Source organism: Mesoplodon bidens (assembly GCF_964165515.1).
Source record: "Mesoplodon bidens genome assembly, chromosome: 1".
In the NCBI taxonomy this organism is placed as follows: Eukaryota; Metazoa; Chordata; class Mammalia; order Artiodactyla; family Ziphiidae; genus Mesoplodon; species Mesoplodon bidens.
This window is the reverse complement of record NC_138176.1, coordinates 28,243,352-28,531,709: the sequence shown is the minus strand read 5'-3', so window position 1 is coordinate 28,531,709 and position 288,358 is coordinate 28,243,352. Positions and strand designations below refer to the sequence as shown.

Here is a 288,358-nt window from a genome sequence, read left to right as displayed (position 1 = left end):
AGGCAAGAGTCCAGAATCCGAAAAGTCAAATAGAGCAACGAGAACTTGACCCTGAGGCAAGAATGGTTGAGTGAGGGGGATGCTGGGGCACAATGGGTACAAGAGGTTATTTTGACCACGTAGAAATTTGGGGTACACTCTGAGGATTTCTAGGTAGGAAAAGGAGAGCCTGGGGGTGACCTTACAAGAAGAGGTGAAGGAGATGCTGGAGGTTCTCATACTTATTGTGGTGACGGTGGCAGTGGTTGTCAGTGAGGTTGAGGATTATAGTGGTTGTATGATTATGGTAATAGCAGGAATGTGGTGATGAGTGGTCATAATGTTATGATTTGTTAATGATCACTGCCATGGTGATAAAGGGAGTAAGTGATGGTAATTGTCATGGTGAAGGAAGTGGTGATATTGAAGCTCACAGTAACAGGAGCAATCATTTGGGGGGTGATGGTAGTTATCAGTGGTGATGGTGACAATAATTATGGTCACAAGTGAAGAAGGCTGTGACAACACTAAGGATGTCGAATTGTTTTCCAGATGAGAGAGTTGGTAGCAAGGATTACATTGGTAAATATGAACTCTTCACGTGGTATTGTTCTTTCCTCAATCCCTGTAAATGTATGAGGTAAGCCTGACCCTGTAGGCAAGCTCAGGAGGGACATGTCATGGCCCAGGGTCTCCCTGAGCCGGGAGAGAGAGCCCCCTTCTCCTAATGCCTCTGTAATCAGACCTGCACTGTCTTTCCTGTTCCACTGTGTTCTGACTACAAAGTAGAGGTTGGAGGGTAACCCACATTCCACCTTTCCCTTCCCTTTCTTATCTTCCTAGGGGTCTACTAAGGAAGCCTAAGATAGCCCTTCTCCAGGGTCCAATATAGAAACTAAGGCATAGAGGTTTTTCCCTGTGGGCCGGAGCCAAAGTGTGATGGGTGTGCCAGACATCTGGCTGGAAATTGGATAACTGCCAAAAGGCGCTCCTTGCAGCAGTAGGAGCAGTGGTTACTGTAGCTGCTGTATTTGACTCAGGGCTGGTCCTCAGTCCCTAACTGGTTCGGCCTCTGGCAGCTCCCTTGGACCTGTACTGGCCAATCCTGTCGCTACTACCGCATGCGGCTGTTGAGCACTTGACAGGCAGCTAGTCAGATTGAGATGGGAGTGTAAATACACATTGGATTTTGAAAGCTTAGTATGAGAAAAAGAATGGAAACTATCTCTTTAATAATTGTTTATATTGATCACATGTTGAAATAACATTTTGGAAATACTGGGTTAAATAAAAGAATATTAATTTCACCTGTTTCTTTTAATTTTTTACGTGTCTACTAGAAATTTTTAAATAACATATATGGTTCACATTGTGTTGGACAGTGCTGCCTTAGATCCTTTGCTTTTCCTTTGTTCAGGGAAGCAAAAGGAAAGAAACGAAGCAAATTACAAGATAAAAGTGGGTTAGGCACATAATGAGTTTGTCTCTCTCTCTCCCATAAAATCTAAGCAGAAGCACTCCCGAGCAGATATGGCAGCTCCATCCCAAGTGTCAAGGCCCCAGTCTCCTCCTTTATTATTGCTTCACCATCCTCAACACATAGCTTCCATCTTGAGCTCTAAGATGAATGCTCTAGTTCCCGTGTCCATTTCACACCCAGTGAAAAGGGGAGAAGAGGATGTGGAGGGTCAGCTCCTTCTTTTTAAGGGCAGAGCCCAGAAGGTATAACATTACTTCTGCTTGCATCTCATTGGCCAGAATCAAGTTAACTGGACACACCTAGCTGCAAGGGAGTCTGGGGAATGTAGTCCTAAACTGGGTGGCTAGGTTCCAGCTAAAACTTGAGGGTTTTATTATTTTTAAAGTGGAGAGTAGATATTGGAGGACCACCAGCAGTCTCTGCTACACCCAGAGTAGGGTCATACTCCCAGGTTCACACATTCTACAGGTCTGAGGAGTGGCTAGTACCACTGAACTAGAGCCTTGGGCAGCAGGAGAGTGGAGCAGATAACTTCCAAGAAAAACCTGCTCCTTTTAAGGAAATGCTTTTAATAAAGGCAGCCCAAGTCTCAGCATATTGCCAGACATTCCTTGGTCAGGAAGGTTTTAAGAGAAGGAAGAAAGAGGACAGTTTGACAAGAATGAGAAAGAGGGAGAGAGCGTACTCTGTGTGGCTGACAATGATTATTTGAATTCTGAGCTCTCTTGCCTGGGACAGTGACTGTGATTCCAATAATTTGCATATTTATACTCAAGGTCTTCACTGGTCATACGACATAGGAACAATGGTTGCAAACCATTTGTTAAGGTGGTTCTGTTTATTCAAAGCCTGCTCGTCTGCCTTCTTTCCTTCCACCTATGACCGTTTCCACCTCTATCAGGTGCAGGGCTGACAGGGAGATAGACACAGGAGATACACAAGACCTGTGTTTAAGGGAGTGGTCTGAATGGGGAGTCAGAACAACCAAGGACCACTGTCCAAACAACCAAGGAGTGAGCAAAGGCTAGGATGGGACATGGGCATGGCTTTGACTTTCTCTTTTATCCAAGTCTTCTCAGTAAAAAGATACTCAAGAAAAGTAAACTAGGTCTCCAGGAAGGTAGGATCTAGGTCTCTCTTGGCAACTGATGTAGTCCTGTTGCTTGGCATGTAGTAAGGTTTTGATAAGCATGGTGTTACATGGATGAACGCTGGGGTTGAGTTTAGTCTGGAGTCAGGTTCAGAGTTGAGCTGTGAGGAGAGCCTGGGAGGATATTTAGGTTTTGAGGTTGGGAACTCCACAGCTGCCCCCTACCCTGGACATATACCTATCTTTCTCAGTGGCCCTGCAATGCCATCCTTCCCAGGATCTTCCCTTTGTAACTATTGAACTGATGGCTGAAGCTCAGCATAGGCTGCTCACTGGGAACTGGACATGTTGGGCAGAGAGACGGGGCTGGTGTGGGAAGTTCCTAGGAGGCCTGCTCTGCTTCAGAACCCACCTCGCTGGCAGACCTACCTTTGTTCTTGGCCTTAGGGCTTCCATGACTGCTGCTTCCTTTGTGCAGCTGCCTTCTCACTCAGCAAGGGTCAGAGGAGACCACAGTCAGCTCTAGGAGAAGGCCTGGCTGGATGGAGGGGCCCATACTCTGGACTCCCCCTCCTCCCATACATCTTGGTGTCAAATACATTTTATTTCCTCACGTCTGGGGACTCAGGGGCTTCCCCTCCAGGATTACTTCCTCCTCTGGTTTGTTTTCCAGCTGGAGACTCTAGGAGCCCCACGGCAGGGGGTTGGCTTCTCTGCTGTGGCCCAGGAGGCTTCAAAGGGCCCAGAGTGGAATGCCAGCTGGGGAGACTGCTGGCCTGGGAGGAGGGGCCCAAGGTAAGGGGCTCTGGATGGGGCCCCCCACTCATTTTCAAATCCCCCTACCACTGAAGGGCTGTATCTATGGGCAGAAGGTAACTTCAAAGGTTGGGGATGGAGGACTCCTGCCACCCCCTCCCCTGGGGCTCAGAGAGGGGCAGGAAACACCCCTCCCCCCATGATGGATTAGGTGCCTAAGAGCCATGGCGAGCTCATGGCTGGGGAGACCTTCTCCCTTTTCATGGGGCTCAGATTTCACGATTTTGGGAGGGAGGAGGGGGTGAAATAATTAGTAATTTGTGATTAAGTCTTTTCATGGATATTTTGTTTCTTTGTTCTGTGATGTCGCCCGGAGCCATTTAAAAAATGACTTAATGACAAAAAAAAAATAATTGCTCTTTGTAACTAATGACTGTGTCAGAACTTAGAAATCACCAAAGCCTCAGAAAGTAGAAACCGAGACAGAGACTGGGCTGGGGGTTCCGTCCTCCAAGGAATCTGATCAGCTATCGTAAAGCGGCCAAGGATCTGTTTGTAGCCGGGCGTCCCCCTTCTCTCAAGCTGGCCAGCACCCTACACTCACCCTCAGCTCAAGGACTTCAGGCCTAGGATCCCCCAGGAGCCTCTGCTCCTGGGTCCAGAGGAACAAGCAGAATGCCTGACGTCAGCTTAGACTGTCCCAGCTAGCCTAGCCTTGGAGTCACTCCCTCCTCCATAAAATCCTCTAGGAGGGATCCCCACTGGGTGGGAGATGAAGAGGTAGTCATGCCCTCTCCCCTCCACCCCAGCAGCCCAGATGGAGCCCCACCATGGCCCTGGGATTCTGGACTCAGGTCTTGTCTTTGGGATGGATATATGCTAACCGACAGCTCTTCCTTGGACTGGGGCCCTGCAGAGCTCCGGCCACCTGAGCAGGGATGTGCCAGGGCCTAAGCCCCAAGGACTCAGCTCAGCTTCCTTCTGCCGCCCCCAGCCGCCTCCCGCGGGCTCTGGGGAGTGGGCTGGAGACGGGGAATTGCTCACGCAGCAGATTCCGCTCCTGTTCCCTTCCCGGCCCTCGCTCCAATCTCTCCCAGGGGAAATGCTGTGGGGGGAGAAACCCGTTAACTTGTGCCTTCTATTTGGTTTTCCTCTGGTTATTGTTTAAAATGCAGAGATTATGAGGTCAAACTCTCCCAGCCAATATTTTTCTAATGAAAAATGTAGTAAGGCACAACTGAGTAATCTAATCTATAAGTTAAGCGTTCCACACAGCAGCGATTTTCACCGACAGAACTTCAATAAATCTTGTTTTGAGAAAAATGATATGAGGCTGATGTTCTATTTTTGTCAATTTGAATGGACTCCCTTGCGCCCCACCCCCAGTCCCCAGAAACACTGCATTGCACCCAGCCAATCTCCTTCCCTCCCCCAGGGCTGGCTAGATGAAAAGGGGGACAAGAATGCTCGGGTGAGAGGCTTGAGTTCTGGTCCAGCCCGGCTCCAGGCGTCTGAGGCCAGAAGCATCTGCTTCAGCCCACCTGGCCTCTGTGGCTCTCCTCCTGGTCAGAGGGTTGGTGAAGGGGCTGGGGGTCTTGAAGGAAGAGGTAGCCCACAGTCTAGGAGACTGTGTCTTCCCTAGCCACAGGGTCAGGTTCACCCAGGTAAGCCTGTCTCCCCCAGCTGCCTCAAAGCTGAGCAAAGAGCAAACAGCAGGCCTCACACCTTTCCTCAACCCCCAACAAGCCATTGATAGATTGGGCAAGAAAGGCCTCACATCAGGCGGAATTCTTTAGATCCATCCTTGAAGCTGCTGCTCCGCCATAGTCTGACTTGAACAGAGTGGGTGAAGCAGAAAGAATGTGGTGAACCGCCCCCCCACCCCCCGCAGTGTGTGTGTGCGCACCTGTGTGCACCTGTGTACGTGCTCTGGGAGGCAGGCTCTCCTGATGGACGTGTGGGTCATAAGCCTGTCATCGATGATGGCTGCCAAGAAAAAAATCGAGAAAGGTATTTAGAGCCCAGGGAATATGTGGGAGGCCAGGAGAACGGGTATGGAGAGGCTTTTTCAAGAAACTGGAGAAGCGGTGAGGGCAGCCAGAAAGGATTACGGCACCTCATCAGAGAGAAATCAATTAGGAGAGGTTTCAAAATGAGGAGCTCCTCCCTCCTTCCTCCCAACAACAATCGACTGAGGGGAATGTACTGAGACAAACACATGCCGGGACAGAGAAATTGTTTCTGAGTGAAGACCCGGCAGCATTTAGGTTTGAAAGAGCCAGAGGCTGCCTCCGTCTGAAATCTGCAGGCATGGAAAGCCAAAACAGAGGAACTTGATCTCTCAGTGTCCCGGGGAGCTGAGTATCCAAGAAAGAGGCCGGGGTGGGGGTGGGGGGGCGTTCCACAGATCAGAGGGCCTAAGTTGTGATATTCCCAACAGTCTGACCTCAGGCCTCAGTTTTTTCATCTGTAAACGAGGAAAATACGACCAGTCCTACTTACCTGATAGCAGGGTAAGCAGATCAAACGAGATGTATGTGAACATGCACTGTTTAAAGTACTGTACAAAGTGAGCTATTGATAGAATTGTTACTGCACTGGGCCGGGGGAGAAGACCCGGGGACAACTCTCAAAGCTTCGTTATTTCCCTGAGCCAGGTTAGATTAAACATGAGGCTGGGTATCTGTCACTGGACCTGCCTCTAGAGTTTGGGCTTAGCGATTTCCTCATGGGGTGGGAAAGTTCTCGTTGGTTCATCGCTGCCCAGTGTGCCAAGGCTCTAATACATGGAGATGATCCTGGGAGAGACTTTGGGCTGGTGCGGATGCAATCAGGATGGGGACCTGGGAGGCTGGGAGGAGGGCCTGGGAGAGGAGTCGTCGATGAGGAGGAGGGGAAGGGCAGGGACCCAGTGTCTCTGCTGGATCAAGTTCAGGCACCAAGAGCGGGCCCCTTTCTCCCCGGGGCCTTACCCATCCTTGTGCCCCCTCGTGTCATTCTGAGGCTCCCAGACACTTTCCAGGTGGGGAGGTGTGGGGGGCGGGTAACTCCAAATGTCAAATGTTGGCTCCAGGTCCTCTTTTGTCTTCTGACCCCGCCCGTTGTTCTCAGGAAAAGGGAGCCCAAGCCCAGGGCCGCCTGAACCAAGAGGAGGTGGAGAGATGCTTTGGGATGGCTGAGGCTGCTCAGAGTGGCCAGGAGCTGCCTGCAGCCTCAGAAACCATGGACACCCATTTCTAAGGAACATGGGAGGTGAGGGGAGACAGAATACTGACTTCATGCATGACTAGGGTGGGGACAGCCCACCCTAGGAAAGCAAAATTTCCCCTCCAGTTTCTCTGTCCTAAGGTGGGTGGGTGGGTACAGCAGGGTCCAGAACTGAGGGGATCTGCCCCCAGAATGGGTCTGGGAGTCCCTGTGGCCAAGCCTATTCCTCCTCTTGCCCCCTGAGAGGTCCCAAGCCCCTGACTGGAAAAGTTACCACAGTTACAGCTCCACAGACCATGTATTAGGGACCTCTTGAAAACTGGGGGATGGAGGGGGGGATTGTGTTTGGGGGAGAGGGGAGCTTGTGGACTTTATGCTAACTTATACCCACTAAAACTCAGATTTTCAAGGAACTTTTAATCACACAAAGAACATTCTCTTGAGATGATGATAAGCAAAAAAAAAAAAAGGATACAAAGCATTAGGTATAGAATGATCTCATTTATGAAGCAAAAATAAATTTATAGATTAAACAAAAGACTAGAATAAAACCAGCAAAAGTATAGACAGTGATGGCTTCTAGGTGGTAAGAATATGTGTGATTTTATTTTCTTTATATTACTCTATAGTTCTCAAATTTCTACCATCAACATATACATTTATAACTTAGAAGTTATAAAAAAGATTAAGAAGATGACTCTGGAGTCAAGCTGGCACCCCAAAGGCATACCCGGAACTTTCACAGACCCCAGGCCCTCTGCCTACTCCCCAGGTCTGCTTTGGTGATCCTGAGCCCGCTTCCTTTAGGGCAGCCCATGGGGGAGGGGCTGAGGCCTGGCAGCTGTGAGTCAGCTGTGCCTGGAGACAATCCCGTGTCCAATGGGAGGCAGGGGGGCTCATTTCCGAGCTGGACAGGGGCCAGGTTTTAGGGACCAAGTCTGCCAAGCAGCTACCTGAGGCACCAGTATTCATAACTCCTTTTCAGCCTCTGCCCAAGGGTCTCCATCCCCTACCCCAGTGACTGGTTCTGGCTTTCAGATACAGGAGAGGGGGTGAAGGCGGCCTCATCCCTAGTTCTGAGGTTCAGTGAGAACCCGGATTTATGGAGATACATTCAGGCCTATATTCACCCCTTTCCCTTGCTTCAGCTCCCTCCTGCCCCTGGACTCCCAAGGCCATGGACTCTGTCAGGGGAAGAGAATGGCTGGTTAAAGCTGGGAGGGGGCCCCACAAAATCTGGTCAAGGGGTTTTGGACCAAGGAGTTTCAGTTAATCCAAGCCTGGGGGATTAGTAAAAATATGGCTAAGAAATTCTAGCCCACCTTCCTTCAAGTATTCAGTTGTGTTAAAGAAAAAAACCCCAACACATTAAAAAAGGCTTTTTAGACCATTTATTTATGAGCATGTGTCAAAGTTTTATTTCAGTCTTACTGCAAGTGAAGAGCCCTCTAAGAGGCCAATTCAAGGATTACCTCTTGGTAGACACATCTAGAGGAAGAAGAGTGGTTAGAATCATTGTTAAACTGGACATACAAAAATAATGTCTGGATAAAATGCATCCCACTCTCACAGCTGCAGAGGTAGATGGAAAACTGGTTTCTGAGAAGAAGATTGAATCCACTTAAAAGTTTATCAGCAAATTGCTTAAGTGTTTTTATTAAGAATGCTGCTTTCTTCCCCCAAAATGGATTATATTGAGCAAAAAGGCTCTCTTTCAGAAAGGTTTGGGATTCTTTTGTCTTACAGTTGGAAACATTGGCTTGGCTCCTTCTCCAAGGCTGGAGGCTTAAGCATGAAGCAACTGATGTGAAAACTCTGGGTTCCTATGTGCCCAAGCCTGTGCCAGGCACCAAGGCAAGAACAAGACAGTGGGCAGGATTGCAGGGAGGCTGAGTTCTCTCCATGCCAGGGAATATTTCCTGACAAAAGGATCTGTCCAGGTAAGTACCTCCAGAAGTCTGTGAAGTTCCCTCATGTTGGAGGTAAGCAAAATGGCGGAGGAAGCAGGCAGCCTCATGACAGAGATATTTTAGAGCTGTTTCCCCAAGTGTAGAAATTGGACCTCTGGCAGAATGCCAGATGATTTTTGATGGTACATTGACAAGACATTAAATCACACTGAATCCCATAGTGAGAAAGTTATTTTCTTGTCCATTTCTTTCTTTCTTTTCTTCTTTTTTCCAATGGACCTTGGGTTCACAGAACTGGATTAATCATATTCCTCTGTTCATGACACAGTCTCATCTTGGTCCTTGCATGGACCACTTTATATATATATTTAGTTAGTTTTTTAAATTAGTCGCTTTTAAATAATACTATAAGCGCCCCATGAATTTATCACCCAAAACAGAATCTCAGACCTTGACAATATTAACAACTAACCAGATGGTCCCTGTGTTCCCTTCCATGCTTCTGATCTGAGGCAATTAACATCCTAAATCCCATATTTATCATTCTCTTGCTTTCCTTTTAATATAGTTCATATAGTTTAATATATTTGCACCTAAATGTATTCCTAAAAAGTATATTTAAAATTTTAATTTTTAAATTTTATTTAAAAGTAGTATCAGGCTGTATATAATTTTCTTGGACTGTTTCACATGTTATATTGAGTCATCCATACTGTTTCATGTCACTTAAGTTCCTTTGGTTTTTTTTTTTTTTTTTTGCGGTATGTGGGCCTCTCACTGTTGTGGCCTCTCCCATTGTGGAGCACAGGCTCCGGACGCACAGGCTCAGCGGCCATGGCTCACGGGCCCAGCCGCTCCGCGATCTTCCCGAACTGGAGCACGAACCTGTGTCCCCTGCATTGGCAGGCGGACTCTCAACCGCTGCACCACCAGGGAAGCCCAAGTTCCTTTGTTTTGACTACAGTATAATATTCCACATGTGAGGGAATTCCCTGGCGGTCCAGGGGTTAAGAATCAGCACTTTCACTGCCGTGGGCCTGGGTTCGATCCCTGGTCGGGGAACTAAGATCCCACAAGCCACACAGCACGGTCAAGAAAATAAAAAAAAATAATAATAATATTCCACTGTGTGAGGATACCACAGACTGTTGTAAAAGATATCACTTTCCTTACATCCATATTCTTAGCAGCATTTTTCACGAGAGCCAAAGTTGGAAGCAACCCTTTGGCTCTTGTGAATAACGCTGCTAAGATCTGTCCATCGACAGATGAATAAACACAATGTGGTATATACATACAATGAAATATTATTCAGCTTTTAAAGGGAAGGAAATTCTGACACATACTATGACATGCATGAACTTTGAAGAAATGATGCCAAGTGAAATAAGCCAGGCACAAAACGACAAATACTGTATGATTATACTTACATGGGGCACCTAGAGTAGCCAACTTCATAGAGACAGAAAGTAGAATGGTGGTCAAATAGCTGGGGCAAGGAAGGGAATAGGGAGTTAGTGTTTAATGGGTACAGAATTTCGGTTTGAGAAGATAAAAATAATTTGGAAGACAATGGCAGCAATGATTGCACAATAATGTGAATGTAACACCACTGAACTGACTGAACTATATACTTAAAAATGGTTAAAATGGTAATGTTTTTAAATTTTATTTAATTTATTTTTTTATATATATATTTTTTGGCTGTGTTAGGTGTTCGTTGCTGCATGCGGGCTTTCTCTAGTTGAGGGGAGTGGGGCTACTCTTCGTTGCAGTGCGCGGGCTTCTCATTGCGGTGGCTTCTCTTTTTGCGGAGCACTAGGTGCGTGGGCTTCAGTAGTTGTGGCACATGGGCTCAGGAGTTGCAGCTCGTGGGCTCTAGAGCACAGGCTCAGTAGTTGTGGTGCACGGGCTTAGTTGCTCCGCAGCATGTGGGATCTTCCCGGGGAAGGGCTCGAACCCGTGTCCCCTGCATTGGCAGGCGGATTCTTAACCACTGCACCACCAGGGAAGTCCTAAAATGGTAACATTTTATGTTTTGTATATTTTGCCCCCCCCGCCCCCAACACACACACAAAGATATTGCTTTTCCATTGACGGACTTTTGGGTTATTTGATTTGTCCAGTTTTATCAAAGAGAAAGTCTCAGTTTGGTGCTTGTGTATCTTCAACACCTCTGTGACACATGTTTCTCTTCTTTCCCTTTTTAACAAAGAGAGAGGAGACCTTAGGCTCAAGAGTTCTGGCAGGCAGTGGTATCCAGCTAGAATGGAATTTCATTGGTTTCTTTATTTTACTTTTTTATAATGACTTTCTATTTTTGGCAACTGATGGTTGGTTTTCCAGTTACTGTAGTGCTGTAGGGGTTTTTTTTTAATAATAAACATACTCAAGTAAAAAATAGGAAGTTGATTTAAAGAAAAATATCAAGTAAGTAACATTATTGGTGGTATATGGATATAGCATGAATTATGAAGCTGGTACTTGAATGCTGAAACTTGGAAAATATGATTTTAGAGGTTGATCAGACTTTGGTTGAACCTGTGGTCTCTGTGGACCTTCCAAGGTTGACAGTCTCTGATATTCTGGATGTACGGAGAGTACAGGCCATGGGAGCTCAGTGAGTGCTGGAATGATAAGGGGAGGCTTTGTGTAAGAACTGGGATGTGATCTTGGCCTTAAAGGATGAGTAAGATTTAAGTGAAGATAAAGAAGAGAGTCCTTCCAAGCAGAGAGAATGGTGTGAATGAAGATATGAAGGTGAGACTAAACAAGGTATTTTTATGGGCTACTGAGTTTGTTTGGTGGAAGCAAAGAGTAGTGATAGAAAACAAATTTGGACTGAGTGGAGGAAGCTAGATTATCAAAGCCTGAAAAATCCAGAGAGGACTTTAGACTTAGTTTGTGAGGTAATAGGGAACCACAGAAAGTTCTTGAGAAGGTAAGTAACATGATGAAAGGACTCAAAGCAAGTACTACCTGATAAATATTTGAGGTATGAATGAATTAATCAGCAGTCTCAGGCTGGACAAAGAAGTTTCACCAAAAATCAAAGACCTCCCATGTACCAGATACTGCCCTGTGCATTCAATATGCACAAAAACATACTCTTTATTCTCCAGAGCTCTGGTGGGTGAGTCAGACATTGAAGAAATAATCACATAAATAAATGTAAAATTATAAAAGTAGTTAGTCCAACCAGGCAGGTGTTCCTGATGCTATGAGCACATGTAGTTTAGGAGGCAAGGCAAGGGAAGGCTGTTCTGAGGAAGTAACATCTGAGTTGATATTGGAAGGATGAGAAGGAGTTGAATAGGTGAAAAGAAAAGAGAAAAGCATTTCAGACAGAGCAAGCAACATGCCCGAAGCCCTGTGGCTTGCAGAGGAGGCCTGGAGAGTCCCAGGAGTAGAAAGATCCTTAGGAAGGTCGTTGTGGCTGGATCTCAGGGCGTGCAGAGAACGTAATAGGAGGATGGGAGGTCAACAGAGGCCAGGCTATGCCAGAGCCCACGAGGCTTTAGGAAGATTTGGCGCCTTTATCCTAGAAGAATGGGGAGCCATTGACAGAGCTGTGACATGATAGGAGATTTGGGGCCTTTATCCTAGAAGAGTGGGGAGCCATTGACAGAGCTGTGACATGATCGGATCAGTGTTTTTTTTAAAAAAAAAAAGAATAAAGAAAAGAAAGAAAATCAAGCATTTTGGTACATGTGAGGAGGACAGGCTGATTTTGAGTGGCTCTCTCTGAGGCAGACCCAGAACCCTCCAGGCCCTAGGTGATTGGGAGGCTTGTCTAAGGAGAGCTGCAGGAGGCTGAGGCAGGCCTAGGGTGGTGGTGAAGGAGCAGCAAGGGGGAGGCAGTGACCATAAGGATCAAACAGAGGATAAGTCCAGGGGGGGCCAAAGGACGCCTGCATGACTGGGGGCAGGGCGACATGGAGAGGACCCAGGAGCCGGTTCCTGCAGGTCAGTGAGGAGAGGAGAGAGGCCAGAGCTTGGCTGAAGTCACCCTCAGAGGCAGAAAGCTGCTGCAGTGACTAAGTTTGCCCAGGAGAGGGCTCCACCTTGGGAAAATGGCTGAGTCTCCATGACTCGGAGGATCTCTGAGGTTCCCTAAAGAAAAGCCGTCCAATGGCAGGGCCGTGGGGGACCCCTGCCACAGGTGAGGAAAGGGAGCCAGGGACGGTGGTTGAGAGCTGGCTAGCCGGATGGTGATAGTCGAGCAAAGACACCACGTTAGAGGCAAGAAGGGGACCAGGAAGAGCACAGAGTCACAGAGGCCAGGATTCATGAGTGGAGACAGAGAGGTGGCCCCAAGCAGTGTGGGTGATCAGCAAGCCTGGGGGCCTCTAGGGGCCCCGAGCTTTCTAGTCCTCAGAGGGCAGAGGCTGTTGTGTTTTGGGTTCTGCTTTCTCCTAGATGTGAATGGGGACAGGAAGTGGTGGTAGAGGGCAGGTGGAAGCAGGGAGAACATTGACCAGGACCATAAGAGTAGAGCTGACCTGAAGTGAGACTTCCTCATCTTACCCACCCCCTCACCCCTCTTTCCTTCCTAAGGTTCCCTGGGCTGCAGAAAAACAGGGAAACTGAGGAGAAATTTTCTCTCTAAAAGGAGCCAGACTTTAGGTGGGGGGAGGAAGAAAAGGAAACCTGAACAAGAACCACATGATTCTTGTCAAGATTTTTAAGAAGATGCAGAGTAAGGTAAGTGTGGGGAATTCAAAGCTTGGGTGCCTGTGCATGCATGTACACACGTACATATGCTCGCTCAGACACTTGCACACATACTCACCCATGCTCAAACACACATTCCCTCCCCCTACTTCCCCGCCACACACACAGGAGGGCCCCAGGCAGCTGAGGTGTGTGTCACGAGCACCCCCTAGCACAAGTGAAAGCCTCCATAGTGTGTGGTGTGTGTGTTGTTGAAAGTGAAAGATACAGTCAGATGGGTGATGGGGGGCAGGTAGGGATGGGGGATATCCCAAGATGTAATGTGTGTTTCTCAGGGGATGACTGTAATGATGTGTGCATTCACTCATTTCTTCATTCATTCAGTCATTCACTCAACAAGGTGATGAGGGAGCCACCATGTTCCCCAAGCAGTGTGCTTGCTTAATATTGAACTGCAGCTGCTAGTCCTGCTCATAGTCTAATGGGCTTCAGAGAAGACAGGCCTCAGGACACAGGCAGTAAATGCCATGATGAGGGTGTGCAACGTGTTATAGGAACCAGGAAGAGGAGAGCTGACCCAGAACATTTCCAGAGAATGTACCTTAGTGGGGTGAATATAGACGCTGGTCAGGGGAGTGTCACCAGGATGTGAGCTGCATGTCCACAGGTCGGAATGTGTTTTGGTGGGTATGTGGATTGGGAGGTGTAGGGTATAATATGTGCATGTATATATGGCAATGTGTGTGTGGGGGAAGGTGTGAGGTACGTATCATTATCAGAATTATCAGAGCAAACCAGCTCTTTATTACATATATAATTTCCCTACATCCCATTGGGTCCCTCTGTGCAGGGGAGGTGGAGTGGAACTAAACCAAACAGGGGATTTAGCAACTTCGAGGGGCTGCGGCAGAGCTTCAAGTGCTGCTGATGGATGGTGTTGGCAGGCAGGGGAGGGGAGTGGGTGTCCAGCAATGAAGAGAGAATGGAGGAGGGGGTGGAGGGGAGTTCTAGCAGAGAAGAAGAGGGTGTTGGGGGAAGGGGAGTCAGCCATCTAGGAGGGTGGGAGACTGAGGCAATGTTGACTGGACTGGGGACAGGGACCAGTGCCTGGTGCCTGCCTTTAGGGAGGAGGTCTGGGGACAAGTCCAGGGACTGGCAGTTCCCTGCAGTAACCTGGGGGAAGAGAATAGATGGGAGACGGACTGCCCAGCCCAGCCCAGTCCTGCTTGGGGAGGGGTGGTCCCGGCCTAAGGGCCTGGCTGCCCAGCATCCTCCCTTTTAGAGGAATTTCCTGCATCTTATATGTGGAATATGGCCTGGAGAGTTAGTGGAAAGAAGAAGTTATTCAACACTGGGTTAAAAATCTCAGCTTTGTGGTAGGACCTTGGGTAAGTTATTTCTCAGAGTGGTGTAATAATTGGGGTAATAATATTTACCTTGTAGGGTAGTGGCGATGATTAGTATAATATATAAAAACTCTGGCACCTAGTAAGCACTCAATGAATGATGGCTTTTTAAAAAAATATTGTTTTATTTGGCTGCGCTGGGTCTTAGTTGCCACACACAAGATCTTTAGTTGTGGCATGTGGGATCTAGTTCCCTGACCAAGGATCAAACCCAGGCCCCCTGAATTGCGAGCGTGGAGTCTTAGCCACTGGACTACCAGGGAAGTCCCAATGATGGTTTTTTATTAAAGATGTTGGATTTGTTTGTAGAACTGAGTCATCTACATGCCAATCAATGTAAACCTCTCTTACGCTTTAAGGTTCAAACACAACCGCCTTCTGTACTTAAGCCTCTGAGCTGAGCCAGGCATATGGGGACAGCCCCTTCTCCCTGCTCTGGGGCTGAGTGTTTCTGAGTAAGAGTGTCGATTTCTCTGGTTGCCCCTTCAAGCATGTTTCTATCACCAGTTTCTTTTTTCTTCCCTCTTTTACTTAATTTTTTCCCTGCTTAGCCAAATAATCCATGCTCATTGCAGAAAGTAAGTGTAAAGAAACAAGAGAAAGAAAACCTTTAATCCCACCATTGGAAGCAATTATACAAATCACTAACGTTAGTCCGGAGCTACTATATATCAGGCCTTATTCCAGTTGCTTTGGACGCTTTATTTCATTTCATCTTCACAATAACTCTGGGAAACAGGCACTATTATTATCCCCACAGACCTAGAAGGAGTCAAGGCACAGAAAGTAACTTGCTCAAGATCACACAGCTGGTAAGTGATATATGCAAACTCAGGCAAACTACACTTTTCTCCTATTCTTTTCAGTTTTCTGAGGACTTTCCTGCTGTCTTAGTTGAGCCAGACTCAACTAAGACTTCACTTTACAAATGTTTCTTACTCATCTTCTCTATCCCTGGCACAGTGCTGGGCTCTGCTGGAAGGCAGGAGACAGGCACAGAAGAGCACTTTTCCAGGCCCAGCTTCCAGCAGTCCTGCGGGGCAAAAACCAGAGCTCAGTGTTCTGGGCCCAGTGGTGAAGAAATGCAGAAGCAGCAGCAGCAGATGCCCCAATGGGGGCTTGGGGAGGAACCTGTCTCCCTGAGGACTCCACCCTCAGCTGAGTCATCTCCTCATGCCTGCTTCTCCTGACTCCCATCACTGCACCATGGCTCCTCCTGGGGCATGGCCCTGCCACCCAAAGGGACTGGAGCCCAGGATCCCACAGCCCTTGGGTCTGTAGCAGGCCCACAGGCTGCCTCACAGGGACACCGTGCCTCTTTCCCCTCCATTCAGCCAATCCACTTGCGGCCAGATGAATCTTATTTAAGCACACTCCATTAAGCCCCTGTACTGCTCAAACACTGTGGCGCCCATTTAGGTACAAACTTCTCAGCTGGCACTCAGGGAGGGTCTTGCTGATCTAATCCAAACTGCCTCTGCAGGCTTCTTCCTCCTCCCCACCCTTCACACAAGAGCATCCCAACTGGAAAATGCCTTTTTTGTCAACAGCTCTTTCCTTCTCTACCTACCAATGTTCCATCTTTTCTTCAAGTCCCATAATAAATGCCTCTTCTTACAAAACCTTTCCTGCTCGCCTCCCTAAGCATGATGACCACCGGGTCTACCTCTTCCTTTGAGTTCCATAGTCCTTTTTACTCCTCTCAAGACATCAATCTTAGGCTGCCTCATAGCATAATTATTTTTAATTGAAGTATAACTTATATACAGTCAAGTGTAGTAATCTTAAGTGAATTTTATATAAATTTTTACATACACACACCCAAGCAAATACACACACGCGTAACCTCTAAGATCAAGATATAGCACATTTCTAGCACTCCAAAGGGATCCTTTGTGCCCCATTCCCCAGTACCTCCTCTTCTAACTTCTATCATCCTAGAATAATTTTGCTTGTTATGAAACCTTATTTAACTGAATCGTACAGTATAAACTCTTTTGTGTCCAGCTTATTTTGTGCAACATTATATCTGTGAGGTTCATCTACATCCGTGCATATTTCAGTAGTCTATTCTTTTTCCTTGCTTTGTAGTATTCCACTGTATGACTATGTCAAATTTATTTACCTGTTCTCTTGTGGATGGACATTTGGGTTGTCCCCATTCAGGACTATTATAAAATCAGCTGCTGTGAACATTCTTGTACATGACTTTTGGTGGGCGTATTTATTTCTCATGGGCATATACGCAGGAGTAGGTTTGCAGAGTTGTAGGATATACATAGCTTCAGTAGATACTGCCCAACATTAATCCAAAGTGATTTTACCAACTTACACTCCCAACAATGTGTGTGAGTTCTAGTTGCTCCAGTATTGTCAACCTTTTTAATTATAGCCATTCAGGCAGGTGTTATAGTTCTTTATATTTCAAATAATAGTAATCATATTTACCATCTATTGATCAGATGTGACACTAGGAACAACTCTAGAAAGCTGGTATTATTATCTCCATTTTACAAGTGGGCTCCAAGCTGCTTATAAGTTGAACAAAATGACATGGATGATATATAGTAGAACAAGAATACAAATGCAAAACTACTTGACACCAAAGTCCCTGTTTGTCCAAATACATCACGTTGCTTCTCTCCTGCCACATAGTAGAGAGCAAGATTCTTGTCTTATTCCTCTTGAGATGTTCTATATTGCCTAAGTAAGAGCTTAATAAGGGATTGTTAAATTAAAGGAATTGATATCCGGAAGAGGCTGAGCCTGGAAGCAGACGTCACAAAGGAGGGAGCTCTTTCATCAGGGCAGACCCATCTAGGTGTTCTAAATTCCAATGACTGACTAGATTCTGTTAGAACCTGACAAGCTGCCCTTGGAGTCAGGAGACCTGGTTCCTTAATAAAAAAGAAAGAGAGATGGGACTTCCCTGGTGGTCCAGTGGCTAAGACTCTGCGCTCCCAATGCAGGGGACCCAGCTTCGATCCCTGGTCCGGGAACTAGATCCTACATGCATGCTGCAACTGAGAGCCCGCATGCCGCCACGAAGATCCCTGTGGCACGGCTGAGACCCAGCGCAGCCAAAATAAATGAATAAATAAATAAATATGTTAAAAAAGAAAGAGAGGGAGGAAGGAAGGAAGGAAGGAAGGCAGGAAAGAAGGAAGGAAGGAAGGGAAAACCACTACCTTTAATCAGCTTGGGCCACAGTTTCCTCATCTATAAAATGGAGATAATAATACTGCTCTGGCTAATGAGAGAACAAGAGGCAGTGCTTTGTCATTTGTAAATTGCAGTGTTAAAAACTGATAGAATTTTTAAACCATAGCCAACATTTATGGGGCTTTATAAAATATATGGATTCCAGGGACCCAACCATGGAGATACAGATTGGCTTGATCCAGGGTGGAGCCTGGGCATGTACATTTTTTAAGAGCCTTTCTGCATGACTCCAAGGCTTGACTAAGGATGAAAACTGCTAGGGTAAATATATGTATTATTATCATTATCCTTAAAGTATTATCCTCATTGTTGTTATCTTTTGGGGGTGGAAATGGGGAGATGCCTTTCAGAGGAGTCTTCTGTAAAGCACGGAGATCCTTTGTAAGTCCTTAGATGAAGAACACTGCCAATGTCTTTATACCCTGGCCATCTCCAGCCTGGAGTCTTAGAGACAGGTTTGTGAGTAGGTGTGTGTGTATATATAGTTGTGTGTGTGTTTTCAAGAATATGTGCCTGGAAAGGGCAGTGAGAAGAAAGCGAATCATGGGGTTTCTATATTGAGAGGAGGGCACTGGGGGCAGGAAGAACAAGCAGTTGAGTTCTGGGGGCTCAGGCCCATGGACTTTTATCCTTAAGAAACAAGCAAAAATGACCCCTGGCTTGGCTCCTGGAGGAGCATGGCTGTTCCTGTCACCCTGATTTGGCCACACATGGGGTCTGAGTTCACCACAGTGTCAGCCCTGCCTGCCCCTGACTGCTGAGCTAGGGTGGCCTGGAATCTGGCCTGGAATACAGCAGCCATCCCTTTTCCTGTTAGACGTCTGCATATCCTGGGCACCCAGGATATTGTCCATCCCTGAGATGTCAGAGAGGGTCAGAGCAGGGTGAAGATACCTCATCTATTCCCCTCCTGCCCAGGGCCCTTAGTCCCACTGAGCAGCTCCCTGTCCAAGGTCAGGAGTCCATGTTCTGGTTCTCTTCCACTATTTATACTCAGGAGAGGGACCCTGGGAACACTATGGGCTCAAGTTACTGCCCCTGCTTGTCCTGGGGTGGGAGGGAGTAGAGGTCCCGCTAAACCTCAGAAAAGGATGTGGGAGAGAAAAGAGGGAATAAAACAGAGGGCAGGATTAATGAAGTGGCTTCAAGAACTAATAGTGCATTTACCAACATCTCCTCCTCTGACTCCCATCCAGAGGGAACCTGGCCACAGCCCTGAGGCAGGCTGTCCAGCTCCCAGCCACCTCTTAGGGATCCCAAGGCTGGAAAGAGGCAGGTGGTCTCTCAGATGATGGAGACAACCCCTCTTCTCTTACACCCCAATCTCTGGAAATGAAACCCCATATCTCAGCCCCTCCTGTGCAGTGCAGGCCCTTCCCCAGAGCTACGCAGCTTCCAAGTAGCAAGTGGGAGGTACAGTATTAGGCGGTGTTTTGGGATCCTGCCCCCACCCCAGCTTCCAGCCACGGGGATACAGCCCTGGCCACCTTCAGTAGTTTCTTTTAGCCTGTCCCCATCCCATGCCCTCCTATCTCCCAGGCCTCCTCCCCAGAAGCTGATGTGGAGCTGGATTCCCAAATAAACAGTAACTAATTGGATTAGGAGCTGATAATATTGTTGAACTTTCTTAATGTCTGCTGGCTGTCTTTCCACCACACTGAGGCTTAATTGTATGGGGTGGGTGGTGGGTGGGGGACTTCCAGGAGTGAAATGTGACCCCTGTTAACCTCAGATAAAATGGGCTCAGTGTCTTCCCAACTGCCTGTCATCCCCCATGGAGTAGGAACACACACATGCTCCCACTCTCATCAAATAATTACACAGATGATACACACATGCATAGGCATGCATGCAGAGATGAAAAAACACCCAGAGCCACATAGGCATCTCACCCAAATCCACACATGATTTTGAACATGGATCATACATGTACACAAGTCATACTCAACTGCTACACATGCAACATCACATATATGATAGACAAGTATATGCACATACACAGATACACAGTCACAGAATGCAAGCACAGAGATACATCTAGGCAAATATAATTACATACCTGATGCAAATACATAATAGATTAATAGATGTACTCATGAATGCACACAGGTACACACGCATACACTGACGTGTACATATACACATGATGCTGAAATGAGCATGCACAATACATAACACGTGTCCACATACGTGCATACCGTGCACATACCTTGCCCTGGACAAGACAGCCCCTGCCCCGCTCCGCATAGGTAGTCTGGCGCACCCCACACCCCCATCTCTTTCACAATCTCTGCTGCTTCCACTTTCTACTTGTTCCTGGCTGTGTTTCTGGGGCCCTGAGTTTATGCGTCTCTTGGAGCCCGGCCCCGCCTATGTGAGTGTCTCCATCTCTCCGTACCTCTGGGGCCCTGCCTCTACGTGGATCTCTCTCATTCTGGGATGCTGAAGTTGAAAAGGGCCTGGCTAGCAGAGTGGCGGGGAGGGCATGAATAGAGGAGAGATTTAGAAGAGGAGGGTAGGAGCTGGGGACCAGAGAGGGTGGAGAAGAGGGTCGGAGGAGAGGACCCAGAAAGAGGGGAGCGGCGAGGGAAGGGGGGCGAGGGGCGGGGGAGGGGCGCGTGCCTGCGCACAGCAGATGTTGCCGCTCCTCGGTAGGAGCTGTTAATGTAAGTGGAGTTTGTGAGGTGGTAATTAGGAGGGCCCTCATTACCCTGGCGGAGACGGCTGAGAGCCGATAAAGCCGAGGGGGAGAGGGGCCGACATCAGGGTAATGGGGGAGCAGGGCCATTGAGGAGCTGGAGCCGAGCCGGGACCGCTCCGCGCGCAGCTGGAGCCCGGCGAGGCGGGGCGCGGCCCGGGCCTGCAGCCCCGGGAAGAGCAGGGGTGAGAGCAGCGAGGGGTGCGAGCGGCAGGCTCTGCGCTGGCCTTCGTGCCGCCGCGCGGGAGAGGGTGCCCCCGAGCGCGAGGTGCGAGGGCTGGAGCTGCCTTTCTGCAAGGGGAAGGTGGTGAGGAGGGTTCCAGGCCGGCGTGCCCGCCTCGAGTGCAGCCCTGGGTGGCGACATCCCCAGAGGCCTCTGCACCTATATTCAGAGACCCCTGGTGGCCAGACAGCGGTGGGGCTTGAGAGTGGGGATATGAAAGGACACCCTCCTCCTCCTCTAGTGCCTCCCTCCCCCTGCCCCAGAGCCTGGGGATCTAGGACAGTAATCCAGAGTGACCAAGACATGGACTCTAGAATAGAATAGCTAGGACAGTTAACGCCCAGATGGAAGGTTCCAGAATGTTAGGTCACAGGCTGGAGGAGACCAGCACTCAGGGGTGGAGTATAAACCCTAACTCTTGCCTCCTTGGGGTAGGGGGGAGGCTAGTCCCCCTTCTTCCCCTCACAGATCCTCTTTCCCTCCCTCCCACCCTCCCGCAACCCTAGGGGAGGGACCCAAGCAGTGAGAATGCTGAAAGCGGAGTCCTAGCATCTCTGAGCACCTTGCTCAGACAGGGAGGGAGACAGGGAGACCAGTGAAAGCCGAGCACCTGCACCTCTGCTCCCCAGCCAGGAACCCAGGAGACCCTCCCAGACCTCCAAATTGGGGTCCAGGGTGGTGAGCCCATTTTGCTATTTACCTTCCTCATCCTGGGTTTCCAGGATGAGCCCCCAGTGCTTTTCAGACTAAGGAGTGAGCAAGCCAGTCTTCTCAGCTGACTGAGAGCCATCTCTACAGAACAGGCCAAGTCCCCCTCTCCTCCTGCTCCCCTGGCCCTAGGCCAGACAACCCTGGGAAGACGTCCAGGAGGCAAGGAATCTGCCGCCATGGTAGGGAGAGGGGAATTGTGGGGATCTTTGCAACCTCACTTCCTCCGTTGGAGGGCCCATCATCCCCTTTTTAAATCCCTTCTTCACACAGCCCCTACCTGCAGCTGCTTTCAGAAGCTCTAGGTCACTGACTCCTGCCATTCTGGTTTGCCGACTTCCCAAGGACTACATAAAGTCCGCCCCCACCACGCGCCCCCATTATGGAAAGCGTGGAACAGAGGGGGGGCTTCATTTCCTTGAGGCTTTGAGGAAGGGAAAGGAAAGTCCTGCCACTACCAACCCCAGAAGTAACCACATCTCCCAGAGAACTAACGGGGATGTGGTATCTCTGAATAGACCAGGGCTGAGGGGAGATCCCCCGGATGCTCCTCCCTTCTTCAGCAGCGTGGCAGAGCAGGGGTTAACAGGGAGAGGTTGCAAGGCTGGAGCAGGCGGTGGCTCCCGCCTCCCGGCACCCCCCTCCCCGGCCCCGCCCCGCCCCGCCCCGCCTCAGAGTTGCTGACTCTTCCTTTTTGTTCGGGCTGACAGCGAGCACCTGGTGTGCTCGCGCAACAATATTGTTCCTGCCTCCCTCCCCCCAGGCCCCAGGCTCCCCTCTCTCCCCCTCCCCACCCGCAGGCAACCTTCCCTTCCATCTCCTCTTCCCCCAGCCCCCTCCTGCCTGTGGCCTCCTAGGAGCCCCCCTCCCCACCACAAGCACGGACCCTGCGGTGTCAATAAACACAACATATGCTGCCATTAATGTGAAAATCGTGCCCTCTACTCCATGCACCCCCTCAGCCTGCCCGCCCGCTGGGGGCAAGTGTTGGGGGTGGGGGAGAAAGGTCAGGTGGGAAACATTAACTACCCTCTTTTTTGATCTGCTCAGCACCGCCCCCCCCAGCCTTGGGAGAGGGAGAGGAATTGGAGGAGCACGGATGGGAAAGGGATAGGGGTGTTCTGAGACCCGGGTTCTCCCCAGATCCTCCCAGATAGAAATAGGTGAGCACCCTCCTCCAGCTCATGCACCTCTTGAGCTTCAGGGGTACACTAGTAAGGCCCTGTCGGCCCTCCCACAGACGGCCATGTTGCTGACAGGTTTCTCCTGGGGGCAGGGGTAGTCATGGGGGTCCCAATCTATTGCAAGTCCAGCGATCATCTCAGCTCCTGGCAACTTTCTATCTGCCTGGATTAAAAAACACAAACCAGAAGGGTTCTCCAAGGGGATTGGGCTTCAGAAAGCCCTTGTGAAAGGAGCCAGGTACCTCAGATGGCTAAGGGAGTGGCCTGGCCTCAGTCTCCTCAACTAAATCACCAGTTCCAAGGCAGCAGGGAATAATAAAGATAAAAATAATATAATAACAACAGCTAACATGTACTGAGGGCTTATTTATGTACTAGACATTGTGCTAAGCACTTTACAGGCTTTATCTAATTTGTTCCCCATAAGACCCCTATGGGGATGTTACAACTGATATCCCCATTTTACAGCTGAGGAAAACAGGCTTGCTAAGGATAGCTAGCAGGTACTGAGTGCTCACTGCACTCCAGGCCCTGGTTGGAGTTCTCTATGTATAATGTCAATGACCCTCTGAGGTTAGCAGCACTATTGGTGCCATTTTACAGACAATGAAACTCAGGCTCAGAGAGGTTCAGTAACTTGCCAAAGTTGCACAGCCAGTAAGCAGAACTTGGCCTGTAATTCAGGTCTGTCTGACAACAAAGCTTATGATCTTAACCCCTACACTTTTCTGCCTCCCTTCTCTATTTTTCTCCATCTCCAGTAGCCCCACAGCACATACACACACCCCCACCCAAGCCCACCCTCAAGATTAGACACATAGTAGGACAATGGGAAGAGGAAAGCCAGAGAGTGGACAGAGCATGAGACAGAGTTGAGACTCCTTCTCTGCCCAGGTCCTCGCTCGTTCCACTGTCACTCCCTGCTGCCGCTGAGCTGTACCCCGCCCAGCCTGTATGCTCGCTGTCCCCCCACCCCCATGCCCAGCCTCATTCTGGGGAGTCACTGTGGACAGGCAAAGTGCCCCTTTAGGCTCAGAGCACAAAGACATTGTGCTTGGCTCTGCATGTCCTCACTTCTGAGACTCCAGTTGTTTTATTGATATTAACTAACTCCCCCACTTCCCCACCCACCCCGGCCCAATCTGATGGGCAGAAATCTGCTGCCTGGGCACCACCCTGACCTCTCTTTTCCTCTTTCATTATCCACTCCGGGCACCAGGGAGCCAGCACCAAAATTAAAACAATAACTAAGCCCGAAGTGGACCCAGCAGCCCCCACTCGCACCCAAGGGAGGGAAAAAGGCCACAAAAACACCTGGAGAGGAGAATAATCAATGGAAGGGGAGGGGGTGACCCACTCCCACGCCAGCACCCCCCACGCGCCTTAACCCTTTATCCCCTGCACAGTACCAGGACTCCCAGACCCCATCCTATAAAGAAGCAGCAGCTTCTGGCAGCTGTTCAGCCATTTAGTGCTTTGGGGTTTGAATAAACAAATCTGGGACAGTGAGGTTCCCCAGAAGCCCACCGTTAAGGGCTAAGACCCCTAAAGGAAGCCAGTGTTACCATAAGCAGGAAGTTCCTCCTTGGGCAAATTCCTGGAGAATGGGTTGATCACTTAGTGGTGTGTGCTAAACACTATATAAAGTGCACTACCTTATTTGATCCTCACAACAACCTCACCCGTAGGCATTCTTGTTCCCATCTTTCAGATGAGGAAACTGAGACTAAACAAATGAAATGACTTGCCCAAGTTCGTCTTAGCTAATAAGTGGCAGAATCAGACTTCAAACTTACACTCAGGACTCTGTTTGCAGAGCCTACAACTTAACCATCTTGCTGAGCTTTCTGCCTGGACCTTTCCCCAGTGTTACTGGAGTCTGGGTAGACAAGTAGGCTCAGTTCAGGGATCTTCCGGCCCTCAATCTCCCAGGCTATAGAATGGGCCTGCTGTGACATCTCATCTCAATTCCGAACTGTCTGGAAGGAAGGGAGATCAGCAGAGATCAGGTCTGGCCCTGCTGAGGCCAGCAGAGGGGGCTGCTGTAGCTGAGGTCAAGTGTGGGAGAGGGAAGCTGGATGGGCCTATCCCAGGAAAGCATAGGTGTTCGGCAAGGCTTCTCAAGCACCCCGCCCCTGCAACGTCTATGGGCTAGCTGCTTCAGCAGGGGTGCCCTTCCAGGGGGAGGGGGCAGACTTAGCGCCACTTAACTGTCCTAACTGTGGTGGGCTCTGCACAGGAGACTTCTCTCCCCTCCTCGTCTTTCTGCCCTAGGCCTCCTCTAGAAAGAGTGTCTCAGCTACACCATCCACCCCACCCCAGGATCCCACGTCCCCCAGCAGGCCCCATCACTGCCCCCAACCCAACACGCTCCAGCTTCTCAGCGTCTTCCAACTGCCCCATTACCTTGTCCTTTTTCACCTTAATTCTGCAGACACAAGAATGGGACGTTTCCAAAGGCACTATACCAGAAAACTGAAGGAAAGATGAGAAAAGCCAACACTTATGTCCAGGCACTGTTCTAAGGGCTTTGCCTAAAATTTGCACAACAATCCTAAAAGGTAGGTACCCCTATTCTACAGACGGAGGAAAGAAGGGCCTGAGAACTCATAAACTGAAGCTGAGAAATGACACAGCTGGGGGCTTGAATCCAGGCAGTTTGCCCTTATGCAACACTACTTTTTTTCCAGAAAGAAAGAAAGAGAGAAAGAGAGAAAGAAAGAAAGTCTTGGGCTTCCCTGGTGGTGCTAGTGGTTAAGAATCCACCTGCCAATGCAGGGGACACGGGTTCGAGCCCTAATCTGGGAAGATCCCACATACCACGGAACAACTAAGTCCGTGCACTACAACTACTGAGCCTGTGCTCTAGAGCCTGCGCTCCACAACAAGAGAAGCCACCGCAATAAGAAGCCAGTGTACCGCAGCAAAGAGTAGCCCCTACTCGCCTCAACTAGAGAAAAGCCCAGGTGCAGCAACAAAGACCCAGTGCAGCCAAAAAAACAAAAAAAAAAACCATTCACTTTATAGCAGTACACCATATATACTCAATAAATATTAGTTAATCAATAAATATTATTATTTATTTATTTTTAACTTATTTGATTTATTTTTGGCTGTGTTGGGTCTTCGTTGCTGCGCACGGGCTTTCTCTAGTTGTGGGGAGCGGGGGCTACTCTTCGTTGCAGTACGCGGGCTTCTCATTGCAGTGGCTTCTCTTGTTGTGGAGCACAGGCTCTAGGCGCGGGCTCAATAGTTGTGGCCCATGGGCTTAGTGCTCCGCCGCATGTGGGATCTTCCCGGACCAGGAGTTGAACCTGTGTTCCCTGCATTGGCAGACGGATTCTTAACCACTGTGCCACCAGGGAAGTCCAATAAATATTATTTTTTTAAAAAAGAAAATCTTCAAATTCTTTATTCTGCATTAGACTGTAATCTCCCTAAGGGCATTCTTGCCCATCTTTGCATTCCTATGGGTAAAACAGAGTGAGACCTCCACAAAAGTGCACCAAAGGAATTCTAAGACAATTAAAGGCCACAGAGGACTGCCTGTCACACCCCACAGGGAGATGGCATAATGCTTCTCCTTGCCTCAACCTCGGCTCACTTGGGTGCTAGACCCAGCCACACTGACTCCCAGCCAGAGGTAAGCTCAGCCAGGTCTGATGAGGTCCTCAGGCCTTTCCATAACTCTTCCCATCATCTCATTGGTCTCCCTCGACCCTGTAGGTACCGACCTTGTCTTGGCTTCTAAGTCCTTACAGTCCCCCAAATTCCTGCCTCTACTTCTCTCTAAAGCCTAGTCATGAGGGCCCCTCATGGCCCTGCCCTTCAGAGGTCCCGGCTCCCCTAGCCCAATTCTGTCTCCTCTCTTATCCTGGAGCATATCTGTGGTTAGGGCTGGCCCTGCCCATCAGAAGCTCAGCTCCCTCACCCCACAGCCTGGTTTCAAGTTGTCCTGAGGAAAGATGCCCTGGTCCCAGGAGCCCATCTGCTGCGCACCTGCCCCCTGCCCACAGCTGACCAAAGACTTTCCTTTGCCACCCCTCAACACAGCCACCTCTTGCTCTGTTCCTGACAAGAGAGTTTCCTCCAAATCCCCACACTGCCTCCCATGACCCACTTAGAATCCTAACTCTCCAGACTTAAAATAGAAAACACTCAACACAAGCTTTTACACTTCCTGCTACCAGCTGAATAAAGATTGTGTCGTTAGCAAAAACAATAACCACCTATTATGGATAATAGTTGCCCACCAATTCAGAACTGGTGGCCATTCATTTGCTCAGATCTCCCCAACAGGCACTTCCTACCTATACTCAGACTGTGTAAGTGCCTGGGGGTCTCTCTGGGTGTGGGACTTGTGTGTGGCAGTGTGCTGTGAATGACTGTTGTGTACTGTGTGTTTTCTTCTCCTTGGGAAACACTCCGAAGTGGCTGCGGGCCCTGGGCTCATCTGTAATCTGGGGCATTGATCGGGGTTCATTGATAGCTGATTGTTTTCACACGTGACTCGGTCACATTCCTCTAATCTCCATCCTTCTGCTCAGTTTGCATGACAAGAAGCGGCCTCAGTGGGGGAGAGGTCGCTCACCTCTGACCAGGATATAATTGGAAAAAGAAGGTCATTGCTGCCTTTGCTTCTGGGACAGATCAGCTTCGTTCCATTTGTGTCATGAGCTCTTGCCAGCACACACTCTCAATGACATGTAGACAATGGCTGTGCCCCACAATGGAGCCCACAGAGATGTGCTCGACACAAACCACGAGACCGACACTTGCTCTCATCAGGACAGGCATGTACGACAACACACACACAATAGGTGCTCTCAACGCTGAGGATAATACCAATGACACACAGGACAACATGTGTGACATCTACACAGAGGATGCACAAAGAGATGCATAAAAACAATGCTTACCCGATAACATAGGTACCCAGTGACATATATACACGGTGAGACACATATAGACATTTCCATGAGGGCAAAGAGCCCAGGCTAAGCTACCATACCCAACACGAAAAAATGTTCAATAGTCATACCTTTCTTCAGGCAATGCCCATATGGGAATATATCAGAATTACCTGGGGAGCTTTGACAAAGTGCATGTTTCCAGGAACCCCTGCCAGCCCATACACACCCCTTACAATATGAGTGCATGTGGGTCGACACGTTTACATTGAAGAGCTCCCTCAAGTAATTCTGATATGCCCCCTGCTTGAGACCCATTGAACCAGGCTCCCCTCTACTGGGTGGCAGAATTTGCCAGCAGGGGTGTTGGGCTGTATTTTATTTTCTCTCTCAGTTTGGGAAGGGACAGACAGGAGCTGAGAAAAGGATCCGCCTATAGCCAGAAGATTAGGGGCCAGATAATGGCCAGGCACCGAAAGAGTTAAAACTGGGCATTGATCCCAGCAACCTTGGCTGCCCTCGTTAGCGCCCGCACAGCACACACAGAAGGACCCTTCGCGCGGGGACTGTCCCAGAGACTCGCCTGCGCTCCGTCGCCACGTTGCGAAGGCCGAAATCCCACACCGCCTCCGAAGCCGTGTCTGCCCAGCCTTGGGTATCTTTGGGGGGCACGGGTCAGCCCCAGGCCCGGTGATCCAGCCCCTGAGACACTTTCCCGCCCAAGGGTGCCATGCTGGGCACTACGAAAGCCAGAAGGTTCCCTCTATTCGGGGTGCGGGGAGGGGGCGGGCTGCCGTACCCCCAACCCTGCCACGCAGGGAGGCCTCCGGGAAAGGGCAGAGGGCACCGCGTGGGGACCGAGCGTCGGAGGCGGCGGGTCACTTAAGCCCCAGAGAGGTGGCGCGGAGATCCGTGGGAACAGCACAGGGTCGCGCCGCCCCCTGGCGGCTCAGTGGCAGAGTGGAGGCAGGAGGTGGGCGGCAGCGGGGTCTGGCCGCTCCCAGACAGGTTCCCCGTTCCCAGCGTTGAGCGGGGGAAGGATGTTGAAGAGACGCCCCCACGAAGATTGTCCTGTCCTGTCCTGTCCCCTCCCTTCCGCTCTCCCTCTGTCCCTTTCTCCGTTTTTTCTCTCTTCCTCCTCCCCCCATCTCGCCCACTCTTCCTGCCCTTCCCCCTCCCCTGTCCTCACTCCCTCTCCTACCCCTCTTCCTTTCTCTCGTCCTTCGCCCGCCCCCTCCCGCCCCCGCGGAGCAACGCCTCGGTGCGCCCGCTTGGCAGTTAGCCCGTTAGATCTCGTACTATTGATCCGCTTCTGAGCTGAAGCTGACAGCCCCCCTTCCCGGTCTCTCCTCGTCCCCATTCCCGGCGCCCCCCACGCCGCCCACCACCCCCCCCAGCTCCAGGCGGTCTAGGCCTGCGCCTTGCCCCCACCTAAAGCCCCACGCGGCCGCGCCGAAGTCTCGTCCTCACGAAGGGCAAGAACAAATGTAATTAAAGCGACCGGCGAGGGGGGTGCGCCCCTACCGGCACGGGCTCGAGCCGGAGTCCCAGCGGCCCGCCCTCTGCTCGCCGCCTCCCTCCAGCCCCCGCGCTCCCCGCCCCCCGGAGCGGGAGCATTTGGGTTGAGCTGCGCCTGTCCTATAAATCCACATATAATTCTCGCCTTTCCTGTTCAGCTAAGGAAAATAAACGTGTAAGGCTGTTTCTGGGAGCCCAGCTCAGGGACCGCTCTAAATTCTCCTCTTATTGAGTCCGGGCTGGAAATCATTCAGGTCGGCGGCGCGCTCCCCGCCCCCCCGCCAGCCCGCGCCCGCCGCGCACACGCACGCGCGCACACGGAAGGCAGGAGCCGGATATATAAATATCTCCAGCTCTCCCCATAGCCGGGCAGATTTATTCCGCTGCCAAGCCTGCAGAAAATTGACTTGTTCATGGAGGCAGCTATTGACACATCACCGGGGGGAGGGTTAGGGGAGAAAGCAGTGGAGCCGGCGCCCCTCCATTATACGTTAATGTAATCAGCAGTGTGCGAAATGACTGCGCGGAAAATAGCATCACTGACATTTATATTAGAGGATATTGATGGCAGGAGCTGTGACCGCATCACTCTGCCTCCCGTTTCCACGGATTGACACAGGAGCCTCTTGTTGGCTTCATCCACGCTCGCCTCCCCTCCCCCTCTCCCCCTCCCGCGTCCTCTCTCCTTCTCTCCACCCACTGTCTCTCCTCGCCTCACCCCCACCCTCCCAATTCACTCTTCCAGTCAATTATTTTCCAAATAATTCTTGAGCACCTACTGGGCGCCACGTGCAGGGTCTCTCCCGCCTGCCTCTCCCTAGGTTTCTCCCTCTCCTTCTCCTCCACCTTGTCCTTGCCCTCTTTCTCCCTTCTCCCCAGCTCTGCCTCCCACTCCCCCTCCCCCTTCCTTGGCTCCGTGGCTGGACCGCTGCTGTCGCAGCAGATAGATAATTGAAAAATGGGCCTCACCTTTGCAGCCAGCAGGAGTGGTTCAGGCAGTTACGGCCGGGGTTACCTACTCCATCTCAGGTCCAGGCTCCAAAAGATATTCTGAGGAAATTGGATTTTACATGGATGTTTTATTCGGGCAGAGGCTTTAGTGTATATAAATACAGGCTGGCGGCAAGGATGAGTGAGGCGAGACAATCCTGCCCGGGGCCTGGAGGCTCAGGGGAGGCAGGCAGGCCATGTGCTCAGCTCTGGGTCCCAGACCTGGACATCAGTGCATTTCCTCCTCAGCATCTGAGACTAAAAGAGGTTAATGCCTATGAACAGCTCCTCAAAAGCTGCCTTGGGAATTTTAAAAGTGTGTGATTGTTGGCAGGACAATATACTGAGAAAAGAAGGAAATATACTGAAGAAGTTTGAGGACTGATTCTTTCAGTAAATATTTATTGAACCCTTAAATTGTGGGGTATTGTGTTTGGGGCACAGGAGTAAGTTAGACATGCTGCTGCTTTCAGGGACAGTTTGGAGAATGAAAACCTGGGGTTTCAGATTAGGACAAGGAAGGGGAAAGGTGGGAAAGTGGGTAAAGAGATCACTTCTCTGATCATCTGATCATCTAAGAAGCCTGGATGAAGAAGCAGAAGGGAAGTGTGTCAAGTTGGAGGATGGGGGGTCCTACCAACTCTCCAGTCTCTCTCCTGGGGCTGGTTAGCAGAGCTTCTAGAAACATTTTAGACAACTGTGGTCACCAAATCTATAGGCAAGTTCACAACCAGGATGTTCGCAAGGAATCTGGTGAAAGTCTCTGGAGGGCTAACATGATAGATCGAGGACCAAGGTGAGGCCTTCCAGGTACAAGGTGTGAAGAGGGCCTGAGTGAGAAACCCTTTGGAAGAGGCCTAAATTGAAGGCACATGAGCAAGTGAGAGGCATCAGAAGACCAGGGAGGTGGGATGTGGGTGTAGGAAGGAGGGAGTAGATGCTTGGGGGCCTAGAATAAAGAATCCTCCGGTGTCTGAATGCCCTTCACAGGAAGGCCTCCATTTCAGTCATGGGCAGGGTCTTTTCTGTGGCTTCTCTGATCTCTGATTAGAGTCTATGTGACAGCTATAGCCTGAATCATTTTTGTTTCTTGGAAAGAGAGCTCATGAGCCACCCCATGATTGAAGGACTGGTATTAAGGTGAGTATAACCAAGCTGAGTGCTCACCGAAGGGGCCGGGCCTCCTTCTGGGCTCAGAGCAGAGACGACAGCTGCCTTATCCCAGGCACATCACTGGGAACTGGACCAGTCCTCCCCCAGATTCCAAAGCCCCCCTTCTCCTCTGCCACATTGTTCTACTGTTACATCATCAGCCTGCAGGGGCAGGACAGGTGCTGGATAGATCATGGCCATCCCTCCAGCTGCCCCACACACATCCCAGGCACTTCCAGATACCATCTGGGAGCTCCAATCCAGCTATAGGATGGGGGTACTCTGGGGTAACTGGACTTCCTGTCTGACCTCCATCAGCATCTTCCCTCTCTCCTATGGATTACATTCACTCTGACAGCCCAGTGGGGACAGACACCCTTCCCAGCTATCAGGGAGCCAGGCCACTCCCACTCACCTTAGTTACCTCCTCCTCACTTCTGCCCTCAGAGAACCACAGGAACTCATGTCTCCACCCCCCCAAATCTGTTCCTGGGTTTGTCTTCCTTTCCCTGTGACTCATTTGACATGAGATTCTGTGACCTGAGATTCTGGTCTCACTCTAATCTAGGAACCCTTGAACAGGTTGGTGATGAGAACATGAGTATATGTGTGTGTGTGTGCATGCACCTGTGCTCAGTTGGGTGTTGCATGCCCAGGACACAGAGGACATCATTCATGGAGCAGGACTTGGTCCCACCTTGCTTTCCAAATTAGGGAATTGACATCCAGAAGAAAAATGAAGGAGCAGCCAGGGAAATAACTTCCCATAGCAGGAAGGATGCCTCTCAGTCCTCCATGCCTTATCAAACTGGGATTCTGGAAAGTCATTCCTCCGGGATCATCTGCTCAGTAAGCCTTCAGAGAGGACCCAGTGAAATGGGGGGCAGGGGATGAAGGTACTGGAAACAGCCATGTAAGGTTCAACCATTCATCGTGATTCAGAGCCTGTCCATTCCTTCTCCCTATGTGATAAATCAGCTGGAGATAGGGCTCAAAGGAGAATGGACGTTTGAAAGATAGAAAGCCTGTTTCTGGGGGGGGGGCAAAGGAAGCCATTAGGAGTTAGAAGAAGGAGGTCTGGCTGGAGAAGCCAGGCTTTACAGATGAGCACTTCCAGCCTTACCAAGAAAGCCAGTGTTAGCTGTGTGACTATGGTGAGAGTCACCTAACGCCTCCGGAATTCAGATCTCTCATTGGTTAAGAAAAAGGGGGGATGTCTTTTCCAGTTCTAATTTCTGTGATTCTAAACTGTTGAGTGGGGACTTCCCTGGTGGTCCAATGGTAAGACCCTGCACTTCCAATGCAGGGGCCCCCCAGGTTCATTCCCTGGTCGGGGAAGTAGATCCCAGATGCATGCCGCAACTATGAGCCTGCATGCTGCAACTAAAAGATCCCGCGTGCCCAGTGAAGACCCGGCACAGCCAAAACTAACTAACTAACTAACTAACTAAATAAATAAATAAAATATTTTAACATTAAATAAATAAATAAACTGGTGAGTGAATATGTTTGGAGAGCCCAATTTGGGATGAAAGAAGGAATTTCACAGTTAAAGATTCAGAGTCTTCCAAATGGGATGAAGAAAGGTAATTGTGGGCCAGTGGGGTCTGAAATTGTTCTGAGAGCTCTCTGGAGGCTGGGAACCTGCTGGGGCCAGGACAAGCACAGAGCAGGAAGGCAGACCAGGCTGAGGCAGAGGGAGGGCAGGGATAGATCCAGAAGGCAGTGCCCCCTAAATTATCTCAAGCTCAGACTCTCTGCTTAGAATCTGGCTGGTACAACCCAGAGTTTTTTTTTTTTTTTTTTTTTGGCTGTGTTGGATTTTAGTGGCGGCAGGCGTTGTTGGGCGCAGGGGCTCCAGAGAACGCAGGCTCAGTAGCTGCTGCATGCGGGCTTAGTTGCCCCACAGCATGTGGGATCTTAGTTTCCTGACGGGGGATGGAACCCGCATCCCCGGCATTGCAAGGCAGAATCTTAACCCTTGGGGCACCAGGGGAGTCCCCAGCCCAGAGACCTTGGGGAGAAAACCCAAGTGCCCCGGAAGCTATCAATCAATCCAAATGACAGGAATCTGTGCACTCTTATGTTCTGTACTTTGGAAGGGAATGGGTTATTTTGTTTCTCTGGAGTTTCTTATAAAGTTTCCTAGTTGAGAAATGTTAGCATCACCTGAGCTATTAGGATGGAGAAGGGATCAGGGCGCCCCTAGTGGCAGAGCCTGGTGGTTGGCAACAGCAGCACCTCTTCAAGACGCTGCAGAGTGTGAAGCAACCGGAGAGAAGCAGTGGGGGGCACTGTGAGTAAAGGAGACACCACCACCCCCTCCCACCTTGACTGGGAAGAAACAAGACAGGTGACCGGGGAAGCTTTGCAGCAGAAAGCCGCCTTGGAGGATAATCCCCAGAGGGAAAAGACTGGAAGCCCAGAGCACAGGAAGCTAGAAGCCCGCGGGCAGGGGAGGAGAGAGGAGGAGAGCAGAGGGAAGATATCCCTTTTCACGGATGTACCTTGGCCCCTGCCCAGGCAAAGAGGGGCAGATTTTCTGTCTTGTCCAAGCCCCTGCATCTGCCACCTTGTTTACTTCATACCTATTTATAGTTGCAGGCTCCAAGCCTGGCATGGGACTCTGCGATTTATATGACTATAAACCTCCAAAGGGCACTGAAAGCTGACAGGGCATGGATAAAGACAGGGGCAGGCTTCCCAAGGTCAAAATGGTCACCCTCCCACCCCTGCTGAACTTACACCCCACTAAAGAGCAAGAGGTCATAACGCCAGGCTCAGGCAAAGACATGGGAGGAAAGCCATAGTCACCTCTTTGACTCTTCCTACCCTGAGCTGGTTCAGTTTAGGACTGAAAGCAAGTTAGAGAGGACCTGTTTGGTTTGATTTGGTTTTCTCTTTGGGAGGGGGTAGGGAAGCTCACTATGGGAGGGTGGATCTCATCAGGGGATGATTGAATTTGGAGAGAGTGGATGAATCTAGGCTTCTGAGGGAGGAGAGAAAGGAGCCCACCTGCCCATCCTCTCAACGGCAGAAAGGAAGAAAAATCACTGTACCTGGAGCACTCCTGGCCCCTGGCTGCCTTCTGGAGTTGTCTTTGGAGGCCTGGGCCAGCCCGCCTCTCACTTAGGACAGGGTATGCTGGTGTACCCAGAGCCTGGGCCTCCGATCACCATGGGATTCTGCTAGAGCAGCTCATTGCCCAAAGCCTTCCCTTTAGAGGCAACCCCTCCTTACCCTCTGGTTGACCCTCTACTTCTTGTCCCTTTCTATTGCCTTGTACCCTCCAGCCCCCCATTCTCACTCCACTGCTTCCCCCCAAAGTACCCCACACTGTGCCTGCCAGCCCTTCTCCCTCTGCTGACTATCCCAGTCTCCTGCTGTGCCCTCCCCCTCAAACCCTTTGCACTAGTCCCCACCCCATGATTTATCACATGAGCGTCCAGGGTAAGTGGACAGTCACAGATCACAGGCCAGATGGGTGTGAACATGAAGGAGAGGAGAAACTCAGAAACCTTCTCCTTGACTATTTTTCTCATCAACCTCTAGTCTGCTGGACTAAATCTGAGGGCTTTTAGAGGGGAAGTGCCTCTCTTAGAGCCCATATGACCCATTGGCCACTTCTGGCCCTCCTTTGCCCTTCCCCGCGCCCCCCATCTTGGGTCTCAGCCCCCTCAGGACTGGACTAAACCTGGTGGGAGGTAAGCAGAGCTGGGAGTCAGGGGATGCCCAGCTGGGATCAATCTACCAGTGGTGGGAGGGGCACTGAAGGACAATGAACCATCAGTTAACATAGATTCCCTCCTGCCTGGGCCTGGTCTTGGTTTTGGCCTCAGAGAAGGATTGGGCTCTGGGTTAAGTAATACTTCAGGGAAAAGAAGAGGTCTCAGGGGGATGGGCCAATCCTCAGGCCCACTCCTCCCTCACCCTTTCCCACTACAGCCCACAGGGAATGCAAATGAGTGAACCAAGTCAAAGCCCTTTCCTCCTCTGAGGAGGGGAGGCAGGGAATGGAAAAGATTCCAGATTCCAGAGTCCCTTTCTTCTCACCTATTAGTCCACTTTTTCTCTCATGCCTTCTGTGGGGTGAGGGCGGGGGATCTGGGGGATGGAGGTCAGGGGAGAGGACGGTGTCTGAGGCCCCCAGGAGAAACCAGGGACCTAGATGGGGGGGTTCAGTTGAGAGGAGCCGGGAGGAGGGGCTGGGAGGAGGACAGGGCTGGTCCTCTTGCCCTCCCCCAGAGGGAGGCAGCAGAGGACCATGGGAGTTACTCCATCCAGCGATCAGCAGTTCAGTTTCTTTTGTATCTCCTGTCCATCAAGGACCCTATTCCAAGGGACTCACTTGGATGGAGTTTGTACACCTCCAGCCCCTGCCCCTCTGCTGGCGAGTGATTTGGGAAAGTCATCCTGTTCTTGATTTGGCCCCCACAAGCCCCTTGATTCATTCGTGAGCAGGGACTCCTCTCCTTCATGTCTAGAGCTTAGAAAACCTACTTTTGTCTGTTCCTCCAACTCCTCAACCTCCCCAGTCCCTACCTCCCCTTGGAGGCCATGATCCAGCCCTGAGTCACCACCCTGAAGAGGCCCAGTCTATCTGAGGGAACTGCTCTGAGGGAACTGCTCTGAGCCTCCTGGGCCATGACCAGCGAGTCTGAGCCCGTCTTCCCTAGGGAGTTTTGAATGAGGGTCAGGCCCACACACTCCTGAAGTCTCTTTTCTCCTACCCACATGTAGGTACTCACCAGGCCCACTTACCTGGGTATGAGGACCAAGTCTGGGCCTGGAGATGCACAAGGGCAGCAGCTAGGTGGAAGAGATCTGAGGTGTGGCCTTGAGTAAGATGAAAGACCAAAGCCTCCTAGGCTAGAAACATTCCACTTCCTGCCAGCATGGCACCTCATAGCCTGGTTGGAAGTGGGGGTGGGGGTGCGGGTAGGCAGAGCATAGGCAGGTGGGGAGGGTGCACAGTAGGGGCAAGGGGAGGGTGCTGATCAAGGAAACCAACATCTCAGTTGCTGGAAGCTCAAAGTTAGGAAACTAGAAGGAACCCAGAGGCTTCAAAGTTACACCCTGGGGCAGAGAGAACATCTCCTGAGGGGCCACCTAGGCATGCAGTAGAAGGAGGTAGAGAGAGAATGGCCTTGGTTTGAGGATGATCTTATCCAAAAGGAAGGTAAGACTGACCAGGTTTTTCAAGAAGAAAGAGGGCCAAAGAGTTCCCTTTGAACCCTTACTGAGGTATGAGTGGCTGAGAGAGAACTGAAGACCTGGACTCTGGGAAGCAGAGCTGGGATCCCAACAGAAAGAAGCCCACATGTTTGTAAACTAGTACAGCTACAGAGAGGCAGGGTAGTGGAATGGCAGGATGGCACTTGTCTCTCTCACCCAGTTTCCTGTTGTTGGTTCTAAGAAACCTGGGGCTCAGAACATCCAAGATGTAAGGCAGCAGGCACCTTACAGATCATCTAACCTAGGCCCATTTTACAGAAAGGGAAAGAGAGGCTCAGAGCGGAAAGGGAGGCCCTAGCTCTGACTCTACCGCCATCTTCAGTCCTGCTTGGCCATCTTCCAGCTTAGTTCTCAGACCCCAAATAAACTTATCCTATGGAACCCCAGGCTGTTCTGCCTCTCCAAAGATTTGTTCCCAGATTAAGTGCCCCCTGCCCCACCCACCCTATTGCTGCTCTAGGTTTAGATCCCTCTGGGTCTGGCTGAGCAGGGAGCCCAGGTTGGGAAATCTCCCCTCTCTTTCCTATTCCAGACTGGGGTTTCTTCGGGGCTCCCTTTGCAACTTGACCTGTCACTGTCTTTCTATTAAAATCTCTTTCCCACTCTGCCTCTGCCTCTCCCTCTTTCTCTCTTCTCCAACCCTCCCCCACCCACCACCTATCCCTCCTCTAGATAGAGCCCCTGAACTGCTGAGATGAATCTCTGAAGCTCGTGCTTCTGGCCTGTGTTCCTGGTAATTGAGTTGTGCTCCCTGGTCATGACAGGGGAGGGGGGAAGTGGCTGCTGTGGTCCAGGTCTCCGCCCTGCCCGCCTGGCGGGCCAGTTTAGCCCACCCCACTGTAATCCAGCGGAGAGGGTGAGCAGGAGAGAGGTGGTGATGCTTCCTCTTCCCCAGTCCGCCTTCTCCAGCTCTCTGTCTCCCCCTCTCCCCCTCCCTGCTTCATCTCCGGCACAAATCACATGGTGACAGCCCCATCCAACCTTTGGGGAAGGGTTTGTAAATGTGTCTTCCTTAGCTCTGATCTCCAAATTGTTCCTTTTATTGCATTTGTCACGGTGAAGATTAAAGTCCCTGGGTGGCCTGTACCACAAATCACAGAGTGTGCTCAGGGAGCAACCTCAGGTTGGGAACAAATGGAGGGGTCTGAGCCCTGTTACCGTGTGTGTGTGTGTGTGTGTGTGCGCGCACACACGCGCACTCACACACGCACACACTCCTATCTGCTGTGGACTTGTACCCAGGAATAGGAAGATGTGCCCTTGATATTGTCATTCTGAGCTGTTGGCCCCCTTTATAGCACAGTTTGTTACCTCTTCCTCCAGGCTGTCTTCCGGGATCATTCTGCCCATTCCATGGTGGGCATTGCTGTCTCCACTGATCTCTCTTTTATCTTCCATTAGGCAAGAGGGGAAGCTGTGTTCACATCACAGATATTTCAGAATATCGCTCTGGATCTCTGGCTGCATCAATCTCTAGATCCTATCCTGGGAACACTCTGAATGGGTCAAGGGCAGCTCGGCCCAAAGCCCTCAAACAACCCGCATCCAGGCCTCCGAAAAATAGCCGACCTTACCCTGCCCTAGCACCCCTAGACTCTGACTTTTTTCTCATCCTGGGACATAACTTGGTGCAGAGGGGGCACAGCTGAGACGGAGGAGACACAGCTGAGGGGCCCAGAGGACAAAAGCTCCCTTGTACACATGCACTGAAAAACAGTCCGTTCCCTTCCCCCTTACGAGGTAGGCTTCCTGCCTGTCCCTCATGCACATTCATAACATTCAAATTTATGCCGTAATCTCTGCCACTCCATATGTATGAGCCTTTGATGGGTGTTTGGGTTTATGGGATGCACCCAGCCCTCCATTCCATCGCCCGCCCACCGCCTCCAACCACTGCAAAGACGCTTGTACATAATTGACATCGGCAGATTCTTTCATTATACAAGATTTAGCATCTGCTTGGGGATTGCTCGCTCCTCACTCACTATAGATGACTTTTCCCTGCCTTTCCTATTATCAATTCAAATTAGCCCCATTTCCACACCAACCATTGCAGCATTTACACTTGACAGTGAGGAAACAGGGAGACTGTAATGGGCTCCTCAATTATTTAGGCCCAGTTAGGCCAGGACCCAGAAAGCCTCAATAAGGTGGTGTGCGGAGGTGTGGTCATAATAGCGGGGAGGACAGGGTTGCCACTACTTGGTCTTTGTTTGGCCTTCTTACAGCCCTGCACCCTCACTTTCCACCCTGGGGAACCCTTCCTCTCCCATCTGGGTCTCTAAGGGGTGGGGTAGTCCCTTCCTGCCCCCACCTGCATCCTGTATTTGCTCCACATGTGTACCTAATGGGCTACCAGCATAAACCAAAGAAGAGGTCATTAGCAGCAGCCAAGCTGACCCCCTCCCCTTAGGATGTCTATAGTCAACTGAATTTCTGGGAAGATTTGAGGTGGTGGGCTAGGAGTTCAGAGATAGTGGCCGAAAAAAGAGACAGACATCAGGGAAAGACATTGAAATCATGCTATGGAGCCCTAAGAAGAGAGAGGAACACAGACCCAGAAATGGAGAGACGTGTGAGAGCCTAACGGAGCTGACAGAGATGCCGCTGGAGCTTGGGGAGAAGTCACAGGGAAGCAAAAGGCTTGGGCGAGGCCCTTTCTCAGACCACGCCGGCTGTGCAGAGCTGTAATTAGGTCAGTGCTGTCCCCCCACTGGCCTGGCTAGTCCAGGCCCGGTCTCCTGTAATAACTCTTGGGCCATTCAGGTGACTATTCAGGAGTCATGGGCCCCCCTGAGCCCACTAAATGGCCCAAGTACAAGGCAGAAGCTCCAAGTCAGCGTGGCGCTGGGCCTAGGTCCTGATTCCAGTCAACCCATCTCAAGGGGGGCCCTCCCTCACCCCTCTCCTTGGTCCCTCCCCTTTCCTCTCTAGCCCTCCAGCCCCTCCGCTCCCCCAGCCCAGATGGGTTTCCTAGTGCAGTCGTGGGGGGAGGTGGCAGGCAGGGTCTGAGAGGCTCTGGGATTAGAGGTGTCTTTTCCATGCTTGGCTTCTTCGGAATCAAAGAATTCCTCTGTCTGATTGGATTTACCCTAAGTCACAGGCGTGTGGGACCTTCTTTCCCTCAGCAACAGCTGGAAACAGCCCTAAATATGATTAATTAACGCTGTAAAAAGCTCCGGACACAATTAAGATTTATGTGTGTGTGTGTATGTTGAGTGGGGACAGGAGTTGGGGGAGACGGGTGGATTACCAACTACCTCTAGGGCCCTCCAAGGAGAATAGAGTGACATTTCCTCAGAGACATTCCTTTGACATCCATTTCAGGGGTCATTTTATCCAGCCTCCAGCTTTTGAGCAGATTAGCCCTGTTCTCTGTCTCAGGGGTACTGGGTGATTTCTGCTTTATTCCTTGATAAGGGGCGCGGTTTCTGGGGCAGGTGTCCCATCTCTCTTTCCTTTATCACAAGCAGAATCCTCTGCCAAACCTCAATTCCCCTTGCCGGGTCATTCTAGGGATCAGGGACATATGCACAAATCCCAACATAGCTACACAGACACAAGCCCAAAGGGATGTAAAATAGGAACCTCAGAGGAAGCTGAATAAATGAGCTGCCAGCCAAGCTTCCTGCCCTTGGAGGTATCTCGCTTTCATCCTCAAAGACTCATGCCTCCAAGACAGGATAGAGGTCATCTCTTTGGACTTCCCCCTGCATCTCTAAGATGACAAAACCTTATTCGATGGGTCCTCTCCTGCCTCCTGTATGATTTGGGTAATCATTCCCTAAGATGTGCACATCCCAGCTTTGATAAGATGCTGGTGATGATCAATGTTATTTATAATCCTGAAAGGGAAGGAGACAGGAGCCCAGACAATTCCCAACAGTGAATCATCTGAAAATCAGTTCTCAAGAATCTTTGAAAGAGCACTTGATTTTAATTTATTTTCTTTATTACAACTGATTGATCTTCTGTTTTGCTGAGATGACTGAGTGTAGGAAGAGGTTGCCTAGGTTCTAGCACTAATGGCCAAAGATGGAATGGTCCAGAGGAGCTAGGAAAATTCTCAGGCTTGGCGTCCCCTCTCAGGATCCTTCTAGAGTTAATGGCCTGAGTGCCTGAGGCCTCTACTTTATGGCTTAGTCCCCAGGGGAGGGACCCAGGCAGGCTTAGGGCTGCTGAATGGTCCTTGGGAGAGGGCCATCACATATCCTGATGGAGTTTATGACAGGCAGGGACCTAAACCACTGGGATTGTAGTTTGACTTCCTGATATCAATGCCAAGGAGTATGTGGACACTGCTTGTCAATCCCCTACCCCAGTACAGGCTTGTTGTGAGGGTCAAAAGCAAGAGGGGCATTCCAGGGGCCCCAGATGCATGTGTGTTGGCTCTGCCATATGGCTCAACTGTGTGGAATGCTCCCCCACCATTTCCATTTACACTCTTTGGGCTCTACCCTGGGTATCACCACCAGGGAGAGAGGGGAGTGGGTGTGACGACGTGAGCAGCAGACTTGGGTCCCAGTGGGCAAACAAGGAAGAGGAGGCAGGGGGTGGGAGGTTGGCAAGAGGTGGGCAGGAAGGCAAGCTGGGGATGAGCAGCTCCTCTGTGGGTGTCCTATGCTCTGCTCATTTGGGTCTGATACTGGTGTATACACAGATTGCTCCATGCATCTTTGTAGGTCAGTGTGTCTTTGCACGTGTTATATCTCTACTCTGTGTCAATACTTTGTGACCCTATGGCTAGGGATAGGTGTGCCACCAGAAAGATCAAGAAGCTAGGGAGTTACCCAGTAGACCCAAATCAGGCCCACCTGGGTCTTTGGTTTGCTGAGCACAGTATTTAAAACAAGCAAACAAACATGAAATTGAATGCCTTTAGGAGAAGCAGTGCTTTTGAGCCACAGACCCCACCACTCCCTATTGCCTTTCACTGGTGGCGTCACATTTTTATAATCTGCCTGGTACTGCAGTCTTGAGTCTGTGACCTCTTGAAAAGAAGGAGTTATACTACTATTTCCCCATGAATTGTCTCCTGAATAATTAGTTTCCTTCAGAGACAAAGGCTGGAGTCCAATCACCAGACTCCCTGGGAATGAGGGGTACTGGGAACCACTTTTTTTTTTTTTTTTTGCAGAGTCAGGAACACCTGTATTGAGGGAAGGAAACAAGTCCCATCTTTCTATGAGAGAGAGGTTCAAGATCATACAGATGCGACTGGAACCCAGGCTGCCTCAGTGGGACTCTTTGCACACTGCCTCTTCCCTTTACTAAGTCAGTTCTGAGCTGAGGATGAGACATGAGAGAGGTAGAGGGAGAACAAACTCAGAGACACTGAGGGATTCACTAATTTCAAGCTGGTGTGTCCTGGACATGGGCCCGTGCCAGAGGCTGGAGAGGGGTTTGGGCTGACACCCTGATGGGATGGCTGTTGGGCAGACTGGTTGCTCAAACAGCCCATTCTGTGGCCACACAAGAAGGCAGAGCCCCCTTCCTGTCCAGTTTCACATCACTACCCTGCTCCGTCGTCCGTCTTCCTGGGAGAAAGGGAAACTTGGGAGACCAAAGGAAGGTAGACTCTATTTTGTTCTCAAAGCTTAGAAGAGGTACCTGGGAATATGTGAGACTTGATCTGGGGCTTGGATTAGGACTTGTTCTTTGTTCCTGCTCCACCTTTGCAATCAGTCTTCTAGAACTCTCAGTGGATCCTGTAGGGTAAGGCCCCTGGGGGGACCATAGTAGGATCAGATCTCTCCCTGGGATCCTCCATTCAGCCAGCAGCTTCCAGAGTAGGAATCCTGATACAAGCCTTTAATTTGACTTCCAAGAAGCCTAGGATAGAGATGAGAAGGGACTAAAGGGTGCTTATGTAAGGGGGCTGGTATTTTGTAGTTATCATTTATTGAGTGTTTATTTTGTGCCAGATAGTGGACCGGATAGTATTTTACATACTGTATCTCATGAATTTTACCTACTATATCTCAATCATCCTCTGAGGAAGGTACTACTTACTATCTCCTAGTGCACAGATAAAGGAAATTGAAGGTCTAGGAAGTTAAAAGCCACACAGCTTTTTAAAATTTTTATTTATTTTTTATTTTTGGCTGTGTTGGGTTTTTGTTGCTGCACGTGGGCTTTCTCTAGCTCCGGCGAGCAGGCGCTACTCTTCGTTGCGGCGCGCGGGTTTCTCATTGCAGTGGCTTCTCTTGTTGTGGAGCACGGGCTCTAGGTGCGCGGGCTTCAGTAGTTGTGGCACGAGGGCTCAGTAGTTAAGGCTCGCAGGCTCTAGGGCGCAGGCTCAGTAGTTGTGGCACATGGGCTTAGTTGCTCCGCATCATGTGAGATCTTCCTGGACCAGGGCTCGAACCGCTGTCTCCTGCAATGGTGGCAGATTCTTAACCACTGCACCAGGGAAGTCCCCACACAGCTATTAAGTGGTGAATCTGATTAAATTTGAATTTCAAAGACACAATAGTTTATTTTAGCATAAGTATGTCCCAAATACCCAAAAAAGCATGGGTATACTTATGCTAAATGTGTTGTGTATCTGAATTCAGATTTAACTGAGCATCCTGCATTTTCTCTGGCAGCTCTAGGGTGGGGCCCTGCTTTCTGTCCCAGAAAGCCCTGAGGGAAATAGGCCTCAAGTAAAAGGTGGTCTGAGCTCAACAGACTGCTTAGGCTGCAGTAACATCCCTTTTCTCTCTTCCTGATTGTGGTTGATGCCTCCCAAAGCAATCAGGGCTTGGAGTCTGGGCTCACCTTCCCCATCCCCCCTGAGCCCCGCCTCTGCGCTGGAGGAGTCACAGGTCCCACCCCTTCGCCAATCAGTAGGGATGGGCTGCTCAATAGGCAGCGGCAGGCCACAGGTGGGGCGCAAGCACAGCAGGGAATCCCTGAAAGAAATTTAAAATTAAAGAAAAAATTTTCAAGAAATGTGAGATGGCAAGAAAGCGTCTAAGCAGTCATCATGGGAAAAATTAAAACTTCCTGACATTAGTTGTCCGGTTTAGCACTGAATTTTTTTTTTTTTTTTTTTTTTTTTTTTTTTTTGCGGTACGCAGGCCTCTCACCGTTGTGGCCTCTCCCGTTGCGGAGCACAGGCTCCGGACGCACAGGCCCAGCGGCCATGGCCCACGAGCCCAGCCGCTCCGCGCATGTGGGATCCTCCCGGACCAGGGCACGAACCCGCGTCCCCCTCATTGGCAGGCGGACCCTCAACCACTGCGCCACCAGGGAAGCCCAGCACTGAATTTTATACATTGGGGGTGGGGTGGGGTGGAGTCAGTTGGAGAATCCGTCAAGGTTTCCGGTGTCTGAAGGTCTAGCCCAGCCCGCCCTCCAGGGAGGGCCTAGCTCTGGGCCGGCCTGGAGGGTGGAAGATGGTGGGAACTACTCGTTGCCCCCATCCCTAGGCTCTCGCGCCCGCTCTCCCCCCACCTTCCGTCAGGCCTCGGTCTGGGCCCAGGCCTTGGTCCTGCCCGAGCTGCCACTCCCTCCTCTGCAGCTCCGCGCGGCTCCACCCCGGGCTCCATCGCCTGCTCCAGCGCTTGCTCAGGCGTCAGTTCGCTTTCGGGCTCCGGTTCCCACTCGCGGCACAGCTTGCTCAGCTTGCTCGGGGCGTCTCCCTACTGAAGAATTATGTTGCATGAAGCAGCCGCCACCATCTTGAACTGGCAGTGAACTTTGCTTTCTACATATAAATACAGATAGCAATCACACCCCAATCAGCGCCGAGGCTTCAGGGCATCATCTCAGCAACTCTAACTTTCCCATTACGATAATGTGATTTTCACTCAGTCTGTAATATCACCAGCCATGAATAAAGCAACTGGCTCTTTCTGTCTCTCTCCTCCCTCCCCTCTTTTACTGCATCTCTCCCACCTTCCTCGGTCTCTTTTCTTTTCCCCCCTCACTCCCTCCTCTTCTGTCTCTCTCTGCAACCCCTCCCGGGGTCAGCCTCCATCTCTATCTCTGCATCTCTGAGCATTTCAGCCTTCCTCTCCCAGTCTCTCTGTCTCCCTCCCTCCTCCTCTGGGACTCACCTTCCCTAAATACTAAAGACAGGCAGGGATTTGCAGTGCCCCGAGGGTTCGGTTAAGTTCTGTTCCCCAGCTCTGCCCTCATCTGCCTTTGCCTGAAGTTGAGAAACTCTGTGGGGTTGGAGGTGGTAGGGCAGCCTGCAAGGCTTTGGGGAGGGTGAAGAGATGGGGAGGGGAGGCCAGGAGTTGGCTGTTTGCCTCCCCTCTTTCTCTTTCCTTAGGTAACAGGATGGCTCTCTGCAAGGATTCCCATCAGGAACTTAAGAATCCAGCAAGGAGAGCTGAAAACTGCCTTCTTAGGAGAGGTCCTGGAGGTTTTCTGGATATTGGAGGCACCAAACCCAATCAGATTCCAAGTGCCAGACTATTGTGAGTAGGTCCAGCTGGTGACAGGGTGCTCTGGAGAGGCCTGGGGAAAAGGAGGAGCTGGCCCAACCTTCTAGGGCTGCTTCTGAGTACAGTGGGTTGTGAACTTGGCAGAGCTATCCAGGCTGGAGCTGCCTTTGCCAGGACATGGCTTAAAAGTCCACTGACAGCCTTTATCAAGGTGTCAGCCCCCATGTCAGAGCTCCTGGAAAGGCCTTCTCTTGCCTTCGTGGATATTCTCTAAGATGGTGGTGGTGCTGGTGGAGAGATTGTCTGTGCTGGTTGTTCATTTATCCATCCCCCTGGGTTTGTATTCCAGTTCTTTCACCTACTAGCTTTGAGGCTGTGGACAATGCTCTTAACTTCTCTAAGCTTCAGTGACCTCATCTATAAAATGGGAATAATAATAATACCTATCTAGTGAACAAAATAATGTATATAAAGTGCTTAACACCATGTTTGGCACATTGTTCAATAAATGTTAGCCATTATTATTACTATCAGCAAATATTGAATAATCACCTGCCATATATATTAAGCAGTACACCATGGAGATTATGAGCCTGGGTTTTTGGAGTCAGGTTGAGTTTGGGTCCTAGCTTAGCCACCTTTCCAAGGCTTAATGACCTTGGAAAAGTCACTTAGCCTCTCTGAGACTCAGTTTCCTCATCTGTAACAGCAATAATAATTGTCCTTACTTATAGTGTTGTTGTGAGGGTTACTCAGGCTAAGATAGTGCTGGCACAGTGCTGACATATGGCAAGGGCTCTAGAAATATTAGCAATTAAGGGTCAGGCATGGCAGATCCAGCCATGAATGAAGCAAACACTGCCCTGGGTGTCCTGGGGTTATTCCCTGGGCTCTGACTTTTTCTATTGTTCTGGACCACTGAAGACCTTGACCTTTCACTTCTGTCTAGGATGAGGGCTTGCTTTAATTTCTCTGGCTGTAAAACGTGGGCTTGCACCTTTTCAGCTGCCCACCTAGCTGAAAAGGGGTGGGACTAGGATTCCTGCTTAGCCCCTTCCCTGGGTAAGAGTGGTGAGAGAAGCTGGCTTTTGAATGCGCTGTCTTAGGCAAAGGTGACAGTGTCCAGAAGGCGACTCTTGAATGTGCTCCCTAAGACAGGGGTGACAAATTAGAATCAGACATCTGCATTCTGTCCATTGCTGTGTTTCTAAGTGCTTATGGGTTGGTCTGTTTGTTTGCTTGCTTGCTTTTAGTTTTTCTTGGTTTGTCTCTGAAGATTCCTTTGGAGGTATTCCCAACCTAATCTCAGATGAAAGAAGGGAAAGAAGACTCCACTCACCTCAGTTGGGCCATGAAGGCCAGACAATCAGAGCTTCCAGCTCTGGGGCCTGGAGAGGCAGACCCAGAGGAGGAACCTAGGGGCACAGTTTCTGGCCAGTGGTTTATTTGGGTCTCTTTGCTCATACCTAGCCTCTCTGCTTGGCTCCAGGAGAAAGGAAGCTACCCTTCAAAATCCAGAGCCATAAGCCAAAGCACTCTTAACTAAGTGCTTTAGCCAGGGGAACTTAGAGTCTGCTCTCCTCCCTCCTCACCCCTCTTCTCAAAGGCAAATAACACATGGTCCAATTCTTCCAGATGCCACAGTCCAGTGGGGGAGTCAGGCATGAAAACAAAGAAGTAAAATAGAGTGAGAGACAACATAATAGAGACAATTACAGGGTGCAGTGAAGACAAAAAAAACAGTGGTCAGTTCAACCTCAGGTGACATTCAGGTAACACTTCTTAGAGGAACTGGTGCTTCAGCTAGTTTGTAAATGTGGGCAAAATGGGAGGGGGAAGAGAAGGAAGGGCATGTAAGGTGGGGGAACAGCATATGCAAAAGCCTTGAGGCATCAAACAGCCTGGCACATTTGGAGAACTGCTGTACAGAAGGTGGGGTAGGGGGGTCACTTTGGGGGAGGCCAGGGGAAGGGGACAGATAGTAAAGGGCCCATGCGAAGCTATGCTTTTATCCGGAAGGGCATTAACAGTGGAATGATTTGCATTTCAGAAAGATAGCTCTCAGGATGATGAAGAGAAGGGGAGAAGGATGCAGCCAAAAATGCTGGAGGCTGGGAGGCCAGTGAGGAGGCCCTTAAACAATTGTGCAGGCAAGAGACAAAGAGGACCTGAGCTGTGACAGTGGTGGTGGGGGTCCTGAGGAATGAGACTGGGGAGAGCCTTACAAGGCAATTGACAGGATTTTGTACCTGGTTGGATGAGGGAGGTGATGAGGGAGAGGATTCCTGGATGACCGCCTTGGGTGAATGGTTGGAAGTGACAGAGATGGGGAACAGAAGGAGTGGAATGGGTTTGGGGAGAGTGCAGAATACTGAGTTCTGATTGGGACTTGTACTTGGGAGACCTAGAGTACATCTCAGTAAAGATACCCAGGAGGTTATGAGACTATTAAGAACAATTTTACCTCCATACATTTGGAAACTAAGATGTCTAGTAGGGAGTTGGAAATATGTGTGTGCGAGAGAAGTCTTGTCAGGGTATATGGATTTGAGGGTCACCAGCATATGGATGGTAATTACGGCCATGGGAAGGAGGTCAATTACTTGGGAAAGACACATGAGGAGAGGGACTTCCCTGGTGGTCCAATGGTTAAAAATCCACCTTCCAATGCAGGGGAAGTGGGTTCGATCCCTAGCTGGGGAACTAAGATCCCACATGCCGCAGGGCAACTAAGCCCGTGCACTGCAACTACTGAGCCCGTACGCTCTGCCGCAACTAGAGAGAAGCCTGTGCACCGCAACAGAGCCCTCACGCAGTAGCTAAGACCCAATGCAGCCTAATTAATTAGTTAATATTTCAAAAAAGCTGTGATGTTAAACAATTGCAGGTGATTATTAAAAAAAAGAAAGAAAAACACGTGAGGAGAGAAGAAGGCCAAGAACAGAGTCCTAGGGAGTATCAACACTTAGAGGAGTGGTTTTCAGCCTTGGCAGCACATTTCGATGAGCCAGGGAACTTGAAAAACACTAGTGTCTGAGCCCCATCCCAGACCAACTAGATCTGAATCTCTGGGAATGAGCTGTAAAAGTTCCTCAGGTGATTCTAAAATGAAGTTGAGGCTGAGAACCAATGACTCAGAGGGAGGGCAGAGGAACAGGGCTAGCAAAGAAGGCTGAGAAGGCATGTTCAGGAAGATAGGAAGAGTTTCAAGGAGGGCGAGTTCCAAAGCATCAAATGATGCAGAATAGCAACGGTTGAACCCTACCCAGCACTTATGCTATGTTGGGGACTTTACATGAACTCACTGAATCCTCCCAGAGACTCGATGAAGCACGTCCTATTATTATCATTGCCATTTTAAAGATAAGTAAACCGAGGCACAGGGATATTAAGTACTTGCCCAAAGTCACATAACTAGTAACCAGAAACCAGGATTCAAGCCCAGGCCGGTGACTACCTGAGTCTGCGCTCCTAACTGCTCTGCTAGACCACCTCTTTTGCAGAGGGCTGAGTGAGGTGAGCACTGCCCGTGACTTTAGCAGTTAGCTGCTCCGTACAGCCTTCAAAGGGGGCCAGCTGTTCTCTTCTCTCTTCCCTTCTTTCTGCCTCTTTCCCTTTTTCCTCTCGCCCTTTGTTACTAAGGCAGCTGCCTCTCACCTCTCTGGCCTTCCTCTGGCTGATGGGCCAGGTGGAGCTGGTTCTCTTCCCTCTTGGTGAGACCACATGTTCTGCCCCTTACTGGGTGGCCACAACTGTGAGCACATGGCTGGGAGCCTCTTCATTCATCAGGCTGAGCTGAGCATCCTTTTAAGTCTCCACAGTCTGGAAGCGGGTGGGGAGTTGGGGTGATGCAGAAGAAATAGAGGCTCTGATCATCCTGGGAAGTAAGTCTTCCCGGGAAGTTGACGCCAAGATAGACCCTGAGGAGGAAAGAGACTGGAATCCACGTTCACATGGAGGGGATGTGAGCCTCATCAGACACCTGGGACGCCCCTGTGCGCAGCTCCTGCCTGACTTCACCAGGCCCGGAAGCAGTGGTTCTAAACCAGTCTGCATGTTAGAATTTAAAAATATACCACAAAGATCACCTTCAGAACAAGTGGATCAGAATCTCCGGGGGTAGGGCTCAGGCACTGATGGGTTTTAAAAGCTCCCCAGGGGATTTTAAAGTAGCCAGAGTTGAGAAACACAACCTCAAGAAAAGAGGTCTGGATAAGTATGAAAAGACTCTGTTTCTTTATCATTTCCTAGCTGGTGGGCTTGGGCAGCCCATCGAACCTCTTTGAGCCTCAGTTTTCTTATACCTGTAAAATGGGGATAGTAACCTTGACCCTGCCTACTTTATACAAGTTGTTATGATGCTCAGGTAGACTGTTAAATGTGGTGTATTTTGTTAATTATATAGGGCACTATATAAAAGTGAGGTGGAATTAACCTATACAGATACTAAAATACAAATAAGCACACAAGGGACTTCCCTGGTGGCATAATGGTTAAGAATCCGCCTGCCAACACAGGGGACATGGGTTTGAGCCCTGGTCCGGGAAGATCCCACATGCCGCAGAGTAACTAAGCCCATGCACCACAACCACTGAAGCCCGCACGCCTAGAGCCCGTACTCCGCAATAAGAGAAGCCACCGCAATGAGAAGCCCGCACACCACAACGAAGACTAGCCCCCGCTCGCCGCCAACTAGAGAAAGCCCACACACAGCAATGAAGACCCAATGCAGCCAAAAATAAATAAATTCATAAAAAACAAAAACAATGGGTATCCCTGGTGGCGCCTGCCAGTGCAGGGGACACGGGTTCAAGCCCTGGTCCAGGAAGATACCACATGCCGCAGAGCAACTAGGTCCATGCGCCACAACTACTGAGCTTGTGCTCTAGAGCCCACAAGCCACAACTACTGAAGCCCACGCGCCTAGAGCCCGTGCTCCGCAACAAGAGAAGCCACGACAATGAGAAGCCCACGCACCACAACGAATAGACCCCACTCGCCGCAACTAGAGCAAGCCTGCACGCAGCAACGAAGACCCAACGCAGCCAAAAATAATAAATAACTAAAAATAAATAAATTCATTAAAAAAAACCCAAAACAAATAAGCACATGTGTTCACTTGGCACAGTAGGTGCACTTGAGTGAGTACACACACACATACACAAGACCAGACAGCTGCTGGCTGGGTTCTGAAAGCAGAGCCGTGGTTCTCTAGACTTGGCCTTTTATGTTTTTAGCCTTCAGAATATGCCGTTAAAATATGGAGAGATGATCTGTGTGTGCGTGTGTGCGTGTGTGTGTATGAGTGTATGTGTTTAAATGATTGCTAAAGTGTGGCATCATTTGAGTCTGCCTGTCAGCCTATCAGAAACGTCATCTATAACCTTCACTGTTTGCAGTTTAATCTCCCCTGCCTCCCTGAGGGCCCTGTTCTGACATTTTAAACCCCATAAATGACAGTAGTGCTCTTAGCGATTTTGAAAAAAGCCAAGCATTTGGAAAAAACACACATAGACACATACCCCTAAATTCCCCTTCCCTGAACACGTGCTCACTCATGCTCATAAGTGGAATCACACACCTGCTCACACCCTTGTACTGGCCAATTTATTTTTTATTTTTTATTTTTTTTCGGTACGCGGGCTTCTCACTGTTGTGGCCTCTCCCGTTGTGGAGCACAGGCTCCGGACGCGCAGGCTCAGCGGCCATGGCTCACGGGCCCAGCCGCTCCGCAGCATGTGGGATCTTCCCGGACCGGGGCACGAACCCGTGTCCCCTGCATCGGCAGGCGGACTCTCAACCACTGCGCCACCAGGGAAGCCCTGTACTGGCCAATTTAGAAGTCACAGATATTGGCCAACATAAGTGCACACGCGTGATGGCAGGACACAGATGTATGAAGGCCCAGCCGTGCATCTGGTGCCTGTGTATACGCTCCAGTAGACACACAGCAGACACACCTTTCTGCTCCCATCCTCAAGTCCCATCTATTCCTCTGCTCCTTGGCCTTGAAAGAGAATGGAAGAATCCAAGGTCCTTGGAAGGCTGGTGCTGGGAGCAATGGGGTGACATGGGAGGCTGAGGGGCCCCAAATCTCGGTTTAGTGTTAGGCAAGGTTGTACGTTAATAGGCTCAAAGTCTCCACTCTTGGAAAGCCCGTGCGTAGAGGGGATAAAAAGCAAATTGTACCCCGCCCTACCAGCAACCAGAGAGCTCACCACATTTGGGGAGCTAGAATGAAAAAAGAAAACCCAGAGATGCATATTAAAGGGTTGAGCATGTGAGTATAGAAGGACGTGGTATAAGATGTTGACGATGAGCTCCATAAGGCAGGGCCCTGTCAGCTCCTGGCTGTATCCCTAGGGTTTACAACACACCAGAGGCTCATCAGTACTTGTTGAATGAATGATTGAAAGAATGTGTAAGCTCTAGAGTGAGTAAGTAGTAAGGGGAATGTGTGTCCGTGTGTGTGTGTTGTGTGTGTGTGAGAGAGAGAGAGAGAGAGAGATGGAGATGGGGATGGGAGATTGGATAGTTAAGGACAGTTTCTTAGAAGAGATAACTTCTGATCTAAGACTGAAATAGAGGGGTCCACATCATATGTGATATCCATTTATTCCAGGGTAAGTGGCTGGATTTTCTTGCTCTGGACTATCTCTGACTTTGCAGCAAGATCTCCCTACTCAAAGACAAGACGGACTTTTCTCCTTATATGTGAGGCAAATGTACCAGCAGAGGATAGGGACTCTGGGCAGCCCTGCTTGATTCTGAGGGGCTCTGTGGATTCTTCGTGGCAGGGCTTGCTCTTATGGCTCTCCCTCCCACCACCTCAAGTCATCATGCACTTTAATGAACTTGTTTCCATGGCAACCAATTAGTGCCAGAAAATGAGGTCTGTGACATCAGGATGGGAGTGGGGTGAGAAACCTCCATCTTCCATATTCCTGGCTCCCTGCTCAGTGTCTGCAGCCTTGTGGGAGGACGCAGGGAAAGCTCCAGAAGAGATGCAGGACATTGCACTCCTGAGGAGCACAGATTCTGGGTCAGGCAGGGCCCAAGAATAGGGACTGCGTTGGAGATCTGATTCACCTGGCAGTGTCCCTACCTGCCATTCCACTCCCAAACGCTGACAAGGCTGTGGGCCCAGTAGTGAGAGAGTGTGGGAATACTTAGAAGGGTAACAATAATCTGGGACCATTGCCTCTTCCCTAAGAGAGAGGGATCCCAGGCTTTCTTTATTTTGGGGGCTGTAAACATGGCCCAGAAGGAAGGAAGTCTTAGCTCTAGGAGAGGAGACCCTCCCCTTAGACCTCACTTAAGACCTGTTGCCACCCCCTAGGGACGGATGCTTTGGTCTACAGGAGGAAAGTATGTGCTTTAAATAAAGAGTAGGAAACGCAGCTAGAAAGGCGTCTGGAGAATGTAGGAGAGAGAATCCAATGGGCACTTAGCTCACTGATTCTTGGTGCAGAGAATGAGATGTGGGTAAGAGAACTTCACCAATCTGAACCCCTAGATCCTTAGGACCACAGCTGGCTTTCTGAGGGAGTCTGGCCAATTTGGGAAGGTCATTCTAATCAGAAGATAAAAGGAAGTATGCAAAGGACCTTGTCCTTAGGACAAAAGAGAAGGCTGGGTGTTCATTTACTGGACTTCCTGGCCAAAGTATGTGAACCTCATCACACCAGCTGGGCAGGCTCTGCTGGGAAGATGATGGAGAGGACAATGATGATGATGAAGGCAAACAGCAGCAGATGTGTTTCTCATGGCACTTTACAAAACACTTTCATCCTTGTAGTAGCCCAGTCAGCAGGTAGGCAGGAATTGAATTGCCTGCAGGTTGGGTCTGGAAGCAGACTCTGGGGTGGAGATTACTGTGCAGGAGCTTCACTGGGGAGTGCCCTTGGGATCATCACAAGTGCAAGGGATGGAACTGGAAAGAAGCAGGACTGAACAGAAGGAGAAGTTGAGCTGTGCTGCAGTCTCAAAAAAGGCCTTAGTGGACCACAGGGAGGGCTCTGAGTCTGGAATGGCCCTTCAGGACTGTCCCAAGTCGGGGAGAGGGGGCTGGGCCTTCATATGCTGGGGATGACCAGGCATTGGATGCAGGCTGCCCAGGGGAAGGGCGTGACCTTAAGTGAGGCAGCTCCCTTTCGACAGAGACAACTCCAAGGAAAGCTGCCAAGCCAGGGCAGCACCTGGAGACCGTCCTTGAGTACTGAGGGGAGCAGGGCATTGCAGCACGGCCTCCACAACAGCAGTTACCTCTTTCCTTTTGAAGATGAGGAGACTGAGGTTCAGATAGATGCAATGACCTGCCTCGTCATACAGCTATCATACAGGTAGGGTTGGAGTTTAGTTTCAGCATCGAAGGCTTAAGCCTTGGCTTCATGGAGAAGGGATTTCAGCGTAAAATTCTTCAGTGTGACTGCATGAGTAATTCGTTAAGGGAACCGTCTCGCTGGGCTCCATGGAGGACAGGCCACTGGAGCTGAGGGTGCCCGGGGTGGGAGACTGCAGGGAAAGCTCCGTGCGCTGTACCTGGGCAGACAGAGTCAGGGTGCAGCGACCCTGTGCCAAGCCTCCTGAGAGCCTGCTCAGCTCTGCCAAGGTCCAGAGAGCCTCTCCCCCTCTGGAAAGGGGAGACTGTGGCTTTAATCCTTCCCAGCGCAGAGGCCACAGAGCTGGCTGGTCTGGGCCGTAAGAGAAACTTTCAGGGGTCCGGCCAATGGCCAACCTCCCTGGCCAACCTCAGGGGCCACCAGCTGCCTCAGGAAGGCCTGGCAGAAGACCTTTGTTTGCTGAGGGATTGACAGAGGTGAGGGAAGGAGTGGGCAAGGTGACAGAAGGTGAGAGATACCAAGGTGGAGGCCAAGAGAACAGAGAGGGGGCTGACGCTCTCAGAACCGACCACCCCACAGAAACAAGCTGAAGGAAGGCAGTCCCTCGGCTGGGCCATCTGTGCCCTGTTGTGGATTCCGGAAGTCTCCGAAGAGTGTTATGAATACGTGCGGTAGGGTGCGGTAGGGAGACAGGATCAGGTGAGTGTGGGAAATGGAAGTCCACCTGCACGTTGGAAGTGCTGGGTCCGCAGGCTGGGAGTGACGACGGTTCTTGCTGTTGCTTCTTACAAGTGTCCCTGGCTAGGAGGTGGGAAAGCGCCCTGAGCCACTAAGGGGGAAAGACCCAGAGATGCAAGAGGCAAAGGGACAGGACCCTGATGGCAGCTTGGGAGGCTCTGCCAGGGAGACTCACAAGGATCTACCAGCCTCTACCCAGTTACCCTTTTTGCCCTGAGGGCCATGGGCATGTGCCCCAAGGACCCGGTCCTTCTTGCTCTTTTCTGGGAGGCAAGAGTGAGTGGCTGGGGCTTCCCTGGTGGCTCAGTGGTTAAAGAATCTGCCTGCCAATGCAGGGCACATGGGTTCGAGCCCTGGTCTGGGAAGATCCCACGTGCCACGGAGCAACTAAGCCCGCGAGCCACAACTACTGAGCCTGAGTGCCACAACTACTGAAGCCCACACACCACAACTAATGAAGCCTATGCGCCTAGAGCCTGTGCTCCGCAACAAGAGAAGCCACCGCAATGAGAAGCCCACACACCGCAGCGAAGACCAAAAGCAGCCAAAAATAAAATAAATTAATTAAACAACAACAAAAAAGAGTGAGTGGCCACAGCTTCTGTCCAGGAGACCCTGATCAGAAAGAGATTGTTGATTTTTGTTTTTTCTAACTCTGTCACCTTGCCCTTCCCCCATACATTTCCCTTCATGACCTTGTGACTCCTCCATTAGGTCTCCTTTCTTCTTGCTTCAAGAAAAAGCCAAGCGCGAGGGCTGGGGGCCAGGGAGGGAGGCGAGGCAGCAGAGAGGCTGAGCCAATCGCGGGTCTGCAAGGTGCAAAGCAATCAGCGGAGCCGCTGGTGAGCGGGTCACTCAGTAGTGTGCACATCAGGGTGAAATCCTTTCAGCTCTTCGCCAAACCCCTAGTGAAAGACAATCAGGCTCGCTGTCACCGAGCTAATTCTGTCTATATAAAAGCAGTAATGAAATTCACGGCAGGATTACCCTCTCCATCCAATGGGCCAGCGTCACGGTGACATATCTCTCTTATTGCCCGAATGTAACACACCATCTAATTTACGTCGTGTAGCGAGCAGGAATGAAATGTTCATAAAGAATTGCTGCATCTCGTCACCTTAACTGCGGCCCGGGGCTCTGAGGCATCTGTCAGGGAGAGGAGCAGGAGGGAGGGCGGGCGGGGCTCAGGGAGCAGCAGCCGGGGGCAGGGGTTCTGGGGGTGGTTGTTTCTCAGTAGGGTGAAGTGGAGGCAGAGGGAGATGGGGGCTGGGGCAGGGTAGGGAGAAGAGTGGGAAAGGGGGCCATGGAGGGCTTTGGGAAGGCAAGGATAAATAAGGGTAGGATGGAGTGGTCTGTAGGGGGTGATTGGAAGTCTGTGTAAGTCTGGGGAGCCAGAGAGTCTGAGAGAGTGTGTGTGTTTGGGTGAGTTTGGGAGGATAAATGACTGCCTGGTTCATTGGGGAAATGACCCTCTAGGTGCCTCCCAGATACTGTGGGGCCCCTGGTTATCTCTCTCATTCTCTGGAAGTGGAAATCCATCCACCTCTGAAGGCTGTCAGAACCAAACTCTTGGGTTTGTGAGAAAGAAGACCTTTAATAGAGGTGAGCAAGGAGCAAACAGACACTAGGAGCAAGTTTACAAACCTAGGGGCCATCTATGGCTCCTCTGGCTCCTCCTCTGCCCTTCAAGACCTGACTGTCAGCTAGCCCTTTCACCTCCCCTCTAAAGTGTTTTACTCATCCATCCTTTATTTTTCTGTCTCCACCACCGCAGTCCAAGGCCACTGCCATCTGTTGCCTACCTAACTCCACACCCCACTGACTGTCTCCCCCTTGCCCTCTTGCCCCCTCAACTCAGCCAGGTAGTGATCATCTCACTACTATCATCCCTCGACTTGAAACTCCGTATGGTGTCCCCTTGCTCTTAAGACAAAGGCGAGAACCCATGTCTCCGACTTCTTTGCCCTACACTCTCGGTCTCACGTTGCGCTCCAGCCATATTGACCTTTTCCTGTTGCCTGAACGTGCCATGTTCTAACCAGCCACTGGGACTGTGCACAGGTTTCCTCTCCTTGGAAGACGCCTATCGGCAGGAGCAGCACCACCCCTGCGTGGCTTTAACACCCACTCTCACTTCTGATGTCAGCTGAAGTGTTGCGGCCTGGAGGAAGCGTCCTGTGACTACCCACACTTCATTACCTTGCTCTTTGATATGCTTTCCGATTGTCATTTACTTCCTTTACAACAAAGACCACATATTGTAAGGAGATGTTTCCTTTTGTGACTATCTGATTACAGCCTGTATTTTCCCACTGGACTCCGAGCTCCATGAGGGCAGGGACCCTTATGTCTCCAACACCTGGTACAGTATTCAGGGACATTGTAGCCGCTCGATAAATATTTGTGGAATGAAGGAATGTGGGGCCTGCACAACCACTACAGGGCTAGAAACCCTGCTCCTTCCTTCTTCCATTCATTCAGCAAACATCTACTGAGTGCCTTCTGTGTGCCAGGCACTGTCAGAGGCACTGTGGTCACAATGCTAAACAAGTGAAGACACAGTCCCTGCCCCTGAGGAGCTCACCGTCCAGGCAGGGGGACAGGCAAGCACCAAAAACAACCAGGGCCCTAAACATGTCCTGTGCTGCTTTACTCCGGAGACGAGCCTCATCCTGGGCCCACTGTCAGAGCCCCTACGAGGAGGGGCTGATCTTCTGGGGCTATACAGAATTCCCCTAGACACAGGTCAGACACCTTTGGGGGGAAAAACTAGCAAAAGAAAGCAACTATATTAAAGAGACATAATTGGATTTCTCTTACTAGTGCTAAAAACAACAAGAAGCATTTATTGAGACTCAGCTATGTGCCAAGCACCTCACAACGACTGTGACTCCTATGGATTATTTTCCCTGGTTTATAGATGAAGAAACTGAAGCCAACTGAGGTATACAGCTTACCCCCAAAGGTCACACACCTGGCACACAGTTAATGCTTAATAAATATTTATTGAGTGAATGAATGAATGAGAAGCTGATAAGTAGTAGAAAGGGCAGGCATTAAACATAGGCTTCTGGCTCCAAAACCCCTGGGCTTTCTATTATTCATTTCAGGTAACTATTTTTGGACTCTCAGGGGCTTCAGTATTAGAGAAATAACCTGAGGTTGGACTCTGGATCTATGCTTCCTTCCAACCCAGACCCTAGTCTGAACATCCATAGCCTTCCCGCAGATACACATGATACCTCAGATACCAGAGAAGATCAGACCTTAATCCCTTTGGGGAAACACCTATAACGTGAACCCTTTCCAATCCTGTCCTGTCTTGGTCCAACACCCCAGGCTTAGGTTAGCTTATCAAGAAACCTAGGAAGGGGGCGTTCCCTGGTGGCCTAGTGGTTAGGATTCGGGGCCCCAGGTTCAAGCCCTGGTTGGGGAACTGAGATCCCATAAGCTGCCCAGCACAGCCAAAAAAAAAGTCTAGGAAGGGATCTTTGTGGGAGATAGAACTTCATTCTCATGTGTATATAATCAACCACATCTTACACTATGTCTCTTGTGCTTAAGCTGTGTGGTCTTTTCTCATTGATTCAGACATATTACTCACCAGATGATCTATATCTATGTGGGACGTTGTGTGTGGACATGTGTTCATGTATGTATATATACACATGTATCAGTAAAGCCATCCTTTCATTAGCTCTCTCATATCCCAGTGGTATCTATTCTCTGTGTATGGAGACACCTGAGTCTGTACCCTGAAGTTCCCTCCCCCACAGACATCTGGGGATATGTGTCCCTGAAGCTGTCTTTCCCTCTTGCTTCTACCCTCCACTCCTAAAAACTATACATGACCTTCCAACTAATTCTGGCAGGACACAGAGTGGGATTATGTGCCATGTGTTTCCTCTTATTTTGAGGAAAGTTCTGCTCCCTGGCAGTGGGTAAATTTCTCTTTATCAAAGAGCTAATGCATGGATGTATCATCAAAGAGATAATATATGCCTGGCACACAGTAATCTCCCAATTCATGCTAGCTATTAACATTATTATAGCTCATTTGTCCTCCCTGACCAGAGGGCGTCCCTCCTTCTCCCCACAGCCCTCCTTGGGCTGGAAGTACAAGTAACCATATCCATTCCTGCCAGGGAGCTGTGTGAGGCTTGGTGCACTTACAAGGATCTCCTGGGGTGAGAGGCTCGGGGCCATTGTCATCTATATCTCTCAGTAGGTTAAAAATCTCACATACCCCTGGCAGGCAGGACTCCCTCATATTTTTTTAAAGTTTCCATAAAATAAGTCTCAGGAGTATCTTTAGACATTGCATCCAAAACCTTAAACTTCTAAGACACAGATTGCTTCCTAAACCCATCCTCTTGCAGCTGACATCTTTCCTCCTAGACTGGACCTGAGGCCAGACCCACTGGCCAATGCCCACCAGAGAAGAGCAGTTGCAGTCATGACACCTGATAATCCTAACTCCTTTCCTTTGGCCCAGGCGGCCTATCCTTCCAGCTAGTGATCTGTTTTGTGGCTCTGCCAGGAGCTGACATTCTAAACCAGACCCACTTCTTCAGGTGAAGCAAGATATCGTTCAAGTTGGATACAGAGCATTCAGTAGCAGAAGCAGGGGAGGGTGGGAATGAGAGAGAGAACAGCTATTGAAAAGAATCAGGATTCTCTGGACAATGTCAATCCTTAAATTGACATCAGGCATTCTTTTCAGGGTCTCTGGAAACCCAGGGGTCTGTACCTAGAGGTGTATTAAGATAAAGATTTGTTTGACTGTTTTTGGACAGGCAAGAGGGGGAAGGAAGATTCTATGGAACAGATAAACTAGAGGAGGCTGGTGATGGATTGAAAATTGGAATTCAACCCTGTCAATGTGTTTATTTGATTTCTACATTTTCCTCCCCCCTTTATTCCCACTCCTCCTCCCCTTCCCCAAGACTGACATAAATGAAACCCTGATGGCTATTTCAACTGCAACCTTTCATATCAAGGGAAGCCTGAGCTTCCCAGCTGCCAGCCAGCTCTGATCCTCTAAACCCAGAGAGACCAGCTGGTCAGAGTTCTCAGGGATGGCAGACCCCAAGTACAAATTTGGCTTCTGCTACCAACAAACTCTGACCATGGCAGATCACTTAACTTCTCTGGGTATTGGCCTTAATATTAACTTCCTCCTCCCACCTCCACACACACCACCCCAGGTGAGAGTAAGAAGCATCCTGAATTTCATGAAAAATGATTCTAGAAATTCACCTTTCCATTTCCCAGTATAATCACCAGATCAGAATGTAATCCCCATGAGGATTAGCTTGCTCTTGTGTGGGCCAGTCCTCTTCACTGTTGGCCTGGACAGCTGTTTAGTCATCAGCCAGCAGAGAGAGGTGCAGCTCAGCCCTGCTGCTGAGTGCACGACCCATTATAACAGCAAAGATAATTTTCCAGCTTCCTTGCTTGTCTGAGGGCTTTGTGTGTACCTCCAGATACCACATGGTTTAAAACTGTGTCAGCCCAGGGAATTCCCTGGTGGTCCAGTGCTTAGGACTCTGCACTTTCACTGCTGAGGGCCTGGGTTCAATCCCTGGTCAGGGAATCCCACAAGCCACGTGGCACAGCCAAAAAATAAAAATAAAACCGTGTCAGCCCAAAGGAACTGCATCCAACCTGCTTAGAGTTCAGTATGATGGCGAAGGGATGTCTAGCATGTAGATAAAACTCAAAGGCCCTCAAAATGGAGACTAACTGATGACTTGAAGAAAAAGGCATAAATTCCTATTAAGTATGGCTCAACTCCCTTGCTCTCTAGGTCCTCCCAAAGCCAGAAATTTGGTTTTGGTGGTCATTACCTGCTCAGTGTCATTAAATTCTCTGGTAATCTGCAGGGATATGTAATTATGCTATAGTTAGTGATTGTTCACTAAGTAAACCCTTGGTGTAGTTACCATGTAAGTCAACAGTATTTACAGGGTATTTTTTCTGCCTGTAACTCAAAGCCTTACCGAAACAAATTGGAATTGCCTTCTGGAGGCCGTTGTTATAAATTACAGACCCAACATCTGTCCACATCTGCAATGTCTAGACAGCCTGTCTCAGCTACGAGAGAGGGGAGAGATGAACGAGGAAAAGCAAGGGAGACATGAGGAGTGGCAGAGGGAAATCTCAGATTCGCACAATTTTTCTCTGCAGAGGTTTACCCAGGTGATTCCTGTGCTGGCTTCTGAAATGGATCTGAATCTTCAGAAGCCTAACATCAAGCTCTGGAGGGTTCAGGACCTGACCATCACCCCTGCGTGGGTTGGCAATGCAGCCACTTCCTTTGGGCCACATCTCTGACCCGACAGGCTCTCAGGTCACAGTGGGGCCTGGAAGTTACAAACACAGGGACTGATGACGTCCAGGTCAGGAGAGTTGCCTGCTTCTCCAAATTCCCTCTATCCCCTCACCTGCTCCTCCCTGCCTCTCACCCCCACCTGGCTTAGCTTTTGGGGGGTGAGGCATTCATTTGCCTGCCTTTCCTGTGGTCCCTCTCCTGCACCCCCGATAAGGACCCTGCCCGTCAGCTGAGTGATTGTATTTTTTTACAGTTCCTAGCACAAACCTTCTCATTTATATGTAAAGCAGCCATTAGTCATAGCTCCGTTCCCACACACTGCCTGATGTACAATCACATTTTGCAGCGGATGAATCTTTCCACACAGCTGCTCTGCTATGAATAATCCGTCTCCGGGCCCATAAATCAGAAAAAAATCATGCACCTCGTTCGCCTGATCCTTACACAAAGTGATATATTTTACATGAGGACGAGCTAAATATTCATGAGTCTTAAAGGCTTTTTTCATAGGCACTTGTTGGGGTTGTTTTCTACTATAGGGGCGATACCAAGGTTGTATTTAGGAGAACCAGGGATTTTAGAGAAGAGAGAAGAAGAGGGGAAGGAGAGAGAGAATCTCTGTGTTTGAGTGTGTGTGTGTGTGTGTGTGTGTGAGAGAGAGAGAGAGAGAGAGAGAGAGAGAGAGAGAGAGAGAGAGAGATTGAGATTCCAAGCTTATCTCTTAGTCTAGGAGTCATGTGGGACAAAGGATGCTCATGTGAGGTCTTAAAAACATGATATATACTTGTTCACCTGCCCTTCTATCCTGCTCAGAGCCATGAATATTGCCTCCCTGACCTTCAAGTTCATTTCATAACCTTTGCCCTCTGACCTGTGCAGCAGTGACTTTGGCCCTTCTCAGTGTAGGGAGGTGCCTGGGAGCCCCACCCTGATTTGATAAAAGCAGAATTCAGGGTGAGGGAGGAGAGACATGGGAAATGAGCAGATATAAAGAAAACCATTCTGATGCTAACAAAGCCTCTGGACCCACACACAACTTCAGGCCTCCAGAAGCTTCCTGGGGTTTTTGTTTATACTCCATTCTGGTTCCAGATAGCATTTAAGGTGGCTTTCTTCAGCCTCTGCTTTCTCTCCATCCCCTGGTCTATTTCCCTCCACTCACCCTCTTAGCCCCCCAGGCCCTGATCCCTGCAGTCTGCTCAGAGGGCCCACGTGCTCTGCCAGGATTACTCTCCCTGCACAGCCCTTCAAACTCCCCCTCTTTTCTGAAAGGCAAATTTTGACCCCTTCAAGAAGCCTCCTTCCACTATACAGAGGAGAAGGAGTTACTTGCCTTGCCATGCAAGACCCACTTGCTTTCCCTAGCTAAACCACTTATCACACCAACTCGTCTGCTGGCAGGTACTTTTTCATTTTATTCTGGCATTCGCTCAACATTTGTCTGTGTGTTCAGTGACGCTGTCTGTCTGACTCATTAATGCTGTGGTCTGCAATAGAGATGATGATGTGTCCTCACTTCCCTTGGAAGGGTAGAAAATTCTTCATCCTGGATTTCACTGACTAGATGAAGAACATATTGCTATTTCTGCGTAGATTTATTGGATTTAGCTTTAGATTTGGAAACATATATAAGCTTCTCAGACCCTTTCAGCCTTCAGTGGATGATGATGACTTGTGTTCCAGTAGCTGTCCTCAGATGAAGAACTGTCCCCAAACTGTAGTGGCACCTCTGTGGAGAAAATCACTTCTCTGTTTAATCACTTCCATGCCTCAGATGGGCAAACTGAGGCATAACCTCGGCAAACTACTTTCGCAAGACAAATCAAGAGGAGATGACAGGAAGTTGCAAGCTAGTTAACTTTTATGATTTTGACTCAGGGCATCAAGTTTTTTCTACCAACCCCCAGGGTGAAAGGCCAGGCATCAAAGCCTTTTCCCATTTCTCCAAGTTCCACGGGTTTACCCTCTTTGCTACCCTTTGCTCCTCTGGCTCTCAACACACTCTTGCTAATGTTCAGAAAGAATTAAGTAAAAAACCTGCCAGAGAGGAGGAAAAAGTCCAAACTATCACAGATGGCCGACTCGCAAATTTAATTTAAAATCATTCTTTATTATCCAAAATATTAAAATTAAAGCTATAATGCCCAAAGGAAAACACAGATTAAAACCCCCTATGTTTCACAGCCTCTTCCTCAGGCGGTCCCCAAAACACTGAGTAAGAAAGCTTTGAAAAGAAAGCAGGCATGCAGGAGCAAAGAGCCAGCTGTAGATCACTGAGCCAAACTCTCAATGAGTGACCCAATCAGCTTCCCTTAAAGCCAAACACCAACTGTTTCATATGCAATTAATGATTGCCCTGGCAAATGAAAGTGCATCAAGTCATCACAGGCATCATTGAATGAGAAGACACACAGCAGTCACAGGTAGCTCATCCCTGGCATCTACATAATGATATTACCAGGCTAATCTAGGCTCAGAGATTTAATTCTGCAAAACACCATGCACTAAATATTTATATTCATAAAAGGGCTGGCAGGGGGAAGCCCACGTGCTGCCTCTAGGCTCCCCATTTGTCTAGAATAGGCTGCTGGCTCATTTGCTGGGGTGTATGGTTGGGGTCAAGGGCATCAGTCATGTGTCAGTAGAATTCCAGTGTTTCTGGCCCCAATTTCACCCTTCGAAAATGTTCATTGCTGGATTGGGTATTTAGAGGTACCCAAGAGAAGGCAAAGCAGAAAAGGAGGCCCCCTCATATATCAGCTGAAAAAAGGGCAGTAGAATGGATGAGAACATCTGTTCTCCTTTCTCTGGTGCAAAAAAAAAAAAAAGTCCAGAAAAAGATCAGAGACTGTTAGACTCATTCCTTACAAATTTCAAATTTTCAATTGCAGATATAGTTCCAATTCTTGGTACTACCACACTTGAACTGTAAAACTGAAGAAGAGAGTCTTTCCAAATATTCATAAATAAACCAATGCTGATGGAAAGAACAAGTGTTTTCTTTGGCTTTTTGGATTTGTCTCCATTTCCTCTGCTGGAGCCTAATTCTGAACTATGGCCCTTATTCAGATGTTCTTTGCAGTGCGCTCCTGGGCCTGACACCTCCAGCATACAAGGCACAGGACCTAACGTGGCTTGGCCTCAGGGGTTGCCAGGATCATTTCTGGGTCCATCCTGGAGACTCTTCTTCTCCTCTCCCCACTCCCATCTCAAACCCAATTCTATTTTTTTAAATTGAAATACAGTTGATTTACAATGTTCTGTTAATTACTGCTGTACAGCAAATTGACTCAGTTATACATATATATCTTCTTTGTTATATTCTTTTCCATTGTGGTTTATCACAGGTTATTGAATATAGTTCCTGACATTGTTGTTTAGCCATTCTATATATACCATCTGCTAATCCCAAACTCCCAATCCATCCCTCTCCCACCCCTCTTCCCCTTGGCAACCACCAGTCTATTCTCAATGTCCGTGATTCTGTTTCTGTTTCATAGATAGGTTCATTTCTGTCATGTTTTAGATTCCACATATAAGCGATATCATATGGTATTTGTCTTTTTCTGACTTACTTCACTTAGTATGATAATCTCTAGTTGTATCCATGTTGCTGCAAATGGCACTATTTTATTCTTTTTTATGGCTGGGTAGTATTCCATGGTATATATGTACCACATCTTCTTTATCCATTAATCTGCTGATGGACATTTAGGTTGTTTCCATGTCTTGGCTCTTGTGAATAGTGCTGCTATGAACATAGGGATGCATGTATCTTTTTGAATTATAGTTTTGTCTGGATGTATGCCCAGAATTGGGATTGCTGGATCATATGGTAATTTTATTTTTAGTTTTCTGAGGAAACTCCATACTATTTTCCACAGTGGCTGCATCAACTTACATTCCCACCAAGAGTGTAGGAGGGTTCCTTTTTCTCCACACCCTCTTTAGCACTTGTTATTTGTAGACTTTTTAATGATGGCCATTCTGACCTGTGTGAGGTGGTACTTCATTGTAGTTTTGATTTGCATTTCTCTAATAATTAGCAACGTTGAGCATCTTTTCATGTGCCTATTGGCCCTCTATATTTCTTCTTTGGAGAAATGTCTCTTTAGGTCTTCTGCCCATTTTTCGATTGTGTTGTTTGCTTTTTTGTTGTTGAGTTCAAACCCAGTTCTTTTAATCCAGCCCCCTCTGCCCTTCTCTCTCCTTGGCAGAAAATGCAGATGATGGAGCCTGTCAGTTCCCTGTGCACACCATGACTTGGAGCCTTCAGCAACTTTTCCAGTGTTCTGCATATTATAATCGAGATGAGATCAGCTAATAAAAATTACTTTGGTTACAATCCAAAAAGATTAACCAGCCTTAAGGGTTTCACGGCTATGCATTACACTTTTCAATTTTCCTACAATTAAGCTAACGACAAATACTATTGACAAATAAACTGCCAGATCTGCTAGCTGAAGCCCTGCCATGGCAAGAGTGTGTTGTTCTGCTGCTGAGTGATTGTCTAGCCATTGCCTGCTCGTAAGGTCCAGCCTGTGAGTTCTAACATGCTGGGGCACTGGCACTCGGGCTGCCTGGGTGAAGGGGCTATGAGGAATGGTTGTTGGCTTTGCTTTTAAAAAATAATTTTAAGAAAGGTGATAATCCTGACTCTTGCCCTCCTGCCACCTCTGAAGAATATTCCTGGTCTCCACTGATTTATCGACCTCCTGCTAGAGAAAATCCAAGGTGAGGGGACCTATATTTTCGTGAGGCACAACTACAACTCATTAACTAATTTGGAGTCACAAATCCAGGGCCCAATATAAACTAGACCTAGCACTAATAAAATCTGGGGATGGGCCCAAGTGTCTCAGTGAAAAACCCCTCCCACACAGATGCTACTAGAGTTCTATGGAGGGCAGACTTCACCCTGCCTGGCTGCCCTGGCATTGGGAAAAATAGAAGGCTGCAAGATGTTTTGGATCCTGTCTACAAAGCTAAGGTCCAATTACCTCTCCAGATATTTCTATTACGCAGTGTTGGAGAAGAAGACAACAGGAGAAAGGGCTAGGAGAGGAGAACTGCAAAGGGAATAAAGATCACTGTTACCATTTAATGAGTGTTTACCATGTGCCAAGCACTGTGGTAAGTGCTTTCACTCAGTAATTTACTTAATCCTCATAATAGTCTTATGAAGTAGACCTGCATTTTACAGCTGAAGAAACCAAGGCTTGGAGAAGTTAAATAGCAGTTCCAAGAATTGAACGTAGGTTTTGGTTGCAGAGCCTGTGCTCTTTACCACAAAACCAATGAAAACTGCCAAATGATTATAAGTATAGATGCCACACAGTGCGGCCAAAAAATTAAAAATAAAATAAAATAAAATAAAATGTAAAATAAATAAATAAATAAATTCTGATCTAGGTTAGAAACAGGACATCTAGCCTCAGTCATGCTCACTTTGATACAATGTTTGATCTTCATCAAAATCAAGAAATATCTGACAAGAACCCAGGCTCCTGGGCCAAATGGGAGAGTAAGAGAGTGTTGTTTCTCCAATTATGAGAAACAGGACAGTCTTTAAATCACTGGAGAAGCTTGTTAAAAATGCAGGTTCATGGGCCCCATGCAGTCTTCTTGATCAGAATCTCTGAGTAGGAGGCTCATGAGTCTACTGTTTAACAAGCTCTCCAGATGACTATGCATCCCCAAAAGGAAAACTGAAACCATGCACCTCAGATTGGGACTTGAACCCACGTGCCAGGACTTGAAACTGGCCAAAACCCACAGTCTTCCAACTGAGATCACACACTGGTTTCAGGACTTAATGAAGCTCGGGTTCTTGATGTCTCATTGCAGAAAGAATTCAATGAGAAACAAAGTGATAGGTAAGAAGTGGATTTATTTAGAGAGAAACACGCTCCACTGAGTGTGGGCCATCTCAGAAGGTGAGAAAGGCACCAGGGTATGGGGTTGTCAGTTTTTATAGGAGTGGGTAATTTCATAGGCTAATGAGTGGGAGGAGTATTCCAGCTATTTCAGGAAGGGGTGGGGATTTCCAGGAATTGGGTCACTTCCCACTTTTTGATCCTTCTGGTCGGCCTTGGAACTGTCATGATGCCTGTGGGTGTGTTATTTAGCTTGCTGATGTGAGTGTATACTGAGGTTCAAGGTCTAGTGGAAGTCGACTTGTCCACCATGTTGGACCCATTTGGTTCTAATCAGTTTATGTCATGTACTCAGCTATGTCATTCTTTCAAAGGTTGTGCCCTGCCCCTTGCCCTCCTGTTTCAAAACCATTGACATGAACTATGAACACTGCCCTCAAATAGTTTCTAATCAAACCCAAGTCCCCTGCCCTGGCATCCAGGCCACTAATCTGACCCTAGGCAGCCCTCACCTCCTTCACTCTCCCCCTCCCTTCAGTCTTTCATACGTGCCAACTGCATTTCTTCCTCCTGTCTGTCTTTGTTCTGTTTCACGCTGGTCCCCTCACCTGTGCTCGCCCCTCAATCTGTGTTTGGGTTTTATACACCGTGGCCTGCTATGACCTCTTTCTCTCCTCTCTACCTTTTTAAAATGTAATTTTTATTTAAGTATAACATACATACAGAAAAGTACACAGGTTAATAAGGTTACAGCTCAATGAATTTTTTCAAAGTGTATATACCCATGTAGCCAGCATGAAGTCTCTCTCTTTTTTTTAAATACAAATTTGACTCTAAATAGCACTGAAGAGTAATTTAAGTCTTTAGTCTCTTAAAGGGGCAGCAAGAAAGGGAAATCCACTGTACATCACTCTTTAAAGACCTCTCCTTATAGAAGCTTCTCCCCACTGAAATCTCTCTCCCTTCTTCACTTCCTTTCTTTCCTTTCACACGTATTTATTAGGCACCTACCATATTATGTGCTGGGTTGATAATGATGAACAAGATATACCTGGGTCCTGCTTTCATGACACTTATAGTCTCGTGAGGGAAACAAATGAAACACAGAAAGCAAACAATAATTATAAATAGTGACAGTTGCTCTGAAGGGATTAACTGGCGCTCTGATGCCTGGAGGGTGAGGAGGTGAGGCAGCTTAGGGGAGAGTCTGAATAGCAAGGGCAAAGGTCCTGAGGTGGGTGGGACACACCTTGGCTCAAAGCAGGAATTCTTTCCTTTCTCCTCTGACTTTGGTGGCCTCTCTTCAGCCCTCTCCTCCCATCTTCACAACTTCTTCTTTTCCACCAGAAGCTTTCTACCTTGTCTGCCTCTTTTTATAGGAATGATTCACCATTTTCTCTCTTACAGCATAATAAAGGTTCATCAACACAAACCCTGACTGTTTAGTGAGTTAGGGAAGGGGCAAGAATGTGAACTTGCACTTTTTTTTTTTTTTTTTTGGTTGCATTGGGTCTTCGTTGCTGCACGCGGGCTTTCTCCAGTTGCAGCAAGTGGGGGCTACTCTTTGTTGCGGTGTGCAAGCTTCTCATTGTGGTGGCTTCTCTTGTTGTGGAACATGGGCTCTAGGCAAGCAGGCTTCAGTAGTTGCAGCACACAGCCTCAATAGTTGTGGCACATGGGCCCTAGAGCTCACGGGCTTAGTTGCTCCGCGGCATGGGGGGTCTTCCCAGACCAGGGATCCAAACCGTGTCCCTCCGTTGACAGGCGGATTCTTAACCACTGCGCCACCAGGTAAGTCCCCGAACTTGCACTTTAATTTCTTTGTTTCTTCCTTTGTTTCTTTCCCCGCTTCCTTCCTTCCTTCTGAAACTGTGCATCTCAGATTGGGACTTGAACCCACGTGCCAGGACTTGAACCCAGCCAAAACTCAGACTGGGACTCGAACCCATGCGGCTGGGACTCGAACCTGGCCAAAACCCCACAGTCTTCCAACTGAGATCACACACCTGGTTTCAGGACTTAATGAAGCTCAGGTTCTTGATGTCTCATTGCAGAAAGAATTCAGTGAGAGACAAAGTGATAGGTAAGAAGTGGATTTATTTTTATTTTTATTTTTTTTTATTTGTAGTTACTGATTTAATGAAAATCACAAATCTATCCCTGTTAATTAAGAAGTGGATTTATTTAGAGAGAAACACGCTCCACTGAGTATGGGTCATCTCAGACGGTGAGAAAGGCACCAGGGTATAGGGTGGGCAGTTTTTATAGGAGTGGGTAATATCATAGGCTAATGAGTGGGAGGAGTATTCCAGCTATTTTAGGAAGGGGTGGGGATTTCCAGGAATTGGGTCACTTCCCACTTTTTGATCCTTCTGGTAGGTCTTGGACCTGTCATGGTGCCTGTGGGTGTATCATTTAGCTTGCTGATGTGAGCGTGTACCGAGGCTCAAAGTCCAGTGGAAATCGACTTGTCCACCATGTTGGACCCATTTGGTTCTAATCAGTTTATGTCATGTCCTCGGGCTATGTCATTCTTTCAGAGGTTGTGCCCTGCCTCCTTCCCTCCTGTTTCACTTCCTCCCTCCCTCCCTCCTCTTTCTCTTTGTTTTTCTCTCTTTCTTTCTTTTTCTTTCTTTCTTTCTTCCTTTCTTCCTTCCTTCCTTCCTTCCTTTCTTTCTTTCTTTCTCTCTTCCTTCCTTCCTCCTTCCCTACCCCCCTTCTTTCTCTCTTTCTCCCTTTCTTCCTTTTTTTTTTCCCCAGAAATGTTTGAACAGGATTTATCTACCTACTCATTGGAATCAACACTCAGTCCATCCTCAGTGGAGTTGTCCCTGATCTAAGTCTACAGGAAGCCTCTGAGTTGCCTCCTTTTTCTGGTTTCTCACAGTTATCACTGAGACTCACAGAGGAGTTCTGTTCAGGAACTCAGAGGTTTAGAATCAAGAGGTCTCATCAGTGGATTTAGCAGCTACACTGCTTTGTTCCCGAGCTAACACTGTCACCACCTGGCATTAAAGGGAGGGGACAGCACAGTCTGTGCCGAAGGGGTTTGGCTGTGAGCCGTTCGGGTTCTCACCTACCAAAAATGACCTGCTAGTGTCACAAGCACAGGCAGACCTGAGCGTTCAAGTGTGGCCCTCTGTCATCTGGCTTTCTTCCCCCCTGACATCAGTGTGGGCCCTTCGTGCCCTCTGACCCTAGAGGGAGGCAGAACAAGTCCTTCTACTAGTCTCTTCTCTCCCTTTCCACCTCCACCGCACAGCCCGTCCTCAGATCCTGTTTCAATTCTGTCTGCCATGGTCTGGCCTCTTCTCTGAAGAACTGCCTCAGTCAGACTCCCTGACAGGTGACTGAAGTAGGGAGAATGTTGGGAGGTGAGCCCTCATAACAAAATAATTAGATTTTTCAAAAGCCCAGCTTTACAACCCTTTGCACTTTTCCAGTATTATGTGATATAACATCTCATTCTGTTAAATTCCATGTTCTAGAGAAGGTGAATTAAAACAAATTTAAAAGAACAAATAAACTACTCTTCCATACTGAGATTCAAGTTAAGGCCTCAAAGCCAAATCTTGGTATATGAATCTTTTTATGTCCTCTCTCTGTCCCAGTCCTTGACAAAATTCTGTCCAGTCCTTATCAGCATCATCACCACCATCTAACATTTACTGAGTCCCTACCATGAGCTAGGGCTGGGCAAAGTGCTTTATGTGCATCTTTTCATCCTGGTCCAGCTAAACCTGGACTGCTAAGCCTGGCCCAGGACAGTGGTTCTGCAGGTCAATCTCCAGGGCTGTGCTATGAATGAGGCAGACCCTCAGGCCAGCACTGGAGCCAGCAGGGAGAACCCAGGGACTGGGGATAAAGTTTAGATACGTTGCTCTCTGACAGTTGGGACATGGTTGGGACAATTCTCTGACAGAGACTAGAGAGTAGAATTTGGTCATGTGTCCATTTAATAACTAGGAGAATGATACTAGCTTAGGATAGGGGAAGTCTGAGCTCAAGGAAGCCTTTTTTTTTTTTTCTGGTCTTGAAATTTTTTGCGTGTTTATTTTTTATTTTTTTTTTATTTTTTGACTGCGCTACGCATCATGCACAATCTCAGTTCCCCGACCAGGGATCGAACTCTCGCCCCCTGCAGTGGAAGCTTGGAGTCTTAACCACTGGAGCGCCAGGGATGTCCCCTTATTGAAGTATAATTGATTTACAATGTTGTGTTAGTTTCAGGTGTAGAGCACAGTGATTCAGTTTTATATATATATATATACACACATATATGTATACACACACATATATATAAAACATATACATATGTATATATATATTCTTTTTCAGATGGTTCCCTGTGCTATGAGGTAGGTTCAGGAAAGCTTTGAGATCAGAAGTCAGTAAGGAGCCTTATGACCTTATATATTGCAAGCTACCCGCATATTCATAGCTGAAATGATATGAGATTTGTGTCAATATAATCCAAAGGATGAGGGAAAGAAGTTGGTGGTGGTACAAATGAAATATAACTGGCCATAACTCAATATTTTTGAAGCTGAGTTATTGTTGCAGGAGAAGGGGGAGCAAGAGAATGGTCATGTCCCAGGTCTCGGACTAGTTCCTGGGATGGGCCGCTAAGTGAGGGTCCTTGGCATTGTGCAGGGAAGAACTCAAGAGTGAGCCATAGTAAAGTGAAAGCGAGTTTATTCAGAGACCACATTCCATAGGCAGAATGTGGTCCATCTCAGAAGGTGAGAGCAGGGACTTCCCTGGTGTCCCAGTGGTTAAGACTCTGTGCTTCCATTGCAGGGGGTGTGGGTTCCCCCAAGGCACACAGAGCAGCCAAAAAAAAAAAAAAAAAGGGTGAGAGCACCCCTGGGATATGGGGTTGTTAGTTTTTATGGGCCGGGTAATTTCGTATGCTAACAAGTTGGAGGATTACTCCAACTATTTTGGAGAAGGGTTGGGGATTTCCAGGAATTGGGCCACCGCCCACTTTTGGGCCTTTTATGGTTAGCCTCGGAACTGCCATGGTGCCTGTAGGTGTGTCAGTTAGCATGCTGATATATTACAATGAGCATATAACGAGGCTCAAGATCTACTGGAAGTCTAATCTTCCAACATCATGGGCCCAGTTGGTTCTAATCAGTTTTTGTAGTATTCTGTTTTTCTTAATGGCTGTGTCATTCTTTTAATGGTTGTTCCCTGTCCCCTTCCCTCCTGTCTCCTAATGAGTAGAAGGAAGTTCACTATAGTCTTCTCTTTATCTTTCTATGTGTTTGAAAGTTTACATAATTGAACGTTACACACACACACACACACACACACACACAGAGTGCCCTTTCTTTGTGTGCATGTTTACTTCCAGGTGTTTTCTTTTCCTCCCTCCTTCCCTTCCTTTCTTCTCTTCTCTTCTCTTCTCTTTCTCTCTTTCTTCCTTTTCTTATTTTTAGTTGTTTTGTTATTGTTTCTCAAGTAAGGTGCCTTTATTTATTTTTTAAATGGCAGCCTGTTTTGGCTGTGGTAAGGACAAACCAAGTCAAATGGGCCACTGAGAAAACGGTTCCTAGGACCCTAGGGGCAGTAGTGGTAGAAGGGACAATCATCGGACAACCCCAAGAAGACAAATATTCTGGGATAGGGAACCCAGACCTCTGTGAAATAGGAGAGAAGGGGGAAGGGCACAAACTTTAAAAGAATGACATAGCCCAAGGACATGACATAAACTGATTAGAACCAAATAGGTCCAAGATGGTGACCAGTCGACTTCCACTAGACCTTGAACCTCAGTATATGCCATTGTAACACATCAGCAAGCTAAATGACACACCCACCAGCACCAAGACAGTTCTGAGGCCGACCATCAAAGATTAAAAAGTGGGTGGTGACCCAGTTCCTGGAAATCTCTGCCCCTTCCCCAAAATAGCTAGAATACTCCTCCCACTCATTAGCCTATGAAATTACCCGCCTCTATAAAAACTGATAACCCTGTACCCTGGTGCCCTTCTCACCTTCTGAGATGGCCCACACTCTGTCTGTGGAGTGTGTTTCTCTCTAAATAAATCTGCCTCTTACCAATCACTTTGTCCCTCACTGAAGTCTTTCTGCAATGAGACATCAAGAACCTGAGCTTCGTTAAGTCCGGAAACCAGGTGTGTGATCTCAGTTGGAAGACTGTGGGTTTTAGCTAGTTTCAAGTCCCGGCACGTAGGTTCAAGTCCCAATCTGAGGAACAGAGTTTCATTTGTATAGCTGTCCTGGCTCCCTCCTCTAAACTGCTGCCCCTCAGAAGTGTTCCCCTCAAAAATTGTCTCTTGAAAAAAAAATTGTCTCTTGGGACTTCCCTCATGGTGCAGTGGTTAAGAATCCACCTGCCAATGCAAGGGACATGGGTTCGAGCCCTGGTCCGGGAAGATCCCACATGCCGCGGAGCAACTAAGCCCGTGCGCCACAACTACTGAGCCCGCACTCTAGAGCCCGCGAGCCACAAATACTGAAGCCCGCACACCTAGAGCCTGTGCTCTGCACCAAGAGAAGCCACCGCAATGAGAAGCGCATGCACCGCGATGAAGAATAGCCCCCACTCATCACAGCTAGAGAAGGCCCGTGTAGCAACAAAGACCTAACACAGCCCCCCCAAAAAAAATTTATTAAAAATAAAAGTTGTCTCTTGCTATATGGAGGAGATTGCATTTGATTTAAGGGGTAATTCTTCAACATCAAAGTTCTGACTCTACCTCCCCCCCCAGCCACCCCCCAGTCTGCTCCCAGACCTCTCTTGGGCTGACAGCCTGGCTGTCTGGATTACTCTCTGTTTACTGACTAATGTGCCTCATATGGAAGCTTCTTCCAGCTGCAAGGCCCCCTAGACTTCCCCCTCCCTGAATGACCTGCCCTGCCCTGCAGGGCTGTCCACATTCCAGATCTCATCTACCCCCACACCCCCAAGCTGGTTCCATGCTGAAGTCTTCTATTTGCCTTTCCAGGGACACTCTCCATCCTTCCCACCCTAGCTGGACCTTGAGAAATAACCTACATAGACTGCATCTTGCCCTCTGGCTCTGTTTGTTTGGCCAACAGGAGATAATAAGATTGGGGGTGGGGGTGGGGGGATGAACTGGGAGATTGGGATTGACATGTATACACTAATATGTATAAAATAGATAACGAATAAGAACTGGCTGTATTAAATAAATAAATATAAATAAATAAATAAATAATATATATATATATATAAAATTAAATTAAAAAAAATATTAGAGGGCAGGAGGAGAGTGATGTTTGGCTATGAATCTTTCCAGATCCCTCCCTGTTGAGTTAATGGGGAAGGGCTGCATCCCCTTTTGAAGGCCATTGCTATTGTCAAGTGGCTCTCAACCCACAGCTACCTCAGGGTCTTGGTAACCGCTCTTTCCCCTCAACCCTTCAGGCTAGGAGTGGTATGGCTCCTCCTGTTGCCAGCCCAGGGGTATGAACTATCTTTTGTTGGTCTCCCTGCGACACCTTTGCAAACAGGCCTTTAATTAAACCCTATTCAAATTAATCTAGTTTGCATGTGCCAGGACCCCGAATGATACAGGCTATACTGTTGCCAAGAGAGCCCTGAAGTTAGTATATATTTTATGTTTTGTTTCCCTTACAAATAGAAGCTTCCCGAAGGCAGGTCCTCTCTCTTGAAATTCTTTTTTTTTTCTTTAATATTTTATTTTTGGCTGTGTTGGGTCTTTGTTGCTCTGCGTGGGCTTTCTCTAATTGCGGCGAGTGGGGGCTACTCTTCATTGCAGTGCACGGCTTCTCATTGCAGTGGCTTCTTTTGTGGAGCACGGGCTCTAGGGCGCTTGGGCTTCAGTAGTTGCAGCACGTGGGCTCAGTAGTTGCAGCTTGCGGGCTCAGCAGTTGTGGCACACGGGCCCTAGAGCATGCGGGCTCAGTAGTTGCGGCACGCGGGCTCTAGGGCACGCAGGCTTCAATAGTTGTGTTGCGCAGGCTTAGTTGCTCCACGGCACGTGGGATCTTACTGGACCAGGGAGCGAACCCATGTCCCCTGCGTTGGCAGGCAGCTCCTTAACCACTGCACCACCAGAGAAGTCCCGATACTATTGTTAATAAATGCATTTAGGCTCTGGGGTTAGACTACATACAAGAGAATCTGTATTAGTTATCTATTGCCACATGACAAATAACCCTCCAACTTAACAGCTTAAAATAACAACAAACATTTATTATCTCATATGGGTCAGGAATTCAGGAACAGTTTAGCTGAGTGTTCTACCCAGTGTCTCATGAGGTTGTGTTCAAGATGTTGGCTCGGTTTGTAGTCACCTGAAAGCTTAACTGTGGCTTTTGGATCTGCTCCAAGATGCTTCACTCATGTTATTGGCTATTTGGTTTTGACTATTGGCAGAAGGCTTCATTCAGTTCCTTGCTCTGCGGACCTCTCCACAGGGCTGCTTGGGGTTCCTCATAACTAATGCCTTGTTTCCTCCAGAGCAAGTACTCCAAGTTAGTAAGGCAGAAACCACAATATTTTTTATAACCTAGCCTTGGGAGTCACCCTCCATCATTTCTGCAGTATCTCATTGGTTAAACAAATCAGCCCTATTCAGTATAGGAGGGATGTGAATACAAGGAGGCAAGAATTATTGGGCTATCATCTTGGAGGTAGACACCACCACATCTTTGTTCTTCTTACTGCATTGTATCAGGGGCACACAATTTCAATTTTCCCCATTCCTGATGATGTTCACCTTGCTTTTTTTTTTTGGCCACTCTGCGTAGCATGCAGGATCTTAGTTCCCCAATCAGGGATCAAACCCGTGCCCCCTGCAGTGAAAGTGTGGAGTCCCAACCACTGGACTGCCAAGGAATTCCTGATGTTGTTCACCTTGATTGCTTGCTTAAAGTTATATCTGCCAGGCTTCCCCACTGTGAAGTTACTCTTTTCTTTTTCGAATCATTAAGTATTTTGGGAGACATATCTCCATTATTCTTTGAGTACTTCCTTGTGTTATGGCACAAAATGTTCTAGGCTCATCTTGTATTTTCCTTGTCCTAGCTCTGGAATCAGCTATTTCCCCAAGGAACACTGATTCCTTTTAGTGGAGAATGGTACTTAGAAGCTAAGATCTGGACGCTAAGTGTACTTATTGTCACTGGGTATTGCTGCTCCAAGACCCTCACAGTGGGCAGAGCTAGAGAATGTATGTATGTAACCAATCTCCCATTGCTGCTGCTAGCTTCTTCCTCCACATGGATGCCCTTACCACACCAGTTGGGCTCCAACACCCCATGCCAGGTCACCTCTCAACATGGACACCAACTTTGTTCTGCCCTATGTAATAGTTTTAAGACTAAATTATTCAGGAACGAGAAGGTCCAAACTGAGCCCATCTTGATTGTATATGCAAATTATATGAAATTTAGAGCTATTAATCGTTAACATTTATTGAGTACTTACTATGTGCCAGGTAATGGTCTAAGAATTTTCCATGAACCTTCACACCAGCCCAATGAGATACAAACTATTATGGTCCCCGTTTTGCTGATGAGGCATAAAGAGGTTAAGTAACTTACTCAAGGTCACACAGTTACCAGTGAGATATAGCAGAACTGTTTTATTGGACTTTTAGAACATATCCTTCAAAAGAAGGAGGTATCCTGTGTCCTCCACAGCGTTTTCCTGCTGTAGGCCTGGAACACAGATATTGCTAAATGTCCTCTGGGGACAAATTGCCCCCAGCTGAGAACCACTGGTCTAGAACAACATTAGTCGAACCTAAGGAAAGCTACTTCTTGATTGTTTGTGCTAATGAATGAAAGAAAGGGGATAAACATAATCCAGAGGGGCAGAAAATGCAAAACTCTCATTTCTTTGTGCAGCAGAGATTGCTGGTTGCCTATTCCAACACCCATTAGAAGTGCATTTCTTCAACCTTTCTCCTCCAGCTCTATACCCCGCCTGCATTTGCACCCATACTCTCTCCCTCCATTTCTGTCACTGGAAGCTAATCCTTCCATCTGGATTTCATTCTGTTTTTTCTCAGGACCTGACTCCATCATTATGCTCTCCTCTTTCTTTTATCTTCAACTTTTCTCTCTCTAATGGATGCTTTCTATCACCATTTAAATATGCTCAAGTCTCTCACTTCTTTTTATTCCCCAAGTTTTAATTTTGGAAATTTTCTTTAATTAATTTATTTATTTATTTTTAAATTTTTTATTTTTAATTATTTTTGGCTGCATGGCGCAGTTTGCAGGATCTTAGTTCCCTGACCAGGGATTGAACCGGGGCCCTCCACAGTGAAAGCGCAGAGTCCCAACCACTGGACTGCCAGGGAATTCCCCATATTTAGTATTTTATTTTACTTTATTTTATTTTATTATTATTGGCTGTGTTGGGTCTTCGTGGCTGCACGTGGGCTTTCTCTAGTTGCAGTGAGCTGGGGCTACTCTTTGTTGCAGTGCGTGGGCTTCTCATTGCGGTGGTTTCTCTTGTGGAGCATGAGCTCTAGGTGCGTGGGCTTCAGTAGTTGTGGCTCGTGGGCTCTAGAGCGCAGGCTCAGTAGTTGTGGAGCATGGGCTTAGTTGCTCCACGGCATGTGGGATCTTCCTGGACCAGGGCTCAAACCCGTGTCCCCTGCATTGGCAGGTGGATTCTTAAGCACTGTGCCACCAGGGAAGTCCCCAGAGAAGAATTTTAGAGTTTAAAAGATCTTAACCTCCCACTCAAACTGAACCCTCCTAGACAAGTCTGCCTCTATGTTTTCAGACAATATGGTCATCCTGCCTCTATGTTTCCTTTGTCAGGACAGCTCTGATTACTAGAAAGCTCTGAGTCTGAGTCCCATGTTATTACAGTGTGGTTCAGGGAAAATAGCACAGGCCTTGGAGTCAAGCAGATTTGGGTTTCAGTCCTGATGATGTAATTTGCTGTATGACTTGAGCAAGTTATCTCCTCTCAGTCTCACTTACTTCATCTGTAAATTAGGGATAATAGTACTTGTTTTTACAAAGTTACTCTATATTAGAGATTATGACTGTAAAATAACTAGTGTAGTCCCTGGCATAAAGAGCTAATAAAGTGACAGCTGTTATCATCATCATCATAATTATTATCCCACCCAGTGGTCCTAGTTTGCCCTATAGAGCTATATACATATGCATTTCAATACCTTCAAATACTTGAATTTAGTTGCCATGTTATTCCTAAGAGCTCTTTTTTCAGAGTAAGCATCCATCAATATTTTTTCTTTCAGTTATTTTGTCCTTGGCTACGCTTCTGCATATGATGTTTATAGAACATGGTACCCATAACTGAATAAAGTACTCCAGGTGTGAGGACTTCCCTGGTGGCGCAGTGGTTAAGAATCTGCCTGCCAATGCAGGGGACACAGGTTTGAGTCCTGGTCCAGGAAGACCCCACATGCCTCAGAGCAACTAAGCCTGTGCGCCACAAATACTGAGCCTGTGCTCTAGAGCCCGCGAGCCACAACTACTGAGTCCACGTGCCACAACTACTGAACCTGTGTGCCTAGGGCCCATGCTCTGCAACAAGAGAAACTACCGCAATGAGAAGCCCATGCACTGCAACAGAGTAGACCCCGCTCGCCGCAAGTAGAGAAAGCCTGCGCACAGCAATGAAGACCTGATGCAGCCAAAAATAAATTTATATAAAAAATTAAATTAAACAAAACGAAAAACCCACGAAGTACTCCAGGTATGGTCTTAGTGCTTTAAAACAGAGTAAAACCATAAAACTCTATTCCCCAGACACTAGTCTCTTCAAGCTGCCTAGCATTGCTTTAGCTTTTTTGGCAACCATGTCGCATACTGCCTTAGTCCTATGAGAAGCTGCAGGTAGTTTTCATATGAATGAGTTTTGAGTCTTCATTTTGCAGTAGTGTAAAACTTTTTTTTAAAATTCAAGAGTAAAACTTTTTATTAACTTAAAGTCTATTATGTATTAGGTATTGTGCTGAGTTCTGAGGACGTAAGGATGAGTAGGACAAAGTATCAACATACTAGAAATGTAAGCTCCACAAGACTGGGTCTACTGCATTCACTACTGAATCCCCCCCATCTCTTGGCACGATGTCTGCACACGGTTATATGCTGTTTGTTGAATGAAGGAATGAATAAAATAGTTTACAATGGAAAATTTCCTTATAACTGAAAAGGTATTTCCCTAATTCACTTATTTTATAAACTCAGATATTTTGTACAGTGTATCACTTTTAGCCCAACCCTAGTGTTTTTTCCACTTAGGTTAAACCCAATTTCCAAAATAAATTCGTACTGTCCCTTTTAAGGCCAAACTAAATACTTACATGCTTTATTTGCTGGATGGCCATTATATTTCACCATTAAAGGCCTTTTGCAAGTACCCATTTAACCCTTAATGCAGGGCTTACATCTCAGGGTTAGCAGTAGCGGCCATGGTTTCTGAGTGCTAAACACCCGAGAATTTCCTGAGCCGAGCTCTATTCGACCCTGATTTACTGTGGACTAGAATAAGGTGACAGGAAGAAATGTGGGGCGATGACTTAGGAGGACCTTGAAATTCTGCATTAGTCTATAAGGTGCTGCCAGGTGCCCATAGGCCAAACGCCTCTGGGTTGAAATCCGTCCCGCAGACGCCAGACATATGAATTTGGGGGGCGTCCAGTTCTCTACAACCACATTTAGGGAGGCCCTAGGACTTCTGTCCTCTCACGGTTTTTTCCAGTATTTGGGCTACAGGTGAGGCACTGGTCGCCATCTTGATATCAATTGGCAGGCAAGACGCCACTGGCGTCGCTCGGTAACCACGGAGACACCGATGCCCCTCCCGTTTCCCAGCCCTAGAAGCTGTAAACTACGATTCCCATACGCTGATTCTCTACTTGACTGCCCGTTGTCTAGATTCGGCTTGTCAGCCACGGCGACCCTACCGCAGTGAACCGCGGGAGTTGCAGTTCGCGGTGTGGCCTCATTTTTTGCGGCGGGAAGCCCCAGAACTACAAATCCCGTGAGCCAGCGGGCTCACGCACGCGCACGGAACAGCTGGTCCTCCCTGGCCGCCCCGCGGGTGCCTGAGAGGTAAGAGGGCGGGGAGAAGGAAGAGGAGGCGGGATCCGGGCGCTGCGTCGGTTGCGGCCTGGCACCAAGGGGGCGGCCCCGGCGGAGTGCGGACTCGGTGGCCGTTGGCGATTATGGACCCGGCGGAGGCGGTGCTGCAGGAAAAAGCGCTCAAGTTTATGGTGAGGAGAATGTGCAGGCCGGGGAACGGTGGAGGCGGTGGAGTTGGCGGCGTCGCTCAGGCTCGGGTCTGGGCCGCCATCCCGCCAGAGGAGGGGGCAGCGGGACCCTGGGCCGAGGCCGGGGCCGGGGGCGGAGGCGGCTGAAGGGACGGGACGGGAGTTCCTGGGAGGTAGGAGGGGTTGCGGAGAGGACCCGGAGGTGGGGGCAGCAGCTCCGCCATCTTGTGGATGAGAGGCCAAGTGACAGCGGGAGCTTAATCGGGGAGGGGGCTCTGGGCGGCGCGCAGGGCCCTGGAGGGAAAGGGGCGTAGGGACAGTTACTGAAGAGCGGAGGAAGCCAGGAGGAGAGACGCCGTGAGGCCGCTGGCAGGGCCTTCCTTGTGTGAGGGTTACGGGTGAGGCCCGGGAGAAGAGGTGCATTCAGGAGTGGGGAAGGGGAGCGCGGGATAGTGGGAAGAAAGATATTGGGAGTGGGAGGTGGGTGGGAAACGGGCAGCGCTGGATGCAGCTGGATCTAAGGTTAGAGGAGAGAAAGACAGGGCTGGTGGGAGACATAGATCTGCAGAGTTAGGTGGGAGAGATAGTCTTTGCCTTCAGGGTACAATCCCAGCTTGGCCAAACTAATGTTGACAAACTCTGGAAAGGACTAGGCCTTACTTAGGAAGAAAAGGACTGGAGATGGGGATCTAGCGCTATGATGACAGTCTCTGGGAAAGGAAGGGGGTTGACTAGGAACCAGAATTACAAATATCAGGAAAGGGGGTACATCCTCTAGTTTGAAAGAAGACAGGAGAGGTTCATTGGCTAGGGAAACCTAGGTACAGGAGATTAGGGGCAAAATTAATAACTAATAGGGTAAAACAAAACTTAGTGCTAGGGCTTCCCTGGTGGCGCAGTGGTTGAGAGTCCGCCTGCCGATGCAGGGGATGCAGGTTCGTGCCCCGGTCCGGGAGGATCCCACATGCCACGGAGCTGCTGGGCCCGTGAGCCATGGCCGCTGGGCCTGCACATCTGGAGCCTGTGCTCCGCAGTGGGAGGTGCCACAACGGTGAGAGGCCCGCGTAATGCAAAACAAAACAAAACAAAACAACAACAACAAAAAAAAAACTTAGTGCTAAATTGTAGAGATAGTAAAATGAAGGGACTGGGTGCTGTACTACTTTCTGAGAAAGGAAAGGCCATGGAGAATCCAAAGATCCATAAGAAGTGATAAGATCAGTGGAGAAATTCAGGAGCTAAAAGGGGGAATGCAGGTATCGAGGAATGGCAGATGTCAGGATTGGTAGTTATGAGTTTTAGGTTGAAGCACAGTATGAACTTGGACTGGATTTTGTGGGTGTGTTTAAATCCTTTGGAATCTAGTTCTTTAACTTTGAATCATGCTTTTCTGTTTTTGATATGTGTATGTTTGGCAAATTTGTGGAGTCTGATATTTGATGCTTTTAATCTGATGCTTCATTTGTATATCCTAGATGTAAAACCAGACTTTGTGGTTACAGAATGATGGGATGCATAGACTTACTTCTGTCTTAGCAGGTGGCCATAGAGACATTGATATTACTTGCAGTCTAGTTTTGCTTTTTCCAGAAGTAATTGTAACCTGTCACTCCAAATCTTACTTCTTTTGTCAGTTATCTTGTGTCTTTGCCTGAGATACCCAAACAAGTTTAAACAAACATGGACACTAACCTAATTGAATTTAGGCTTTAAACTGCCCCATTTACAAGAATACTGGTCAAATTTACTATGACTTTACTTACTTTGTATTAGTGCTTTCAGAAACACCTAACTAAAGTTCAAGTGTATCTTTAACAAAATTCTGTTAGGCCTGAAGAAAGTTCTTGAGTTTCTACCCAATGTTGAAATTCTAAAATATTAAGAAGAGGCTTTGACATTTTTTTGGACTTTAGAAGTGAGAGGAAGTTGCTTTGTATCTACAACCAGCTTCTAGATTTGAGTCAGAAAAGTGGCATTTGCTTATTTTTGTTTTCCTGCTTAGAGATTGACTCAATCCTAATCTTGACATGTGTCAGGTTTATGGAATAATGTGGTTTAAAGATCATAAAGAGACATTATGAGAACATCTTCTTTACTCTCCATTAGACCTCAGCCTAGGAACATTTTCAACCAATTGATCTCTGCTTGGCACCAGTGAGTTGTTTTGATAATGGTCTCCTGGTTGAGTTAAAGTTGAGCTAGAGATGGCCATGTAGTAGTTTGCAGCTTTTGGGACGCCACACATTATTAAATGTTGAGTCAGTTTCCATAGGGAGAAACCAGTTCTTCTTCAGTTTTACAATAGTTACTTTCATTTTTGACTTTACCTGCTTATTGTGGCTGCTGTTTGAGAAAAGGCCAACTGGAAGAGGGTCACCAAGAATGACACCTTAATAACTGAAACGGAGCGCAGAGTTAGAGATTTGGTATTCCTTTTCAGCTCAGTAACAGTCTTATTATGAATCTAAGTAAGTCACAACTTGCCTTTGGTCCCATCTACCCTGTTATAACATGTCTGTTTCCTTAGTCAGTTGAGATAGGAAGATATTTTATTTGTGTTTGCACCTAGTAATTAGTGCACAGTACACATGGAAGGACTATCCTTTTAATCAAATTGAAGTTGTTGATAGTATTTGGCTTTATTTTGTCCTTACCCCTTCCTTCAGTTGTGAGTTGTGAATGATAAGTTTTATACCGATGCCTGATTTCCACTGTTTAAGAAAATGTAGGGCTTCCCTGGTGGCGCAGTGGTTGAGAGTCTGCCTGCCGATGCAGGGGACACGGTTCGTGTCCCGGTCCGGGAAGATCCCACATGCCGCGGAGTGCCTGGGCCCGTGAGCCATGGCCGCTGAGCCTGCGCGTCCAGAGCCTGGACGCGCAACGGGAGAGGCCACAACAGTGAGAGGCCCGTGTACCGCAAGAAAAAAAAAAAAAGAAAGAAAATTTGTTTAAAATAGCAACATGAAATGGATATTCTCTTTCATGAATTTTGCTCATTATTATATTGACATAGTACTTTGATTAGAAATTTTATAATAAAATCTTATCATTGAGACTGGTAATTCAGATTTGACCATAATTCACACATGGCCTAGACTTAAAGTTTACCTTTGGATTTTTGTGATACACCTATATCTGTCTATCCTTCTATATCCTATCTGTCTATATGACAAGTTGAGGGATGAATTTTGAAGTTTATTATTTTATTTTTTAATTTTGGCTGCATTGGGGTCTTCGTTGCTGCGTGCGGGCTTTCTCTAGTTGTGGCGAGCGGGGGTTACTCTTCGTTGCAGTGCACGGGCTTCTCGTTGTGGTGGCTTCTCGTTGTGGAACACAGGCTCTGGGTACACGGGCTTCAGTAGTTGTGACACACAGGCTCAGTAGTTGTGGCTCGTGGGCTCTAGAGTGCAGGCTCAGTAGTTGTGGCGCACGGGCTTAGTTGCTCCGCGGCACGTGGGGTCTTCCCGGGACAGGGCTCGAACCCGTGTACCCTGCGTTGGCAGGCAGATTCTTAACCACTGCACCACCAGGGAAGTCCCTGAAGTTTATTTTTAAATGGACAGGATAAACCAATCCCAGGATCTTAGATCTGGGAAAATTTGACACATGCATGAAATAATTTTAGGACATATAAAATAGTTTTTTAAAGAATTGAAAGATAAGTGAAAGTGTAAAGGGTAACTTGCTGTGTAACAAAGATAAATCTGTGGTTGACTGATGCATTTTCTGTTTCACTTGGTGTTGGCTGGGGTGCCAGCGTGGCTGGAATGTTCAAAATGGCCACATTCTGTCATGGCTGGCCACTGGCTGAAAGTTCAGCTAGCAGTAAGGCCTTCTGTCCTCCTTTATGTGGGCCTCCTTTCTCCACATGGCCTTTCGATTTCCTTAAAGCATGATGCCTGGGGTCTAAGAAGGAGCATTCCAAGAGATAGGAAATAGAAACCAGTCAGCCAGTTCTCTTAAGTCCTGGGTTTGGAAGTTGAGAATGTTGCCATTGGTCAAAGACAGTCAAGGCCAGCCCAGAGTCAGAGGGAGGGAAAATAATCTCTACCTGTAGACAAGAAGAGAGGTATGCATAAACAGAGAGAAACTGCTGGGGGCCATGCCCTTTTGAGACTGGCTACCACAGATGCGATTCTAGTTGGATGCTCAGGATAAAAATACAAATGGGATCAGCCAAATTTGTGGGTAATAACACTAGGAATGCTTTGGAGGCATCTCTTTTTTTTTTTTTTTTTTGCAGTACGCGGGCCTCTCACTGTTGTGGCCTCTCCCATTGCGGAGCACAGGCTCCGGACGCGCAGGCTCAGCGGCCATGGCTCACGGGCCCAGCCGCTCCGCAGCATGTGGGATCTTCCCGGACCAGGGCATGAACCCATGTCCCCTGCATCGGCAGGCGGACTCTCAACCGCTGCGCCACCAGGGAAGCCCTGGAGGCATCTCTTTTTTGAGGTTAACTTCTTAAGGAACTACCATGATCTCCTGCATGACTTGTCTTAATAATGTTACTGTAGAGATAATACTGGATGAATTGATAGGATTCAGGAACTTTTCTTTTTTGCCTGAGAACCATATGTAACTAAAAGCAAGAAACTGCATTTTAAAATAAGTATTCAGATTTCTCACTATGATGGGCTTTTCTTTAAATCAGTGAGATTGATTACCAGCTGGTTGGATGGACATTTGAAACTAGTTCTTAGTTTGTCAGAATTTCTATATATCTGTTACCTGTTCTCAATTTAAATTAGCCTTCAGTTTCTTTTCTGAATACTCTTATATAGGTATTGGGGTATGGAATTACAAATTAATGATAATTCTCTGTGCTCATTTTCTTGATTCATGTTTGTAATGTACATAATAAATTATTGGAAGTAAATTATTAGATTGGAGTAAAAATTCTTCTACTTTGAATGATTGCCAGAAATTTTTTTTTTTTTTTGTGGTACGCGGGCCTCTCACAGTTGTGGCCTCTCCCTCCGGGCGCGCAGGCTCAGCGGCCATGGCTCATGGGCCCAGCCGCTCCGCGGCATGTGGGATCTTCCCGGACCGGGGCACGAACCCGTGTCCCCTGCATCGGCAGGCGGACTGTCAACTACTGTGCCACCAGGGAAGCCCTGCCAGAAATTTTTTATTGCTAAATTAGAAAATGAACTTTCAAAGGAGACTACTTGTTATTCTATATTTTTTGTGTATTGTTTAAATCCTAAAAGAAAATAACCGGTTAAGAATTTTTTTCCCTTTCTAAAGAGAGATGGTACATATGTAAGATCTTGATCATGTATAGATAAAATTATTTGTGGTAAATGGCATTACAATTAAAAAAAAGAATGAGAATGAAGAAAGAAAAAAGGATCTTTGTGGTATTAAAATAGTTTAAAATACCATGTGCTTTCTAGCAGTATTTTAATACAGCATGAAGGTGCTTTCTAAATGTATATAATAAGAATTCACTGTGGATAAAGTAGAAAATATTTACCAATGTTTAACAACTTGGTCACTATAAAGAAAACTGCTTTCTTCCTTAATAAATCAATCCCAGCATCCTAACATTGGCAGTGGAGGAGGGGAAAATCTCTATGGGAAAGGTCCACCTGATCTTACCATTTCAACTAGTATTCCGTAAGATTCACCTTGTACTGGGGAATCTCTGGATAATTCCCTTTAGATTTCTGAAGCCTGATTGAAAACAGAGCTAGAACATTTTACAGAAGACTCAGAGATAACAACAGAGGAATAGATACTGAGAGTAATTTTGAACTAAGAATATGATTTGTTCTCTGGGGCACTACAATCATAGTTCCTGGATTGCCTTTGTATGTGGCCAGGGTGAGGATGGGGAGCAGGGGAGCAAAAGCCACAGAGCTGGGAGAGAATTCCTGCCTGCTTAGGGTGAACGCTTTGAGTTGGAACTTCCTTCTGAGGTCTTGCTCCTTTCTGAGATTTGGCTCTCCCTTCAGGGTATACTTGCCTTCCTATTCCTAGGCTTGTGACTGACCTGACCTGACTCTGTGTCAATAATAGGATAACCACAGTAGAAATGGGAGGGTTGTGTTTATTTATTTTTCTTTGTTTTTTTTTAATATGATCAGCCATGAATAGCTAATATGTATTTACTTAGTGTTTACTGTTTGCTATGCTAAATTCTTTACATATACTATTATTTCATTTAATCTTCCCAATAATCCTGTAAGACAGATTCAGTACTATTGTTACTCCCATTTTCAGATGAGAAAACTGATTCCAGAGAGGTTAAGTAACTTGCACAAAGTCTCTCTGCTTAGCAAGAAGCCTGAGATCAAACCCAGGAACTCTGACTTGAGACCCTCACTCGCACTGTGTTTCATCCTTGAAGAGCAGAGAAACAATGGAATATGATGGCACATTTCTTTGCTGGTCCGATGGGCCGGAGTGGAGAGTTACTGTCCAGACATATATAGATTTCTGATCATTTGAATTACTGAGGAAACGGAGTTGTCACAGTATCATTGCATCAATTGGCTATTGCTGAGTAATAAAGACCCACAAAATGTCATGGCAATACAATGATAGTTATTTATTCTCATGAATATGTGGATTTGCTGAATATTGGATGACACAGACTGAATTTTGTTGGGTCACTGTGGATTTGGCTGCTCACTCAGGACTGTTCCACATGTTATTCTGGGACTCAGACTGTAGAGGCAGTGACTTCCCAGGCAGAGCTGTCCTCATAGCTATAGTAGAGGCACAAGAGAGCAAGCCCAGTTGTTCAAGTGCCTTTCAATTGTTGGTTGTATTATACCAGCTGCTATTCCGTTAACCAAAGTAAATCACATGGTCAAGTCAAGAGGTGGGCAAGTATACTCTGCCCATAGAAGGAGTGGAAGAGAGAGCAACTTGCACAATAATTTACTATAGTAATAATAATCTAATATACTTGATTTATAGAAGAATGATAAAATGCTTACTGTTACAACTATTGTGCTTTCTTTCTGCTCTCCCTTGTTGACACTATTCTGACTAGCACTTTCACATTTTGGTTACTGAACAACACCTATTGGTTGGATACTTCCAGAATCACAATTTAATACAGCAGGTGTCTTTGTATTATGTCATGTAGAAAAAAAAAAGTGTAAAGAAATAATCAGAATCTTGACTTTAATCCACAGTGATGCCCTGGAAAGTTCATCAATATCACAATTCTATTTTTCTGTACTTGGGAAGGATAAGGTTGATGTCACTCGAGTAGCATTTGTAACAGAATTTAAACTGTAACAGAATTTGAATCAAGGTCATACATAATGCCCTAACAACTCCCTTGGTATTACGTTCAGAGCTCTTAAGCCCCTTCTCTGAACGTAAACTTAAGGCTGCAACGATATTTTCTGATGTCTGGGGGACTTTCAGGCTTTCACTGAAAAGTCATGGAAACAGAATTGTAGCATGTGGATAATGTTTTTGCAGCACGGATACGTAAATCCTTGTACTTCTTAGGAGGTACTACACTAAACTGTTAATGTGTTTTTTGGTGAAATGTTAGATTATGGGTAATATTTCAAAATATTTGGCATCTGAAGATATATTAGGAAACACACACAAAAAGCATCACTTAGGTGATTTTTCTTTTCTATATATTCCTTAATGTTTTCTACATTTTTATATGTATTGTTTTTATTTTTTTTTTAATTTTTATTTATTTATTTATTTATTTTTAATGTTATTCTTTTTTTCTTAATTTATTTATTTATTCTTGTCTGTGTTGGGTCTTCATTTCTGTGTGAGGGCTTTCTCTAGTTGTGGCAAGTGGGGGCCACTCTTCATCGCGGTGCGCGGGCCTCTCACCATTGCGGCCTCTCTTGTTGCGGAGCACAGGCTCCAGATGCGCAGGCTCAGCAGTTGTGGCTCGCGGGCCCAGTTGCTCCGCGGCATGTGGGATCTTCCCATACCAGGGCTCGAACCCGTGTCCCCTGCATTAGCAGGCAGACTCTCAACCACTGCGCCACCAGGGAAGCCCGATATGTATTGTTTTTAATCAGAAAAATTAAAATTTAATATAATGTATACATTTATAAAACAAGTACCCCAAATGAAGACCTGCACTTGATCATGGACTACAGTGTAACAAGTGTACTGGCCAGTGGACTGACAGTGGTGGCTTGAATAGACAACTCACTCTGAGCTCATTTTCTTAACTGAAAAGTCTTAATTGTTAGTCTTACCTAGTTAAGAAGGGTCTCTCTTTCCCTCTTTTCCCCCCCTCTCAGTTCATTTTAAATTGTAAATTGCCATGTATAATGTGTTAATTGATAAATTATGCTACTTAAACTCCTATATGTATCCAAGTTTTCATTGGAAATTTAGAACTCTATGGTCCTAAATTGTGCTGGAGCACTGCATTTTCCTGTTAAGTAGTACTTGACAAAATGAGTGAGTTGATAGCTGAAAACGAGGCATGCAGTGTGATTTGATAAAAATATAAACATAAACTGAGTGCAAAACATTATGTTACATGTAGAGGGAGGTGGTTATGGGGGCAGGAGGGGATGAAGACACAAAGTTAAGTATTATAAAACTTCTATCTTCTCTAGAACTTCACAGTCTGTTGAGAAGATAGGCATTTATAAATATCTCTTAAGGCACACTTTGGTAAGTGCCAAAATAGAGGCACAAAGTGCTATAGAAGTTAAGGGGGGGGAAATTAGTTTTAACTGGAAAGATCTTAGGAAGGTTTGAAGAAGAGAGCTTCATATTGGTCTTGTGGAATAGATAGATTTTGACAGACTTGTTTCTGAAGTGGGAAGTTCCAGGAAGAGGGAGTAGTTTAGGTAGGGGCTAGAAGATCAGGAGCTGGCCAGCACAGTGTGAGTAGATGTGTATGACTTGAACATAAGGTGAATAGCAGACAAGAATGAAAAGATAGATTGGGAGCCTAGGGAGTTTGGATTGAATCCAGTTTGTATTTAAGAATAATATTATAGTGTACTTGGTATGTGTCTATATAAGCTTTTATTGAAGTAAAATAAGTATACTTTTTAAAGAAATCCTAAGTATACAGCTCATTGAATGTTTACCCAGTTGTCACTTCTGTGTAACTATTATCTTATACCTGTAGATTAGTTTTTGCCTTTACTGGTATTTAACTTCACATAAATGGAATCACTCCAGTATATATTCTCTAGTGTCTGGCATCTTTTGTCCCACATAAGAAGATTCATTCGGGTTGCTGTGTTAGGTGTAGTGTGTTCATTTTTATTGCTACGCAGTATTCCACTGTGTGAGTATACTTCAAATTTTTAGCCATTTTATTGTTGATGGATGTTTGGGTTATTTCCAGTTTTGGGTTACTGTGAATTGTGCTATTATGAATAATCTTGTACGTGTCTTTTCTTGTACATATGTACATATTTCTGTTGGGTATATACCTAGGAGTGGAATTGCTGGGTCATAGGGTATGAAAAATGTTTAGCTTTAGTAGAGTCTATGAATTTTTTCCATTTCATACTTTCTACAGCACCATATGAGAGTTCCAGTTGCTGTACATTCTTGTAACATTTCCTTGCTACTGTCTTTTTTCACTTTAGCCATACTAGTGGGTGAATGGTATTATCTGACTGTTTTAATTTGGATTTCCTTAATGACTGCTGTAATCAAACACCTAAAAAGATTATTGAGGTTTTTGGCTGTTTAGATATCCTCTTTTTTGAAGTGTCTATTCAGGCCTGGGTCTTTTTTTTTTTTTTTTTAATTGGATTGTCTGCCTTTTTCTTATTGATCTATTCCCTATATTCTGAAAAATACAATACAAATCTTTCAACAAATATATGGTTCTTTTGTAGGAACATGTGTTTTGTTTTCAGATTTTTTTCGTTTAAGAGATCAGTAAAAAAGTCACAAGATTTTGTGACTACAAAATACCTACACAGGATTTACAGGGTTAAGTTTTTTTTCCTACACAACCAATACTTGAAAAAGAAGCACCACTGTCAGCACCATTTTATAAATGAATGAAGGAGCTTTTTAATGCCACAGAAGTAGAAAACACATAATCTCAGAATAAAGGAAACTCTTTGAGGTAGGCAAAATAATGCCCCCCCCGCCCCCCGTCCAAGATAGACAGTCTAATCCCAAGAACCTGTGAATATGTTAAATTACAGGGCAAAGGGGAGTTAAGGTAACAGTTGGAATTTGGTTGCTAATCAGGTAACTTTATTTTTAATTTTTTGCCATACTACGCAGTGTGCGGGATCTTAGTTCCCTGACCAGGGATTGAACCCGTGCCCCCTGCTGTAGAAGTGTAGAGTCTTAACCACCGGGCCACGAGGGAAGTCCCTCAGCTGACTTTAAAATAGGGAGATTGTCCTGGATAATCCAGGTTGGGCTCAGTGTAATCCCAAGGGACCCTAAATGTGTAAGAGGGAGGCTGAAGAGGAGGTCATAGTGATGACATGTGAGAACTCAATCCACTGTTGCGGATTTTGAAGATGTGGTAAGAGAGCCCTGAGCCAAGGAATGTGAGCAGCCTCTAGAAGCAGGAAAGGACAAGCTAAGCCTCAGAAAAGAACATAGCCCCGCTGAGGCCTTGATTTTTGGCTCAGTGAGACCCATTTCAGACTTCAGAACTACAGGACTGTCAAATAATAAATTAATGTTGCTTTAAGCCACTAAGTATGTGGTACTTTTTTAAAGTAGCCATGGCAAACTAATAGTCTCCCTTAAGATAGTTAACCTAATTGGGGTGTGTGTTTGTGGATAAAATACACATACATATAACATCACTATCTTTATTTTTAGTGTTTGGTAACTACCAGTGCAATTCTTTCTCTTTCTCTTAATATTTTATTTTGAGTCAACCCAGAATTACAGAAAAGTTTCAAGTACAACACAAATGACATTTTTTCCTGAATCATTTGGGAGTAGTTGTCACATCATCACCAAATGCTTTAGTGTATATTTTCTGCAAACAAGGACATTCTATATAAGACAACCATCAAAATTCAGAAATTAACATACAGTACAATTACAGATCTAACCCCTTAGACCCCATTCAAACTTTGCCAGTTGTTCTAATAATGTTCTTTTTTTTTTTTTTTTTAAATTATTTATTTATTTATTTATTTATTTGGTTACACAAGGTCTTCGTTTCGGTAGGCGGGCTCCTTAGTTGCAGCTCGCCAGCTCCTTAGCTGCAGCACGTGGGCTCCTTAGTTGTGGCAGAGGGCTCCTTAGTTGCAGCTCACCAGCTCCTTAGTTGCAGTACACAGGCTCCTTAGTTGTGGCATGCGAACTCTTAGTTGTGGCATGCATATGGGATCTAGTTCCCTGACCAGGGATGGAACCTGGGCTCCCTGCATTGGGAGTGCGAAGTCGTATCCAGTGCGCCACCAGGGAAGTCCCTTTAGTAATGTTCTTTATAACAAAAGGGTCTAATCCAGAATCATGTACTGAAATTAGTTGTCACGTCTCCTTAGTCTCCTTCAGTCTGGAACGGTTCCTGTCTTTAACTTTCATGACTATGGCACTTTTGAAGATTATAGGCTAGTTATTTTGTAGAACGATTCCTCAATTTGGGTTTATCTGATGATGTTTCCTCATGATTAGATTTGGGTCCTGTATTTTTGACAGAAATACCACAGAAGTGTTGCTTTATTTTACTTATTGCCTCCTGTTGGGTGACACATAATTTTTGTTTGTCTTACAACTTTTTTTACTTGATTAAAGTGGCATCTGCCATTTTCTTCTTTAAAGCTAATGTTTTTGTAGTAAGTATCTTGTGGGAAGGTACTTTGAAACCATGTAACTATCTTATTCTTCATTAGATTTTCAATCTATTTCTAACAGAATGAGTTTATGAATTCCTGTTTTATTTGATGGGTTATAATACTATCATTATTTCTTTATTTTTTTTTAATTTATTATTTTTTGGCTGTGTTGGGTCTTTGTTGCTGCACGCGGGCTTTCTCTAGTTGCGGCAAGTGGGGGCTACTCTTCGTTGAGGTGCGTGGGCTTCTCATTGTGGTGGCTTCTTTTGTTGTGGAGCACGGGCTCTAGGCACGTGGGCTTCAGTAGTTGCAGCACGCGGGCTCAGTAGTTGTGGCTCGCGGGCTCTAGAGCGCAGCCTCAGTAGTTGTGGTGCACGGGCTTTGTTGCTCTGCAGCATGTGGGATCTTCCTGGACCAGGGCTCGAACCCGTGTCCCTTGCATTGGCAGGCAGATTCTTAACCACTGCACCACCAGGGAAGCCCAATCATTATTTCTTTTGACACTTAAATTGTTCCCTGTTTGGCCAGTGAGAGTGCTTTCAAACTGCTTTCTTTGTCTTTTTTATGTATTTCTTTCATTCTTTGAACATTGTACTTTTTTCCCCCAGTCCTGGAATCAGTGATTTCTCTTTTTTTTTTTTCTGGTTTCTTTAAGTAGAGAATGACATATAGAAGTCAATATCTGGGTGTTAGGTATACACATTGCTATTGGGTGTCACTGCTCCCAAGTCCTCTCAGTGGACAGAGGTAGGGAATATATGTATGTGTAAACGTGCGTACACATGCGTGTGCACACATGTATCGCTATTTTAATTTTATCTACATACTTATTTAAAACCATGGGTTCACACAGGTATCTCCAATTCTCGTCTAACACAACAGGGTTTATCCAATAATTTGCTTTCCATAATTGTAACTCCCTTTTCTGTTAGTAAGTTGGCTCTCATTATCCTCAACATAATTTCTTTCTTTTTTCAACATAATTTCTTAATCAATCCCCCCTGTATGTGACCAGTCTCTCCTGTTGCTGCTGTTCCTGACACCCATCATGTGGATGCCATCCTCACCTTATCAGTCTGCAAAATCCTATATTAGGCTGCTGCCACTAGCCCCCGTTTGAAGACCCTTCTCATTTCAGGCTCTGATACTGTGCACTAGGTTGCTCTCCTCACTCCATTTGGACTTTAGCACCTTGTGCAGGGCTACTAAGGCTGCCATACTCCTGTATAGACATTCTCTTTATCCTGCTAGGGTTCTGACATCCTGCTGTAGGTCACTGCAGATCCCTCCATCCCATCTCATGTACACACTTGTTTTCCTCGACCCTCACTAAACTGAATACAGATTTTTCACTTTGTAAAACTGAAACTCTGTACCCATTAAACAGTCCCTGGCAACTGCCATTCAGTCCCTGGCAACTGCCATTCAGTTGCCTTCAGTCCCTGGCAACTGCCATTCTACTTTGTTTCTATGAGTGTGACTACTCTAGATACCTCATAAATGTGGCACCATACAGTATTTGTCTTTTTGTGACTGGCTTATTTTTCTTAGCATAATGTTCTCAAGGTTCATCCATGTTAAGGCATGTGTCAGAATTTCCTTCTTGTTTAAGGCTGAATAATATTCCGTTGTATGTATACATCACATTTTGTTTGTCCATTCATCTCTTGCCAGACACTTGGGATACTTTTACCTTTTGGCTATCGTGAATAATGCTGCTATGAACATGGGTCTACAAATATCTCTTCAAGACCCCGAAACGCTTAATTTTTTTTCATCTTGATCTTCTGTTAGCACTTTTATGAATTCATCAGTTTTCCACTGGAGTTCTGAAAATGCTTATTCATTCAGTTCAGCAGTATAGTCAGTTACCAGAAACCTGTACTTGTCAGAGTCTTTTCCATGAATATTTTACCTTTTACATTTAGATCTACAGTCCGTCTGGAATTTTTATGTTTGATGTGAGGTAGTTGTTTTTTTTTTTCATCTGTTGCGTTGCATGGTCACTTTTGTCATATACCACCTGTCTATATATGTGTGTGGGCTTGTTTCCAGGACTTTTCTGTTCCAGTGGTCTATTTATCCTTGTGACAATATCACACTTTCTTAATTACTATATTTTTATACCAATTCTTGATATTGGATATTGAATGTTCCTCAGCTTTTGCATGTCCATATATATTGGAATCAGCTTAATTTCCACAAAACATCCTCCTATGACTTTTATTGGAATTGCATTGAATCTATATATGTTTGGGGAGAACTGAGATCTTAACACTATTGAATTTTATAATCTATGAAAATGGTATATCTTTCCATTTTTGGGGTCTGTAATTTCTCTGTGTAGGGGTCTTTATACATCTTTTGTTAGATTTATTCCAGGTATTTGGTATTTTTAGATGCTATTTTTAAAATTTAATTTTCTGTTGTTGAGTGTAAAGGTTTTTTTAAACCTGAGCTCCATGGCCTCCATTCAGTATAAACACATGGGAGTACTTTTTTCTGAAAGGTCTGTAATTTACGTCTGAATCTGATTCCCACTGGGGGCAATAACAACAAAGAAGATTAGAAGACCATTTTAGTTATTTGAGTGGATTGGACTAGGGACGGGGGAACAGACAGGCAGGGAGGCTGCTTAAAGACTATGTAATAGTCTAGGCAAGAAGCCATGTGGGCTTGAGCTAGGGCAGTTGGTATGGAAAGAAGGAAAGATATTCAAGGAATATTCTGGAGATACAGTGAGTAAGGTTTGCCTGGAGTAGGCTAGGAGAAAAGAAAAAGAGAAAAGAGAAGAGTAAAATATGGCTGGTGTCAGGCGTGTTCAGGGCAATTAGTTAAAGGGAAGGTTGCCATAGCAGTAGGTATGGCAAAACAAGTATTTGGTGGGTAAAGATATTGGAATAGTCCCTAACTTTAATAAGGAGACTAAATTTAAGATATACACATAGGGTTTCCCTGGTGGCGCAGTGGTTGAGAGTCTGCCTGCCGATGCAGGGGACACGGGTTCGTGCCCCGGTCCGGGAAGATCCCACATGCCGCGGAGCGGCTGGGCCCGTGAGCCATGGCCGCTGAGCCTGTGTGTCCGGAGCCTGTGCTCTGCAACGGGGGAGGCCACAACAGTGAGAGGCCCGCGCGCCGCAAAAAAAAAAAAAAAAAAAAAGATATACACATAGATAAAAATGGGCAAAGTGATATAATCTTGGGATTTGCTTTGGGATTTGGAATGTGGCAAGCTGAGTGATGGGGATTCATTATATGCTGTTCTATACTTTTCTGAGTTTATGAAAGTATATATAATAAGAGGTTAGAAAAGAAAGATTTATCCACATAGAGAGTGAGCCAAGCTGAAGTTCTCTGGACCAGCTCTACTCAAATTCCTTTGTGATAGAAAGACCAGGATTCATCTAATTGTTACTTTTGTGTAATTGCATAATCATTGTCCATTGTACTGAGAACAGTGTTTTAAATCAAGATCAGTCAGAAGGAGACATAAAATCTACAGAGGCTTTACAGGCTGAGGTAGACCAAGTGCTTGGGGGTAACTAGGAGCTGAGGAAAGGAAATTTAGCCAGGCAGATGGAACATGGTATCTGTTAGCAATCCAAGCAGATTTGGGGACTCAGAGAAGTTTAGAAGGGCAGGATATTATTTCAGAGGGGAAAATAGTGACAAGGAGTCTGGGTGCAGATATTCTGGGGAGATGCAATAGGCAGACAACATCAGTGAGTACTGAAAAGAGGCAGCAAGTCCTCTGTTTCAAGTTTGGGCTCAAAAACAGAACTGGAATATCCAGCAGGGAACTAAAGAATTCAGCCTACTCATTAGTGCCCACTGCAGTAGTACTATACTTTATTATTTGGAGAGGGTGTTAACATGTAGTGCAGATTCTCAGCTCCTCTTCCCTCCACTTAATTTAGTAGGCCTCAAGAACTGCATGTTTAACAGGCATCTCAGTGTTTCTGATAGAGATATTTTTCAGATCACACTTTGACAAGATGTCTAGACTGCGTGTCCTGGCCAGTGTACCAACACAGAGGGAGTGGGGGAAATATTGTGGCTAGAGCCAGAGTAAAAGGTGAAGCCTTGTACATGGGGAACATAGCAGGAAGCAGCTGAGTTAACTGGATTCAAGAGTGGAGGCAGGTGGTAATCATTTTGTAGTATGTAAGTATATTAAATCAACATGTTGTACACCTTACACTTGCACAGTGTTATGTCAGTTATATCTCAGTAAAGCTGGAAATAAACAGTGAAGGCAGAATGAGACAAACTTCATGGCAGAGGCTTAGAATTGCTTTGAGTTCCAACTGATTAGTAATAAGCGGTTTCTAAAAACAATTTACTTTGGGTGCTGTTTGCAGCTGGAGAATTTGGTGAAACATAGGGGCAGAAAAATTAACAAGATAATGCCATTTATAAGAGATATATCTAGTAGAAGAGCAATAGCAACATCCCCAAATGTGGCCATTCTAGGTATATTAAAATCACATCACAATAAACTGGTAGTCCCTGCTGGTGCTATGAAAAAGTTGTGGATAGTTCTAACATTACTTTTAATGTTAATATTCCATGACCCTATCACATACGTGAAGATAAATGACAACAGACTACCTCAACAGTTGTTTCATAGTGCTCTTAAGGTAATGTCTTGAGGTAATGTCAAGGAATGAAGGGAGAAGTTTAAGGAATCATTGAAGTGTTGCTTAAAGCAATAGGCATAACTGAATTGTAAGGAAATTTATGATGAAAGATTAGTCTTTTGTACAATTACATAGACTAGAGTTTTTCTTTTGAGCAGGGTCCTCAAGCTGACCTCAAGTGAGAGGCACAAAGGCACGGGCTTTCTGGTGAGTGAGAAATTGTCTGAAAAGGTCTTTTTATCTTCATCCCTTAGATTAAAAGCAGCATCAGCCACAGCATCAGAGGAAGATGTAATTTGATACAATTAAATGAGGTAAATGTGAAAGGGTTTTCTAGTCCATAAGGATATAGTGGTGGTAATACTTTTACAACAAAACTCTAGTTCAAAATAATTCACACAGACTTCCAAGGTTTATTGAATAGACATTCCACCCCATTCCATTTTACTGTTTAAATGTGTATTTATTCATGTCTGCTCTGTGCATGTTTTTGGTCTTGGTTTTTTCTTTAAAAAACTAATGTTTAGTTAAATTGACTTTTTTAGTGTACAGGTCTCAGAATTCATGTAACCACCACCACTATCAGGATACACAACAGTTCCATCATCCCCCAAAAAACTACCTTGTACTATCTCCCCATCTTCCTAACTCCTGGGAACTGTGATCTGTTCTCCCTCACTTTAGTTTTATCTTTTTGAGAAAGTCATTTAATGGAATCATACAATATATAATCTTTTCATACTGACTTCTTTCTCTCAGCATAATGCCTTTTAGATGATTCATCCAAGTTGTTGCATGTATCAGTAGTTCATTCCTTTTTATTGCTTGGTAGTATTCAATTGTATGGATTGTACCACATTTTGTTTATCCATCTGTTGAAGGACATTTGGGTTGTTTCTGCTTTTGGGTGATTAAAAATAGAGCTGCTATAAGCACTTGTGTTTAGGTTTTGTGAGAACATAAATTTTCATTTCTTTGGGGTAAATACCCAGGAGGGGAACTGCTGGGTCATATGGTTAGTGTTGTTTAACTTTATAAGAAGCTGCCAAACTATTTTCCAGAGTGGTCGTAACATTTCGCATTACCACAGCAGTGTATGAGAGTTCTAGTTCTGCATCCTTGCCAGCACTTCGGATTGTTAGTATTTTTTATTTTAGCCATTCCAATAGGTATATAGTAGTATCTTATCGTGGTTTTAATTTTCATTTCCCTAATGAATACCTCAGTTCTTGATGACTTTATCTATTGGGCTCAAACACAAAAGCTAGTCATCCTAAGAAGAATCAGAAGAATGGTCATTAGAGTGATGTAACCTTCTGTGAAACATTCTATGAAAAACTTTTGTAACATTAGCATTCTATGAAAGACTTTTTGTAAATATTTTAGAAAGGAGTTTGTGCTAATGAATGTTCATGGCTTTTCAATGAAGTGAGGGGTACTTTGAAACCTAGATACAAAGTTTCAAGTAAGCCCTGTGACAGTGAGAATGAGAGAGTGACTTAAGTGTTTTTTTCTGGTGGCATTTGGTCTTATGTAGAGCACTTGTGGCTTTTAAACTGAGGAGATAGGCAAATGAAAAAGAAAAATATCTGATTACCTGATAGTTTTGTTTTGTTGGCACCGCGCAGCATGCAGGATCTTAGTTCCCCAACCAGGGATCGAACCTGCGCCCCCTGGAGTGGAAGCGTGGAGTCTTAACCACTGGACTACCAGGGAAGTCCCTACCTATAGTTTTTAGAAGCAAAGCAAAATAAGTGAGAAACACTCATGGTCATCATGATCATTATCAACATTTACTGATCTCCTATTCTTGGTATAATTTTGAAAAACTTGCTTATTCAGGGAAATAATTTAGATAGAGGAAAGGAGGGCATTCCCTTGAGTAATATATTTGTTTGGCCCCCTTCTACTTCTCCCTTCTTCATAAATCATCCCAAGCAGAAGGTTGTATTATAAGAAGCAAACCAGATGATTGCTAATTAAATGTTTAGTGTTTTAGTTGGTTATTAGCTTAAGGTCAAATTTGTTTAATGAGTAAATGTGGAAGAGTTACTTTTTTTTTTTTTAACACTTTCAACATACAGTTAATGATCATTGGTATGTCATTCCCATTTTATGAAGGTGGAATGTAATTTCTTTATTTTTAATAACGATAGAGGTTTATAATTATTGAATCTTTGTTTTGATGTCATTAGGTGTGTCAGTACTTTGCTTTGATACCAAGTCCTCAGTTAGGAAATAGCCTCCTGATTAGAACTTGTTTCCCTGGGAAAATATAGTCCACTTAGAAGCAGTTTCCAGGAATATATTGGTGCAGAAATAGACAGTCAAGTAGTGACTCATGTGTAGCATTCAGTGTAATTTAGAAAAGATGACTTAAGTAGAGGAATATTGATGCATCTGTTTTTCAAATTGCAATTAATTATAGTGACAGCTTTTAAGATCTACTTCATTCTCTCTTGGAATCTTGCCTAACTTTACAAATTTTACGCGATTTAGGTTAGAAACGGACAATTTAAAAGTTAGTCAAATAGGGCTTCCCTGGTGGCACAGTGGTTGAGAGTCCGCCTGCCGATGCAGGGGACACGGGTTCGTGCCCCGGTTTGTGGCCCGCTCTGGGAAGATCCCACATGCCGTGGAGCGGCTAGGCCCGTGAGCCATGGCTGCTGAGCCTGCGCCTCCTGAGCCTGTGCTCCGCAACGGGAGAGGCCACAACAGTGAGAGAGGCCCATATACCGCAAAAAAAGTCAAATAAATTAATCGAAAAGAATCCTGCCTTATCAAATCATGCTTCTAAAGGTTTTTCACACCCTCCAATCTTATCCAGTTGTGATGTTTTGAAAATAAGGATGATTGTTTTAGCTTTTATCAGAGTTTGAGAATAGAAACTCCTTTTATGCAGGTATGTATCATCTTTGACTATACGGTAGTCCACTGGATATAGTCCCTCTACTTGACGTATATCTACTGCATCAATAAACTGTGTGATCCTAGGTATGTTTGTATGTGGTCATGTTAAAAAGTGTTGCTTAAGTATTCTTAAATGTGTTTTATCAATATCTTATGGAAAAATACTCATAATCTTTTGAAAGCATTCATATTAAAAAGAATTAGAAATGATGTTTATCTCATTTGGAACTCTTTCTTTTTCAATGTATCATTAAAGTGTACGTACAGTATATAAGAATTCATACCATAGGATCAACTGAGACTTTAGTTTAAATATATTACAAATTATACACGGAAGCCTGCATAAGATACTACATTTTTTTTCCCCAAAGAAGCTTCTTTAAATGGTTCTGGTAAGTGTAGGAATGTTCTGATAATTATCTTTTTAATTAAAATAAGAAATCTTTGTTTAAAGTGGCATTCTTTTTTTTACGGCCTGTTACAGTCTCTGTAACAATCATTTCTTAAGTCTGAACATTTTATTTCCAGGAATCCATTTATATAAAGCTATGTTCAGACTTAATTAAGGAACAATTCTTACAAAGCTTGTAAATAGCCAGGAAAAAAGGGACCAAAGATAAAACTGACATTCACCTTTAACAAAATGATTGTTACAAGTTATGTAATAAGCTATAAAAATACAATAAATCTCTTTTTATAAGAGTTCATATTTTTTGGTCCTTGTTTTCAAGGGTATTTAAGGAGAATATCAAAGCTCTGGAAAGTGACATCTGTTTTGCTGAATGGACTAGTGATAACTTCTTTTGTCTCTAACTGACAGTACCAAGTTTTACGTGTCTTCTTGGTGTGCTTTCTTTGAAATACCTTCTAATCAGTTAAGATTGGGATGTAAATTTTATATTGTGCTATAGTGAAAACAAGACCTAGTTCTCATCTCACTTATACTGATTTCCAGAAGTTAGAAAACTTTGGGCAAGTTGCTTAACCTCCAAGTCTCATTTTCCTCATCTGGAAAGCAACGATAAGAATTTTCTTCCTACTTCAAAGAGCTGTTGTGAGGACTAGGTGAAATTATAAATAGTGAAAATATTTTGGAAGTTATATATAGGACTGTGAGCATCCAAGCTACATTTCTTTGTCTCTCTAACCCTGTGTTATGGTAGCAGTAGTAATAATAAAATAACAACAATAATGGCAGAAAACACTCATAGCTCAGTATGTACAGTGTAGGATTCTAGGCACTCAACATATATTAACTCATTTGATCCTCTCACCTTATTAGATATGTATTGTTATTATCCCTGATTTACAGACATGGAAACTGAGGCACAGAGAGGTTAAGTTACTTCCTTAAGGTCATACAGTTGGAGGGACTTCCCTGGTGGTCCAGTGGTTAAGACTCCACGCTCCCAGAGCAGGGGGCCTGGGTTGGATCCCTGGTCAGGGAACTAGATCCTGCATGCCATAACTAAGACCCGGTGCAGCCAAATAAATAAATAATTAATTAATTTAAAAAAATCATACAGTTGGAGAAATATGGATGAAGAGGGGAATGGGTGGTATCAATCTTTTTTCAAATCTATAGAAAAATTGAGAAAAGCATTCATGTACCCCTCACCTGGATTGGCCAAGTGTTAACATTTTGCCATATTTATTTTTTTCCTCTCTGTATAGCTCTACTTTCCTTTCCTTTCTGAATCATTTGAAAGTTGTAGACATCATGATATTTCACCTCTACTAAAGCATGTATTTCCTAAGAACACGGGCATTGTCTTTCATAACCACAATGCAAGATCCCACTCAGGAGATTTAACATTTTAAAGTGATAAAGTGATAACATTTTATTATTCAATATATAGTTCATATTCAGATTTCCCCAGTTGTTCCAGTAGTGTCCTTTATAGCCTCCTTTTTTAAAATTCATGATCCAATCACATGTTACACATAGTTATGTCTCTTTAGTCTCTTTTAATTTACAATAGTTCCTTAGTCTTTTTATTCTTGAAATTGAAGTTTTTGAAGAGTCCAGGCAAGTTTTACAGAATGTCTCTCATTTGGATTTGTCTGATTGTTGTCCATGGTTAGATTCAGGTTAAAAAATTTGGCAGGAATATATGTTGTGTTTCTCAGTGCATTACATCAGAAAGTACACGACGTTATTTTGTTCCTTTATCGGTGATGCTAAGTTTGGTCATTTTATTAAGGCTGTATTCACCAGATTTCTCCACTGTAGAGGTATATTTGGAAATAATAAGTGCTCAGTGGAGTGAAACTTGGAAACTGTGTAAATAACTTGTTCCCAATATTGTTTCTCCCAATAGTTTTGGCATCCACTGATGATTGTTCTGTAGAAGTTGTAAAATCAGCCCATTTATTTTTAGGCAGTTCTAAGTGTTTGTTTTTTTTTTTCTTCTTGACTATGAAATGGTGACTGTTTCCTATTTTGGGAAGATAATATGTAAACTTTGTCATTTTAATTTTATTTTTTATAAATTTATTTGTTTATTTAATTTTTGGCTGAGTTGGGTCTTCGTTGCTGTTCTTGGGCTTTCTCTAGTTGCAGTGAGTGGGGGCTACTCTTCGTTGCGGTGTGTGGGCTTCTCATTGCGGTGGCTTCTCTTGTTGCGGAGCACGGGCTCTAGGTGTGCGGGCTTCAGTACTTGCAGCACATGGGCTCAGTAGTTGTGGCTCACGGGCTCTAGAGCGCAGGCTCAGTAGTTGTGGCATATAGGCTTAGTTGTTCCGCGGCATGTGGGATCTTCCTGGGACAGGGCTCGAACCCCTGTCTATTAAAATGTACTTTTCACATTCTAATTTTTTTTTTTTTTTTTTTTTTTTGTGGTACGCGGGCCTCTCACTGTTGTGGCCTCTCCCGTTGCGGAGCACAGGCTCCGGAGGCTCAGGCTCAGCGGCCATGGCTCACGGGCCCAGCTGCTCCGTGGCATGTGGGATCTTCCCGGACCAGGGCATGAACACGTGTCCCCTGCATCGGCAGGCAGACTCTTCAACCACTGCGCCACCAGGGAAGCCCTACATTCTAATTTATAGGTTATATGCTTTATAATTTTTATCTTCGGTGGAAAACATTGCTAAAGCTGCTTAAATAATTGGGTTTAGTTTTTAAAGGCTTGTGGTACTAAAAGCTGCAACAGAAGTTCCTGGAGGGCTTGTGTTTTCCATTCCATAGGCCTGGGGTGGAGCCTGAAAATCTGCATTTCTAACTAGTTTCCAGATGATGCCGCTGGTTCTGGGATCACACTTTGAGACTCACTGTGGCTTCTCTAGGCCTTTCAAGGCAATTTGCTCATAATTATTTGGGCTTTTTTTTTTTCCTACTTGTTTGCTTTATCTGGTAGACGTGAGAGTAGTGTGGTTATAGTATAGTGGAATAAATTGAAGTTTGTATTAGTTGATTTTGATAAATGTTGGAAAAATTGTGGGAATTGGCTAAATTACTGAATAGGATCTCATTAATCTGACTAATTCAAAATTGTGTTGTAATGAAAATGGCTGTAGGCTGTTTTAAAACTTACTGTGGCATTTATATTTTTGGAATTTTCTTTACTTCACTTAAACACTGATCCCTTAGTTTTGACCGAATGAGATGTCCATTATGGTCATTTTGGGCTTTCAGGATTTAAGTGATCCCTGCATACATTTCACCAAATTGGTTCTGTTAGGTCTGTGCAATTAGTAAAGCAAGTGGCACATTTGTTATGTCATAGAGATATTTTTGCTTTTATGGAATTTGGCCAGATTGTCCTCCTCCCTTGCTTCTCCTATTAGAAATGCTATAAACATCAGAAAGAAAAGGATGACCTTACTATTTGTTTAACTCACAGCCTTGAAGCAGCTCTTTACTTCCGAATAAAAAGTTTAATTTCACGCCTTGACTAGTGCTTGTACATGCAGGCAGATATTTATTTTATGTAGCTAAACTGATCTGCTTTTGCAAATTACTTGCCAGTCAACAGAGCTATAATTTCTTATGAGTAGTTGGTGGTAAATTATAGTTCTTATGAGTAAGTTTTGTGCGTGTGTGTTTTCAATATGTACTTATGAAGCAGGAGTGGGAATCAGTCAACAAACTTTGACCAGACTAGGATTTGACTAGTAGCTTTTTTCAAGGCTCAGGTATTGGGACTCCCCTGGTGGCTCAGTGGTTGAGAATCCGCCTGCCAATGCAGGGGACATGGGTTCGAGCTCTGGTCCGGGAAGATCCCACATGCAGCGGAGCAACTAAGCCCTTGCACCACCACTACTGAGCCTGCGCTCTAGAGCCCGTGAGCCACAACTACTGAGCCCAAGTGCTACAACTACTGAGCCTGCATGCCTAGAGCCCGTGCTCCACAACAAGAGAAGCCACCGCAATGAGAAGCCCACGCACCGCAACGAAGAGTAGCCCCCGTTCACTGCAACTAGAGAAAGCCCGCGCGCAGCAACGAAGACACAACACAGCCAAAAATAAATAAATAAAATAAATAAATAAATAAAAAAGCCTCAGGGATTGATGAATTTGGACTAACAATTCCAATTAATTATGTAAACCAGTAAGAAAGAGTGAGATCTTGTTTTCAATTGATGTGAAAATGTACCCAGAACCTAGAAAGAATGATGCCTGGTGGAAAGGATTAAAGAAGAGATTCTCTTTCTTATTGAGAAATAGAATATATTGTAGTTAAAATTTGAGTTTTGAAATTGGAGGGCACTATTTTTTTATTTTTTATTTTTGGCTGCATTGGGTCTTCATTGCTGCGCGCGGGCTTTCTCTAGTTGCAGCGAGCGAGGGCTACTCTCTGTTGCGGTGCGCCTGCTTCTCATTGCGGTGGCTCCTCTTGTTGCCTAGCATGGGCTCTAGGCGTGTGGGCTTCACTAGTTGCGGCGCACGGGCGTAGTTGCTCCACGGCATGTGGGATCATCCTGGACCAGGCCTCAAACCTGTGTCCCCTGCATTGGCAGGCAGATTCTTAACCACTGCGCCACCAGGGAAACCCTGGAGGGCACTATTGGACTGAATTTTTAATTGCTTAATTGAAACCATGAAGTTTAAAAAATTTTTATTTTAAAGTGAGACTGACTTTTATTGAATTTGGATTAAGAGAAAATGCGATGAATCAGAAGGAGACAAAGTTCTACTTCCTTAATAAGTGGGTCAGTTATTTGCTTTAACTGAGATGTCACTAAATTTGTGTGGGCTTTGAGTCTAGAGGGGTCATCTAACTCAAAGCTTCATAAACTTTTTTGTTCATGGACCTCACTGAAAATCTTTTGTATGTCATGAGATACTCTCCCCAGACATGCACATGTGTATACCTTTTGTACATGATTTCAAGAGGTTCAGAGATCCTTGAATCCTATCCATGGGTCCCGATCTAGCCTTATTTTAATGTTGTTACATAATGTATTTTAATTTAAAATTTGTTGTTGATAATTACCATTTCAACATAACTAGTTGTGACTTTAATAAGGGTATGACTGTCAGGTCTGAGCTTCATCGTAAAATGGCATTTTGAGAAGCTAATGAAATATTATGTTATTTGGTAGTATCAGGAAAAAGGGTACAGACTTGACTGGTGGGTATCAAACATCCTACTGGAATGTTCTGTTCTTAATTTTCTCATCCCCCTAGCCACCCAGGCAAGCAGCCACAATTTATCCCTACCTGTGATGATAGAATTTTACTTGTCAGGGAGATATGGATAGATACACTTAATACTTTATTGGCTATCCTACTGCTGTTTCTACTTTTATCGGTTTTATTATTTATTTATTTTTTTTGCGGTGCGTGGGCCTCTCACTGTTGTGGCCTCTCCCGTTGTGGAGCACAGGCTCCGGACGCGCAGGCTCAACAGCCATGGCTCACGGGCCCAGCCGCTCCGCGGCATGTGGGATCTTCCTGGACGGGGGCACGAACCCGTGTCCCCTGCATCGGCAAGCAGATTCTCAACCACTGCGCCACCAGGGAAGCCCTCAGTTTTATTAAAGAAAGAGTATGACCAAGCAAATGCCCAGCAATGTCAATTTACCCTAGTAAGTGCACCTTACATCTAGGAGATTTGGAATACACTCTTTTCTATCACGGTGAGCCTTAAACACTGTCAGCATGTTCAGTTATTTATACTCTTCAGCTCTGGGAGGGTTGGGAAACATCGTTTTCCCTTTTTTTCATCCACTTAAGGTATCAACACTGGGAATCTGTCCACCTACTTAGCTCATTCAAGAAACAGTGGTTTGCGGTCATTTTAGATCAGTAGTAGTACACTTTGGGTAAAAGGCCTTGTTTGAATCATAGACTATGACTTCTTCCTTTTAAAAATGAGCGAAGGCCTCGCCTCCGCCCCAGGCTCATGCGAGCCGGGTGTTTCCTGTGTCTCTCAGTCGGGGTTTGGAGACTCCAGTGTCCTCCAGTTTTTCATGGAAGAGATGTCAGGAGGAAGTGTGGTGAGCTCAGCAGTACCAGTGGCTGCGACCTGCACCACTTCATTCAAGGGCACGAGCCCCAGCTCCAAGTTCGTGAAGCTGAACGTGGGCAGAGCCCTGTACTACACCACCATGCAGACGCTGACCAAGCAGGACACTATGCTGAAGGCTGTGTTCAGCAGGTGCATAGAGATGCTCATGGACAGTGAAGGCTGGATCCTCACTGACCCGTGTGGGAAGCTCTATGGTACGATACTCAATTACCTTTGTGACGGGGCGGTCCCCTTGCCTGAGAGCTGCCGGGAGATTGAGGAGCTGCAGGCAGAAGCCAAGTACTACCTGGTCCAGGGCCTGGTGGAAGAGTTCCAGGCAGCCCTGCAAAACAAAGATACTTATGAGCCTTTCTGCAGAGTTCCTGTTATCACCTCATCCAAGGAAGAACAGAAACTTATAGTGACTTCAAATAAGCCAGCCGTGAAGTTGCCCTACAACAGAAGTAACAACAAATACTCGTATACCAGCAATTCTGACGACAATATGTTGAAGAACATTGAACTGTTTGATAAGCTGTCTCTGTGCTTTGATGGAAGGGTCCTGTTCATAAAGGATGTCATTGGGGATGAAATCTGCTGCTGGTCCTTCTACAGCCAGGGCCGCAAGATCGCTGAATTCTGCTGTACCTTTATCGTCTATGCCACGGAGAAGAAACAGACCAAGATGGAGTTCCCTGAAGCCCGGATCTATGAGGGGAGCCTGAATATTTTGCTGTATGAGGCCCAGGATGGCTGGGGACCTGACAGCGTGCTCCTGGAGGCCACAGGTGGGGTGGTCGGTTGCTCCCACCACCTGGACGAGGACGAGGAGTGGGAGCGGATCTACATTGCCCAGATCTGTTGAAGGGGCAGGCCTGTTGTCCCTTCGGCTGATCTGTGGTCCAGCGCTTGTTGGGACCCCGCAGGGTCTGACCAAGGGCAAAGCTGCCCCTTCCCCTGCCCTCCTTGTTGACCCATTCCATCCTGGGAAGGCCGCCTGGCCTGCTCACAGGCATAGTACACAAACCACTACCCGGGGGGCTCCATTCCTTCCTCCTCGGCCTTCTGCCCCGTTAAGCGGGGCTTACTGCCCCCAGAGGATGCCCTGCCCTTTGCTTAGAAGAAATTAAACACGGCCCCAGACTCTGTTCTGGCATCCAGACAGGACCACCGCTCACACCAGCAGCCTCAGGATGGCTCACCTGCTGTCAATGTAGCTGTCACCTGGAAATCCCTTCCTGTCTCTGCTTCTGATTCTTCCACAGTGTGGAGTGGCCTTCGGCGAGTAGACCGAGAGGACATGCAGATCCCTTTGGGTCCAGTCAGTGTGTGTGTTCATGTTAGTTTAAGGGACGTGTGCGACTATGGATGAGGATGTGTGCCCATGGGGCCTGGGTGGCCCGCGCTGGATCCCTGCTGTCTGCACGGCACTTGTGTGGGACGGACGTTCTCGGTTACCTACCTCCCTGTCTCCTCTGCATCCATGACGCACAGGGGGAGTGGTGACGAATGTGGGTGGTTGAGACTAGGCTGGTAGAGTAGTTCCAAGGAGATTCGGTTGTGTGTTAAGGTATGGATGGGCTTTATTTTTTTATTTATTTTTTTTTTTGCGGTATGCGGGCCTCTCACTGTTGTGGCCTCTCCCATTGCGGAGCACAGGCTCCGGACGCGCAGGCTCAGCGGCCATGGCTCACGGGCCCAGCCGCTCCACGGCATGTGGGATCTTCCCGGACTGGGGCACGAACCCGCGTCCCCTGCATTGGCAGGCGGACTCTCAACCACTGCGCCACCAGGGAAGCCCCGGGCTTTATTTTTTTATATAAATTTATTTTATTCAGTTTTGGCTGTTTTGGGTCTTCATTGCCGTGCGCGGGCTTTCTCTAGTTGCGGTGAGTAGGGGCTGCTCTTCGTTGTGGTGTGCAGGCTTCTTACTGCGGTGGCTTCTCTTGTTGTGGAGCACAGGCTCTAGGCGTGCGGGCTTCAGTAGCTGTGGCATGCAGGCTCAGTAGTTGTGGCTCGCAGCTCTAGAGCACAGGCTTAGTAGTTGTGGCGCACGTGCTTCATTGCTCCGCGGCATGTGGGATCTTCCCAGACCAGGACTTGAACCCGTGTGCCCTGCATTGGCAGGCGGATTCTTTTTTTTTTTTTTGCGGTATGTGGGCCTCTCACCATCGTGGCCTCTCCCGTTGCGGAGCACAGGCTCCGGACGCGCAGGCCCAACGGCCATGGCTCACGGGCCCAGCCGCTCCGCAGCATGCGGGATCCTACCGGGGCACAAATCCGCGTCCCCTGCATCGGCAGGTGGACTCTCAACCACTGCGCCACCAGGGAAGCCCGGCAGGCGGATTCTTAACCACTGCGCCACCAGGGAAGCCCAGGATGGGTTTTGTCTGCTCTTCGAGGGAAACGTTACTGTTTTATGCCAAAAGTATTAATACAGGCAGCCTTTGATACAGTGTGTTCCAAAAAAACGAGTTTATATTTTGAAATGGTTTTTACAGCTCAGACTTTGTACATCCTGCCCTACTTGTGACAGTTGTATGCCTTTATTTTGTATCCAGCAACAAAGCCTACAATAAAACTTTAAAACAATCATGACCGAATCTAAAACTCATGTATCAGGTAGATGCTTTTTAAACTGTTGTGTGGGAAACTTTCATATTAGGCCATTTGGATTTTATTAAGTGCTAAGGATGGGAGGGAGGGGGCTTAAATAATGTTTTGTAAATATTTTATACAGTTTAAGTTTTAAACACCAACCCTGCTGTTTGGGTTGAACTTTTTTAGAAAATTAAAGTGAATGTCAGTTGTGATGTTTTCTGTAGGAATGGAAAAGCCATCATGTAAGTTCTGTTTTTTAAATGTTTACGTGAAGAGTAACTTTGTGGAACAGTCTGATTAGCTGGGGCTTCTACACCTTATGACCAAAGGTTTCTGGCTGTCTCTCTACTTTCACATTTCCTCCAACTTTGCACTTGTAGTTTGTAGTCTTTGCTTCCCTGGGATATGAACAAGTTCTTGAAACGTTCCATGGTGAGTGATAACTGTTAGTTGCATACAGCCATGAGCTGACAATGACAAAGTGTTGGCTGGTCCAAGCTCTGTTATCAGACATATTTTACAAGGAACTGATTTCTTATGTGAGCACTAAGGGCAAACAAAAGTCAATATTTGTATTTAAGAACCATCCAAGTAAAACACTGGCCTAAGATTTGGTAAAGAGTAAAGTTTTATTACACTGTAATAGCTTACAATGGAAAAAGCAGAACAGCTTTGGGTCCCCCGTAATGAGGTTTTCTTCAAATAAGTCATCTGATTGCGGTGACTGGGGGGCCTCTGCCCACGATGGTTCCGGGCCTCGCCTCTCCATTGTCCTCCTGCAGTGGCTTAGTGGGGCAGTCGCTGTGCAGGTACCCCGGCCCTCCCTCTGGAATGTGTGCTCTCTAGGTCTCCACCCAGAGTCATTGTAACATGTGTGTGTCACTAACCTTTCTGTCTCTTCGTGCCATGGAAAAAAAACACTATGAGCTTCAGAAGTAGTCATTGTATGTTGTACAAGCATCTGTGGACATATATAAAATAAAAGTTATATAACGCTTCTACTTAAAAACAAAAAGAGCAAACTGAGACCCAAAGAGGTCATGTGACTTGTTCAAGGTTACAGTTGATGACAGCCTGGATTAGAGCCCACATTTCCCTAATCAGAGCCTAGTTGGTTCCCTTTTGACTCTTTTTGTTTTGTTTGTGGTTGAGCTTGTGTTTCTTCCACTGGATGTGATTGATAGATGAATTGAAGGGTGTGTGTGTGTGTGTGTGTGTGTGTGTGTGTGTAATTAGTGCTTCTATGACTTATTTAAGAAAGCCTTTTCTACCCTAAGGTTATGAAAATAGTCTCATATTTTCCACTAGAAGCTTGATAGTTTTGTCTTTTACATTTAGAATGTTAGTCTTTCTAGAATTGATCTTTGCGTTTGTGAGGAAGGAATTTCATTTCATTTTTTTCCATATGGATTTCTAATGTCCCCCAGCATCATCTACTGGAAGAATATGTATTCTCCACTGATCTGCAGAGCTACCTCCATCATAAATCATGTCCTTACATGCATTGGTCTGATTTTGGATTCATTATTCTGTATATTTTTCTATTTATTTATCCCTGTATCAGTACCATGCAGCTTTATTCACATAGCTTTATAATAAGCCTTGATATATAGAAGTTAACTATTGATAGAAATCAAAATATGGAGTTTTAAAAATATTTGTTTTTGAATATGTAAAACATGTAACACAGTACAAAACTCAAAAAATACAAAAGGGTATATACCAGAAAATCTCTTTACCCATCTTTGTAGCATTTATTTTCCCTCCCCAGAGGCCACCGCTTTTTCTTGCTTCTTGGAGATTAGTTTAAATTAGATTCTATAAGGAGTTTTCTAGGACTCACCTAGAAGACACCTACCATGGATTAAATACTAAAATTTGAAAACCTTTGGTAGGGAAGATGGCTTTTGTTTTGTTTTGTTTTGTTTTGTTTTGTTTTGTTTTTTTGCGTTACACGGGCCTCTCACTGTTGTGGCCTCTCCTGTTGCGGAGCACAGGCTCCAGACGCGCAGGCTCAGCGGCCATGGCTCACGGGCCCAGCCGCTTGGCGGCATGTGGGATCCTCCCAGACCGGGGCACGAACCCGCGTCCCCTGCATCGGCAGGCGAACTCCCAACCACTGCGCCACCAGGGAGGCCCTGTTTTGTTTTTTAAATGTTAAGAGGCAATGGTGTATAATGAAAGAGCACTCTCTTGAGCCAGATGGTTTAATAACCATTTGACCCTTAGACAAATGCTGGAGTTTCTTAGCCCTTGGTTCCGTTTCCTCTCTATACTTTCTTCCTATTTCTCATCTTGTAAAACAGGGGTAATGATAAACCACACATCCTACCTCATGAAGTCATTGTAGGGAGTAAATCTAACAACACTGTTTTTCAGTTTTGATGTCCATATGATAATTTTTCGTAAATGAGCTTTTTTTTTTTTTTTTTTTTTAATTTGGCTGTGCCAGGTCTTAGTTGCGGCACATGGGATGTTCGTTGCCGAGTGCAGGATCTTTGTTGCAACATGCAGGATCTTTTTCTTTTAGTTGTGGTATGTGAACTCTTGGTTGTGGCATGTGGGATCTAGTTCCCTGATTAGGGATTGAACCTGGGTCCCCTGCACTGGGAGCACAGAGTCTTAGCCACTGGACCACCAGGGAAGTCCCTAAGTGAGTTTTGTTTTTTTTTAATTAGAACAAATTTGAAAAGTAGAAAAAATAATTAAAAAACAATGAACGAATGAGGGGCCATAACTGCCAACCCCTTTGTATTATGGAACTCCCAGTCTTCCAGTGGAACAGTTGGTTCGTAGGTGACACATTTGACTGTCTAATATCAGATCAAATGATGGAACCATTTTTTGTGTATGGTGTTAAAGTATGTTCTAGTTTCTTTTTTTTACATGTAGCTGTCCAGTTTTCCCATCACCATTTATTGAAGAGACTGTCTTTTCTCCGTTGTATAGTCTTGCCTCCTTTGTCGTAATTTAATTGACCATAGGTGCATCGGTTTCTTTCTGGGCTTTCTGACCTGTTCCATTGATACATATTTCTGTTTTGCTGCCAGTACCACACTTTTGATGACTGTAGCTTTGTAGTATAGTCTGAAGACAGGGAGCCTGATTCCTCCAGCTGCGTTTTTCTTTCTCAAGATTGCTTTAGCTATTTGGGGTCTTTTTTGTGTCTCCATACAAATTAAAAAAATTTTTTGATCTAGTTCTGTGAAAAATGCCATTGGTAGTTTGATAGGGATTGCATTGAATCTATAGATTGCCTTGAGTAGTATAGTCATTTTCACAATATTGATTCTTCCGATCCAAGAACATGGTATATCTTTCCATCTGTTTGTGTTGTCTTCGATTTCTTTCATCAGCATCTTACAGTTTTCACAGTACAGGTCTTTTACCTCCTTAAGTAGGTTTATTCCTAGGTATTTTATTCTTTTTGTTGCAGTGGTGAATGGAGTTGTTTCCTTAATTTCTCTTTCTGATCTTTAATTGTTAGTGTATGGAAATGCAAGAGATTTCTGTGCATTAATTTTGTATCTTGCAACTTTACCAAATTCATTGATTAGCTCTAGTAGTTTTCTGGTGGCATCTTTAGGATTCTCTATGTATAGCATCATGTCATCTGCAAACAGTGACAGTTTTACTTCTTCTTTTCCAATTTGGATTGCTTTTATTTCTTTTTCTTTTCTGATTGCTGTGTCTAGGACTTCTAAAACTGTTGAATAAAAGTGGAGAGGGTGGGCATCCTTGTCTTGTTCCTGATCTTAGAGGAAACGCTTTCAGCATTTCACCATTGAGTATGATGTTAGCTGTAGGTTTGTCATATATGGCCTTTATTATGTTGAAGTAGGTTCCCTCTATGCCCACTTTCTGGAGAGTTTTTATCATAAATGGTGTTGAATTTTGTCAAAAGCTCTTTCTGCATCTACTGAGATGATCATATGGTTTTTATTCTTTAATTTGTTGATGTGGTGTATCACACTGATTGATTTGTGAATATTGAAAAATTTTTGTATTCCTGGGATAAATCCCACATGATTGTGGTGTATGATCCTTTTAATGTATTGTTGGATTCGGATTGCTAGTATTTTGTTGAGGATTTTTGCGTCTGTGTTCATCAGAGTGATGGTGGCCTCATAGAATGAATTTGGGAGTATTCCTTCCTCTGCACTTTTTTGGAATAGTTTCAGAAGGATAGGTGTTAACTCTTCTCTAAATGTTTGATAGAATTAGCCTGTGAAGCCATCTGGTCCTGGACATACATTTGTTGGGAGGTTTTTGTTTTTGTTTTTGTTTTTTTTTAAGAACAAAACCATAATTTATTAGAAGAATGTGAGGTAGTTCAAAGAATGAGTACAAACATCAGGTAACTAGAAATAGAGCAAGTTCAGGATATAGGCATGGTTCACTACCTTGTCCAAATGCTTCCTTTGGAATTTTTTTTTGAATTTTATTTTATTTATTTTTTATACAGCAGGTTCGTATTATTTATCTATTTTATACATATTAGTGTATATATGTCAATCCCAATCTCCCAGTTCATCCCACTGCCACGCCCACCACTTCCCCCCTTGGTGTCCATACGTTTGTTCTCTACACCTGTGTCTCTATTTCTGCCCTGCAAACCGGTTAATCTGTACCATTTTTCTAGATTCCACATATATGCGTTAATATACGATATTTGTTTTTCTCTTTCTGACTTACTTCACTCTGTATGACAGTCTCTAGATCCATCCACGTCTCTACAAATGATCCAATTTCATTCCTTTCTGTGGCTGAGTAATATTCCATTGTATATATGTACCAAATCTTCTTTATCCATTCGTCTGTCGATGGGCATTTAGGTTGCTTCCATGACCTGGCTATTGTAAATAGTGCTGCAGGGAACATTGGGGTGCATGTGTCTTTTTAAATTATGGATTTCTTTGGGTATATGCCCAGTAGTGGGATTGCTGGGTCATATAGTAATTCTATTTTTAGTTTTTTAAGGAACCTCCGTACTGTCCTCCATAGTAGCTGTATCAATTTACATTCCCACCAACAGTGCAAGAGGGTTCTCTTTTCTCCACACACTCTCCAGCATTTGTTGTTTATAGATTTTCTGATGATGCCCATTCTAACTGGTGTGAGGTGATACCTCATTGTAGTTTTGATTTGCATTTCTCTAATAGTGATGTTGAGCATCCTGTCATGTGTTTGTTGGCAATCTGTATATCTTCTTTGGAGAAATGTCTGTTTAGGTCTTCTGCCCATTTTTGGATTGAGTTGTTCTTTTGATATTGAGCTGCATGAGCTGCTTATATATTTTGGAGATTAAACCTTTGTTAGTTGCTTCGTTTGCATATATTTTCTCCCATTCTGAGGGTTGTCTTTTCATCTTGTTTATGGCTTCCTTTGTTGTGCAAAAGCTTTTAAGTTTCATTAGGTCCCATTTGTTTATTTTTGGTTTTATTTCCATTACTCTAGGAGGTGGATCAAAAAAGATCTCGCTGAGATGTATGTCAAAGAGTGTTCTTCCTATGTTTTCCTCTAAGAGTTTTATAGTGTCCAGTCTTACATTTAGGTCTTTAATCCATTTTGAGTTTATTTTTGTGTATGGTGTTAGGGAGTGTTCTAAGTTCAGTCTTTTACATGTAGCTGTCCAGTTTTCCCAGCACCACTTATTAAAGAGACTATCTTTTCTCCATTTTATATCCTTGCCTCCTTTGTCATAGATTAGTTGACCAGAGATGCATGGGTTTATCTCTGGGCTTTCTATCCCTGTTCCACTGATCTATATTTCTGTTTTGGTGCCAGTACCATATTGTCTTGATTACTGTAGCTTTGTAGTATAGTCTGAAGTCAGGGAGTCTGATTTCTCCAGCTCCGTTTTTTTCCCTCAAGACTGCTTTGGCTATTTGGGGTCTTTTGTGTCTCCATACAAATTTTAAGGTTTTTTGTTCCAGTTCTGTAAAAAATGCCACTGGTAATTTGATAGGGATTGCATTGAATCTGTAGATTGCTTTGGGTAGTATAGTCATTTTCACAATATTGATTCTTCCAATCCAAGAACATGGTATATCTCTCTATCTGTTTGTGTCATCTTTGATTTCTTTCATCAGGGCTTTATAGTTTTCTGAATACAGGCCTTTTACCTCCTTAGGTTTATTCCTAGGTATTCTATTCTTTTTGTTGCAATGGTGAATGGGATTGTTTCATTAATTTCTTTTTCTGATCTTTCGTTGTTAGTGTATAGGAAGGCAAGAGATTTCTGTGCATTAATTTTGTATCTTGCAACTTTACCAAATTCATTGATTAGCTCTAGTAGTTTTCTGGTGGCATCTTTAGGATTCTCTATGTATAGTATCATGTCATCTGCAAACAGTGACAGTTTTACTTCTTCTTTTCCAATTTGAATTCCTTTTATTTCTTTTTCTTCTCTGATTGTCTTGGCTAGGACTTCCAAAACTACGTTGAATAATAGTGGCGAGCATGGTCATCTTTGTCTTGTTCCTGATCTTAGAGGAAATGCTTTCAGTTTTTCACCACTGAGAATGATGTTTGCTGTGGGTTTGTCGTAAATGGCCTTTATTATGTTGAGGTAGTTTCCCTCTATGCCCACTTTCTGGAGAGTTTTTATCATAAATGGGTGTTGAATTTTGTCAAAAGCTTTTTCTGCATCTATTGAGATGATCATATGGTTTTTCTTCTTTAATTTGTTAATATGGTGTATCACATTGATTGACTTGCATATATTAAAGACTCCTTGCATCCCTGGGATAAATCCCACTTGATCATGGTGTATGATCCTTTTAATGTGTTGTTGGATTCTGTTCGGTAGTATTTTGTTGAGGATTTTTGCATCTATATTCATCAATGTTACTGGCCTGTAATTTTCTCTTTTTTTTGTAATATCTTTGTCTGGTTTTGGTATCAGGGTGATGGTGGCCTCATAGAATGAGTTTGGGAGTGTTTCTTCCTCTGCAGTTTTTTGGGAGAGTTTGAGAAGGATGGGTGTTAGCTCTTCTCTAAATGGTTGATAGAATTCACCTGTGAAGCCGTCTGGTCCTGGACTTTTGTTTGTTGGAAGAGTTTTAATCACAGTTTCAATTTCAGTACTTATGATTGGTCTGTTCATATTTTCTGTTTCGTCCTGGTTCAGTCTTGGGAGTTATTCTTAAACACCACCACAAAAATAAACTCAAAATGGATTAAAGACCTATATGTAAGACTGGGTACTATAAAACTCTTAGAGGAAAACATAGGCAGAACACTCTTTGACATAAATTGCAGCAATATCTTTTTCAATTCATCTCCCAGAGTAATGGAAATAATAACAAAAACAAACAAATGTGACTTAATTAAACTCAAAAGCTTTTGTACAGCAGAGGAAACCATAAACAGAATGAAAAAACAACCCACAGAATGAGAGAAAATAGTCTCAAACGATGTGACTGACAAGGGATTAGTCTCTAAAATTTACAAACAGCTCATGCGGCTCAATATCCAAAAAACAAACAACCCAATAAAAAAATGGACAGAAGACCTAAATAGACATTTCTCCAAAGAAGACATACAGATGGTCAATAGACACATGAAAAAGATGCTTGACATCGCTAATTATTAGAGAAATACAAATTAAAACTACAATGAAATATCACCTCACACCAGTCAGAATGGCCATCATCAAAAAGTCTATTATATAAACAATAAATGATGGAGAGGGTGTAGAGAAAAGGAAACTCTCCTACAGTGTTGGTGGGAATGTAAATTGGTACAGCCACTATGGAGAACAATATGGAGGTTCCTTAAAAAACTAAAAATAAAGTTACCATATGATCCAGCAGTCCCACTTCTGGGCATATATCTGGAGAAAAACATGGTCCAAAAGGATACATACACCCCACTATTCATTGTAGTACTATTTACAAACATGGAAGCAACCTAAATGTCTGTTGACAGATGAATGGATAAAGAAGATGTGGTACGTATATACAATGGAATATTACTTAGCCATTAGAAAGAATGAAATAATGCCATTTGCAGCAACATGGATAGACCTGGAGATTATCATACTAAGTGAAGTCAGTCAGAGAAAGACAAATATCATATGATAACACTTATATGCAGAATCTAAAAAAAAGATGACACAGATGAACTTATTATTTTTTTTAATGAGGGAACAAGTGTCAGTCTATATTATAAAAATCAGAAAACATTAATTTCTTTTTAAAATCAAATTAATTTTAATAGAAGTTTATTTTTTTCCCCCCTGTACCCCAAAGGATCATCCTGCCTACCTCCTGGCATGTGCACTTTGGAAACCAACTGGTCTAACACATAGGAGGAAGATGCCTTATGGTAGAATTGAGTTCTTTGCCTTTTTTCAAATTCTCTTCAGATTTCATACATCATTGAAAGGCATTTGAATGAGAAAACTAATCTTTAAAACAAGCATAACCAGTATAATGCAGACTTCTTATACTGTATGTTGTGCCCTTCTAAAACTAAGTATATGCTTTGGAATCCATACCTAGGTCTTCCTTTATTCCAATGTTATAGTAAATAAATTAAAGACTTTGCAGAATATGGACATTGTTTAGCTGGACAAAAGGAGATGTTTCCATTTTAATTCTCTTTGGAAGATTAATATTCTTGTAGGGCTAGGGGTGGAGATTGATGACTAAAGGTACATTATAATCTCTTATTAAAGAAGATGACTCTTTGATAACTTTTTTTGTTTTTATTTGCGGTACGCGGGCCTCTCACTGTTGTGGCCTCTCCCGTTGCAGAGCACAGGCTCCGGATGCGCAGGCTCAGCGGCCATGGCTCACGGGCCTAGCCGCTCCACGGCATGTGGGATCTTCCCGGACAGGGGCATGAACCCGTGTCCCCTGCATCGGCAGGCGGACTCCCAACCACTGTGCCACCAGGGAAGCCCCAACTTATTTTTTTTATGATAATGTATTCTTTCAGTTTGGAAAAGTTATTCAGAATGGTTCAAATAGCAATAAAATTATTTTTAAGTTTTGGAAATTGGACCTTTCCAGATCCAATTGCCAGTGACTGATATAGTTAGGCTTTATAAATCACTACATCGCACCTTGGAATGTAAACGTACATTTAGATCTCTTGTGTATATATAGAATTCTTACCTCTTAAAATCACAGGAAAAGTACCATTTTGAAGTATTCAGTTCGCCTGGCTTGTGGACTTCACTTGCTTATATTGGGGACACTAGTTTATTCATGAGATAAGGGTTTTTGTCCTTTTAAATACTCAATTATATATCCGAACGAACTCTTTGGCCAGCCCAGTAGTATCAAAAGTAAAGCTAAAAGCAGGTTCTTCCCCCACTCTCCTCCTCTCTACAAAACACACAGAGATCACAGACTCACTAGTTATGAGTAGAGCATAACTACTTATCTTAGGAACAGAGAAGAGAAATAAGGAAGGCCCTAACCTGGAGAGAGTAAGGGTTAAAATTCTTACCACTTTGGACAGGATATAGCACACTCTTGAGAAGAGTTGGTAGGGGCTTGTCCCAGTAGCCTGCAAGTCCCTATTGGAGTGCGTGGCTAGACATGTCAGATTAGGACAGGAATAGCAATTCCACCAGTGAGTTCCAGCAGGTGTGATAGCAATAGCATAGATCTGAATGCAGACTGCCCTGGTGATGAGGCCAGAGCCTGTCTTTTGAGAGGTATTCTGGATGAGTCATGGCTGTTACCAAGAATACCAGGCCACACATGCACAGATAATTCACCAATCCTATCAAAAGTGCATCACAAAAATCCAGTCTTGAGACTCCAGTTCCAACAGCATTAGCACCTAAATTCACATTATTGCACTATAATAAAATTACATCATCTTGCTTATAGCCTAGGACCTACTGGCTTCAGCTAATTTAGAAGTCATTGCAAGGTAACAGTTACTTGGGAGTTTAAGCCTTAGAAAGGAGGATTTTCTTGAGGTTCCCTACCAGTACTATGGAAAGAAGAAAGCAGGGTTAGAGAGAGATGGGCTTTGGTGTACAATTTTAGCCCAGTTTGTTGGTTTCATTTTCATGTGAGAGTCTATCCAGGTTGCCCAGGATTGGAATCCATTTGGTCCTAGTTTCTCTCCTTTTCTGTCAGTACCCTCTGTGCTGCCATTCCTCCTCTCTCAACCACTCCTTTAAGTAGTGTAACTACCCATTTGCTCTAGCTGCCTTTTTTTTTTTTTTGCCTTTTTTTTTTTTTTTTAATTATCATTGTTTTGGAGTTCCTCATTTTCTTGTATGGAAAAGATTCTGAAGAAAAGATCTTGGACTTCCCTGGTCGTGCAGTGGTTAAGAATCCGCTGCCAGGGTTCATTCAGCCTTGGTCTGGGAAGATCCCACATGCTGTGGAGCAACTAAGCCCGTACGCCACAACTACTGAGCCTGCGCTCTAGAGCCTGCAAGCCACAACTACTGAGCCCCCATGCTGCAACCACTGAGCCCCCATGCTGCAACTACTGGAGCCCGAACGCCTGGAGCCCATGCTCCACAACAAGAGAAGCCACCCTGGTGAGAAGCCCTCGCACCGCAAGGAAGAGTAGCCCCTGCTTGCCGTAACTAGAGAAAGCCCACGCGTAGCAATGAAGACCCAACTCAGCCAAAACTAACTAAATAAATAAATTAAAAAAACAAAAACAAAACCAGATCTTGATCCAGTCATTATTTTTGCTCTTTACATTTGCCAACCCTCTCCTCTTTAGTCTTTAAAAAAAACTGGCTAAAAACCAAATTGTTAAATTGTTATTTCAGAGGTTGGAAGAGTAGTGGATTTTTTCTTTAAAAAATGAGCTTAAGAAAATGATCCTGCTGTGATCCTCAGGTTTGGTTAAATAAATCATCTTTTTCAATTCACTGCAAACTACAAAATTTATTAAATTATCTCAGCTGTGATTAAAATTAAAATGTGTCTTGTTACATTAATATGTGAAGATTAGTTCAATCCTATAAAAATACTACATATTATAAATAATCTTTTAGATGCCTTAGGGAACTAAGGGGGAACTTAGTAACATTTGTAACATTTGCATATTTTCTCCTCAAATAGTAATATTTCCATGTTTTGTTTGTAAGCAATAAATATATATACATAGTCATGGATATTTATACTATGGGAGAATTTTTTTTTTGGCTGTGCTGCATGGCTTGCAGGATTTTAGGTGCCCAACCAGGGATCAAACCTGTGCCCCTTGCAGTGGAAACGTGGAGTCCTAACCACTGGACCGCCATAGAATTCCCACTATGGGAGAGATTTTAATGTATCTTGGTCAGCTGATCAAAGGGCTTAAAAGATCTGAAGTTAGTGATTTAAGCTGTTAAATTAAAATAACCTTTTGCATATACGGAGTCCTGTTATAACAAATACTGGTACAAGAAAGGGTTATAACAATTGATAGTTGTTTTTTTTTTAAAAAAAACACACTTTATGTTCTGACATGATGGTCCTAGTAATGGATATGGCGATCTAGTAGCCAAAATATTTAAAAATTTTTGTGTTGCCAATTTAGAACAATAAATGCTTTTCTTTGATCTTTTCTATAAATAGGAGTTTTTATAAATACTCAATTTATACTATAAAAGAATTTGAACTGTATGAACTTCTTCAGGATTCTACTACCATGGAAAGCCTTGAATTGAAGGTAAAGATTTTAAAATGGAATTTACCTAGTATAAAGCCCACTACTTAGAGCTCTGGTATTCCTAACAAATGATGTTGGATTACCACAGCAAAGTATGCAGTATAGAACTGTATTCATTCTTGATTGTTCTACTTGGGACAGGTATTAATGAACAGTTTGCCACAGCTCATAATCATGATGATATTGCTATCTTTTGCTTGGGGAAGTCTGTGTAAAAGTAAGTCACTGCTAATGGTAGATAGTCTTTAGGTTTCAGGTTTCAGGTATCAGGGGTTTAAAAATTTTTTTTTTATGATGAAAGTTCCTATCAAATTAACTCTTCCCTCAAAAGATTTTAAAATGGATTTTTTATTACTTAAATAAAATTCTTATGTAAATTTTGTACTTTCTTCATGGGGAAGTCCAGTGTCCTTAAAAATACAATCCTAAGAGAAAGTTGTTACATATTGGAGAAAGGCAGGATGATTGTGTTGTTATGGCAACTCAAATGGAGAAAATGAAAACAGCACAGATAAGCTGCATCCTGTTGTCATAGCAACCATAGTTGTGAAAATGATTAAAGCTGGTCTAGAAAGGATGTACTGCAGCCTTAGTCAATCAGAAGTATGTAATGTAAGAAAGGACAGGGAGAATTGGTTTTAGACAGAAGGTAAATCCCTCTGGTGCCACAAGTTGCTAGTATCATTGCATATAGATAGATCTCTGTCCTTTCTAATTATATTTCAACTCAGTTTTATTGCCTCAGATCATAATAATGGTAGGCAGGAAAGATAAATACAATAACTATATGAAAAGCTTGTGAATAAAGCTTTTTTGTTAGCACATTTAGAAAGAAATTGAAGTCACAAAATTTTAACTGAAAGTGCCTTTAAAAGAACAGTAAAATGTTCTCATTTTCTCCTCTTTCCCTTCTCTTTTCCCTCATTTCTTACCCAATGCTTTATTTTCATTCTTTTCTATAATCTCTTTTCTGTATCATTTTAGTCTTAAGTGTTGAACTGCAACATAAACGCCTAATGTCATGGCAATTTGTAAAGCATCAAATGAAGCATTGTGACTGCAGATGAACAGATGGGTTTGATGATAAACGATAAGCATCTTGTAGGTGAAATTTGTTTAGCTATATCCTTCAAACTTACTCTATAATCAAAGCTTCTTAATTATTTTAAATGCCATTATTTCTTTCCCAACTTCTACTTGCCCACCATAGCAAAATATTTCTTCCCAGTGGAGTGGAGACATGTTAGGAATGAAAGCTGTGCTCTTTGTTCAGCATCTGGCTGTTTGCACAGGTTTTTGTGGTAATGGAATCGGAATCTCTGTGTTAGAGTATTGATCTGCTGCTTGGTAGGTACTGTGTAAAAGAAGTATCTCAGTAACAATGTGTTAAAGTGGTTTAAGAGCAGTTTCTATTACAAATGGGGTGGAGGAAGGTGGAGTTCTGCAAGACTGGATGCATGCTATAAATATCCATAAAACTGAGGGGTTGATTTAAAAACTGTGGTGTTGAAATTCCCATATTTCTTCCACATTTAATTGCAAATAATTGAACACTACCTGAGCATGAGTACATGAATACCATTGCCCTTTTGCTCTTTAGTAGAGGTTTTTATATTTAATGTTCTTGTGTTGTAGTTGGAAACTGTGGTGTTGAATGTAAGTCAGTTATGAGAGATAGTATCGACTGACCATAAAAACAGTGTTTTAAAGTAATCCATTGAATATTTTCAGTCAAAATCCAAATATTAATGTTGACTTGCTTAAATACAAGTTAATTTTCATAAATAGGCTCTTTAAACAATGCTTGATTTTGCCTGACTAGAATCTGTCCTTTGGTATAGGCTTAGGGAAGAAACTTCTTTTTAAAAAAGAAGAGAAGGGCCTCCCTGGTGGCGCAGTGGTTGAGAGTCCGCCTGCTGATGCAGGGGATACGGGTTCGTGCCCCGGTCTGGGAGGATCCCATATGCCGCGGAGCGGCTGGGCCCGTGAGCCATGGCCGCTGGGCCTGCGCATCCGGAGCCTGTGCTCCGCAACGGGAGAGGCCACAACAGTGAGAGGCCCGCCTACCACACACCAAAAAAAAAAAAAAAAAAAAAAAGAAGAGAAGATGGGAAAAGAGAAGAGAGAACTAGAGTTTTTTTGTTTGTTTTGAAAGATTTGTAAAATACTTATCCCTTCTATGCTGTTATTTAGTAGTAGTAGGTCATATGTGACTCACGTGACTTAGATCAGACAGCTTAGGCTAGTAAATGGTTCATATACCCAGCAAACACTTCAAAGATTGCTTCAATAAGTTAGCTAACATTTTGTAAAGGAGTTAGAAAATGAAAGCCTACCATATGTGCCTGTATACTGTTATGCCTAGATATTGTAGCGCACTGGGATATAACAATGCATGAATTTGAATCTCCCTTTCTCTTAACTTATCTTGGAACAGAAATTTTTGAGACTAGTTTGTAAATCTGTAAAAATGTTTTACATTAGAATCTGATGGGCTGATTTTAAGATTGGTGTCTAAAAGTGGACAGTGTCATCATCACATCAAATGTCATTGTGCATTTGAGATTTACTAGTTTGCATCTTGGCTTGTGCTAAGTTAGATTGTAAGATCAGGTAGTTAATTTTCTTGGAAGAAAAAAAAATTAGCTATACTCATCACTCCCCAGTTCACAATTTCTTATCACATTTCACTTGCTCCAGAAATATTCATTTTGGAACCTTCTTCTGAATATGTAACTCTTAATACTGATGTCCTGAGAGAAAGGGGAAGAATTTCTTATCTAACCTAAATAATAACCACACCATCACAGAAAATGTCCTCACAAACGCATCAAGCAATCAGATAGCCAGTAAACCTATTCTCCTGCTAAATTCCATAAACTGAATGGGGAGGGTAGATTATGTTCATTTTTGTTTCTTACTAGGGAACATGATGCCTGATCTTTCAAATGGTTATTTATTTCATATATTGTAGCTACCAGTCAGCCAGCCATTTGCAAATAGTGAAATAAACACACTGCTGGAAAGGAGTTTCTTCTCTATGGGTCTGTAGTGCCCAGGAAGTCAGATGTAATGTGGTTCCGTTTATTTATGTAGGCATTTTTTCTCTTTCTAGTGAGCAAGTAGTTTTCTTTTCTCTATTCCTACCCAAAAGTTAAATAAAGGAGTACCCAAGGAGGGCTGGGATACTTGGTTTGTAGTAGTTGAAATACTGTTTGATATCAGGGGATCTTTTCATAAAGAGAGTTTCCCTCTCAGTTCAGAAGAAAGCTCCAGAGAGCGCTCCCTTTTGATCTCATTGTTAGAGCAAACACATCTGTAGAGAGGGGGATGTTCCAGAAGTCCAGTGTGAGGATTTGTCTCATCTCCCTCCACCTCCCAATCAAAGGATTTTACTCTGTGGCTTCTTTTGCTCTTTTTGCCTGTGAAGTGAGGGATAAGAGCTAATTGCTCATATGGCAGCCAGCCTGCCTTAATATGTGGATTATTAACATGATACTGTCCTCTGTTGAGTCATAGCAACTGCTGTGAACAAATGTGTAAATCCATACTGGAAAAAAAGTGTTGCAAATGCCTTTCATCAAAATGGAAGACTGCTTCAACTTCTATTTACTCCTCTAGTTGCAATCAAGCTTTCTTTTTCTTTTTTCTTTTTCCTCTCTTTTCCCTTTCTCCCCTCCCTCTCTCTTTCAGAAATACATAAAGCCTAATCCTCCCAATGACTACTGCGATCATTTGAAGTTTGTGTATAGGCCAACCCCATATCATAAAAAATTGTTGTGTAACCCCATGATTCCCAGGCCTCAGCTGGTGGCCTAGTTATTTCAAATAATATTTAATGCAATAAATTGTAGTGCAATAAAGGAATTTGGACAGTCCCTTAGAGCTTATTGCAGTGGGATTTGACTTGATTTTAATAAAATGAAATTCCAGTATAACCAAATAATTTCTTTGTGGCATGATTTAAAAGGCCTTTAAGTACAGGTATAGGAGATTGAGTTTGTAAAACCTAATCTGAATAATTGCAGTTTTATTCTTACCGAGTAAATGAACATTTCAAAAATATAGGAATTCTCCTTACTTAGCATAAGGTGATTTTTAATAATTAGCAAAAGAAATGTAAGTGAACAACCTTACTTTTTGTACTGTTATGGGGAGAATAAAGATACCCTGGCTGTATGCATAAATTTGTTTACTAAGTTGGTTGATTCCTGTAGGTGGGTACTAAAAATGACTTTTTGGTACAGAAAACGTGGCATCCAGGTATTATGATGCCATGCTGCCTGCTAATGTTGAATATTTTGTGTGATTTTTTGTTTTAAAGAAAATTGTTCTTACTCATTCAACAGTCTTAACAGTAAAGTCAGCCATAGACCAAATATTCAGGACTTATGTTGATACAAATGAAAGAAAAATACAACACAAGTATTTGGTAATTAAGAAAACCAGAATGTCAATGTTACAAAAATTTGGTCATAGTCTTGTACTCTGGAGTCCTTATCTTAAGCCAATAACTTTTAAGATCTTTTGTTTTCTGTACTGAAGCAGAATAGTGAAAATGTTTTTATAGAAAGTTATGAAAAAAAAGTATGTATTAATTTGCTTTGGGTCATTCTAATCTCTCTGGTAAATTCATAATTAGGAAGGCCTTTTTAAGACTGTGTTCTAGTCTCACAGGTACACAGCTTCTCCATATCTGGTAAATCTAAATTCATATGTGAGGAGGTTATGTTTTTTTAAAGCATATTATTTACACAATTCACTGGAATGGCTCCTTTGGAAGTTGGGTGGCTCTCTTATGTAATTATGTACTTAGTAACCCTGTGTTACACAGCAGTAGGAATTCAAATAAGAATAATTTACTGCTTATGCATAGTTATTAGAATTTTAAAGCATTTGTACAAAATTCTAGTTTATCAGAGTGTTATATTTGACTAATTGCATACTTAATGAATAATAATGAATAAAATTTATTTTAGAAAGCAGCCAGGTTTGAATCCTAACAGTTCTAAATAAGCATCAGGAGCTGCTTCCTCCTCTCCCCCTTCACCTTATTGTTTAAAGGGATTTCCATCCCTTTAGGCCAGATTTTGTAGTGAAACTAATAATTACTGTTAAAAAAATCCATATTAGATGTGTTGAAGATAGACTTAAATCATAGAATTATGGAATTTTATTGCTGCAAGGTGTTGTTAGAAATATTTTAATCTACTCCATTTTACCAGTGGAGAAGCTGAGGCACATGGAAATTAAGTGAACTGCTCAAGGTCTTACAGCTGGTTTGAGTACGAGTCTGCACCTTGTCCTGGATTAGTGTCTTAACTCCTGGGTTAGTGTCACACCTATTCTCAGTTGTTATGATAATGTAACAGTTCACTTCACCGGGATTTCTTGAACACTTCTGCTGGACTAGGCAGTGGACTAGGCATCCAAAGATTATAAGAAAAGTGTGAGTTTATATGGGCTAACAATAATGATGTCAAACTAGTAATATTTTACATTTAAATTCTAATTTATCTAGTGTTTTTCAATGTTTATAAATGTTATAAATGTTTAAAGTTGGCTGAGCCTTTAAATCTAAATTTTCTACTAGATTATAATCTCCTTTAAGGCAGGGACTCACTTGCTTTTCATAACGTCAATCCAGTTTCATTTTGGAAGGCTTAAATTAAAAAAAATTTTTTTTGGAGCATTGATGACATTGTTGGAATAAGTGTAGCTTCCCATGGTGTCTACTCTGGGGATAATACTCATTTCAGAATTACACTTTTTTCTTAATTGAATACTTTTGATTTCAAGTTAAAAATTGTCTCATTTCCGCCTTAAGCAAGAAGGAGCACCTATTTTAAGGGTACAGAGATAGCTCATGGAACTAAAGGGGAAGATGTCAGGCACCACAAAGACATGGAGCCAGGCATTGGAACACCTTTAGTGCTCAAGGCAGCCACCTTGTATACCTGGGATGAATCCCACTTGGTCATGTTGTATAATCCTTTTTATATGTTGCTGGATTTTATTTGCTAGTATTTAGTTTAGGACTTTTGCTTATATATTCATGAGAAATATTGGTCTGCTAATCTCCATTCTGCTACTGAGACTATCCAATGAGTTTAAAAATTTGTTATTTTCAGTTCTTATATTTCCACTTGGTTCTTATATATATCTGTTATTTCTTTGCTAATACCTTCTATCTTTCCATTTCTTTCAAGAGTGTTTGCCCTGAGTTATTGGAACATTTTTATACTATTTACTTTATTTATTTATTTTAAAAAATATTTATTTATTTATTTATTTTTGGCTGCATTGGGTCTTCATTGCTGCATGCAGGCTTTCTCTAGTTGCGATGAGCGGGGGCTACTCTTCATTGCAGTGTGCGTGCTTCTCATTGTGGTGGCTTCACTTGTTGCGGAGCGCAGGCTCTAGGCACGCGGGCTTCAGTAGTGGCTCTCGGGCTCTAGAGTGCAGGCTCACTAGTTGTGGTGCATGGGCTTAGTTGCTCCGAGGCATGTGGGATCTTCCTGGACCAGGGCTCGAACCCATGTTCCCTGCATTGGCAGGTGGATTCTTAACCACTGCACCATCAGGGAAGTCCTGAACTATTTATTTTTTGTATTCCATTTTATCTCCTCTGTTGGCTTAATAGGTACTTTTGCTTTGATTTAGTGGTTGCTCTAGAGAGTACAATATGCATTTAAAAATATTTACTGAGGGAAATCCCTGGCAGTTCAGTGGTTGGGACTCGGTGCTTTCACTGCCAGGGCCCAGATTTGATCCCTGGTCAGGGAACTAAGATCCCACAAGTTGCATGGCATGGCCAAAATAAAAATTATTGAGGTGAAATTCACATAACATAAAATTAACCGTTTTAAAGCGAACAGTATGGGGTCATTTAGTACATTCACAATGTTATGCAATCACCACCTCTATCTAGTTCCAAAACATTTCCATCAATCCAAGTAAAACTTATTCATTAAGCAGTTTCTGTCCATTTCCCCCTTCTTCCAGGCCCTGGCAATCACTAATCTGCATTCACCTATTCGGGATATTTTATATAAATGGAATCATACAATATGTGATCTTTTGTATATAGCTTCATTTACTTAGCATAATGTTTTTGAGGTTCACCTTGTATCAGTACTTCATTTTTATGGCTGAATAATATCCCACTGTGTGTATATACCACAATTCATTTATCTGTTCATTTGTTGGTGAAATATATAGGCTGTTTCTACCTTTTGGTTATTGTGAATAAGGTTGCTGTGAACATGTGTGTACATATATTTGTTTGAGTATTTTCAGTTCTTTGGGAAATACACCCAGGAGTGGAACTGCTAGAAATGGTCACATGGTAATTCTATGTTTAACCTTGTGAGGAACTGCCAAGCTGCTTTCTACAGTGGCTGAACTTTTCATATTCCCACTAGCAGTGTATGAGGGTTTCAGTTTCTCCACATCCTCACCATAACTTGTTATTTTCTGGTCTTGTTTTGTTTTGTTTTTAATTGTAGCTTCAAAAGCTTTTGAGACTGGGTAGGACTTCGATGATAAAGATCCTTCCAGTCTATCTGGATCTCCTGGCATGCTTTTTTCCTGAGGTATCTAGATAGCTCTGGGTTTTTTTTTTTTTTTTTTGTGGTATGTGAGTCTCTCACTGTTGTGGCCTCTGCTGTTGTGGAGCACAGGCTCCAGGTGCGCAGGCTCAACGACCATGGCTCACGGGCCCAGCCGCTCCGCGGCATGTGGGATCTTCCCGGGCCGGGGCACAAACTCGTGTCCCCTGCATCGGCAGGCGGACTCTCAACCACTGTGCCACCAGGGAAGCCCTTTTTGTTTGTTTTTTATTGCTATCCTAGCGGGTGTGAAGGGCATCTCGTGGTTTTGATTTTTATTTTCCTAATGACTAATGATGTTGAGTCAATGTTTTTTTTGGTCAATTTGTGTATTTTCTTTGGAGAAATGTCTATTCAAGTCCTTTGTCCATTTTTAATTGCGTTGTTTGTCTTTTTTTATTGAGTTGTGAAGTTCTTTATATTGATATATTCTGGATACTAGACCCTTATCAGATATATGATTTGCAAAACAGTATGCATCTTTAACTTATCACAGTCTCCCTTGAAGTATTATTTTACTTCACATATGTATTGTCAGGCCACTCAGGATGGCTGTTCTCTTGCTCTCTGTACATCTCCTGCCAGACCAGTGCCTGCTTCACCTATATATTACACACATGACTGACCTTCCTAGTACTTGCCCCAGGCCCCAGCTAGTGATTGATCTTATCAAAGGGGCGGTGAGGGGCGTGCCCTTCTGTTGGTTCCCCTGGTAACTAATGAGCCCACCTGATGTCAATTCCCCTATAACTGGTAATCTCCCTTTTCCCCTGGGAGTGAAGACTGCCACCATGTCCTGCCTGCTGACTGCCCCGACACAGTGGTGTGTCATTCCAGGACCTTGCTTCAGACGTGTAAGCTCCCCCATCCATTAACCCATTGTTGTCTCTGTTGCTGACTCACCTCTTTCTAAAGGCTTGAAGCTGGGCAAGCACAGGCCTTGCAGGCCTGTGGGGTGAAGCCCAACAACATATAATATATTTCCATTTCCTCCTCCTATTCTTGGTGTTGTTTTCATATGTTTTATTTCCAAATATATTATGGATATCACAGTTCATTATTATTTTTACTTAAATTGTTATTGTATTTAAATTTTTTAAAATTTATGTATTTATTTATTTATTTATTTTTGGCTGTGTTGGGTCTTCGTTTCTGTGCGAGGGCTTTCTCTAGTTGCGGCGAGCAGGGGCCACTCTGCTTCGTGGTGCACGGGCCTCTCACTGTCGCAGCCTCTCTTGTTACGGAGCACAAGCTCCAGACGCGCAGGCTCAGTAGTTGTGGCTCACGGGCCCAGCCGCTCCGCGGCATGTGGGATCTTCCCAGACCAGGGCTTGAACCCGTGTCCCCTGCATTAGCAGGCAGATTCTCAACCACTGTGCCACCAGGGAAGCCCTAAAATTTTTTTTAAATGAGAAAGATTTAAAGATATTTACCCACATATTTATATTTCTGGAACTTTTTTTTTTTTTTTTTTTTTTTTTGCGGTAGTCGGGCCTCTCACTGTTTTGGCCTCCCCCATTGTGGAGCACAGACTCCGGACACGCAGGCCCAGCGGCCATGGCTCATGGGCCCAGCCGCTCTGCGGCATGTGGGATCTTTCTGGACCGGGGCACAAACCCATGTCCCCTGCATCGGCAGGCGGACTCCCAACCACTGCGCCACCAGGGAAGCCCTATATTTCTGGAACTTTTAATATTTTTGTGTGGGGGACTTCCCTGGTGGCGCAGTGGATAAGACTTTATTCTCCCAATGCAGGGGGCCCGGGTTTGTTCCCTCGTCAGGGAAGTAGATCCCACGTGGATGCAGCAACTAAGAGTTTGCATGCCACAACTAAGGAGCTGGCGAGCTGCAACTAAGGAGCCTGTCTGCCGCAACTAAGACCCAGTGCAACCAAATAAATAAATAAATAAATATTTTTAAAAAGGGCTTTCCTGGTGGCGCAGTGGTTGAGAGTCTGCCTGCCGATGCAGGGGACACGGGTTCGTGCCCTGGTCTGGGAAGATCCCACATGCCGCGGAGCGGCTGGTCCTGTGAGCCATGGCCTCTGAGCCTGCACATCTGGAGCCTGTGCTCTGCAACAGGAGAGGCCACAACAGTGAGAGGCCTGCGTACCGCAAAAAAAAAAAAAAGAAAAAATTTGTGTGGATTGTATCTGTTATCATTTCCAAATATATTTGGAAGATATATGCTTTCTCCCCACTCACTCCCCTGGTTTTCTTTATGGGATACCAAATTATACATATGTTGGACCACTTGTTTATTTCTCATGGGTCACTGAGGCATGATTCAATTTTTTCCAGTCCTTTTTCTCTTAGTGCATTATTTTGCATGTTGCTATTTCTTCAGATTTACTGATCTATTCTTCTACATTGTTGTAGTTAGCTGTTAATCCCGTCTCATGAAATTACTATTTCAGACATTGTATTTTCCTTTTCTGGAAGTTTTATTTCATTCCTTTTTTATATACTATGATTCTAGAATCATAGAATAGCTGTTGTTAGACTAGCTAATGTTAGAATAGCTATTTTAACGTTTTGGCCTGCTAATTTCCTTTTTAAAATTTTTTTTTAATTAAAAAAAATATTTATTTATTTATTTAATTTATTTTTGGCTGCATTGGGTCTTCGTTGCTGTGTGCAGGCTTTCTCTAGTTTTGGTGAGCAGGGGCTACTCTTCGTTGCAGTGAGAGGGCTTCTCATTGTGGTGGCTTCTCTTGTTGCGGAGCATGGGCTCTAGGTGTGCAGGCTTCAGTAGTTGTGGCACGCAGGCTCAGTAGTTGTGGCTCACGGGCTCTAGAGCATAGGCTCAGTAGTGTGGTGCATGGGCTTAGTTGCTCCGCGTCATGTGGGATCTTCCTGGACCAGGGCTCGAACCCGTGTCCCCTGCATTGGCAGGCGGATTCTTAACCACTGCGCCACCAGGGAAGCCCAGCCTGCTAATTTCATTATGTCTGTCATTTCTGGATCTGCTTCTATTGACTGATATTCCTCCTGATTATGGGACACATTTTAATGCTTCTTGTCTCATCTAGTAATTTTATTTTATTTTATTTTATTTATTTATTATTTTTATTTTTTATTTTTGTGTGTGTGTGTGGTACATGGACCTCTCACGGTTGTGGCCTCTCCTATTTTATTTTTATTATTACTATATTTTGGCCACGCTGTGAGGCTTGAAGGATTTTAGTTCCCCAGCCAGGGATTGAACCCAGGCCTATGGTGGAAGCACCGAATCCTACCCATTGGACCACCAGGGAATTCCCTCATCTAGTAATTTTAGGTTAGACATTATGAATGCTACATAATTCAGTATTTGTATTTTGTTGTCTTTTTAAAAGAATGTGTTGAGTTTATTTTGGCCAGCAGTTAAGTTTCTTGCAGTTTGATGCTGCTGTGACTTGATTTTAAGCTTTATTAGGATAGGTTTAGTGTAACCTTTATACTAGTGTAGTTTATCCCTACAAGTGAGGTGTGAGCTTTCTGGGGCTCCTACTCAATGTCCCACATGTTCAGTTAGGCTTCTGAAGTCTGGCTGGTCAGAACAGAAAAGTTCCCCAGCTCTGTGTGGGTTCTAGGAGTTGTTGAGCTTATAGCTCCTTCATGGTTTTTTGCCTGGCCTTATGGAGTTTCACCTTATGCAAACAGGACTTAGCGTTTAGGAATAGACTTAAGGAGTCTCCTGTTCAGTTATCTAGAGCTTTTTTCTGCATAATTCTTTCTCCAATACTCTGACTCACCAATTATAGTCTATTTAGCCTCCCCACATTCTGTTCTCTGTTTCCTCAATAAGTGGTCATATTTTGCTCTTCTTAGAGTCCCCTTTCTTATGCCACGGACTAGAAAGTGTGTTGAGGTTTAAGACTTGGACAGTTTTAAGGATCACCTCATTTATTTTCTGTCTTTCAGGGATTACAGTCTGGTACTGCCTGTACTGCCTGTTGTCCAATGTTTTCAAATATATGTTTCACATATTTTGTCCCTTTTTTTTTTGTCTATGATGGGAGGGTAAGTTTGATACCAGCTACTTCCTTATGGTAGTAGCTGAGGTCTAATGTTCTTTTACTTAGAATTTCTATTTTATTTAAATTTAATGTACTGGAAGTCCTCACTTTGCATGGTTCTGATATGCACAAATTTCAATTACTACAGTTTAGTTAAATAATACCAGTCCCTCAAAACATGGTTCAAATTTCAGTTATCAGAGTTTATTAACTGTAATTTTTGTAAAGTGCAAACTTCCTTGCTAGCTCTCCAGTCCACAGATCACTATGTGGAAAACAGATGCACATAATGATCAGTCAGTCGCTTTCAGTCTGTTGATTAGTCACATACGTACTGCACAGTGTGCACTTGTGGGCACGCCTGACCTGGGTCCTCTTTAAGATCTCTTATAAGACTATAATGAAGGTACTGGTCAGGGCTGAGGTCTCATTTGAAGGCTTGATTGGGGAAAGACCCACTGCAAGTTTACGTGGTTTTTGGCAGAATTCCTTTCCTCAAGGGTTATTGGAGACTCAGTTCCTAGCTGACTGTTGACTGGAGGCCACCCTCATTTCTTGCCATGTGAACCTCTCCAGTATGACTACTTGCTTCATCAAAGCATGCAAGCCAAGAAGGCAGTAGAGTCTATTAGCAAGATGGAAGTTTCAACCTTATATAACCTAGAAGCAAGGTATTAGGCTATCCCACCCTCAAGGGGACAGGATTACTTACAAGTGTTATGAATATCAGGAGGTGGGGATGACTGGGGGGCATGTTAGAGTTTGACTGCCAGTGTTATAATCCATTATCATCATTATTTATTCTGATGTTCAATTTGTCGCAGAATTAGCCTGTGAGAACCTTTTGCACTGGCCCCTGTATCATCTTGCCGTGTCTTCACCATTTTTGAGTACCACAAGATGATACTCTGAGCTCATCTTAAACTTTACTTGCCCAAGTCCTGGAATTAGCCATGTTCTAAGGAGCTCTGGTTCCTTTTAGTGGAGAGTGATATTTAGAATCATTAACTGTACTCATTGCTATTAAGGTGTTACTGTTACCAGACCCTCCCAGTTGATAGGGCCAGGGGGTGTGTTTGTGGTATGTATGTGTACACACACATATACATACATCACTTACCTAGAAATTGTCTGTCTCTGTTATGAAGCTTTGCATTCATGACATCTTCAATTGTAGTTCAGCAGCATAGTATTCACTCTGGCTTTCTTCCTTTCTATATTTGTAACTCTTCTCTGATGAGAATCCTTGCTCTTATTATCCTCAATATTTGATCTACCCACCTAATTTTTTAAAAAATTAATTAATTTATTTTATTTATTTATTTTTGGCTGCGTTTGGTCTTTGTTGCTGTCTGTGGGCTTTCTCTAGTTGTGGCAAGTGGGGGCTACTCTTCGTTGCAGTGTGCGGGCTTCTCATTGCAGTGGCTTCTTGTTGCGAGCATGAGCTCTAGGCGTGCGGGCTTCAGTAGTTGTGGCACGTGGGCTCAGTATTTGTGTCTCATGGGCTCTAGAGCACAGTCTCAGTAGTTGTGGCACACGGGCTTAGTTGCTCCATGACATGTGGGATCTTCCCGGACCAGAGCTCGAACCCGTGTCCCCTGCATTGGCAGGCAGATTCTTAACCACTGTACCACCAGGGAAGCCCTTCCCCCCCTCATTTGATGAATCCTTCTGTATAACTCATCTCCCATTGCCAACATAGCTCTCTCTCCATTTCCCACCCCATACTCTTTATGGATGCCTCCCTCACCCTTTTGGGATCTATTTGCACTGGGCTAACCCTTCCACCCTTCTCTCCCTACTGAGTCTGAAACTCTTTGCTGGGCCACTGCCCCTCACCCCACTGGGTCTGAATTCAGTGCTGTCCACTACCCCTCCACTCTGTGAATGTCTTCTGCCCACTTTGGAAACCCTCACTGCCCTGCCCTTCCCCGTCACGTGGACACGCTCATCATCCTGCTCACGGCCACTTCAGTCCCCCATGTAGAAGCTCTCCTCACTCGACTAGGGCTGTAGAACCCCATGCCAGGCCACCCTCTTGTAAAGATTTTTTTCTGTCACCCTACTTGGGCTCTGAAACTCTGTGCCAGGGCTTTTACCCCTCAGGGACACCTTTCTCACACCCCTTGGACTCCAAAAGCCTGTATTGGGCCATCGTCGCCACTTATACCACTCAGTTTGATGCCCACTTAGCTTGTACTCACTTAATGGCTGTTGAAGTTCATTTTTCAGGTAGGAAAGGAGATGAGGGGGAAGAGGAATCGAATTTTATTTTTCATATTAAAAGAAATCTCGCTAGTATTTTTACAGCAAATGCTTTTAACCTAGTGCATTGTAGTTTATATGGAAGCCACCGTTTCCTACATCTGTGTAATGCTCACAGGTTTATACCCATGATTTCATGCCATATTTTTACTCACATACTAGAGGTTTATTATCGTGTTATGTTTATGATTTCTGAGCTTATCTACTCTACCCCACCCCGACACCCCCAAACCCACAGGTAGTTTTCAATTTACATGTGTCTGTCAGTGCTACCACCATTCTTCCAGTCATTCATTTGAAATCTTGGGTTATTTCTGACTCATCTTTCTTTGTTCCTTTTGTCAGTCAGTAAGTCCTGTTGATCTTTCTCTTTATGTAAGTTTGTCTTCTCTTTGCCCATTACTTTGATGATTAACATGGCCTCTTGGGTGGGACTCCTTTTCTTAGTTTCTGAGTCAGTCCAGTGCCCCTAAGCCACCTTTGGCTCCGCATTTTTAAATAAATGAATGAACTCCATGTGTGACTTTTTAAGTGCCTTTTTTTTCTGGCCATACCGTGGCGACATGCGGAACTTCCCCAAGCAGGGATTGAACCCGTGTCCCCTGCAGTGGAAGCACAGAGTCTTAACCACTGGGCCACCAGGGAAGTCCTTAAGTGCCATTTTTACATGGCATTATTCTAGGTAGTCAGAGTATCTAGTTTGAATCCCATATTTACCACTTGCGTGGTACCCATTCACTTTTGGTAATTTATTTAACCTCTCTGGATCTTTTTTACTTACTAGATTGTTTTACAGGTGAATAAGATAATGAATCGCGAAAGAGATTTATCCAAAACACATACTTTCAGCCTGGTAAGATCAGTCTCAGTAAAGTAAACAGTGTTATTTTATCAGTATTCTCACTGTTCTATAAGCAAAAACTGTTTCCTTACTTCTCTTTGATATGTAGCTTTCAATGATCACTTGCCATTAAGAGCACATTTATTGAGCATCTACTATGACCACATGCTGGAGATTAAAAAAAAAAAGACATGACTCATATCTGAGAAATACATTATGATAGAGGAGGCAAACATATAGTTAATTTACGTACAGTAACAAGTGCTACAATAAGATTAAAGACTGTGTCTGAACTTTTTAAAAATTAGAAATTTTAACTAAACTTATATAGCAGCTATTGTCTAACACAGTTTAGTATGTTATTGTATTTTTCCTTGTAGTTACTATTTGTGTTAATTTATCTCCCTCAAACAGAGTGTAAACTACTTGAGAATAGGTCTTTATAGTGGTGAGTGTGGGTTTTGGGAGACAAACACATTGTGGTCTTATTTCTGCCACTGACATTTAGTCACTGTAACTTCTCTGAACTTGAGTTTACTCTCCTGTTAAAGTGAAAATACTAATAATTCTTTGACAGGATTGTAATGATTAAGTGAAATAATGTTTTTAAGGATCTAGCACAATGACTGGCAAACAATTTATGCCTGATAAATTTTGTTTCTCCTCTCCTTGTACTCCACTTGTGTCTGTTCTGCTAATGAACACTAAATATTTGATTAATGGATGAATTTATTGATTCAATGATCTGCAGTTCATAATGGCTTCCCAGAACATTTTGAAATGCAAGTGGCATTCATGGAAGCCTGTTCTTGGTAATGATGGCACTTTATATTTTTTTCTTTTGTACTTGAAGTTTTTTTTTAAATATTTATTTATTTGGCTGCACTGGGTCTTAGTTGTGGCATGCGGGATCTTCAGTTGTGGCATGTGGGATCTTTAGTTGCAACATGCAGTTCTCTTAGTTGCGGCATATGGAATCTAGTTCCCTGACCAGGGATTGAACCCAGGCCCCCTGCATTGGAAGTGTGGAGTCTTAACCAGTGGAGCACCAGGGAAGTCCCTGTACTTGAAGTTTTTAGATCCCTTATATTAATTTTACCTTGTGCAGTAAGGGTAGGCAGATATGATTATCCTATGTGACAGTGGGAGTTTCATTTTTGAAGTGAGTGAACTAAATTGGGATTCTTTTTTTTAAATTTATTTATTGGCTGCATCAGGTCTTAGTTGCGGCATGGGGGATCTTTCTTTGCGGTGCGCAGGCTTCTCTGTAGTTGTGGTGCACGGGCTCAGTTGCCCTGCAGCATGTGGGATCTTAGTTCCCTAACCAGGGATCGAACCAGCGTCCCCTGCATTGCAAGACAGATTCTCAACCACTGGACCACCAGGGAAGTCCCTAAATTGGAATTCTTAAGAGCCAGTCATTGAATTTGTATAGGTAGAGTGTGAATGTATTACATGGCCTATGGAATACTATAGTTCTCTTGACCTGAATTTTTTAGTTGATATAGTAGTGAAAAGGGAATTCTTCTATTCCATGGCTTAAGGATACATAAACTCTCAATGCAGCAATCTTTTTATTGTTCATTATTATAGCTTCTGTTACTCTTAGAAGTTGACCAACAGGGACCTGAGTTTAGGAGTTTTTGTCTTTCAGCTTTCATATAGTAAATGCTAAGGCCAGCCCTTTGCCTGCAGGGCCTTCTATCAGTGAAGAGGAACTGTGGCTTTTTCCAGGCAGCCAAATAGGGGGAGGAGTCAAGATTTTCAGTGTTCTTTGTGAAAATGAATTTGTGCTGTTGAACCTCATGGGCATGAGATACTATATTCTCCTTAAAGCACTGCAGGCCCCTTGTTGCAACATTTCCATCTCTTTTTCTGATTCTTTCAAGTAGTAGAAAACATGTTTCAGGCATTTAAAAACATGCTGTGTATGCTTTTTAAAAGCTGGTAAACTCATTCGATTGATTAACAGACTTCAGTTGTAATAAATTATTGGCCCACTGTTTTTTGGAGTACTTTGCAGGATGCTATCCTTATATCAGTTATAGATAGTGTGAACAATGAATACCGTATTTTGTTTCCTTAGTATTTCTCCAACTAAAGTGTTTTAAGAAGAAAAAAAGTCCCACGATGATAGTAAATATTTCAAAACTTATAAAGTTTAGTATTATGTGCACTGACTGTTATATTTCAAAATATTTTTCTGTTTTTATATGTGCTGTGATCAGGTATTTAGTTTTTTAGTATTATTAGACTGTAATAGCACCCAAGTTGATGGACAGAGCTTCAGCCTGGGATACATTGAGGGAAACCTAAAGATTGTAAAAATTCTTCTAAAAGATACAGTGTTTCATAAAGCTACAGGAGGAGTACCACTAATATTGTTTAATTAGTACTACTAGAACTCATAATTTCTACCTTGTTTTTTGTTTGTTTGCTACTGAATACACTATATGTATATTCACACTTACACATTTGTTTTTGTTTCTTTAGAAGGTTTTAGGACCAGCAGCTTTTTGGGGTTCTCTTTTTTCCTCTTTTTCTGTGCCTGTCTGCTTCTTTCTTTGTTGTTGTTTTCCCTTCTGTTTGGATTGCTTCCTGCCTCCTCCCTCCAATATTCCCACCCCCCCTTAATCCATCTGGAAAAATGAAGAGGCAGCTACTATGGTAACTATGCATTTTGGTTAATAGCAAACTAACAAGATACATAAAACATAGCAAACTGTGCAGAGTTAGTTGCTGTCAAAGCTGTAGGGGTATAATACTTTTTCTTTTCCTTCTCCCCACCTTCTAAAAAAAAACTAACTTTCCTGTTATATTTTGTCTTCTAAGTTACCATTTCTAATATTGAAATACTACCATGAATAATTCCTTTTTCTGCTTAGTCTGCACAATATTTCACTCTGGTGAGTTTATGGGAGATGAGTTGAGGTGTGTAGAGGAAAAGAGTTGATTAATTGGGTTAAGAAGTAGATTTCCTTTGGATTCATACATAGAAGACGAACCAGGATAAAAATTTTTATTAAATATTTGGCTTCTTGACCTATAACTTTTTTTTCTTGCTTTTTGGCCACCAGTGTCCCTTTTGAGTTTCCCTCTGGGGTTAGAACTAGTTAGTAGTATGTACTAACTAATTAGTAACTAATTAGTAGTTACTAATCCCTCTGGGGTTAGTAACTAGTTCTTGAAGATGTGTCTATCTTAAAGGCAAGCTGCAACTGGAATATTGTATTTAGCCAAGCCTTGAAAATTCCTGTAATCTGTGCCATCCTGTCTCATACCGTCCCATCTCATAGTTGTCCTCTCTCTGCAGTGCTCTATGCCCAGGTCTCTGTGGCTGGGCTGCTCCAGCCTGGCGGACAGCATGCCTTCGCTGCGATGCCTGTATAACCCAGGGACTGGCGCACTCACAGCTTTCCAGGTACTTTCTCTGTCTCTGTGGGTTATTTGTGGGCATTAGTATGTGTGTCTAATTAATTGGTGTGTCTCTCCTTCTTTCCCATCCTTTACTTATGTTCACTTTTCTCCTTCATGTTGCCTATATTTCACATCACTCAGTTCTCTAATTTATAATGTAGATCCAGATCCATCGACTCTTGAGACATTCTTATTATCATGATTGGTTTGCCAAAATTGACATAGCGCAACTTGACTTGTTGGTTTTCATACCTAGTAGAAGTATGATAGTGAATTTTAAAGTAATCTCAATAAATAGCATTCAATATGTAATGTTTGCTCTGGACCTACATAAAGCCAATTAATATAATCAATCAATTAATTACAACCAGTTGCCTGAGCACCTTGTGTTTTTCTTGTGATCACTAAAAATATAAGGTGCTCAATTCAGAGTGTCTCCTGGCTACTATACTATTATATATGTGTGTGTTTGTATATGTTCTTTTGGGTTTTTTTAAATAAATAAATTTATTTATTTATTATGGCTGCGGTGGGTCTTTGTTGCTGCACGCAGGCCTTTTCTAGTTGTGGTGAGCAGGGGCTACTCTTCATTGTGGTGTGCAGGCTGCTCATTGCAGTGGCTTCTCTTGTTGCAGAGCACGGGCTCTAGGCGCATGGGCTTCAGTAGTTGTGGCGCGTGGGCTTCAGTAGTTGTGGCGCGTGGCTCTAGAGCGCAGGCTCAGTAGTTGTGGCACATGGGCTTAGTTGCTTCATGGGATTTTCCCAGACCAGGGCTTGAACCCGTGTCCCCTGCATTGGCAGGTAGATTCTTAACCACTGCACTACCAGGGAAGTCCCCAGTTACTTGTCTTTAATGAAAATACTTTAAGTGTTTTAGTGATGATGATGCTGGATATTTGTCCTTTGCAAAATTTCCTTTGCTTGTCTTATGAGATACAATATGGTGAAGGGCGTAGGCTTTAAAATTAGTTAAATCAGGGCTTATATACTGTCTGTCACTAGTGGTATGATCTTGAGCAAGTCATTTTCACTCTAAATTCATCTGTAAGTGGAGACTATAGTAAGGGCATGCAGTAAATAGTTGCTGTTATCATCCTTATCTTCATTGTCATTAACATTATTGCTATTAATGTTAGAGAATATTGATATCCTGAGAGCATCATTTTATTTCAAACATCGTATTTTTGTTTCTTTGTTTGTTTTTTACTATATATCATATTGATGAAGTTTCGGCTCTCAAGGAACTCAGTCTAGCTTTTTGGTTTTTTAAAATCTTATTGGGGTTGCAGTGAGTTTCACCAGACTGCAGTCTGAGAGAACAGTCCCTATAAGACTGCCCTCCTGGGCCTCCCTGGTGGCGCAGTGGTTGAGAGTCCGCCTGCCGATGCAGGGGATACGGGTTCGTGCCCCGGTCTGGGAGGATCCCATATGCCGCGGAGCGGCTGGGCCCGTGAGCCATGGCCTCTGGGCCTGCGCGTCCGGAGCCTGTGCTCCGCAACGGGAGAGGCCACAACAGTGAGAGGCCCGCATACCGCAAAAAGAAAAAAAAAAAAAAAAAAAAAAAAGACTGCCCTCCTTCAGATACCAGTTGTAAGGAGGCCCGCCCCCCCCCCCGCCTCAGGTTTGGTAACTCACTAGAAAGGACTCACAGAACTCACTGAAAGCTGTTATATTCACAGTTTATTACAGGGAGAGGATACAGGTTAAAATTAGCAAAAAAAGAGACATACAGGATAGAATCTGGAAGGAACCAAATGTAGAAATTCCTGTCATCCTCTCCCCATGGAATCATGGATGGCATTACTGCCTCTGGGCCACTGTATGTGACAGTACACACAGGATATTGCCAATCAGAGAAACTCACCCATGCTTTTTGTGTACAGAGTTTTTATTGCGGCTCAATTACAGGCTGCTCACATGGCTGACTTTTAGTCTCTAGCCCCTCCTGTAGGTTACACTAATGCTTTTAGTCTCTGTTCCTTCTTAGGATTGGAACTGAGTGTGGCTCAAAGCCCCCATCATGAATCACATTTGTCCTGTGGCCAAAGCCCCCAGTCAAAGTTCCGTTAGGTAAGAAGTTCCAGGGGGGATACCACCTCCCAGTAACCAAGGGGAAAGACCAGGCCTCTCTTTGGGTAAGATTACTTCTTCAGTTTACAGGGGTCATGTACTCCTTTGAGAATCTGATGAGAACTACTGAACTTAGAAAAATACTCATGACACATAGGCAAAGTTTTATATATTATGATTATTATATTTATATTATCTTAAGCTATTAAATTACTGTTTATTTTTTTAACATCTTTATTGGAGTATAATTGCTTTACATTGTTGTGTTAGTTTCTGCTGTATAACAAAGTGAATCAGCTCTACATATACTTATAACCCCACATGCCCTCGCTCTTGCGTCTCCCTCCCACCCTCCGTATCCCGCCCCTCTAGGTGGTCACAAAGCACTGAGCTGATCTCCCTGTGCTATGAGGCTGCTTCCCACTAGCCATCTATTTTACATTTAGTAATGTATATATGTCAATGCCACTCTCTCACTTCGACCCAGCTTACCCTTCCCCCTCCCCGCGTCCTCAAGTCCATTCTTTACGTCTGCGTCTTTATTCCTGTCCTGCCCCTAGTTTCTTCAGAACCTTTATTTTTTTTTAGATTCCATATATATGTGTTAGCATACAGTATTTGTTTTTCTCTTTCTGACTTACTTCACTCTGTATGACAGTCTCTAGGTCCATCCACCTCACTACAAATAACTCAATTTCGTTTCTTTTTATGGCTGAGTAATATTCCATTGTATATACGTGCCACATCTTTTTTATCCATTCATCTGTTGATGGACACTTAGGTTGCTTCCATGTCCTGGCTGTTGTAAATAGTGCTGCAATGAACATTGTGGTACGTGACTCTTTTTATTATGGTTTTCTCAGGGTATATTCCCAGTAGTGGGATTGCTGGGTCTTATGGTAGTTCTATTTTTAGTTTTTTAAGGAACCTCCATACTGTTCTCCATAGTGGCAGTATCAATTTACATTCCCACCAACAGTGCAAGAGGGCTTTTCTCCACACCCTCTCCAGCATTTATTGTTTGTAGATTTTTTGATGATGGCCATTCTGACCAGTATGAGGTGACACCTCATTGTAGTTTTGATTTGCATTTCTCTGATGATTAGTGATGTTGAGCATCCTGTCATGTGTTTGTTGGCAATCTGTATATCTTCTTTGGAGAAATGTCTCTTTAGGTCTTCTGCCCATTTTTGGATTGGGTTGTTTCTTTTTTTGATATTGAGCTGCATGAGCTGCTTATATAGTTCAGAGATTAATCCTTTGTTAGTTGCTTCGTTGGCAAATATTTTCTCCCATTCTGAGGGTTGTCTTTTCGTCTTGTTTATGGTTTCCTTTGCTGTGCAAAAGCTTTTAAGTTCCATTAGGTCCCATTTGTTTATTTTTGTTTTTATTTCCATTTCTCTAGGAGGTGGGTTATAAAGGATCTTGCTGTGATTTATGTCATAGAGTGTTCTGTCTTTGTTTTCCTCTAAGAGTTTTATGGTGTCTGGCCTTACATTAAATTACTATTTAAATTACATAACCCCCAAATCCCCCAAACTAATAAGTTCTATTAAGGAAATGTTGCAGGAAAGGGAACCCCTTCTAGGGCCTGAGAGTGGGCTCTTGTCTCACACTTAGAAATGAATTGTCTGAGGAGACACACGTGCTGACAAAGCAAGAGACTTTTTGGGAAGGGGTGCCCGGGCAGAGAGCAGCAGGGTAAGGGAACCCAGGTGAACTGCTCTGCCACATGGCTTGCAGTCTCAGGTTTTATGGTAATGGGGTTAGTTTCCGGGTTGTATCTGGCCAATCATTCTGACTCAGGGTGCTTCCTGGTGGCGCGCGCATCACGCAGCCAAAATGGATTCCAGTAGGAGGGATTCTGGGAGGTTGGTAGGACATATGGACTGGCATCTCCTCTCTCCTGTTGACCTTTCCCGAGCTCTTACAGCTGGTGATAGCTTGTCAGTTTCCACGTTCCTTACCAGGATCTCCTGTTGTAAGGTACCTCATGCAAGTGGTTACTATCCGGCCTGGCCAGGGCAGGCGGTTTCAGTCAGTGGTTACCCTAACAGAAATGTGCAGGGAGCCATAAGAATGTATAAAAGAGGAACCTGATTTAACCTGAGTGTGGGGGTAAGGAAGATCAGGTAATCAAGGTTTGAGTTAAGAACTGAATGATGAGTAGAGATTAGGCAAAAAGGGAGGTGGGGGAGAACATTTCAGGCCAGTTCAAAGGCCCTGAGGACAGGTGGGGTTTTGTGCATTTAAGGACTCTGCTGGGAAAAAAAAAAAAAAAAGAAACCTATCATTTCAGAGAATGAGGAGAATAGAGGAGAATAGAGTTAGGGAAGACTGGGGAAGCTTGATCATGGCAGGATTTGTTGGCCATTGAATGTTTATCTTGATGCTAAGAGTACTAAGCTGTTGAAAGTATTTTTTTTAATAAATTTATTTATTTTATTTATTTATTTTTGGCTGCATTGGGTCTTCGTTGCTGTATGCGGGCTTTCTCTAGTTGCGGCAGGCAGGGGCTATTCTTCCTTGCGGTGTGCGGGCTTCTCATTGTGGTGGCTTCTCTTGTTGCGGAGCCTGGGCTCTAGGCACACGGGCTTCAGTAGTTGTGGCTTGTGGGCTCTAGGATGCAGGCCCCGTAGTTGTGGCTCACAGACTTAGTTGCTCTGCGGCATGTGGGATCTTCCCGGACCAGGGCTCGAACCCGTGTCCCCTGCATTGGCTGGCGGATTCTTAACCACTGTGCCACCAGAGAATATCCTGTTGAAAGTATTTAAACACAAGTTTGACCTGATCAGATTTGTATTTAGATGTATTACTCTAGCTATCGTAAAGATAATTTCAGTAATTGAGGGAAGAGATGTGGGCAGTTTGGTTTTGATGTCAGGACTCCTTTGCACTCTTAAAAATTATTGAGGACTCCAAAGTGGTTTTGTTTATATGGGGTATATATTGATATTTATTATATTTAAAATTAGAACTGAGAAAAAATTTAAATATTAATTTATTCATTAAAAATGACTACAATAGCTACAATAAATCCATTATATGTTAGTGCATATGAATGTTTTTATTTAAAAAAAACCTATTTTCTAAAACAAAAATTTAAGACTAGCATTGTATTCCATTTTTACAGTCTCTTTAATGTCTGGATTAATAAGACAGCTGGATTCTCATGTCTGCTTTCTGCATTCATTCTGCATTTGTGACGTGGTGTTTTGCTTGTAATACATGTAGAATTCCAGCCTCACACAGATATATAGTTTGAAAACGTAGAAGTGTTTTAATATCCTTTTCAGGTAGTTGTGATTTCTTAAAGATTAGTTGTAGTATAGAATCTGAAAGCATATCAATGAACTTCTTGTGCTCTGTTATATTAAAAGCATTGGTCTCTGTTTTTAACAAATCATGCTGGAAAAATTGGACATCTATGTGCAAAATAATGAACCTTGACTAGATACATTGCACCATATTAAAAAATTAACTCAAACTGGATTGTAGACCTAAATATGAGCTAAAGTTATAAAACTACTAGAAGAAAATGAGCGAGAAAAAAATTCGTTGTGACTTCACATTAGAAAATATTTTTTCGAGAAGACAAAAAACATGAACCATAAAAAAAAATAAGTTGGACTTAATCACAGTTTAAAACGTCTGATTTTTAAAAAGATACTGTTTAGAAAATGAACAAGTAAGGCACTGACTGGAAGAAAATATTTGTAAAATACGTATTTGATGAAAGACTTGAATTCAGAACTCTTACAAAACAATAAATAATAAGATAAACTACCCAATAAAAAAGGGCGATTAATGAGCAAAAAATTTGAATGGATATAATACCAAAAAAAGATACACAAACAGCAAATAAGCACATGAAAATATCCTCTATATGTTTAGACATCAGGGAAATGCAAATTAAAACAATAGGAAGACACTACATTGCCACCCACATGCTTCTTCCCACCCTGGAATGTGGGGCTGGGAATTCAATAGATCCTAGTAGTTATTGTATCCTAGCTTAATATGAGAAATGTTAGGCTAGAAAATTCCTTGAAAGCAGAAGCAATCTCTTACACTTATCCATTGACCTCCTTTTTAGTAGTTGGGGCTCAATAAAAACTGATGATTTGAACTATGTTAGATAAGTGGTAAAGATAATCATGTGCAACTAAAAATTGTAGAAGTCAAAATCATCTGACTTGGACACTAAGATATGAAGAACAATTCAAAATTTCTTTCAGCCTAAAACAATTTTGAATCTAAGGCCAGTAGGAAAGATTTGTGAACAAAATTACCATCGCTGTCAGGGCTTTCTCTATTTAGTCTTAATCAAAAAAATCAACAAATATCTATTTTTTAAAATATTGAGTCCCCTTATAAATTACTGTACTTCTGGAGTATATTTGGAGACAAATTGATTTAGAGATATTTGCTGAAAAATTCAGCATAAATTGGTGTGTGGGCCTTGAATTGTATTGCAGGGGTGAAATTGTGTGACATAGGCAGAAAAGAGATGCTTAAAAAACATCTTGGGCCCAGAGGCCAGTATTGGTGTAGTGGTTAAGAGCCCTTGTCAAACCCAAGTTCTTGTATCTTACGCACAGTAAGGCCAAACAAACTGAACTGTCAGAATTTGGAGCAGAAAAAGGTTTATTACAAGGGCCAAGCAAGGAGAATGGGCAGCTCTTGCTCAAAATTTGGTGGGGAGGACTGCAGGGTGTGTGACCTTCCTCAGATTGGTTGGTAGTGTGATAACAGGGTGGTGTTTCAGGAATCTCAATCATTAGCCTTCTGGTTCCAACCAGTCTTGGGTCCATGTGGTAGTGCTTAGCTTGAAGTTACCATCTTCCCCCTGGGTGGGGGGACCTTAGTTCCTGTAGATAAAACTCAGAGATGTGTATCAGATTGTTATGTATATACCTTGAAGAGGAACAAGGACCCTGCCCCATTGCTGCACTGTCGTTTCTTGACTTCTTTCGTCTCTTCATTTCCTCACTTAATTAGTAACTGTTTGAATCTGCCCATTGGAACGCAGCGAAGGTCTAGGAGGCTGAAGCCTTTTTTTCCTGCAAACAAGAAAAAGGCTTTTGTACCAGGGAGGGCCCTGTAGGGTTCTGCTCAGTTTCACCCTGGCACCAGACTGCTTGAGATTTGAGCCTGGCTCTGTCCACATGTAACGTTGGGTACATACCTGACTTCTCTATACCTCAGTTTCCTTATCAGTTAAGTAGGGATGATAATAGTATCTATCTCATAGGGTTGTTGTTAGGGTACGAGTTGACTTTTATTAAGTCCTTATGAAACCATGCGACTCAGATAGAGACTTAAACCCACTGTCTTTTAATTGAGATTACACACCTGGTCTCAGGACTTAATGAAGCTCAGGTTCTTTATGTCTCATCACAGAAAGAATTCAATGAGAGACAAAGTGATAGGTAAGAAGTGGATTTATTTATAGAGAAGACACACTCCACAGACAGAGTGTGGGCCAGCTCAGAAGGTGAGAGGCCCTGAAATATGGCTTGATTAGTTTTTATGGGCTGGTTAACTTCATAGGCTAATGTGTGGGAGGATTATTCCAACTATTTCAGGTGAAGGGGCAGGGATTTCCAGGAGTTGGGCTACTGCCCACTTTTTGGTCTTTTATGGTTAGCTTCAGAACTGTCATGGCACTGGTGGGTGTGTCATTTAGCATGCTGATGTAGTACAATGAGTGTATAATGAAGCTCAGTGTCTACTGGTAGTTGACTCTTCCACCATCTTGGATCTAGTTAGTTCTAACCATTATTTGTCATATCCTGTGGCTGTGTCATTCTTTTAAAGGTTGTGCCCTGCCCCCTTCCTTCCTGTTTTACTTAGAACAGGGTCTGGAAGAGAAATAGGTTCTATATTATCAGAAAACTGCACAGAGGACTAGGTTTGGAAGCTTTCAGCAAATAATGTTTCACCTTGGTATAAAACAGTACACTGTTGAATTAAATCTTTTTTTTTTTTTCATACCTTACAGCCCAGTTCTGTATCATAGCAAAGCCTGCACTTGGTTCAGGTATTGAGAAAATTTTGCTTTCCCCAACATTGCTATAAGTATGAATGTTTATTTTTCTTTTCTTATCTTCAGAGAAATCATTAAGTTCTCTGTAGCAAAAATGGAAGAAATGGGCTTATATGCTGGTTTTTTCTATTAATCCAACAGTTTGTTCTATGTCAGGTTCATTGTACACAGGTGCTTAATATTGCTGATTGACTAATTGGCAGATATAGACTTAAGTCTAGTCTTTCCTGTTTCCACTACTAGAATTAAAACAATCTTAGTACATTTGCATCTTTCTTGCTTGGGTTTTGCCTTATTTGCTTATTTAGATTTTTGTTTATGTAAAAATTACATACAGTAAAATAGACACATCTTGTGTACCCTTAGATGAATTTGACAAATGTATACATTTGTGTAACCTCACTCTCAAGATATAGAGCATTTCCATAATCTGAGAAAGTTCCTTTGTACCCACTTTCAGTTAGTGCCCATATCCCATATGCAATTACTGTTGTGATTTGTCACCGAAGATTAGATTTGCCTGTACCTGAACTTTATATAAATGCAGTCACAGAGTATACATTCTTTCGTGTCTGTTTTTTTTTTTTTTTTCTGGCCATGCCACACGGCATGCAGGATCTTAGTTCCCTGACCAGGGATCAAACCCCTGCCCCCTGCAGTGGAAGCACGGAGTCCTAACCACTGGACTGCCAGGGAATTCCCTGTGTCCTCTTGATCAGCATAATGTTTTTGAGATTTATCCATTTTCTTATGTTTATCTGTAACTTATTCTTTTTTATTGCTAAATAAATTCCATTGCATTAATATATTACAATTTGTTTTTCCATTCATCTGTTGGTAGACATTTGGATTGTTCTTATTTTTGTCTACTATGAATAAAGCTACAGTATACAGTTTGTATGTCTTTTTGTGGACATGGATTTTTATTTCTCTTGGCTTTAATGCCTAAGAGTGGAATTGCTGGGTCATAGAGAAAGTGTATTTTTAACTTTAAAAGATATAGTTCAAGTAATTCTTCAAAGTAAGTGGTTGTCCCAGTAGGAATACTCATTTCTACTAATATTGCTGAACATGTTTAAGGAAGTGACTTAGTAATAGTTTCATAGTATTTTTTCTTTGAAATTATCGCAAATATTTAGTGAATTTGAAGCACCTTCGAAGTAAAAATTCTGTGACAATAGAAAAGGAAGAGCCATAGAGTTGTTGCTGAATATGTTGTATTATCCTCAGTAACTCAGATGGAAATGGCAACATTGGGATGGTTTGATTATTGACATTACAAACCACACATTTTAAACTAGTGACAGAGGGACTTCCCTGGTGGTCCAGTGGTTAAGCCTCCATGCTCCCAGTGCAAGGGACACGGGTTCGATCCCTGGTCGGGGAGCTAGATCCCACATGCTGCAACTAAGAGTTCACATGCCACAACTAAAAGATCCTGCATGCTGCAACTGAAGATCCTGCATGCTGTAACTAAGACCCAGTGCAGCCAAATAAATAAATAAATACTTAAAAAAACACAAACAACTAGTGATAAAGAGATGCTGTAAATATTATTTAAATAGATTCTTTGAGGACCTGTTTAGTTTGAACGTATTTTCATTTCCATCACTCCATTGTTTTGTCCTGGAAAGTCAATAGGTGATTAAAAGAATTTCTGTTGATTAACAGTGGGTGTATTTTGTGGAATCATTTGTTTATCCTCAGCAAATGGCAGTTGTAATCTGTACTATTAAATGAGACTGAGCAATAGAAAGTGCTTAAAAATAGCTGAGTAATTCAGATCCTTTATTTTCTTTAGACATTAAAGAAGAAGAGAAATTCTAACAATAATATAGGTTGGGACTTCCCTGGTGGTGCAGTGGTTAAGACTCTGCGCTCCCAATGCAGGGGGTCCGGGTCCGATCCCTGGTCAGGGAACTAGATCCCAGAAGCATGCCACAACTTAGAGTTTGCATACCACAGTTAAGGAGCCAGCAAGCCACAACTTAGGAGCCTGTGAGCTGCAACTAAGGAGCCCGTGAGCTGTGACTAAGGAGCCTGTGAGGCGCAACTAAGGAGCCTGCTGGCCGCAACTAAGGAGCACACATGTCGCAACTAAGGAGCCTGTGAGCTGCAACTAAGACCTGGCACAACCAAATAAATAAATATTTTTTAAAAATGTACTAGTCGGGGCTTCCCTGGTGGCGCAGTGGTTGAGAGTCCGCCTGCTGATGCAGGGGACACAGGTTCGTGCCCCGGTCCGGGAAGATCCCACATGCCGCAGAGTGGCTGGGCCCATGAGCCATGGCTGCTGAGCCTGCGCGTCCAGAGCCTGTGCTCCACCACGGGAGAGGCCACAGCAGTGAGAGGCCCGCGTACCCCCCCCCAAAAATGTACTAGTCAATGCCTTAAAAAAAAAAAAAGAATATAGGTGGATTTATATGGCCTTAGAATATTTTAGGTGTCAAGTATAGCTAGTAATTTTAAGGAATTTTTGAGCTTGAATCATATAGTATTTTAATATTAGCTAGGGTCCCTTGTCAAAGGTTGAAATTGTTGAGGATTGACTTCAGGAGAGATTATGTAATATATTTTACTGTTTAAGAATACTTGGGTTTCGGGGAACTATATTCAGTATGTGATAAACCATAATGGAAAAGAATATGAAAAAGCATATGTATATGTATAACTGAGTCACTTTGCTGTACAGCAGAAATTAACACAACACTGTAAATCAACTATACTTCAATAAAATTAAGAAAGAAAAATACTTAGAAGTCTACTAAATCTTACCATCTACTACATGAAATGTTAATGTGGAGCAATACTAGGAAAATTAAGCATTATTCAGAATATACGTATATATACATGTATGGAAGCCTTATTTTACATTTGAGGTTTTAGGGGAATATGGATTATCACACTGAATGTAAATGAACATGTAAAACTTATTACAAAACAATACCGTAAGGAAAATTACCCCATGACAAAAATGCTTACTTACCAAAGTCCTAATTGACCGCCCTCCCACTGTATATAAATCATCTCAGTACTGCATAATTTCTATTTAATAAAAATTCAGTTCCTTTTGAACGCTCCCAAAGACATTCTGTGAAGCCACCATCACCCTTATACCAAAACCAGACGAAGACACTACCAAAAAAGAAAATTACAGGCCAGTATCTTTGATGAATGTAGACACAAAAATTCTCAGCAAAATATTAGCAAACTGAAACCAGCAACACATAAAACCATGACCAAGTTGTTCATCCCAGGGTCACAAGGATGGTTCAACAGTGTCATACTAATCAATCAGTGTCATACACCACATCAACAAATGAAAGGACAGGGACTTCCCTGGTGGTCCAGTGGTTAAGACTCTGTGCTCCCAGTGCAGGGGGCCCAGGTCTGATCCCTGGTCAGGGAACTAGGTCCCGCATGCCACAACTAAGACCTGGCACAGCCAAATAAATAAATAAATAAATGTTAAAAAAGAAAAAAAGAAGAAAGGACAAAGACCACATGATCATCTCAATAGACACAGAAAAAGCATTTGGTAAAATGCAACATCCATTCATGATAAAAACCCTTATGAAAATGGGTGTAGAGGGAACATATCTCAACATAATAAAAGCTATTTATGACAAACACACAACCAATATAATACTCAATGGTGAAAAGCTGAAAGCCTTCCCGTTAAAATCTGGAACAAGACAAGGATGCCCATTCTCACCACTTCTCTTCAACACAGTATTGGAAGTCTTAGCCATAGCCATCAGACAAGAAAAAAAAAAAGGTATTCAAATAGGTAAAGAAGAGGTAAAATTGTCATTATATGCAGATGACATACTATATATAGAAAACCCTAAAGACTCCACACAAAAACTACTACAACTGATAAATTCAGCAAGGTAGCAGGATACAAGATTAACACACAGAAGTTGGTTGCATTTCTTTACACTAATAATATCAGAAAAGAAATGTAAACAAACAATCCCTTTTGAAATTACATCAGAAAACAAAACAAACAAAAAAACCTTAGGAATAAACCTCACCAAGGAGGTGAAAAACTTATATGCTGAGAACTACAAAACATTGATAAAGGATATTAAAGATGATTCAAAGAAATGGAAAGATATCCCATACTCTTGGATTAGAAGAATTAATATTTTTAAAATGGCAACACTGCCCAAAGCAATCTACAGATTTAATGTGATCCCTATCAAATTACCCATGATAGTTTTCACAGAACTAGAACAAATAATCCTCAAATTTATATGGAACTATAAAAGACCCAGAATTGCCAAAGCAATCCTGAGGAAAAAGAACAAAGTAGGAGGCATAACCCTCCCAGACTTCAGACAATACTACAAAGCTACAGTAATCAAAACAGTGTGGTATTGGCATAAAAACAGGCATATGGATTAATGGAACAGAATAGAGAGCCCAGAAAAAACCCCATACACCTATGGTCAATTAATCTTCAACAAAGGAGGCAAGAATATAAAATGGGAAAAGGACAGTCTCTTCAGCAAGTGGTGCTGCATGTAAATCAAAGAAGTTAGAATATACCCTCACAACATGCGCAAAAATAAACTCAAAATGGCTTAAAGACTTAAACATGGGACTTCCCAGGTGGTCCAGTGGTTAAGAATCTGCCTTCCAATGCAGGGGACATGGGTTCAATCCCTGGTCAGGTAATTAAGATCCCTGGTCAGGGAATTAAGATCCCACATGCCTCGGGGCAACTAAGCCTGCGCACCACAACTAGAGAACCCGTGTGCCGCAACTACAGAGCCCACACGCTCTGGACCCCACGTGCTGTAACTACTGAGCCCACGCACTCTGGAGCCCACGCACCACAGCTAGAGGGTCCGCGCACCACAACTACTAAGCCCACGCACTCTGGAGCCCACACGCCACAACTAGAGAGAAGCCCGCGTACTGCACCGAAAGATCCCATATGCTGCAACTAAGACCTGGTGCAGCCAATCAATCAATAAATGAATGAATGAATGAATGAATGAATGTCTTAAACATAAGATATGACACCATATGACTCCTAGAAGTGACCATAGGCAAAACATTCTTTGACATAAATCTTATCTACCAATGTTTTCTTAGGTCAGTCTTCCAATGCAATAGAAATAAAAACAAAAATAAACAAATGGGACCTAATCAAACTTACAAATTTTTGCACAGTGAAGGAAACTGTAAACAAAATGAAAAGACAACTTGTGGAATGGGAGAAAATATTTGCAAATGATGCAACTGACAAGGGTGTAATTTCCAAAATATATAAACATCTCATATAACTCAACAACAAAAAAACAAACAACCCAATTGAAAAAGGGCAGAAGACCTAAATAGACATTTCTTCAACGAAGACATACAGATGGCCAATAGGCACCTGAAAAGATGCTCAACAGCGCTAATTATTAGAGAAATGCAAATCAAAACTACCATGAGGTACCACCTCATGCCAGTCAGAATGGCCATCATTAAAAAGTCTACAAATAACAAATGCTAAAGAGGGTGTGGAGAAAAGGGAATGCTCTTACACTGTTGGTGGGAGTGTATTGGTGCAGCCACTGTGGAAAACAGTATGTAGGTTCCTCCAAAAACTAAAAATGGAGTTGCCATCTGATCCAGCAATCCCATTTCTGGGCATATACCCAGACAAAGCTATAATTTGAAAAGATACATGCACCCCTATGGTCATAGGAGCACTATTTACGATAGCCAAGACATGGAAGCAACCTAAATGTCCATTGAGAGATGAATGGATTAAGAAGATGGGTATATATATATATACAATGGAATATTAGCCATCAAAAAGAATGAAATAATGCCATTTGCAGCAACATGGATGGACCTAGAGATTATCATACTAAAGGAAGTAAGTCAGAAAGAGGAAGACAAATACCATATGATATCACTTACATGTGGAACTAAAATATGATACCAATCAACATACCTACGAAACAAAAACAGATTCACAGATATAGAGAACAGACTTGTGGTTTCCAAGGGTACGGGAAGGAAGGAATGGGAGTTTGGGATTAGCAGAGGCAAACTATGTATATGGGATGGATAAACTACAAGGTCCTACTGTATAGCACAGGGAACTATATTCAATATCTTGTGACAAACCATAGTGGAAAAGAATATGAAAAATATATATATATATCTGCATAACTGAGTCACTTTGCTGTACAGAAGAAATTAACACAACATTGTAAATCAAGTACAATAAAATTTTTTTAAAAATTCAGTTCTTTTTTGTGCATATGTTGACATTTGACCTATGTTTATCCTAGCTATACTCCTTACATTAGGAGTTTGCATATAGTGAGAAGTCAAAAATGTTTCTGTTTTGTGTGGGGGGAAAACCCTACATTTTCATCTGCTTATAAAACTAACTTATTGTTTATAGTAGAATATGTAAACTATTTGGTAAATATATAAGCAAGAAAGTATCACTCATACTCCTTCTACTTTAAGATAATCATCAATCAATATGCTAGTTTCCTTCAGTCTAGAATGACTTATCCATTTATGTATGCATGTACACACACAGGCATGCCCAGGGAAATATAATTTTGTTTTAAAATATATTTATTATTACCATTTTATTATAAAATTATAAAACAAAGTAAAAATTTAATAATTATAGAAAATACAGAGAAGTAGAAAAAAGGAAATATTTTAATGTCCTCCCAGATATTACTATTTTATTGATAGTAATACTTCCTTTTTTTTTTTTTTTTTTTTTTTTGTTGTTGTGGTACGCGGGCCTCTCACTGCTGTGGCCTCTCCTGTTGCGGAGCACAGGCTCCGGACGCGCAGGCTCAGTGGCCATGGCTCGTGGGCCCAGCCGCTCCGCGGCATGTGGGATCCTCCCAGACCGAGGCACGAACCCGTGTCCCCTGCATCAGCAGGCGGACTCTCAACCACTGTGCCACCAGGGAAGCCCTGATAGTAATACTTTCTGATTTTCAACTTTATTCTGTACTTAATTAAATTCTGTGTTTGTCACCTGGTTACATTTATTTTGGTCACTCTATCCCATGTAAGTTTTAGCCATTTCAAATTCATAGTTCTCCAAAGGTGCTGTGTTCTCCCATGCTCTGTGTCTTTGCATATCCTGTTTTCCCTACCTGGAGAATGCTACTGAAAACACCTATCTTCCCTTACCCCCTGTCTCCCACTTTTATCTACCTGGCTAATTAAATTCCACAGTTCGCTCAAGTTGTTTCACCTCTAGCATAAAGGCCCTCACTGATCTTTTCACTCCTCCGCCTTAAACGTAGTCAGAGCATCTGTACCGAGAGCATGCAATAGATACCTCTGTCATAAGCACTGATATGCTTATTGTGATTGCTCAGTTCCTTGAGAGCAGGACTATATTTTGTTTATATTTCCAATGTCAAGCACAGTATAAGTGCTTGATACAGAGTATGTGCTTTATGAATTTTTGCTGAATGAATGAATGGACTTAGATATTTTGAAGAAAATTATTAAATAACATATACAGGGTGGGAAGAGAGAAAGCATTGAATTGCTGGGGGTACCTGCACATACATACACACAAATGTTCTGTATTTAGAAAGAAGTCATGATAATTAAATAATCATTCCAAAGACTACACATTTACATGGAAAAAAGGAAAACATGCTGAGTCTGATTTATGGGCAGATTTATACCTTTGGCTTTCATACAGCTCGCACTACGATGATCCCTTCTGAATTGGATTTTGTATGCTGAATTTGGACTCTTGTTGATGAACAAATGCACATTTCAAGCTATTAAATAGTGGCAGTGCCGGCCAGCTAACAGTTAAGTTTTAATGATGGCAACGTCTTTATCTTCACAGCAGTGTGTTTGTACAATTATTTGACTTTTATTGCATTTTACCCTTATTCTATACAAGAATAGACACCAGGAGAATTAAAATGATCATAGTGATAAACTAAAGTCTACAGAAAGGATGGAGATCATTAGGGACACTGAAAATGACCCTTTAGCCTTGATTGAGAACAAAATTAAAGTATATGTGCAAAATGTTGGAAATATATTATTGAAGATCATTTATTAAAAAGAAAGTATAATTATGTATTTTAAAACATTTTAGCTAAAATTGAAACTTATTGTTCAGCTTCTACCCTTTCAACTTTTATGTATATTTAACTAAGAAAAGTTAGAGATGACCTGAATTTGGTGTATTTTACTTTATGCTAGAAATTGTCTTGGAAGAATGACACCATTAGGACTGATTTGTCTTTCAGGATGCCTACTTGGTTGTTCTAAATACTCTGTTTTAAGTTTGGTAATAATAGATTCCTCCATTGCTAAGTATTTTGACGTGTCTGTGATGCAGGTGATGTTCATTTACAGGCTAATTTGCAACATTATCTAATATCTAGATTAAACAAGATCATCTTATTGTGAGATGATCAGATTTCCTTAAAAAATTTTTTTTGTTGTATTTCCTGATGGATTTGAAAAATTAAACTTTTCACTCCACAAAGAGGGCTTATTGCTTTTATGTTGAATAATGTCGGATTTCACCTAACTGCCCTAACTTAACATGACCCCTAGTGGCAGAAGAGAGAGTATAGGTACCCCAGGGCGCCTGGAGTTGCCCCAGTATAAGAAGCACAGACTGGAAAAATCAAATTGATGAAAACTTTAAGGGTGATGGGATCCTCTGTGGATGTACTGTCCTTACCAGAGAAATTCTTCCTGTGGACAGTTAAGGCTCACCTGTATCCTCTGGAGAGATAATATTACTTTCTTTATATTCCAAGATTATCTTCTTGTTATTGCCATCTGTGTGCTGAGTAGAGGCCAAAGTACCACAGGAGTTCTTTATGTGCTATTCAGGAATCATTGTTGGTTGTTTTGTGACTGCCACAACCATTTGTACCTTCTTTCACTATTGTGCTGTTTTATGTGGTAGTGTTTTATTGTCTTGCTGTCCTTCCTTGTGTTCGTTTTCAGACTTGGTATTTTATGTGGACTGTCAGGATATGGAATCTTGGTAGACAGGCAGCATTTAGGAAACTCTTTGTCATTTTTCATGATGAGAGAAACCCAGGTTACTTATGTAGGCCTCATTGGAGGGAAAAAAAAAGACCAATCTCTTGACTGTTTAGCTGCTTAGGCCTCTGAGATTTGCAGTACTTTACCATTGTGGGATGATACCCATGAGTTCTGTTTTTCCTAAGAGTGATGTTGAATAGCTGTGAGCTTTTCTATATTCTCTGGCCCAGTCCTCTGAAAACCAAGTCTCTATTTTGAAATAGTTATTTGGGCCTAAGATGTAGTACATCATCATGAAATGGGATTTTGCAGTGTACTTTTCCCTGCTGGGTTGTCTGTCACCTGCGTTTTAAAGTTCTCAGGTGTACCATTCAAATTCTCAAGACCTTTGTCACAAACCTAGTATCTGTGGCTTGGTATGAATTAAACTGGAATTCTGTACCCAGTAAAATTGACATAAGAAGAGTAAATTCATTTTTATATATGATCCTTTAGCAAAAAGTTCGCATCTTAACCTGATTTGGTCTATTTTTTTTGTGTTAAAGATCATAAACAGAAGAGAAGGTATACAGGGATAAGTACTCGTTTTATCTTTTTGTGTTTCACACACACAAATATATATTGCAGTATTTAAAACTAGTTTATGCACAGCTTTTGTATATGAACATGAGAAGTTTTATATTTGAAAGAAAGCACATGATTAGTTTTACTAAAATATAGTTGCTATTGTTCATTCCAGTTTCTATCCTTTGCATGAGCCGTATTTTGGGGAGTGCCTGTTTCTTTACTGGTAATAAAACATAAGGGAAATTTCTAGTATAATATTAGTATATTTCCCCTAGATTTTTACATTGTCAGGTCATTAATTTTTTTTAAGCATTTCAGTTGTAGCATAGTGCAGTCCTTTGGGGAGAATTGGTAAAATGAGGATAAAATGGGTACAGGATTCCAACAGCTTGAAGATAACACAGTATTTGACCAAAATCTCTTTTGTATTCCCTACTCTGGTTCTATTCCAGTAGTCTTGGAAATGTGCCTACAGACTATTTACAGTGAGATTATAAAACTGAATCATGATTTTGGTGAATAGAAGCCAGAGCATGTGGCTCCAGCACCCTAGCTGGCAGTAAGCTCTCCCTAGGTTTATGAATGTAGTTAGATGGCCCCCAACTGTTTACAAGACAGCAGAGGTAAGATCTTTGATTGACAAGTCAGAAATGCATTAGATCATTCTCTCTGCCAGTCTCTGGTTCATGCTGTTAAAAATGTCAGCCTCCAAGTTTGAATGGCAGCCTGAGGGCCTTAGAAGCTTTTTGTTTTCTGAGATGGAAACACAAATTGGATGTGTGCCTGAGCGCTTCATCCTGGGCTGTAATTTCATCTTTTAGCTAAGAACCACAAGGTACACGAGCAAAGCACCCTGTAAACAATAATACTGTGGAAAAAAAATAAACAAGGTCGTGTTTCTGGTACGTTGATCCGATGGTGTCCTGACCTCTATCACGTTGAACATCTCCACTCTGATTGCTGTTCCCTTTGGCATTACAATGAGAGAAAGAGAGACTGACATAGGAGGAAAAGATTTAAAGTTGCAGTGTTGTTGCACATTCCTTGTATTGGCTATGAAATATTGAACTGTCAGAATGTGACACTTGGTTTTTTAAGCAACCTTTCTTGTTTGAGGTGTTTGCAGTTCATTCCTTTATCCCCCATTTGTCTGCTTTCATTGATAGGATTGGAAGTAGTTGCCTTAAATGCATGAAAAGGGACAATGTTAAAGAGAAGTGGTGCTGATGGAGCCAACACCTAAACTTAATACTGGAACATAAATGCAGGCTGTGAGGCGTGGGCAAAAGGAGACTAAAGCTGGGTTAGTAAACTAATATTGGGGTTTACGGAATACATTCTATTCTAAGGAAGAATCAGCTTAGGTCCTGGTTCTGTTTTTGTGGAGGCAGGAAGTTGGGAAGGCAGTAGTGGGTAAAGATAGGAAATGGAGTGACATAGTTTGTTAAACTGATAGCCTTCTATATGGCAGTATTGCCAGTCAAATAAAAATTAACCCAGCTATGTTATTTATTCCTAATTATCCACAGTTTTGACAAGTGGTTCATTATTGAAAGCCTTAAACGTTTGGCAAGAAAAAAACACCTTTTTTTAAAAAAAGTGCAGAATTCATATTTATAGTAAGAAGGTTGATGAATAGATAATATGTAAGAACCATTATGTTTGTATTAGTACAGCTTAATGGCACATGAATAGAAAATTTTTGTTGAGAAAGCCAAATCATAGATTTCTTGGAAAATATATTCTAGTAATAGAATGAGTTTTCTATTGCTATTTAAGTTGCAGTATATCTTAAAACAACATATTTTATAGAAAAAAAATTTCACTCTAAGAAAACAGCTCTATTGTCAGATATGTGCTTTTATCTTAATTCATTTTGGGGGCCTAGACCTTACAAGTAAAGTTTTAAGTGAGAATGACCTTTTGGAATTCTTCTGGAGTATGAAAAAGTAGGAGTTTGTGTTGAAAGTACTTGAATTAACTCTTATTGATGCTTTTAAAGCACAGCTGTTTAGCTTAGTCTTCTCCCTCTGCGAATGTGAAAGGCAGGAGCTATTCTCTATCATGAATACATAGTGAAATGCACTGGAAAAATGGTGGTAATCATTCCTGACATTTCTTAATTCCCTGCTTTGGGGGCATGCTAGAAGGAGGAGATGGTATTTGTAAAATAGTGTCCTGCTCCCTTGTACCCAGAATTATGTCCTCACTTACCAAGTACAGCACAGAGAAAGCAAGGCAAAAGGGAGGGATATTGAGAATTACTTACTGTTGTTTTAAGTATTGCTCTATATTTTTAAAGCATAAATATTGATGTAGATTTGCATTTAAGCTATGAGAACCCAGTGTCTTGACTCAATGGGGGAGTTTTCAAAAATCATTCTTCTAGAAATCGATTTCTCATTGGCTGATATCCTGAGGATAAGTAAAAAACAAACCATTCTTTTCAATCTTGGAAGAACAAGAGGAGTGCAAGTGCTTATCTAAGAAATAAGACTAGAAATACCTACATTTATGGGACCTCCTAAATCTTAAAACAGAGAAACTGTACGAATTTTCTTCTTCCTTGGTGTATTATCAAACAGCAATCACTATGAAAATGCCTCACAGCCCATGGGCTTTTATACAGCCACTCCTCCATAATAATGATTAGCTTTATTACTTAAAGTCCAGGCTTGCCTTATAAGCAAAAATCAGTATATTCATAGAACCATAGAATTTCAGTGTTGGAAATGATGTCAGAGGCCATCTAGTTATATATAGGAATCCTTTATGAAGTGTTTTTGGCAAGGGGCCATCTAATCTCTGCGTGATCACTGCCTTTATTGGCAAGCTGAACTTCTTGAAGCATCTTGCTTTCTTCTTCACTGTTGGTTCTGTTAGAAAATTTTCTCTCAAGGAGTCAAACTTCTTATTCACCTACCATTTGTGGTAATACAAAGTAATTGTTTTCTTTTTCATGTATTTATATGTTTGAGGATAGCTGTCATGTTGCTTATATTTGCTGTGCCCAGAGTGAATATTCCTGGTTCTGTTAGTATTTCTTTGGAAAATGCTAATAATCATTCCTGTCATTTTCATAACCCTGTATTTTGATGGAGGGCGCTAATCGTTCTGATTGTCCCTCCTTATGAATGCTTTCCATCTTGGCAGTGTCCTTGTTACAGTGTGGCATGCATAACTAGAGGCAGTGCTGCGAAAGTGTAGAATACAGTGACACATCTTGTTTTGAACATAATTTGGGTTATATAATTTAATTACTGCAGCCTAAAATTGAGTATATTTCTTTGGTGTAGATGATGGAAAAATCTCTAGGAACTTAGCCTGAGTGTGTTTCTTCACCTTTTCTTTGAAGTCAGGAAAGCATATGTAAGTACTTTGATAAATGACATAATGTAGTGGCATATTTGAGTGGTACAGGTATTTTAAACCTAGCTCCAGTTCTTGAAGATGGTGAACATCTGCTTAGAGGTATTGTAGAGCTCCACAATGCACTAATTGAATTACTCTTTTCTGGAGTTGCCGACTGCACTAATTGAATTAGAATCAGTGTGTGTGTGTGTGTGTGCGTGCATGTGTGTGTGTGTGTGTGTGTAACTGAGATAATTCCAACCTTAACGGGAGAGACTAGGGGAGATATGAATGATGGTGTGTACTGTGCTGCTATCTAATGGCAGCGCATGGAAGTACTGCCTGGTCTCCAGGGAAGACAGAATGTAGTCATCTGATCTAGCATGACCTTAGTCTAACCCCATCCAGTTTAGTTCAAAAGGTCTCAGGATGTATTTTTGTAGTTCTAAATCCAAGAAGAAAGAATGTGATTAATTTACCTATTAAGAATTAAGATATGTTTTATTAGGCATAAAGTTTTTTACAAAGTATTAAGTCTCAAATATTCAACTGAATTAAAAACTTCTAATATCAGTATAATTGGTGAAAACAAATCCAAATGTATTTAGTCAATGGGTCATGTTCTTTTTCATTTTGCCTTTCATATAAGAATTAATGTAAAATGTAAAAAAGAATTACCTTTTAAAAATTCTTAGCATAACAGAAAGTAATGATATAGGGCTTATGTTCTTAAATAAAATTTCTTTCTGGTTGTCAAAATACTGAGAGTCAGTCGGTCAATTTAAGGGTGTTATCAAATTTTACTATACATAATTATGCTTATATAAAATTTTTAAATTATTATAGGAAATATTTTAATTATAGCAGTCTCAGCAAGTTTTACAGATTTCTGCTGCTCTAGTTAATTGTTTAAAATTTAACTTTATCACAAATTTGGTCAAGTTTGAAATTCTCTGAAGTGAAATAGGTAATTCTTCCTTTTCTAAAAAAAAAAGAACCCATTAATCACAATTTAATGATTTTTGTAAAACATCATGAAAATATAATTCTGTACAACTTTAAAAGCAAATACACTGAGGACAACTCAGCAAGCATGAACTGTATTTTGATTCAGTATAACTCTAGGCATTCTAACTTATAAAGTAACCCTTAACAGAAAAATACACATGTATAATCACTTGATTTATAGAGTGTGTATGTGGACCTGTAATACCACTTTAACAATAGAAAAGTGCTATTGGATACCTTTCTTATATAAGTTTCAATCTCTTATATATGGTCTTCATTATTAAAATAAAAAGTAAGTTTTAACATTCCAATATTTTATAGGCTAATTTGGTTTTTATTGTAGGATTGAGCTGCTTAGGTTTCTGAGCTATACAAATAGCATTGATTAATAGGACTAAAACAGGGGCTTCCCTGGTGGTGCAGTGGTTAAGAATCCACCTGCCAATGCAGGGGACACGGGTTCAAGCCCTGGTCCGGGAAGATCCCACAAGCTGCGGAGCAACTATGCCCGTGCACCACAACTACTGGGCCTGCGCTCTAAAGCCTGCGAGCCACAACTACTGAGCCCTAGTGCCACAACTACTGAAGCCTGCGCACCTAGAGCCTTTGCTTTGCAACAAGAGAAACCACTGCATTGAGAAGCCCACGCACCGCAACAAAGAGTAGCTCCTGCTCACCGCAACTAGAGAAAGCCCGTGTGCAGCAATGAAGACCCAATGCAGCCAAAAATAAAATAGAAAAAATAAATTTAAAAAATTTAAATGACTAAAATATATGATATGCACTCTTTATATCTGTTTTCAAGGGCATTTTACTGATTTAGAAAATGTATTTTGACACCATGTAGATTTAAAGCTTTAAAATAACATTGCCATTCACAACTAGCCACAACTCAATTTAATTCATGTATAGAGTACCTTCTGTGTGCCAGGTACTGTACAAAGTACTGGGCATAAATTAAGATTTAGGCCCTATCCTCAAAGAGATTATAGTTATTTATTAGACATTTATTAAGAACTTGTGTACCAGGCACTATTTAGATAATTTGAGGGACTACTGCTGTGAATAACCATTAGTTTCATGTATTTTTCCCATTCATTGAGCTAGAGGTCTGGTTTAGTAGCAGGTCTAAGGAAGCAGTATACTTGTTTTCGTATCAGATATAGCTCATCTCAGCAAAAAGAGTGATCTTAAATGGTTTTCCCTTCTGCCTTTACATACCTTCTAAGGGAGCAGTGATGTTTTTGATAGCTTTACATGTAGCTTTAAAAAGAGATGGGTAACATTTATTACAGTGCCTCCTGCTGGTAAATCATAGATTTTCAACCCTGTTGTCTCCAGAATTTGTAGTGCCCACTTGTGGTTTGGTAGTTACTTCAGGGTTTCTTCTAAGGCTATGAGTGGGAAAGAGTCTACTGCATACAAGGTATAAAGCACTTCTTTAAACCGTCTATTTCTAGAACTTAAATTGTCCTGGGACCAGCTCTTGATATAAAAATTCATAGAAACCTGTTTTTCACAGAGTGTGGTAACTCCTTGCCATAGTGCTGTAGTGTTAAAATTCACATTGGCCAGGTTGTTCTGTAAATTAAACGCTGACAGCTGCCCTCAGGGGAACAGCCAATGTATTTATGATGATGTGCTGATTACACAAAATACACTGCAAGCAGAAAACAGCTGCAGAGAACAAACCTCTTAAAAAGAATACAATTACAAATAGCACCCTCAGTATTTCTAGTGGTGAGTGTAGAGTACAGCATGCTAATGCAGGTTTCTTACTTAGTCTGCCTGAAAACAGAAAATCTGAAGGAGATAAGTTAAATTATGGTTGGTTGCACGTGTGCCCACATTAGCAATGAACAAATTTTGTTTCTGAAGAGCACAGCTATGAGTGCACAAATATAAGGTGTGGAGTAATTTTAACCACCACCCCCCACCCCTTTTTTTGTTAGTAGACTTTATTGGTGCCTTTCTCATATATAGTAGGGCATGGCCTTGAGTCGATAAGGGTTTGGACATTTGAAGGATATTACACAATTGAGCAGGAGAGTATCAAAAATTGTGATTTAAAAAATTCAGTAGGGGGGCTTCCCTGGTGGCGCAGTGGTTAAGAATCTGCCTGCCAATGCAGGGGACACGGGTTCGAGCCCTGGTCTGGGAAGATCCCATATGCCGCGGAGCAACTAAGCCCATGCGTCACAACTACTGAGCCTGCGCATCTGGAGCCTGCGCTCCGCAACAGGAGAGGCCGCGACAGTGAGAGGCCCGCGCACCGCGATGAAGAGTGGCCCCCGCTCGCTGCAACTAGAGGAAGCTCTCGCACAGAAACGAAGACCCAACACAGCCATAAATAAATAAATAAATAAATTATTAAAAAAAAATTCAGTAGGAATTCCATATGTTAGGGCTTGGATATCAACATTTTGTTTGGGACTTCCCTGGTGGTGCAGTGGTTAAGAATCCGCCTGCCAACGCAGGGGACACGGGTTCAAGCCCTGGTCCAGGAAGATCCCACATTCCGTGGAGCAACAGAGCCTGTGTGTCACAACTACTGAGCCTGTGCTCTACAGCCCATGAGCCACAACTACTGAGCCCACGTGACACAACTACCGAAGCCCACACACCTAGAGCCTGTGCTCCACAACAGGAGAAGCCTCCGCAATGAGAAGACTGTACACCACAAAGAAGAGTAGCCCCCGCTCGCGCAACTAGAGAAAGCCCACGTGCAGCAACACAAGACCCAACGCAGCCAAAAGTAAATAAATTAATTAAATTTAAAAAAAGACAAAACATTTTGTTTGCAGATACACCTCTATACATTCATTGTTATAATGGCTTTGAAGACGTTTGCCCTTGGAATTAATAAAAGGAGTCACAACTCTGTATCTATGGTAAGGTCTCTGATTTCTTAGATTCTGTTTTTCAAGAATTTAGTGTTTTAGGACACTGTAATAGCTGGGCAATTACATATTTTTAGGAGAATCAATTCTCAGGTATGTCCCCTTTCTTTTTTTTTTTTTTTTTTTTTGCGGTACGTGGGCCTCCCACTGTTGTGGCCTCTCCCATTGTGGAGCACAGGCTCCGGAAGCGCAGGCTCAGTGGCCACGGCTCACGGGCCCAGCCGCTCCGCGGCATGTGGGATCTTCCCGGACCGGGGCACGAACCCGTGTCCCCAGCATCGGCAGGCGGACTCTCAACCACTGCGCCACCAGGGAAGCCCTCCCCTTTCATCCTTGCATGTTCATGGTCATGTGCAGACAGGTGAGATCAGAAAAAAATTTAGTTTTCCTTGTTTGAGATTCTCTCTGTTACAGTTTAGGGTCTGTATCTATAAAATATTTCAACCGCTGAGCATGCTAGCTTCTGTTTAAATCAGTGGAAAATATGTTGATCTTCCAAGACATGGATTTACTCAAGCCAGTGGTAAGGTGTAGCAGGGGGATATAGTTATTGGAAACAGTTCACTTCACCCGCCTGAAACTAAGAATCAACTCTTCAGTATATGGATCACTGGTATGTAATAATCGACTACTATTGGTCTGTGTGTTGGTCTCTTTTTAAATCAGTTTGGAACCTCCTGGAGTTATTTTCTTGCTCTGCTGACATCAATCCCATGTGGCAGAGGAGTTGTGTATAACCACTTTGGTTTAATCAATAGAATAATTGATAAACCAGATAAGATTTAAACTGATTATAGCCCCAACAGAATTCCCCAGAGGCCTTGGACTCTCTTAATTTTGACGTGTGTTTTGTACCCTGAGGATGAAGTGCAGTTTGAATTATCTGTTTTTATTTGCTTAATGATGGGGAGGGTGTTAAAGTCAAATGTTTAATTAACCCAGCAATGGGCTGCGTTGTCACTTACACACAGCTGATTGAGATATCTCATGGAGAATAGTGAATAGGAATGATAATGTGGCACTGGGACGGAAGATTGCTTTTTCAATCTATTTGCTGGGTCACTGCTTTGAATGTCTTATTGGATGAAAGGCATTCAGCCTGGAGAAAAAATTCAGCATTTAAGTACACTTTGTTCTCTTCTCCCCCTCTAACCCCCCCTGCCCAGAAGTTAACTAAAACAGATATGTTCTAGGTTTAATAAGCCATTCATGTACTAGTAAGAGACCAGGGTAGTCAGTAGCCTCAAGCTACATAATTTCCTGTGGAACAGAAAAATCATAGTAGCCTCCAAGGTATTCTAAATGTGAGCTCTTTTGTCCCTCACATCCCTTGTCCCTTGCCATTATTGTGGAGTTGTCTTTGGTTACTTGTCTCTTGCCTCTTTCTGCAGTGTTTGCTTGATGTGCCCCTACCTCTAGGGCCACAGGCAGACCTTTTTCTCCTACAGAAGCATATTCTTCAGTACATTTTTGCCATTTCATGCAGCTGGCTTCTATTTGGTTGTATTTCTGATCAAATATTATAGTGAGATTGTTGAACTATTTAAAGAGATGAACATGTGAAGCATATAGATTCTTGCTCCCTTTGCTGCTGCTATTATAAAACAGTTGGTTCCATGTATATTTTATTTTCTTCAGAAGCAGTTTGCTTTCTGTATGAACTAAAATCTAGGCCAGGAAAGATTCTAATAGCCCACATATCAAAAATGCAATTCAGGCAACTGGAGTTTTAATGACTTGCTACCCACAAAACATTCCTTACTAGCTTTATAATCAATGTAAAATTCTTTGGAGGCATATGAGCAAAACTTAAAACATTTTTTGTCACGACTTTCCTTTTTTGTAGTTCTATGCTTCTTTTATCCCCCAAAGATCTAAGCCAGGAATTTACTAATTTTTTTTCTTTGCTTTAGTCATTTGTATTCCAGAGAGCACAATAGGGAGAAGGATACAAGATTGATTTTTGTGTGTGTGTCCTCTTGAAAGCATAGTCTGGGGCATGACTACTTGTGTGTGGGGGTGTGGATTTACAAAGCAACAGAAGCATGTAGCTACTTTTCAGGCGCAGGTTGGACTTTTGCAGGTCAAGGCAGACCAGAGGAGTAGCTTATCTTGAGGGACGCGAGTAATAGACGAAATATAGAGCAGCTATTTCAGGAATCATGTAGGTCATTTAATTATCCATTATGATTGAGTGGCTAATGCTCTTTTGGCAATTACATGACCTCTGTTATTCTTGAAAGCTTTCCAGGCCCCCGTGGGTCGAATGACCCACCAGTCAGTGCTTGCAGACTTTATTCCACTCAAAAGGAAAGGAGATGCTGGGCGCTACTGGCATTGAGAAATGGCTGTGCTTTCTTTACCAAGCACTACCCAGAATATCCTTTGTACAGCAGTCAGTGATAGGCAGCTGGTTTTGAAGTCTACCGTTCCTTGCTTGTATGCAGGAGCACGAGGTATATCAGTTTCCACAAGAGGGAATTGTGGCAAACAAACTTTAATACCAAAGTTGGCCATTATGGTATTACAGGTTCTGTACTGCAAAGAACAAGTACTGTGGTATTAAAACTAATGTTTGATATCTCTCAAACCAATCATTCATTATCAAACTCTGAAGTTAGTGATTTTTTCATTCCATAACTCAACAAAATAGCACTGACAATACTAATAACAGATTTTTTTAAAGAGATCATTGATTAAATCAGCCCAATCTGAATTGGTTGATCATTATTTATTCAACTAAATAAAACTAAACAATCATGCTTATATGTGGAATCTAAAAAAAATGATGCAGATGAACTTATTTACAAAACAGAAGTAGACTCACAGATATAGAAAGCAAACTTATGGTTACCAAAGTGGAAAGGGGGTGTGATAAATTAGGAGTTTGGGGCTAACAGATACATACTACTATATATAAAATAAAATGTCTATATATAAAATAGACAAGGATCTACTGTATAGCACAGGGAACTATAATATCTTATAATAACCTATAATGGAAAATAATCTGAAAAAGAATATATATGTATATATATATAGCTATATCTGAATAACTTTACATGTGAAACTAACACAACATTGTAAATCAACTACACTTCATTAAAAAAAACATGCTTAAATGATTATCTAATTTTAAAAAAGCCACTTTAAAATTGAGATGCTGATCCAAGACAGAATAATTCTGCAACATTTAGATGAATGTTTCTCACCTTTTTTTCTTTAATCAATAAAGGATCATTAATATTTCTAAAGAAAATTCTTTACTCCTGCTAAATGATAGTGAAACTTCTGCTTTTTATAATTATAGTGACTTATTGAGTAATTCTGAGAAAGGAAAACAATGTAGGTTTCTTGTGATTCTTTAGATTAAGAACAGTTATGGAGTGGAAAGTAATGACACCACAATCAAACTATTTATAGGGTTTGTTGGAAATGTACAAACAAAATTCTAGATACTTAGCAAAATGGAAGATTACCATTCTCTAGCGGTCCAATAATTTAAAACCACAGGTTTAAGAGAAATAATTTTGTTAGAATAATGTACAAACATATCCTTTAAGTAGAGACCATTTGCATTGTTATAGGAAAAATAATCTATTGGAGAAAAAGAAAAATCTTTTTAAATTTGTTACTTACACATCAAAGAGCGTTGTTAACAACAACCCTACAAGGTTGTTTGTCCCTGGGGTAGTAAAATTAGCTATCTTTCCAAATAAATTTATCAGACCACTCTTGGTAGAACTCAAAGTTGATCTGTTTTTCTTTTTTAAAAAATTTGTTGTTTGGTGATATTAACAAATGAAAAACTGAAGACATGAATTGATGTTTATATAACCTTTGACCCTTCAGAAGTGGAAGCCTTCTCACTTAAATTTTAAATCCTTTAGGCCAATACTACCTTGGTATCTGGCTACTTAGAGACCTGTGAGAATGTAGTCAGTGTGGATTATATCAGTTGTTTTCTGTTTAAAAACATATTTTCCCTCATTATATATAAATATATGTATATATATATTTTAAAATTTCTGTAGTGGAGATGAGCAGAGAATGAGAAAGCAGAATTTACACTAAAAGCAAAAGTTAGAGCTTAAACTCAAGTATCCTGAATAAGGAGTATAATTTGTCTGCTTGGCACTTTAAGAGGAAAGCAAGGACTATAAAGCAGAGTGTGATGTTTGATTTCTTATCGGTAAGTTGCTATTCTTTAAGGCATACCCTTCAAGACCTGTGTTGGACTGTGTTATTCACCCTTGGAAACCAAAAATCTATATAAGTAAATGAGTGGAGATGGTATTTGTAATTTTAAAGACCTGAAAATTCATTAAGACTTCATATAATTAGTGGAAAAGTCCACAGGATAATAAGCCCACAGAAGAATAATTTCTTAATAATAATAAGGAAGAAGGAGAGTGATTATATAAGGGATAGTGCACAATAGAAATATACACCTAAATACAAATCTTAACCTAACCCAATCCGATTTCCACAAATTTACTTATTTACTTGGGATGATTTTATTTTCATTCCAAATGGATAGATTTGGGGATAAGTTTATCAACTGTAAAGGAGCCCTAAATTTCTTCCTCAGTATTGTTGAATTGTAATAAAATGGGAATACCAAAGCAGGGAAGATATCCAAGGTGTGATGAAAGTCATTTAGCAGAAAAATTCAGGAACAGGAATGACAGAAATAACTATTCTGCAGAGAGAACGGATTTTGGCATACCTCCTAAGGGTTCTATAGTTTTCAACCCCATTTTGAGAAATCAAAAAGATCTACCGAAAGCAGATGTCTCTGAGTTACAAAAATAACCAGATGTCCTTATTAGTAGAAGCAAATGTTTGCCTCCTAATTCACATAAAACTATATGCATAGGATCACTGGATGAAATATTGTGTAAATATGGCAGCAAAGAAAACTGTGGCATGAAAGGGTCTGTCCTAAACATGTAAGCATAAAGGTTCTATCTTGAAAAGGAAAAAAAAAATTTAGATCCATGTAGATTTAAAGGTAAGAGAAGTAAATTAAACTATTTATACTTTTGTTCACTGTGATAAGTGAGATTGGTTTTTTTTATTATGTATGTCTTTCTATCCTAAATCCTCCTGGTGAACTTTTATTCATTTTACTGTGCTTGTTTAGCTACTCTGTGCATTTTCATTGTATTTTAAACAGTGAAAGCATACGCATGAAACACATTTTTTTCTGAATGAATGATAGTCATCTTGGTTCTGTCAAGAAAAAACAAACAACCTGCAGTAGTATATAAATGCCCTCTTTGCAAACCTACTGGGATTTAAAAAATATTAAGCCACATTGTTAAAAATAGATGTAGTTTGGTGACTGTGTTGGGTTGTTAAGCAGAATTTAAAAAAAAAAGGCAAGGTATGAAGTTTTTCTGTTTGTTTTTAAATCAGGCCTTAAGAGTCAAAAAAACCTTTAGAATTTAAATGGACTCTTACTTCTTATGTGGAGCATGTTAACATAATTACAAGCTCTTTTATGTAGTACTTATAGTCATTGCTAAGTTAATGTTCAAACCTTTGATTAAGAAGTCACAAAGCTGAATGTGTTCAGACAGCTGTGTAATAATACCTCTCCTGTTCACAAAACAGAGAACTATTTTAGTTTTTTTTCCTGTTCCGCATATTTATTGATAGAAATCTCTCCTCCTATGCCAGCTATATTTTTAATAGTGAAATATTAAAATGCTGTATTATGATACATTCTATAACTTGAAAGTTCACAAAAGCAGCTCTGCTCCTTCATGTCCTTGCCTTGTCACTCCCTGGTGCTGTTCGTCTCTTCCATCCTTCTTATCAGAGTATCTCAGTGCTTAGTTGAGCTTGTTTATCTTAAAAGAGCAGGAGGCAGGCTTTTAGGGAGTAAGCTGCGTGTTCCAGTATAACAGGCACCAATGCTGTTTGACTTGAAAAACATTTGATCTCTTACATTAACAGCCCATGTCACTGTAATAGGACTACAGCCGGGCTGTTGTTCAGTTTTCTATTATTTAGCTTTGAAAGAACTGTTAGAGCTGCTCCAAAATCTCCGTGTTTAAAATTGTATATTGGCAGTCCCCCCAGGACTCGTAAGTAAACAAGGTGATGTGTGTGGCCAGAGGGAACATATTTTGTTAGCTTTGTTTTAAATAAGAACCTTCTCTATCTAAAGATGTTTTTTGTCTGATCCCTGGTAGTGTGCTGCATGACTTTGCCTTTGTAAATTTGCACATCTTAAAACAGATTTTTGTTTGTTATTAATGTGTGTGCTCAGTAACTATTCATTATGAACTTTAATATTTTTTCTCAAATAATGAAGCATTTAGTTTTCTCATGAAGCTTAACTTCAAATATCCTGCACAATTTCCCTAAGTACAGCAGTTTGTGTAGCAGTTATTGGAAACTGGCAAGCAAGAATCTAAGGGGTATGTTTGTTAGACTTAAGTATTACTTAGTTTTATTTTTAAATATTCAGTTATTGGTAATTTCTATGCCAGAAATAGTTTGACAGTTGGAATCAGGTAGCAGTATCTAAAGAATAGAAAATAAAATTTGTAAAATCAGGTGGTTCTCTTCCTTTTTAAGAGTACCTCTTATTGTAATAGTGATAGAATGGCAGCTTATTATAGTAGTGGTGGAATGGCAGCAATTTTACTCCTTCCTTTCTTCCTTCTTCTATCTATCTATTTTTAAGAACCTAGTTTGTTTTCCTATTCTGATTCTTTTCTGGTGTAATACATCATTGCCAGGCCACCCAGCACTTTCCTTGCATTTAACCTAAAATACATACATCAGCCAACACAAGCACAATTGGTTGAAAGGCAGACATCTATCTGGGGAGTTCTTCTAAATACTGAATGTGTCATGCACTTTGACATGACATATCTGTAATATCTGAATACAGAAAGCACTTTTTGCATTAGCTGTAGGTGTTAAAGCAGTAGTATGTTTTAAGAATGTCTGCTGTGCAAATTCTGGCTTGTGAGGTAATGACAAGTGTTTGCCTGCATAGGCAATATATTTTTCCTCTTGAGGTCCCCACACACCTAGTTTCCCTCAAGCTCATCATCTCTGTCAGGTTAATCAATAGGCACCGTATGGCAGAGGGTCAGTAATCAGTGTCATCGTGCCTTTAAATCGTGTTGAAAATTTGCTTAAAGCCTGGGCCAATTAACATCGAGATGATGAATGGATGGGAAGATGGAAAGAGCCTGACGCTCAGGGGCTTTGTGAGGAGGAGATGCTCAGCTGTTGAGCAGCAGACACCAGCGAATAAAATCAGCCATTCATGTGAGCTCAGTCCACCCACTCTTAATGATAATGTCAATCTAGCAAAATATATACACATTGGAGTTGTCACAAGTTCATAAATCAAAGGAGTTTGTCAAAGGCATTCAGATTAACGAGGCAGCAGCAATAACAAGTCAAATTTGCATAGAGAATTGCTCGAATCTCAGTAAATTATGATCCTGTTTTTCATTTGATTATTTGCTAATGTCTCAAGAGGGAGAATGATTATATTAGCATGCAAAATCTACTCCAGAAGTAGAAATCTGAGGTATAGAAGACCAGCACACTATGACAATTAATCAGCTTCTGCCTACTAGCATAAATGTACAAGGCCCAGAAATGAACTTCTTTTTATTATTATTTCTCCTTGCCACTGATCCAAATGGTTCAGCTTGACAGAGACTTTATATTGCTTTAACAGTGTTTTGAATTGTGCCTGCAGGCAAGACATAGTTATGCAGCTATAACCAACCTATCCATCTGCCAACCAGATTGGAATTCTCCTATCCAAGGCTTCCATTAACCCCCACTGACAGCTCCAAACAGGATTAAGAATTTGCAAGCATAAAAAATAGTTGTTTGCAAATATACACAGTCCCTTTGCATCTTGAGAAAGGCTGCATCTGTGTTTTGTAATTAGTGTTGGACAGTGTAGCAGAGGGAAAAACCAACTTGGCGTTTTTTGGACTTCTGTCATAAGGGAGTAAGGCAATACTAATGGAAGTTCTGTGTTTGGTTGTCCCAGAGAGTGCTTTCCATTCTATCTGGTTCCTAGCACTGTGCTTGAATTGGTGTTATTACTAGAAAATATCACTTCTTGAAAGGTTTAACTAGTGGATCTTGTTGAAGGTGAGCAGTATAGGGAGGCTTTGATGTGGCTGTGGTTTAATAGAATGTGTCAAATGATAAAACGTGCTGGAGAAGCAATGTGCATGAAAACATGCTAGAGAATATTATCTTATGAGGACAGTTGACGCCCTCCCTAAAATAAAACTGGTACTTGAATAGGATTCTTCAGTCAGCTTCTGAACTTAAATGACCTAAGTTTTCTCCATTGTATCCTAGAAGAATTAATTAAAATTTGCTTAAAGACACAACACATACACTACCCGCCTGCCACACACAGTGTTTTGTCATTTTCATTGAAGAGTTTGAACGATTTTTATTTATGTAGCTAAATCATCTTTTAACCTTGTAGAAGAATAATTGGTCTTTTTTTTTTTTTTTTTTTTTTTGCGGTACACAGGCCTCTCACTGTTGTGGCCTCTCCCGTTGCGGAGCACAGGCTCCAGACGCGCAGGCTCAGCGGCCATGGCTCACGGGCCCAGCCGCTCCGCGGCATGTGGGATCTTCCCGGACCGGGGCACGAACCCGCGTCCCCTGCATCAGCAGGCGGACTCTCAACCACTGCGCCACCAGGGAAGCCCTAGTCTTGTTTTTGAAAATTGCAAATCATACATATTTGGAGGATATAATTAGCTCCAAATCATGTAATAAGGTAATGGGAAAAATATTAATCCAATTAGTAATTTACAGGTCAAGCCCATGATACAATGTTTGCAACTAGCTATGGAAATTGGTCTCAAGATTTTTCTCTTCACATGGGTTGTCATTTTACATGATGATGAACAAGTGATTCAAAATCATAGTTTTAATTCACCACGATTTACCTGCTTTGCTAAAATGATACAAATTTCCTGTTACAGAGACCATTGAATTCTCCCAGTGAAGAATGTGGCATAGGTGGAAAATGTTACTTCTAGTTTTAGAGCTGGTAATTTTATTTTTAACAGATGTCTGTTCAAATAGGCTCAGGCTCTGTTGCACCATCCAACCTTGAGTAAGCAAGGTGCTTACTCAAAGATTATTATAAGTCATTATGAGTGGCTTGACTTTTCATCACTGTGTAAATTAGTTTAGTTTTTTATTTGATTATATAATCAACTCTTAATTATCCATGTCACCAGGAGTTGTGTGTTCGAATAGATAACTGAAAACAGTAAATAAGCCGCTTACTAGGTTGTGGAGAATATTGCTCCCGCCATAAACATCTGAAAAGTTAGGAGTGCTTTGCTTACCAACAGAAGAACATTTCCTTGTTAATGAAGGGTTGGCAAACTTTATTTGTAAAGGACCAGATAATAAACATTTGAGGTTTTGTGGGCCATAGGACCTCTGTCCTGACTACTCACCTCTGCCATTTTAGTGTGAAAGCAGCCACAGACAAAAGGTAATGAACAAGGGTGGCTAACTTTCAATAAAACATTATTTGTAGAAACTTTATTTAGAGCAGGAGCTGGCAAACTCCTCCTGTAAATTATACTGGCATTAAAGTTTTGGGATGGGGACTTGCCTGGTGGTCCAGTGGTTAGGACTCCATGCTCTCAATGCAGGGGGCACAGGTTTGATCCCTGGTCAGGGAACCAGGATCCCACGTGCCACGTGGCATGGCCAAATAAATAAATAAATGAATAAGTAAAGTGGTGGGATGATAGGACTGTAGTTGGGCTATCACTTTGAAGTTTCTCTGCTATGAAAACCTTTTTTTTTTAATTTATTTTAATTTATTTATTTTTGGCTGCTTTGGTTCTTCATTGTGGTGTGTGGGCTTCTCATTGCAGTGGCTTCTCTTGTTGCAGAGCACAGGTTCTTAGGCACATGGGCTTCAGTAGTTGTGGCACATGGGCTTAGTTGCTCTGCAGCATGTGGGATCTTCCTGGACCAGGGCTCAGACCCTTGTCCCCTGCATTGGCAGACAGATTCTTAACCACTGCGCCACCAGGGAAGCCCCATGAAAACCATTTTTTTTTTTTTTTTGTGGTACGCGGGCCTCTCACCGCTGTGGCCTCTCCTGCTGCGGAGCACAGGCTCCGGATGCACAGGCCCAGTGGCCATGGCTCACGGGCCCAGCCGCTCCGCGGCATGCGGGATCCTCCCAGACCGGGGCACGAACCCACGTCCCCCGCACCGGCAGGCGGACTCCCAACCACTGTGCCACCAGGGAAGCCCATGAAAACCATTTTTAAAGCTAGCTGGATGGTGTGGGTGTAGGGTTCCAATTATTTATTAAGCCCTTATTATCTGTATATTATGTAATGTGTTGGGAGGTAGAGGGAGCCACAAAGACTACCCAATAAGCTTACAGTCTTATTGGGTAGTTGAGAGTAACTTGCAAAACATTCATCTATTTAAGTGCCAAATTGTGTGGACCAAATTAAAATGTTAAGGCGTTTCCAGTAAAATAAGGTGGAGTAGTTGTATGGTTTCTTAGGGAAGACAGTTGAAACATTTTAAGAATGGGTAGGACTCAAATCGATTAAATAATTGTGTTTATAATTCTAGACTAGCATTAAGGACCCTTCTAGCCTGGAAATTTCAAGACCAAATCACATGTTTATAAGACTGTAAAGAGACTTGCTTAACTAGGGCAGAAAAATGTACGTTGAGGGAAGTAACTTGATATAATGTAGCAGAAATTCTGGAAGGTCTTGAAAACCAGGCCTAGAACTTCATATTTAATTTCATAGAAACAAAGAGCCACTAAAAATTTTTGAGGAAAAAAGACCACCACGGCAGTAGTGGTGATTAAGAAAGATTAATCTGGGCTTCCCTGGTGGCACAGTGGTTAAGAATCTGCCTGCCAGTGCTGGGGACATGTATTCGAGCCCTGGTCCGGGAAGATCCCACGTGCAGCAGAGCAACTAAGCCCGTGCGCCACAACTACTGAGCCTGTGCTCTGGAGCCCGCGAGCCACAACTACTGAGCCCACATGCCACAACTACTGAAGCCTGTTCACCTAGAGCCTGTGCTCCGCAACAAGAGAAGCCACTGCAATGAGAAGCCACTCGCCGCAACTAGAGACAGCCTGCAGCAATAAAGACCCAACTCAGCCAAAAATAAATAAATAAATAAATAAATTTTTAAAAATTGACTCTGAGGATTTAAGTCTGGGATAGAAAGAAAAGTTGAGAAGGAAAGAGCTAGCTTAGAATGGGTGAGAATGGTAAAGAGTGCTTTAAATTTGGATATGTTGGGCTTCCCTGGTGGTCCAGTGGTTAAGTGGTCCAGTGGTCCAGGGGGTGCAGGTTTGATCCCTGGTCTGGGAAGTTCAATCCCTGGTCTCGGAAGTTCTGCATGCCGTGCGGTGCGGCCAAAAAAAAAAAAAAAAACCCACAACAACAGAAAAAATAAATTTGGATATGTTGATTTTGAGACAGTTTAAGTTTTTTTTTTTTTTAAATTTGATTCCTTTTTCTTTTTTATTCACCCCCAGGTTACTTCTGGAAACATTTTAGCCAAAATACATCCCTGAGATCTAATGCATGGGCTTTAGCAGTATTTCACTTTGACTTTTTCCTACCCAAATTTCTGTTACCATATCTGCATGTCTGCAGATGTTATAACTCTAATGCTTCCATTTTGAAGTTAAATTCAAAGTTGTCAGTGAGGCTTTTATTCTGCCCTTTAAAGTTCTAACCTAGTGAATGCTGAATTAAGAGATAAACATTCAAGTTAATATAAAAGGTAACAAGTTATATAGTATCTTTTACAGGAATATTTTCATGTAATGCTAATATTTATACACTATTGTTACTCCAGGACTTACAGACACATTCTGCAAATGATTTACTATAATGAAATGTTCCATCTGAGTGTTGTGAATGAGTTGTTCTGAGCAGTCAGGTTTTTCTAGTTGGCTCAGGGTTAAGAGGTATAATATAACTTTTATTTTTATTGAAGGAATTTTTTCCCTCAATTTATTTTTCATTTATCTAACTTCTGTTTTTCCATTTCTTAACATATTTTCTTCTAGGTTTCACCTATTTGGTTAATTTTTATTTTGACAGATTTACAAAAAAGTTGAAAGAATAGTACAAAAATCCCCTTATACTTTTTTTTGAAAAAATATTTATTTATTTGGCTGCATCGGGTCTTAGTTGCGGCATGTGGGCTCTTTGTTGATGCGTGTGGGCTTCTTTGTAGTTGTGGCGTATGGACTCAGTAGTTGTAGCATGCAGGCTCTCTAGTTGTGGCATGAGGGCTCTGGAGCGCACGGGCTTAGTTGCCCTGCAGCATGTGGGGTCTTAGTTCCTTGATCAGGGATTGAACCTGTGTCCCCTGCATTGGAAGGCAGATTCTTAACCACTGGACCACCAAGGAATCCCTTTATACTCTTCACACAGATTCTCCATATGTTAACATGTTACCGTGTTTGCTTTATCTGTATACATACACACACATATATACTAACATCCATTTACTTATATTTTCTGAGTTCTTTGAAAGTTAGTTACAGACATATGTCCTTTTACCTCTAAATGTTTCTGTTGTATGTTTTCTGAAACCAAGGACAGTTCTTTTAAGTAACCACAGTACAAATGATACAAATGAACTTATTTACAAAACAGAAATAGACTCACAGACATAGAAAAGAAACTTATGGTTACCAAAGCGGAAAGGTGGGGGGGGGACGCGGTGGGGGCAGGGGATAACTTTGGAATTTGGGATTAACGCTACTACTTTATATAAAATAGATAAACAATAAGGACCTACTGTATAGCACAGGGAATTATATTGAATATCTTGTAATAACCTATAATGGAAAAGAATCTGAAAAAAGAGTAGATATAAATGTATAACTGAATCGCTTTGCTGTACACCTGAAACATTATAAATCAACTACTTCAATTAAAAAAAAATAAGGACAAATTGTCAAAATCAGGAAGTTGAATGTATAAACAAACTTTGGTAGCTCCATACAGTGATACTACTTGCCAATGAAAAGGAAAGAACTGCTGATATATGCAAGAACACAATGAACAAATGAATCTCACAAATGAATGTATTATGTTAGGTGAAAAAAGACAGACTCAAAAAATTACATACTATATGATTCATTTAATGACATTTTAGAAAAGACAAAATTATTGAGACAAAAAATAAATCAGTGATCACTGGGGAAAGAGGTTGTAACTATCAAGGGGGATTTGGGAGCTGATGGGACTGCTTTACATCTTGATTGTGGTGGTTACACAGCTTTATGCTTTTGTCAAAACTCAGAACTATACAACAAAAAAGAATAAATTTTTCCATATGTAAATTTTAAAAGCAGGAAACAATCAGGAAATTAACATTGATACGATGTTATTAGTTCATCCATAGACTTGTTTCATATTTTTCCAATAATGTCCTTTATACAAACCTTATGTCATAATACCCACTCAGTAATACCCACTTAATAATTACCCATCAAGAACAGATAAAGGGTGGGGAGGAAAAAAATTGTGGATATAGGCTAGGTAGTTATTACTCATCCTGTTAGGCTCAGCTCACTTATTTTTCATTGTATAATTCAGTGCAGAGGAGTTTACCATCAATTTTGTTTCAGCCCCTCCCCCCCAATAACCTCAGATCACAAACTGCATTCAGTTACATCTCTTTAGTTTTCTTTAACCTGAAAGCAGTTCCTTATGACCTTGACATTTTTTTAAGTACAGACTAGTAATTTTATAAGATGTCCCTTAATTTGGGCTAGTCTGTTGTTTTCTCATGATCAGATTGAGGTTATGTGTTTTGAGCAGGATGACCTCAGAAGTAATAATGTGTTCTTCTCAGTATATCATATCAAGAGGCACATAAGGTTAAGGTGGTATCTACCAGATCTCTCCACTGTGAGGCTACTGTTTTTTTCTTTTGTAATTATTAAGTATATTATGGAGAAATATTTTGAGATTATGTAACTCTCCTGTTATTTGTCACCCACTAATTTGTGTGATTAGTCTTACTTGCATCTTTTAGTTACCCTTAAGTAGAACTTACTGGACATAATGTAGCTTGATGACCCAGGACAGTTGTGAACGTTGCTTATTGGGATGCATCATAGTTGAAGATACAAGGAATAACTGTGCTACTGAGCTCTCCTGGGTGATGTTGGAGAGCACAGGCTTTGAGAACCTGTTGAGGTGACTATTAGGTATACACAGCTATTTCATCATTCCCGTCCACCCTCGACTGTAGAGCTATTAATTTCTTATTCACTGGCTTTCTGGCTCTCCTCTTCACTATTAGTAGGGTACCTTACTCCTTGCTCCTGATATCATGACTGTTTAATGTCCCTGCTCCTATTTTATGCAAGAGAGTTGAATTTTTTGTATTGATTTGTATCTCATGGTGGATGGTCCAGTAAAAGTAAAAAATGAGTAAAAAGAAGTTGGGAAAAAAGAGTAAAAAATGCTGGGTTAATCTATCTAAAAAGAACTAGTTATAACAATGTTTTTCTCTTTTTCGTTTTTGTTAATGTTGAGTTACTTTTAAAAAAAAAAACAATGCAATATATAATATATATATCCTTTGCCCTGATGGGGTGGAGAAGGGAAAGGAGCTCCTCTACAGCTCTATGTTCTGCTCTCAGGTAGTAATTATCCTTTAGCTCCCTTCATCTTTTAATACCTTAGACATTCTTATAATACCCACTCAATAGTTTACTATCTAAATCAGATAAAATAGAGGGTCAGAAGCAAGAAAATTATTGATGTGGGCTAGATAGCCACTACTCATCCTCTTAGGTTCAGATCACTGTTTTTCACTACGTAATTTAGTATAGAGAGTTTGCCGTCAATTTTTTTCCATCCCAAGCACCTGTAGAGTAAAAATGTGATTTATAACGTCTTCAGTATAACAAACTTCCACCAAAAAGTAATTAGGCTTCCAACTTTATTATAATGACATTTTTTAAAAAAATTAATTTTGAAATATAGGACCTTACATTGAATTAAACAGGTTTAGGTGATCTGAAATGGTATTTTATTTAAAGGAGGGTGTAGAACTTCATGGTCTGGGAAATAGTTACTTGCAAATTATAAGTTTAAAATTGAATACTGGCTTAATTGAATACAGTTAAAATTGAATATTGGCTTAAGTTTTTATTGTATAAGACATTTAATTTTAGCATTTAAAACATTTGATCTGTACTTTTTTTTTTTAAGAAAAGTTAAATATACAATTGATTTTATGGGTTTAATGTTGACCTTTCCTTCCTTTTATTCTCTTATAATGGCGTATATTGCTAGTTTCCTTATCTGGAATGCTTTATTTTATTTTACTTTAGTTTATTTTTATTTTTAAATTTTTTTGGCCACACAACATGGCTTCCTAATTCCCCTACCAGGGATGGAACCTGGGCCCTCGGCAGTGAAAGCATGGCGTCCCAACCACTGGACTGCCAGGGAATTCCCTGGGATGCTTTATAGTCATGAACTCAACTATATCTCTCCTTCATTTTTCTGTAGATAGTCTACATTCCTTTTTTCCCCAAAACAGAGAGAAAAAGCAGAATTCTAAAGTTATTGAGCCTCTATCCCTTACTTGTAACATAGCATTTTTTCTTCTTCTTTGTCCCTAAAATTGACCTTTAATTTAAAGTGATCATTACAAATGTAAAATTATCAAGTTAAACCTCATAAAAGATTTCTGCCCAAAAGAACCTTAATGTACTGACCTGTCAAGGTGACAGACAAGGCACACAGATGTTAGCCACAGAGGGCCTTTTGATACTATATGTATGCTATTTATCCTTTAATATCTTTTAAAATATAATATTTGATACAAAGCAAAAGATTCATAATATCTAAATTTAAAACAGTTATGATCCTATATTCTAATAATGATTTCATACTGAAGTTTTTCAGATAAACTCATATGTTGGATATAATTTCTGGATCTAAAAGTAACTCCTCAGAATGTGATGAATATATGTAATGTAATGAGTAAATCAGCTGCAAATTCTAAAATGTTAACATTACACATGGAACTGTGGAAAATAGAGCCCAAATAATGTGTACTTGGATTTTCTGTATTTTGTCTTGCAGAGAGTGATTTACATGTGTTACCAGATTTTTTAAAATTATTTTTTAATGTGATAAAATACACATAACATAAAATTTATCACCTTTAACATTTTAAAGTGTACAGTTCAGTGGTATTAAATACATTCATAATGTTGTGCAACCATCACCCCCATCCATCTCCATAACTTTTCATCTCATAAAACTGCAACACTCTACCCATTAAACCATAACTCCCCATCCCTCCCTTTTCCCAGCCCCTGGTAACCAACATTCTACTTTCTGTCTCTATGACTTTGACCACTCTTAAGTGTCTTATATAAGTGGAATCATACTGCATTTATCTTTTTGTGACTGGCTTATTTCACTTAGCATAATGTCTTCAAGGTTCATCCATGTTGTGGTTTGTGTCAGAATATCCTTCCTTTTTAAGGCTGAAGATTATTGCATTGTATGTATATACCACATTTTGCCTATCCATTCATCCCTCAGTGTACACTTAGACTGCTTACACGTTTTAGCTGTTGTGGATAGTGCTGCTATGAACACAGACATAAAAATATCTCTTTGAGGGCTTCCCTGGTGGCGTGGTCGTTGAGAGTGCGCCTGTCGATGCAGGGGACGCGGGTTTGTGCCCCGGTCCGGGAAGATCCCACATGCCGCGGAGCGGCTGGGCCTGTGAGCCATGGCCGCTGAGCCTGTGCGTCCGGAGCCTGTGCTCCGCAACGGGAGAGGCCACAGTGAGAGGCCCGCGTACCGAAAAAAAATCTCTTTGAGACTCTGCTTTCAGTTTTTTTGAGTATGTACCCAGAATTGGAATTGTTGGATCATATAGTAATTCCTTTTTTAATTCTTTGAGGAACCATACTGTTTCCCATAGCTGATGTACCATTTTACATTCCCACCAAAGGTGCACAAGGGTTACAATTTCTCAGCATCCTCATCAATGCCTGTTATTTCCTGTTTTTTGTTTTTGATAGTAGCCTGCCTAATGAACATGAAGTACCTTGTAGTTCTGCTGTTCATTTCTGAAATGATTAGTGATGTTGACCATCCTTTCATGTGCTTGGTGGTCATTTGTTTATCTTCTTGGATAAATGTCTATTCAAGTTCTTTGCCCATTTTTTAATCAGGTTGTTCTGTTTTTTTGTTGCTGAGTTTTTACAACTTCTCTCTGTATTCTGGATGTTAATCCTTTATCAATAAATGATTTGCAAAATTTTTTCCCATTTTGTGGGTTGGCTTTTACTCTGTTGATATTTAGAACTGTGAACTTGCTTGCAGTTGAATTGTTATTTCCCTCTTTTTAAGTATTTAAAAATCTCACTGACGTTTTAGGGCCTTCTAGCTGCTGTTTGAAGTATAATGGCAAGAGTGGACTCTAATCTTAAACTACTGATAAATTTTATTGCTTTGAGCTAACTAAGCACTATGCTCTTTTTAATAAAGAAAAGAAAACCAAATCAGAGAAAAGAGGAAGAGAAATAACTAATTGTTTTTAGGATCCAGACATGAGAACTTGGACCAATCAAACATTTACTATGGTTTAAAACTAATAATTTAAAAGAGAAGGCAATAATCCTGGTCTAAGTTGTTATCAGCTAAGTATAGACTGGAGCTTTCTTGTGTCCAGTGCCAAAGAACAATAAACTAGACATAATGAATATGATCTGCTAGGCAGTGCTTAAATATAGATGAAATACTTTTCTACCTAGATCCCTACCTATATTTATTTATATACATGGGCATATGTTTTCCTTTACATAAGTGTATGTCTGTATGTATATAAATCTTCAAATGAACAAATGCATAAATATACACGGTATTCTAGCTTACAGAATTAAAAATGTAATTCAGTTTACTCCCACAGAATAAGATTGAAGATAATGAGAACTGAATTAAAGCTTACTTTCTTTCACAGAATTCCTCAGAGAGAGAAGACTGTAATAATGGCGAACCCCCTAGGAAGATAATACCAGAGAAGAATTCACTTAGACAGGTATGAAATTCAGTCTTACTTAAAAAGCTACCAACAACAAAATAAAAGACAGGAAACCCTCAATTTGCCATTTGTTAAGTACTGGAGCTTAAATTAAGAGTACTCTGAAGTTGGTCTGGCTCTAGCCATCAATTTCAGTCAGTTACATTGTTTTCCCAATCATTTAAAAAATATCCTAGGTATACAAGTACAGGGCAGTCAATTGTTTATGTGTAGTGAAAACAAAATCAAAGAAAAGCTTCCTTGGAAAAATAACTTGAAGTGCATCTTAAGTGCAGGTAGTAGAATGGTCCTCTTTAAACCTTACTTTTCTATTAAGATTTTTCATACATTAAAAAATAATAATAATCAAAAGAGATCTACCTATGATGAAGTTAGCTCCTTTTAGTCTAAGCAATATTTGTTTGCTTTTTCTAGAAGTAAAGGCCATTATTAATGACAACTTTAAAATAATTTTTACTCACCACGGTGCCCCCACTCCTCAAACTTTCTCTTTGAAAGTTCAGTTCCATGGTGCTCTGTTTTTAAAAATTAAAATGTTCAAAAACATTTAGTCAAAAAATTGGCTCTTCTCACTGCCTGTAGCAACCTCTAACATCTTCCATCCCTCGCTGGCAACAAAAACAAGTTCTTACAGTATTGCCAGCAGTAGTAAAAATAATTTTATTTTACTTGCACTTACGGCATTATTCTAAGAAAAAGAAGAAGAGATTAAATATTTGTTGAGCACCTACCATGAACCTGATACTTACTTTACTTCACTCTCACAATAACCCTGTAAAGTTGCTAGATATGATTTCCATTTTATAGATGAAGAAAATGGAGGCTGAGAGAGATTCGATGACTTGTTTATTTAGCAAGTCAGTGATTTGAAACCCAGATCGCAGTGTTGCCAAAGCATTTCTACTTCTGTCTTCTAACTCTATAGGTTGTAGACAGTGTTAATTTAGGGGAAAAGTAGTTGAAATTGTGACACTCATTTTTTATTTACTATATGTTAAAACATTTTTGGATGGGCAAAATTTCTTTTATAAAAATAATTGTGTGGTAAGTAGAATTGAATCAGTTCAGGAAGCTTTGTTAAATAGCCAAAAGATCAGGGATTGATATTGTTCAGTTAGAGCATTAACTATTTGGAGATAAACACCTAATCTATAAATCTAAATATATAGGACAAAATTGAATTAAGATAAATCTGGAGGTGGAAACACTCTGCCCCACTATACAGAAACAACTGTCAGAAAACAATGACATGACAAAAAGTTTTGGCAACTTTATTTAAGCTAACAAACGAATTTTCACTCTGCAAAGTTATAAATTAATTTTAATAGGCTGATCCAGATGGTCCATTTGGAAAATGGATAGGCTGATCTGTTGAAAATTAAACTAAATTTATCTCTCTCATACTTCAAACTGAAGCAAGAGAGAGAATCGTGCCTATTAAGTCCAGCACATACAGATGGACCAGCAGGTCACACATGGGACTAATCTGATTCATTTAAAAAATAAATGCATACATTATTGAATCATTTTATACTTGCAAGATCTGTTGTGTGCAGTATTTGAAATAATGTTTTTTTCATTGCTTTTTTAGCAGGTTCTCTTTACCCCCTCTGCTTTAATATAACAACCGTTTTTGGGTTTGTTTTTGTTTGTCCTCCTAGTGCTCCAAACTGATTTTTCTAATATCTGTCATTCAGTGTTGAGATCCAAGCTCTGGAGATTAATTAGGTCATGAGGCTTTTCCTCCTCCTTTCTTTGTAAAGGGTTTTATCTCCATTCTCTTTGTGAAGAGCATGAACTCAATGTTCTTGGAAAGAGAAATGGCCTTTAGAAATGGGGAAGTAGGAGATCCTCCTGGGGCACTCGGAGTCTTTTAGCTTCTGGGTGTTTTAACAGCCCCATGAATGCAGATTTGTAAATTTATTGCAGTGCCATCTGGTTTTTTGCTCGAACCAGATTACTGTTGGCTTGTGTCTGTCTATTGTGGTGGTCACTCCCTAGGAGCTTGCCCTCTCAGTCTTAGGGATGAATGATGAATAGCAGGGGTCAATAGAAGTGGGTCACAGGGCAGCTGTCCAGGATTGCCCTGAACTTGATTACACCACCGCCAAGTTTTTTAATGTAGGATGTAGTATATAAGCTGTTTAAACTCCCTCTTTTCGCCAGTGCATATGACAATAATGAAGTGCCATTTGCTCCCCCCACCCCACCTTTAGTCAAGTTATTATAGATAAAAAGATGTCAAAGCTGCCTTTTACCTAGTGTTGATGTAGGTAGGATTTGCATCATGTGGGCCAGTCCCTTGAGATTCTTTTGCAGACTATTTCTAATGGGGTTTCAGGAACTCTTTCACCACTGATTTTAAAATGCCAAGTTATGTTCTAATAAATTTAGTGTTGTTTTAAACTAATTTTAGAGCTTATATATATTATTCTAAAGTATAGTTTTACCATTGTTGATAGGATATGACCACTGCCTGTTAAAACTTGGAGTTATTTAACTACTGGAGGAGCTGAAAGAAGTATTATCATTACAGTCTTACAGACATTAAAAGGGTAAAAGGGAATATTACAAATAACTTTAAGCCAAAAATTTGGCTTCTTCCATGATATGGACGAATTCCTTGAAAAACACAACTTACTGAAACCAAAACAAGGTGAAACAAAATTTGAATAGCCATATGTCTATTAAAAAAATTGAATTATTAAAAGGCCCATATGGTTTCCTGGTGAACTCTATCAAACGTTTAAGGAATAAATAACACCAAAATAGAAAATAGAGAAGGAAAGAACACTCCCTGACTTGTATTATGAGTTTACCATAACCATAATTCCAAAACTTGACAAAGACCTAGCAGAAAAAAACTATTGAAGGAGAAAGTCACGAGACATTACTCCCTGTGTCACCAAGTCATTTTGTATACCTGCTTTTCCATTTCATTTCCAACATCAGAAGGCAGTAGAGGTCAGGGTGGGGGAAAGTAATGCAATGTATTCTTTAAATTTTCTAAGTTTTTGAATAATCTTCTGACATCTTGGCATTAAGTGTAAACTTTTATTTAAAGGACGTACAAAGTAGCTACAGTTTTCTTTTTACTTTTATTCCTAGAATGTGAAGCCAAGAAAACCATAGCAAATGTGTTCATAGCTTTTATTCATATCTGCAAACAAGGGCAAAGGCCTGAGAGGATACATGAAAGTACTCATTACTTTTTGAAAACATAACCTTACAACATGCAACTCCTTCTTTGCTTCACATTGGTGCTAATAGGATCTGTCAACCCTGCCTTTCTCTGTAATTGAGTAAATTGTGACCTCTGTCTAATCCTTCTCCCATCCCCCATTCCCTTTGTGTATGTGTCCACTTACCATCCTGAGAACGTGGGTAGTGATAAATAAAGCATTGAGTAGTGCTCTCTCAACTCTTTGAAAGCAGCGTGATGCCAGCCCTCTAGTTATATTTCTTTAAGTGTTTACGTTTTTCTGTATTCTTTCTCTTGTGTAGCTGGAACCCTGGGGATGCAAAGCCATGAGAGAGGCCAAGAAGCTAACAAAGTAGCTGTCTCCCTTGTTAGCTTGTTCCTTTATTCTTTAAAAACAAGATAAAAACCATCTGGCTCAGGGCATTACATTTTCCTCCCCCATGCACCTCTATAGATGGAGACTTCACCTGCAGTGAGGGTTTACATTGATTAGGGAGGGAGCAGTAATTCAAGCTTCCATCCTCTTCAAGGATACTTTGCAGTCTTTAAAGGTGCTGACCCACTGAGTTAAACTGTCAAGGGAGGATAAAAAAGTATCTTCATCCCAGGAGGTAACAGCTGCTAGGTTTTCAACACCTTGCATGCTGCTGGAAAAATGTCACAATTGTCAGCTGAAAGAAAAATGACTCTGTTGTCATCTTCTGTTAATGACTGGGCCTTATAAAAGGAACTACATAAGCCTTTTAGAAGGAATAAGTAGCTGTTTTCCTTTCCTACCACCTTCCCCCACCTCTCCCCCAGATTCCTATGTTGTTCTAAACATTACCTTGGAGTAGATGCACAAAAAACAGCGGTGAAGAACTTAAAAGTTAAAACAACCCCGTGTAAGCATGGAGGTCTGATTGGCATAGCTCCTTTATACAGTTGGCTGAGTAGGAGGAACAGGCACATCACTGACACAGAAAATGACATTATCGTGTGTATTAACAAAACAACAACAACAAAAAGTCATTCATAAGCCAGTGAACTGAGAGAAAACATACTGTATTTCTGCTCTTTGGAGGACAATTTGTTTTCAAGCAGCATCCAGATGGGTAAATACCACGACATTTCTTTTTTCAAGAGAGCCACTTCTTTTCTTCCTTTAAAAAAAAGGGGGGAGAGAAACTCATTGAATTTACTTCCTTTCATAGCTCTGTAATGTTTGTATATAATGGCATTTCCCTTCTTTCTGATTTGATTGATGAGGGTAAAAGGTTTAATGAAGTCCCTGATATCAGGCAGACAGGTTTTTTTCCTATTTGTTTTAGGTTAGTCATTTTAATTGTATTGAGTAATTAGAAGGTACACACAGCCAAGGGAGCTTTGTTCTGATAATTGCTCAAGAAAATCCATTCCCTATCTGCCTTTGCTTTGTGTTAAGACATTTCTCCCCCTAGTGGCAATAGTTAGCACTTTGTCTTGGCAGTAGGCAAGGTGTAATTGCAATATGACAAACTATGCTTCAGGGACTATCTTGTAAATACTTCAGTTTAGGGTTTGGCATTATTTCATTATATATGTGTGTTTTTTCCCCCTAAGAAACTTCCTACCTCTTTTTTTTTTCCTGAAGTGCTTTGGGCTTTGGATGGGAAAAAATTGCCTGAAATGTTTATTAAAAAAACAAACAAACAGTAGTGCATCCTGGGTAATGTTTTGCAGCTTGACTTAATTTTAGTCATCTGTTTTAATTACCTATTTATAAAAATGCTTTTGCATTTGTAGACATTATTTAATACTTTGGAAGAAGCACCTCATTTGAAATAAATAAATAAATTGTACTTATTTTAAATAGTCCATATAAAAGACCTTAAAGGTAATTAATGTAGGTCCCTTAAGTAAGACAAAAATGATCTTTCCAAGTCTGATGAAGTGATTTGTTTATTTAACTTCCCACTTTGGCTGAATCCTTCAGAGTCTAATAACTTTTTTTTTTTATGTTTTTTGCAATTTGTGTCTAGCTACAAAAACCCTTCTTCAAAAACAAGCAATTTAATAACCAGCTTTCTTAAAATTACTTTGAGGAAGGAAGACTGTATAGGGGGTTGGTGTTTTGTTTTATTTTTATTTCAGTGTAATCATTCTTTGATAAATTGTGTAATTGCTGACTTAGTAGAAAAACTATTATTGAACTCCTGGGTTGTAATGACCATAAAAAGTGTATTTTCATATAGAGACTTGAGATATTGTGCATAAATTATAAAGGAAACAGCTTATATGTTGGTTGAAGTCCATATGGGCCTAATTTATTTTGTGTTCAGTGCTTAATCTGGATGTACCATTAAAAAGGTGGGAGGGGCTATTGTATCCAGTTGTGTGAATCCTTAAAAAATCTGCCCTAAGAGCAACATGGAATGAGATCAGATACAACTTTGCATCTATTGAATGAGATTTGGTAGCATCATTGTGGCATTTTTTAAAGCCCAGTTCCACCTTTCCTAGATGTCACTTTTTAGTTTGCTTTTTTATCCCACATTCTTGCTGGGGACTTGATTTGATGTTTTTATTTTATATATAAAATATATATAAAATATATATATAATCTGAATCTCATTATATATATATAGAATATACAGAATATATATATTCTATATGTTATATATATAGTATATATAAATATTATATAATATATATTCTATATATTCTCTCTCTCTCTCTCTCTCTCTCTCTCTCTCTCTCTATATATATATATATATATATATATATATATATATATATATATAATCTGAAGGTCCCTGTGTACCCCTCCCCACCCCCTAATTACTAACCATTTTCATTACAACTGTATCTTGTTTTGCTGTAGGGCTGCTGAACAGATTTCTTAAGCAACTTTTTGCAAGGTTAAAAGAATGCAGGTAACAAGTTTGTGTCATTTTAAATATATACCTTCTAGTAAATAAGGAGAAGTCTGGCAGTCAATCCCTTTTAGTGTGTTATATGTTTCACCTGACAACTAAACCTTCTATTGATTAGCCATTACTTTGTTAGATAATCCTATGTCATTGAATCCCTTGTAAAAAATTAAACTCTTTAAAATGTTTTACCCTAGCAGCAGTGTGAAAATTGAAAACTTGTTCAGAATTACAGCCTGCTTTCACAAAGAAGGTAGTTTTCAGCAAGGCATCTTACTGGTTTATGCTTATGTGCTTTATATGCAATATAAAAACATATTAAAGTACTGTAACGCAAAATTCTCTGTCTCTGGTTTAGCAATGAAGCTACCTTTTCAGATGTTGCCTGGGTACAGAACCTATTTTGCCTGTGGCTCTTATACTCACTAGTTTATTTAGCTGGAAGGAGTCTAATAATAGTAAAATACTGAATGTAAAATATTTGATTCTTTAGAAAGCCTTTTTATTTCAGAGTGGTCTAAGGACTGTGATCAGTTTTGGTTTACTAATCTAGGTGACTTCCTTTGGGGAAAAAGAAGATCATATACCCATTTTACAGATGGAATGTCTAGAAAATAAAAACCTATATATATCCTTACTCTAGAAACTCCCGCAGGTCCCCTAATGTTCCCCTGAGTGTGTTATACTCATTTCTGAGGGGAAAAGGAATTTTGGAGGAAAAATTAGTTTTCTACCTGCCATGACTATTTTATTCAGAAAAATAAAATAACATTTTTATTAATTAACTGGACAGACCTCTAATACTTTATCCCCTAAATATTAACTGCAGACTTTTATATTTTCATTGAAATAAAGTTTTCATACAGTGAATTATATAGATATTAATTGCATAAGTCAATAAATTTTTGATGTCTTTCCAATTGTGTAACCACCACCCCAATCAAGCTATAGGACATTTTCATTACCCAGGAAAGTTCCCTTGTTCTCCTTCCCAGTTTCCCCACCAACAATGAATCAATCAAACATTGATCAGATTCCTGTCATAGATTAGTTTCGCCTTTCTTGAATTTTATGTAATAGAATCATCCATGTTGGGGGTCTCACTATCACTCAGCATAATGCTTATGAGATTCATCTATACTTCTGTGTTTATCAGTGGTTTATTCTCTTTTATTGTACAGTAAATTCCATTGAATAAATATACAGTTTGTTTTCCATTCTTTTGATGGACACTTGAGCTATTTCCGTTTTTATAAATGAAGTTGCTGTGAATGCTCTTTAAGCTTTTTTGGTGAGCATGTGTTAAATACTTTTTCACGTGCTTTTTGACAATTCACATATTTTCTTTTGCGAAGTATCTGTTTTTTTGCCATTAAAAAAATTGCATTGTCTGCCTTATTATTGAGTTCTAGGTAGTCCTCTGTCAGATATGTGTTCTGAATATTTTCTCACAGTCTGTATCTTGCCTGTTTATTCATGGTGTGTTTTGATGAAAAGTATCTAATTTTTGAATGAAGTCCAATCAACCCTTACCCCATGATTATGAAGATATTCTAGGTTTTGTTCTATTGATAGAAGCTTTATAAGTTTTAGCTTTTACCTTGAAGTCTGATCCATTTCAAATTAATTCTTAAGTGTACTGTGAAGTAGAGTTTGGGGCTCATTATTTTCCCCATGCTTTTTTTTGACTGAAAATTTTTAAGATAGTTTATTTATTTTTTCCTGCAGTTTATTGTTAACATTTTATTGTGCTTATTTTCTGATTGTTTGGTTGGCTAGTATTTGTTTGCTCATTTATTATTTATATTTTTTTATTGAAGTATAGTTGATGTATCATATGTTACAGGTGTACATTATAGTGATTCACAGTTTCTAAAGGTTATACTACATTTATAGTTATTATAAAATATTGGCTATATTCTCTGTGTTGTACAATCCCCATACTTTTTTATTCAGTTGTTTTGGAACCATCGTTGAAAAGGCTTTCCTTTCCTCCATTGAACTACATGGGTGCCTTTGTCAAAAATCAGTTGGCTGTACAAGTGTAGTCTATTTCCGAACCTCCTGGAAAAGAGGCTGCTTGCTGCTGTATGCAGAGCAAAGGGTAACAGTGGCTGAGGCACTGACCAACTCCTACTTCATGTCCCTGCATGACACAGAAGATGAGCTCAAAGTCCTCTATTTTTTTTAGAGGTGCCTATCCTTGTACCAAATATTACACTGTCTTGATTGTTGTAATTTTAATAATTCTTAAAATCAGGTAATGTGAGTCCTCCACATTTTAATTTTTAATATTGTTTTGGCTATTCTAGGTACTTTTACACTTCTATGTAAATTTTAGAATCAAGTTCGAATTTCTATTAGAAAGAAGTCTGTGGGGTGTTGATTTGGATTTTTTTGAAACTATATATTCATTTGAGTAGAATTAACCTCTCAATAATATTGAGTCTTCCAGTGTGCAGACAGGGTCTGTATCTCCGTTTGTCTTTTTAAATTTTTCTAAGCAATGTTTTTTAGTTTTCAGTGTACATTTCTTGCACATAGTTTGTTAGATTTATTCCTAAGTATTTAATGTTTGTCAATGCTATTGTAAACTTTTCTCATTCTCTGTTTGTTGCTAGATTATATAAAGCAATTGGTTTTTGACTGTTGACCTTGTTTCCTATCATTTGTGAATAAAGAGAATTTTATTTTTTCTTTTCCAACCTATTTGCCTTTTGTTCTTTTTCTTGCTTTATTTGAATGGCTAAGGCCTCCCTATAATGTTAAATAAATGTGGTAAGAGGACATTTTCGCCTTGTTCCCAATTGTGAGAGAGTATTACGTCTTTTGCTGCTAAGTATGATGTTAGTTGAAATTTTTTCGATGCCCTTTATGGGATTGAAGAAGTTCCCTTTTATTCCTAGCTTGCTGAGGACTTTTTTTTTTTAAATCATGAATGGGTGTTTAATTTTGTCAAATTCACCTCCCCATTCTGTTAATATGGAGAATTACATTAATTGACTTTATTAAGAAGCTTTGTGTCTGTGTTCATGAGGGATATTGGTCTGTAGTTTTTTTTCAAATGTCTTTGTCATGTTTTGGTGTCAGGGTTATGCTGACCTTATAAAATGAGTTGGGAAGTCTTTCCTTCCTCCTCCATTTTCTAAAAGTGTTTGTATATGATCCTGATGTTCTTCCTTAATATTTAATAGAATTCACCAGTGAAACTGCCTGGGCCAGAAGTTTTCTTTGTGCGAAGATTTTTTTTTTTAATTTATGTGGAGTGGTTTTTAATAATTTCAACTTCTTTAATAGATATAGAGCCATCTAGATTTTCTGTTTCTCATTGTGTCAGTTTTGGTAATTTGTGTCTTTCAAGAAATGTGTCCTATTTTCAACAGATTGTGAACTATTAATATATTTTATTTTATTTTAATACTCTTCCATTTTGGGCCAATGAGAGCCCATTTAGGCTGGCATCTATGCTCCTCTGATGTATGTCCAACATTCCCTGAGTGTTTCCAGGTTCATCTTGTATTTACCCTGTCCAGTCCTGGAATCAACCATTTCTCCAGGGAACTATGGTTCTTTTTAGTGAAGAATGGTATTTAGAAGCCAAGATTTAAGCATTAACTTTTATTTTACATCTATATTATATGTTTTGAAAACCATGAGTTCACACTGATACCTCCAGTTCCAATACAGTGACACAGAGTTTGTTTTAGATTTCTCCCTCTACATATTTGTAATTCTCTTTTCTAATGGTAAGAAACCCGGTTTGAGTTTTTTCCTTTTAGCACTTAAAAAAATCATGTTCCCCAGGGAATTCTGTGGTGGTACAGTGGTTAGGACTTGGTGCTTTCACTGCCAAGGGCCCAGTTCAGTCCCTGGTCGGAGAACTAAGATCCCGCAAGCCACAAGGTGCAGCCAAAAAAAAAAAAATAGTGTTCCCTTGTCTTCTAACCTTCATTGTTTATGGTGAAAAATCTGCCATTATTTATATTGTTACTCCCATGTATGCAGCATCCCTTTTTTCTTTGGCTGCATTTAAAGTTTTGTCTTTGTTATTGGTTTTCAGCAGTTTTGACTGTGTTGGGCCTAGGTCTTGTTTTCTGATTTTGGGGTTTTTTGTATTAATCTTCTGGGGTTTGCTTATCTTAGATCAGTAAGCCAATGGTTTTCACCAAATTTTAGAAATATTTGGTCACTATTTTTATAACTTTTTGTGCCCCATTCTTGCCTCTCTTCTGGGTCTCCAATTACACAATGTTAGAGCATTGAAAATTGTCCCGTAGGTGGCTGAGACTCTGTTCTTTTTTTCTTTTACTCTTTCTGTTCTTCAGATTATTTCAGTTGAATCTGTCTCTGAAGTTCATTGGCCTTTTCTTCTGCCATCTCCAACCTGCTTTTAAGTCCATCCAGTAAATTTTTAATTTCTAGAATTTGTTTGGTTCATTTTAGTTTTTTATTTTAAGGGTGAAAATTTCCATCTGTTTACTTATTGTGATTGTATCTTTCTTTAAGTTGTTGAACATATTTGTTATAGCTTCTGTAGAGCCTTTATGTACTAATTCCCATAACTAGATCATATTGGGGTCATTTTCTATTGATTTCTTTTTCTCTTTACTATGGGTCCCATTTGTTTTCTTCTTCTCATGTCTAGTGTTTTTGACTGTATAGTGGACATTATAAACAATACATTGTGGAGACTGGTTTCTTTTATCTTCCTCTGATTATCTTACTGGCTGACCACTGTGACTTTGTACTTGGTTTATGTTTGTTAGGGCAGGTGTGTTTTGGTTTTGACCTTAGTCCTGAGGCACATCCCTTAGTCCTGAAGACTTACTCTTTAGTCTAAATGCAGGGTCTTTCTAAGTTTTCAGTGGAAAGTTTGAGATGCCTATTAAGCCCCTCTAATTTAGTAGGAATCAAATTCAAAACCTTGTCTCCCCTCATGGGCAGGAGCTGGAGTCTCTGCTCAGATCTTTCAGTCTTCTAGCTTTTACTTTCCATTGGAATATTTGGAGTCTCCCATTTATGTAAGTAGTTTGAGGGTTAGCCATGGATTTGAGGGAAATTTATATGCATGTTTTGATGCTTCCTCCCTGACTCGTCTCTTTCTATTTTCTATTTTTCTTCTCAATTTCTAGCCACTATGGTTGCCCTGAACTCCATCTTCTGACATCTCAAGCTGATAGGCTGTGGCTTTCTAACTGAATTTTAGTCACCCTGCACCAAATAGCCTATTGAGTACCCTCAGGGAAAAAGCATGTAAACATGGATCTTACCCAGTGTGATTCTCCTTTTTCAAAGTCAGTCCACATCTCCCGCCAATTTCTGCCTACTTTTGGTCAACCTCTAGTGCCTTTGTTATTTAAAAATATTTTTTCCATAGTTTATAATTGTTATCTGAGAAGGGGTTAATCTAATACAAACATCTCTGCCATTATTGAAACCAGAACTCTTTGACTTAAAGTTTTATTTTATTTAGTATATATCAATTGCTTCATAAATGTCTTAAAAACACATTAAGTTTCATTTTTTAAAAATTGTATTGTCAGAAACTAATAAAAAAAATTGTATTGTCAGATGACATAAATCACAGCAAGATCCTTTTTGACCCACCTCCTAGAGAAATGGAAATAAAAACAAAAATAAACAAATGGGACTTAATGAAACTTAAAAGCTTTTGCACAGCAAAGGAAACCATAAACAAGACAAAAAGACAACCCTCAGATGGAAGAAAATATTTGCAAATGAAGCAACTGACAAAGGATTAATCTCCAAAATTTACAAGCAGCTCATACAGCTCAATATCAAAAAAAAAAACAACCCAATCCAAAAATGGGCAGAAGACCTAAAGAGACATTTCTCCAAAGAAGATATGCGGATTGCCAACAAACACATGAAAGGATGCTCAACATCACTAATCATTAGAAAATGCAAATCAAAACTACAATGAGAGGGCTTCCCTGGTGGCGCAGTGGTTGAGAGTCCGCCTGCCGATGCAGGGGGCATGGGTTCGTGCCCTGGTTCAGGAAGATCCCACATGCCACGGAGCGGCTGGGCCTGTGAGCCATGGCCGCTGAGCCTGCGCGTCCGGAGCCTGTGCTCCGCAACCGGAGAGGCCACAACAGTGAGAGGCCCACGTACCGGTAAACAAACAAACAAACAAACAAAACTACAATGAGGTATCACCTCACACCAGTCAGAGTGGCCTTCATCAAAAAATCTACAAACAAATTCTGGAGAGGGTGTGGAGAAAAGGGAACCCTCTTGCACTGTTGGTGGCAATGTAAATTGATATAGCCACCACTATGGAGAACAGTATGGAGGTTTCTTAAAAAACTAAAAATAGAACTACCATATGACCCAGCAGTCCCACTACTGGGCATATACCCTGAGAACTCCATAATTTAAAAAGAGGCATGCACCCCGATGTTCATTGCAGCACTATTTACAATAGCCAGGACATGGAAGCAACCTAAGTGTCCATCGACAGATGAATGGATAAAGAAAATGTGGCACATATATACAGTGGAATATTACTCAGCCATAAAAAGAAATGAAATTGAGTTATTTGTAGTGAGGTGGATGGACCTAGAGTCTGTCATACAGAGTGAAATAAGTCAGAAAGAGAAAAACAAATACTGTATGCTAACACATATATGGAATCTAAAAAAAAAAAAGGTTCTGAAGAACCTGGGATCAGGACAGGAATAAGACGCAAATGTAGAGAATGGACTTGAGGACATGGAGAGGGGGAAGGGTAAGCTGGAACGAAGTGAGAGAGTGGCATGGACTTATATATACTACCAAATGTAAAATAGATAGCTAGTGGGAAAACAGCTGCATAGCACCTGTGACCACCTAGAGGGGTGGGATAGGGAAGGTGGGAGGGAGTCACAAGAGGGAGGAGATATGGGGATATATGTATATGTATAGCTGATTCACTTCATTACAAAACAGAAACTAACACACCATTGTAAAGCAATTATACTCCAGTAAAGATGTTAAAAAAAAAAATTGTGTTGTTGGGACTTCCCTGGTGGTCCTGTGGTAGAGAATCTTCCTTCCAATGCAGGGGATGCGGGTTTGATCCCTGGTCCAGGAACTAAGATCCACATGCCGCGGGGCAACTAAGCCCGCACGCCACCACTACTGAGCTCGTGCGCCTCAGCTAGAGCCCGTGTGCCGCAAACTACAGAGCCCATGCACTCTGGAACCCGTGTGCCACAACTACAGAGCCCACTTGCCCTGGAGCCTGCGTGCCACAGCTAGAGAAGAAATAAAACCCACACGCCACAACTAGAGAGAAGCCCACACGCCACAGTGAAGAGCCTGCATGCCACAACGAAAGATCCCACATGCCTCAACGAAGATCCTGTGTGCCACAACTAAGACCCAACACAGCCAAAAATAAATTAAATAAATAAATCTTTTTTTTAATTGTGTTGTCTGTACATGAATAGTGTTTGTGGTATTAGCAGTTGCAAAAGAAGTACTGAACCTGAGTCCAGAATGTATTAGTACATGTCCCAGTAGTGCCTGTACACTAATGCCAAATGATTGTTTATTCTTTTAAAATATGTGTTTGAAATAATTTCAACTTAAACAACATAAGAATAAAACAAATGGATAAATTTTTAAAAGTTTAACTTGTTTAAATGGAAAACCAAATTTATAATGTTATTTTTCCCTATTTTCTTAAATTTTATTCTTGTCTATTTACTCTTTTCCAAAGAATGATATTTGACCAAAAATGAATTATTTAAAATATCTATGCATCCATTGCTAATATAAATAAATACATAAATGAATAAGTAAACAAATGGGAAGAACTATAGCGCTTCCTTAAGAAGAATTCCAATTAATAGATGTAGATGGAAAGAGAAATTTAAAAGTCACCATTAGAACACCACAGTAAAAATTACAACAGGCAAGATCCACCAGTATGCTACAATTAGCAGGCAAAAGTTGAAGCAGAAGCAAAATACTTGCATAGTCTTCAAGTATTTCCCACAATATATTTAGTAATTTCTAAAGGAAAAATAATAAGCTTATAATAGAGAATCTTGGCAGACACAACCTTAGGCAAGTGGTCATGGTTAATATCACCAGAAGCACTCAGCAACATACCTCTTGACTTGATGCATTGAGAAGGTTATATCACTTCTGTTGTATCCTTTCCTATAATGTATAACCTCAATCTGATATGAGAAAACATGAGACAAACCCAAACAAAGGGACATTCTGTAGATTAATCAGTACTCTTCAGAAGTGTCAGAATCATGAAAGACGAGCAAAGACTGAGGAATTGTCACAGGTTAGAGGAAACTAAGGATACACAGCAACAAAATGCAATGTGGGATCTTGGATTAGATCCTGAACAGAAAAAGGATGTTAGTGGAAAAACTGGTGAAACTCAAATAAGTTCTTAACTTTATATTGTACCAAGGTTAATTCCTTAGTTTTGATAAATGTTCTGTGGTTGTGTAAGACATCAACATAAAGGGAAGCTGGGGGATTTCCCTGGTGGTCCAGTGGTTAAGAGATCAGCTTCCAATGCAAGGGACGCAGGTTCGATCCCTGGTGGGGGAACTAAGATCCCACATGCTGCAGGGCAACTAAGCCCATGCGCTGCAACTATTGAGCAAGCCCACGCACTGCAACTAGAGAGTCCACACACTGCAACCACAGAGCCCGTGTGCCACAACTAGAGAGAAGCCCGTGCACCACAACTAGAGAGGAGCCTGTGCACCGCAACAAAAGATCCCGTGTGCCACAGCTAAGACCCGATGCAGAGAAAAATAATTAATAAATAAATATTTTTAAAAACATAAAGGAAAGCTGGGGAAGGGTATACAGGAACTCATATCTATTTTTGCAACTATTCAGTAAATCTAGAATTTTAAAAACTTGATTCTTTCCTATTATTGGTTATAAGAGATCGCCGACGTCTTAAGATTTTTCTCTTTAATTTCAACACACATATTTATAAAAATAGTTCTCAAAGAGTGTTCTTAGACCAGCAGCATTAACATCAGCTGGGGACTTGTTAAAAATGCAGATTCTCAGAAGCTCTGGGGATGGGACCCAGCGATCTGTGTTTTAACAAGCCCAGATGATTCTGACATGCACTATTGTTTGAGAGCCATGACATTTACTATAAGTAAAAATTTAAGACTAAAAGGAAACATTTTAATTAATATATTGGCAAGTTTGATTACAATAAAGTATAACCAGTGTTTTTCTTTATTGTGGTAAAATACATGTAACATAACATTTACCATCTTAACTATTCTTAAACATACAGTTCGTGATATTAAATACATTCACATTGTTGTGTAATAGTCACCACCATTCATCCGCATAACTCTTTTTAAAAAATTTTTTTTTAAATTTTATTTTTGGCTGCATTGGGTCTTTGTTGCCGCGCACAGGCTTTTCTCTAGTTGCGGCGAGCCGGGGCTACTCTGTTGCGGTGCATGGGCTTCTCATTGCGGTGGCTTCTCTTGTTGCCAAGCATAGGCTCTAGGCACGTGGGCTTCAGTAGTTGTGGCTCACAGGCCCTAGAGCGCAGGCTCAGTAGTTGTGGCGCACTGGCTTAGTTGCTCCACGGCGTGTGGGATCTTCCTGGACCAGGGCTCGAACCCATGTTCCCTACATTGGCAGGCGGATTCTTAACCACTGCACCACCAGGGAAGTCCTATCCACATAACTCTTAACATCTTGTAAAACTGAAACTCTGTACTCATTAAACAGTAACTCCCTATTCCCCGCTTCTCCCAGCCCCTGGCAGCCACCATTCTATTTTGTTTTGACTATCTAAGTGGAATCATACAGTGTTTGTCTTTTTGTGACTGGCTTATTTCACATAGCATACCGTCCTTAGGTTTCATCCATGTTGCAGTATATGTCAGAACGTCTTTCCTTTTTAAGGCTGAATACCATTCTACTGTATGTATATACCACATTCAGATGAATGCTTATCCATTCATCCGTCAGTGGACACTTGGGTTGCTTCCACATTTTAGCTATTGTGGATAATGCTGCTATGAACATGGATGTACAAGTATCTCATCAAGACTCTGTTTTCAGTTCTTTTGGGTATATACCCAGAATTGGAATTGCTGGATCATATGGTAATTCTATTTTTACTTTTTTTGAGGAACTGCCACTATACTGTTTTCCACAGTGGCCGTACCATTTTACATTCCCACTAACAGTGCACAAGGGTTCAAATTTCTCCACGTTTTCACCAACACTTGTTTTCTGGTTTTGTTTTGTTTTTTTAATAGTAACCATCCTAATGGGTGTAAGGTGGTATCTTATGGTAGTTTTGATTTGCATTCCTCTCATGATTAGTCATGTTGAGCAACTTTTCATGAGCTTTTTAGCCATTTGCATATCTTCTTGGATAATCTCTGTTCAAGTCCTTTGCCCATTTTTGAATAGCTGACATCCCTGCCTTTTGTATATACAGTAAAGTCACTGCTGCTCACATACTTGTTCGTGGGCACATCAGTGGCACTTTTGGGCTCTCACTTTCTTTACTTCCCCCGTCTACCTTGTCCCGCAGCTCCCGTAAATCTGGTATTTACACATAGGATCTATTTGTTTGTTGATTTTGAGAAATAAGGCAGAATTTGAAAACTACACGACAGTATTTCAGTATTTAAACCTATTTCCAAAAAATTCTCTTTACAGACCTACAACAGCTGTGCCAGACTCTGCTTAAATCAAGAGACAGTATGTCTAGCAAGCACTGCTATGAAGACTGAAAATTGTGTGGCCAAAGTAAGTAATATTACACATCAATATATATTATACCACATCATAATAATGGTTTATCTATAGACATCTTTACTCAGTATTGCTATTAAAGACTATTATAGGATTTTTTAATATTTATTTTATTTTTATTTATTTGGCTGTGCTGGGTCTTAGTTGCGGCGTGTGGGATGTTTTAGTTGCGGCATGTGGGATCTTTAGTTGTGGCATACAAGCTTTTTTTTTTTTTTTTTTTTTTGCTGCACGGGGGCCTCTCACTGTTGTGGCCTCTCCCGTTGCGGAGCACAGGCTCTGGACGCGCAGGCTCAGCGGCCATGGCTCACGGGCCTAGCTGCTCCGCAGCATGTGGGATCTTCCCGGACCAGGGCACGAACCCATGTCCCCTGCATCGGCAGGCGGACTCTCAACCACTGCGCCACCAGGGAAACCCCATACAAGCTTTTTATCTTTAGTTGGGCATGCAGGATCTAGTCCCCTAACCAGGAATTGAACCCAGGGCCCCTGCATTGGGAGCACAGAGTCTTAACGGCTGGACCACCAGGGAAGTTCCTATTATAGGATTTTTAAAAAGAATGTAGGAGGCATCATTTTATCCAAAGCAGATTGCAAGTTGGAGTTTCTTTCTCTTCAGTTGCAGCAGAATTTTTTGATAATGTGTTCTGGTCACACTTTAGTCTAATTCACATTTGTTGCTTTACACTAGTTATGGATTATTACAGATAAGATTTGTGTGGGACTTCCCTGGCTGTCCAGTGGTTAAGACTCCTTGCTTCCACTGCAGGGGACACAGGTTCGATCCCCGGTCGGGGAACTAAAGATCCTGTGTGGTGCGGCCAAAAAAAAAAGATTTGTATAAAAAAAAATAACAGTTATTCTCATAAGTTTGTTGGTGGTTTTAAAATGTAATAAGTATAGAGTACACCATTGTAGGATGGTGAAATATGCTATAGAAAATCCAATTATTATATCACTATTATTATTTATTGAGTGGCTATTGATAAAAATACCGCTTTTGGTGATCTTGATCTGACTGGACAAGTATGTTTAATCACGCATATGGAGCTGCTTGTTTCTTATGTATAAATGTGTGCCGTATCTATAGCCTAAATACAAAAATAATCTTACGTATTAGAGATCTTGCAATCTAATAATTGTATCAACTATGCCTCAAGTTTTCCATCGCTAATTACTCAGGAACTTTGACCGAAATTTAGATTTCAGCCATTTAAATTATTCCAGGAGTAAGTAAAAGTACAGTACGGGCTCTGTTTCTAGACTTCTACTCTGCATATCTGCAAAATTACTGCCTTTTATAACTATTCAGGGATTTGTCACTTTTACAACATTCCCAACTTTAAATAGTTTAATCTATTGTCTAATCTAGTGTTTAATCTATACACTTAGCGTCTCTGTTACTGTTATTATTAGAGCCAGGCCTGGTATCATGTGTCTCCATTCTTTGCTACAAAAATCAAGGAACAGCAATATTTTTTATTTTGTTTTATTTCTTAAAACATGAAGTAGTTTCAGTTGATAAAGGACATACTTTATCAACTGAAAATATATCATACAAAATAGAACCATTGGAAATGATCCATATAAGAAATGTCGGAATTTATTAAAAGTTATAGTGAAAAAAGGTAGAGTTAATCAGTTCAGTTCTTAAATTAGAATGTCTTAATAATTTACTGCAAAATATGAATATTATAAATTAACGTGTATTTATTTTTCAGTCATATAGTCACAACTAGCCAAGTGCTGATTGACCCTATTTTTTATCTAGCATTTGTACATTGAGGAGACCAATAATTTGGGCCTTTGAAAATAATCTTTTTCCTTTTTGGCCATGCTGTTCTCAGTTTCATCACAAGTGGGTGAGTTCTGGCTAAACAAGGTAAAATCTTAGCATGAGCACCGATCCAAGGACAGGGTGACGATTTTAATGAGTTACATTGAGAGCTGGCCAAGTGAGCATCTGTTCCTTTTGTTTTCTCAATACTTTGTAAGCCAGGATCTCTAAGCTACAGAGCTATGTTGGTGTATGTCTGTATGATGGGTTCTTTTTTCCTCTCCTACCTTCTACTTTAGAGGTGCATGGTTAGAAATCTTGTGGCATCTGGCACAATGGTATAATTTCTTCTATGCTCTTGAGTGAGGAAATAAATTTGCTCATTGCTGCTGTTTCCATTGCTCTCAAATGGTGACCCTCTCATCCCATTCTTGCTTATTTTAGCATTATTCTGCCACCTATATCCTTTCATCATCTCCTTAAACACCCTAATTTAATAATGATTTCTATCATTTCCTAGTTTAGGAACCCACCTAACTTTCTGATTCCTTTTATTGGCCCATCTTCATCTTCTGGTTCATTGCTTCAGATCTGAGCCAAATAATCAGTTGGTCGATGGCAAATAAAAACATGTAGCTGAAAATTCTCTTTGTTGCAACAGTCTCCAGTGAAGTGCCAATAACATGGGAATAGGAAGAATTTTCCCTTTTTTATTTACATATGTTATGTGTATCTCATGATTCTGTGCTGCTTCTACTGGCCTCATTTATTGCTTGCCCTTTGAAAAGTAATGACTTGCCATTATTTTTGTAGGTCTGTAAGCTTGTCCCTATTTCATGCTCTTCACCTTTAGCCCTTAACTGGATAGTTTCACCTGCTATACTTGATATGGCTGCATTGGTTTTTAACTTGGTACAAGTATGTGTTGTTGATTCAGATTGTGCTCCAAAGTGGCCTTGAATGTCCAGCTCCATGGAGAGCAGCTAAAATATGGTGATATCAACCATTTTGGCCCTCTAGTTCAAAACAACTAATTCTGATAGGTGTGACTTTGGTTTGGGTGGAGATGGTAATTAAAGTCTAAGACCTTATTATTGAAAACTGTTTATATAAGACATTAATACCAGTTAGTCCCTTTAAAAACAGCAATCCTGTTATGTTTGGACCCCTATAATATATTGTATGTGACTTCTTTGCCAGAGATACCTTAAAATAAATGTTTTATAATAGGTGTATGAAAAGAGACACTTAGTCCTCTTTAGAATACAAGAAGACAAAGTTGTAAGGCAAACTACAGCCACCCTCGGTTAATAATCTTCTGAATCTCTGACTTGAAGAATGAGTCTTAAGAAAATATTTTAAAATAAAAATGGAGGAAGGGTCATTTTATAGTATAACTTAATCCAAGTAATATTTGGAGGCATTGAGATGTTTTTTATTTCTTCCAAAGCCTTCCTTCTTACTAATTATAGCCCTGTAGTTCATGAGGTTTGTGTTTGGAACATGATAAGCTCTGTGTTTATTGTAGCTTTAAATGGACAGTCATTATTGACCTCCAACTTAATCTTTAAAATCAATAATCATGTTGTACCTAATTGTCAACCTTCATGATGTCTTTTAATTGGTAAAGAAAGCTTACTGGAAAAATAAAGAGCATTAATTTTTGTTATATTTTTATTGACTTTAAGTATTATTGAAAATTTTTGTTTTCAGGCTTTTCCCTAATTTACCCTTACACACACACATACACATACAATTAAAACTGAGTTGTTTTTGAACACATCTGCCTGGATTCCTGCCTAGGTTGGAGAAGTTCTGCCTCTTTATATTTAGAAAATAAACCCCTTCCATAGTCCTTTGTAGATGTGTTCTGTATTGTAGTTGTTATTGTTTGTTGTTATTGTTTTTTACTTTAGACTAATAATCTTTTTGCAACTGAGACAGAAAAATGTGATGTTCCTTTCCACTCACTCCAGATTTTGATAGAAGACTTGTTTTATTTATTTCCAAAATTATATCCGCAGGAAACAAGCTGTTTAAATTCAGATTATGCTGAAGCAAAATGGTCCTGGTATGAGAAGCAGCGTGCTGTTTTACGAGCACAGAGTCCCTTTTCTCATAACTGATTGATAGTAAATATTTTCCTGAAGAATTATTGCCAACCATGAACAGTGCAACTGTTTCACTTTTTTCCTGTGCTACTTGCTGTACCAGCCATTGTCGGTAATTAAGATCTACAATTCACAATGCAGACGTTTGCACTTCCTCTGGGTCTGTGCTATTTATAAGGCATTTCAGCTGTTCAGAGTTTCTTTTGAGTTTTAAACTACGTGTTAACAGACTTCTTTAATATACTGTTCCACAAGTAGCGGGTCAGATGGTCCATTCTGTACACAAGCTTCTCTGTTGGGTCTAAAGAGTAGCTTTGTGGAGAATATATTAAGATTTAACCATATCATTGAAGCTGATGTGGTTGGAAAAACTGAAGTATAATGTTTTATACATTAGGCTTATTGCTGTATTAAAGAGGCAGGAATTAAGTTTAGAAGTAATGTTTTTTCTTCCATCTTTAAATATTTATATGAATTTAATGAATGTTAATGGGGATTACAGAGAGGTTCTGAGAAATACTAGTACAGTGACTTTTCCAAGCTCACTTTGAAGTAATAATAGAATCAAGAATCCTCATTATAGACAACAGTTTGTGCGTTTGTCAGATTAAGGATATGAGAATACATAACCTTCTAGATGTGCATGATATTTAAGAATACAAACATGGGGCACCAAAATGGATCAGCAGATTGACTGCACATTTGTTGTGTAATCAGCTTCAGGAACCCTAAGTAGCATATGCCACTGGAGGGGAAAGTGTAAATAGGAATCCTGGTCTGTATTACAATTGGTAAAATTCAAAGTCATTTTCAACCATTTCAGCAAAGTTAATTAAAAAAAAAAAGTTAGGACCCCAGTGAGAATCTTCATGAATTATAATAGTCTAGATTCACAGTAAATACTTGCACAGTCTCCTTGCTACCTGCTCTCATTGTTAAACATACAAGAAAAAGAAACAAGAAACTGAAAACTGTTAACAAAATATGTTAAACTTTTGCCCTGAATGGGGATCAGACTGACTGTTTTTAAGTCTGAAGTCAGAGGCATTGATTCTGCACATTGACCACCAGCATCTTCCAGCAGAGCAGATCTGTGGAGAAAGGCAGGACACAGGTTCAGTGCTGATTTCTTGATGGCTGCTTGAATAGACAGAGCTTATAACAAAACCTTTCCAAGGCAGTTTTATTTGCCAAAACCTAAAACTTTCTGTAGTTCTTTTGAACTACAGTGTTTCTGTAAACTTTTTCCCTTCAGTGAACTCTTTATGAGCCTTTTTTTAGATAGCAGCAGTGGTTCAACTGTTGGGAACCACTGATATATCTGACTGAGGCGCTTCAAGATGCTAGAACCTATTCACATTTCTGTCTAGCCAGGGAGCTAATAAGATTGAGTTTGTCTTTGTGGGTTGATCTAGATTAGCATGAGATGAGCCCAGTCATTGTCTCCCTCAGTGAAAAAGGAAAGGTTGGGAGAGAGTGGGATGAAGGAAGAAAGTTTTTCATCAAGAACTGACTGCAGTATTGCCTGCTGATGCATGTCGGATCACCCGCACCAAGTGATCACATGGCTTCTCCAAAAGTCAAACGATCAATTCGCCTCGTTTTGACTCTGTACTTAATGCACAAACAGTGCGATCTGCGGGGCTGTAATTGCATTGTTAGGGCCAAGGAACAAGCCTGTGCCTTTTCAGCAGACAGCTGGCAGGGAGAGAGGCATGTTGTTAGGAAAGAGAGAGGCAAGGCAAATAAAATTACTGCTAACGCTCAGAGATCGGCAGGAGTCCTACTTGCCTAATCTTACCGGTGGGAGCAAGCGGCTGTTGTAATCCAATTATAGCAGCATAAGCAATTTGTTAGACACTCCGCATAATGTAACAATTTCCCAATAAACTCTGACTTGTAATAACGTCGGCAAGAGTCCGCATAAATCTGCCCGAATGGTGGGGGCTGGAGCGTTAGGCTGGGGGCTTGTAATTGGCGCCATCAGCACGTTTTGCGGAGTGCAGTATGGTGCAGTCTTTAGTGTAGGAATTTTAAGGAGAAAAGCGTGGCACACGTTTCTTAGAAAAAGAAAAGTGGCCATTAAAGGGGGAGCAGCAAGAAGGGCATACTCTTGCCTTCACATTACCTAGGAATCTTAGTATAGATAGAAAACAGGAGGAAGCCATGTTTCCTTCTAATACGGAAAAGGGGAATAGGGATAGAATGTGTGGATTAAATTCCTTTATTTAAAAGGCATCAGTTTCCATTATTTATACCCTCCTTCTCCAGCCCCCCAAAATGCTGCTCAGGCAGCATTTAGCTAACATTTCTACAAAATGTTCTCAGCTAAGCAAGCCTAGAAATGCCAAATTAATATATTTTCTTCTAGAGTTTAGCATTTTCTTTACAACAGGAAAATATATTTTCTTTGTGCCCAGGACAAATCTTTTAAAGATATTATCTCATTGACTATCAAACCTTTGTTTAGAATTCTGTCTTCTGCTTTAAGCAACCATCTCTTACTGAAGGGTTTAAAACCCAGATTGTTGTTTGCTTAACTGGCTTTATTATGCTTCTTATTTTCCAATTCTGAAATATATTGTGAATTCTGTGATACTAGGATTAATAATCTTTCTTGATCACTTACATTGTATAAGAATACAGTTTTTATTATTTAAACCTATACCTATATAATCATTATAGAAACCATTTTGATTTCTAAGTCATAAAATTGCTGTTTTAGAAATATATTTGTTGTTGTGTTGTGCAAAGTAGAACCTCCACTATTTATTGATTGATTAGCATTTGTAGTCACAGAATAGAGTTTCTTATTATACAGGGTATAGGAGGTGAAGAGTGCTCACATATTCGAGTTAATAGACAGATTTTCATGCTACTGTGTGTGTATTAAATGTTATCTACTTTCTTATGCCAACCCAACTGTTCATTGTTGTTAATTTGTGTCAAAACCAAGCTTATAAAATAAGGACAGGATTCTTCAAAACACCGTGTTGCTGTGGGTATTATTACAATAAATATTTACTTTCAGTATAAACATTTCCTTCTACTGAAGCAAATGCTGCCTTGTTTGACTGGAGCTACATCAATAAACTGCAGTGCCTCTAATAAAGCCACTCAGTGTCTGGGTTTAACTAATGGCTGATTTTCATGGCTTTGACAGTGAGCTGTGTGCGTTATTTTCTCCTGATATTGTAAAAATAATGAGAGCAAATTAGAACAATCAGTTTACACAGATAGCTCCTGATTGGAGGCAATGGGCAATATGGTAGCAGGTAATCCATCTTCGGGCTCCTGTCACATTAACTTCAGCAGTGTGAAAAGATCAGGTGGGGTAAGCAGGGATCCTGCCCAATCGGAACACCGAAATTAATGAGAAGAGCATTGTTCTGTGATCAACCTTTTAATTAGCAAGACTGGAAATGTTGGGAGTGATGAAGGCAACACCACAGCTGCACAATGCCAGGCACAGTTCCTTAAAAGAGAATGAAAAAGAAGAATCTTCGGGTTTTACATCATACTTTTGTTGCTGTATACAGGCATTTTGTTTCCACTCTAGAGCTGGTTTACAGACTTTAAGAAGTACTGCCTATACACTTGAAACTAATGTAGTGTTATATGCCAATTTTACTTCAATTGAAAGAAAGAAATACTACCTACTTGCCAAAGTATTGTCACAAATATGGTTGATGTATTAATGATCTGTAGACGGTAACTCTGTCAAGGGTCATTTAGAACTTTACAGTTTCTTTGGCATTGCACTCTGGGTTTTAACCTTTCGTTTTTTAAAAATCAGGTAACCAGAGAAATTAAAATTTTAAAAGGTCTGCCGTCTTAGCCTCCTACCACCCCACCCCTCCAATATAGAGTTTTCCTTGCAAGTAGCATGCGAGTTTTCTGGTTTGGAGGACTTCTGTCACTTTGAATTATTTAAAAGAGGACCCTAATGCAGGCAGTAAGCTATGGGGTATTTAAATTATGTTCCTTTCCTGATTCTGTTTATTAGGAAATTCACTATTTGGTTTTTTTCCCTTATGCCATTGACTTCTCTATGTGGGGGACTGTGTTATTTCAGTTTATATAATTGAGAATTGACTATCAATGAATGGTGTTTATAGGAGGAAGAGGGGGGAAAATCTATGCAGTAACTGAGACTAAGGGCTGGTTCATCCACTTAAAGCTCAGTTATACTAAAATTGTAACCATGTTAATCATCCCTGAAATATTGGAAAATATGGTATTAGGCTGTGGAAGACATTAATGAGCCAAATTTTCTCTACCAAATCAGTGCCTGTTTTCTTGGCCACCTTTGACAGGCTTTGACTATGGGAAAGTATATGAGGCCACCAGGATTTGCAGTATTTTAGAGTTTATATCTTAAGTTTAGTGGCTTACTGTAAAAGCAAGTAATATAGGCTATGTAGATGAATCCAGATATCTTCCAAAAACATATAAAATAAATTTGTTTTCTTAATATTTACAGTCAGTTGTCTTAGGCACTTATTTAAAATATTAATACGTAAAAGCCAGTTTATCAGGTACCCATCTGAGTATAGAATTAACAGGAAAGAGCCTAAAGTATAGTATGAAATATTCAGGTTAGGTGTAAGCTAATCTTTTCTCATCATAGTTAATAGGACTTTTAAAATAATATATGTAACTAACAGAAATTCTTTATTGCAGCCCTGAGATACTGTATTTGCAGAATATAAGTCCCTGATATTCTACTTCTTTGCAGAACTTATAGAACAAAGCCCCTTCACTTCCTCCTAGTACCTATCTCCCTACCTTCCTTTCCCCTCTAAAAATCTTTAGTATAGCTCTTGCAATTCTGTCAGAAACCTGATTTTTTGTTTTGTTTTTTGACTAATAGGTTTTCCTGAAAATATTCATTAAGACTTAAATGTATCAGTATTTTAAGATCAGTGACTTAATACTAAATAGTTTCTAGGACTTCCCCCCTACACTCTATAAGAGAATGGTGCTACTGTGCATATTAGTATTTTAAAGCCCACTTGTTAGAACTTTGTGTGATAACTTTTCTGCATTTCTTAATCTGGAAGAGATTTTTAGTCTTACTGCTTTTATGGATTTTTGTGGCTTTTCGTTCTCTTCTCTCTTAGTGACAGTTCCAGAAGCCTGGGCTCATAAGCTCTCCATAAATAAGTATGTTCTTAGTCATACGGTATAAATAGATCGCTTACAAAGCTTGTGAAACCTGAGTGAGCTCTCCTTGTGAACCTTTCAGTACCCATGAGCTCAGGATTCATACATGTAAAATTTTATTCTTGTGTTGTGAGTTCAGCTTCTTGTAAGGCAAATGAGCTATGAATTTAAATGTTCTCTATACCAAGTTTCTACAAAAATAAAATTGTGTTTTTCCATTTTCCTATGATTCTGGAATTCCATCTGACTTAATGATCTTGCCAATATTTGTTCTTGTTGTTAGAGCTCTTTTCCAGTAAGATTTGTTTCTTAAGATGAGTGTTAAAATAGATGTTTCTGGGCTTCCCTGGTGGCGCAGTGGTTGAGAGTCCGCCTGCCGATGCAGGGGACACGGGTTCGTGCCCTGGTCCGGGAGGATCCCACATGCCGCGGAGCAGCTGGGCCCGTGAGCCATGGCCGCTGAGCCTGCGCGTCCGGAGTCTGTGCTCCGCAATGGGAGAGGCCACAGCAGTGAGAGGCCCGCGTACCGCAAGAAAAAAATAAAAAATAAAAAAATAAAAATAGATGTTTCTTTTTTTGAGGGCATCTTTTTTGTTTGTTTATAATAGTAATAATAGAAATGTCTAACTGGCTGAATGACCAAGAAACTCCCTTTTAATTTCCTAACAGAGCTAGAGTTGCCAAGTCACCTTAAATTCTACTAATCCAAAATCTCATCAGTAGGGTTCACTTTAGAGAAATTTTCATTAGTCTAGTCCTTTGGAGCTCACCTAACACACCCTTATTTAAAGTTCTTATGTATGGAACCAGTTTTATCTCTGAGGCTGTGATAATCTTTTCTAAGTTCCTCATCCCCCTCAATTATTAGTTTGGGGTATATTCCTATACAAGGAATTTTTAAAGGTCCATTTTCTTTCTCTTGTAACTTCAGGATGGAAGATACTTATTTTTACTTTTGTACTACTCAAAAGTTTGAGGAGGAGAGAGAGAATATGTTAATATTTATTAAGCCCCTGTGTTTAGGCACTTTTGTGCTAGCTGTGTTGTCTGTTTCAACCTGATGAGATGGATGATACTATCCCTATTTTACAGATAAGGAACCTGAAACTTAGAGAAATTAAAACTTTTCACATCTCTAAGCTGTAGAGTTTTGAGTCATCTTTCTGACTTCAGAGTCCTTGCTCTACTGCATACGGTTGATTTTTAAGTAGTATTTGGAGGCCCTGTGTATCCCTTCTGTTATACTTGGCCTCACACTACGAAGGACCTATAGCTTTTCAACATTTGATTTATATCGAACATTTGACATCTAGCAAATATTATTTCTTCATCTCCCCCATCCCCCCACCCCTTACTGCTTGTAAAATATCTTGTTCTGCCTGAACTGTGGCAAGACTGTTTCCAGAAAATTTAACTAACTGCGTTAAATACTCTGGGTTACCTAGTCAATAATTCTATGCAATTTTAAATGCTTACTCAATAATAATCACCTACCTTGTAAACATAGGTCTTTAAAGGATTGAAGATGACCTCATGTCATTGGACTTACTATGAGTATGGTAACACCTTAGTATGAGTCCAGTACAATTCGTTCAAGGTGGTAACCTTACCTTAGTAATTGTTTTAGAAATTGTTTTGGAATACAAATCTCATTTGAATTGCTGTGTCAGGATTTACAGTGTAAGCATATATTGGCAGTCCTTTTATATCAAAAACTTATTTTTCCTGGTTAAACTTGGTAATTAGTTTTATCAGTTAAAACAAAAAAAATGTCCCTTAGGGCTTCAAAGTCCAGGCTCTGTCTGATTACACTTTAGTAAATATTTTTTGTAAGTACTCATGCTTTTAGATAGTTTGGTGATTGTAAAGACATGATGAGGGTATCAGAATTAATAGTTGGACCTTGAATCCCCTGTTTCAGACAGGAAAGAGGAGGATTGGGACAGGAGTGAGTAATTAAGAAACAGGTTGATCAAAAGCAAATGGGGCTTCCCTGGTGGCGCAGTGGTTGAGAGTCCGCCTGCCGATGCAGGGGACACGGGTTCGTGCCCCTATCCTGGAAGATCCCACATGCCGCGGAGCGGCTGGGCCCGCGAGCCATGGCCGCGGAGCCTGTGTGTCCGGAGCCTGTGCTCCGCAACGGGAGAGGCCACAGCAGTGAGAGGCCCGCGTACAGCAAAAAAAAAAAAAAAAAAAAAAGCAAATGAAAACAAAAAGCAAATAAACATGAATATTATTCTGTGGGGTGTGTGTGTGTGTGTGTGTGTGTGTGTGTGTGTGTAAAATCTCCCTGGATATTCTCTAATGGAAAGAATAGAAGTTTTTGATAGTTACAGTTCACATATAAATATATGTAAGAAGCACTTGGTCACATGGAGCACTAAGACCACGACAAACAGAAATGCTTAAATATTTCTAGAAGAATGACCATAAATTTAATTATGCTTTATACCTCAGACATCACTTCTTTAACTTTAGCCACATTTTCTTGGAATATCTAATAGCATAAGAAATTTAATTATAAAGATTAAAAAAACAAAAAACTTTGGAGCAAGCCTAAAGGGAAATACAGAGAGAAAACCATGTTTAAAAAGAGATGGTTCCTACAGTGTTAACTATGGAGTGTGTAGCGTGACTCTGTAATGGAATATCATGGCAGGGGGTATAATACTGTAAATAAGATGAATATGCCACTTGTGGATTAATGGGCAACCTAAAGAGTGGCTTTATTTACATCTATGTGTGAGGTTTGTGGGTTTTTTTCTTATTCTTGTAATTGGAGTACTTAAAACCTGATGGTTTAATTAGGAAACTTAAAATCAGTTTCCTTGAATCTTAATATGTGTGGGGTTTTGTTTAGTTTTGGGGTTTTTTGCGGGGGAAGGGGGTAGGATTAGTATAATGTCATTTTTGACTTTAAAATTGATCGGTTGAAGGACTTTTCTTTTTTTCCTCTAGGTAATACTTAAGGAGAAGAGGTGGGTTCTGAATATAAGTCCAAGAAATACAACTACTTTTTATGTTTTACATTTTGATAGGGAATAGGTGAAGACATCACATTATAGATTATAGTAGATTCCATTTGCAGTGATAAAAGGATATGGGATGCTTTTCAAAGGTTTGAGTACTGAGTAATGTAAACTTGAATACTTCTAGCCTGGGACACCATAGGAGCCACTATCTCAACATTATAACATGGAACATGCAATAAGAGTAGATTCTAAGTGAGAGTTTTATATAACTTATTTTTTTTAATTTATTGAAGTATAGTTGATTTACTATTTTGTGTTAATTTCTGCTGTATAGCAAAGTGTTTCTGTTATACATAAATACACATTCTTTTTCATATTCTTTTCCATTATGGTTTATCACAAGATATTGAATACAGTTCCCTGTGCTATACAGTAGGACCTTGTTGTTTATCCAATTCTATATATAATAGTTTGCTTATATAACTAATTTTTTACTCAGCTGTTTAGGTTGCTGTTGGTTTCCACTTAATGCTATTATTTAGTGCTCTTGAAACTTCAAATTTTAAGATTTAGACTATTTTTTACTCCCTGTTTTCCCTCAATTGAAAATGTGTGGTAAAAGTTACCTATAAAAGGCAAATTATATGCAAAAGTAAATTGCCTTCATTGTAGAGTCTGAATAGGACTGATTTGCACTTGCAGAAGGTAGATTCTCAAATTATATTTGTTGAGTCTGATATATATTATTTAAAGTATTAAAATCCAGAGATTGTGTCATCAAATTTTACAGCATTTGTGCACCATTATTTATTGAATGTTTACAATTTGCCAGACACTAAGGGTTAAGGGTTTTATGTACACTCTAACTTAAATCCCCACAACAATCTCATTAAGCATACAACCCCATTTTATATATAGATTAACCAGAACTCAGAGATATCAAGCAATTTGCCCAAGGTATGTTGCAGAACTAGAATTTGAACCCAGGCTGTCTGACCCCATGGCCATGTGCTTTCGATCATTGTGTTTTGTGAGTTTTAGTACATAGAAATTAGGGCAGATGTAGCAAATGTGAGGGGATTATCTAAAAAGTTCTCTATGGTGCCTATTAAGTGTTAACAATTTATTAACAAATAGCCATGATTTGGAAAAAGAGAAATATGCAAATTGGTTATATAAAATCATGATACAGTAATACATTTGAGGTTTGTGTTCTCCTCTTACACTTACAGTATTTTCCTTTTCAGCATTCTATATGAGATGATAGAAATTTAAAATACCTCAATTAGCAACCACAAAAAAGTAAAACTGTTAATTAAACCTTGTAATCTCCTCTTACTGTCTGTTAGGCTTTTCTTTTCAGGCTTTGATTTTGTGTAATAAAACTGTTGCTTAATTAATGCCAGGATTCTGAAGCCTTTGGATGCCACAAAAGAGAGTGAAGTGGAGAAACCAAAAGGCAGCATCAAATAGCTTTTCTGTTGTGTTAATTTAGATCTGTCATTCTTGTTCTAGTTCATGATATATGGCTCCCAGCAGATACTAGGTGAATTAAAAGAGAAGCAAGTAGTGGATCCTGTCTCAGGAAAAACACAAATGATTGAAGCTCTCAGTAGCTTAATGAATAACTGTTTTCAGATAATATTTCACCCCTAGTTTGAGCTGCCCTTGGAATGAATGTGGCCGTGTTAATGTGACCAGCAGACATGATGCAAAACCAAACTAATTAGTAACTTGGCATTATGGCTTTGTGGTATGTACAGGAACGATCCAGTACTGATGTCCATGCTGTACTGTCTTTGGCAGAGTGGTGCTTGTGTGTAACCAGAGCATGAGAGAGGAAGTCATCCTGACTTGTATTACTCTCCATTTAGAATGCTAAAAAAAAAAAAAATGGTAAAAATTTCCCTTGGAAATTGTTAAAGTTTCCTATAATTGTGGATACACTTTTTGAGGGATCTGTATGCTAAGAAAAGGTTGATAGGAAATGTTTGTTCCTTATAATAGCTCAAAAAATGTTTCTTTAGAGTGCAGAATAATGAAGAACACATAATAGTCTTAGCTAAAATGAATTTATTTTTTAAGGTGGTTCTTTATATTCTCTTCTTTTTCATTCTCCTTGATTCAAGGGACTTATTAATTAGCTGGTTTTATATTTGTATTAATTTTAACAAGAGTGTTGAAAAGCAGTGTTTCTTTCAGAGAGGGGAAGATTTGAAACCCAACAATGAAAAACGAAGCCCCTTTTATTTCTGGCTGCATTCTCAGATAGTGTGTATTATAATCATTGAACTTTTAGAGACTGCTCAAATGCTGCCTGAAATGTGTAGGATTACAACATTATAACTAAATTATACTTTCTGGCATATCCAAATGTGAAACAGACATTGCTGAGTGGAAGCATTTATAACATAATTTCCATTGGTTAAGGTGTCAGTGGAGAAGGGAGTTTACAAGCATGGGCAAAGAATACAGGCTAATTTGAATAGGTCGCTATTGTCCAGGGGGTTATTTAATGCTAATAAATACTTGTTTTAGAATGGATGGAACTAGGTTAAGTGTTACAGCCAAACCTTCCTCTTCTCCTCTACGGAAGAGCAAGGTTCTCCTGACACTGACCTACTTTGCTCCTGTATGGTACTATAGGTACAATATATAGGTATGAAGCCATGAAGAGAAAAATTGATGAAGATCAGAAGAATTTTTAGTAGGAAGTGCTTGGTAGCATGCTTCTTTGTTGGTGAGACATAATGTTGCCACAAATCATGAATAAATGTTCCAAATTCTCTAATATTATAACAGTTATAACCATTTTTAAGCCTCCTTTCTAAGTAGATATTTCTCTCCTGGATTTGTGTATTGTGAACTTTACAAAACTGGCTTAGGCAGCCTATTAATTATTCATATCATAGCAACAATTAAAGCAAATTAAAAATAAAAATCGCCATATTGAACTTAACCGTGGGCAGCACCAAACTGTGTCAGCTCTGTAAAGGCCTGTGATGTTTCCTTAGTTAAAAGTGCTAGAGGGAGCTCTAACCTTGTTCAGAGTAGTGGCATATGGGAACAGTTATCTGTATGTGGCCAAAGGGTTGTAAGTGAAGATAGACACTAAGGCTGTGCCATGGCAAAATTTTAAATCTTTTTTATAGAACTCCCTGTTTCATTTATATCAGAAAATAAGGGTTAGGACTATGTATCTGTAACCAAACAGGACTTTATTCACCCTTATTTCTCTTTTTATGAATATAATAATCTGTTCCTAATACAATATTCAGGAGACCCCGAGTTTGGCTCAGTGAATTTTCACAAAGTGAACAACACATCTGAGTAACCACCAGCAAGATTTTTTTTTTAAACAAAGAAGGAAAGGAAAAGAACCTGACCAGAAACCCACTCCTGCCCTCTTTGTCATTCCCCTCCCAAGGGTAACCGTTATCCTCTCTGCTAACATCATGTGTTAGTTTTGCCTGGTTTTGAACTTTGTGTAAATGGAATCATACAGTATACATTCTGTACTGTTTGACTTATTTCACTTAACATCGTTTTTTGAAAGTCATATTATTGCATATACCTGTAATTTGTTTATTCTCGATGTATAGTATTTCATTATGTAAATATACCAAATTTATGTATCCACTTCACTATAGATGAACATTTGGGTTGCTTTCAGATTTTGATAACTACAGAATTTTTTCGGTATATATTTACAATGAATGCACGTATTCTATTGTGTATGTAACTAGGAGGGGAATTAGAATGTCCTGACAGTGGTACCAATTTATACTCTCTCCAGCAGTAAATGAGAGTTTGATTGTTCCTTTTCCTCACTACACAACACTTGTTGTCTGGCTTTTTCATTGAAGCATTCTGGTGGTGTGTACCAGTATCCCATTGTGGGTTTTTGTGTTTTTTCTTAATTGTGGTAAAAAAAAATGTTTATATAACATAAAATTTACTATCTTAACCATTTTTAAAGTGTACAGTTCAATAGTGTTAAGTATATTCACACTGTTGTCACATATTTTTTAATTTAACTTTCCCTTAACACTTAAAATTGAGCGTTTCTTTATATGTTGATTGACTACTTAGATGTGAAGCGCCTGTTCAAGTCTTTTGCCCATTTTTCTATTGTGTTTTATATTTTTTTCCTAATGATTTGTAGGAATTCTTTATGAATTCTGGATATAAGTCCTTTGATACATGTGTTACGAATATTTTCTCCTACTCTGTGACTTGCCTTTGCACTTTTAAAATGACGTCTATTGATGAACAGAGGTTCTTAATTTTAATATAGTCCAATTTATCAATCTTTGCCTCACATAGTTCTACTTAAGAAATCTATGCCTACTCCAGTGTCATGAAGATATTCTCTTATGTTTTTTTCTAAAATTTTTATTGTTTTTTACCTTTAACATTTAGATCTGCACTCCATTTGATTTTTGTGTGTGGTATTAGGTAGAGGTGTGAGTGCTTTTTTTAAAAAATGTGGTATTCAGTTGACCTAGCACCATTTATTAAAACATGTATTTCCCACTATACTGCATTGTTCTCTTTGTCATAAATTACATGACCATATATGTATAGGTCTTTGTCAAATCTTGAACTCTGATAGTAAGCCCTCTAGCTTTGTTGTTATTCTTCAATATTACCTTGGTTATTCTTGGCCATTTGTATTCTCATATAAATTTTAGAATCAACTTATCAGTATTTACCATCTATGTGACCTTTGCATCGCCTAATATAGTATTGGCACATAGGAAGTCCTCAATATATTTGTTTAAATGAGATAACTCAGTACACACAAAAATTCCCTAAGTTGTAGTTTCCTCTGATTTCACCCAGAGCCTTTGAGCCTGGCTCTGCTGAGCTGCTCTTACAGTCTAATCACATCTTAAATTTTCTTTTTTTCTTCACAGTTCTATCCCCAATCACATCAGCTAATGGTGGCCAGACAAGTTAGCATATTTTCAAATATTCCAATTCATAATTCCCCTTCCTGGGGAATTTTGTATGGAGTTTCAGTTAAAACTTTACTTTCAGAGTTTGGTGGGCAGGTCCTGATACAGGCTGAATTGCTCTGATGGTTTCTACATACTAGCAAATGAAAACGACTACCTTTATTAGGCATTTATGTGCCAGACCCTGTGCTTAACATTTTATACATAATCTCCTGTTGTTTCTTTTAACAACCCTGGGAAATATGTGGTATTATTCCACTTTGCATGTGAAGAAATTTGAGGCTTAAAGAGGGTAACTAGCTTGCGCAAGCCTACATAGTTTGTACATTGCAGACATAGGGCTTGAACCTAGGCTTGTCTGGTACTATGTAGTACTGCCTCTAAAATCACAATTCCTTTTACTTCATCTACAAGGAGCCCAGGCTTCTTGCTATTATCCCTAGGAATATATCCTCCCAAATGTCTTGATTCTGTCTTCTTCCCAACCCTACCCAACATAGTCACTGCTACTGTCTTAGTCCATGTCCATTCTGCTATCAGCCTACTCTTCCAGCTTTATTTATTTACAGTGTAGGCACATTAGGTTGTTCACTATTGAAAAATACTATCACCATGGCAGATGGTGCCACAAATTATGCTTGTAACTTCCAGTGAAATTTAATCTTTCAAATGGAAATTGAGGCCCAGTTCTTTTTCATATATCTTTATTTATTACAGTAGCTGATGTATCACCTTGGCCTTGAGGACACTTGATGGCCTTTGGAATTGACAGAAAAAGGTCTCTAAGATACAGCAGGCTGTGGGCTATCATGCCGAAAATTAACCTGGCCGAGAACAGCAGAACCTTGATAAAGCATTAAGAGGATCCCAGTAGGTTTTTCATATCTATTTGCAGACTCTTCATGTAGCCCTGTTACTTTGATTTGGCCCTAAATAAGAAACTTGGTATATTAAATTGATACAATATTTTACCTCCATGTGAAATAAAGGAATTTTTAATAGAGATACATTGATTTATTGACAGTTTTCTTGAAAACCTTCCCTTAAGTACTGGGAACTATGGAGAAGGTGGGTGGGGAAATGAGAGTACATTATGAAAGAAATGAGGCACATTGAGACACAAAACCTCAAGACATCGTTAGGTCTTCAGATCCTCGAGTCAGCCCTGAGAAAGGTTAACACCGTGAAGTTTTAAATTCTTAATTATGGAATATTTTATTTAGCATGTAGAAAACTAAGAGAATAATAATGTTACCTGTGTACCTGTCACACTCAGAATGATAACATTTCTTTGCATTAAAAACTCAATTGTTGCAGAAAAGTTTGACTTATTCTTGGGATTTTGGAATATATTGCCTGTCCAAATAATATTATGAAAAATATTTCTTTTTACTTGAGATGTGTACTTAAACTCTAATATGTTAGTTTTTTAGTAAGAAAATGTGAAGAATGATTCTTTTTAAATGTATTCCCTCAGCTCTCTTTTAATTTACCATGGAACTGAACCATAAACTCAAAATATAAAAGCCAGACTGAGCCTGAGATTATTCCATCCACCCACTCATTTTACAGATGAGATCTCAAACAGTAGAGACTTATCCAGGATCACATAGCTAATAAGTGATGGGACTAGGCCATCATGCTGTCTTACTTTTGCTGTGGGGCTGTTCACATGTGAATCAACTATAAGAAAACTTTTCATAATGGTTTGTTTCCAAAGCCTCTGTTTATTCCTTAAACAGAAAAATGGAAATAGAGTAACTTCAAAACATTTGGCACATAGGAAAACTTCATTGGAAAAAGTTGTTATCCTTGCATTTCATATTTATAGTGCTCCATGTGAGCTTAAGCCACACCCAGGTGAAGTAAAAAGTTGGGTAGTAAAGCAGGAAATGTCTTTATAGAAACTATTTCATCCTTTAAGAAAAGCCAAGTTCTGCAAAGGAAAGATACAAGTCCTATTTCTAAATTAAGCACATAAACAGTATGGAATTAACTATCTTCCTGATTTTCATTTTCTCATCCCACCTTCACTCCCAACAAACACACACAGAATCCCTGGTGGGGGTTTGTCCCATTTTGAAAAAGAAAATTTTTGTGACACCCAAGATTCAGTATTTCCTCCAAAACACCAAAAATCTGCAGTCTCTGGCCCACGAAACCCCATAAAAATAGTGCCCATGTGGGGGAAATGTAAATAACCTTCAGACAAAATCACAAAGTAATCATTTTTCTGCTAATTTTTGAGAAAAAGGAGGGTGGATGCTGATGACAGCTGGAATTTCAGTCTAACTTCTGCCCTAGCTATGTCTTTGCTGATTACTAAAATGAAGTACAAAGTCTGAAGGAAGCAAAATATACTCTGTACCCTACAGGATGTAGGAATCATCCTGTATTTACTATAGAAATCAGTAAAGTGGATTTTCAAAATTAGGGTACTGTATTGAGAATCTTGTTACCATACTAATAATTTCCTTATGGTTCTTCCCTCACTAAATTTGAGTGTTATGGGAATATGTTTTGGCAATTGCTCTGAAAGATTGAAAATGAAAAATAATTATGTTCAAATGTCTTTTATTTCACATCATAAAACATATTTCGAGGTCTTCCTTTTGCTCTTTCCTGTCTTCACCAGTTGTTAAATGTCACTCATCATTAGTTCAGTTTTACCCTCATTCTTAAATTTTTACATAGTAATATTTTATATATTTTATTACATTAAAATGTTGAAACTAATCTTAGAAAACAGTGGATTAAAGGTTATTAAGTTAGAGTACTTAGGGACAAGCGTCAATGTAGTGATAGTAGCATCCTTGTTGGTAAGAGAAGGGGACTCCAAATACGTTTATAACCACAAAGCAATTTACCACTACTCCCCAAAAGCAATATCCACTCCTTACATTAGCTTGGATTGACATTTCAATTTACCTAATATTTTTGAGCTGCTGCTACATACCTATATAGTTACGGTATATATCTAAATGGCTTATGTCGATCTCTGTCCTTCAGAGTTTAAAATCTAGTTTGAAAGTGAAGGTTGCTGGGCATATATTATTGTAAAAGTGAAGAAGATTGTATTTAATAAAAGTATTAAGCTAATAAAAATCAGCAACTATGTACATTGCAGTGCTCTCTAGTTAAAAGCATAATGAGAGCTAATGCCCTTACTATGTGCCGGGTACTGTTCTAAATGCTTTTTCATATGTATTATTTACATCCTAACATTAACCCTTCCAATTAAGTACTGTTGAGAATCACCATTTTACAGATGAGGTATTTGAGGCACAGAGAGGTTAGTAAGTAACTTAGCCAAGAACACATGGTAGTGCTCGGGTAGAATCAGTGCAAAATCATGGTATTATTTTTTTACGATATTCTATTACATAAACATGAACTCCTTCAGAAGGACACTTGAACTGGCTTCGGTGTAGCACTTGTGGTCTTGGTGTTCATGTAAACTTCTTTTGGCTATAGAAAATGTCTTTATCCTTTTATACAAAATAGTCCTAGTGTTCTGTATTTAGTCTTAGTCATTGACTTGGAGCTTCACTGTTTTTAGAAAGCCAAAGGTCCAGAATTTCATTTTAGAAAAACTGTACACTTGTAACAACTGCATTTTGAAATTTAGTCTGAACTCTACTAACTTACGTGCATTTGAGCAAGTTATCTTGATCACCTCTGCTAAAAAAAAAAACAGATGCTGCATCCAAACTAAGCTTTTCCTGGATACATTAAGAAGACAATTACCCATGTATTCCAGAGAGAAATGTCTTTTGTCCCCTGGTGCTCCAAGGGTTATTAAAGTTTTACCTGCAGACAACCAAGACTTCCGGAGGTTACAAGCCATTTACTTCATTCACTGCAGCTGAGAGAGGCCTGTGCCGCTGCCTCATAGGATTACTTCTTGCTGCGTTTAACGTGCATTAACAAGCAGTTGGAAAGAGTTGAATTTCTTCTAGAAAGCTGAGCTGGCTTCTTGAGATCCTAACCCAAAAAACCTTGTATTTTCCTAATCCAGGTTTTAGATACAGCTTCTCAAAGGCTTTCTTCAGGAGCAAGTTTTACCAAGTCATTGAGACCTTTTATTGGACCCAAAAATGTAAGGATTAGAGCACAAAGAGGAGGAGGGTAGTTTTTTCTTCTTTCTTTAAAACTGACTATATTTTTTCCCATGTCCTTTTTAATTGCGTTTTAAGTGTGTCTCTGTGTTTTCCTCTGGCAGCCAGTGCCTCTATCATTCCCTGTTATTTGTTGGTAGAACTTAGCTTTCTGATGCTAAAATTAAGGGAGGATGTGAGGGAGAAGTCAGGGAGAAGTGTCTTAGTTAAAACTTTCTTCATCACAGAAATTTTATGTTGGTAATATTAATATTATTTAACATCCAGATGAGCAACCTCTATCTGAGGAAGTTTACAGAAAGAGCAACAAGATCCCAGACAATTAAACTTTATTACTCTGCCCGAAACATTAAGTAGTGGTTTAGAAAAGTAGTTTTTCATCCCCTCTCCCTCTTGATGTTTACTGTATGGGAGAGGACCTTTTCATCCAACAGGCATATTGCTTTTCTTGGGGTGGGTGAGCTTGGTAATGTTAGGTCCCTTTTGCATTTGGTTATATTTATTCCTTTCCCCCTCATCTCTCTCCACCTCATCCCTACTCTCTCCCTCCATATCTCCCTCCATCTCTTTCCTTGCCCCTCATCTCTTTTCCTTTTGCCATTTCTTCCTATCCATGCTATCCTTCCCATCTCTTTCCCGTCTCTCCCCTACCCACTCTCTCCTGTTCCCCATCTTCAGTCACTTTCATTCCTCTCCCTTCTCACCTCTCCTCTCCTCCTTGCTCTCCTTTCTCCCTGCTTCCCTTCCCTTTCTTCCTGCTCTTCCCCTTCCTTCTCCCTCCTCCTCACTCCTTCCCTCCTCTCTCTGCCTCTTCCTCCTCTTCTCTCCCCTCCTTTCCACACTCACAATCACTTATAATTCTCTATCCTATAGGATCAGATCTTGACTTCTCTGAGGTGTTCAGCAGAGGAGATAAATTTTGCCTGCTCTGATTAATTTGATGTTATAGACAAAGAATTCTCTAGATGACACAGAAACACTCTCCCACATATTAAATAATTGACTAATAATTTTTTTTAGACCAGAAAGATATATGTCCACCAAAATGTGAACACTGTTTATTTGTTGATGGTGGAAATTATGGGCAATTTTTATGTTCTTTGTGTTTCTGTATTTTTCATATTTTCTAAAGTTTGTCTATTATAAATGCTGTTTTTTAAAAAATCAATCGATCTTTCTTTGCTTGACCCCAATAATCCTTATTTAAAGAAAGAAAACCAAAAAAAAATGAGGAATCAAATTTGATCCTTTAGTGAATATGAATTTGATTTGCCATTTTGATATTCAGTTTTCCACATCCTTTCAACTTTCAAAATGGTGGCCCCTTGATTGCAACATGAAGCCTTCAGCTGTTGGCGCAAACATAGCAGATAATGGATGTTAAAAACAGTCTCACAAGTTAGGCTTAAACTCTAAGTCCTACAAGACCTTTTCTGCCTTCCTCTACCTTTCCCAAAATTTAGTTCATATTTTGTTGTTTGTAATATTACTATACTATGAGGGTGGTCACTTTAACAGACTTAGCAGTTTATATAGAGATTTGTTTTGTTTTGGGGGATAGAGGGGACTGACACTGGTGAGCAGCCATTCTATTATTTGTTATACCTTGTCTATTGTGTTTGCTACCGTTGGTTATAAAAGACGTAAAATTCATACTGTACTAGGCCATGGTACCAATTCGCTCGCAGTTAAACGTTAAAATTCCAAGTTCAGATTCAAGTTTGACCAAAAGAAAAAAATTCCAGACTGTTTCCTTCGCAGTTGGCTAGCTTAGGTGTGGAAGGTGAATGAATGTAAGACTAGATGAAATGTTCTACACAAAGTTATGCATTTCCTAGCTATAGTGTACTTGTTTCAGAAAGGGTTAAATGGTGTAGTTAGTAAATGGTTTTCTAGCTGCAGGGATTTTTGAAAAGAGATCTAGGAATTCTGCAGTTAATTGGATTCTGCAGGCATGGACTTATGGTCCTTGAAAAAATTTGAGTGAGTGAAATTCTCTTGCTTTGCTCCTAGGTATAGTTCATACAGTTTCTTAGAAGTCCAGAATTATTATTTTTTTTAAGGATCTTATGCCTATTTGTGCTGGTTGGACATTTTATATGATAAACATGACATTTTGAAAGATTTTACACAATATATTCCCTTGGTTTACCCTTCTCCCTGTTTTTTTTTTCCTTCTTCCCTCATTTCCCCAAGTCTGCATCTCTGGTGCTTTTTCTCATTTTTCCCCATCTTGTGAGCAAAGTCTTAACAGTACGTAGAAAGTTAACTGCCTGGAGTCTTTTAAATATAAGTAACACGCAACTAGTAATAAGCTGTCGGTTGTTTTTTTGCTGCCTGCAAAGAAACATAAACACAACGCTCATTTCTGGCAGGTTTTTACTGTCAGTTTCTCCTATTATATTTATCTTACAATTTGCCAGGGGGTGAAGTTATTAAGTTTTAGCAGCAGCCATCGATCAAGTTCACAAGTTAACACGATAAAGGCTCTATGCCGCTCCGATCCGGGGAAATGATGATCCTCACTCGGTAATTAACTAAATGAGAAAGTTAAATCTTACTTGAGAGCTGGGAGAGATGAAAGAGAGATGTTTGTCAGTTTCTCAGTGGAAATTAGAAGCAGTTTTCTGCAATTCCCTAAGCTGCTGCTCTGTCATATTTTACATAAGCACTGGGAAAACGTCTTGTAATTAGTGCTGTCATGGAGGATTTTTTTTCTTTTTTTTTTTTTTTTTTTGCTGAAGGATGTTGGAATAATTCATTAGATTATCAAGAAAGGCTTGTGTCCTGAAATGATTAGCACAGTGAAATTTAAACCATTAACGATAACAAGTTTAGAGCTTGCTGCAGTGCAGAGGCACCCAGGGTATGTCTGTGCCTATTTCAATCATTTCTTATAATTAAACATTATGTCCTTTTTTCCCCCCATCACTAAGACCCATCCAAAAACCCTTTTAAGGTGGCACTGTCTACATCAGTGCATTTACCAGCCTTGGAGGTGTGGGTGGTTAGTAGCTATCATAATGCAGCAGTAAATTAAACTGCTGTGAGCTTCTTGGTTTAGAACAAAAGAACCTATCATTCTGGAAGCTATGATATTGCTTGAGGGAACCCACTACAGAAACAAGAGCCCTGATTTGAAACCTAAATATGTTAAGTGACTATCCTATCCCTTTAACTACCTCAAAAATCCAGAAGTAATAAAAATGGCTTTGTTGTGATTTTGGTGAATTTTTTATATGGCTTTTCCTATAATTAGTAAATAGAAAAAAAGATTGCCAAGTGTCCAGTCTTTAAATAATCATTTATACCTGGGCATTTGTGAGTTCATTTCCTGGTACATTTTATTTAAAAGAATTGGAGTGGGGCTTCCCTGGTGGCGCAGTGGTTGAGAGTCCGCCTGCCGATGCAGGGGACACGGGTTCGTGCCCCGGTCCGGGAAGATCCCACATGCCGCGGAGCGGCTGGGCCTGTGAGCCGTGGCCGCTGCGCCTGCGCATCCGGAGCCTGTGTTCCGCAACGGGAGAGGCCACAACAGTGAGAGGCCCGCGTACCGCAAAAAACACACCCAAAAAAAAAAAAAAAAAAGAATTGGAGTGATTGCAAGCTCTTTCTTGTTGGTTATTAGAAACCAGTCAGATTCATAATGTGAACTTTCCTTCTGCTGACAAGTCTGCCCCTTCCTGTCTTCCACGTTCACTAATCAGATCTGACATATTTATGAGTTCACCTAATATATAATCATATTTAGTAGAAGCTGTTAAAATATTAATACAATAATCCCACTGAGAAATGTGATGCTTACTCCTGTTGAAATGTTTGTCCTGTCCTATACATGCAGCCACCATTTTCTTTTCATTTGCACTCTTACCTGAGGCTCTCCCCCAAAGATAAGGGACTACTTCTTTGGTCACTGAAAGTTATAGAGATTTTTTAAAAACGGAAAACTGGAAATGTTAAAAGTTATGGTTCCACTTTTGAGCATTCATTACCTTTTACTCTGCATGTTCAATTTATGGCCAAATTCTTTCAGTTTCTCTTGAAACTCTCTTGTTAAAAGATGCTCAAGTGCCAGTGGACTCTCTTGAACCTTCTAGGTCCCTTTTTCTTTTCTACCCTAGCTCTTTGTAAGTTCTAGAGCTGTTCTGGATCTCCCTGCTATCACCATCTCCATCCTTAGGTGTGCTTACTTATTTCTTTCAGTCCTAATCAAAATGTAGACAATGTCATTTCCTCTTAATTTAACAAAGACAATGTTGACTTTTTTTTAAGAGATATTTTTACAAAGAAATCAAGGGAAAACACTTTGAAATCAAAGTTTTTGTATTCTTATTTAGCTGAAGCCTGGCAATAACCAATAGAGAATAGTATAGACCTAAAAACTCCTCCTCTTTCCCATGCAAAAATCTTGAATGTTTTACCTTGTTTCTCCTGGCCACAAGGAGCAAGAACCCTGGTTTTATCCCTATCCAGGTTAATGTACCAGATTAAATATTTGAAGGATCGGCCCTACTGAAGAAGTAAATCACTATACTGAAATAAATGTGTATTATAACCTAGATTTATAATTCTCAACAGGGCTTTTCTCCTCCTTCCTCTCTTGTGAGGGTAAAATACCTTTCTTCTAAGCACTTCCTAATCTACCTCTCCTAACCTTAGCCATGATCACTTCTTGCCTGGATTATTTTATCAGCTCTAATTGGTCTTCCTTCCTCTGCTCTTTCAACTTGCCCTTGTTATCCCCTCCCCACTGCCCCAGATGCCCCCCCTCTCCTTTCTCTGTGTGGTACCTAGTATAAGTATTTCTAAAGCATAAATTAGATGATGCCATATTTAACTATCTCTAAACCTCCAGGGGCTCTCCTTTACACTTAACAAGAAATCCAGACTTCTTACTGTGACCCAGAAGGCCTTATATGATCTGGCCCTACGTCACCTTACTAACCTCGTTTCCCACCACTTTCCCCCTCATTCAGTTTGCCCCAGCCATACCAGTCACCTTTCTTTCTTTCACCTGAACATACCTTTGACTTGTTCTTCCTTCTGTCTGGGAGGCTTTTCCCCCAGATCTTCACAAGGCTTGACTCTGATCTTTCAGATCTCAGCTCAAATGTTACCTGCTTCAGCGTCATTTCATAACCACCTCAGTTAGAGTAGGTTGTACTATTCACTTCCTGTTTTTTGTTACCTTATTTTGTTTTCTTCACAATACTTACTGGTTTCTGAGATTAAAATATTTATTACATATTCTACCTCTACTCCTCACCAGATAAAGAAACTTTGTCTACCTGTTCACCAGTTTCCCTAGCACCTAGAAGAATGCCCAGCACAGACTAGTCACTCAATAAATGGTTGTTAAAATTATGGTTACCACGGGGTAAAGGGGGAGGGATAAATTGGAAGATCAGGATTGACACATACATACTACTATATATAAAATAGACAACTAATAAGGACCTACTGTATAGCACAGGGAACTCTACTCAGTACTCTGTAATGGCCTATATGGGGAAAGAATCTAAAAAAGAGTGGATATATGTATATGTATAACAGATGCACTTTGCTGTACACCTGAAACTAACACAGCATTGTAAATCAACTATAACCCAATAAAAAAAAAAAAAAAAAAGTAACACAGGGAGGCCCAGGGCAGGCCAGCTCAGGCCAAGACATCACTCTGATCCCACCCTGGTAGCTCTGTGTCCCCTCCCTGTATGTGTGAAGGTGGGGGTTTATGTGGGATCGGTCTCCCTCAAGCAAGAGCAGGCTGATGAGGGGTTAGAAGTCTGATGGGCCAATTATGTCCACACCCCAGGTCAAAGCTGGCTGGGCTGGATGTAGAGAGCCCAGGCAGTGCCCTTCTACCCGAGGTTTATCCCAAGCCCTCTAGATGTATATCCTTTCTCCTAAGTGCATATCAGAGCAGACACAGGTCTGTGCCTGATGTGGGAGCAGAAGGTCAAATGGGCAGAAGAAGCAGTGATAAGATAATGGCCAGGCAGGGCTCTGATACCTCCGGGCCAGGCCAGCTGCTGGTCACTGTCATTGCAGAGCCCCAGCCCAGAGACTGGCGAAGAGCTGCTTGATGGGGACATCCAATTCATCTGCCCAAGTGAGGGGCCGGTGCACCACACTGCCAGCGAGGGCCAGTGTAGGCTCCTGGTGAGTGTGGCCACAGATGGTTCATCAGAACCAGGGCCCAGAGGTGAACAGGAAAGGCCTTGGCCCCAAACACCACCCAGGCTACTCTCCAGGATCCTGTCCTGGGCTCACAGGGAGCTTATTAGCACATCTGGCTCCAACATGGAGCACCGTGTCAACCTTCCCTTGAGTTAGCTGTAGGACCTGGAGCCCACAGAGGCAGAGTCTGAAGCTCCAGCAGGAGACCCAGCCCCAGATGATGATTCACCATCTGGGCAGGGAGAACCCGCAGCTGCTTCTGCAGGAGACCCAGAGCCAGGTCAAAATTCACCACCCCTCCAGGGAGAACCTGCACTAGCTCCTGCAGGAAATCTCCACCTCCCCACAGGCAAATCAGGCTCTTCAACCACCACCATTGTCAGCTCCTGATCTACACCATCAACCTGCTACCCCAACCCGAAATTTACTTTCTTTCCTCAGTCTTTGTGTTTGGGTGATTTGTAATTTTATCTTTTTCTTCCCTGTTATTTATGGCATTCTGTACTTTATGTTTTAAGTGTAAAGTAATAAAATTTAAACATTTTCTTTTTTTTTTTTTAATGGTTGTTGGTTGATTGATAACACTGAAGTTCCAGCCTTAGTCAGAATTCTTGTCCTATCCCTCTTAGGCTGCAGCCTTATCCTGAGCACAACTTTTACGCATTTTATTCTTACATTCATTCATCATCGTAATCATTATATCCCTTTCCCCCTGCCCCCCATGGGTTTCAATGCCAGAGTCTTTCCTCAGAGTCCTTCTTAAGGCCAAACAGAATTCTTAAATATCATTTGCATCTCTCTAGTCATCAATATTATTCTCTGTATCTAGTCCTTGCACCCCCAATTCCAAATGTTGTCCTATATCTGGAACATTTTCCTTTCTCTACTTAACATACCCTTCCTTGTGATTAACGCAGGGTTTACATGCAAACTAGAAACACCTGTCATCTTACCATCAAATTCAGCCAGTCCATGCTGTATCTTCCAGCCTACACACAGTACGGTTAGCAAAGTCAGCACACTTAACGTTGCCGTGGTGGTGGTTAGGCTAGTTGGTGTCTGCAAGTATATATTCTTCCCTCCTGGCCCAGGCAGCAGCTTCAGAGAAATTCATGGTAATTTTGAAAGTGATGCTTTAATATATTTTCAGGGAGGGAAATGTTAGCCCTTGGCCTTTGAGGACTAAGCTGAGGACAGTCGTATAAATACTTAAGTCCTTTCATTTTGTGTGTTTGTCACCTGACAGCTTCTTTCTTTCTTTCTTTTGGAGATAACTGTTCATTGTAAACAGAAAAGCAGAACAGGAGATGTGCAGGGGTGGCAGAAAGTTAGTGTTACCATTAAACTGAGGTTGTTTGTCAGCTTTCCTAGACATTTGAACAGTAGTGGTTGAGTCATCAGGCTTTTGCTGGGAAAGCCAAATCAATTCTACTGCCACAAGTAACCATTACCGTCACTTCCATACACTCTAATATACAACCTTTTGATTTTTTAATACTTGAACTTTTTCACTGTACCCTTGTGGATTTTCTGAGATTCCCAAATTGAAATTTTGCTGCATTTACTTTAGACATTAGTTGAAAATCCGTAAGGGAGGATAGAGGGAAGAGGCTTGATAACAAAGACCTTTATCTCCAGAGTTCTTTAGAAATATAATATCTTAGTTATGAATGAAATTAATATTATGGTGGCATTTATCCTTAGGAATATGCTATCCTTAGAAGTTCTTAAAATCTATTTTATTAAGGTATAATTTACATACAATAAAATACACCCATTTTAAGTATCCAGTTCGATGAATTTTGGCAAATATATATACCTGTGTAACAGTCAACCTATAGAGCATTTTCATTACCCCCAAAACTTCACTGGTGCCCTTACCCAGTCAATCCCATCCCCATATCCAGCCCCACGCAACCACTGTTCAGTTTTTATCATCATAAATTAGGTTTGTTATTCCTAGAGTTTCATATAAGTAGAATCATAAAGTATATATTCTTTTTGTGCCTGGCTTCTTTCATTCAGCATGTTTTTGAGATTCATCCTTGTCATTTTGTGTATCTGTAGTTCGTTCTTTTATTGCTGAGTACTATTCCTTTGTACAGATATATCACAATTTGTGTATCAGTTAAACTCTTTTTTTTTTTTTTTTTTTTTTTTGCGGTACGCGGGCCTCTCACTGCTGTGGCCTCTCCCATTGCGGAGCACAGGCTCCGGACGTGCAGGCTCAGCGGCCATGGCTCACAGGCCTAGCTGCTCCACAGCATGTGGGATCCTCCCGGACCGGGGCACGAACCCGTGTCCCCTGCATCGGCAGGCGGACTCTCAACCACTGCGCCACCAAGGAAGCCCATCAGTTAAACTCTTGATGGGCATTGGGATTCTTTCAGTTTGGGACTATTATAAAGCAGCTATGAACATTCATGTACAAGTTTTTGTGTGGAAAAAAATTTTTTTTTCATTGGGAAGGGGTAAACACCTAGGAGTGAAATTCCTGGGTCATATGGTAAATAGATATATAACTTCGTAAGAAACTGTCAACCTGTTTTATAAAATGGTTGTGCTATTATTAAACATTACTGCCAGCAATGTATGAAAGACCCAGTTGCTCATCGTTGTTGCCAGTACTTGGTATGGTCAGTCTTTTTAATTTTAGCCATTCTAATAACTGTGTAGTCATGTCTCGTGATTTTAACTTGCATTTCCCAAGTGACTCATGATATTGAACATCTTTTCATGTGTTTATTGGTCATCCCGTATATGGATCCTTTTTTGTGAAGTGTCTGTTCAGGTCTTTTGCCCTTCCAAAAAACAAAACAAAACAAAATAGGGTTACTTGTTTTCTTTTCTTATCGAGTTCTAAGAGTTTTTTAAAAATATATGTTTGTTCTTTCTTGTTCTTTTATGCCTTATCTATGAAATGTTTGCCTATCCCAATAACACCAAGATTTTCTGTTTTCTCTTAGAAGTTTTGTTTTCTTCTAGAAGTTCAGCTCCTATGTATAAGTCCAGAATCCACTTACGTTAACTTTTTTTTTTTAGATTTTTAACATTTGTTTATTTATTTATTGGCTGTGTTGGGTCATCGTTGCTGTGCATGGGCTTTCTCTAGTTGCATCGAGTGGGAGCTACTCTTCGTTGTGGTGCGCGGGCTTCTCATTGCGGTGGCTTCTCTTGTTGCGGAGCAGGGCTCTAGGTGCACGGGCTCAGTAGTTGTGACTCACAGGCTCTAGAGTGCAGGCTCAGTAGTTGTGGTGCACAGGCTTAGTTGCTCCGTGGCATGTGGGATCTTCCCAGACCAGGGCTCGAACCCGTGTCCCCTGCATTGGCAGGCAGATTCTTAACCATTAGCCACCAAGGAAGCCCCTAATTTTTTAATAAGATCTAAACTAGAGAACAAGGTTCATTTTTTCTATATGGATGTCCAGTTATTTCAGCATCATTTGTTGAAAAACACTATCCTTTACCTGTTGAATTATCTTGGCACCTTTCCCAAAAATCAACTGGCTATATATGTGAAATTGTTTGTGAATTTGCTATTCTGTTCCATTGATCTACATGTTTGTCCTTACACCAGAGCCATGCTATCTTGATTACTATTACTTTTTTTTTTATAGACTATACTACAGAGTTCCATCTATCAAGTTACCACATGCTGTAGTTTAAGGGTGTGATTCTTTTTTTTTTTTTTTTATAAATCTATTTATTTATTTATTTATTTTTAGCTATGTTGGGTCTTTGTTGCTGTGTACGGGCTTTCTCTAGTTGCGGCGAGCAGGGGCTACTCTTCACTGCGGTGCTCAGGCCTCTCATTGCCATGGCCTCTCTTGCTGTGGAACACAGGCACGCGGGCTCAGTCATTGTAACTCGCGGGCTGTAGAACACAGGCTCAGTAGTTGTGGCGCATGGGCTTGGTTGCTCCGAGGCATGTGGGAGCTTCCCGGCCCAGGGCTCAAACCCGTGTCCCTTGCATTGGCAGGCAGATTCCTAACCACTGAACCACCAGGGAAGCCCAATTACTATTACTTTATTGTAAGTCTTGAAATTCATTAGTGTGAGTCCATCTTTGTTTTTATTTTTCAAGATTGTCTGGCTAAAGTTTAGGTCTTTTGCACTTCTGTCTAAATTTTATTTATTTATTTATTTATTGTTGGGGGTAGGAGTTTATTAATTTATTTCTTTATTTTGGCTGTGTTGAGTCTTCATTTCTGTGCGAGGGCTTTCTCTAGTTGTGGCAAGCGGGGGCCACTCTTCATCACGGTGCACGGGCCTCTCACTATCGTGGCCTCTCTTGTTGCGGAGCATGGACTCCAGACGCGCAGGCTCAGTAGTTGTGGCTCACGGGCCCAGCCGCTCCGCAGCATGTGGGATCCTCCCAGACCAGAGCTCGAACCTGTGTCCCCTGCATTGGCAGGCAGACTCCCAACCACTGTGCCACCAGGGAAGCCCCCTGTCTAAATTTTAGAATCAGCTTGTCAGTTTGCCTGCTAGAATTTTGATTGATATTGCATTGACTTTATAGATCAACTGGAAAGAATGAACATCTTAACAATATTGAGTCTAATTTGTGAACATATATTTCTCCATTTATTTAAGTATTTTAAGTTTTCCCTCAGCAATGTTTTGTAGTTTTCAAGTGTTACACATATGTTGTTAAACTTATTCCTACGTATTACATTTTTTTAATGCTACTGTAAATTGTATAGGCAGTTTTTTTTGTTTGTTTGTTTGTTTTGCAGTACGCGGGCCTCTCACTGTTGCGGCCTCTCCCATTGCAGAGCACAGGCTCTGGACGCGCAGGCTCAGCGGCCATGGCTCACGGGCCTAGCCGCTCCACGGCATGTGGGATCTTCCCGGACCGGGTCATGAACCCGTGTCCCCTGCATCGGCAGGCAGATTCTCAACCACTCCGCCACCAGGGAAGCCTGAATAGGCAGTTTTTTTAAAAATACATATTTTAAAAAATGAAATGAAGAGACCTTCAAGATGGCAGAGGAGTAAGACATAGAGATCACCTTCTTCCCCACAAATACGTTAGAAATACATCTACATGTGGAACAACTCCTACAGAACACCTACTGAACCCTGGCAGAAGACCTCAGCCTTCCCAAAAGATATATATCTTTTCTTCCTTTTTCTCTTTTTGTGAGTGTGTATGTGTATGCTTCTTTGTGTGATTTTGTCTGTATAGCTTTGCTTTTATCATTTGTCCTAGGGTTCTGTCTGTTTTTTTTGTTTGTTTGTTTGGGTTTTTTTAGTACAGTTTTTTGTTTTTGTTTTTGTTTTTGTTTTTTGCGGTATGTGGGCCTCTCACTGTTGTGGCCTCTCCCATTGTGGAGCACAGGCTCCGGACGCGCAGGCTCAGCGGCCATGGCTCACAGGCCCAGCCGCTCCACGGCATGTGGGATCTTCCCGGACCGGGACACGAACCCGTGTCCCCTGCATCGGCAGGCGGACTCTCAACCACTGCGCTACCAGGGAAGCCCCTTTAGTACAGTTTTTAGGGCTGGTTATCATTGGTGGATTTTTTTTTTTTTTGGTTTGCTCTCTTCTTTCTTTCTTTTCTTATTACTTTTTATTTTTTTTTTTTATTTATTTTTTTTTTTATTTTTTTCTGTACGCGGGCCTCTCACTGCTGTGGCCTCTCCCGTTGCGGAGCACAGGCTCCGGACACACAGGCTCCGCGGCCATGGCTCGCGGGCCCAGCCGCTGCGCGGCATGTGGGATCTTCCGGGATAGGGGCACGAACCCGTGTCCCCTGCATCGGCAGGCGGACTCTCAACCACTGCGCCACCAGGGAAGCCCTTACTTTTTATTTTTAATGATTATTTTTATTTTTTATTGTAATAACTTTGTTTTATTTTACTTTATTTTTTTCTTTCTTTCTTCTTCTCTCCCTTTTCTTCTGAGCCGTATGGCTGACAGGGTCTTGGTGCTCCAGCCAGGTGTCAGGCCTGTGCCTCTGAGTTGGAAGATCCGAGTTCAGGACATTGGTCCATCAGAGACCTCCCAGCTCCATGTAATATCAAACGGCGAAAGCTCTCCCAGAGATCTCCATCTCAACGCTAAGACCCAGCTCCGCTCAACGATCAGCAAGCTACAGTGCTGGACACCCTATGCCAAACAACTAGTAAGACAGGAACACAACCCCACCCATTAGCAGACAGGCTGCCTGAAATCATAATAAAGTCATAGACACCCCAAAACACACCACCAGAGGCGGTCCTGCCTACCAAAAAAGACAAGATCCAGCCTCATCCACCAGAACAGAGGCATTAGTCCCCTCCACCAGGAAGCCTACACAACCCACTGAACCAACGTTAGCCACTGGGGGCAGGCACCAAAAACAACGGGAACTACAAACCTGCAGCCAGCAAAAAGGAGACCCCAAACACAGTAAGTTAAGCAAAAAGAGAACACAGAGAAACACACAGCAGATGAAGGAGCAAGGTAAAAACCCACCAGACCAAACAAATGAAGAGGAAATAGGCAGTCTACCTGAAAAAGAATTCAGAGTAATGATAGTAAAGATGATCCAAAATCTTGGAAATAGAATGGAGAAAATACAAGAAACGTTTAACAAGGACCTAGAAGAACTAAAGAGCAAACAAACACTGATGAACAACACAATAAATGACATTTAAAATTCTCTAGAAGGAATCAATAGCAGAATAACTGAGGCAGAAGAATGGATAAGTGACCTGGAAGATAAAATAGTGGAAATAACTACCACAGAGCAGAATAAAGAAAAAAGAATGAAAAGAACTGAGGACAGTCTCAGAGACCTCTGGGACATTAAATGCACCAACATTCGAATTATAGGGGTCCCAGAAGAAGAAGAGAAAAAGGGAATGAAAAAATATTTGAAGAGATTATAGTTGAAAACTTCCCTAATATGGGAAAGGAAATAATCAAGTCCAGGAAGCGCAGAGAGTCCCATACAGGATAAATCCAAGGAGAAACATGCCAAGACACATATTAATCAAACTATCAAAAATTAAATACAAAGAAAAAATATTAAAAGCAGCAAGGGAAAAACAACAAATAACATACAAGGGAATCCCCGTAAGGTTAACAGATAATCTTTCAGCAGAAACTCTGCAAGCCAGAAGGGAGTGGCAGGACATATTTAAAGTGATGAAAGGGAAAAACCTACAACCAAGATTACTCTACCCAGCAAGGCTCTCATTCAGATTTGACGGAGAAATTAAAACCTTTACAGACAAGCAAAAGCTAAGAGAATTCAGCAGCACCAAACCAGCTTTACAACAAATGCTAAAGGAACTTCTCTAGGCAGGAAACACAAGAAAAGGAGAAGACCTACAATAACAAACCCAAAACAAGGAAAATGGTAATAGGAACATACATATCGATAACTACCTTAAATGTAAATGGATTAAATGCTCCAACCAAAAGACGTAGACTGGCTGAATGGATACAAAAACAAGACCTGTATATATACTGTCTACAAGACACCCACTTCAGACCTAGGGACACATACTGACTGAAAGTGAGGGGATGGAAAAAGATATTCCATGCAAATGGAAATCAAAAGAAAGATGGAATAACAGTTCTCATATGAGACAAAATAGATTTTAAAATAAAGACTATTACAGGAGACAAAGAAGGCTGCTACATAATGATCAAGGGATCAATCCAAGAAAAAGATATAACAATTGTAAGTATTTATGCACCCAACATAGGAGCACCTCAATACATAAGGCAAATAATGCTAACAGCCATAAAAGGGGAAATTGACAGTAACACGGTCATAGTAGGGGACATTAACACCCCACTTTCACAAATGGACAGATCATCCAAAATGAAAATAAATAAGGAAACACAAGGTTTAAATGATACATTAAACAAGATGGACTTAACTGATATTTATAGGACATTCCATCCAAAAACAACAGATTACATTTTCTTCTCAAGTGCTCATGGAACATTCTCCAGGATAGATCATATCTTGGGTGACAAATCAAGCCTTGGTAAATTTAAGAAAATTGAAATCATATCAAGTATCTTTTCTGACCTCAGTGCTATGAGACTAGATATCAATTACAAGAAAAGATACAAACACATGGATACAATACACTACTATATAATCAAGAGATCACTGAAGAAATCAAAGAGGAAATCAAAAAATGCCTAGAAACTAATGAGAATGAAAATGCGACGACCCAAAACCTATGGGATGCAGCAAAAGCAGTTCTAAGAGGGAAGTTTATAGCAATACAATCCTACCTCAAGAAACAAGAAACATCTCAAATAAACAACCTAACCTTACACCTAAAGCAATTAGAGAAAGAAGAACAAAAAAAAACCCAAGTTAGCAGAAGAAAAGAAATCATGAAGATCGGATCAGAAATAGATGAAAAAGAAATGAAGGGAACAATAGCAAATATCAATAAAACTAAAAGCTGGTTCTTTGAGAAGATAAACAGAATTGATAAACCATTAGCCAGACTCATCAAGAAAACAGGGAGAAGACTCAAATCAATAGAATTAGAAATGAAAAAGGAGAAGTAACAACTGACACTGCAGAAATACAAAGGATCATGAGAGATTACTACAAGCAACTATATGCCAATAAAATGGACAACCTGGAAGAAATGGACAAAGTCTTAGAAGAGCACAACCTTCCGAGACTGAACCAGGAAGAAATAGAAAATATAAACAGACCAAATCACAAGCACTGAAATTGAGACTGTGTTTAAAAATCTTCCAACAAACAAAAGCCCAGGACCAGATGGCTTCACAGGCAAATTCTCTCAAACATTTAGAGAAGAGCTAACACCTATCCTTCTCAAACTCTTCCAAAATATAGCAGAGGGAGGAACACTCCCAAACTCATTCTACAAGGCCACCATCACCCTGATACTAAAACCAGACAAACATGTCACAAAGAAAGAAAACTACAGGCCAATATCACTGATGAACATAGATGCAAAAATCCTCAACAAAATAGTAGCAAAGAGGGCTACCCTGGTGGCACAGTGGTTGAGGGTCTGTCTGCCAATGCAGGGGACATGGGTTCGTGCCCCGGTCCGGGAAGATCCCACATGCCGCAGAGCGGCTGGGCCTGTGAGCCATGGCCGCTGAGCCTGCGCGTCCAGAGCCTGTGCTCCGCAATGGGAGAGGCCACAACAGTGAGAGGCCTGTGTACCACAAAAAAAAAAAAAAAAACTAGCAAGGAGAATCCAGCAGCACATTAAAAGGATCATACACCATGATCAAGTGGGGTTTATCTCAGGAATGCAAGGATTCTTCAATATACACATATCAATCAATGTGATAAACCATATTAACAAATTGAAGGAAAAAAGCCGTATGATCATCTCAATAGATGCAGAAAAAGCTTTTGACAAAATTCAACACCCATTTATGATAAAAAAAACTCTCCAGGAAGTGGGCACAGAGGGAACTTACCTCAACATAATAAAGGCCATGTATGACAAACCCACAGCCAACATCATTCTCAATGGTGAAAAACTGAAAGCATTTCCTCTAAGATCAGGAACAAGACAAGGTTGTCCACGCTCACCACTGTTATTCAACATAGTTTTGGAAGTTTTAGCCACAGCAATCAGAGAAGGAAAAGAAATAAAAAGAATCCAAATTGGAGAAGAAGAAGTAAAGCTGTCACTGTTTGCAGATGACATGATACTATACATAGAGAATCCTAAAGATGCTACCAGAAAACTACTAGAGCTAATCAATGAATTTCGTAAAGTAGCAGGATACAAAATTAACGCACAGAAATCTTTTGCATTCCTATACACTAATGATGAAAAATCTGAAAGAGAGATTAAGGAAACAATCCCATTCACCATTGCAACAAAAAGAATAAAATACCTAGGTATAAACCTACCTAAGGAGACAAAAGACCTGTATGCAGAAAACTATAAGACACTGATGAAAGAAATTAAAGATGATACAAACAGATGGAGAGATATACCATGTTCTTGGATTGGAAGAATCAACATTGTGAAAATGACTGTACTACCCAAAGCAATCTACAGATTCAATGCAATCTGTATCAAACTACCAATGGCATTTTTCACAGAACTAGAACAAAAAAATCTCACAATTTTTATGGAAACACAAAAGACCCTGAATAGCCAAAGCAATCTTGAGAAAGAAAAGCAGACCTGGAGGGATCAGGCTCCCAGACTTCAGACTGCACTACAAAGCTACGGTAATCAAGACAGTATGGTACTGGCACAAAAACAGACATATAGATCAATGGAACAGGATAGAAAGCCCAGAGATAAACCTACACACATATGGTCACCTTATTTTTGATAAAGGAGGCAAGAATATACAATGGAGAAAAGACAGCCTCTTCAATAAGTGGTGCTGGGAAAACTGGACAGCTACATGTAAAAGAATGAAATTAGAACACTTTCTAACACCATACAGAAAAATAAACTCAAAATGGATTAAAGACCTAAATGTAAGGCCAGAATCTGTAAAACTCTTAGAGGAAAACATAGGCAGAACACTCTGTGGAATAAATCACAGCAAGATCCTTTTTGACCCACCTCCTAGAGAAATGGAAATAGAAACAAAAATAAACAAAAGGGACCTAATGAAACTTAAAAGCTTTTGCACAGCAAAGGAAACCATAAGACGAAAAGACAACCCTCAGAATGGGAGAAAATATTTGCAAATGAAGCAACTGACAAAGGATTAATCTCCAAAATTTACAAGCAGCTCATGCAGCTCAGTAGCAAAAAACAAACAACCCAATCCAAAAATGGGCAGAAGACCTAAATAGACATTTCTCCAAAGAAGATATACAGATTGCCAACAAACACATGAAAGAATGCTCAATATCACTAATCATTAGAGAAATGCAAATCAAAACTACCATGAGGTATCACCTCACACCAGTCAGAATGGCCATCATCAAAAAGTCTACAAACAATAAATGCTGGAGAGCGTGTGGAGAAAAGGGAACCCTCTTGCACTGCTGGTGGGAATGTAAATTGATACAGCCACTGTGGAGAACAGTATGGAGGTTCCTTAAAAAACTAAAAGTATAACTGCCATATATGACCCAGCAACCCCAGTACTGGGCATGTACCCTGAGAAAACTGTAATTCAAAAAGAGCCATGTTCCACAATGTTCACTGCAGCTCTATTTACAGTAGCCAGGACATGGAAGCAACCTAAGTGTCCTTCAACAGATGAATGGATAAAGAAGATGTGGCACATATATGCAATGGACTATTACTCAGCCATAAAAAGAAACGAAATTGAGTTATTTGTAGTGAGGGGGATGGACCTAGTGTCTGTCATACAGAGTGAAATAAGTCAGAAAGAGAAAAATACCATATGCTAACACATGTATATGGAATTTTTTTTTAAAAAGTGTTCTGAAGAACCTGGGGGCAGGACAGGAATAAAGATGCAGACGTAGAGAATTGACTTGGGGACACGGTGAGGGGGAAGGGTAAGCTGGGACGAAGTGAGAGAGTGGCATGGACATATATACACTACCAAATGTAAAATAGATAGCTAGTGGGAAGCAGCCGCATAGCACAGGGAGATCAACTCAGTTCTTTGTGACCACCTAGAGGGGTGGGATAGGGAAAGTGGGAGGGAGTCACAAGAGGGAGGAGATATGGGGATATATGTATATGTATAGCTGATTCACTTTGTTATAAAGCAGAAACTAACACACCACTCACTGTAAAGTAATTATACTCCAATAAAGATGTTAAAAAAAAGTGAAATGAGTATAGTGGTTACCCTTAGGGGTGCTAGTGACTTGAAAAAGGGAGCACAAGGCAGGGCTTGTGCGGCTTGTGATAATCTGTTTCTTCACCTGGGTGCTAGTTACATAGTATGTTTACCTTGTGGAAATTCATCAAGCTGTACACTTAAGATTATGTACTTTTACGTATATTATACTTCAATGAAAATTAAAATAGAAAAAATATATTACATAATGAGAAAGAAGGATGTGTTTAAAAAGAGAGAGAAGGCCTAGCTCCAGCAGTGTCATAAATCATTTACTGTTGATTTACTGAGCACTTTACTGTATGCCAGGTGGTGAGCCAATTAAGCATGGCTTTTCTTAGATTATTTTCTTTGATCTTCACAAAAACCCAATGTAATAGATTCTATAATTAGCCCCATTTTACAGACAAGGGGAACAGAGACTCAAAAAAAATCAAGTTATTTATTCCATGTCATACATCTGCTAAATTGAGGAGTTAAAATTTAAAACCAGGTCTTTCTACTGTAGGGCCAACGCTCTTAAAACAATGCAGTATGGTGTAGTGATGAAGAGTACTCATGTAAAGTGATGATGGATCTGAGGTGTATGTCTTTCTACCTACAAGGAAATACTCTGTTTTGAGGGGTGGTGACTAGAATGTAGTACCAGCAGACAGTTGGCAAACACATGAACTCTCAGGTTATACTTAATTTCTAATAGCCAGTGTTTTAGGTCCCATTTATGACTGGATCATTGAAAGTATGACAAAGTCTTGACTGAACTTTAGCTCCTGCAGTGGGATAATCAATATGTGAAATCCTTAGGCATTTTTATCTGTTAATGGTCTGATAGCCGCTGATCCCATTTTTATAGAAACATCTGGTTCATTTAAAGTATAAACAGAATAATTTCATTACTTTGCTGATTATTGTTTTGTGTTACTGGCGTTTCTGGTCTTTAGCCAGAATACAATACTCTGGTGGCATCCAACTCCAGTCCGTTTCCACCTTTTAAAAGATAAAAGACAAATATATAAAAGACGATGGAGTGAGAGGTTTTGGATGTTGGGATCAGAAGTGGCGTTTGGTCAAGCTTGTAAACCCACCTATTTATTAGCTCTCAAAATCTTACTCCATATTTCACAAGTTTTCATTTTCTGAGATACAAACAAATAACCTACATAAAACAGCCTGGAAGTCCCCCAAGGCCCATGTCCAACAAGGTTCTTATTAATCATTTTTGGTCTTATAGACAACCATGGCATTTATGCTAAAAAACATCCAACTCTGTGTACACCAAGGTTTGCTGTTTATGGTGTCCACTCCTATGTAAATAGAATGGCTTGGGATTTCCCTGGTGGTGCAGTGGTTAAGAATCTGCCTGCCAGTGCGCCAGTGCAGGGGACAGTGGCTCAATCCCTGGTCTGGGAAGATCCCACATGCTGCGGAGCAACTAAGCCCATGCACTGCAACTACTGAGCCTGCACTCTAGAGCCCGCAAGCCACAGCCGCTGAGCCCGCGTGCCACAACTACTGAAGCCCTTGCACCTAGAGCCTGTGTTCCGCAACAAGAGAAGCCACCACGATGAGAAGCCGGTGCACCACAATAAAGAGTAGCCCCTAGGGCTTCCCTGGTGGCGCAGTGGTTGAGAGTCCGCCTGCCGATGCAGGGGACACGGGTTCGTGCCCCGGTCTGGGAAGATCCCACATGCCGCAGAGCGGCTGGGCCCGTGAGCCATGGCTGCTGAGCCTGCGCATCCGGAGCCTGTGCTCTGCAAGGGGAGAGGCCACAACAGTGAGAGGCCCGCCTACCGCAAAAAAAAAAAAAAAAAAAAAAAGAGTAGCCCCCGCTCGCCGCAACTAGAGAAAAGCCCGTGCGCAACAGTGAAGACCCAACGCAGCCAAAAATAAATAAAATTTTTTATTTAATTAAAAAAGGAGAATGGCTAATGCCATTCGCGGAAATATACTTTCAGCTGTGTATCTAGAATCATTTGTAAAGAGGCCTACAGGTAGGAGTTAACCTTTAGAAATTAAGGCAAGTCTGTGCCTTTAATAGCAGAAGTTGATTATCCAAATTTGATACAGTTTTATGGCACATTCAGTATGTCTAGGCAGGTATGAACTCCACAGTAGCATGGCTCTCCTTGCCACACTGGGTTTGCCTCAGTCATATATGCCAAAGATCCATCAAGTTACTTTGAAAAGTACAATGCAGGGGACGCGGGTTCAGTCCCTGGTTGGGGATCTAAGATCCCACATGCCACGGGGCAACTAAGCTCACACGCTGCAACGAAAGATCCTGCATGCCACAACTAAGACCTGATGCAGCCAAAAAAAAAAAAAGTACAAGTACCTAGTTGTACCTACCATGTTGTGGTTATCCTCTAAAGAAAATCAACTTTTAGAGTAGCAAAAATTTCAGTTAATTTCTGAATCTTACCCTAGTGTTCCCCAGCTTCAGACTTGAGTATGGTCCTTGTCTCCTTTTCCCCCCTCATACTCCACATTCAGCCTATCAGCTAATTCAGTTGGCTCTGCCTTCAAAGTGTATGTTGAATCCCAATTATTTCTCACCACGTCTGTAACTACCTTACTAGTCCAAAAGATTGTTGTCTCTTCCATGGACTACTGTGAAGTAATCTGTTAATTAGTCTCCTAATTTCCATTCGTGTCCCCTGCAGCCTGTTCTCCACATAGCAGTGATCCTTTATAAGGTCTCAGATTGTCATGCTCAGGCTATGTGCTTCTCCATGTGACCTCTCTCTGCATAGCTTCTCATCCTCCAGACTTCCCTCTCCAGCAGGGTACTCTGAATTTCTTACATGGTAGCTCAAGGTTCTAAGATGGAGTAAGCAAAAGTTGCCTGGACTCAGAAGTCCCAGAATGTCACTTTCTCCACATTCTGTTAGTCAAAGGCCAGATTCAAAGGCTAGGACAAACTACTTCTTGATGGGAGGAACATAATTCATGTTCAGGGAGGGATGGAATTGTTTGGGGCCATCTTTGGAGATAGCTACTACCACCCAAATGACCTGGATCATCGGGCTTGGACTACTTCTTCAACTGTATTTCTTCTTGCTTTGCTCACTTGGTTCTAGCCACCCTGGGCCCTCCTGTTGTTCCTTGAACATGCCATTTAGACTACCACCCAGGACCTTTGCTCTCAAAATGCCCATTGCCTAGACCATTCTTCCCCCGTGTAACAAAATGTCTAGTTCCCTCGTTTCCTTCATGTGTCAGTTCAAATGTCATATCTTTAGGGAAACTATCTCTGACCCCTTAGACTTAAATAATTGTTAGGTTGTTTATTAATTGCTACATAACAAATTACTACAAACTTAGCAAGTTAAAATAACACCCATTCATTTGCTCACTGTTGTCTAGGTCGGAAGTCTGATACAGCATGACTGGGTCCTCTCCTCAAAGTATCACAAAGCTGAAATCAAGGTGTCGGCTGGGCTGAATTCTCATCTGGGGAAAAATCTTCTCAGCTCATTGTTGTTGTTGCTGGCAAATTCAGCTCCTTGCCTTTGTAGGATTGAGGTCCTCATTTCCTTACTGGCTGTCTGCTGGGAGCTGCTCTCAGCTCCTAAGGATGACCAAATTCCTAGTCAGGTGATCCCCTTCTCTTCTGCAACCAATTGGGGAAAACTCTCTGCTTTTAAAGGGCTCATGTCATTCGGTCACACCCACTGGAGTAATCTCCCTATCTTTTTTTTTTTTTTTTTTTTTTTTGCGATACATGGGCCTCTCACTGTTGTGGTCTCTCCCGTTGCGGAGCACAGGCTCCAGACGCACAGGCCCAGCGGCCATGGCTCACAGGCCCAGCCGCTCCGAGGCATGTGGGATCTTCCCGGACCGGGGCACGAACCTGTGTCCCCTGCATCAGCAGGCGGACTCTCAATCACTGCGCCACCAGGGAAGCCCCCTAATCTCCCTATCTTATGGTCCTGATTTAGGACCTTAATTAAGTCACGGCAGTACCTACGTGTTTGTTTGAATAACTGAGAGAGATGCTTGTACACCAGGGGTCAAGAATTTCTTGGGGGACCATCTTAGATTTTTGCCCGTCACAATAGCATATATTAATTTTTCTATCCCTTTATCCTGCTTTATTTTTCTTCAAAATACTATCTACATTATATTTTCTGTTTGTATGGTAACGTTTTTAGCTTGCTGTACCTACTGCAATGTAAGTTACTGATGGTAGAGACTGTATTATTTTTGTTCAATGCTGTATTCCTAGCACCTAGGACAGTGTTTGGCACATTATAGATGCTCAATTAATATTTATTGAATGAATCAATTAATATAGAGGACTTTATGGCATATAATTTTGATGACAGCAGAGATAGGATTTGGGGGTGGTTGGGGGGAGGAAAAGGGTATATTGAGCATTGATGTTATTTAAACTTTATCTCCAAAGGTAGCAGGGTCTCAAATTATTCATTGGCTTTTCTTTGCATGGAGGATTTCTTACTTGACTATTAAAAAATAAGTTGTGGGCTTCCCTGGTGGCGCAGTAGTTGGGAAGTCCGCCTGCCAATGCAGGGGACGCGGGCTCGTGCCCCGGTCTGGGAGGATCCCGCATGCCGCGGAGCGGCTGGGCCCGTGAGCCATGGCCGCTGGGCCTGCACGTCCGGAGCCTGTGCTCCGCGACGGGAGAGGCCACAGTGGTGAGAGGCCCGCGTACCGCAAAAAATATAAATAAATAAGTTGTGAGTAAGTAATTGTATAAATGCCCAGTAACTGGTGTATACAAGAAAAAGCAAATTAGCTTTTTTGCTTGCTAGTAATAACATGCTTTCATCGGTTTTCATCTGTGTATCTCCAAATAATGCTTTCCTACGAACTTTTGGAAATGGATACCTTGTCATCCAGCAGTATTCGTGATTTACCAACTTGCTGTGGTATTTCTGTGGCTTTTTCCATATAACTGCTGTTTGCAAACATCCAATTACTAATAGAGTAACAGAGTGAGCTCCATCATATAGACATACATAACATAGCATGCCAGACTGGAAAATTATATAATTTCTCTTATTTTCAATACTTACATGTTTCTTTCAATTCACCTCTTCTACAGACAAAACTTGCCAATGGCACTTCCAGTATGATTGTGCCCAAGCAACGGAAACTCTCGGCAAGCTATGAGAAGGAAAAGGAACTGTGTGTCAAATATTTTGAGCAGTGGTCAGAGTCCGATCAAGTGGAATTTGTGGAACATCTTATATCCCAAATGTGTCATTACCAACATGGGCACATAAACTCGTATCTTAAACCTATGTTGCAGAGGGATTTCATAACTGCTCTGCCAGGTATGTCTACAGATGTTTGTAAGCCATTAATTTGCCTGGAAGATATGTTACAATGGTAATCATACTAAATCTACAGCTCTATATCTCTCTATTTTAAAAAATCTTTGTTGGCTTGATTTTTACAAACTGAGCATTTTAATTGTACCTCCTTGGGATATAAATACAGAAAATCAAACTCTATAAATAATAGAGACTCCTCTTTCCCCTCTCTTCTCCCTGTCTCTATTCACCCTATTTTTACTCAAACGTAGGTTTAAATAAAATCTTTTCTGAGGTGTTGTCTGGTTTGAGATGTGTCTTTTATAATGTGTCTTAGTTTTAAGGTATATTAACTAATGTATTTGAATTTGGATTTCTATGTGAATTTATCAACCGAATATTTACATTATAGGAATGAATAAGAAAATTTTTAATTGAATATTTTAGAAAGAAGGGTATCTGAGGAGCCTTGTTGCGATATTAAATATGTAAGTGCCAGGGTTTACAATCTCACTGCTCAGGAACTAAATAACTATTATAAACTATATATTTTTAAATATATATATATATATATTTGTACATACACACACAGACACACATATACACACACACACTTAAAATACTTAGGAGAGTGCTGTGGTTGTTTCACTGAATGCTTGATGGTGATTTAGGTTACTATGTAGGCATCAGTATTTGGGGGAAATGATGTCTCAGGAAAATACAAGTTTCTCACCTGTGTTAATAGCTTATTCTAAAAGAAAAATAGTACAAAAGTGAGTGAATCTCTAAAATAGCTTATCTTGTTTTTATTTTTTTTTCAGTTGTTTCCTATAGCACTTATGGGAAATTTAGAAAATTCAAAACAGTTTAAAATATAAAAATAAAATTTACCAGAACCCTACCATTCAGAGAGAACTACTAATATGCTATTAATATTTTTCCTAGGTGTGTATATTTCCCTCATAAGTGTTTGTAACAATTTTTCTTACTGTATTCTCTTAATGTGTTTTTCTAAGTGTTGGTTCTTTTAAAAAATAATTTTTTATAGTATTTGTATTATTTATGGTGATTGAAGCATATATTATTTAAACCCTTTATTGAACATTTAGGTAGTTTAAAATGTTTTTTCCATTATAAACTATGCTGTGGTGGACATTCTTATTCATCTTTTGGGCATCCTAGGGAAAAAAATACCAGAAGTGGGATTTCTATATTAATGAATTACGAACATTTTTTAAGGCTTCTAATACATATGCCAAACTATCCTCTAAGAAAAATATACCAACTTATACCTTCCCCCCAAACTGCATATTACCACTCTGCTTAACCTTTGCCAATTATATCTTTTTAAAAATTTGTTTTTCCAAAATTGGAATTTAAATTGCCCTTTAAAATAAAAGAAATGCCTATTTATATCTTAGAAATAACCATTTTCAAGCTGAATTTGTTCCTGTATCTTTTGTTAAGTAGAATAGATTTCTGCCCCTTCTTCACTCATTGGATTTTATTTTAGCCATAGGCAAACAGTTTTCTTTGTGCGAACAGTCTGTGTGTACCTCATTACTGTGCTCTTCCCAATCACTGAGACATGTTACGATCTCAAGCATATACCACTAAGAATTGAACAGGAGATGATTAGACTTGTGTATCCTTTGCCTAATACCAATCTCTGATGTATATCTGCTGACCACTTCATAAGACACTAAATCATCAGTCTAATGCTTTATGGCCACTTTAACTTATGAACCTACACCATCTGGCTACATTTAGTAAACCAGACTACTTCAAAAAATGCCTGTAATCCATTAATGTAATGGGTTTGTTTGGAGTGTTAGGTGAAATTACTTCCAAAGACTTATTATAGGGACATAGTGAAAGATCAGGAGCAATTTCATGCCAGCCATTAAAAACAGGAATGCATTTTGGGAACTTCTGATGGTGTAGAAAGTTTCAGTATAAAGATGCAGAAATTGTGCCATTACTGTATTTTGTATGACGAACTAATTATTATATCTTTAATTGGCTTATAGTCATGTTTTTTTAATAAAAATTAGGTGATGAATGCCTCCATCTGCTTGTGCTTAAATATGAACATGTGATGCCAGCCAAACAAGATCCATTTAATGCTTTCTTTTCCAAATCTGCTGAAAAATGTGACTGATATCCATACAATTTTTATAATTAAAATAATGTTTAAGCACATTTGGATTTTTGCTAATGGCATCCAAATGTGTCTTTGTATGCTTCAGGGGAAAGACACAAAATGAAATGTGGTATTCCCTCTCCTGTTTGTTAAGTTTGTGCCTAAGGGAATCAGAGTATGAAGGAATCTTTCTGCACTATTTAAGTCTTTAGCGAACCTCTGATATGTAACCTGTAAAGAGAAATAACTTTGAATGTTTTTGTCTCACTTGTGAATTAGAACAGCAGCCAAAAGTTAGTGCGAATATCCTATATATTTTTTGCGGTACGCGGGCCTCCCACTGTTGCGGCCTCTCCCGTTGCGGAGCACAGGCTCCGGACGCGCAGGCTCAGCGGCCATGGCTCACGGGCCCAGCCGCTCCACGGCATGCGGGATCTTCCCGGGCCGGGGCACGAACCCGCGTCCCCTGCATCGGCAGGCAGACTCTGAACCACTGCGCCACCAGGGAAGCCCCCATATATCCTATTTTATAGGATTTGTTCCTCTGAGGCCCCAGTACAGATTTGGGTAGTAGAGAATTGTAATTGAGAAGCCCACCCAGTTAACACAGTCCAAGATCTACTTCCACTGTTTTTCTCTGTATATCCTACAAAAATAGTCTCTGAAATTATAAGTTATCTATTGGTCTGGGATTTTTTTTTCCATTTTTGGCCAGCTGTCATTTAGGCTTTATAGCAGCAACTGTTCTCAAATATATTTTTTAAACATCTAAAATTAAACTCATACTTGAACTTAAACATACCTCTCGGTCATTCCTCTTGGGATGTTTCTGTACCAATCTGTATTTCCTTCTTCTCTCCTTTCTGCATGCCCAGAATTCTATAATCCAGAACATTCTGACTTAGTGCCTCTCCCCCATTACATTTAAAGGATATTTCTTTTACTGAACAGCTTAGGAACTGCAGCAGTAGTAGAAACAGAATGAGAAATGGACCTAATATAGAGAATTGGGGTGTGGGGGGTCTGAACCACAGAGTTTGAGATGCCATCCATAGAACATCCCCTAGTGCCGAAATCCATATAGATAGATGTGAATTGTTTCCTGGAATCCTTTTTATTTTTAATGTCTTGGGGGGTTTGCTGGTTGTTAGTTTTCACTTCCTTATCTAAAGGAAGATGGAAAATACTGTTCATTTCTGTAACGTTATAGAAAAATTATTGACACTCATTTTAACCCCAGTCTGTTTGAAAAAGAAACTGGACCACACTAGGGACAGTAATGTGCCTTCACAGCAGAATAAATGCTGTTCTGATTTAAAGGACCTTTTTTAAAAAATCATTCACCACTATCTATGTTCTTTTTCTTTGCCTCCTCCCCCCACCGAAAGCTCGGGGTTTAGATCACATCGCTGAGAACATTCTGTCATACCTGGATGCCAAATCGCTATGTGCTGCTGAACTTGTGTGCAAGGAATGGTACCGAGTGACATCTGATGGCATGTTATGGAAGAAGCTCATTGAGAGAATGGTCAGGACAGATTCTCTGTGGAGAGGCCTGGCAGAACGAAGAGGGTGGTGAGGCTTTTAACGTTCTTACTATTACAGAGCTTCAGGACCTGGCCTTTCAGTCTCTGGAATACAGTATTATTGGGAGCCATGAGACCACTTATCTTTTGATACAATGATTTTGCTGTTTTATAGCAAAAAATGTTAAATAGTTGTTCATGTACTTGACAGTTTTTCTTCTGACCAGTCACTCATAAGTGACATAATAATGTGTTAATACTGCTTTGCAAAAAATCATAAAAAACTGGCCAGCCATTCTATTTGAAGCGTTCTGTTCTCTGGGCAGAGATTGGTATCCTGAAAAAGGGCTGATGGGCAATTTATAAGGCAAGTAGATGGCTTTGAATCACACAGAAGCCATCAGATCTAGCTTTCCCCTAAAATAATCCAGAACAAATAATTATTTTCTTTTTCAGATTTCTTGCCTTCAGCCCTTGCCTGTGGTGTTTTATCATCTTTGTAATCAAAATTATTTTTATGCCCAACTAGAATAAGAACTCAAGCCATCAGAAAGAGGGAAGATTGGAATTTAGTATAAATCATTGTTTCTTTTTAAGACTCTTATATTTTCTCAAGATTTTACTGCTTAATCCTGAATCCCTTAAGGCATTATATAGTTAGCAGCCCAAGAGATAGTCACCAATTTTGTTGTTCTCTTAATGTAATGGTAGCATTTCATTAGAACTTCTGGAAGATGTCTTCTATATATAATTTTCTCTTGGAGGATGTCTCTATAATGTCACTGTAAGAAAGTTGGGTGTGAATATTTCATAAATAAAATAAAGGTGACGTATTAAATGCTTTAGTTGGTAGATATGCACCAGCAGGCATATGTATGCTCAGTGATATCCTGAGCAATTAATTTTATGAATTGTTTATCGTGGATCATAAAGAGATACAGAACAGTTAAGAATGGAGGATCAGCTTTTCTTAGCAATTTTCATAAAAATATAGTCAGCTCCCTTACTTTTTTTGCATCTTTGAAATTCATTAAAGCATAATAAACATAATGACCTCTAAATATTATACCAAGTGCTTCAAGAGATTTCTGTCATTCTGGCTATTAGGAAGACTTTAAAATTTCTCCCAAATTCAATTAAATTAGGAAGCAAATGCCAGGCAGTTTTTGGCTATATAAAAATTGCATAAGTGAAAGTTATTGTTTCTCCTTCCCAAATATGTTTTCTTTATTCTCACTTATTTCACTATATAGAAAACTAGAAATCTTATATTTCATAACTTATTTCATAATTTGGAAATAAACTCTTTATATTGTATAAAAAAGCAAAAAAGTATATAGTTGTATGGCATTCAAAGTCCATCATTTTGCTAAGCATGCCAGGATGAGCCTTAGAAATAGAGGAGGCAGTTGCTTACATGGGAAAATTTTAGGGCAGGTAGGAATATTCCTCCACCCCTCGAGGGAAAAAAAAAAAATGAAAAGAAACTCCCCTCCAGATAAGTCCTGACCTGAAATTTCAGTTGTAGAGACTTATTCCCATAGCTATAAAGGTTTTCTTCCCTGTTAAAATGTACTTTGTTCCCATTTGGACTGTAAATGACAATTAGCCTTTATCATACCTTGAGACTTTACAAAGTCTTTTTTTGAAGGCAGGGAGAACAAGAAGTAGATGGACAGATCTTGACACATACGTGTGAAAATGCCAAAGATAAATGTAGGCTCCACAGTTTTGCTTAGGGTTGGCACTAAAGATCTATTATGTTAGTTACACAGAAGAAAAAACCAAGTAGATCATTGAACAGACGGCTTTTGGGCCTTTTAAAAGGGTGTGTGAAGGTTTAGCTGAGAAATAATTCAGGATTCAGCACCAGTTACCACTCTTCCTTCTGTCTCTTCAACCATAGAAACCCATTCCTGCTCTTTTGAGTATCCTTCAGAGTTCTGACTGTATTCCTTTGTCTTTGGCCATATTTATCAGCTTGATATAGACCCATGAAATTTCAAATATTTGTTCACCCCATGAAGATCGCCTCCAGTATCCCCTTCACATTCTGTGGCTGCTTATTTTTACATGTTGCCTTTCTTCCTGTGTTAGTTGTCCTTCCCCACTTAAAAAAAAAATTAATCTATGATCACTTTTTCATTTTTTTCTTGCAAGTTGTCTTAACCAAGCCTCCTTTGTCAATAAAGTCTGTTATACTACCTTTCCCCAAATACTGTCTTTGAAAGTTTCTTCCATTTCTTCCAACCAAAAATAAATAAATACAGTTTTCTAAAAAAGCTTTGGGTTTAATTTCCACTCTACTGTTGTATTTTATATCTAGATGAATTTGACAGTCTGCTCCTAGGACATGAACTCTTACTTTCTCTCTTGAATAATACTGAATATTCTCTCTGCTCAGTAATGGTAACTCTTAAAAGTATAATAAAAGACCACTTGGGAAAAGTCCATTTTCTTAATCAGCAGATCACATTTTATGATAACATTCTGAATTTAATATTTAGCATTTATCATGTCCTCACACTCTCAAAAGTACTAGACATTTCAATAGAAGTGGTCCCTGTTGTCAAAGAGCTTCCATCATAAAAGGTTTTGACTTACAAAATAAATATAGACTGAGAAACCAGTTTTCAACACTTAGCCACCCTTTTTTGTAGCACCTTTGATTCAAAGAAATTCAAATACTTTAGCAAGGTGTGATAAATACTGTGGGGTAGAAAATGAGATCAGAGGTTTGTATGATTTCTTTTTCCTTAGGGTATAGTTTCATTGCATATGAAGAAAATCATGGGGTGCCTGTATACGATTGCCAGAGATTAAAAGGAGGGCAGGAATCTCTGAGAAATGGTGGGCATTGAGAGACAGTAAAGTAGTTAGGGCTTCCCTGGTGGCGCAGTGGTTAAGAATCCGCCTGCCAATGCAGGGGACGTAGGTTCGAGCTCTGGTCCGGGAAGATCCCAATGCTGTGGAGCAGCTAAGCCTGTGAGCCACGACTACTGAGCCCACGTGCCACAACTACTGAAGCCCGCACGCCTAGAGCCTGTGCTCTGCAACTAGAGAAACCACCACAACGAGAAGCCCGCAAACTGCAACAAAGAGTTAGCCCCCACTCGCTGCAACTAGAGAAAGCTCACCCACAGCAGCGAAGACCCAACGCAGCCATAAATGAATGAATGAATGAATGAATAAATAAATAAATAAATAAATAAAAATTTAAAAAACAAACAAAAAAACCCACCAGAGATATAAAGTAATTAAGAATGTGGCCTCTGAAGTCAGACTTAGATTCAAATCCCAGGTCTCCTCACTAGCTGTGTGACCTTGGGCAAGTTGCTTAACCTCCCTGACATTTGATTTCTTCATCTGCCAAGTGAATGTAGTGATTCTTACCTCATTAAAGGATGTTGACGTTGAAACTATTAAATTGTAATTATTGACCAGATTTTTTTTTTTTTTCTTTGCTGAGCTGTGTGGCTTGCGTGATCTTAGTTCTCCCACTAGGGGTTGAACTCGGGCCCCCAGCAGTGGAAGTGCCGGGTCCTAACCACTGGACCGCCAGGGAATTCCCTATTAACCAGATTAGAACCTCTTCATTCAAAATCTGTTTGCCTGCAATGTGTTTATAGAATAATATTGTTCAGAGAAGTGTATCTTGAAGCCCAAATTATTTCATAATGTGTCTTGTTTGCCCTTTTCTTTATGTTGATGTATCATTTTTCTTGTTCCTATTAGTCCCTTTTTTAAAAAAACTATTATTTTAGCTTCTCTGTTGCAGATTACCCTTTTTGTATCAACACAGAAGTCAGAGCCAGCTACCTTCCTGATAGGAAATTTTCTCAACTAATTTTCAAGGTGTATAATAGGAAGAGGGCAGGGGAGAAGTGCTCCTAGAGACACTGAACAATTAATTATTCTGTAATGGAGCTAAAGAGGGAGGAGTGGATGACTGGCCCAGAGAAAACATGATTTCTCTGGTGCCAGGATTACACTCAGAGGCATTTCTGCCTATCTCCACTTTGCAAGGCACAGTGCCAATGAGAACAGCAGTTAGTACACCCATAGTGGGGTTTACTAGCTTGCACACCATGTTTGGTGGGTTCTTAACTTCAGGATGAGGAATTAAATTTTTTACCCAGCAGGAAGTGATTGCCATTTACTGATTTTTTTTTTGTAGCGAAGATCTAGCTTGGGATATGAGTATTCCAGAGATGTGCTGTCATAAGGAAGGAGATGCTAACAAATGTTGCTCACTGGAATCAAGGAAAGGCAATAAAATCCATGTATGTATGTACATAGCCAGGAACACACCTGTGAAAGTCAATTTTGTGCCTTAGGCTGGACAGCACAGTGCTCTTAGGCATTTCTTTTTTTTTTAATCTGCTTTCATAATTGCTGCTGGACACTCCTGTGGTCCCTTTGTTTTCTGTCTAAATTGCTCCTTTTAAAGCATAGCTACACTGATCACCAGCAGCCTGGGTGCCTGAGCCGCCAACACACCTTACCCCATATAACTGGGACTAGAAAAAGTGATCTCTGTGACAGAGCCATTCCTGCTGCCCACAATGCTAGGCTCCACTGACACTGGCACAGCTTTACTCAGTGAAAAAAAAGTCTTTGGGGCATGTGCCTAGTTCAAAGCTGGTAGTTATCATCACTAACAAAATTTTCAAAAGATAAGGCCAATGAATCTGTCTATACAGAGGTATGATAGTCAATAGATGAATTCTGACTATGTGCACTCCATTTTTCTATTGACATAATATTCCTGAAGGCCTGACACTCTGATGTTCTGTACTAGAAATCATCATGTTTTAGCCAAAAGCAAATCAATGTTGGCAGAGTTCCTTTGAGCCCAGAAAGTTCCTCCTTGACATGGACTCCTGAAATCGAGCTTAACTTCACACCTCTCCAGGCTGGTTATGGAGATTATATGGAATGGTAACTGTGAAAACACTTTGAAGAAATAGGAAGTTCCTTGTAAATGTATAATATTATGATTTTTATTGGGAAATATTTGTTGTTTTTTAGGGGACAGTATTTATTCAAAAACAAACCTCCTGATGGGAATGCTCCTCCCAACTCTTTTTATAGAGCACTTTATCCTAAAATCATACAAGATATTGAGGTAAGAATCTATGTATATTTGGGTATTTGCCAAATACTAGAGAATCATCAACATTCTTCAGTAACATCATTGTTACAGCAAACCCATTAGGGTTTATTGTGTGGGTTAAAAATCAATTTCTTTACAAGTGAGTAGGATAGGTAAAATATAGTAAATTCCCAGGCAAAAAAAATCTAAAGCTTTTAAAAATTGTTTACTGATAGATAAATAGATGAGAGAATACGATAACAGCAGTGAAACTGCTAAAGTTGCACTTATAAGCCATTATTCAAATATCTTCTGAATTGAGCCTCTGTGGAAGTTCACTGGTAGAAATGGCCACCACAAATGAAAGATGAGCACTGAGTAGGTAACCTCATGTGGTTCATAGCTTGCTCTCTGTTGGTGAACAGTCTCTTTCTAGCAGGTTTATTATTTAGTTCAACGAGTTATATACAGGAGAGTTCTAGGAAATAAATCTTTAATTACTTTGCACATGGAAAAATGTTTTACAGTGTTAAATAGTGGCTTTTTAAAAAAAATGCCTTAAGTTTTATATATCCAGTAGAGTAAAGCATTTGTCATTGGTTGCCATGAAAGTCAGATAAGAGCTTAGTTCTAGTCCTTTCCTAATTATTGCTTCTTTACCATTCCTTCTTCTCAGACAATAGAATCTAATTGGAGATGTGGAAGACATAGCTTACAGAGAATCCACTGCCGAAGTGAAACAAGCAAAGGAGTTTATTGTTTACAGTATGATGATCAGAAGATAGTAAGCGGCCTTCGAGACAACACAATCAAGGTGAGGTCTCTTCAGTTATGGGAAGGTAGAAGAAGGGGTGAGGATGACCACAGTATAAAGCAATCTAAAGTATAAACTCTAAGCAGTATTTCCAGAAAGTAAGAGTTTTAGATTGTATCCAGTCCAAAAGCCAAAATTTCCTTAAAGGAAAAATGCCTGCTTCCCTCCAGAAACACATGCAAATGGATAGGGCTAGGGTTAAATTCTCTTCTTGAAGTGCACTGAATGGGCTATTACTCTTTTGGCCTTCACATAATTATAGGCTACCGCTGTTCCTTAATGAAAAGGATAAAGTCTGCATTAGTACTCAAGCCACATATATATAGGTGCTTAGCTATACCTATAGGAAAGAATGCATTCCACACTACTCCGGGCTTTGATTCTTTTGGGGAATCAAACACATAATAGAGCCAGCAAGTCTCTGCAGCACCCCATTATCACGATGATCAAAAGGATCTTGTTTGCCATCCTAGATCTGGGATAAAAGCACATTGGAATGCAAGCGAATTCTCACAGGCCACACAGGTTCTGTCCTGTGTCTCCAGTATGACGAGAGGGTGATCATAACTGGATCATCGGATTCCACAGTCAGGTAGAAAATTTCAAATGATCTTTTGAACTCTGAAATATCAGATTCATTCTGTTCTGTCTTAGATAGTAATTTTGTATGTATCTGCATGAACACAGTTATGAAACTTCATAACCAAAAAAGAATAAACCACCAGCTCTCGCCATCATTGTGTCAGTCTAAAGCTAGAAAACTTGATTTAGGAATGGTTATGGTAAGTTTACATTTTTGTACATTTAAGAAACTACAGGGACTTCCCTTGTGGTCCAGTGGTTAAGACTTCGCAGTGCCAATCCAGGTGGCCCCGGTTTGATCCCTGGTCAGGGAACTAGATCCCACTTGCCACAACTAAGACCCAGCGCAGCCTAAATAAATAAATAAATATTTAAAAATTAAAAAAAATTTTAATTACAAAAAAAAAGAAACTACATATTCTATTTTGATTTGGGGGAATCATCTATTATAGAAACTTGGTAAACCTTGCATTTCTTACAAAAGCCACCTCACAGGGGAATGACATGAATGGAATGAAGCCTTCCTTTCAAGTGGTTATAACTGTAGTACAGGCATGCATATCTCCTTTAAAATGTGTACAGGTGAGCAAAGCTCTCTCTTTGCCAACCCCTCCCCTGCTGTCCCTGCAGTTTTCAATTGCAAGCTTCACTCAGGGAGGGACCTTCAATTTCCAGAGGCGTTAGTGATTTCATGACACAGCCATTATGCTGCTGGAGTCCAGTGTAGCTTGAGTTCTGGGTACTAGCAGCACTACTAGAAACCTCTGTTAGGAATTTTGCCTTGAGCTAAAGGATTTAGCAAACATAATGCATCAAAAGTAACTTTAAAAAAATAGGAAAAAAAGCAGTTAACTGCATTGTTAGATTCTCTGAAGTTAAATGTTTACCATTCCAAGTTATCCTCTGTGAATAGAAAAGGCCATTCCTGTTTCTTGTCTTTTGACTTAAAGGCATAGCAAATTCTGTTCTTAGAGTTATCAACATTTAACATTTATTGGTGCTTGTGGAGTGCCTCAAGGAAGCTGAAAGATTGTAGAGGCTAACATTTATAGGACAAGGGAAAAAATGATTTTCTAAAAGAGGGTTAAACTGAAAAAAGAAATAAAATGTGTTGTAAAAAACAAAGTAAATATACAAAAATAGAGTGATCAAAGTAATATATACCTTCACAAAAAATTCTCAAGCTATCCAAGGGGCTCACACTCTGCTGTGAAGCCCATATTGATATTGGGATGGCTGTTCTTGATCCCTACACTCATTTAAAGCACAGAAATGGGGCCTTACATTTAGAGTCTAGATAATTTTAGGCCTTGATCTATGTGGTGAAAAGGTCCAGGGTCATCAAACTCACATCCATAGTACTAAGTCTGTTAGGGAAGCTTCTTCGCCTATGTCAGTCTAGGACCTGAGGGCTGTCTGTGGGACCACCAATGCTGTAGTTATTAATCAGATTCCCAGTTTAAAATGTATCAGATTGAATGTTAGAAGGCTTATGATAATCTTGAAGTCTGTGGCCAATTCTCTGGTGATGGTCGCTGCAACCTCATTCCAGCCCCCTGAAACTAGCCCAGATTTCACTGGGCAGCATCCCATCCCCTTCCTCTTCCTACTCTCCCAGTCCAGCCCTCTGTCTACCACTTCCCCATGGTCCATCAGTACACTTTAGCTCAGCTCAACTTCAGAGCTGCAGAAGCAAAGTAGGGTATAACACTAACTATGAGAATAGGGTGGGAAGGGTGGGGAGTGAGGTGGTCCAGTACTGGTAATAGATTGTAGCATGAGCTCCTCCTCAATCTCGGATAACCTTAATGTTGTTTGTTCCAGGGTGTGGGATGTAAATACAGGTGAAATGCTAAACACATTGATTCACCATTGTGAAGCAGTTCTGCACTTGCGTTTCAATAATGGCATGATGGTGACCTGTTCCAAAGACCGTTCCATTGCGGTGTGGGATATGGCCTCCCCAACTGACATCACCCTCAGGAGGGTGCTTGTTGGACACCGAGCTGCAGTCAATGTCGTAGACTTTGATGACAAGTACATCGTTTCTGCATCTGGGGATAGGACTATAAAGGTAATAAGGCATTTTTCAGTAAGTCCCCAAATTACAAAAGGGAAGTTCATGTGGAAATCTGCTCAAGGGCAGTTTCATACTTAACCCTCACTGTAGAATACTTAATATTTAAATCAAATACTAGTTTATGCGTAAAAAGGTAATGAGTGAGATAGGTTGTGTGACAATTTGAATTAAGTTTTTATTCCTATAAATAATGGTGAGTATGAAAAGGGCAGGGGTAAATTTAGGTTCAAGAAAATTTGTCTGCAAGACCAGACTAACCCCATAAGAGTACATCAATTTGAGGATTCTCATGTGATAGCAGCCAGCTACAAATTAGCTGCATATTACTATGAATTAAACTTGTCATTTTTTGGTTTGATTTGGATTGGTATGAAAAGTTGAATTCCCCCTGTTAGTTCAGTCCTATTTTCTGCCTCCCAAAAACTCCAGTTGCCATAGATTTTACTAGTAAAAGCACCAGATCAACTGCCAAATGCTATTTTTGTTTCAGGTATGGAACACAAGTACTTGTGAATTTGTAAGGACCTTAAATGGACACAAACGCGGAATTGCCTGTTTGCAGTACAGAGACAGGCTGGTCGTGAGTGGCTCATCTGACAACACTATCAGGTGAGCAGCAGGTGCCCTTGCCCAGAAGGGATCACTGTTATCCTGCCATTCATTGTTTGTGCACAGATCAAACAGATCTTCAACTGTGTTATGTTTATAATAAAACATTTTTCAGTTTCTGTAGCTTCTTACAGATCAAAAGTTTGCCCCAAGCAGAGAGGCAGCATAGCAAAGCCTTTTGTTGATGTGTTTCCTTCCTGTAATAGTTCTATCACCATATAGACCTATTTAAAAAGTACTGCTTGAAAGAGGAAGTGAGCAAGAGAGATAAAAATGGAGGCTGAAGGCCCTTCTCTTTAAATTTCTCCTGTCTGCAGTTGAAAAGTGCTAATAAATAGCTAAAGGCCTTTTCTCTTTGCCACTGTTCTAAAAAAAGAAAAGAGATTTGTTTCCCTGCTAGAAATTGTGCATTTTGTTTTCTTAGCATTACATAATTGGCCAGGGAGTTACCAGTCTTTGAAATTATGAAGAAATTATGAAGAATCCACAAATTGAAGTACTTTTTGGTATTTATCCTTCATGAAGATGAATGACACTCATATGAATAGAATTTGGAAGATTTATCAACCCTCTCCCCCTCCTTCAAAGAAGTACTAAGGAATGAAAAGGCCATTGAAAAAATAACAGATAGAGATATTGTTATATCTAAGGAAATTATCATTCCTAGAAATCCTTTGGATTGGTCAGAAAGCATACATAATTTAAATTAGTATATAAAAGTTTTTGAGAACTTACTTTGCATTTCCATTATATGAGAAAAACTGTCCTGGACAATGAGGTGAAAGCAGAGAGTGCCCTCGGTGACAAAGGTGGACATACTTTGTGAGGGCAGGACGTCACTGATACTGCGTCTCATTCTTATTAATTGTGATTTTAGGAAACATTATTTTTCTTGGCTTGGTCATTTCCTTCATAGGCAACTGTGTACATTGAATTCATCTTTTATATTCCTTGGTGACCCTGATTACAGAATTATATGAAGGTTGGTGCTTTGAAAATATATACTGCGTATTTGAACTTAAATCGTACATTTTTCTGCTTATATGGCAGAAAAGAAATAAATTACACTGAAAGTAATACATTTGTGTATGAGTGTTGATTGATTTTATTTTTTGGATATTTTAAAAGATGAATGAAGTATGTCATTATAACATTCCAAGCTTAGAAAAGAATACCTGAAAACTCACTTGACTCAATTTTCTCTTTTAGATTATGGGACATAGAATGTGGTGCATGCTTACGAGTGTTAGAAGGCCATGAGGAATTGGTGCGCTGTATTCGATTCGATAACAAGAGGATAGTCAGTGGAGCCTATGATGGGTGAGTTTGCTAACAGCGTTTTTAAAAAATCCACCTGTTAATCCCTCCTGCCTTAGAATGTTAAATATAACCTTTCCTTGTCTCTAAAAGATTATAGATATCACAGAAAAAATCTGAACAATATTCTTGTGTCTAATCCATATATTCACCTCTCCTTTGTTTACTCTTTTCTAAAATATGCTTCCCAATCATTTAATTGTACTTGTTTGCTCATGAATTTCATTAATATTTTGGTTTTTTGGTTATATATTTTTCTGTTTTGCCGTATAAAGCAAAGAACTGGGTAAACCCACTATATCAGGATATGAATATAAAATAGTGACTTATTAGTAAAGCTGAAATGTTGGAGAACGATATCTTGGGTGGGGGTGGCGCTTAGTATGGTACAGTCTTGAATTTTTATCCCTTTGAGTGATTCCTAAAAGTACAGCCTTCTTGTCCTCACTTCTAGCATTTCAGTCACAATGAGTTAAGTAATCTTTACTTTCCTTCAGTCTGATTTCGAATGGTCATAGAGTCCATTCATGTTGTGGATAGATCCCATGTCCAGCAATGCTAATAAGCACATAGTAAATTCTTACAAAAGTGTATTCACTTATGAAGTGCTCTCTATCATTTCTCCTCATCAAGGTGCCTGATTTGGGGAAGTAGAAGGCCACAGTTCAAATATTGGCAGCTTTTTATTTTATTTTTATATTTATTTATTTAGCTCCACCAGGTCTTAGTTGCAGCACGTGGGATGTTTTTAGTTGTGGCATATGGGATCTAGTTCCCTGACCAGGGATCGAACCCAGGCCCCCTGCCTTGGGAGTACAGAGTCTTAACCACTGGACCACCAGGGAGGTCCCTGGCACCTTTTTTTAAATATCAGAAACTAACTTACAACATTTTCTTAGTTTATGAGCTGGCTATACTGATATATTAAGACAACTCAAGCAGCAGCAGTAAGTGTTAACAGACCCACTTCCTCTGCTTTGAGTCAGCCATCACTGTTCTACCCTTGGGAAATTGTTCAGGGTATGATGACATGTTCCAGATAAGTCCAAGGTTGTATTTTCTCATTGCCCTGGTTTTGATCTAAACCCACTTCTCTTGGGTTTTGTCTGTTACTCATACTTACCTTGAGGAGACATGACCTATACTTGATTTATAGAAGGGCTATACTTTTCTTATTTAAATCAAAATATAAGGATTTACTTATATCAACTCCAGAGCTCTTAAATGGACCCCAGTCCTCTGACATGTGTGACATGAGCCATTCTTAGAATTGACCAGAAAGAAGATGCCTCAGAGTTATAGGTTTCTAGGTCTAAGTGATCTCTTCTATGATTAAGAGTTCAAATGTATCGATATAAGAACTCCTTTTGGCCCAAAGTATGGTGTAACTTTACCATTCACTCTCTTCAGTTTGGTTAAAGCTAACCTGTTTCTCGTTTTTAGGTTAATCACGTACATTTTCCACTTTTAAGAATGAATGCAAGGACTGAGTCTCCAAAACAAAAAAGTTTTTGTATATTCCTGTGAGCTGCACTTATAATATAAACTATCTTCGCTGTACATATTTATTGCCATGACTTTTTACTGTTCTTCCTGTGTTCCCTTAATTTTGCTTTTAACTAAGATTTTTGTCCCCTTTTTGATCTTTAGAAAAATTAAGGTGTGGGATCTTGTAGCTGCTTTGGACCCCCGTGCTCCTGCAGGAACTCTCTGTCTACGGACCCTTGTGGTAAGAGCCTTATTGTTTGGAGGGGTTTGGGGAGCAGGAAGGGAAAGAAATTAACATTGATGTACTGTGGAATACAGAGCTGGATTTGATAGTTAGAACTTCACAAAGCCTACTACTATGTGGAAAGGCAACCAATACATGACAATAAAATATGTTTATATAGCTGCCTTTCATCCAAAAGTGCTTTAGAGACTGTATATGGAGAAGAATGTGGCAGCTGTTCAACAGCTGCACAGCAACGCTACACAACAGTTTAGTACAGGAAGTGAATAAGAATTCTGTATCGGCCAGAAACAGTAGGGGGTACTTAGGGAGAGACAACATAATTACTCAAATTGGAACCTGTCCAGAATCTGAGGACCTGCACACCTGTGCCTGCAAAAAGTGCCAGGGGAGTCTATGTGAACCCCCTGGTCAGCCCCTGAGTTACGCTTCCTATTTAAGGCATGCTGCCTCCAGCAATTTAAATCTCGTCTCTTTTATACTAATATACCCCCTTGCCCAAACATCTTGATATTTGGGCAAAGAAGTGACATAGAAGGAAGAATGTCACCTCAGAAGCACCAAGTTCTTTATCGTGGTGTTAGCCAAAGGCCCAGATCAGAAAATGGCTTAAGGTTTGAAAGCTGCTTCCATTAGAAAAAGATTAGGTGGGGCACCAGGGAGGACAAATCTTTTGCACAGTTCAGGGAAAAGATGAGAGGAAGCATTTGAAGCCCAGTGTTCTGAATCCTGACTCTCAACATTTAGGCAGCCTCTGCTTTGGAGAAGAGAGAGATGCATTTCTTTGTCTTCCTTGTTGGATTTAAAGCTCATTCTTATAGCACCAGACCTGCTTTACCTGCATGTTTCACACATGGTTTTTTAAAGTGTGTACTTTAATTCATTAGATTTTTGAAGTATAATTTACATACAGCAAAATTTGTGCCTTTTTTAGTGTACTTCTATGAATTTTACAATTGTGTAAATACCACAGTCAAGATATAGAGCATTTCCATCACCCCAAAAATGATACCCCTTCATATTAATCCCCTCTCCTCAACCCCTAGCAACTGTCCCTATAGTTTTGCTATGAGTGTCATATAAATTAAATCATATTTAGGTAGCTTTTTGCATTTGGCTTTTTTCACTTCTTTTGAGATTCATCCACATTGTTGCATGTCCCTTTTTATTGCTGAGTGGTATTCCATTGTATGGATGAACTAATTTCTTTATTCATTTACCAGTTTAAGGACATTTGGAATGTTTTCAGTCTTTGGTGATACTGAAAACATTCCCATACAGGCTTTTGTATGTACATTTTTTTCTTTCATTTCTCTTGGGTAAAAAATACCTAGGCGTATGATTTCTGAATATATATTTAAATTTAAAAGAAACTACCAAGCTATTTCCCAAAGTAGCATTTTGGGAGTTTGCAAATGCAAACCATTTTACGTTTCCACTAAACAATATGTGAATGTCCAATTTTTCCACATCCTTGACAGGACTTGGTGTTGTCAGTTTTTAAAAACATTACAGCCATTTGAGTGGGTGTGTAGTGGTTGTAGTTGTAATTTGCATTTCTGTGATAGCTAATGGTATAGAACATCTTTTCGTGTGCTTATCTTCTTTTGAAGTGTCCTCACATCTCATCCTCATTTATTTATTGAGTTGTCTTACTAAGTTTTTAAAAACAGACTTATTGTGATATAATAGACATACAATAACGTGAGCATATTTAAGTATACAACTTGATAACTTTTGACGTATGTACAAAACAGTGAAAACATCACTTCAGCCAAATAACGAACATATCCTCATGCCCCCATTACATAGTAATCCCTCCTTCCCATCCCACCCCACTTTTCCTTGCTCCTATCCCCAGGCAGCCACTGATCTGCTTTCTGTCAGTATTGATTACTTTACATTTTCTAGTGTTTTATAAATGTAATCATAACAGTATGTACTTTTTTTTGCCTGTTTCTTTTCACAAAGCATAATTATTTTGAGATTCACCCATGTTGTTCATGTAGAGCAATTTTCCTCTTTGAAAATTGCTGAGGAGTATCCCATTGTATGGTTATACCAAAATTTATTTATCCATTTGCCAATTGATGAAAATTTAGGTTATTTCCAGTTTGGGCCTATTACAAATAAAGTTTCTATAAACATTTATGCACAAGTCTTTGTATGAACATATATTTTCATTTCTCTGGGATAAATCCTAGAAACAGAATGGCTAGGTCACATGGTAAGTATATTATTAATATTTTTAGAAACTGCCAAACTGTTTTCCAAAGCAGTTGTACAGTTTAACATGGTAGTACAACTGTGCATGAGAGTTCCATTTACTCCATATCCTCACCAATACTTAGTACAGTCTTTTTTGAATCCTTCTAATAAGTGTGTCATTGTACTGCATTGTGATCTTAATTTTATATCCCTAATGTTAATAATGTTGAGCATCTATTTTTTTTTTTAAAGGGGGACTTTTAAAAAAAATTTATTTATGGGCTTCCCTGTTGGCACAGTGGTTGAGAGTTCGCCTGCCGATGCAGGGGACACGGGTTCGTGCCCCGGTCCGGGAAGATCCCACATGCCACGCAGCAGCTGGGCCCATGAGCCATGGCCGCTGAGCCTGCGCGTCTGGAGCCTGTGCTCCGCAACGGGAGAGGCCACGACAATGAGAGGCCCGCGTACCGCAAAAAAAAAAAAAAAAAAAAATTATTTATGTTTGGCTGCATTGGGTTTTCATTGCTGTGCTCAGGCTTTCTCTGGTTGCAGCAAGTGGGGGCTATTCTTCGTTGCCATGTGCAGACTTCTCATTGAGGAGGCTTCTCTTGTTGGAGGGCACAGGCTCTAGGCCCACGGGCTTCAGTAGTTGTGGCACGCAGGCTCAGTAGTTGTGGCTCGTGGGCTCTAGAGCACAGGCTCAGTAGTTGCGGTACACAGGCTTAGTTGGTACACGGGCTTAGTTGCTCCACACCATGTGGGATCTTTCCGGACCAGGGATTGAACCTGTGTCCCCTGCATTGGCAGGCAGATTCTTAACAACTGTGCCACCAGGGAAGCCCCAGTGTTGGGCATCTTTTCATATGTTTATATGCCGTCCATATATCTACTCTGTTGAAGTGTTTGAATGTTTTGCCCATTTTTAAAATTGAGTGGCTTTCTGATTATTGAGTTTTAAGATTCTTTTGCATATTCAGGATACAAGTCCTTTATTAGGTATGTGATTTGCAAATATTTTTTTTCCAGTCCATGGTTTGTTTTTTTATTCCCTTTAAAGTATCTTTTGAAAAGCAGAAATTAATTTTGATTAAGTCCAGTGTGTCAATCTTTCTGTTAGGGATTATGTTATTAGCTATTATATCTTTAAAAAAATTTTATTTGCCTAATCCGAAGTCACAAAGATTTTCCCCTCTATTTTCTTCAAGAAGTTTTATACTTTCAGGTTTTACGTTTTAGTCAGTGATTCATTTTGAGTTAGTTTTTGCGGATGGTACAAGGTATGGATCAAAGTTCATATGGATATCTGATTGTTCCAGCTCCATTTATTCAGAAGACTATCCTTTTTCGTCTTCGTCTTCTTTTTTTTTTTTTTTTTTTAAGATTTTTATGTTTTATTTATTGCTGTAGAACAACTGCCTGACATAGAGAAGATACCATTAATGGCTTTGGAGATTTGTTTCCCCTTTTTCTTCTTCTTTTTTTTTTTTTTTTTTTTTTTGCGGTACGCGGGCCTCTCACTGTTGTGGCCTCTCCCGTTATGGAGTACAGGCTCTGGACGTGCAGGCCCAGCAGCCATGGCTCACAGGCCCAGCCACTCTGCAGCATGTGGGATCCTCCCGGACCAGGGCACAAACCCATATCCCCTGCATCGGCAGGCAGGCTCTCAACCACTGCACCACCAGGGAAGCCCCCCCTTTTTCTTCTTAATAGCAGCTTTGTCAAAAACAAATTGACCATATATGTGTGGGTCTACTTACGGACCTACTCAGTTCCATTGCTCTTTTTGTCTATCTTGATGCCAATATTATACTATCTTGGTTACTGCAGCTTTTTAATAACCCTTGAAGTCAAGTAGCGTTAGTTAAGTCGTTCAACTGTGTTCTTTTTCAAAGTATTTTGGATTCTTTGAATTTTCATGTGAATTTTAGAATCTCTTTGCCAGTTTCAACAACAAAAAGTCTGCTGAGATTTTCATTGGGATCATGTTGAATCTAGATCAATTTGGCAAGAATTGACTTCTTAACAATATTGAATTTTCTTCTAAATAAAGACCGTTTATTTAGGTCTTTTAAAATTTCTGAGCAATGTTTTATAGCTTTCAATGTAAAGGTCTTACATATCTTTTGTCATATTTATCCTTAAGTATTTGTTATTTTTAATGCTATTATAAACAGTATTTAAAATTTTCGATTTCTGGATTGTTCACTGCAAGTATGTACAAATATACTTCTTTTCCAATCTGTGTACCTTCCATTTTTCTTTTTTGTTTTATTGTACTGACCATCACTACAGTGCTCAAAAGAATTGGTAAGAGTGGATGTCCTTATCTTTGGGAAAAGGCATTTGGTCTTTTACCATTTTATATATATTTTTATATAGATATATGTTAGCTATAGGTTTTTCATAGATACCAGGGGATTAGGAGGTTCCTTTCAGTTCCCAGATTGCTGAGAGCTTTTATTAGGAATGGATGTTGGTTTTTGTTAAATGCTTTTATCTGCATCCATTGAGGTGACCATACGGTTTTCACCTTTATTCTGTTAATTGCTGTATTACATTGATTTTTGATATTAAACTTTGCATCACTACAGATCCCGTGGACATTAAAAGGATTCTAATAAAGGAATACTGTGAACAACTCTATGCCCCAGAATTGATAACCCAGATGAAATGGACCAATCCCTTGAAAGATACAATCTTCTACAACTTAGGAAGAAATAGACATACTGAACAGACCTATACCTATTAAAGAAATTTAATAAATAATTAATAACCTTCCAAAACAGAAAGCACCAAGCCCAGATGGTTTCACTGGTGAATTCTATTAAATGTTTAAGGAAGAAAATTATACTAATTCTCTATAATTTCCTCCAGAAGATAGAAACAGAGTGAATACTTGCTACCTAATTCTGTGAGGCCAGCATTACCCTAATACTGAAACCAAAGATATAACAAGAAAAGAAAACTACACACCAGTATGTCTTATGAACACAGATGCTCATCTATCTAATGAGCTCATTTATATCTTGTAAAGAATATAAAATAGTGCAGCCTCTATAGAAAACAGTATGGTGGCTCCTCAGAATATTAATGATAGAATTACTGTGTGATCCAGCACTCCCACTTCTGGGTATATATACAAAAAAATTAAAAGCAGGATCTCAAAGAGATCTTTGCATACTCATGTTCATAGCAGTATTATTCATAAAAGCCAAGAGGTTGAAGCAACCCAAGTATCCATTGATAGATGAATGTATACACAAAATGTGGTGTGTTTGTGTGTGTGTGTGAATATATATATATATATATATATATATATATATATATACACACACACACAGAGAGAGAGAGAGAGAGAGAATGGAATAGAATAGAATATTATTCAGCCTTAGAAAGGAAATACTGTCACATGCTACAACATGGATGAAACTTGAGGACATTATTCTAAGTGAAACAGGCTTATACCTGCTTATGGGAGCCAATTGTTAGACGTTCATGAATTTTGCAAGCTGGTTGAACTCGGGTAGCTTGAAATTGGCCAGGATAGAAATTTTTAGACCATAAAATGTGCAAATGCTTTTACAAATTGGGGAGAGTTAATTGATAACTATATACCAGCACACTAGTTATTATTGCTCATCGGTCCTTGGCCTCTGATTGTAAAAGAATCCTAGAAATACAGAGAAGAGGATAAACCCAGGGAGGTACTGAGGAATGTTCTCATTCAGCCTAAGTCTAGGAGAGTTAGTAATGAGAAACTAGTGTACTATTTGACATGTATCAGCTCTAGTAAATATTACTTTGATTGTATACAAAATCAACTACCCAATATTTGACTTTTCCATCCTGCCTTTAATCCAAGTTAAGGTTTTTCTCTGTATTCTTGAAACAGCTAAATGGTAGAGAAAACTATCAGCATAGCCTTTCCATAGACTCCTTTTGACAAGTTGCTGAATTTGTGTCCTTTTGATTTTGAGTAGTTCATAAGTTTTGTTTCTGCTTCTTTAGGAGCATTCTGGAAGAGTTTTCCGACTCCAGTTTGATGAATTCCAGATTGTCAGTAGTTCACATGATGACACAATCCTCATCTGGGACTTCCTAAATGATCCAGCTGCCCAAGCTGAACCCCCCCGCTCCCCTTCTCGAACATACACCTATATCTCCAGATAAATAATCAAACACTGACCTCAGACTTGCACAGGTATGAAAAAGAATTGTGTACATAGCACTGTGGGTAGGAAATGGAACATTGGCTGTAAGGTATTGTGAGTTCATGGAGCCTTCTCATGCCCTTTATATCTCCAAGTCCTGTAAAGCAGAAGCTGACACCATGAGACAGGGCTGGGGCTGCACATTGGACACTGCCTTTGGTTGAGGTAGCCAGCCTCAGTTCTTACATGATTCTTGAACTAGATCTAGATGATCCTTGTGTAGTAGAACTAATATTCCTGCCTCAGTAATCTAGTAGGATTTTTAAGAAAATAAAATGAGATTTGAATCAGTTTCATAACTAAGAGTATTGACCCCAAAGCCTATGGCTTTGTAATTCCCAGATTAAACTAGCACCTATAATGGAGACCCTTTAACCCAAGTAGATAATCTAATGTGTGAAAGGAAAAATCTCTTGGTGAAATATCGGGCTGCCTTCTCACAGCTCTGCCTTATCAGTATCATTTGATTGTAAAAGGTAGCTTTTCTTTTATCCTTATCCGCATTCCCTACTGCCTCCAAAAAGAAAATAACTATTGTTTGACCTTGGAAGTAGCTCTGGAGTTGGTGACAACTCCATATAATCTCCCACTCAAGTCTCCATCCTGTCTCTGGGGCAGGAAAAGATCCTAACATTCATCTTAATCTATAGCCATGGTATATTTAGGTCATACTTGGTGCCCTAACCAGTTCAAATATAGGTAATCACTGGTTTGGGAAAACTGTACTAGCTACTGGGGAGGATTGCCATTATTGTGATTTCTTGTTTCCCATACCTGCCTCCGTTCTTGTGCCAGAAGTACACATTTAGTACACTTTTCTGCACATCTTTCTATAGTGGTTCTTCTGACCAGGGTGTTCCATGCCCTGCTGGGCTGGCTTCAGTGCTCACTTCTCTCACAGAGGATGCACTGCTTCCTCAACCAAGGCACACAGACAGGCCTAGGTGAGAATCCTAGCTGCATGCCCTTGGGCAAATAACTTCCCAGAGCCTTAGTTTCCTTATTAGTAAAATGAGGGTTGCAATACCTACCACGCAGAGCTGTTGTGAGGATCCCCTTGAAATGTTATATGTAAAATTCTTAGTGCTTAGCACAGTGTCTAGCACATAACAGGCCCTCACTAAAAAGTAGCCATTAATTAGTATTAATATTGTAGTCATCATGTACCTATCCCCTCCTTTTGCCAAAATTTTCTCCTCCTTAGATTTTGATGGCATTTTGTCATTTTTAATATTCTTCCTGGCTCTCTGATTGTTTGTGTCTCCTTCTTTCTCTCACCCCTAAAACGTAGACATCCACTAAGAGTCTGTCTCGGGCTTTTCTTCCTTATCTGAGTTCCCTGCTTTGGCTGCCTTATCTCTTCCCGAGGCTTCAGCTCTCATCTCTAATTTGTATCTGTAGTCCCAACTTCTGCCTAATCTCCAGGCCACATTTCCAGACGCCACCTACACACCTGTCCTTGAAGGTACCAGGAGCACTTCTAGAGCACACATCTAACAATCAGGCTCTCCCCTCATCTACACTGCCAGTCCCCTCCAGCCAAGCAACCAGATAGCCTCACCTCACTCCCCCACTTTTGTTAGTGGCACATTGCGTTCATGGCCACTAAGAGCTGGAGCCTCAGAGCTGTCCTTGCCTGCTCTACCATTATAGGGAGCAGCTGAGAGCTTGATGCTACACCCACCATAGTCATTCTTAATCTCTAGATATCAGAGCCACTCTGCATGAGCACTACAGCCCTGACCATGTCAGTGAGCCCTGCCAAGTCCCCAAACAGGCCATGTAGCCTTTGACAGAAGCTCCTGCATAGCATGGACAGAAAGCGGGCATTAGGAAGGACCTCTGAGTCTTTCCCCCAATTGACAGCTAGTTTAATATTCTTTTCCTCTTAGAGAAAGTGAGAAATATAGGAAAAGGGACTAATGACTGTGTGCTCTGTTTTCGCACAGGACTCATTAAAGTTGCGGTATTTAACGTATCTGCCAGTACCACGATGAGCAACAACAGTAACAATCAAACTACCACCCACTTTCCCTGGACTAGCTGAGGAGCAGGGCTTTAAGACTCCTGTTGGGACACAGCTGGTCTGCAGTCGACCCAGGATGGTTTACTCAGCACAGCTGACTGCTTCCGTGCTGCTATCAGAAGATGTCTTCTATCTTTTGTGAATGATTGGAACTTTTAAACCCCACCTCCCCTCCTTCTTTCCTCCTGCACCTGTTTTTTCCTCATTTGGTTCCAGACAGAGATGACATAAATATATTTAGTGTTTTGCCAGAATCTCTCTTGCTTTGCCGTTAAGCAGAAGAACTAGTTTTCTATGGAGCCTACTGGGAGAGAGCCGCTTCTAGGGGACGGGGGATACAACTTCAAGCCAGACAGCACCCAGTGTCTCCCTGTAAACTGCAAGAATACCCAGCACCTGGCAAGATCTGCCCAGCCCCACTGTGCTTAGGAGGAAATAGCTGTCTGTGTAGCCTCTGGGGCAAGAAAGAAAGAAAACAAGAATGTACACCCTGGAAGATCTGGGCCTCTTTCCTTCCATCTCTTTCCCTGTTTCTGTCCCTCTTGCCCCTTCTCCCCCTCCCCTTCAACATGTTTATCTGCTCCACCTGAGAAGAAAGAGTATGAAGAAAGTATCCTCAGTTATCATGAGGCAAATTAGAAAATGCAATACTTAGAAGAGTTAAGTACTCTTCAGTCAAAATTTCAAACCCAGGCTTTTGCTGCAAGTGACCCTATGTGGCGACGATGGATTCTCAGGCATGGTACTCTCGTCGTATTTGCACCTCTTCTCTCTTCTCCTTGTAACACCCACCCACACCCCCAAAACAAAAGGCGGGGAGGGGCAGAAATTTCCTGGGCTCCTTCAATGACCACATCTTTTCTGGACTCAGCAGTCTCCTTGATTCCATGTAGAGTGTGGAAAGGAGTTGCTGATTGCATTTCCTCATTAACAATTAGATGTGTAATAAAAAGCGTTGTACTTCATCTTAAATCACTGCTAAGGCTCAGCCTACAGAAGAGGTTGAAATGGCCAGAGCCAGTCGCTCATTGCATTCTGCATAATGGTTCGCATCTCTGATTTCCTCATCAGGGCCTGCAAGTACCCAGGCGTGCCTGTATCTTTGCCAAGACCATGATCAGACTAGCTTACCGGGTGGTCAAGACTAAAAGGTGATGTCTTTTTCATTTAAGCCAGTAAATATTGTCTCTCAGAAATCAAGCTAATCATCTCAACCTTGCTCTGCAGAACCAACCTTCTGCTTTTCCAAACCTGGTATTTATAAAAGGCAAAACTGCCAGAGAGAGAATCAGGGTGAAGTTTGGCACACAGGGTTTATTAATGGCACAGAAACTGCCTTCTCTTTCCTTTTCTTCCTTCTCTTGGCCTTATTTTACTCTCCACTCTCCCCAATAAAATTCCTCTGGCAGTTGCTGAGCAACATAAATAAATGGACTAAAGCAAGGGCCAAGGCTTACTGGCCACTTCAAAAAGCAGCTATAGGGGCTTCAGGTGCAGGGCACATGTGCCCCCCAACCTGGGGGCACAGGGAGTACTATCAGTATGTGCCTGGCTTGTTTCCCTGGGCAGGAATGGGCCTTCACCAGCCATATTGTATGGCACAGACACACCCATCAATGGGCACAGGGCAGTCTCCAAGTCTTCCCTTGGAAGCTGAGCAGACAGGCCCATTGTTTCCGTTATATCAAAGCAGTTGAGTAAAAGAAAGGCCCCTTTTTTTTTTTTTTTTTTTTTTTTTTTTGCTGTACGTGGGCCTCTCACTGCTGTGGCCTCTCCCGTTGCGGAGCACAGGCTCCGGACACACAGGCTCCGCGGCCATGGCTCGCGGGCCCAGCCGCTCCGCGGCATGTGGGATCTTCCGGGATAGGGGCACGAACCCATGTCCCCTGCATCGGCAGGCGGACTCTCAACCACTGCGCCACCAGGGAAGCCCAGAAAGGCCCCTTTTAACCAGCTGCTGTAAAAACTTCAGAATGGGATCCTGTTGCAGGTGACCTCAAAGCCAGGCCACCTTTAGTTGGGTGGGGGTGGTCATCCTCACTCTTCCCTCTGCTTTGCCAGAAGGAATCCTCTTCCCAAAATATGCCCAGACTGAATGTTTTTACGTACTGAGAGGCAGATTGTGCATATGCATTTTCCCTTTCCTGCTTTATGAGTGGTTTTAAACTTTTAGTTCCAGGTTATAGCCAAAAAACATTTCCCAGTGAAATGATTGTCATTGCTTGGGAAATTCTGGGTTGGCCGAAAAGTTCGTTCGGATTTTTCCACACATCTTACAGAAAAACCCAAAGGAACTTTTTGGCCAACCCAGTATTTTCTGAATATAATTTCCTTACCAAATACCCACATGCTAGATGTATGTCTTCTGTTTAGCCACTATCAGGGTTCCTTGTCTATTGTCTTGACTTCGTGTGTGTGTGTGTGTGTGTGTGTGTGTGTGTGTGTGTTGACTATTAATGGCTTTTTGATTGGTTAAGGATTTTGCTATAGATGAGGCAGAGGGCCATCCCAGATCAGGCATTAAAGAGGCATGGATTTTGAGCTATTTCAAAATATTGTCCAATAGACATAACTTTACCAGTTCTTCTCTTATATGCTGCTATTCAGAAGTGGAACCATGGAATATTCATTGGTCCCCAGGGTTTTGCTCTCTCATCTAGGTTCAGTTGAAGGTATGTTGACAGGAGCTTGTCCAGTACATCATAAATGAGATCAAGGGTGAACCCTGCAGTCTGGAGCCATTAGCTCTATGGAGGATATTCTCCAGGTTGTCCTCTGCTGCTCACGGAAATGGGAATGAAGTTAAGTGGTCTGAAAAACTTGTCGGTCACATTTCTCAGCTCCTGGGGGTCATCTACCAGTTCATTGTAGAAGAAATAATCAGGTAAGTAGAAGTTCGTTTCCAGAGAAAGTAAACGCCACTTACCATCTCCGCATGATTTCAGTGGGAATCGATTATCACTAATCCCCAACTGGGCTAGAATAAATATAAAGTTTGACCTTTTTAAAAAAACAAGAGAAATGAAGTCTCAACACCTCCAAAGGAATGGTAGAAAAGGAGCTGAAGGTGTTTCTGGGCTCTGAAGTGAAATGTCCCCATTGTAGATTAGTCTCTTCTCACTAAAATTCCAATTTAGGCCTGAAAGAAACATCTCATAAAGATGGGAGGAATCCTGTTCAAAGGCAGGCAAGGAGCATGTGCATGCCCCTGCACCTGGTTACTCTGTGGGCACTTGTGAGCTCTCTGTTCACACTGGGGCTCCTTGGACAAAACCAGCATGCCTTGCTACATATGTGTGTATTTCCACTGCTGAGAACATCCTTTTACTTTCTTATGTGCAGTTTGAAAATGGACATGAATTGTGAGTGGGAGGCCTTTTACACTTGTCCCTTGGCAAAATTCTTTCCGATGACTCTTCACCAGAAACTTCAGAGACAGGGACTCTCTGGAATTCTGTTGACAAGTAATAAAGTCTGGCCCTCATAGCTTGTTTCTGGGAAAGACCCTGGAATCCCTAAATCATTCTGTTTTCTGCTTGAGTAAGAAAAATCCTTTTTGTTTTTCTTTTGTAAAATCAAAAGCTGAAGAGAAGAAAATATGCACTCTTCTCCTTTGCCGTCTCCTGGTACCCATTGGTCTGAATAGCTGTGGTTGGTCTGTTCCTTACTTAGCACTTGGTTGTACGTGGAAACACGGTGGGGGGTGGAGTGGCGGGGGGAATATTGGAATAATTAGGGCAACATTTCCTTCCCCAGAATTAGACAACTTGGTATTGTTGACCTTCTTGGCATCTTAGATGGTAATACCTTCCTGCCTAGAACAGCGCAGGCCAGGGAGGCCAGGCTGCAAGCTTGATTCTGGAGGAATCCGAAGTACATCCAGGTGTCAAAAGGGATGCTTCGATGCCTACCACCTGTTTGATGATCAGGTTTGCAATATGACTTTAATCCATATTTCTGATCTCCATTTCTCTGAGTTCAACAGACTTCCCCAAGCTGGAGAACAGAAAAAGGTGCCCTTGCTTCTTTTTGCCTTCCTCTCTTCCCTCCTAGAGTAACCCTCACTTCTACCAAGTGTACCTGAACCTGCAGGCTGAGTTTATCTCCCCAGGCCTCATCCACATAGCTGATCGCTGGCAGACCACAGCCCCTTACATTTTTCACAGTCTCAACATAATCAGTGTTGAAAAGACAGCCGTCTCTTAGTAGATTAAAGCTGAGTTTCTCTTCTTGTTACTTTACCTGTAGTTCATTTGTGACTTCAGAATCCTTGGAACTGAGGAGAGAAACCAAAAAAGCGTGATTATGGCTGCTGATTTCAGGTGGAACTTAATGCATTGATATCCAGAAACCTCTTCTGTTGGAAATTGAGTACCTATGACCTAAAATTTCCTGGAGGCAGATGACATCTGCCAACATCTCTCCAGCCCACCCAATTGGTTCCTGGGTGGCTGTGTGGGTGTTTAAGGGTCAGTGCAGTAAACAGCATTATAAAGCTTCACCTCCCCTCTATCCCTGTCTCTTCTTGGACACTGATGGAAAAGACCAACAAGAAGGGTTAGATCTCTGGGTACCAAGGACACTAACACTTTCCCAAATCAAGCCCAACGCAGACTGTTCTGACGGATGTTCACTGGACTCCAGCTATGGGGCAGGCCTGGCAACAAGTGTGAGCCTCCCTGAGAGCTTTCGGTTGGCTCAGCCTTTATTCTCTAGACTCTTCAGTACTGACTGCTTTGACTTTTGTGATTATGTTATGGTGATGTATAGTCAATGTACCAGTATGTTCACAACCTAGGATCATGGTAATACAGTGTGTTTTGTTTTGTTTTTAACTGTTCAGAAAAAAAATAACTTAAATTACAAATATAAGATTAAAGTGAATGTCCTGGGTGTCTTATCTCTTTACACCAACATGAAGAGGACAATGACTTTTTCCATATAGAAACTGAGGGAGTAAACAGAGACCTTTTTAAGATAATCTGACATGAGAAAACAATATTGAGAGAAGACAGGGCCAAATGGGTATGAATAAGTATGGGAAGGGAACCCAGGCATACAGTTAGTGTTCCATGTTGAATTAAATTGAAGCCAAAGTGAGGTCTAACTTGGAAACTGGTCACTATAGCCTTGGCCTACCAACCTGAGCTCAGAACTTAAGTTTTCCTCTGCCACCTCATTAGGTGAAAAGGCTTGGGTTTCCCCGGCATCCCAGTTGATCAGTTTCGAGATGGGAGAGCTCACATTTGGGAGTAATTTCAAGAGAGATTCCAACAAGCTATAAAAATGAAGGGAGCATTGACTGGGGAAACCCACCCTCCTTCCCTTCTTAAATCAAACCTAGGGAAGTGAGTACCAGGTTGCAGCCAGACCATTCCCTCCTCTCCTCCCTCTTCCCCTCTAGTGCCACAAGCAGTAACCTCAGCAAAAGTAACTCATCCTTGTTCTACATCTATGGGCTTTTAGTAGTGGTGGTCTTCCCTGCCTGACTAGGCCCTCTGGCTCTTTCAGCCTTGTTGTGCCTGTTGTACCTGGATTGACAACTGCAGTCATGAGACTATTAGATGACAGGGCCCCAGTGCAGAAGTATCCCTGCTAGAACAGGAGGCATGTCAGAGCATCAGGTGCACCTGACATTGTGCAAACGAGGAACCTGAGGAACAAGAAAAAGGGCTCCCCACACTGCCCGAGACCACACTGGAGTCTCCTCCCTAAGAGCTAAGGAGAGGAAAGGGGAGAAGTCAGTGGACACTCCTGGGGCCACTGGCATCTACTCAGTTGTCACTTGTAGGCTGGACTCCTGAGCCCAAAATTGAGCAGAGGCTGGGCCTGGGAGGGTGATGGGTCTCACCTTGAAACCCAGTGTCAGATCGCTCCCCCCCTAGGAAGACTGGGGTCTAGGGCACACCCTTGGAAGACTCAGCCCTGAAATCAGTTTCCTAAAGCAAGGCTGGGCCTGGAATCCCTCTCCCCTTGAAACCTAAAGCTGTACCACCATCAGCAATGACTGAGGGGAGGAGACCTCTCTTCATCCTGATTGGCTCTTGCCAATTAAGAGCATTTTATTAGGCTGCTAATTAAAGGCACTTTGTTAGCAGCAGGAGAGGCCTGGTGTGTGCCCGGTGAGATGGAGCCGAAGCCAGGAGAAATCATTTTCCTCCCCCCCGCATGGAAGCTGAGCCTCTCAGGGAACCCTCTCAGTCCCCCAACCTCTCCCGCTGCACCTACCACACCCCTTGCTTTCAATTATTGGCTCTGAGGGGATTGAGGTCATTACCAAGTCCGGGTGGAGAACCATCCCCTGCCTCAGACCAAATGAGGCCTTCGGGGGGCTGTCCTTTTCCCAGTCTCAGTGCACTCGTGTACCTCCTTTGGAGTCTGGGTCCAGGAAAGGAGAAGCCCAGGGGGTTGTGTTTGTTCTCCCCACTGGGGAATGGCCCTTGGGTCCCCATCACTCAGACTGTCACTAACTTGGGTCACATGGTATGAATCTCCATGCCCCCTTCCTCACCAAAGGCTCAAGAGGTTATTAGGAAATGTGACCTTCCTATCACTTTGCAAGAGCTGAGCCAACTTAGACCCAGAGTGGGTCCAGGAAGAGGAGCTGGACCCACACATTTCAGACACTTAACCCTGCCTGGTCCAGCTGAGCACCAGGAAGGAAAGTCCCCTTCCTCCAACAAGAGAGGAGGGCCTGGCTATGATTTAGCCCATAGGGGCTGGCATGCAGGGTCAGAGATACCCCCTAGCCAGAACCTTCCCTGTCCCATCTTGCTGCCCTCCTCACCCCCTCACTTAACTGCAGAATTAGCACCAGCCCAGGCTGGGAGGGCGGATTTATGGCTAGGCCTGCCTCCTTCTATTTAACCTGAGGCTGGCCCAGGCTCCAGACACTAAATTAGATTTTTGACAATTAGAGAGACTAATGGGCACATAGCCATCCCCAGAGCCAAATATCCAGCAAGGCCGTCCTTTAATATCCACCATTGGCCAGTCAGCCCCTCCCTGGCTGCCCTCCTCTCTCCCCTGGTGGGCATTTCCCTCCCACACCCTGTATCTCTCTACCCCGGCTCTGAATGCACTCCAGAGGTTTCTCTGGTTCCTTCTCCCTCCATTTCTTACCCTCTCCTTCCCACCCCTGGCCCAGAACCAGCTCGGCTCTGGGGTTCTGCCCCTCCTTGCCCTCCAGTCACATCTCTCCATCTCTGCCTTCCCGAGGCTCATCCCTCTGTAATCTTTCCATCGGCCCCTAGCAGACAGCAAGCCCCTTGAGGGCAGGGGTTTGTGCCCTACCTGTATCCAGCATGCCTAGTAACCAACGGGTGCTTAATAAATGTTTATCGTTTCCTGGGCCTGTCTCCCTGCCTCCTCCCTCTGAGTCTCTGGATCGCTAAGGCCTGCCCACGCTGCCCTCCTGGCCCCAGGCCCTGGCCTGGCTGTGCACCAGCATGGGCTGGGTCCTCTTTCCTTGCAGCCCCATAGCTCTGGCCAGTCTTGGGCTGGGCGGGTAATGAGATTGCAGTAAGTGGCGTTGGTGGGGGTAGCTGCTCACATTCACTCAGGCCGGCTCATAGCTCTGTCAGGCTGATTGGTCCTGAGTGGAGGCACAAACGGCCCCCCACGGACACGCTGAGATTGGTTATAAAATTACAAGCATTTGTTCTGCTGTCAGTGGCCTTCGCTCCCTCCCTGCCTGCCTGCCTGCCTGGGCTCCTCACCGCCCCCCACCCAGCCCTCTCTCCCCTGGGGTCAGCCCATACACCCTGAAGGACCCTGGCCAGGGGCTACCATGCCAGATGAGGCCAAGAGGCTAAGGCCACCAGGCTCCCCATCCAGGCTGGCCTTCTTGCCTTGGCCCTGGGATTGTCACAGCTCAGGCTGGCCTCAGAGTGACCTGACCCTATGCTCAGGGTTTCCTGTTCTCTGAAGGTAAGTGTGGGTGGGGGCCCAGGGCAAATAGGCCTTGGAATCCAGATGCTCCGATCCCAAGTAGAGGAAGATGTCCCAAGCCCAGGCCTCCCTGGGACTACCAGTGCCCACGACATTTGAGGGAGTCCAGGGCAGGGGTCGGGGTGGCTAGGAGGCTTCCATGCTAAAGGAGGGAGCAGCAAAGCCAGGTTGGTGGGAGGAGTCCATCTCTTCCATTCATGTGGCCAGTCCCCTGCCATGTACCCTAACCCCAGGTAAGGACAAATAAGCTCTCAGGACAGTCCTCCCACCCCTACCCCCAGTCCCTGGAGCCTGAGCCAGACCTAAAAGCCAATTTGGCCCACCAGATGCCTGCTATGGTACCCACTACAGACTGAGTCCCCTCAGCTTGGTCCTTGTACTCACCCTCTAGGACCAAGGGTCAATCAGTCCTTCTGGCCTTTGCAGGGGCCCAATTACCCCAAAGCAGATGTGCCTTGAGATCCTGGTTTGTGCTCTGGTGATACTCTCACAGAGCTACTCACTCCTTACTGGCCCTGCTCCCCTGCCTGACACAGACACACCAACCAGTCCCTCTTACTGTGGGCTCTCAGCCTCCTTCCCACCCTCATTCCTCCAACAAGGCCCCAGGCCCTGGCCCATTCCTGGCCCCTCAGCTCCAGCCTCAGTCCCCGCCTAACTGTCACCATCCTGTTGGGAGGCACCAGGGTGCCCTGTGACCAGGTGCTGGGTTCCCCAGCTTGGAGTGGGAACTTGAGGGAGCATCATTTCCTGGCTGCTGCCTACAAGGTGCCTTCCTGCCATCCTTCATTCTTTCTCAGCCCAGAATGTATTTGCTGCAATTACATCTTTAATTAGGGTGGTGATGGCTCATTGTTCAACAATGATGGATCAGATCCTCCTACTTACCTTCCTCCCTCTGTCCAGCACCCTCCAGGTCAGCTCTCCCCCAGCACTGGGGTTGGGAAGGGTGCATAAGAACTTGCCCTCTCCTAGGGACCACCAGATGTCTCCTTGGTCCAAAGTGGTCAGGTTGTGACAGGGGGGCAGGCTGATGTTGCCCCCATGCACACAACATGCCACCATCACCACCCCAGGCTGGACCCTGAGCCACACACTCATCTGAGGGGCTGACAAGCACAGAAAACCTCACAAGTGTTGGGTGTATGTGTGGGCCTCCCTAACTCCAAGCTCCCCTGTGCATCAACCAGGGTCTCTGGCAAGTTCTCTACTCCCATATACTTGCACACACTCAGGCCATAGGCCCAGGTCCCAATCTGAACGTGGTGGCTGTTCAATGACAGTGTTCAGTAAATGAACATATCAGTCGGTGAAGGGCGATCTGCTCTGAGAGGGTGAGGCTCAGAGCTCCTCATTGGAGGCCCTGGGCTGGTTGGAGTCCATGGTGAGCAGAGGGGCCAGGATGAGCAGTGAAGGCCCAGGATCCTCCAGGAAGCCTTATAGGGTAAGATCCTAATCTGGGTTAAAACCTCAACTTGGCACCTACTGACTGTATGACACTGGATGAGTTTCCTAACCTAAGTCTCAGTTTCCTCATTTGTAAAACAGATATGAAAGCGGTACCCTACCTTGTGTGATGGCTGCAGATTCACGGAGACACTGCATGTAAAGCGAAGAGTCCGGGATAAGGTGGTGGCAGCGGCAGGGAAAGGTGGTGGCTGAGCAGCTGTGGGGAACCCATCTCTACTGTGGCTGGCTAATGGCACCCGGAGCTGGGGGGTAGCCTCCATCTCGGTTTGAGGAAGGCCTTGCCCACTCCAGGCGCTGTTGGGCACAATGGTGGGGGTGGCAGGGATGTGACAAGGCTGGTGTAAGATTAGGTGCACAGTAGTTGCACAGGCCATCTTCACTGATAGGAGTTGGCTGACCTCCTTTCAGAGCTGCGGGGGATCTTCCCCAGCGTGGTCAGGGTCTGGTCAGAGCAGGGTCCTGGCCTGATAGTACAGGAGGGCCTGAGAGGGAGAGCCTGGAGGCCCAGCAGGGGAGCTTAGCCTGTACCTTATCTTTAAGGGGACTGGACTTCAGGAAGGTGGGGAGGGGAGAGAGCTGGGGTGGGACCTCTATCCCTTCTACCTTTCAGCTCTAAAATTCTATGACTCCCCCCCTCCATGGGGCTGTGTCATCTCCCACAGAGCTTCCTCGCTCCCAGGGGTCGCCCCTCTGCATTCCTTCTTCCCAAGTGATGCTCTTCACCCTGCAGGGCCCACCCTCCCCAGGGTGACTCCAAGGCCCAGGCTGAAAGGATGAGCCGTACCTAGCGGTAAGTATGAGCAACATTACATATGTATATTGGAGAGTAAATAACCCCAAAAAGCGCCTTGTAAATAGACTCCAAGTTTATCCTTTATTAATGAGGCACCGAGTGCCCCGCTGTTTTAGAGCAGCGAGACTTTCATAATATCAAAACCTAAATTACACTTGCGTCTCTCATCCCAGGGACGAACATCTTTCGGCTTCGTTTTCAGAGTGAGTAAGCAGGGATCCCTCCCTGCCTGCCTGGGATTTTTTTTTTTTATTTTTTTTTAATTTTCGTTTTGTTTTGTTGGGTTCTTTTTATATGTTGGGGGTAGGAGTTTATTAATTTTTTGTTGCTGTGTTGGGTCTTCGTTTCTATGTGAGGGCTTTCTCTAGTTGCAGCAAGCGGGGGCCACTCTTCATCGCGGTGCGTGGGCCTCTCATTGTCGCAGCCTCTCGTTGCGGAGCACAGGCTCCAGACGCGCAGGCTCAGTAGTTGTGGCTCACGGGTCTAGTTGCTCTGTGGCATGTGGGATCCTCCCAGACCAGGGCTCGAACCCGTGTCCCCTGCATTAGCAGGCAGATTCTCAACCACTGCACCACCAGGAAAGCCCCTGCCTGGGATTTGTTGGCACCTTTCTTTTACTGGAGGGAGGGAGAGAAGATGTACACACACGTGCATGCATACACACACACACACATACACACCCCGAGTTCCCTTAGCTTTGTGTCTAAGACCTCAGGTCCCAGTGTGTGAGGGCCGCCTGTGATGTTGGCCTTCATTCCAGGTACAGAGTTTACAGGATCAAGGGGTCACCCCAGGCCCTGGGGTGTGGAAGTGGGGATAGGTCACTGGACCTTTACAAGCTCTGTGACCAAGCTATTCCCTATCTTTTAGCTTCAGTTTCCCTGTCTGCGAATGGGGATAACAATAGCTTCGTCCTAGGATTGTTGTGAGGACTCAGTTAATGGATCAGAAGTGGGATTTGGTGTATAGCAAGTCCTTGGTAAATGTGAGCTGTGATGGTGATGATGATGAAGACGGTTAGTCCCCTCTTTGGAATGGGACACCAGTGTCTTCAATTTCTGGAACACACTACATGTGGGGTCACAGAATTCCAGCCTCATCCTGGCACCAAGGTCCTGCACTGACCATGGCCCATCTCACCCATAGCACGTGCAAGACCTGACTTTCCAGAGGCCCCCAACCCTGAGCTGAGCCAGAGCAAGAAGCCTGGACCCTCTCGGCCCCCCTGATTCCCCAAGTCCAAGGCTCTTCTCAGACCCCTTGGGGATTGTGCCTACCCTACCCCAGTCCTAGACCAAATGGATTAGCTGGGCAGGTGGGCAGGTGGGCAGGCGGGTGCTGTGTGGGCAGGATTTACAGCCTGGCTGGCCAAGCTCCTGGTGCTCCGGTGGGCGTCATGTCGAATCTGTCCCATTATATGGACAGTTGAGTTTAATAGTCATTGTGTGCTTGCTCAGAGCCCAGCAAACATCGCGGGGCGACACCCTCTTCATGCGAGCCACCCGCTCCCCACCCACACAGCCCATCCGTACAGTAAATTAAAAATATGAATCACTTCTACCCACTGCCTCCCCAAGCGCTCATCTTGTCAGCCTCTATGTTGCCTTCATTTGTATTACCTTAATTTAATGTTAATTATGGTCTTCATTTACAAGGAACAAGCGGGCCCTGCTCTGCCAGGGGACCTTCCCCCCACCCCCTCCCCCTCAGCCCAGGAGGGAGAGGCTGGGGGAGAAGGGGAATTTGGGGGGGCTACAAAGGAGTAAGGAAGGGAGTTGGGAGAGGGCAGGAGATAAGATCTGAGCCATCAGTGGCTGATGGACACTCAGAGGGGGACTAGGAAGACACCCCCCACCCTGTCATCAATCATTTATTCATTCAACAGTTATTTATTGAGCACCTAATAAGTGCCAGATAACCAGGAAACAGAGATTGGGCGGGGAGTCTTCTGCCCTAATAAGGGCTAATGGAGTCCCCTCTGCCATCCTGAAGTGAATGTGCTAGAAAGCAGCATCAGGAAGACAAGTCATCCATGCCCCAGGTGGGCTGGTACCTGACTCAGCCCAAAGGGCACAGGACATGGGCAAGAGACCTTCTCTTCCTTCCAAGCTCCTCCCTTGGCTACTAGTGCCATCCCTACTCCAAACTGCTTCATACTCTTTCCAGGCAGGAAGTTCTTTCTGAAGTCTTTCCTGAGTCCCTCTTGCTGCAGATCATCCTAGGCTCAGAGCCTGAGTGGGGTCAGGAGTGGAAGGGTGACTCCCAGGCTGCACTGTCTCTGGAGGGTTGGGAGGAAGGCATTGTGCGGATCACCACTCATCACACCACCACCCACCACCTCCACCACCCAGCCCTGCTGACTTGCTCAAAGTCCTGTGTCTTTGAGAGGCCTGGGAGGCCTGAGTGTGACCGTTTTGGCTGTCCCTGTGCTGCCACATTCTGCCAATGGGACACACAGTCACATGCAGGCCTGTAGAGCCTGTGAGGGGGCTCAATAAATGTTGGTGGCTCACGTCACACGTGTGCACACAGGGAGCTGGCAGAGGGCCACCTGCACTCAAGCTGCCATTAACCACGAACACCAGCCCCTCCCCCCAGCACACGTCTCCTCAACTGGGGAAGGGGATCTCCAGCTGGGAATATCTGCTTGACAGATGAGGCTGTTCTGAGTGTGTGTCTGCATGTGTGTCCGTCTCCAGGGAGCCTTGATCCACACACAGGGATGTGTGTCTCCCCAATTCCGGTGTGCCCCCTCAGGTTCCGTGTGCCTATGTGTATGTGCAGGAGCGTGTGTCCAGCAGGCCCACGTGCGTGTGTGCGCGCCTGTGCTCATGCACGCGAGGCCGCCCCCCCATCCCCGCCTGTCAGCGGCGCTGGTGACATTGGCGCAGAGGAAAGTGATGACAAATGCCCGTTATCAGCGAACGAGGCCGATGACAAATGGGCGGGCGCCCGAGCAGCCCCATTACGCTGTAATAACAGAAGATGGATGGTCTAGCGCCCCCCCACCCCCACCCCTACCCGCCTTCGCCGGTAACGGGAGCCCATCCGGCTCCGCCCTCCCAGGAGGGAGCCGAGCCGCTCGCTGGGCCGCCAATCACGGCAGGGCTGAGAAGCCCAGGCCCAGGCCGCGGAGCCGGGAGCCGCCGCAGAGCCGGGAGCCCACGCGGCTGCCCGCGGCGGAGGAACAAAGCGACGCGCTATGGTGGGAACAGGCGGTGCCCAGGGCATCCCCCGCGGCCAGGACACGCAGCTGTGCACACACATGGCCTGCACACGCGCCAGCCGCCTGCGTCCTTGCACGGTGCACCTGCAGCTCCTGTCCAGGCACAACCCCCACGTCACGGGAGCACGGACACATGCTTTCCTGCCGTGCGCGGGCATACCATGTGCAGCCCAGGACCGGGTACACACCCACCAACATAAAACCATGCACACACAGCCATGCAGACCCGTGCACCTGCAATTCATGCACGCGACTACAGAAACCACTTAGGTCTGTGAACACGTATGCTGCCAACATGCCTGCACATGGATGGATATGGAAATGTGCACACACTTAAGTAGAAATGCTTATGCATGGACACAAACCCTTACACTCAGTTCTGTGCACACAATTCAGGGCCTCCAAACATGCCCACACCCACACACCAAAGATGCTCAAAGATGCTCACAGCTGCATCAACAAATGTTAACTGAGCCCCTACCACGTGTCAGCTAGGTGCTGTGGAGTTACAGTGATGACTATGGCACCATCCCTGGCTTCTAGAATTTTAAGTCTACTAGACGGGGCAAACGGCTGTGAGTGAAGGCAGAAGATTATTTGTGTTTTGACCCAAGTACATAGTTTGTGATGTGAGATTTCCAACTGGAAAATCAGAAAAGTCTTCCTGGAGGAGGTGACTAAAGGAAGAGTAAATTTTCAAAAGGAACTGAATTTTGGAAAAAAAAAAAGTATGGAAATGGGAAAGTGTAGGGAGTGCTTGGGGCCAAGATACCTAAGGGGCCAATAGTCCAGGCAAATAGTGCGGGTGAGTGCGGTAGGAGTGAAACTTCCCAGATAGACTGGGGCCAAGAGGCTAGAGCTGGGAAGAGGCTGGGGCAGGTCCAAATGAGAGACCAAGGAGCTAGTTCCTGACATAGAAAAGGAGAGGACCAGGAGGTCAGTGAATGGGGAAGTAAGTGAATGAGAGGTGCCAGGCAGGGCCAACTTCCTAGGTGTGTGACCTGGGTGGTCCCATGGGGCTGTGCGTTTAGAAGAGCCCTGTGCTTGGTTTAATGCTGTCTTGAAATTCTTTATAAATTTATAATAAGGAGCCTGCATTTTCATTTGGCACTGGGCCCTGAAAATTATATAGCCAGTCCTGGAGCTAGGGATCTCTCAGGTTGGTCGAGTAGGACAGAGGGAGCAGATTGGGGGAAGAAAATGGTGAGTTTTGGGGGGCCAGAGAGTATATGAGGGTCTGGATATGGAGCAAGGGGTTGAGATGATGGGTAGTGTTTCCCTCCCTGGAGTGGGAGTTGGTGCCTTGCTTATGCCTCTACCCATGGTCGTTTCTACTCCACAGAGAGTCCACACACTGCCACATGCCATAGAGGTTCCTCCAAAAACATGTCTATGTACCCCCTTGCTGGAATATAAGCTCTCCAATGTTGCCCCCATATCCTCAGGGCATGGAAAATAGTTGCCACTCAATACCTGTTTGTTGAAGGAATAAGTGAAGGTATGCATGAATGAGCACATGCGAGTCCACATATGTACACACACTGGGCACCATGGGAGGGGTACATGAAAGCCCGAATATGGTGCCACTACCCCACTGCCACTTCAGGGGTTGTTCTGTCACCCTGTGTCTACTTTAGGGAAAGAATGCCCTTGTCCCAGGGCCCCCTCATTGGATGTCTCCTTTGCAGACAGAGCTGGGCAGGAGGTAACAGTGAGCCCAGGACCCTGGGGTGATGGGCAGGGAGGGGCTGTGGTTTGGAGTCAGAGGATCCAAATTCAAGCCTCAGCTCCTCCCTTGGCTGACTGCTCCTTTCTCTGAGCTTTAACTCTTCATCCGCAAAATGGGACTATAAGATGGGAAAGCATTTATGCCAGCACCATGATGCTGACAGAGGTAATTAGGGGAGATATATTCAATCAAGTCAGGTATTGAGAGAGCTGCTTCCTTCCCCCAAACTCTGGGTTCCCCAGGGTGTCAAAAATAGACTGGGGATCCAGAGGATGACCCAGGTGACCTCAAACAGGAGGGGAGCTGGCAGACTGGAAGAAGGGAATGGGAGTTGGCAGACTGGAAGAACGATGCTTTGGTCTACTCTCAATAGGAGCCAGATGATCGAGGAGCTGAGACTCAGGCCCTGCCTCCCACAACACCCCTGCAAGCAGGGGCACGTATGAGGCAGGGCAAATAGGAGGTGCCCTCCATGGCTGAACACTCTGACTTTGGGTAGCCTGGGTGGGGAGAGGCAGAGGACATCTCCAGAGATATGGACCAATTGAGAGAGCCAGGTGGAGGCGGGTAAAGGTGAGTGCAGGGCACCAGTGTTGCTCTCTATTTCTTTCCCAGGGTACCCTGCCTTCTGCCCCACGGGAACTCCACCTGCTAACTTTGGCTTCCTAATATGTGACTTTCTCCGGTCTACAGAATGGGGGTGGGGGAGCATTTCCAGGAGCCCCCTCTGGTCTCCCTCACCCTCATGTGACCCACTTTGGGTCTCTCCAGTATGTCCTGGTCCCTGTCTCCACCTCCCCTATTTCAGCTGTGTTAACCATAACCTCTCAGTCCCTGTCAAGAGGCCCTCGGGAAACCCCCAGCGGAAAGGGCCTGCAGCAAGAGGTACCAGGATTAGAGACAAGATGCCCGGAGGAAAGCGATGGGCCAGCTAATGGGCCTCGTTCCTCCTCCCTTACCAGTTCACTTTTTCTGTAGCATTATTGACCCGTCATTAGTTATCCGTCCAAGGTCGCCGGGCCTGGCCCAGCTATAAATCATGGAGGCTGGAGGGGGGCTACTGGCAGAGCGATAGCTCCCAGAATACAGCGGAGAACTCAGCCCCCAGCACAGCGCGGAGGAGGCGCAGATGGCCCCAGTCTCGGGAGAGCTTCCGCTGAGAGGGCTAAGCCCCTCTTCGTACCCACCCATCCCTCCCTCCTTCCCTTCCTCTTCCTCCATTCTCCCCTTCCATTTGCTTTTCCATCGCCACCTCTCCTTCCATCACACACTCTTTTCTCTTCTCTCCATCTTTTTCTACTTCCCGCCAAGCTCTGTGTTCAAGGTTGGCGAGGTCAGGGGAACGGGGCGGGGAGGAGGAGGGTACCTGGGGCGTACTAGTTCCCTTTCACTGGGTCGTCTCACCCCACCTGGTGTCCTAGTTTAGAGCTTCCGGGAGCAAGGACAGAACTCACGCAGGGGGAAACTGAAGCACAGAATTTCGACCAGAGGTGAGTATGAAGAAGGGGTCCCACCCGATTCAGCATCAAAGGTCACCAGTCCTGAATCCGCGGACCCTGCTCCCTTGCCCGGTAATGGGGAGGGTCTACCCACCCAGGGAAGAGCGCGCCGGGCCACATCCCCATCGGCCGCCTCCTCCTAAGGAGCAAGGGACCGCGCAATCCGGACACTTCCAGCCCCAGCTCCCACCCCGGAGCTCGGAGAGAAGCTCCTGGGCGGCTCCTCCCCGGCACTTGCCGTCCTCTCTACCACACCCCCATCCCCGGCCTTCGCGCACGCCGGACCTCTTGGCCGGTCCTCGCGCGCTCTCTGCTGGCGCCTCCCGAGAAGCGCTCCCGTCGGCCTACGTACTCGCTACATCTCCAGCCCAACACACCTGGCGGCGGCGCCCGGCCTCCCCCAAGGCCCTGCCCACCGGCCGGATACACATTTGCGGTGCCGCCCCCGCTCACAGGAGGCACCCTGGAGCACTCCTCTATCCTGCCATCCCCAGCTTCTGAGCAGTCGCTGCCATTCTAGATCCCAGGGAGGCCCGTTTGCCTGTTCCAGAAGAGTGGAGGGAGTGAGGTCCAGCAAGAGAGAACTTGAAGCTTGGAGTGGAGAGAGCATTTCTCTTGCCCATGGAGCCACGTTATGGAGGGGCATCTGCAGTCCGAGTCTATACGTCACAGGGCGGCAGGTGGGGTTCCTTCAGGGCATCCCCCTGGACTTGGCCCTGCAACTTCCAAAGGTACTTTGGTGGGGGAGGGTCGGGGAGGCCCTCAAGGTAGGGGGACCTTGGTGTTCAGAAGCTCTGAGGTGGGGGCTGCAGTCCTTGGCCCATGAGGTGGGAAGCTGAGGCTGCTCAGCACTGCAGGACTGTTCTCTGGCATGGAGAGGAAGGACATGGCCTCTGGGGGCCTCTCTCCCGGGGCCAGACCCTAAGGGTCCTGGGCTTTCTCCCCATTAGGCAGCTTGGGAGGAAGAGGGACAGGCCAGGGGGTGATCCTTTCCACTGGGGTGTCTGGCCCGGTAGGTAGGGAGGGTGGCTTGACCAGAGGCCCTTGCCACACTGGCCCCAAAGTTCTCCTGTACAGCAGAGTCCAAAGTTATGGTGTTGAGAGAGGATTCCTCAGGTGAAGCCTGGAGCTGAGGGGAGGAGTCTCTCAGGCCAGGCCAGGCCAGGCCCCCAGCAAGCCCTGTGTGGAGTCCATGTGGGAACAAGTCAAGTACGTGTGGAGCTGTGAGGGAGGGGTCCAGTGTGTGCAGGGACATGTGTAGGAGCTGTGGGGGACAGGCTGGGCATGTGTAGGGATAGATGTGAGCTACAGATCCAGGACCCTTGCCTCTAGCAGGGCTGGAGTTTGAGTCAGTGACCCCACATCACTAATTCCCTGATGGAGGTGGGAGGTTAAGGGGTCCCATCTCAGGGCAAATGGGCATTTGCTGATTCAAAACTCCAGTTCTCAGGGGCAGGGATTGTGTCCTTCAACATTAGCATCAGGAACCTCCACAGACTCTGAAAAGCTGAGGGCTCTTTGCTTTGTGGGAGAAGCAAAGGGAGAGAAGTTAGCAGACAGCCCAGTTAGATCTGGGCTAGAGCCACTTCCATAGGGGGAGCCAGGGAAACCAGCTGGGCTTCCTTGGGTCACAGAGATCTGAGAATGAAACCCAGCTGTTCTCACATGCTGTGTGACTTAACACAAGTGAATGAATCTCTCTGGGCCTCTCTTTCCTCATCTGCCAAATGGGGATAATAGGGCTGTTGGGAAGGTTACATGATATAGTCCATGTGCAGGGCTGGGTTAAGGGTAGACTTGGCAGGCTCAGAGTCAATCAATAAATGCTGCTGGAATAAGCCAGAAATATGGTGCAGCTAACCCAGGTCTCCTAAGTGGAGACTCTTTCCATAACTTGCAAAATGTCAGTTGGTCTTCCTCAAAATCCAATGATGCTGGGACCTTCCAGTGGGAATCAAAAACATCTTCCACCAGCACCCACCCAGGACCCATGAATAAATACTTTTTGAAAACTCTAGTTTGGGGGAAAGGGGAACTCTGGTTTGAAAGTACATTAAATTATCAGCCGTGCCCTAACCACATCCTAGAAGCCTCTGCCTACGCCAGTTCCATAGAGGCTCCTCCTGTCAAGGACCAATTCCTGTGAGGTGAGCTTGCTACTCCTCATTACCCAGGGGTCCAGACTCCACCTGGCAGGAATCATGAATTTAAATGCTTACAAGCGTTTAGTCCCAGGTGAAACAATAGGGAGTAATGAGAACTTTGGCAACTAGGGAGCAGCTCCAGTCAATTGTTGCCATGTGGGAATATGGTGGTGTTGGTTGGGGTGGGGGGAGTAGCATTAGGATAGAGCCTTAGACCTCTCCCAGCTTCATCTCCCTCCCCCATCGTAGGACCCTCCTAAGATACCCTTCCCCTAAGTCCTGCATATTAGGTTTCTATTGCTGCACAACAAAAGTGATAACAAATCACAACTTAGCCCCTAAAAACAAGACCCATTATTTCACAATTCCGTAGACCAGAAGTCCAGGCAAGCTCAGCTGAATTCTCTGATTAGGGTTCCACAAGACCTAAATCAAGGTGTTGGCCAGGCTGGGCTCTTATCTGGAAGCTCTGGGAAAGATCAGCTTCCACACTCATTCTCACTGTTGACAGAATTCAGTTCCTTATGGTTGTAGGACTAAGATCCCCATTTCCTTACTGGCTGTCAGCTGGGGGCTGCTCCCTGGTCCTTGCACAAGTCCCCTTCCATCTTCAAAGCCAGCAAAGGTGTGCTGAATCTTCTGCTTTGAATATCTCTGCTGCCCCTTCTGCTAATAGCCAAAGAAAACTGCTTTTAAAGGGCTCACATGATTAGACCAGAGGCACCCAGACAATCTTCCTTTTGCCATATGAGGTAACATAACCACAGGAGTAACACCTCATCAGAGTTGAAGGCTTTACCCACACTCAAAAGGGAGGGGGTTATACAAGGGCAAAAGTCACTAGGGGTTTTTCAGAGAATCCTGCCCACCACACCCAACCTTCAAGATGGGGTAGAAACAGCCCCCGCCCGACCTAGATCCCAGACGTCTGTGAGACATTGAGTCAGTCACTTCCCATTTCTGGTCCCGTTTCCTCACGTGTAAAATGGGGTAACGTGGTAGATAAAATCTAAATCCCTCCCAGGTCTCACATACTCATTATGAGGCAAGAAGACAGAGAATCTGACCCTTTGGACTGCAGAGGCCCCACTGCTGAGGAACTGCATAACCCTTCCAGAAACACCCCCTGCAGGCCTTCGAATGGGCCTTAACAAGAAAAGCAGTACAGCCACACAGCACAGCCAAGGTGCTTAGTGTAAGAGGCCCAGCCACCCGACTGGGCTGGGCTGTAGGGAAATAGCCACTGCTGTTGGCCAGAGACTATGGGCGCCTGTGAGGCCCCACAGACTAGAATGGGTCCCCCCTGGAATCTGCACAGGGCAAGATAGCCTAAACCTTGTCGATGGGGAAGTGGGGCAAAGACCAGGTCCCCTCCGCCCACCTCTCAACTAGAGCCATCTCCCAAATCCATCCTGTCTGACCCCAGTCTCAGCCTCTGGGTACCCAAAAGGGCCTTCTCGGCCTCTTCCTACCCCTCCCACCCAGACCTAGCTGGACAGGGGTAGTTGATCCTAGCATCCCGGACCCTCTGGGCTGTTCCTGCCCAGGGAGGGGCCAAGGGTCTCAGGAGTCTCTCATCTGGGAGTCCCAATCAATCACCCCACATTCCCCACCCCAGCTCCCCCCACAGTAACAGAGGCCTCTCTTCCAGGCTCCCCTCCAGCCCTCCCAGGCTCTACTTTCTGTTCTGCAGGCAAGCTCCCCTGCAGGGGTCACCACCCACCAGGCTTCCACCAAGGCCTGGCAGAGAAGCTGGAAGGAGACCCTCCCCAACTCCATCCAAGCGCGGGAACTGGGTAGGAGGCGGGGAAATGAATATTAATTTATCATGATTAAGCAAATCCGGCAGGGAGAGCAGATTCCGGATGAGGCTAAAAAGATGAATTTCAGCAATAAAATTAAATAAGGATGGACGGGCGGCCCCCTCCTCCCTCCCGCTTTGCTGATCTCTCTCTTTCTTACAATTTATGAGGCCAATTATGAAGATGAGGTTGGAAGTTCCTGGAACTTCACTAAATGCAAACGGCGGTCCCTGCTGTTCCCATCAAATTAATTAACTGCACGCTATTGATGGCCGCTCAAGGCTGACGCAGGCGGCCGGCCCTGCGGCCGCCTCCAGGACACAAGGACTCAGAGTCCGCAGCCCATTGGGCCTCCACCACAGGGGACTCCAAGGACTCCCCTTCCAGCCCCAGGCCCTGCCTGAGCCCTTGATGACCCTGGGGCATGCACACCGAGGTCTAGATTGGCAGACACACTGACACACACCCAGGATGTCCACACACGTGTGCAGATGCAAAATCATGAACCCGCAGCACACAAACACAGGGCCAGGGATGTACTTTAGGCACACAGGCAAATGCCCATGCAGTCAGACACAGGCACAGTGGCAGCTGAGCTGAGGGAACCGGAGCCTGGTGGGTGAGGACAGCAGGGCTAAGGGAGTCTCGCTGCGGGAGGAACATAATGTCTGGGGCCATGGGCCAGCTCCATCAGCGCCAGGCCCAGGTCCAGCAGAGCGAAGGGTCAGACAGGTTCTGAGCAGTGGCCCACTGCCTGGTGCCCGTACTGCCCTCCCATGGCATTCTCAGAGCCCTGCCCACAGTCCCTCCACTGCTGGGTCCTCTCCTCACCACTGGGACATTTTTCAGTAGTGTTCCCTCTAGGTATTTCACTAGGGCTCAGCTTCTGCACTGACCTCCAGTGTGGGGGACCAAGGCTTGCAGAGCCCCTGGTTCAGACTATGGGGATGAGGCCTGGCCCAGAATCTCAGGCCAGTTTGGGGACTTCAGCCCTGAGGTTTCCCCTGTTCCAGAGCTCAGAAGCAGGGCTGCCCAGTGGCTCAGGCGTTCTGGAAAACTATCTGGCTGGTGTCCGGACTGAAGGGCAGAGTCGACAGAGGACCAAAGGTCTGGGGGCTGAACCCATTCTAGGCCTGGTGCAGCTGGTGTCTGCAGCGTGTGGGTAGCAGCAAGTGCCCCAACAGCTGTAGCTGCCATGTGAGGTTGATCTCTGGGATGGTGAGGAGGGCCTGGAAAGGGGGTCTTTCCTGTTGGGGAAGTGAAGAGAGGAAATGATGTCTTCTCCAAGCTGTCATTCCTAGTCCTGGCAAGAAGCATCCCATTCTGTTTAAAGGGACAGGAACTCATAACCCTCTTGTGGAGAAGCAGGACAAAGGGCCTGGGTTTCCCATTCCCAGCCCTTGGGTCCTGGAGGGCAGGACATGGCTGGGCCTGTCCACCTTGCAGCCCCCACTCCAGGCCTGGGAAACCCTGGCCCTGTGCCCACACCTGCTCCCCCAGGAGCAGCCAGAAGCCAGGAGGAAAGTTTGGCCTGGTCTCGTTCCCCTTTCAGTGCAAGTCTTGGGCCAATGTTATCAATCCAGGCCCTGGGAAAAGATGAGGCTCCCGGGTTGGCAGGGCTGGGGCTGCGTAGCCTGGAGAGGATTGTACCTTAGGCACAAAGTGCAGGGGGAAACTGGGAGGCTCAGACTGAGCACGGGGCAGCCAGTCCATGAGGACTGGGCTCCCAGCTTTGCC

At 42.4% G+C, this 288,358-nt stretch overlaps 2 protein-coding genes across 12 annotated transcripts; both read left to right on the top strand.

Annotated features, from left to right (window-relative positions):
* Positions 1-79,132: 79,132 nt before the first annotated feature.
* Positions 79,133-270,892, top strand: BTRC (beta-transducin repeat containing E3 ubiquitin protein ligase). 11 transcript variants are annotated; one of them, XM_081222493.1, is made up of 17 exons: positions 79,133-79,239; positions 137,253-137,360; positions 162,233-162,319; positions 180,389-180,466; positions 197,255-197,344; positions 241,455-241,686; positions 245,197-245,383; positions 250,366-250,462; positions 251,106-251,243; positions 251,717-251,835; positions 253,650-253,899; positions 254,396-254,514; positions 255,724-255,834; positions 257,482-257,560; positions 263,780-263,972; positions 265,932-267,716; positions 267,948-270,892. In XM_081222493.1, exons 1-15 carry the CDS (start codon positions 79,192-79,194, stop codon positions 263,939-263,941), a joined length of 1,905 nt encoding a protein of 634 aa, XP_081078619.1. In that variant the 5' UTR covers positions 79,133-79,191; the 3' UTR covers positions 263,942-263,972; positions 265,932-267,716; positions 267,948-270,892. The 11 variants fall into 11 exon arrangements, with proteins under 11 accessions (XP_081078619.1, XP_081078626.1, XP_081078628.1 ...); XM_081222497.1 differs by lacking the exon at positions 79,133-79,239 and adding an exon at positions 79,479-79,634; XM_081222496.1 differs by lacking the exon at positions 79,133-79,239 and adding an exon at positions 79,479-79,653.
* On the top strand, positions 104,814-105,841 carry LOC308616751 (BTB/POZ domain-containing adapter for CUL3-mediated RhoA degradation protein 3-like; the record flags this gene model as incomplete). Its single annotated transcript, XM_081233141.1, has 1 exon — positions 104,814-105,841. The coding sequence occupies exon 1, from the start codon at positions 104,840-104,842 to the stop codon at positions 105,839-105,841; it is 1,002 nt and encodes a 333-aa protein (XP_081089267.1). The 5' UTR covers positions 104,814-104,839.
* Positions 270,893-288,358: the final 17,466 nt, after the last annotated feature.

Excerpts from the sequence above, each read along its gene's own strand:
- BTRC (XM_081222493.1), top strand. The coding sequence starts at position 79,192 with ATGGACCCGGCGGAGGCGGTGCTGCAGGAAAAAGCGCTCAAGTTTATG. Across the intron at positions 79,240-137,252 it reads AAAAAGCGCTCAAGTTTATG|TGCTCTATGCCCAGGTCTCT; the intron begins GTGAGGAGAATG and ends CTCTCTCTGCAG. Across the intron at positions 250,463-251,105 it reads AAATCATACAAGATATTGAG|ACAATAGAATCTAATTGGAG; the intron begins GTAAGAATCTAT and ends CCTTCTTCTCAG.